This window comes from Microcaecilia unicolor, chromosome 5, assembly GCF_901765095.1.
Source record: "Microcaecilia unicolor chromosome 5, aMicUni1.1, whole genome shotgun sequence".
Classification (NCBI taxonomy): Eukaryota; Metazoa; Chordata; class Amphibia; order Gymnophiona; family Siphonopidae; genus Microcaecilia; species Microcaecilia unicolor.
In genome coordinates this window covers 4,496,929-4,785,286 of record NC_044035.1, presented here as the reverse complement: position 1 = coordinate 4,785,286, position 288,358 = coordinate 4,496,929, and the positions used below count along the sequence as shown (strand labels likewise).

Below are 288,358 nucleotides of genomic sequence, written 5' to 3'. Positions count from 1 at the left end.
AGGGGGAAGTCTTCAGCTGGTCGAGCTTGAGATCCCCATCAGCTACCGCTAAATGTGTGCTACTGTTGGGTGGGCCTGAGCACTAAATGGGTGGGCCCCGGCCCACCCAGGCCCACCTGTGGCTACGCCACTGTTACTGTCTACAAAACAGGTGTGGGTAAGTGGTTCATGTGGTAATGGCCATGTGCTAATGGGAAAATTAGTATGTGATCAAAATGGAAAGATGGGGAGCCCCCGGTAAGGAGGCAGCCTACATTTTTCAGTCCAACCTTCTGGAACTGTGGGGAGCGAATCTGACCTCATTTGGACTTCCAAGGAGGGCTCAGCAGTGCCCCCGGGTGGACGCACACAGGTAGCGACCCTATGGTCAGGGGTAGGTCCCCGTCGGGGAGCCTGGGAAACGCTGGCCGAGAACAGGCAGGCTTTGGGACCCTTTACCCCAATGGCGGCCGGGAAAGACCTGCACTGTCACAGGTCACTTATCAGCGATGCATAGCAAAAGAGCTCCCAAGTTCCCTGATACAGTATGAGAAAATCATGATTTATATTGGCTGCTGGTCCCGGATCTTTAAAATATGTGGGTTTTTTTAATTGAAGTCAAAGAAAATGCGTGTGAAGTTAATGAGTGTGAAGAAGTATTTGAAATGTTGGCTACACTGTAAAAGAAAATAAGAAAGATATAAAATGTAGAAACTCTAGGCCTGATGACAAAGTATGATGAGCTGTAAGTCTCGTCAAGAGTTACTCATGAAAATTAGCCTCTTCCGATAGCCCCAAAAAAATCTCTTCGACTCTATGGGGGTCAAATGTTATTGAATAATTACGTGTGCTGGGGATGATGGTTATTAGATTTTTAATAAAGGCAACATACTGCATTTGATTATACGTCTTCACAACAGTGGCGTAGCCACAGGTGGGCCTGGGTGGGCCAAGGCCCACCCAACAGTAGCACATGTTTAGCCATAGCTGGTGGGGATCCCAAGCTGAAGACTTCCCCCTGATGGTATTGAAAACATTACTCTCCATGATATCGGCACCTGTGCATTCTCAGTTTTCAGTCATGCCTGAAAAGAAGCGGTTTCCCGCCAGCTGAGATATATTTTTTTTGGGGGGGGGGAGATTGGAGGGGCATAATCGAAAGATGGGCACCCATCTCCGTGGGCGGCCATGCGAAGGGTCGGGACAAACCGTATTTTCGAAAAAAGATGGGCGCCCATCTTTTTTTCGATAATACGGGTTGTGCGGGGCAAATGCCTAGGATTTGGGCGTTTTTGAGCTGGGCGCTATCGGTTTTCAGCGATAATGGAAACCAAAGGTGCCCAGCTCAAAAACTAACAAATCCAAGGCATTGGGTCATGGGAGGGGCCAGGATTCATAGTGCACTGGTCCCCCTCACATGCCAGGACACCAACTGGGCATCCTAGGGGGACTTTTACAAATTAAAAAAAATTTAAAATAGCTCCCAGGTGCAAAGCACCCTTCCCTTGTGTGCTGAGTCCCCAAATCCCCCCCCCCCAAAACCCACTGCCCACAAGTCTACACCATTACCATAGCCCTAAGGGGTGCAGGGGGCACCTACATGTGGGTACAGTGGGTTTTGGGGGGGGTTTGGAGGGCTCAACATTAACCAGCACAAGTGGAACAGGTAGGGGGGGATGGGCCTGGGTTCGCCTGCCTGATGTCCACTGCACCCACTAACAACTGCTCCACGGACCTGCATACTGCTGTCAGGGAGTTGGGTATGACATTTGAGGCTCGCATACAGGCTGTCAAAAAAAGTTTTTAAAGTTCTTTTTTTGTGGTGGGAGGGGGTTAGCAACCACTGGGGGAGTCAAGGGAGGTCATCCCCAATGCCCTCTGGTGGTCATCTGGCCAGTTGGGGCACTTTTTTGAGACTTGGGTCGTGAAAAAAAAGGGTCCAGCAAAAGCGACCCAAATTCTCGCTTCTGCCTCCCTTTTTTTTCGATTATCGGCCGAAGGCGCCCATCTCTCCTCGGCTGATAAACACGCACCAGTCCCGCCTTCACCACACCTCCGACACGCCCCGTCAACTTTGTTCGTTCCCGCAATGGAGTGCAGTTGAAGACGCCCAAAATCAGCTTTCGATTATACCGATTTGGGCGCCTTTGCGAGATGGGCGCCCATCTCCTGATTTGGGTCGAAATATGGGCGCCCATCACTTTCGAAAATAAGGCCGTTGGTGTCCACCCAATTCTTGCCTAGGCCCACCCAAAATCTGTTGTCTGGCTACGCCCCTGCTTCACAGTCGAAGCAGTCTGTATCAAGTAACTCTTAAAGGGTAAATAATTAAATACATTGGTCCTTGCTAAATATGACATTAAAAGGGACATCAGAAGATAGGATTATGTCTACCATAGGTGCAGGCTTTCCTCTGCCAGTTCCAGTAAATCCAGCAACCCTTTTGCCTTCTAACTCTGGGACTTTGTTTCGTCATACTGAGGTGGTCTTATGAGATGTTTGGGCTGCTGCATCTACAAAAGAAAATCTTACATTTTATTTTTGTTACATTTGTACCCTGCGCTTTCCCACTCATGGCAGGCTCAACATGGCTTACATGGAGCAATGGAGGGTTAAGTGACTTGCCCAGAGTCACAAGGAGCTGCCTGTGCCTGAAGTGGGAATTGAACTCAGTTCCTCAGTTCAACTTTGGTTGAGCTCTTTACGTTTTCCAAAGATGCTTCAGTTGAACATATGGCGTGTGAGAGAAAAAAAGTTGGATGTGGAACAGCGAGGCTCAGATATGAAAGATAGTTTAGGTAGAAGGAATGGAGGGCTATATCCAGGGTTTTAAAATTTTCTGTGACACTTCCTAGCACCTGTGGAGTTATTTCATATCTATTTGAAGGATATATTGCAGTTTCTATAGCTACGACTAATATTTATTTAGCCAGGGGCGCTAGGGGAACGAAGGGAAAAGGAGCCCTAAATTCTATTGCTTCTGTAGAGAGATTGCATGTATCAAATTTTCTTGAATCTTCCCAGATTTGATTGGTAAAAGAACCACATTGATTGTAACATTTCAGTCTGAAGAACAAAAGTTGGCTGTATTAAAACGACATTTTTCTAAGAAGCAAGTACCTTTCTGTGGACAGGCAGTTACGACGTCTCCTAATATACCAGATCTACACAATGGAGGAGGAAAGTCTCCTTTCCCCAAAATACTAGATGTCAACAGACCAAATAATAAACTTCCAGCTAATAAGATCTGTCTGAAACCAGTGTCTATAGTCATTCAAAGACAATATTATTATTTCACCTATTTTTCAAATTCTAGAAGGAAAGACCTCAGATGCCACAACAGCAGATTATTAATTTGCTCTGCTGTTTCAAGGCTCCATTTATCTTTCATCAATCAATAAAAATTTTTTTAAACCCTAGCGATGGGCCTTGGGAAGGGTAGAGAGTGTTCCTCTGTAAGAACGTGCTTGTGCTGAGAGCTGAAACAATGGGCTCTTGGTGGACAATTCGGAGGTTTGGAAAGCAAATTGAGGGTGTATCCGAGCCGGACTATTTAAAGAACCCACTGGTTGGAGGTTTTGAGAGGCCACCTTTGGTCAAAAAATTGTAACCTCCCCCCAACTGGCAAGTCATCCAGGATGGACACTTGGACTGCGGCTATGTTCTGCTGGAGCCAGTCAAAAGCTCGTCCCTTTCTTTTGCTGGGGAGCAGAAGGGGCCTTGGGTGTATGCTGTTGACGAGAATGAGCTCGCTGAGGCTGAGCCTGAGCAGGCTGGCGGGCCACAAGAGTGTACCTACACTAGTGAGGTAATTAAATTTGCTGATGACACAAAGTTATTCAAAGTCGTTAAATCGCGGGAGGATTGTGAAAAATTACAAGAGGACCTTACGAGACTGGGCGTCTAAATGGCAGATGACGTTTAATATGAGCAAGTGCAAAGTGATGCATGTGGGAAAGAGGAACCTGAATTATAGCTACGTCATGCAAGGTTCCACGTTAGGAGTCACGGACCAAGAAAGGGATCTAGGTGTCGTCATTGATGATATATTGAAAGCTTCTGCTCAGTGTACTGCTGCGGCTAAGAAAGCAAATAGAATGTTAGGTATTATTAGGAAAAGAATGGAAAACAAAATGAGGATGTTATAATGTCTTTGTATCGCTCCATGGTGCGACCGCAACTCGTATATATTGTGTTCAATTCTGGTCGCCGTATCTCAAAAAAGATATAGTGGAATTAGAAAAAGTGCAGAGAAGGGCGACGAAAATGATAAAGGGGATGGGACAACTTCCCTATGAGGAAAGGCTAAAGCAGCTAGGGCTCTTCAGCTTGGAGAAAAGGCGGCTGAGGGGAAATATCATAGAGGTCTATAAAATAATGAGTGGAATTGAACGGGTAGATGTGAAGCGTCTGTTCACACTTTCCAAAAATGCTAGGACTAGGGGGCATGCAATGAAACTACAATGTAGTAATTTCTTTTGTTGTTACATTTGTACCCCACACTTTCCCACTCATTGCGGCTTACATGGGGCAATGGAGGGTTAAGTGACTTGCCCAGAGTCACAAGGAGCTGCCTGTGCCTGAAGTGGGAATTGAACTCAGTTCCTCAGGAGCAAAGTCCACCACCTTAACCACTAGGCCACTCCTCCAAATTTAGAACAAATCAGAGAAAATGTTTCTTTACTCAACGTGTAATTAAACTCTGGAATTCGTTGCCACAGAATGTGGTAAAGGCGGTTAGCTTAGCGGAGTTTTAAAAAGATTTGGATGGCTTCCTAAAGGAAAGGTCCATAGACCGTTATTGAATGGACTTGGGGAAAATCCACTATTTCTGGGATAAGCAGTATAAAATGTTTTGTACATTTTTGGGATCTTACCGGGTATCTGTGACCTGGATTGGCCACTGTTGGAAACAGGATGCTGGGCTTGATGGACCTTTGGTCTGTCCCAGTATGGCAACACTTATGTACTTATGTACTTGGGATTCTGAATGGAATCTTGCTACTCTCTGGGGTTCTACATGGAATGTTGCTACTCTGGGATTCCAGAATCTTGTTATTCTTTGAGGTTTCTGCCAGGTACTTATGACCTGGATTGGCCACTGTTGGAAACAGGATGCTGGGCTTGATGGACCTTTGGTCTTTCCCAGTATGGCAATACTTATGTACTTATATGTACTTTTGCACCTAGTAGGAATAGGGAGCACTCCATGACTTGCCAAAACACTTCCTAGATGAGGAGGCAGCTGCAGAAGACGCCCAGTGGGAGAGAGAAGATATAGTATCAGTGTTTTTCTTGATTTGGTCAGCCACCTCCTCAACCTTCTCTCCAAAATGATTATCTCCCCAGCAAGGGGCATCTGCCAACCTCTGCTGAATAGCATGTTCCAGTTCAGAGTCACGCAGCCATGAGAGTCTGCACATCGCTATACCTTGGGCAGAGATCCTGGATGCCACGTCAAAAGTGTCATAAGCAGTGCTTTTTTGTAGAAAAAAGGTGCCGGTACTCATTGTGGGCGGGGTCACCACATATGGCCCCACCCCTATGATAGCCACACCCACAGCAGCCACACCCCTTATACCAGCCATGACGCATATAAACAGACGTCATTGAAAATATTTTACTAGTATAGGAGAAAAAAATAACGTGACTTTTTTCATTATAAATAATTTCTGTAAGCTGTTACAGCTCCAGTATACCCAGTGCAAAATAAGACAGCAGATGTAAATTCTCAAATTGGACAAATTCCAGACACTAAAATGAAAATAAAATGATTTTTTCTACCTTTGTTGTCTGGTGATTTTGTTTTTCTATCCATATTGGTCCCAGTCTCTGATTCTGCTGCTCTCTCTTAACTCCGTTTCCAGGGCTTCCTTTCCAATTATTTCTTTGCTTTCCTCCTTTCTTCTTCATTTCTTGCCCTACATTCATAGGTAAAAGCTGAGTCCTCCTCCGTGGAATTGACTGGAGGAAGTATAACGTGGATCCAGCTTTTGCCTATTTTCTCCATCCATGTGCATCTTCTTCTTTTTTCTTTCCTCCCCTCCATCCATGTCCAGCACTTCTCCTCTGTCCCCTCCCCTGTATCCATATAAAGCAATAATTCTCTCTCCCCTCTCCTCCATCCAAGTCCAGCATTTCTTCTCTCTCCCTGCCAACCCCTCCATTCGTCCATGTCCAGCAATTCTCCTCTATCTCCTGCTCTCCTCTACATCCATTTCCAGCATTTCTCCTCTCTTCCCTGCCCTCCCATCCATGTGCATCTCCTTCCTCTCTTCCCTCTCCTCCATCCATGTCCAGCATGTCTCCTCTCTCCTCTCCCCTGCCCTCCCCTCCCATGTCCAACAATTCTCCTCTGTCCCCTTCCCTCTCCTTCCATCCATGTCCAACGATTCTCCTCTCTCCCCTTCCCTCCCCTTCCCTCCCCTTCCATCCATGTCCAGCGAATCTCTCTTCCCTGTCCTCCCCTCTAAATCGATGTCCAGCATTTCTCCTCTCTTCCCTGCCCTCCCATCCATGTGCATCTCCTTTCTCTCTTCCCTCCCCTCCATCCATGTCCAGCATGTTTCCTCTCTCCCCTGCCATGTCCAGTGATTCTCCTCTGTCCCCTGTCCTCCCCTGCCATCCATGTCCAGCGATTCTCCTCTCTCCCCTTCCCTCCCCTTCCATCCATTTCCAGCGAATCTCTCTTCCCTGACCTCCCCTCCCATCCATGTCCAGCAATTCTCTCTTCCCTGCCCTCCCCTCCCATCCATGTCCAGTGATTGTCCTCTCTACCCTCCATGTCCAGCAATTCTCTCATCCCTGCCCTCCCCTCCCATTGATGTCCAGCAATTCTCTCTTCCCTGCCCTCCCCTCCCCTCCCATCCCATCGATGTCCAGCAATTCTCTTTTCCCTGCCCTTCCCTCCCATCGATGTCCAGTGATTCTCCTCTCTCCCCTGCCCTCACCTCTCCCATGTCAAGAGAGATTTATCTACAGAACGGAGTACCCGAGGGGGGGGCATAGGGAGAGATAAAAGAGTGGAGAGGTACTGGGGAGCGGTAGAGTGAATGCACTTATAGGTCAATAGGAGAAGTTTGAATTGAATGCGGAAATGGATAGGGAGCCAGTGAAGTGACTTGAGGAGAGGGTTAATGTGAGCATAGCGACTCTGGCGGAAAATGAGTCGCGCAGCAGAGTTTTGGACTGATCGAAGAGGAGAGAGATGCTAAGTGGGAGGCCGGTGAGAAGCAGGTTGCAATAATCTAGGGGAGAGGTGGCAAGACTGTGGATAAGGGAATTGGCGTCTTTAGCATTTAGCATGTGTCTATTTTTAACGCGTGCTAAAAACACCAGCAGGCCTAAGTAAAAGACCCACCTAGTGATGAGACGATGTATAAGTGGTATCTCGGTATAAGTGGGCATCTCGTTTGAGAAAGTGCAATGATCTGCCCTTGCCACAGAGATGAAGTAATGACCCTGGACCCTTGCCTTGGAATAGCTGGAAATGTGTAAATTATGTGTGTATTCCTGTTGTATCATTTTTGGCCTGCCCAAGCCATGCCTGGAACACACCCCTGCTAAATCTATGCATCCTGCACAACCTTTCTAAAACGATGTCCTTAGACCCTTCAATGATTGATTCTTCCATTTTTCTCTGTTCATTTTAGTTTGCTGCGTGTGCAGCTTTGGAATATTGTATTATGTGACATGGATCAGTGGGGGGTGGGGGACAGAAGTGATGCTCTGAATGGCAGCAAAGACTGAAAGGATTCTTAATGGAAAGCAATGAACCTGGAAGTCACATAACATCTTTGATTAAACTGTAATTAATGTGATACGGTATTAAAAAAGCCCAGCACGGATTCAGCACTCAATCCGACCGTAGCCTTCACACAGACCCAGGAACTCACTGTGTAGATCACTGTCTTTCTAATTTCATGGTCTGTTAACGGTGAGGAAAGTACCATAATAATGCATCGATTGGAGGATACCACGGCTGTGAACCATCACACCTGCGTGGTAAAGCAAGGTCAATAGGCATAAACTGGACCAACTCTGACCAATAACAAGGTGACACACATTCCAGTAGCCTGTTCCAACCTCCAGCCACTAGGGGGCCCTTTTACAAACGTGCGCTGCAGTATTGTAGACGCGTGTTTTGGGTGGGCACAGAATCATTTTTCAGCGCGCCTGTAAAAAATGCCTTTTCCCAAAACATTTTTGCTGAAAATGGACGTGCGGCAAAATGAAAATCGCCGCGCGCCCATTTTGGGTCTGAGACCTTACCGCCAACCATTGACCTAGTAGTAAAGTCTCACGCGGGAACCGGGCGGTAATGGTCTATGTGCATCAAATGCCAATTACCGTCTGCTCGCCAGAAACTATAAATATTTTCCATCGCTCGTAGCGGATGCGTGTCAGAAAATGAAATTACCGCAAGGGCCATGCAGTAGCCGGGTGGTAACTCAAAATTGATGGACGTTGGGCATGCGTAGGCGTCTATGCGGCTTAGTAAAAGGGCCCCTGGACAATGTTACTCACACCCTGATATTCAATTCTACCCTCAGATCATTGAGTAGGGGGAGGGGGAACAGGGGACATCTGTATCAATATTCTACATCTAATTCTCATCATGAGAGGGATCCTCTCATATCCCATTGTCCTAGTCTAGTCTCCAGTCATAAATTGAGATATTATTCTAACCTCTGATCATTCAGGCCCAGCCCCACCATTGAGCCATTGCGGGTTTCACAGAGGGGCCTTGCTTTTCAGCCCTTACTGACTTAGGCAAATGACCAACTCAATTGTCTTTGCTCCAATTCCACTGAGCGATCAAGAATATTTTATCAGCATTTAACGGGACAATTCATCCAACTTGTCATCCTCAAAGGAGTAAGTTCCGTTGCTTCTTAGATGTTACAAACTATTTGACCCCTGATGCAGGCACTGTTCACCGAAACACGGCCCGTGTCGGGTCAGTAAGGGAAGAATTGATGTTCAAGTTACACGATTAAAGAAATAAACTTTAACGCAATACCACTTTGTATTTCTCATTCCGGAAATGGCGATCGCCATTACGGAACACTGTAAGCCACATTGAGCCTGCAAATAGGTGGGAATAATGTGGGATACAAATGCAACAAATAAATAAATAAATAAATAAATAAATAAATTGTGTCCCCATTTTTGAAGGCTCCTGGTGCTTCTTTTTTGCTATTAAGAAATAGGAATTCACGTTGTTCGTGGTTTGGGTTCAAAAACCTTTATGTGTAAAGAGTGCACAGTAAATTAACTTTACACGCAGAAAACCTCTGAATTAATGTAGGTATAGTCGATGTTCGCATGTTAACATTTTTGCACTTATTAATCAAATTTTACAACCATAATTCCTGAAGCACACTGAAAAAATATTTGAAAAATCAGTGAAAGAATCCAGAAATGAGCAAAAATGAAGCAAAATTATTTTTCCTTCTACACCCTGGGAAGAGGAGCTGAGTCGGGCCACAGATTTATTGAGTTTGCATAAGGAGATAAAGCAGCTTTTCAACTCCTTCGTGGGGGGAACCTGACAGGAGGGTATGTTTGGAATGAGATGTCTTCAAAGGATATTAGTGAAACGGTTGAGCTAAAAGCTAAGTAGCTGAGGTACGTTTTAAGAGAAATGACAGATATAAAATGATTTCAATTCACCCCATCAACCGCTAGACAGGCTGTGTTTGCAAATATAAAGAAACTTTGAATTCTTCTGTATGTAAATGCCAAAAGCCTACAAATATTTAATTTATGAAACTGACGACACTGCCTTTCATTATAAACATCAAAGGAGTTTCCAAGACTAACTAAAAGGAACAAATAAAATCAGAGAAGACAGAGCATGAGAAGAGGGTAAAAAGATAGGAGAGGGACACAGAAGGGAACACTACTACTATTTAACATTTCTAGAGCGCTACAAGGCATACGCAGCGCTGTACACCATACACAAAAAAGACAGTCCCTGCTCAAAGAGCTCACAATCTAGATAACACGAAAGATACCACAGTCCAGGGGCATAGCCAGACCTCGGCGGGAGGGGGGGCCAGAGCCCGAGGTGGGGGGGTACTGTTTAGCCGCCTCCCCCCGCCACAGCTGTCCCACCACCACTTTGGAGCCCCCCACCGCCGCAACCGCAAACCCCCCATCCCCGCCGCCACCACTTTGGACCACCGCCGCAACTGCATCCCCGCCCGCCCCCTGCCCCGCCGCCACATCAGGTACCTTGTTTGCTGGCGGGGGTTCCCAATCCCCACCAGCCGAAGAGTCTTCTTCAGCGCCAGTCAACTCCTGTGCCTTTGTTGTGGGATCATCTGTTTCTGACGCCTTACGTCCTGCATGGGGCTACATGCACAGTGCAGGACGTAAGGCGTCAGAAACAGGGCATAATCTGTGGGGGCCCATGCCCCCATGGCCCCACGTAGCTACGCTCCTGCCACAGTCGAAAGTTAAAATAAGACTGAAGACTTACAATGTGTGACCCAGGAAACCCTATTTTTAGGAAGGACATGGAGAGGGGTATTCACAGTGGTGTGCTGGAGCCGGCTCGCACAGGCTCGCAAGAGCCGGTTGTTAATTTTTGTAGCATTTTGTGAGACGGTTTTTCCGTTGGAGTCTTGCAAGGCTGCCCTTGTAAGTCTTGGCAGCCATTTTAAAGATGATTCGGCAGCGGGAGGGTCGGCGCCGGCAGCGGACAGGAAAGACTGAGGATCTTTCCTGCCCCAAAGAATCCAATATACCACTAGAGTGGCTGCCTTCAGGGACCCTGCGGCTTGGGGGACTGGGGGAGCAGGAAGGAGGTCTGGAATAGGTGGGGTGGATACTGTAAAAAAAAAAGCTGTATTTTCAAACATGCCAACTTATGCATAAGGATATACACAGAAGAAGTATAATAGGGGAATAACTTTTCATAGGTAGAGTGGTAATTTGTTATAAATCATAATCAGAGTGTCATCCTTCCTGTCTCATCAGCTCGTAACCTTGGGGTCATCTTCGACTCCTCCCTCTCCTTCTCTGCACATATTCAGCAGGCTGCTAAAACCTGTCGTTTCTTTCTCTATAATATCACCAAAATCCGCCCTTTCCTTTCTGAGCACACTACCAGAACCCTCATCCACACTCTTATCACCTCTCACTTAGACTATTGCAACTTGCTTCTCACAGGTCTCCCACTTAGCCATCTCTCTCCTCTTCAATCTGTTCAAAATTCTGCTGCATGACTAACGCCCACCTCTGAGCCCCGCCCCCCCCCCCCCAAAAAAAAATTGCAGGGCTGGCTATACCCAGGGAGAGAGTCTGTTGTCAAAAATTTACCAGCACACCACTGGATATTCAGACATCCAAGTCATGGCGTAGATCCCGCTTGTAAGATAAGTGCAGGACTCTACGTTAACGAAGCCCCCTGTCCAATGAGAGTGGCAATTTTCAAAAAGCTGCACATCGGGAAAAGAAACATGTAACCCCCCCCCCCCCCCACCACCACCACCACCACACACACATACACAGATTTTTGAAATTGTTGCTCCCGCTCTCTACCTTGCCCCGATCTGGCAACAGCGGTTCCCTCCCCCTTCCATTTGCTCTCAGCAATCGATCTCCTCTGATCACCCCTGCCAGCCTTTGATGCCTCCCCACAAAGCAGCCATTCACCCCCCTACTGAAGCCCACTCCCCAACAGGGATGACCTCCCGCAAGGCCCTGATATCTGTCAGGAGCATCAGCTGCTACAATCCCTAGCAGTAATCTTACTGAAATACTACCAGGGGTTATGAGGCTCTTTATGAACCCAGGGCTGTAACAGCAAAAGCAAGCGGTGATCCATCCTGCTCCCACTATTATTCTTATTAATGACATTTTTACCCCTCGTTAGCCGAGAGTGACTCAGGTTGAATGTGGCTTACGTAGCATATTATAAGAATACAGAAACAGACTGTGCAAAGTACGACATATAATACTATAACATTTAGAGAGAGTTCCAGATAGCCCAGTATAAGGATGGGGTCTGCTGGGGGGGGGGCCTCACGGGGGGGTTCATCATTGCTAAGGGGTCAGGTGGGGTCTGGGGTGTTTGGATACGTGGGAAGTCCGGGGGGTCAGATGTGTTAGGGAGTGGATGGATCAGAGGACTTGAGGGGAGTCATCAGAGTCTGGCAGGGGTGATTGTGGGGGAGGGGGGCAGACCTGAGCATCTGTACCTGCCCCTTAAAGCAAGTACTTATGAGTGCCTTGGGGCAGGTGTACATGTCAACCTGTAGAGGAGGCAGCTACATTGATATGTTAGGTCCAGTCAAACCACTCCTTCTCCCTGCTCCTAGTACACCTCCTTGCAAAGTAAACGATCTGAGCATCGCCACATGTTAATGGCCTCCTTTCTATGATGGTTATTACACGTGTATTACAAATCCACACTTGTAGAAGCTGCTATTTATATGTGGGGGTGCTTCTGAAATAAGGGCCTATATTTCTATCCTTTATGTCTAAATGAAGTGATGGACAAGAGTATAGTAATGGGGGTATACTATCAAGAAAGGGATCTCGAACCAAGAAAGGGATCTGGGTGTCGTCGTCGATAACACACTGAAACCTTCTGCTCAGTGTGCTGCTGCGGCTAAGAAAGCGAATAGAATGCTGGGTATTATTAGGAAAGGTATGGAAAACAGGTGTGAGGATGTTATAATGCCGTTGTATCGCTACATGGTGCGACCGCACCTTGAGTATTGTGTTCAATTCTGGTCGCCGCATCTCAAGAAAGATATAGTAGAATTGGAAAAGGTGCAGCGAAGGGCGACTAAAATGATAGCGGGGATGGGACGACTTCCCTATGAAGAAAGACTAAGGAGGCTAGGGCTATACAGCTTGGAGAAGAGACGGCTGAGGGGAGACATGATAGAGGTATATAAAATAATGAGTGGAGTGGAACAGGTGGATGTGAAGCTTCTGTTCACGCTTTCCAAAAATACTAGGACTAGGGGGCATGCGATGAAACTACAGTGTAGTAAATTTAAAACAAATCGGAGAAAATTTTTCTTCACCCAACGTGTAATTAAACTCTGGAATTCGTTGCCGGAGAAAGTGGTGAAGGCGGTTAGCTTAGCAGAGTTTAAAAAGGGGTTGGACGGTTTCCTAAAGGACAAGTCCATAAACCGCTACTAAACGGACTTGGAAAAATCCAAAATTCCAGGAATAACATGTATAGAATGTTTGTACGTTTGGGAAGCTTGCCAGGTGCCCTTGGCCTGGATTGGCCGCTGTCGTGGACAGGATGCTGGGCTCGATGGACCCTTGGTCTTTTCCCAGTATGGCATTACTTATGTACTTATGTACTTATGTACTTATCTGCCTTGCTAGGATGAGTCCCTGAAGAGCCACAAGAATAAAGAACCCCCGTTGCTGAGTTCCCATCAGGAAAGGGACCACCTACTAAGGACTTTCATCCTAATTCTAAATATAGCACTCACAATTGCACACACAATTTAATTGATAAACCAGTCAATAAGTGCCAATAATTGGGCACAAATCAATTATTGGTTCTAATTGGCATTAATTTAAGTCGGTGCGTGCATTTTTCAGCACCGGGATCTGTGCATAAAATTTTATGTCTGGATCCGAAAAAGTGGCACAACATGGGAAGGGCATTGGTGGAACAGGGGCGTTCCTGGAATTTCTGCGCAGTTTTACAGAACAAGGGAGATCTGCGCCTAATTTAGGTGTAAATCCTCACGTCCAAAATTAGGCATGGATCCTGACGCCAAAGACTGTTCAATAAACGGTGCCCAAGTCTGAATACAATTTATAGAATACAGCTTATACTAAGTTTTATCGGTGCCATATACAGATTTCAGTCCTTCGTGCCACAAGGCTCAGAGGGACGCTTTCATGAAGGCATGGTAGGATCTACATGCATGCAGCACGCGCCAAAACAAGATTACCGCCAGGCTAGCATGCTCCCCCCCTGGTGGTAATTTTGGATTTGGCGCACACCCATAATGCCGGGCCAAATTATTTTTTTATTTCCTATTGCGTGCAGTGTTTCCTCAGTTAATCGGTAGTTGGCATGTGCTGACCGGTCACTGCAGGTGTAGCATGTGAGCCCTTACCGCTAGGTCAATGGGTGGTGGTAAGCACGGCCGCCGAGAGACTAGGCCGGGCCCGGGGCAAGGCTGCCTCGCCTCCGCCCCCCCGCCGCTGCAGTCCACGGTCTCACCTGCCTGCCTCCATGGCTCCGGGCCCCCTTCATTCAAAGCGGCAGTCGCAGATCGCGTCTCTTCTGGCCTTCCCTCCTTGTGTCCCGCCCTCGTCTGATGTAACTTCCGGAGCCGAGGAAGCAGGCAGGTGAGACTGGAGGCCCAGGGAATTTTGCCCCCCCCCTGCCCCCCCTCTCGGCGACCCTGGTGGTAAGGTCTCAGGCCAAGAATGGGTGCTCACTGGTTTCAATTTTAGCACACGCCCATTTTCTGTCCCTTTAAAAAAGGCCCTTTTTCCTAGACATGGTAAAAAAATGGCCCAGCGCACGCTCAAAAGATGCATTCGCACTACCGCAAGCCACTTTTTACCCCAGAGAGCCCAGAAGGCACTGACAGGAAACTTAGAGAAGTTTCCCTCTGGTAAAGGGGCCCCAGAGAACGCACTACCTAGAGACCTGAAAACAATCAATGAAACAACTATCTTTCACAAATCCCTCAAGACATATTTCTTCAACAAAGCCTACAATGAAAACCCAGAACCTCACTAATCCACGTCTGAAAACCCACCGTCTACTATACCTAATAAATTCCTTCCTTATTCTCTCTACTTTCTTCCCTTAATTAATCTCTACACAATAATAACTGTACCTGACATCCAGGATTAACTGTGTTAACAAAACTATGTAAGCCACTTTGAGCCTGCAAATAGGTGGGATAATGTGGGATACAAATGCAATAAAATAATATTAATAATAAAGCTGTAAAAGGACTTTACCAAGAAAGACTGTCCATAAGGAAACCCATTAGAGTCTACAAGTGTTAGAAACTATTTTTCTACTTCTGCCTATACAGTTGAGGCTGAGCGTGGTCCCATATTTTTACTTGAAATATTCAATTTAAGTAAACTCTTTTGGGTTCAGAATAAACTCTAGCCTGGACTGGCTTATTGACAGGAAGAGGAGTGCTGAGAGAGTGAATTATCTGTGTTAACAGTCTCCCCGTGCAAGCTGGTCCCAGCCCTGACCTCCCACAAATGTTTATACTTTATTTAAAGCACGGCTTTTTTTGAGGGGGTACTTGGGGGTACTGAGTACCGGCACCTTTTCCATTGTCTGCTAAAATTGACCCATGGACCACAAGTTTTAATGATAGAGCTCAGACTCTACACACCGATTCTGCCTTGCCGTAGGTTCTGTGACTGGTTGCAAGGGGCCTGGCTATTATGGGGTGGGTCCATCAGTGATTACCCCACCCCTGAAGGGTCACCTGGCATTCGAGTACTGGCACCTTTTTTGCTAGAAAAAACACACTGCTCTTTAGGATTCCAGAACCTTGCTATTCTTTGGGGTTCTACATGGAATGTTGCTACTCTTTGAGATTCTGCATGGAATCTTTTCACTCTTTAGGATTCTAGAACCTTGATATTCTTTGGGGTTCTACATGGAATGTTGCTACTCTTTGAGACTCTGCATGGAATCTTGTCACTCTTTAGCAGGACTTTTTTTGAGGGGGTACTTGGGGCTACTGAGTACTGACACCTTTTCCATTGTCTGCTAAAATTGACCCATGGACCCCAAGTTTTAATGAAAGAGCTCAGGCTCTACACACCAATTCTGCCTTGTCATAGATTCTGTGACTGGTTGCAGGGGGTCTGGCTATTGTGGGGTGGGTCCATCAGTGATTACCCCACCCCTGAAGGGTCACCTGGCATTCGAGTACTGGCACCTTTTTTGCTAGAAAAAACACACTGCTCTTTAGGATTCCAGAACCTTGCTATTCTTTGGGGTTCTACATGGAATGTTGCTACTCTTTGAGATTCTGCATGGAATCTTTTCACTCTTTAGGATTCTAGAACCTTGATATTCTTTGGGGTTCTACATGGAATGTTGCTACTCTTTGAGACTCTGCATGGAATCTTGTCACTCTTTAGCAGGACTTTTTTTGAGGGGGTACTTGGGGCTACTGAGTACTGACACCTTTTCCATTGTCTGCTAAAATTGACCCATGGACCCCAAGTTTTAATGATAGAGCTCAGGCTCTACACACCGATTCTGCCTTGTCGTAGGTTCTGTGACTGGTTGCAGGGGGCCTGGCTATTATGGGGTGGGTCCCTCAGTGATCACCCCACCCCTGAAGGATGGCCTGGCATTTGAGTACCGGCACCTTTTTTGCTAGAAAAAAACGCACTGATTTAAAGTAATCTGCCTGATGCTCACCAGACAAGAAAGGGTTACATAAAATGCTCTGGAAAGGAGTTCAACAAACAAGGTGATTAAATTTGCAGGGAGCACAAAATTATTCAACCTAATTAGATCACAAACAGATTGTGAGGGGTAGCAGGGGGACCTGGCAGATGAAATGTAATGCGGTCAAGTACAAAGCAATGTTCAGAGGCAAATGATGCTGGATTGCATCTTAGAAACCAGTACCCAGGAAAAGGATCTGAGTCATTGTGGATAATCCACAGGATTCTATATATCGCACCTTAATTTTCGAGTGGAAATCAAAGCATATTCTATAACAGATTCCTGAGGGAAAAGTCAATTGAACATTATTAAGAATTAAGTTTTTTTTTTTTGGGGGGGGGGGGGGGGGGGGATTGCCGGGTTCTTGAAGCCTGGATTGGCCACTGTCGGAGACAGGATGCTGGGCTTGATGGACCCTTGGTCTTTTCCGGTATGGCAATACTTACGTACTTATGTATTAACAGTGAACATAACTTAATTGCTTAACTAGCTAATCAGCTCTGTCAGTTGGATGTTAACAAGCAATTATCAGCACTAATTGGAATTAAGATTTACACGCACAACTCACTAAGGGGTCCTTTTACTAAGACGCATAGGCACCTATGCGTGTCAGACGTGCATCAAAATGGAAGTATCGCCGGCTACTGTGTGCCCCAGTGGTAATTCAATTTTTGACGGGCATCCAAAAAAAAGGCTTAGAAATTTTCGACCATGTGTTGCTTACCCAGCGGTAAATGGCAGTTTACGTGCACTGACTATTACTGCCCTGTTAACGCATGAAATCTTACCGCTAAGTCAATGGGTGGCGGAAAGGATGTGCACTGGTTTTAATTTTCTGCACGCGCATTTTCGCCTTTTTTGCAGGCACGCTGAAAACTGGACATGCGCGCGTCCAAAACACACACCTTCACCGGCGCAGGCCATATTTTGACGCACCTTAGCAAAAAGGGCCCCTACGTGTATTCTGCAATGTGGCGTGCTTAAATTCTAAGTCGCATAGTAGAAAAAGGGGCTTGGGTGGGGCATGGGCGTTTCTAAAATCTACGAGCTTTGTTATAGAACACACCCGCTCTGTGCCTAATTTCAGTGTCGGGATTTAAGCCACGTTTGGCTGCGACTGAATTTGACCATGTGGAGAGGCACTTGGTGTAGGTGGAAATTGAAGCCTATCCTACTATATAAATAAGCTCTGACCGACATGCGCTGTTCTGCGCATGCGTCCCTACACCCACTGTGCCGCCGCTACCACCCCTCCAACCCCACGAGGTCGATGATCTTTCCAATAGCGTTTGCTATTGTTTTCAGTGAACTGTCGACACCAAGCTCCGCCTACTGGCTTCAGCTCACATAATGGACTAGATAGGTTCACTTCGTCTCCTGTTCAACCAACCTCCTTGGAACCACTCCCCCAACACGCACAAGAGGCGGGAACGTATGTGCGTGGCCTCTGTTAATGACGTCATGAGTACATTCGGGGTGTCAGTCTCAGCGTCTATGTGATGTTGTGTGCACGCGCCTCAGCCTCGCTTCTCCGTGAGCAGTTGGAGCGCAGGTCTGGCCAGACCCGGCCCAGTCCTGTCAGGAGCAGCTTCGGATTCGGGTTTGGTGCGGCTGGAGGAGGTTCGGAGAGTCCCGATCCTCCACTGTCACAGGGACTCCTAGCAGCTCTCTCTCTCTCTCTCTCTCTCACAAACACACTCTCACTCTTCCCGATGTGATCTGCGCATGGTTTCTGTTTCTTTCCAGGTGCTGTTAGCTCCATGGTGGAACATCCTGGCAGAACGCAGCTAACATACAGTGGTTAAGTAGCCGGAGTTAACAGGTTGATTTTGGAACTTCTTAGCACCGACTTATTGGCTTTTCCGGGTAATCTCTGTGCCATGAGTTGATGACAATTCTTGGCCTTTGGCTGGGTTTTCAAAACCTACACAGTATGAGGGTGATATCTTGCTGTCTCACCACATTGGGGAAACAGTTTATAGCAGAGGGGAAAACACACATAGTAACATAGTAGATGACGGCAGAAAAAGACCTGCACGGTCCATCTAGTCTGCCCAACAAGATAAACTCATATGTGCTACGTCTTGTGTATACCTTACCTTGATTTGTATCTGCCATTTTCAGGACACAGACCGTAGAAGTCTTGCCCAGAACTAGCCCCATTTTCAGGACACAGACCGTAGAAGTCTTGCCCAGAACTAGCCCCACCACCCAAACACCAGCCCCGCCTCCCAATCTCGGCTAAGCTTCTGAGGATCCATTTTAATTTTTGGGACATCTCTACAGTGGCAACACATTGGATTACGAGTGCTATAGGTTCTCTGTTACTCTTGGAGGATGCACTCCTCCCTTTCCCTTCCTTCCCCCCTTTCTCTTTTTTTTTGGGGGGGGGGGGGGGGTCCATCAGTATTGGTCACTGCAGACACATTCAGGTAGTTTTGGCTTCAGATCCAGTATATATGTGACTCTCATTTCTTGCTTTGGCTATTTCATTACATTTTTTCATAAGAAAAATGTCGCCCGTTTTAACGGGCTTTACGGCTTGTTCTATAAAATATAGGCTTTCTTTAGAGAATTTCCGTGTGGAATTTTCAGACGCCACATATAGAATCTAGGCCAATACATTGAAATTCTCAGCTCGGTGTGTGGCAGCCGTCCATAAAAGCGGGTACAAAAGGAATGGAGAATAAGATGTAGAAATTATAATGACTCCAAGAAAGACAAAGAAGCCCTCATGTGACGTCAACTGTGCTTGCAAACTTTATCTGCAATAAAACAATTTCTGCCACGCTCACTAGTATTTTATAAAGACACACAGGTGCTCATTTGTAACGATAAGTGCCCTTACTGGCCTCTTAAACTAGGCTCTCCTTATAAAATTACTCCGATAAAGGGTTTAAGCAAGTTCCTGGAGAAAAAGTCCATAGGTGACTTCAAGGAGCTGCCCATACCTGGATAAGGGCCCCACAAGGCTACCCTATCCCCTGCCCGTTCCCCCAACCCCTTCCAACAGTCTGATCACTAAAAACCAACCTGTTCAAAAGGCATACCACAATGATCGATCCTAAATTCCAGATAACGAAACTTATACCAGAACTGGACAAAACTGAACCCTGGATACTTGATTGCTTAATTTACTCTGACACCATTGAACTTTAATGCAATACCACTTTATTTCTCATTCCGGAAATGAACTCTTCGACTCCTCCCTCTCCTTCTCTGCGCATATCCAGCAGATAGCCAAGACCTGTCACTTCTTCCTCTATAACATTTGCAAAATTCACCCCTTCCTCTCTGAGCACACCACCCGAACTCTCATCCACTCTCTCGTTACCTCTCGCCTTGACTACTGCAACCTACTCCTCACCTGCCTCCCACTTAGCCATCTATCCCCCCTTCAGTCCATCCAGAACTCTGCCGCACGTCTTATCTTCCGCCTTGACCGATATACTCATATCACCCCTCTCCTCAAGTCACTTCACTGGCTTCTGATCAGGTACCGCATACAGTTTAAGCTTCTCCTACTAACCTACAAATGCACGCGATCTGCAGCCCCTCCCTACCTCCCTACCTCCCTACCCTCATCTCCCCTTACATTCCTACCCGTAACCTCCGCTCTCAAGACAAACCCCTCCTTTCAGTACCCTTCTCCACCACCGCCAACTCCAGGCTCCGCCCTTTCTGCCTTGCCTCACCCCATGCGTGGAACAAACTCCCTGAGCACATACGCCAGGCCCCCTCCCTGCCCATCTTCAAATCATTGCTCAAAGCCCACCTCTTCAATGTCTCCTTCGGCACCTAACCACCACACCTCTACTCAAGAAATCTAGACTGCACCAACTTGACATTTCGTCCTTTAGATTGTAAGCTCCTTTGAGCAGGGACCATCCTTCTTTGTTGATTTGTACAGCGCTGCGTAACCCTAGTAGCGCTCTAGAAATGTTAAGTAGTAGTAGTAGTAGTACACCTGACTGCTTAAAGTACTCTGGCACTTATGAACTTTAATGCAATACCACTCTGTATTTCTCATTTCGATAATGGCGATCGCCAGTACGGCATAACGTAAGCCACATTGAGCCTGCAAATGGGTGGGAAAATGTGGGATACAAATGCAACAAATAAATAAATAATCCCTGGATAAGACCAGTGAGGAATGGCACATCTTTATGTTCTTCTGCCCTGTAGGACAAGCTGCAGCAGCCATCTTGGAGGCTTCATTTCCCAGCAGTCATTTTCTCATGTAAAAATAAGAAAGTACCACCAATGGTCAGAAAAGGTTCCAAGTCAGTGGCCTTGCAGAAAATCTCCACTATTCATTCACCTTGCAGAGTTTGCTGGGGATGATAAGCTGTACAGAACAGACCTCCCTGCCAGTTCTCTAGTCGGGTTTCGAGATGGTTTGCATAACTTCCTGGCGAACAGGACCATGAGCAACTGTTAACCAGAGGTAATTACCAGTGTTTGGTTCTGGAACGTGAGAAATACGGAATGAATCGCCTCTGTTTTCACTTGGCCCAGATTTGCCTGCTCAGAGGAGCACAGTGGAGACCCAGTCCAGCTGGGCCTCCTTCCTTTAAGGTTGTGGCTGTAAAAGGCCTACTCGGCCTCATTCATCTCCCATCAGGCCGGGACTCTCCACGACAGCTGCAGACTGAACTAATGGAGTCAGAATATGAATCTAACAACCCTCCATTACTGAAATAACTCTTGTTAGTCAATCATCTTGATATCTATTGGGAGAAGAGCGTGACAGGAAGTTTGTGAGGGATTTAACTGTTAGGAATGAGCTAGGACGTGGGTTCACTGCTTTATCTTCTGCCTGTCCCTCAGGGGCGTAGCCAGGAACCCAATTTTGGGTGGGCCTAGGCCCAACATGGGTGGGCAGAAGAACTCCACCCTGTCCCACTACTGATTTGGTCTCTCCCTCTTTTGCCTGCATGCCATATGGTCTCTCAAACATCCCTCCTCCCCTGCATACCTTTTAAGTAGCAGATTTTCACCGGCAGCGAGCACCAACTAATACACACTGTTCATGTTGAACCCACAGCCTTCCCTCTGATGCAACTTCCTGTTTCTGCATAGGCGGGAACATATCAGAGGGAAGACTGTAGGACCGGTGCGAACAATACGTATCAGTCGAAGATCTGTTATTTACAAGGTATGCAGGAGGGACAGCTGTTGGTAATTTTTGGCTGGTAGGGCTTGGGGATCCCTGCCAGCCACTTCATAGGTGTGCTGCTATTGGGTGGGCCTGGGCCCACCCGGGCCCACCCTTGGCTATGCCACTGCTGTCCCTCTTTCTCACTGTCTCTTTCCTCTCTTACTGCCTCCCTAATTCTCTGTGTCTCTCTTTCACTCTGTGTCTCCTCACTCTGGTGGCTTCTTCTGCAAAATCTGAAATGAATGGAACTTAATGAGATAAAAGCCTCCACCCCCCCAGCAGTCCCATATCACTAAGTCACAGCTTCTTAATGGAGTGGTTGTATCCATCCTCAGGAGCAAATTCTCTACCATGCTTCAAGCACAGTGCGTTGTGTATTATCCCAGTTCCTGAGGGTTAGAAGTTCCTAGAGCAAGTAATTGTCCTGGTTCTCAGTCGCTGTTAATATTTTCTGCCTGAGGAGTTTGACAGTCCCTCGGCAAACAAGTAAATTCTGACTCGGAAATATAACTGTTCGTGTCGTGCTGCCTTGCGACTTATCACAGTAAGTACAGTTTCAAGATTTCAGCGTCACAGGGCAGAACCAAAGAGGTCCTTATGGAAACATTTCAGCAGGAAAGCCAGAGCATGAAAAATGAGGCATCCCTCTGCCTGAGAGATGCAAAGTAAATCCCAGCCTCCCTCCATCATTCTACCTGCAGGAGAAAACGCCACCTCACAGCTAGAGAGACTTTTAAATATTAGGAGAGAAACAAAAGATTCCCCCCCCCCAACACTTTCCATAAACAGACTATGCACTCAGACCCCCTCAAGCCTTTCTACCCACTTAAACCTGCACTATCTATCATTTACAAACCAACTCTCTTAAGATGAGAAACTATTATGTAAATTAAATCCTCTCTGCCAGACATTGCTAATTTGATTTGGGCAATTCAGCTGGAATGGTTCGAAAGAAGGTACTTCTTCTAAGAAGCTGGAAGTTAATGTTGGGTAATTATTTTAGTAAAGTTTCTTATCGAATTAAGCTGCATTAAATGTGAAATTCCCTGATCTTTTCGGAGTGCCCCTGGCTAATTAGCAGGAGAGGCCCCTACAGTTGCTGTGGTCTGGTACCTTTTCATTGTGATCCTTCCTAGTCTCACTCACTGCTTAGTAACTGCTGTTTTAGGTCCCTGCTTGCATGTCTTCCATTCTGCAGTTCTGACACAAATATTAGGACCCTCTGTTGATGTTTGTCTTGCCTACCAATACTGCAAAGTCAGCCTAGCAAAGGAAAAGCAGGCTGTGTAGTACTCCAGTTAGCTCCACAACATCATGTTTGAGTGAGTGAGCAGGACTCAGGGCCAGAATGAAGGTACTAGATGAACCTTTGGTCTTACGAACCTCACAGCAACATTCCAGGCCCCTACATCCCCCTCCAAGAATTTACATATTAACATAGTAAATGATGGCAGATAAAGACCTGTATGATCCATCCAGTCTGCCCAACAAGATAAACTCATTTTACATGGTATGTGATACTTTATACCCGAGTTTGATTTGTCCTTGCCTTTCTCAGGGCACAGACCGTAGAAGTCTGCCCAGAACTGTTCTTGTACTAAAAGTTCTGAAGCTAACATCGAAGCCCCTCCAGCCCATCCCTATGTATACAGTCACGATCAGGGCGTAGACCACAGAAGTCTGCCCAGCTCCCGTTTTGTTTCCAATTACCGGTGTCGCCACCCAATCTCCGCTAAGATTCCACGGAACCATTCCTTCTAAACAGGATTCCTTTGTGTTTATCCCATGCATGTTTGAATTCCATTACCGTTTTCATCTCCGCCACCTCCCGTGGGAGGCCATTCCACATATCCACCACCCTCTCTGTGAAAAAATACTTCCTGACATTAGTCCTGAGTCTGCCCCTCTTCAACCTCAATTCATGTCCTCTAGTTCTACTGCCTTCCCGTCTCCGGAAAAGGTTCGTTTGCGGATTAATACCTTTCACTTATTTGAACGTCTGTATCATGTCACCCCTGTTTGTCCTTTCCTCCAAGGTATACATGTCCAAATATAACCCCTAAACCCGCTTTAAAAATTGGCATGATATAACTGGCTATCTACTTGCTGCTAACCGGGGATATTCAGCGGGGGAAACCCAGTTATTCCCCGCTGAATATCAAGACAACTCCTCCTACCTGTTATTGACAACCTACCCTTACCTTTTCGGGACTCTGTTAAAAATTCAGGAATGCTTTTTTGATAACCACCTTATTTTTTCCCCAGTTTTTATTGAATAAAGCTCCAACATACAACCATAAATTCAAATACACAGTTGGACACCCTCCAACATAACAATGTAACATCTTCAATATATCTTTAACCAACTGTTTATATCCCCCTTTCCTACCATCCCCCCTCCCTTCCCTCCCTCCCTCCCTCCCCCCTTCTGAATTGTCAGGGTAGAGTCTGTTCTGTTCTCCCTCTTTTCTCTCTTCCTGCTGTTCACTCACTGTTACTTGGCCTGGTCATTACTCAAGTTGACTACTGTAATTCTCTATACGTAGCTCTTCCCCTCTCTTCTCTCAAGAGACTCCATCTTGTTCAATCATTTGTGGTTCGCTTGCTTCGTCGCTCAAGGCCATTTGACCATGTTACATCACTGCTCCATTCAGGACGCTGGTTGCCTCTCTCTGCTCGAATCCAATACAAGCTTTGCATTCTTGTCTTTAAATCCCGCCTCCCCTCAGCACCAGACTATATGTCACGCCCTTTTTATACACAATGCTCCCCCTAGGTCTCTTCGTTCCTCTGCCTCTGGTTCACCCTGGCTACCCCCTCCTTCTGTGATTTACCTCAATGTCGCCCGCTCTACTGCTGTTAGTTAAGCCGGACAACGGCTTTGGAATTCCCTCCCTACACGTCATTTGAAATCCTCCTTTGCTAATGTAACCCGGGTCTCACCCATGCACCGGTCTTGGTCCCGGCCCACAAAACAAATCTCAGTTCTGTTTCACATTCAGGATTCATCTCCCCTCACTTACCAGTTCCAACACACATGCAGTCAAGCTTGGGATTGGGCCAATGGTCCGGAATAGCAATCCAGAGGTTTGGAAGACACTTTTCCAGTTCTGGGTTCCACTCAGCTAGCTCTTTAGTCCAGGAACCACACGGCACTCCAAAGGGTTTAATAACAAAATGAACTTTTATTGCAGCCTGTGCACAATTAGACTTTAATTTTAATCTTCTTACAGTCACTTAATTAACTCCAGCACAATTCAATCCCAGACTTCTGTTATTCCTGGAGGGAAACCGTTTCCACTATTCTGCTCAGGGGCACTTTCTTACATGGACTATATACATATTTACAAGGTCCATCCTGTAGAGAGATTTTTATTTCCAAAGGCTGCACTCCTCCTCACGGTATAAATTCTCTGTATCGGGCTCAGTCCCCCTTAGTCTGACCCTCCTCCAGCAGTGACCCCATCCTGAGATGAGCTCTCCCTTGCTCCGGTCCCCTGCTCCCGGGCTGGGTCTTCCTCTACCTAACCCTAGCACACTCCGCACTTGGTTGTGGCTTTATGGAGTGTCAACTGGCCTCTTACAACCAAAGGATGTCTGTGCTTTACAGGATTCCCCTTTCCCAGGGTTGCCATATAAAAAAAAAAATTCCCACCCAAAACAGCCCAAAACCCGCCCAAAAACCGCACACACCCCACCCCCGACGTCATCACCCCCGCCCCTTCTGTCATCACCCCCACCCCCGACGTCATCACCCCCACCCCCGCCATCATCAACCCCGCCCCTTCCGTCATCACCCCCACCCCCGCCGTCATCAGCCCCACCCCTTCAGTCATCAGCCCCGCCCCCGCCGTCATCAGCCCCGCCCCACCGTCATCACTCCGCCCAATACGTCGGCAAACTCCAGCCAAAACGTCATAAACCCCACCTCTGTCACCATTAGCCCCACCCCCGCCGGCTGAAAAACTGCCCCAAAACCCGCCCCCAAAAAACAAAACCAGCCCAAAAAACCGCAACCCGCTGCGGGCAAAGGTTTCCCACGGCAGGTTGCAGAAAACCGCCCCAATTGGCAACCCTGCCCTTTCCCTCCTCCAGGTCAGTGGCAGGGGACAGTGCAGGCAGCTTAAGCCTGTAGGCAACCAAAGCCCCCAGTAAAGGGCAAACACTTGTCTTTTTCTTCTACTAACTCCTCCCCCCTTGTCACTGCACTTTCTCTCTGTATTTTATTTCAGGCTCCCCCCAGTGACTCTCTAAAGGGACTCTATCTTTTAGTAATCTTCATATAAATTTATTACACTAAATTTAAAGCAGCTCTGAAAACTCACTTTTTCGAAATTGCAGACCCCACCAATCAGTAACTTTCATGTACATTTTATTTGTATGTTTTCTTCCCCTTTCCTTGGCAGCTTTTAAGATTGATTGTACTACTACTACTACTATAGATCACTTTTATAGCGCTACCAGTCGTACCCAGCGCTTTACAATTGAACATGAAGAAGAAAGACAGTCCCTTCTCAAAAGAGCTTACAATCTAAATCAGGACAAACAGACAGGAGCAAAAAGGATAAGGGAAGGACAGACAAAAGGACACATAAGGATAAGATAAAAGTTACAAGTCAGGAATTGAAAGCAGCTTCAAACAGGTAGGCCTTTAGCCCAGATTTGAAGGCAGCCAGGGATGGAGCCTGACAGGAAGCCTATTCCAGGCATAAGGTGCGGCGAGATAGAAGGAGCGGAGTCTGGAGTTAGCGATGGAGGAGAAGGGTGCAATTAGGAGAGATTTGCCTAGTGAATGGAGTTCTAGGGAAGGATTGTAGGGAGAGATGAAGGTGGAGAGGTAGTGAGGGGCAGCAGAGTGAATGCACTTATAGGTCAATAAGAGGAGTTTGAATTTTATACGGAAACGGATAGGGAGCCAGTGAAGTGATTGTACAGTGCATAGAAGCCAACTCTGGCCCTTTGCAGTATATCAAGCCCCTGTAAATAAATTAAAAATAAATTATTTTAGCTACCTACCCCTGAGGCAGCCCTTAGGTGACACATGGACCATGTCGGGTTCTGTTTTAATAAAGTTGTTGGATCATATATCTGGATCAACTTTCTTCTGTGCAGCTCCTGCTGCAGATCTGAAATGCCTCGTAGGTGTTGTGGGGATAAGATAGAGACAATGAAAACCCTGAGAAATAGTAATGGTACATAAGAGACAAACCTCTTTCAGTGGGAAAGAAACTGCAGAACTAGAGATTATGACCTGAAGCTCCAAGGTGGAAGACGCAGGAATGCCAGAAAACGTTTTTCCAGTTTTAAGGGTGATAGATGCCTGGATTGCCCTACTGGAGGAGGTGAGGGATATAGAAACAGTAACAGGATTCCTTAAATATGGTGTGCAATTTTGGTCAAAAGAGATATAGTGGAATAAGGAAAGGTACAGAGAAGGGCAACAAAAATGATAAAAGGAATGGGACGACTTCCTTATGAGGAAAGGTTAAAGCTGCTAGGGCTCTTCAGCTTGGAGAAAAGGCGGCTGAGGGGAGACATGATAGACGTCTATAAAAGAATGAGTGGAGTGGAACAGGTAGATGAGAATCGCTTGTCTACTCTTTCCAAAAATATTAGGACTAGGGGGCACGCAATGAAGTTACAAAGTAGTAAATTTAAAAGGAATCGGAGAAAATATTTATTCACTCAATGTGTAATTAAACTCTGGAATTCGTTGCCAGAGAATGTGGTAAAAGCAGTTAGCTTAGCGGGATTTAAGAAAGGTTTGGCTAGCTTCCTAAAAGAAAAGTCCATAAGCCATTATTAAAGCGGACTTTGGGAAACTCCACTGTTTATTTCTAGAATAAGCAGCATAAAATATATTATAAGGTTTTGGCATCTTGCCAGGTATTTGTGACCTGGATTGGCCACTGTTGGAAACAGGATAGTGGGCTTGATGGACCTTTGGTCTGTCCCAGTGTGGCAATATTTATGTATGGGTAACCTGCACAGAGCAGCACCTACATCCCCTGACTACCAGCAGTAGGCTTATCTCAGGGTTCCTGATGGAAGACACAAGCAAAAGGGTAGCTGGCGATGGGCTCTGCTTATGAATTTTATATACACATCTACCAAGAGACTGAATCTGAGCCAGGCAGACTGGATGAGCCATTTTGGTCATGAGCTGCCATCAGTAAGTATTTTCTATTGAGCTTCTCTGCGGCATCCACCGTTTAGAGAAACAGAATCAAGCAGGGAAAGAGCAGGCAGTTTTCCTCTTCAACCTCTGATAATTTTATTCCACTGCGGGAAATTCAGCATATCCAGACAGCTGAAGGGTTGAAGCTAAATGCAGCACTAGGGCAGAAGGAGGTCTCTGACAGATGGAGATGGAGTTAGCGTCTCTCCAGCTGTTTCCTGTCTTATGGGTGAGAAATGACCCCGGACAGACGCAGCAGACAGAACGCTAATTCTGCTGGCATTTGTTTATTTGAGCTCATGCCTTTCCAGTGGTAGCTCGAGGTAAATTATATTCAGTTACACCCAGGGCTTTTTTTGAGGGGGTACTGAGTACCGGCACCTTTTCCGTTGTCTGCTAAAATTGATCCATGGACCCCAAGTCTTAATGAAAGAGCTCAGGCTCTACACACCAATTCTGCCTTGTCATAGGTTCTGTGACTGGTTGCAAGGGCCCTGGCTATTGTGGGGTGGATCCCTCAGTGATCACCCTATCCCTGAAGGGTGGCCTAGCATTTGAGTACTGGCACCTTTTTTGCTAGAAAAAAAAACGCACTGGTTACAGCAGATATTTCCCTGTCCCCAATCTAAGTTCATACCGGAAGCAATGGAGGGTGAAATGACTTGTCCAAGGCCACAAGAAGCCAGAGTGGGATTTAAATATTGGTCCTTCTGGTTCACAGCCTGCTGTTCCAACTCTGGACTGCTCCACTCCACTCCTTGTCTTTCAAGCTTTCTTTTGTGAAAAAGAAAATGAGAAATACCCTTCTGTTTGTAGTTTCTTGTATGTTGCATGGGCTGTTAAGGTGATAAACAAAGTGCTGCCTGGCCCCTGAAATCACAGAGTAGAGAATGACACGGGAATAAAGTTTGTCCCTGTCCTCACCCCATCCCCGTGGGTTCTGTCTCTGTCCGCACCTCATCCTCGCAGGCCCTGTCTCCATCCCCGCCCCGTCCCCGCAGGTTCTGTCCCCATTCCCGCCTCGTCCCCATGGGCTCTGTTCTCATCTGCAGAAGCCTTGAACACTTATGATTTTATATTTAAATCTTTTTATTAAAGATTAAAAAGGAACAATATGCTGTGCAACTGTTGTAAAAAAAATTACAAATACAGAACAATAACAACAACGAGCAACTATAATAACCCTCCTTCCCACCACCACCCTCTACCCTTCCAACCCCGACAATAGCTGACTTCAACTACACCAAGGAATCCTAATCCACCCTGTTAAATTGTCCAGGGGTACAAAATACAACCCGTTCTGTATGCCCTAGTGGGGAAAAATATGGCTATAAAGCACTGTTATGATGTTTTAATCTGTGGATGAATAAGACGTCATCAACAATCTCAGGATTCAGTCTAGCTCTCCTGTCTTCCACAGTCCTTCTTAGAAGATGTGCTGGTAGCAGGATGTAGAGGATCCCACTTGCAAAGTTTGCTAGGGTTGGCCAGCATGTTTGCTTGTTTTTCCAAAAAATAAAAATATTGTCGTCTGAATCAAACAAACATAAATAACAACCCAGTTCATTAAAAGGCTTCAAAGTAGAAAGTGACAAAGGGACAAAGTTTGTCCCTATCCTCACAGGCTCTGTCCCCGCCCCATCCCCACAGTTACTGTGGGTCCCCATCCCCGTGTCATTCTCTATCACAGAGCAGCCACTGTGACGGTGGAAGAAATTGTATGTAGACTAAGGGGTCCTTTGATTAAACTGCGGTAGTGTGGGCCAGGGGTGTAGCAAGTCAGCCAATTTTGGGTGCACCTGAGTCCAAGGTGGGTGGGCATGGAATTCATGCCCTCCCCCCATCCCTAGCCCCCCTCTGCTCTGCTCTTCATTCCTCCCTCCACCTGCAAGCTCACAATATTAAATACCTGAGCAGGAGGGGGATCTACAAACCCCGCCAGCTGAAGATTTCCTCCTGCTCAGACAATTAGCGCCCTTCCGAACAAGCCAGCAGCACTTTCCTTGAGCTGATGCCACGGCCATGCATGAAAGCTAAGCATGTGAAGAGGGGCTGGTGCTGGTTTCAGCTCGAGGCAAGTGCTGCCAGCTGCCGTTTGAAAGAGCTCTGGCTGCCTGAGAAGGAGGAAATCTTCAGCTGACAGGGTTTGAGGACCTCTGCAAGCCATAGCAAGAGTGCACAATTTTGGGTGGGCCAGAGTCCAAATAGGGTGGGCCCTGGCCCACCCAAGCCCACCCATGGCTACGCCACTGGTGTGGGCATGTATTTTTGGCATGCACTGGGCCAATTTTTAAATAGGGGCAGTAAATGGCCGTACGTTAAATCTTAAAGTGGCGCTCGGCTATTTACTACCTGAGCCCTTACCGCCACCCATTGACCTAGCGGTAAGGGGTCTTGTGCTACTCGCATGGTAATCATGCAGCATGTGCCAATGTGGCTGTGCATCCGATTACTGGCAGGAACGTCCCTCACGAAATTACCACCAGGTAGGCGCACTAACCTGGTGCTAGTGTTTTTTTGGACTGTGCTATCATATCCACGCAGTAGCCCTACTGCTGCTTAGTAAAAGGGCCCCCTATGTGCAGGAAGGCAGGAGACAGATTCCCATGGACTCAGGATCGGGGTGTCTGACCCTGGCAAGTCAGAGCATTCAGCAGATGAGCACAAAGGATACGTGGAGAGGCATAATCGAAAGGGTACGCCCAAGTTTTGCTGAGGACGTCCTTGCAAAACGTCCTGGTGGAGGGGCAGGGAAACCCGTATTATCGAAACAAGATGGACGTCCATCTTTCGTTTTGATAATACAGTCAGGGACGCCCAGATCCTGAAAATTAGCTCGTCCTTAGAGATGGTCATCCTTAGACTTGGTAGTTTCTGATTTTCGGCGATAATGGAAACTAAGGACGCCCATCTCAGAAACAACCAAATGCAAGCCCTTTGGTCGTGGGAGGAGCCAGCATTTGTAGTGCACTGGTCCCCCTGACATGCCAGGACACCAACCGGGCACCCTAGGGAACCTGTAGTGGACTTCATAAAATGCTCCCAGGAACATAGCTCCCTTACCTTGTCTGCTGAGCCCCCCAACCCCCCCCCCCCACAACTCTACACCACTACCATAGCCCTTATGGGTGAAGGGGGCACCTAGATGTGGGTACAGTGGGTTTCTGGTGGGTTTTGGAAGCCTCGCTGTTTCCTCCACAAGCGTAACAGGTAGGGAGGGGGATGGGAGGGGGATGGGTCCGCCTGCCTGAAGTGCACTGCACCCACAAAAACTGCTCCAGGGACCTGCATACTGCTGTGATGGACCTGAGTATGACATCTGAGGCTGGCAAAAAATATTTTGAAAGATATCTTTTGAGGGTGGGAGGGGGTTAGTGACCACTGAGGGAGTAAGGGGAGGTCATCCTCGATTATCTCCGGTGGTCATCTGGTCATTTTGGCCACCTTTCTGTGCCATGATCGTAAGAAAAACAGGACCAGGTAAAGTCATCCAAGTGCTCGTCAGGGACAGGGTTCCCTTTCAATTTTTGTCTAAATATTTTTATTTCTAATTTGTGATCCCTTGTTCTGTATTTGGTGAGGGTCTGTTGGTGTGATAGTAATGGCAGATGGGAGATTGGAGGGGAGGCAAAGAGGAGAGCGAATTGGGGAGGGGAGCACTCCTTTATTTTCTGACCTGGGCTAAGTAGGTCTAACACCAGTCCTAACCCTTGCTGTATAGCTGGTGAGGATTCCCAGGCATCCCTAGCTAAGGACCTCCTCCAAAGGCGGACAGAACTCCCTTCTACCAAGCTCTGGCAACAGCATCCTTGAGCCAGGACACCCATCTTCCGATTTGTGTCGAAAGATGGGCGTCCTTCTCTTTCGAAAATGAGCCTGATAGTAACATAGTAAATGACGGCAGATAAAGACCTAAACGGTCTTTCCAGTCTGCCCAACAAGATAAACTCATTTTACATGGTATGTGATACTTTATACCGGATACAGCACTAGATTAGTGATAAAGAGAGGAGAAAGGGGGAAACAGTGCTGGTGTCTGTAACACATCATTGTAGGAAAAGAATGCCATGGAGTCAGCTTTTCATTTTGCTGCTGAGAGGGAGGGAGGCACAATCTGGTGGTGCACCTGGATCGTAATGCAGACTTTCATCACATGGGAATCAGAAGTTGGCTCCACACAAAGGTTCAATGGGTCAAATGTCATAGTTGCAGACTGAAATGATCAGCAGTGCGTGAAGGTAAATTTGAGCATCTGGACACACATTACAGGGAGATGATTAAAAGACAGGCAAAAGCAACCCAGGTTGGTCTATTTGAATGTAGAGCGACATTAAAGTACACAGGGGACACAGCATCAGATGTATAGGGTCTATAAAGGGACTCAGGTAAGCTGTGTCCATCCTGCTCTGAATCTGCTCTCATTAAATGTGAATCGTCACTACGAGGGCTGATAGACTGGCCTTGGTACACATGGGCTATTTGTGGATTTTAAAAGGGAAACTTTGCCAGTAACACAAGGAGTCTTTTCCTATCTTTGCAGGTGCAAAATGTGGGAATAGAGAAAAGAAGGAAGTGCAGTCATCCTGCCTATTAAATAACCTTCCGACCTCTGCTTCAGGTGACCAATGCCAGCCTCGCATCCAGTGCTATGTGTTCCCCAGTTCTTCATGGAAGGTGGTTTCAAATGGGAGCTTCCAAGCGTGAACCCCCCCTGTTTGATAATTGCCCTATCTGAGGGCAGTAATGAAAAGCCCTTTCCATGGGTAAAATACTGTAGAATCGACCTTAGCAGGGTTGGACTGATCAGTCATCCATTAGAAAATGAATGTGAACTGAGGTGAGCATGTGACCATAAGAGGCTGGAAAAGGGGGTGTAGAGGCTCCTTTTCTGAAGTCATAGTCCACCTAAGCAGGGGCGTAGCCAGACAACAGATTTTGGGTGGGCCTAAGCAAGAAGTGGGTGGGCACCAAGTGTTCTCCACCCCTCCCCCACTACGACCAGAAAAACTCTTCTTTCCACCTTGGCAGTCTGCAGCAGGCAAGCACTGAAAACTGAGCATGTGCAGGTGCCGTTATCGTGGAGAGGAGCGTTTTCATTACCATCAGGGGGGAGTCTTCTGCTGGCAAAGCTTGGGATCCCTACTAGCTACCGCTAAACATGTGCTACTGTTGGGTGGGCCTGAGCCCTAAGTAGGTGGGCCCTGGCCCACCCAGGCCCACCTGTGGCTACGCCACTGCACCTAAGGTGGTCGGGGAGGAAGGTGTTGTGGAGTAATGAAATATATGTAACTATTTTTAATCCGCAAATTAACCTTTTTCGGAGACGGGAAGGCGGTCCCCTGTTCTGTATCAGGTGAGGGTCTGCCCGTGTTCTGCATGAGTAACTGAGGTGACGGATTCCGCTAGCTTGTAGTGTCTGTAGGAATCTTTAACAGTCCAGCTTTTTCCAGTTTCCCAGTCGCAGGTTTACTGGTTCTCTAGGGCCCAGTCTAATATTGATAACTCTGTCTTTTCATGGGTGGATCATGGCTGTTATGGTTTGGCCAGTGTTTCCTGCATAGGTTTTGAGTGCAAAGTGCCTGGCCAGTTTGAAAGCAGGCCCTGGGACCTTGTCATCCAAATTAAAAATCCTTAAGACTAGTGGTCTCCACATCCTATAGAGTCACCACACAAACCAAAAGCCAGGGTCGCTTTACTCATACTACCCCTCTCCTCAAGACCCTTCACTGGCTCCCTATCCGTTTTCGCAGCCTGTTCAAACTTCTTCTACTAACCTATAAATGTACTCACTCTGCTGCTCCCCAGTATCTCTCCACACTCGTCCTTCCCTACACCCCTTCCCGTGCACTCCGCTCCATGGATAAATCCTTCTTATCTGTTCCCTTCTCCACTACTGCCAACTCCAGACTTCGCGCCTTCTGTCTCGCTGCACCCTACGCCTGGAATAAACTTCCTGAGCCCCTACGTCTTGCCCCATCCTTGGCCACCTTTAAATCTAGACTGAAAGCCCACCTCTTTAACACTGCTTTTGACTCGTAACCACTCGCCTCCACCTACCCTCCTCTCTTCCTTCCCGTTCACATTAATTGATTTGATTTGCTTACTTTATTTATTTTTTGTCTATTAGATTGTAAGCTCTTTGAGCAGGGACTGTCTTTCTTCTATGTTTGTGCAGCGCTGCGTATGCCTTGTAGCGCTATAGAAATGCTAAATAGTAGTTGTAGTAGTAGTAGTAGTAATTTAAACAAAGCGTCTTAACAGCGGAAGGAGCGTTGGCTTTTCCTGAGGTGATAACACATATTGAATATGTTTTGTTTGCCCTGAAGAGGGACTAGCTTATGATACAGAACTGGAGGTGCAGGGTTTATACTGAGATTCTGTCCAGTCCTGTAGAGAATCCACGAATGATATTCTGCATTACAATGCCAACGTAAAAGTGGCAGGAAGGGGTGTGATGTGTGGAAAAGTCACTTTGACTTGACCCCCTAATACCTAGCTTGCTTCTCTGGTGCCACCCCAAATGGTTTTGTCTAGAGACGCTGCTGCCCCTGTCTTTACAGAGGTGCCATGAATATTTTCCCAGTATAGGTCACTCATTCAGTTAAATTCCAATGAACTTGCTTTTAAATCCTTTGCTGGCCACCACCCCTTGTCTTACTCCCACTGGTACCAATCCTCAGCCCTCCCCAGGAGGCCAAGAGGCGTCTGTTCTATCTCACTGAACCCCAGAGGTCTCGGTGCACAGAGAGCTTTATTTCACCTCTTCCTCTGCTCTTTAATTCTTTTGACTCTCTCAAGAAACAAAGGTGAAGAAACGAACAGCTGGTGATGCTCCTTTTAGGCTGACCTTTATTTCTGTGTCTGTAGGGCTAAGGCAGCAGCCACAGTTACTGTGAATACAAAATCTACTGGATCATTAATTATCTTGCAACCAGTTCACTGCTGAGATGAAATGTTCCCAAACTCTCTGCTCTAGGTTCCTCTTTCCCACCAAATCCTATACCCTTTCCCTTTCTTTACTACTACTACTTATCATTTCTATAGCGCTACTAGACGTACGCAGCGCTGTACACTTGAACATGAAGAGACAGTCCCTGCTCGACAGAGCTTACAATCTAATCAGGACAGACAAACAGGACAAATAAGGCATAAGGACAAAGAGTATCAAGATTCTGGAATCCCAAAGAGTATCAAGATTCTGCGCAGAATCCCAACAGTAGCAAGATTTCGGAATCCCAAAGAGTAGCAAGATTCCACACAGAATCCCAACAGTAGCAAGATTCTGGAATCCCAATCACTACTACTACTACTTATCATTTCTATAGCGCTACTAGACGTACGCAGCGCTGTACACTTGAACATGAAGAGACAGTTCCTGCTCGACAGAGCTTACAATCTAATCAGGACAGACAAACAGGACAAATAAGGCATAAGGACAAAGAGTATCAAGATTCTGGAATCCCAAAGAGTAGCAAGATTCTGCGCAGAATCCCAACAGTAGCAAGATTCTGGAATCCCAATCACTACTACTACTACTTATCATTTCTATAGCGCTACTAGACGTATGCAGCGCTGTACACTTGAACATGAAGAGACAGTTCTTGCTCGACAGAGCTTACAATCTAATCAGGACAGACAAACAGGACAAATAAGGCATAAGGACAAAGAGTATCAAGATTCTGGAATCCCAAAGAGTAGCAAGATTCTGCGCAGAATCCCAACAGTAGCAAGATTTCGGAATCCCAAAGAGTAGCAAGATTCCACACAGAATCCCAACAGTAGCAAGATTCTGGAATCCCAATCACTACTACTACTACTTATCATTTCTATAGCGCTACTAGACGTACGCAGCGCTGTACACTTGAACATGAAGAGACAGTTCCTGCTCGACAGAGCTTACAATCTAATCAGGACAGACAAACAGGACAAATAAGGCATAAGGACAAAGAGTATCAAGATTCTGGAATCCCAAAGAGTAGCAAGATTCTGCGCAGAATCCCAACAGTAGCAAGATTTCGGAATCCCAAAGAGTAGCAAGATTCCACACAGAATCCCAACAGTAGCAAGATTCTGGAATCCCAATCACTACTACTACTACTTATCATTTCTATAGCGCTACTAGACGTACGCAGCGCTGTACACTTGAACATGAAGAGACAGTTCCTGCTCGACAGAGCTTACAATCTAATCAGGACAGACAAACAGGACAAATAAGGCATAAGGACAAAGAGTATCAAGATTCTGGAATCCCAAAGAGTAGCAAGATTCTGCGCAGAATCCCAACAGTAGCAAGATTCTGGAATCCCAATCACTACTACTACTACTTATCATTTCTATAGCGCTACTAGACGTATGCAGCGCTGTACACTTGAACATGAAGAGACAGTTCTTGCTCGACAGAGCTTACAATCTAATCAGGACAGACAAACAGGACAAATAAGGCATAAGGACAAAGAGTATCAAGATTCTGGAATCCCAAAGAGTAGCAAGATTCTGCGCAGAATCCCAACAGTAGCAAGATTTCGGAATCCCAAAGAGTAGCAAGATTCCACACAGAATCCCAACAGTAGCAAGATTCTGGAATCCCAATCACTACTACTACTACTTATCATTTCTCTAGCGCTACTAGACGTATGCAGCGCTGTACACTTGAACATGAAGAGACAGTTCCTGCTCGACAGAGCTTACAATCTAATCAGGACAGACAAACAGGACAAATAAGGCATAAGGACAAAGAGTATCAAGATTCTGGAATCCCAAAGAGTAGCAAGATTCTGCGCAGAATCCCAACAGTAGCAAGATTTCGGAATCCCAAAGAGTAGCAAGATTCCACACAGAATCCCAACAGTAGCAAGATTCTGGAATCCCAATCACTACTACTACTACTTATCATTTCTCTAGCGCTACTAGACGTATGCAGCGCTGTACACTTGAACATGAAGAGACAGTTCCTGCTCGACAGAGCTTACAATCTAATTAGGACAGACAAACAGGACAAACAAGAGATAAGGGAATATTAAAGTGAGGATGATAAAATAAGGGTTCTGAACAAGTGAATAAGGGTTAGGAGTTTTCTTTCATGTGCCAATCACAATAAATCAGATCAGTGGAACAAATCTCCCCCTGGGTCCTGCAGGGACCCTGCACTCTCTTCCTGCTGCTTTTAGCTGCTGTCTTGCTCTTTTTCTGGCGCCTGGCCTGGCCTTTTTCTGGGTTTGTTCTCTGCTGCGATGCCATTACCCACGGCGTGCAGGCTAGGGATGCACACAGGCCAAGGATTTTTGGTACCTTTTCAGTTTTTTTTTTTTTACAAATTTCCAGCATCTTTTGGTTCATTTCACGTGTACCTTTTAATAACTTTAACTACACAAATCTACCGTACATCCTTCACTTTTTAAGTCAAATCATGTATGTTGCCTCAATTTTGCTTTCATTAAAATTTAGAAGGGTTTGTTAACAAACGGAATCCAAGTTAATAAATAAACATCCCCGATGTTGGCTAATGCAGTGATCAGGGAACAGAGCACTGTGACATTCAGGGGCTTATTTTTGAAACAGAAAAACGTAAAAAAAAAAATAAAAAAACCACAGCACAAAGCAACAAATGGACATTTTCCCATAAAAACATCCAAATGGCAATTTTCAAAACTCATTGCAGTTCGACTAAATCTCAAGGTGGCATGTTGGAGTCATGTTTTGGGTGGAACATTGTAAAAAGGTCCAGGACAAGAAATAGGATGTTTTTTTGCTAGACCTGTTTCAATAATGACTAAGTGCCAAAAAGGTGCCCAAACTGACCAGATGACCACTGGATAGATAAAAGCATAGTAACATAGTAGATGACGGCAGAAAAAGACCTGCACGGACCATCCAGTCTGCCCAACAAGATAAACTCATATGTGCTACTTTTTGTGTATACCCTACCTTGATTTGTACCTGTCCTCTTCAGGGCACAGAGCATATAAGTCTGGCCAGCACTATCCCCGCCTCCCAACCACCAGCCCCGCTTCCCTTAATTACCCCTTCCTTAATCACCCAGTGGTCACTGACCCACAACCACTCCCTAAGAGGTAAAAATGACAGTATATACCAGGTTGTATGACAGCTACAGATATACTCCAGGAGTGGAGGAGTGGCCAAGTGGTAAGAACACCTGTCTTGCAATCCAGAGGTGGCTGGTTCAAATCCCACTGCTGCTTCTTGTCATCTTGGGCAAATCACTTAACCCTCCATTGCCTCAGGTACTGTTACAGTTCTAATATGATATTTAAGAATAGGGGGAATTACTCAGAGCATGTGGTCGCAGCATGTGCTGTATTTAATAAATATGGGAAAATTATATTTTTGATTCTATAGTTTATTCTCCAACAATTACCTATAAGGTAATAAGATTTACAATTGCAAGAATAAGGGGGAATTAAATGTTATATTTGTTGAATTACATTAACCTGCACTGCAAGGTTTAGGAACATGTGCTCAGAACATAAACGACCATATAGTCAACTTTAAAAAGGTTTATTTACAATACAGGTAATGTAATAATGTTACAAGCGAGAGGTATCTTTTAGAAAGATCTTGGTACAGGAGAAATTTGCTTAAACAAGATAACAGATCTGAATCATAAATCATAAGTTAACTTACAAAATCTTTGTTGCAGAAGGTAACAGGAATCCAGGTATCCTTACAGCAGCCAGTGGTGGGGGGTGGGGAAGAGAAGAGCAGAGCAGAGCGAAGTGTCTCTAGAGGAGCATGCTCCTGGCTTTTATAATGTCTCTAGGAGCACTGAGTCCTGAGTGATTTGCAAAGGATCATGGTCCTGTGGGGGGCACTGAATCCTGGGTAACTTGCAAAGGAGCATGGTCCTAGGTACACTGAATCCTGGGTAACTTGCAAAGGATCATGGTCCTAGGTCTGGACTTCTGCTCAAACTTGCCAGGGTTGCGGTTAAGCCGCAGAATTGGGCAGCTTTTCGGAAACGGCTGTGTGGAATTTTCAAATCGTGTGGGTTGCGGGGATTTGGGCGGGTTTTCGAGCGGCCGTGGTGCGGGATTGGGTGGGTTTTCGCGGCTGCCGATTGGCCAGTTTTCCCGCTGCCGGGGCTTCTATTGGTCCAATTTGGTCCAATAGAAGCCTTTCAGGGGTGGGGTTGACATCAGGGGTGACGTCGGGGGCGGGGCTAGTGATGCAGGGGGCGAGGTTAGTGACACAGGAGGCGGGGTTAGGTGATGCGGGGGCGGGGTTCGGTGACGCGGGAGGCGGGAGTTGGCTGCGGGCGGTTTTTGGGCGGGTTTACGGCTGGTTTGGGGCTGGGAAAATTTTTCCCAGCTGGCAACCTTGCTTCTGCTGACAAATGGTTTATTGTAGCGAAAGGCTTCCTGAGTCTTTTGTCTTTAATAGGTGGAGTTTCACAAACCCAGTCTCTATGTCTGCTGCTCACTCTTTGATCTTTTGTTGTGTCGATATTCACACTCAGCCAGGCTTTTGATCCTCTTGTCCCGTCCATGCAACAGTATAGAAGAACGCCAGTTGATCTCAGGTCAGAGCACGTTTATTGGGTGGCAGATATCCAAAATATTCCCAGTCTCTCATCAGCTGGCAGCATTCTGTATGAAAGCTGCAACAAATCCTCTACTAGGCTTCTCTTTTCCACGCTACATTAAGCCTCCTTCTTCCCTCCATCCCCAGAAATCACACAATCAACACCCCTTACGTTTATTGCTCTTTGCTAGATTCTCTTTCAGCTCTCCAGGTCCTTCTTAAAGTAATTGTATATGTAATTTGTCCCCCACTGGCAGGGAATAAATTTGCTTAAATAAAATAAATAAATAATGGGCTGGGCCCAATCTAGACAACTGATTCTAGCAAAAGATTCCCCCATGCTGTGTAGTGTGTGGGAATTACTGCACATAGAAACATGACGGCAGATAAAGGCCAAATGGCCCATCTTCTGCAACCCCTAACTCTTCCTTTTCCTAAGCAATCCCACGTACTTATCCCCATGCCTTATTAAATTCTGACACAGTCCTCGACAACACAACCTCCACCGGGAGGCCATTCCACTCTTCCACCACCCTTTCTGTGAAATAATTCTTTCTTAGAGTACTCTTAAGCCTATTCCCTCTTAACTTCATCGTATGCCCCCTCGCTCCAGAGTTTTCCTTCAGTTGAAAAGGGCCCACTTCCTGTACGTTAATGCCCTTGAGATATTTAAATGTCTCTATCATATCTTCTCTCTCCCTCCTCTCTTCCAGCGTATACATGTTGAGGGTCATAAACTTGTCCCTATATTTTTTGTGTTCCAGACCGCTTACTAATTTTGTAGTCGCCCTCTGGACCGACTCCATCCTGTTTATATCTTTTCATAGGTGCGGTCTCCAGAACTGCACACAGTACTCTAAATGGGGCCTCACCAGAGACTTATACAACGGCACTATCACCTCCTTTTTCATGCTGGTCATCCCTGTTTTTATGCACCCAAGCATCCTTCTGGCTTTGACCGTCGCTTTTTCTACCTGTTAGGAAGCTTTAAGGTCATCAGACACAATCGCCCCCAAGTCCCGCTCTTCCTTTGTACACTGAAGCACTTCACCCCCTATACTGTACCGTTCCCTTGGATTCTTGCGACCCAAGTGCACGACCCTGCATTTCTTAGCATTAAATCTTACTTGCCAAATATCGGTCCATTCCTCTAGCTTCGCTAGGTCCTTCCTCATGTCATTCACACCCTCCAGGGTGTCCACCCTGTTGCAGAGTTTGGCATCATCCGCAAAGAGACAAACCTTACCAGACAGCCCTTCCGCAATATCGCTCACAAAGATGTTAAAAAGAGCCGGCCCAAGAACCAATCCCTGCGGTAATCCACTGACAACATCCTTTCCTTCAGAGCAAGCTCCATTTACCACCACCCTCTGTCTCCTTCCATTCAACCAATTTTTAACCCAATCAGGTACTCTAGGTCCCATACCAAGGGCACTCAATTTATTTATCAGTTGCCTATGCGGAACCGTGTAACTCCTGGTAGCAAGTTCTTCTAAGCTATGCAAAGTACTTCATTCCTGCCTTATCTTGTTACGTTATGTTACCTGATTCTTCTATTCCAGAATGACCATTAGTAGTTCTATGCGGATCACACAGTCAAGACAACAGGCACAGTCATCCTGGAATTACAGTAGCATATAGTTATTAATTATATTACAAAATATTTTACGAATAAGTAGGTTTTAAGAGTCTTGCAGGATATTATATAGTTTGATATAACTCGAATCGACCATGGTCATGAATGCCACATATAAGCAGCTTGATAATACAAAGAACAATGAAATATTTTACATTTTTTAACCTGTTCAGGAGATGCAAAACAGAGTAGCATTTGGTTACGAGCTTTGCTACGAGCACTGTTAGAAAGAAGCGTTACCCAACCCACTAAATATTTATGAATTAGAAAGCCGTAATATAGATAGACACTGTCAGTCCAAATCCTGCCGCTGCACGTGGATCTAAGCAGTACAACAGTGACCCCGCTGAGCTGTGCAGGCTCGTTTGCTCTTGACCTTCCAAACAGAGGCTTAAGTGTGTTGAGTTCATCACGCAATGGCAGCAGGCGGCATGTGAAAGCAGGGCAAAAATGTCAGAAAAATGTGTCTGTGAGAAGTGATAACTGATCACGAGAAGACGCTGAGGGCAAAGATTAAAAGGAAACATTATCTGCATTAATAGCAGGACGAGCAGAAAATGTCAAAGCAGAGATTAGATGAGTGTCTCAGCTGCAGACTGGAGGGTGTTATACACTGGTTCTATAAACAGTCTTCAAAGTTTATTCATTCATTCATGACATTTATACCCCACATTAGCCCGACATAAACTCAAGTTCAATGTGGCTTACAAACAAACAATAAGGGAATAAAACATAATAATGTACAGAATATAACACAAATTGCAATAACTTCAAGAAGCAAATTAATACATGTGCAGTAAGTAACCAGGGATTTAGACTATCTAAAGGACAAACAAATAATTAAGGGTGGATAGGTGAGATTATAATTAGGCAGGACTAGATGGGAAACTAGATTAAGAAAAGGGGGTGGGTAAAATTCCAATAGAGTTCTTTGTCTTCAGGCCAGACTGAAGAAATGTGTTTTCAGAAGACTTCTAAAAGTTAGGTAATCATCTGTAAGCTTGATTGATATAGGAACAGAATTCCAAATTTTGGTGCCTTGATAGGAGAAATTAGCAGAGTGAATTGTTTTATATCGCATTCTTAAAGATAGGGAAATGTAAGATATTTTCTAATCCGCAAACAAATCTTTTCCGGAGATGGGAAGGCGGTAGAACGAGAGGACATGAAATGAGGTTGAAGGGGGGCAGCCTCAGGAAAGATGTCAGGAAGTATTTTTTCACGGAGAGGGTGGTGGATGCTTGGAATGTCCTCCCGCGGGAGGTGGTGGAGATGAAAACGGTAACGGAATTCAAACATGCGTGGGATATGCATAAAGGAATCCTGTGCAGTAGGAATGGATCCTCAGAAGCTTAGCCGAAATTGGGTGGCGGAGCAGGTGGGGGGAAGAGGGGTTGGTGGTTGGGAGGCGAGGATAGTGGAGGGCAGACTTATACGGTCTGTGTCAGAGCCGGTGATGGGAGGCGGGACTGGTGGTTGGGAGGCGGGAAGTACTGCTGGGCAGACTTGTATGGTCTGTGCCCTGAATAAGGCAGGTACAAATCAAGGTAAGGTATACACATATGTTTGTCTTGTTGGGCAGACTGGATGGACCGTGCAGGTCTTTTTCTGCCGTCATCTACTATGTTACTATGTTACTATGTTAGATGATGAAAGAGCATTACGAGGGGTAATTCAATAAGATTATTCATCTATGATGGGGCGTGACCAAACAGGATTTGGTGAATGAAAACACATAATTTGAAAGATATTCTATCTATTATTGGTAACCAGTGTAGCACATATAAAAGAGAGTGGCTTTGGTGAAGCAAGGAGATCTACATATAAGACGAGCAGCAGTATTTTGAACTGGTTGTAATTTTTTGAGACCACCTTTAAGTCCACCATAGATGGAATTGCAATAGTCGAATTTGATGAGGACAAGAGATTAAACCAAAGTATGAGAGACAGATTTAGAGAAAAATGGCCTCAATCTCTTTAGCTTCCAAAATGAGTGAAAGACACTCGAGGTCAACTTAGAGACTTGGTTTTCAAGGGTGAGGAAACGATCTATTGTAACTCCCAAATTGTGCTGACAGAACCGGATTAGCAGGGAGGTCTGAGAAGCTGAATGGCGAGACTCTCCCCTAGCATTGTCCTGTAGTGTCAGCATTGAAAGGACAGTATCTCTGGCAGTACAGAACCACCTCTACACAAGAACATTAAAGAAAAAACATGATGAGTCAGACCAAGGTCCATCGAGCTCAGCATCCCATCTCTGACAGTCACGAGCACCCAGTGGACCCCAAAAAGATTATCAGGCTTATTTTCGAAAGAGAAGGACGCCCATTTTTCAACACAAATCAACACAAATCCTTCTCACAGGGTCGCCCAAATCGGCATAATCGAAAGCCGATTTTGGGTGTCCCCAACTACTTTCCGTCATGGGGACGACCAAAGTTCCCAGGGGGGTGTCGGAGGTGTAGTGAAGGTGGGACTTGGGCGTGCCTAACATATGGGCGTCCTCAACCCATAATGGGGAAAAAAGGGCGTCCCTGATGAACACTTGGACGACTTTACCTGGTCCTTTTTTTCTTACGACCAAGCCACAAAAAGGTGTCTGAACTGACCAGATGACCACCGGAGGGAATTGGGGATCACCTCCCCTTACTCCCCCAGTGGTCACTAACCCCCTCCCACCCTCCAAAAAATTGTAAAAATATTTTTTTGCCAGCCTGTATGCGAGCCTCAAATATCATACCCAGCTCCCTGACAGCAGTTTGAAGGACCCTGAAGCAGTTTTAGTGGATGCAGTGCACTTCAGGCAGGCGGACCCAGGCCCATCCCCTCCTACCTGTTACACTTGTGGTGGTAAATGTGAGCCCTTCAAAACCCGCCAGAAACCCACTGTACCCAAATCTAGGTGCCCCCCTTCACCTGTAAGGGCTATGGTAGTGGTGTACAGTTGTGGGTAGTGGGTTTTGGGAGGGGGGGGGGTTAGGGGGCTCAGCACCAAAGGTAAGGGAGCTATGCACCTGGGAGCTTTTTCTGAAGTCCACTGCAGTATCCCCTAGGGTGCCCGGTTGGTGTCCTGGCATTTCAAGGGGACCACTGCACTACGAATGCTGACTCCTCCCACGACCAAAGGGTTTGCATTTGGTCATTTCCGAGATGGACATCCTTAGTTTCCATTATTGCTGAAACTCAGAAACGACCAGGTCTAAGGACGACCATCTCTAGGGACGACCTAAATTTCAAGATTTGGTCGTCCCCGACCGTATTTTCGAAACGAAAGATGGACGCCCATCTTGTTTTGATAATACGGGTTTCCCCGCCCCTTCGTCGTGACGTCCTGCGAGGACGTCCTCAGGAAAACTTGTGGGACCCTTTCAATTATGGCCCTCTATATGTTTCTCATCGCTCATTTCCGGGGATGAACAATGGTTCTCCCAATCTTTTTTTGTGAACATAAGAATATAAGCCTTGCCATACTGGGACAGACCAAAGGTCCATCAAGTCCAGTATCCTGTTTCCAACAGTGGCCAGTGCAGGTCACGTGGAGGGGCATAATTGAACGAAAACGTCTATCTCCATGGGCGTTTATCTCCAAGAACGGGTCCGTGAAGGGGCGGACCGAACCGTATGTTCGAAAAAAAATAGACGTCCATGTTTTATTCGACAATTTGTGAGCTGGGCGTTTTTGTTTTTCAGTGATAATGGAAAATGAAAGCGCCCAGCTCAAAAACAAATAAATCCAAGGCATTTGTTCGTGGGAGGGGCCAGGATTCGTAGTGCACTGGTCCCCCTCACATGCCAGGACACCAACCGGGCACCCTAGGGGGCACTTTTACAAAAACAAAAAAAAAGGTAAAAGAGCTCCCAGGTGCATAGCACCCTTCCCTTGGGTGTTGAGCCCCCCAAATACCCCTCAAAACCCACTGCCCACAAGTCTACACCATTACTATAGCTCTAAGGGGTGAAGGGGGGGCACCTACATGTGGGTACAGTGGGTTTGGGGGGGGGGGGGTTGGACGACTAAGCATTAAGCAGCACAATTGTAACAGGTAGGGGGGGGATGGGCCTGGGTCCACCTGCCTGAAGTCCACTGCAACCCCTAACAACTGCTCCAGGGACCTACATACTGCTGCCAGGGAGGTGGGTATGACATTTGAGGGTGAAAATAAAAAGTTGTGAAACATCATTTTTTGTGGTGGGAGGGGGTTAGTGACCACTGGGGGAGTCAGGGGAGGTCATCCCCGATTCCCTCTGGGGGTAATCTGGTCATTTAGGGCACTTTTTGGGGCCTTATTCGTGGAAAAAACAGGGTCCAGGAAAAGTGCCCTAAATTCTAGTTACAAACGCATACTTTTTTTCCATTATCGGCGAAAGGCATCCATCTCTCCTCGGCCGATAACCACGCCCCAGTTCCACCTTTGCCATGCCTCCGACACGCCCCCGTCAACTTTGTACACTTCCGCGATGGAGTGCAGTTGAAAACGTCCAAAATCGGCTTTCCATTATACCGATTTATTCGTTTTTGTGAGATAAACGTCTATCTCCCGATTTGGGTCGAAATCTAGGCGTTTTTCTCTTTCAATTATAAGGTGGATAGCAATATGCAAAAACAGGAGATTTCTTGCTGCTTATCCTGAAACACCCAAAGTTTACATGCAGCCAGGAGAGCTGAAGAGAGACCTCATGAGAGCAGACAGCAGCACCTTGAGACATCCAAAGTATGAGCATAATAATTTCACTCTGACACTCTTTCCTGCAGTTCAGAGCAGCCCAATATCTGCTGCCCACTTACTCTGGAACTGCCTGACATTGCAGAGTGTATGCCTCTAGCAGCTGTGTTAATGGCTTGTTCGTTCTCTACATGCAAATGATATCCAGGGGCATGATTTATTCTGCTGAAGCTGCTCCCTGTATAATGGTTCTCATCACCATATTCTCTCCGCAGCTTTTTCCCAAATAGCAATGCACAATTTTACCTAAAAAGTATCAAATAGATTCTGCTCCACAATCCAGGCTGTAGCATCTTGTGTTACAGATAGAGGAGGCTGTCTTGAATTCTCTTTTCCCAAGGGGACACGGTCAACAGAAGACGGGATAGTCTCAGCTAAACGTCCCAGGGCAGACCATCTAGGGAGAGGGTATCACAGTGAGGGAAAGGTGAGTGAATAATTTGATACAATATTATTTGCTTCTGTTTTCTAGGGGTTTTGGCATCTCTTGTTCCTGTGCTACTATTTACCCATACTTTTCCCAGGTCAGGGGAAGCAGGTCTCTCTTCAGCCGCTCACTCACTCAGGTGTGGTATCTTCAATCCTTGGTAAAGGCCTGGCAACCAGGCTGCCCTCAAAAAAGTGAAATTAGCCTGTTTTGGACTTGCAGTATTTCATCGGTCGTCATGATGAACTCTTAATTGGTTGGCTCTTTAGGCTGGCTAAAACAAGTTTCATTGATAGGCCAGTGCTAGAGCTACGTACTTGATCAGGATTAATTGCAAGCTTGGAAATATTGAAAGTCATAGAGTGAGCCTGGAGAGGAGTCCTGACTCCCTCCTCAAGGGTTTGCCAAACTTAATTCAGGAGCCCGTCAGAGACATTGAAGTCATACACAATTCTGCTGCCCATTGTCTTTGCTCAGCCAAGAGGTCAGATCATGTCACCCCATTATTCTTGCGCCTTCACTGGCTGCCTTTTCCTTGTAGGGTTTCCTTCAAGGTTCTTTGCTTACTCCACAAAGCTTATCACACTGGTCTCTCTTCCTTTCTTGCAACCCTGACTGTTCCTTACACCCCCTCTAGGCATCTCTGTTCATTGGATTCCCATCGACTGATACTCTCTGCTCCCAAACTAGCCCATTTAGAGTCTAGTTGGCATACTGATTTTTTATTGTTTTGGTCCAAAACTTTGGAATGATGTCCCACCATCCATCTAGGATGAACCCTCACTTAAGGCCTTTAAATCCTTGCTTAAGTCTTTCGGCTCCTACCCACTCCTCAATTGCCCTTCCCTTGTTCCTTCTCACCCAGTACTTCCCTTGCCCTTAATTGTCTTGTCCGTCTGTATTTTTAGATTGTAAGCTCTATTGAGCAGAGACTGTCTGTCTGTGTCAGGTGTTCAGCGCTGTGTGCGTCTGGTAGCACTATACAAATGCTAATAATAATAATATTTCTTTCAAGCCTTTGGAACTCAGTGATTGAGACGTTTCTGTATTCAGTGTCCATTTGTTATTTTATTAAGGTACATCTGTTCTTGAATTGCCTGACCCTTTCCTATCAGCAATGCAATTCTTTTCTGTTTTTGAGTTTTATGGGGGTTTGTTTCACCCTAATATGTAAACTGCCCTGACCTTCTTGTTCATAAAGGGTGGTATAACACAACCTGCTCCTTTTCTGCCTCTCCCTTCTTCAGGGAATTTTTGTAGTCTCCACTGCATCTTATACAGGATAAAAACCCCACGAAAAATCCAGGAAGGCTTTAACAGGGAGTCTGTGAATGTAGCCCAGACAAAAAGAGCAACATGCCATGTAGTAAATCAAATCCCTTCCCGTGTGGCCCCCATATAAGCCCCTCACTAAACAGAAATGAAAAGGAAGATTAAAGCATTGCAAGCAGTTGCCTCCATCTTTTCAGTACGCTAACGTAGATCTTCAACATTCCCAGAAACTCTCTCCCCCAACCCGCACATACACAGTTCCTGCTTGTGGGCGTGAACTTGATCATTATTCAAACATAAACAAGCAACCTAATGGTTAGAGCAGCCAGCTGAGAACTAGGACAGCCTGGTTCAAATCCCACTGTGGCTGCTTGTGCTCTTGCCCAGGTCACTTCTAAGGTATGAGCCCTCAGCAGAGAGGAAAATACCACCTTGAGCTACACCTGAAAAGAAGGTATGATCCAAGTCCTAATAAGTAATTCAGGGGTCCTTTTACAAAGGTAACATAGTAATGTGGAGGGGCACAATCGAACGTCGCCGGCGAAATAGGTTGCCGGCGATCTATTTTGGCGGCGGCGCAATAGCTGACCGGAACCGTATTTTCAAAAAAGATAGCTGGCCATCTTTTTTGTTTGATAATACGGTTTAGCCCGGCCAAATGCCAGAGTTCGCTGGGTTTGAGATGGCCGTTTTTGTTTTTCAGCGATAATGGAAAAAAATGCCGGCCATCTCAAACCCGGCGAAATCCAAGGCATTTGGTCGTAGGAGGAGCCAGCATTTGTAGTGCACTGGTCCCCCTGACATGTCAGGACAGCAACCGGGCACCCTAGGGGGCACTTCTAAAAATGTTTTAAAAATACACAAATAGCTCCCAGGTGCATAGCTCCCTTACCTTGGGTGTTGAGCCCCCCAAATCCCCCCAAACCCACTCTCCACAACTCTACACCATTACCATAGCCCTTATGGGTGAAGGGGGGCACCTACATGTGGGTACAGTGGGTTTGGGGGGAGTTTGGAGGGCTCAACACTTAGCACCACAAGTGTAACAGGTAGGGGGGGGGGGGATGGACCTGGGTCTGCCTGCCTGAAGTGCACTGCACCCATTAAAAACTGCTCCAGGGACCTGCATACTACTGTCAGGGAGCTGGGTATGACATTTGAGGCTGGCATAGAGGGTGGCAAAAAAGTGTTTTATTTTTATTTTTTTAGTGTGGGAGGGGGTTGGTGACCACTGGGGGAGTATGGGGAGGTCATCCCCCCATTCCCTCCAGTGGTCATCTGGTCAATTGGGGCACCTGTTTGAGGCTTGGTCGTGAAAATTAAAGGACCAAGTAAACCCGGTGAAATACTGATTAACGCTGCTTTTTTTTCCATTATCTGCAAAAGCCGGCCATCTGGTAGCCACGCCCATGCCCGCTCATGTCCCGCCTTCGCTTTGCCGCCGACACGCCCCCTTGAACTTTTGCTGGCGTGGCCACGGGAAAGTGGCGATGGTGTCAAAAACGCCGCTTTCAATTATACCGATTTCGCCGCTTTTGCGAGATCGCCAGCCATCTCTCGATTTATGTCGGAAGATCGCCGGCGATCACTTTCGAAAATCAGCTTGATAATAACATAGTAGATGACGGCAGAAAAAGACCTGCACGGTTCATCTAGTCTACCCAACAAGATAAACTCATATGTGCTACTTTTTGTGTATGCCTTACCTTGATTTGTATCTGTCATTTTCAGGGCACAGACCGTAGAAGTCTGCCCAGCACTAGCCCCGCCTCCCAACCACTAGCCCCGCCTCCCACCACCGGCTCTGCCACCCAATCTCTGCTAAGATTCTGAGGATCCTGTAGCATGCATTAATGATTAGCAAGTGCTAAACACTAGAGATGCCCGTAAGATTATATGGGTGGCTCTAGTATTTAGTGCATGCATATTTAAAGCACGTGATAAAAATACTAGTGCACCTTTTAGAAAGTGCAATAGCGCACCCTTATGTGAGTTTTCCTGTGTGCTAAGGCTGTTTTACTGCAGCCAGAAAATGACTGATTTTTCATTTTCCAAATTAATAGCTGTGCACTCATGTTTCACAATTATCTTCCCAGGCTTTACTTGCTCTGAAGAAAATATCACTAGAAAGTACTAGCAAGTAGCATCTAATTTGCAAAGTAGCTTTTGTTTCAGATAAGTATCAGCATGAACATGATCGTAGTTGGACTCTAATACTAAATAAATATGGAATTAAATGTATAGGAAGTTTTTCTAGGACTGATGAAGAAGAAGGGGTGGGTCATTAGTCTAAGCTTCATTTCAGACGTCACCTAAGCCACTGAAGTCCTTTTTCCTCCTATTACGTTTATTCTTAGCAAATTGGGGGGGGGGGGGGCTTTTACTAAGCCACGTAAGCGTCTAGACGTGTCCAACGCTCGTCAAAATGGAGTTACTGCCTGGCTACCGTGTGACTCTTGCAGTAATTTCATTTTTGGCGCGCATCCGACACGGGCATCCAAAAAATAAGTTTTATTTTTGTATATGTGTATTAGGCACACACCAAGTGGCATTTGACATGCGCAGGTCATTACCACCCAGTTACCGCAGGAGACTTTACCACTAGGTCAATGGCTGGCGGTAAGGTCTCAGACCCAAAATGGACATGTGGCAATTTTCAAAAATCTTAAAAGGCATTTTTTTGCAGGTGCACTGAAAAGTGATTCTGCACGCGCCCAAAACACGTGTCTACACTACCGCAGGTCATTTTTCAGCACACCTTAGTGAAAGGACCCCTGGATGTTACTTGCTCGTACTCGATTATGCTAATGTTGCCATTAGCATGTGGCCATTACCAAAAATTAGTGCATGAGCCTTTACTGTCATCTATTACATATGCAGTAAGACCTCTCATACTAATTTGGCTGCATTAACTGATTGGCACTGTCATGCCCACTCTCTGCCCTCAGACACAACCCCTCACAGAAAATTTAAGAAAATTTTTTTAGGGGCGTTGCCAGCAGTATTTGGCAGTGCTGCCCCATTGGCACATGCTGCATGAATACCGCTTGTGTAAAGCATGAACCCTTACTACTAGGTCAATGAGTGACGGTAAGAGCTGAGGCTGTAAATAACCGTACACTACTTTTAATTCTAGCGCGTGACCATTTACTGCCCCAATTGAAAAAAAACATTTTTCCCAGCCATGATAAAAAATGACCCAACGTGCATCAAAAACATGCACCCACACTACCATAGGCCAATTTTTACCAGTGCTTAGTACCCCTTAGCGCAGTGATGGGCAACCTTTTGAGCTTGGTGTGTCAAAATTCGCCAAAAAACCGAGCATAACTCTGGTGGTGTGTCACTTCGAGAAAAAAAACATAATTTCGCGATATTTATAGTTTAAATAACAAAAATGTATAATTGTAATATATAACTGTATTTAATAAACCAAAACCTATTTATTTAACTTACCTGCTTAGTGACTTCTTTGTTCATCTGTCAGTCGGTTTCTTTTGTTGGTCTTGATATTATTTAACTTGTGTGGGGTGCCGTGAACTAAGATAAGTGAGGGGGAATTCTTTAACTAATCTGCCTATTAGTGACTTTTTTGTTGCTGAATTTCATTGGCTAAATCTTCAATTGAAGGTTGATATTTTGTACACTTCAAGCCCAAGCAAGCGCTACTAACTTCATCTGTCAATCTGTTTCTTTTGTTGGTTTTGATATTATTTAACGCTGAGAATAAGGTTTCACAAAAGTACGTAGAGGGAAAAATTGTGAGTAAAGCCATTGCTATATTTTTCAGGGTGCTAAAAGTGTCTGGTAATCGGTTCCAAGCACTCCAAATTTCCTGTTCGTAGTGGCACTCCTCTTGATTCTCCAAGTGGCACCTTTCCAGATTCTCAAGCTTTGACCTCAAGTCGACAAACACCTGAGCCCAGATGCTGTCTTGAAATTCTACAAGTTGCATCTCCAAATCATCAATTTGCATCCATTGGAAACCATTTAATTCCAAACTACTGTAGACTACTACATCAGGATACTTAATTATTTTCATGGTCTGTTCTAGGCTTCTAAATTGATTAAATCTATCACTGAACTGGTCAAGTAACGAGTCTAAAACATGCTGGTACTTTATATGCAAGGGTTCCATTTCATTTTGTATAGCTGCACTGGCCTTCTCAAAATACTTTGTTACTCGAGGAAAATACTTATAAGTTTTAGTTTCTACATCTCGCTTGAAAATTTTAAGTTTACTTTCAAAAGCTTTTATGTATCCAAACATAACGTCAATACTTTTGCCAAAACCTTGTAACTTTAAGTTCAGTTCATTAATATGAACAGAGAGATCTGTAAAAAAACATCAGGGTGTTGACCCACTTATCATCATTGAGCTGAGGAAAGTTTCCCAGATCCTTATCCTCAAGAAATACCTTAATTTCTTCAAAGCACTCCACAAAGCGCTCAAGAACTTTGCCTCGGCTCAGCCATCTTACATTATTGTACATCAGCAGTCCACTGTAGGTGGAATCAACCTCCAGTAAAAGTGCAGAAAATTCTCGCTTGTGAAGGGGGCGAGCAGCTATTAAATTAACTATTTTTGTAACAACTGACATTAAGTCATTTAAGTCGGTGAATCCTGCCTTGGCACATAAAGAGGCATATTTTCAAAGCACTTAGCCTCCCAAAGTTCCATAGAAACCTATGGAACTTAGCCTCCCAAAGTGCTTTGAAAATATGCCTCAAAGCCTCCTGATGGATAATACAATGAAAAGGCACAAGCGGATGTCCAATAGCTTCCGTAAAACAATTTGACAAATCCAACTTTTTTCCCCACCATGTTTGGTGCCCCGTCTGTCATCACTGACACAACTTTAGAGATATCAATGCTTAGGTCATGGAATGTTTGTATAACATCCTTACATATTTCGCTTCCTGATGTACTTGTTGGCACTGATACTAACTTTATCAACTCTTCTCTCATTGTGAGACCATCAGAATATTGACCAATAATGGCCAACTGAGCATGTGATGTGACATCAGTAGTTTCATCAAGAGAGATCGAAAAATATTTACAATTACTTATGTCTCTCTTTAGTTGATGTTGTACGTTTGTGTTCAGTCTCATTATTCGGTCTTTTATGATATTTCTACTGAGTGGTAACTCAGATATTCTCTTAATAATTGCATCTTTATTCTGCATATCGTGAAATAGAACTGGTGCACATCTTAGGAGAGTTTCTTTAATAAATTCTCCCTCACTGAGTGCTTTTCCAAGCTGAGCTATGGAGTGAGCAATGCTCAAACTTGCAGATGTTAAATTTGTAGAACCTTTTACAAATTTAAGGATGGAATTAGATTGGCTCCTATAAAAGTGTAGCTGCCTGGAAATGTATTCCTTCCTTTCATCCTCACTTTTTTTCAAGAGCTGGGAATGATTAGTTTCAAAATGTCTATTTATATTCCACGTTCTGCTTACTACTGTTTCAGTACATAGAATGCAAAATGATCTGCCATTTTTTCCTATAATGCCATACATCTCGGTCCATGTCTCTTGAAAGGGTCGGCTACTGCTACTACCACTTCCTTTACTTAACCTTGTTTTTTTATTTTTTGGGTTCTCCATCAGGGGGGCAGTGACAGAAGATAGAATTATAGATAGCCTGTTAGCCCTGCAGGCAATTAGGGGTTAACTAGCCTAACTGACCACCTTATGTAAATTGAGATGGCTGCCGCTATTTCTAATGGCGGGAAACGGCACCCATAGCACATGCCCTCGCCTCTCCCAGCCTCCCCCTCACCTATCTCAGTAATGATGGTCAATTAGAAATCCACGACACCCCAGAACAGTAGATTGGATGTTGGTTGCTGTGGTTATGTGGTTGCTGGTAATGGCGATCACAGGTTCCCCAGAGATGCATCCCCCATGGCATTCCGCTGCTCTCTGCTCCGCCGGCCGGAAGTGAGGTCAAAGATCCCCTAACGGCCATGCAGGAGCCGGGGCAGAGGGAACAGCAGGGAGGGAACGAGCGGAGGACTCGGAGGGAGCCACTAGGAGCGCGCACGGCACCCCCCCCCCAGCAGGTAAACATGCACCGGAGGTGTGTGATTTCGCTGGAGGGGGGTGTGATTTCGCCAGGGGGGTGTGATTTCACCGGAGGGGGGAGGTTGCGCTGCACCCGGGGGGGGGGCATCGGCGATCTGCCCCGGGTGTCAGCAAGCCTGGGAATACCACTGCTTCTCTGTATGCAGCCACATGTCATCGAAAATGGCTACGCGTGTCAGTGCTGACACGCGTGTCATAGGTTCGCCATCAAGGCCTTAGCGCATGGTTTGCGCATGCACATTGCATGCCTCAGCACATCCTGCTGTAATTCCTTTTAAACTGCGGAAGCATGCTCTAGTTCTTACCACAGTTTAGCAAAAGGAGCCCTGAATAAATCCTTCAATCTGCCCTTGGTGTGTGGGTGTCTCTAGAAAAGGAAGACTTGAGGCAATTAGCAGGAAATGTATTTCAAGACAGTATAATCTGTTCCTCCAAGTCAGATCCCAGGTAGCTTTCCAGCCACAAATCAGGTCTTTCCTAGCAACTGTATCGCTAAGGACTTCAGACTATAATTTTGACGGTACTTTTAGAGTAAGGAAAGCCGAAAGACAAGAGATGGAGGAAAGCGAATGAGAGCCGCAGGAGACTGAGCACTGGCCATGGTGCTGAAAGCTTCGGAAGGTAATTAGGAGATTCTGCGGCAGCCACATCGCCAAGCAAGGAGCTGACTTAAACTGACTAGCTTGCTTAATTGCTTTTTCAGCTGCAGACGAGTTATGAATTTCATTCATCATAGCAATTTACTGGGCAACACATGCCCAGGGCACAACATATTTTCTATAATATTGTAGCATCCAGTATGGGATTTTTTTTTCTTAGAAGTTGCCTTTTAGCCCCAGAATTAAACTGAAAGAATGTCCCCGTGCTCAGCCTCCATTAAAAAAAAAAAAACAACAACTGGTGCAGTTAAAAGAAATACCTGGATGCAGTACCAATATTCTAGATTTCACCATTAGCTTTATGATTGTTATCATATTAGCTAAATTATTTTCAATAAGCTAATTTAGGAACATCAATACACAAATGTGAGCTTTATAACTATTTCTTTATTTATTTGTAGCATTTGTATCCAACATTTCCCCACCTGTTTGCAGGCTCAATGTAGCTTACATAGTACCATATTAAACCCATATTTTACATGAATATGCAGCTTAGTATTATATAATATTATATATAATATTATACTAAGGGAGATATGATAGAGGTATATAAAATAATGAGTGGAGTGGAACAGGTGGACGTGAAGCGTCTGCTCATGCTTTCCAAAAATACTAGGACTAGGGGGCATGCGATGAAACTACAGTGTAGTAAATTTTAAACAAATCGGAAAAACTTTTTCTTCACCCAACGTATAATTAAACTCTGGAATTTGTTGCTGGAGAACGTGGTGAAGGCGGTTAGCTTGGCAGAGTTTAAAAAGGGGTTAGACGGTTTCCTAAAGGACAAGTCCATAAACCGCAACTAAATGGACTTGGGAAAAATCCACAATTACAGGAATAACATGTATAGAATGTTTGTACATTTGGGAAGCTTGCCAGGTGCCCTTGGCCTGGATTGGCCTCTGTCGTGGACAGGATGCTGGGCTCGATGGACCCTTGGTCTTTTCCCAGTGTGGCATTACTTATGTAATGTCCTCTACGTGGCTCACTTTTATTACATAGAGCAGTGATTTAACCTATTGTGATGTCATAGTGGCTCATTCCACCAATAAGAGCCAACCTCATTAGTGATGTCACAATGGCTTGATTGTATAGAATGTTTGTACGTTTGGGAAGCTCACCAGGTGCCCTTGGTCTGGATTGGCCGCTGTCGTGGACAGGATGCTGGGCTCGATGGACCCTTGGTCTTTTCCCAGTGTGGCATTACTTATGTACTTATGTCCTCTACGTGGCTCACTTTTATTACATAGAGCAGTGATTTAACCTATTGTGATGTCATAGTGGCTCATTCCACCAATAAGAGCCAACCTCATTAGTGATGTCACAATGGCTTGATTGTATAGAATGTTTGTAGGTTTGGGAAACTTGCCAGGTGCCCTTGGCCTGGATTGGCCGCTGTCGTGGACAGGATGCTGGGCTCAATGGACCCTTGGTCTTTTCCCAGTGTGGCATTACTTATGTATACTTATCTAAAGAAGAATACTAAGCTCTGTGTGTGTATGAGTGAACTTGAGTTACTAGTCAACTCTGTTCACATTTTCAGTGAGGATATTTCAATGGAATTTAGACTTGACAAATGTGCGATTGTATCATTAAAAATAGGAAAAACTGAAAATCCAGAATAAATTGAACTTCTGAACGGCAGTGTCATTAAAGGTCTACCACCTGAAGAAACCCATGGGTACTTAGGAATTCTCAAGGCTTCAGAAAATGAGGCACGATCAGATTAAAAACAAAACTAGGACAGATCATGTAAAGTGCATTTTAATGCCAAAGCTCTGTGGAGAAAAACAGTAAAAGCAATAAATAGAAGGCCTATATCCATACTTCAATCCAGTGCTGGCATAGTTGAATGGACACAATCAGATTTCGACCATCTAGACTGGAAAACTAGAAAGCTAATGACTATACATCATGCTCTTAACCCATAAAGTAATACAGACAGAGCCTATCTTTCACAGAAGAATGGTGAATGAGGTTTATTACGAGTGAAACAAATTGTGGAAAAGGAGAAAAAAAGGCCTAAATGATGACATCCTAGCAGCAAAGAGCCACTGTTGGTCGAAGTACAATGTGAAAAATTGTTCAAATCTATGGAAAAAGAAAGAAAAGACCAATTAGAACATTGAAAAACAAACAGTGGCATGGACAATATTTGAAAAGTATAGAAGGCATTGTTAACAAAACTGAAGCAGTCATTTTTGCTGCTCGAGAACATGATATTCAAAGAAATGTCACAAATACAAACATTGAAAATAATTAACAGTCACAGTAACTGCAGATTGATCTAAAGTTTAAAGTTTCCTCTTTCTCTTTACACACATTGTCAGTGGCAACAGCAAAATTGCTCAAACCGAGTATATAGGAAATGAAACGACACAGTTGCCAGATGAATTCAGTAACACTTACATTAAAAAGTGTCCAGTGTGACTAAAAATTATTTAGAACACGAAATTAAAACTAAAATCTTAGAAAGTGAAAATGCAGAAATCTTGTGGGATTTTTGAATCCAAACTGATAAATGGTTATTTTACAATACACTAGATATAACAGTGCTAGAACTGAAATACATTTGGTTCGTTGACGTGTCAATAGTAGGTGATAATGAGGTTGAAGAAAAAGAACTGGAAAAGATCAAGAAGCACCGGGGATTTACAAACTGAAATTGGAAGAATCTGGAAAAAGGAATCAAGGGGTCCTTTTACTAAACTGTGAGAAAAAGGGTCCTGCAGTAGCAGCGGGAGCCATTTTCCTGCACACCAGGGCCCCTTTCACCACAGCGGATAAAAAGCCCTTAAAAATGGCCATGAGGTAAGATTGCTCTTACCATGTGGCCTTGCCTGAGGAGTTGTAGTGGAAGTGAATTTTAAAGATTGCTTTTCAACTCTGCCTTGACCGACAAGTGCACTTGGGGTCTGTATTTTTGATTAGAAGTAATTCTGTTTAAAAATGATTGTTTAACTTTGATTGTGTGAAAATAAGTTGGAATGTAGAAGATAAAACACAGCTCTAATTAATTTGGTATGTGAAGGGAGAAGTGGAGCCTGTTTCGAGTTCAGACTGGCCATCTGGACTGAGAAACATGTGACCACATTCCCACAGTATGGATTGTTTACCTAAACAGAGAAATTCTCAAGCATTCTGTAATTTTCCTTAGCTCTGAACATGAGTTCTAAGCCTAATAAAAAAAGGGGGGCCTTTTGCAGTGAAGCTGGAACCTCCTCTATGGGTGGATGCATTGCATAGAACTAGACTCCTGGTCCGACTCTGGCTTCACTGAAAAAGTGGCTTCTCTCAGCTGATGTAAAAAGCCTAGATGATGTAAGGACCAGTGATGGATGTATGTATTATGATTGTTTATTGCTTCTTTTCCTGGTCTAGAAACTCCTAGCATTGCTTGGATGTAGGGACCAGTGATGTAATGATTGTTTATAGGTATTGTTTTTTTCAGTTATAATCAGTGTATATAGCTTAATCATTGTATATATATAAATCATTGTCAGGCTCATTTTCGAAAGAGAAGGACGCCCATCTTTTGACACAAATCGGAAGATAGGCATCCTTCTCACAGGGTCGCCCAAATCGGTAGTGGTGTACAGTTGTGGGTAGTGGGTTTTGGAGGGGATTTGGGGTGCTCAGCACACAAGGTAAGGGAGCTATGTACCTCAGAGCAATTTATGAAGTCCACTGCAGTGCCCCCTAGGGTGCCTGGTTGGTGTCCTGGCATATCAGGGGGACCAGTGCACTATGAATGCTGGCTCCTCCCATGACCAAAGGGCTTGCATTTGGTCGTTTCTGAGATGGGTGTCCTTGGTTTCCATTATCGCTGAAAATCAGAAATGACCAAGTGTAGGGACAACCATCTCTAAGGATGACCTAAATTTCAAGATTTGGGCGTCCCCGACCGTATTTTCAAAATGAAAGATGGACGTCCATCTTGATTCAATAATACGGGTTTCCCCGCCCCTCCACCGAGACATTTTGCGAGGACGGTCTCAGCAAAACTTGGGCGTCCCTTTCGATTATGCCCCTCCACTTATCTTAGATTTTAGAACCTCTAATAAAAGTCTTATTTACCTAATACAAATCCAAAAGAATCCACAGTAATTACTGAGTAGTCTGTGTCAGTGAAGCAGACTGTAAAACCAGGGCAGAACAGGAGCACATACTGTCACCCGTTGAAGTGGCAGGAAGGGATCCCAATGATAACCCGGCTGTAATCGGGCAGCACATGGTGATGCCCGTTTACTGCTGAGTTAGCGCCACAAAAATAAAAACATTTTTACAATGTGACGGAAGTGGCACGCACTCCAGGTGGAACTGTTGCCAGTGGCCGTGTTAGTACCTAAGGGGCCCTCTTACAACGGTGCGCTGAAAAATGGCCTGCGGTAGTGTAGACACGTGTTTTGGGCGTGCACAAAACCATTTTTCAAAGTGCAAAACAGGGGGAATCCTCTACGATGACGAATCACAGCAGGTAAAAGTAGAGGCTGAACAAAGACGATTCACCACTAGAGACTCTGCTCTGCTTGTGTGCGAAGCTGTCACCTTTCAAAACGCGTTAGCACTAAAAACAAATGGATAAGCACTTAAAATGACTGCAGAACAGAACACGGCTCCGTGTTTTCATCCAGAGTATTTTATTTGACCCCTGATGTAGGCGCTTGCACGTGTCAAAACACTACCTATGTCGGGTCCTTATTTTACTTGTACTAATAAAGACTGTTGCATTCAAGTCTCCAGTGGTGAATCGTCTTTGGTCAGCCAAAATCATTTTTCAGCACACCTGCAAAAAAATGCCTTTTAAATTTTTTGCCAAAAATGGACGTGCGGCAAATTGTCGCACATCCATTTTGGGTCTGAGACCTTACCGCCAGCCATTAACCTAGCGGTAAGGTCTAATGCGATAACCAGGCAGTAATGGTCTACACGTGTAAAATGCCGATTACCGCCTGCGCACCAGAAAATAAAAATATTTTCCGGCACGCTTAGCAGACATGCGTCAAAAATGAAATTACTGCAAGGCCTATGCAGTAGCTAGGTGGTAACTCAAAATTGACGTGAATTTGGCGCTTGAAGGCGTCTACGCAGCTTAGTAAAAGGCACCCTAATCTTCCTGGCTGATGCAGAGTTGCTCTCTACAGGGTGTTTCACTTCATAATAGGAAAAACAGATTTTAACCCCCTGGTTCCACTTGCAGGAATACATTCAGACATTGAAACCATCAAACAGACAAAATTCAAAATAAACTATAATTCACGTTACCTACAATTCATCTGCAATAGATTAGATGCCACCCAGGTCCCACTCATGAGCTCACTTTTTTGGAGTCCGGCTCTTAAATCACCAGCTGCTGAAAAGATCAACTTATCTGTGTGTTCATTGTACTGCATTCTAGTTCTTTTTAAAAATTTGTCCATTTTTTAAATAACAAGTATGCTCATTTTATGGTGTGATGCCAGTTTTACAAAATTCTGTCCCTGAGTTTCCTTTGCGATTCCCAGAGGATCATTGTAATTACTGCAGTTTATTGGTTTATACAGTATGTTTGATATAATCATCCTCCAATGGACCCACCAGAGTGATTCACAAAGCGCTAAATCACTGGATAGGGACGAAACATCCTGGGGTATGGATGCAGGGAACACATGAGACATTAGGGAAAATGATCTTGGGAAAACAGCAGCTTTCATCAATCTCCAACCGTCCCCTAATGACCTGCAAACATGAGAAAGAAAAGTCCGCTTCTCAGTCCATTTTTAAACTTGGAATAATTATTCTTTACCCATAAATGCAGGGGCAGAGAGTTCCAATAAGATGGAGCCAGTCAGCATAACCCAGGTTGCTGAGTTTATCCAAATGTGATTTTACAGCACAGGGTAAAGTGGGGAGATTACACTGGGAAGATTTTGGGATACAAGGAATAGTCAAGGAGGTACTTTCAGAAACTCTGTGCAGTCAGATCTTCTCAAGCAGCAGAGGTTGTGGTATTCTACATACCATAGTTATTTCCCCTTGCGAATCCAAATTTTTTTCAAAATAACAGGTGTGTGATTAGGGGAGGTGGTATGGGAGAGGGGGCAAGATAACAAGGCATAAGAAAGGAAAGGGAAATTGGACTTGATATATCGCCTTTCTGAGGTTTTTGCAACTACATTCAAAGTGGTTTACATACATTCAGGTACTTATTTTGTACCAGGGGCAATGGAGGGTTAAGTGTCTTGCCCAGAGTCACAAGAAGCTACAGTGGGAATTGAACCTAGTTCCCCAGGATCAAAATCCACTGCACTAACCACTAGGCTACTCCTATTAACTCAGCAAGGCATGCTGCACATAACTAAGGGTAGAATCCTTGCTTTTTGGTTCAGAGTCTGAGGTCTCTGGCTGGTAAAACGAGCTGGAACCCAGCATCCCCAGAGTCTGTGGAAACCAATTCTTCAGAGCCCAGAGGTGTTCCAGAGAAACGCTACCCTCATCCAACACAGGACTTTCCCTAAAGAAGTACATTTGGAATGGAACATCAAGCACCCCTTCATCACTTCCGCTGTAGCCAGGTCTTGACCCATGCAGATGGAAGGAGAGCTGTTTTCATCCTTCACGGAAGCAAGGTGGTGGGGAATATGATGGACACATGACCTTGAAGTCCAGCGTTTTTCTCATGGACAGCCACTAGTGTAGAGCTAAAGACGATCAAAGGTGAAATCTCAGTGGACATGGTACATGGATGAACAGGATAGAAATTTATGGAGTCCTTAATGTAGTCATGCCTTGGTCTGGAATTGGAGGAAAGGGTTATGAGTCGCACTACAAGTTCTTATTACTATCATCATTTGTATAGCACACCGCAGATGTACATACAGCTGTACAGAGAGATACCCCTGGATTCTATATAGTGTGTAAAGCATTCCATGCTGAAATCCAAGTGTATTGTGTAGCAATGCACGTAACTTAATTGGCTTAACAAGCTAATCTGCATTGTTAACAGCACTTAACAAGCAATATTGAGCACTAATTGGCAATAATTAGAATCTACGTGCACAACTCCCTAAGCGTATTCTGTAACGCACTGCGCCTAAATTTTAATGCACGCAGGCAAAAAAGGGGAATGTTATGGGTGGGGAAATGGGCGTTTCTTGGACGCTATTATAGAATATGGCCCTCTGCACTTAAATCTAGGCGCAGGGATTTACGCCACATTTTCATTAGTGTAAATGGAGGCGCACAGTTTTAGGGACTAGGATATCAACTAAAGCGTATTCTATTACTGCGCCTAAATCTAGGCACTGCTTATAGAATACGCTTAGGTGGAAATATTTTCCGTGAGGATTTTTCTAGGCGCCATATGTAAAATCTGGCCCATAGTGTGTAGCTGAAACACACAGATAAGAAGTTCACTGACAAGATGTAGAGACATTTCTAGGGGTATAAGTTACCCCCTAATCCTAGAATTTTTGAGCGCAATTTACAGAATAAGTGCAGTTTTGATGCCTAAACTAATTGTTTAATTGAATGCTAATAGGTTATTATTGGTGTTGGCACTCATTGGCTTCAGTTAGCAACTGGGATTCCATAAACAGCCTGCACAAAATCTAGAGTGCGTAACTGGAAGGGGTGGTGATCTGGGAGGGGCATGGGAAGGTCAGGGGTGTGCCCAGGATTAGCAGGCGCAGATTATAGAATATTAGCACTTAGCTGCATAACTGACATCCACTAGGCATGCGTAGTTATGCCAGCATTGAGCACACGCCTTACGTAATTACCATTATAATACTGAGAATTACGCCCTTAGAGTATTGTGTACAATTCTGGAGACGCTCCTTCATAAAGATATAAACAGGATGGAGTCAATCCAAAGGGCAGCTATTAAAGTGGTTATAAAGTGTTTGAATCTCAATATGTATAGTCTGGAAGAAAGGTGAGAGAGGGGAGATATGATAGAGACGATTAAATACCTACACGGCATAAATGCACAGGAGGAGAGTCTGTTTCCATTGAAAGGAAGCTGTGGAACGAGGGGGCACAGGATGAAGGTGAAAGGGGACAGACTCGGGAGTTAAGCTAAGGAAATTTCTTTATGGAAAGGGTAATGAATTCGTGGAACGGCCTCCGGGTGGAAGTGGTGGAGACGAAAACAATACATAGGATCTGTAAGGGAATGAAAGGGGGAGTAGATGGCACGGATGGGCAGGGCTGTATACACCATATGGTCTTTATCTCTTTCATTTTCTATGTTTCTATGCAGGGCCGCCAAGAGGGGGGTGCAGGGGGGGGACAAAATTCCCCGGGCCTCCAAGGGGGGCCCAGCACTGCAGTCCCCTCCACCCGCCCCCCTCTGTCCACCACCGGGCCGGGCCCCCCTGAATTCAAATCATAGCGCCTCACATCGACCTCGCTCCGTGTGGAAGAAATGCAATAGTGGCAGTCTGCAGATCGCCTCCCTTCGGTCTTCCCTCCCTGTGTCCCGCCCTTGTCTGACGTAACTTGTGCGAGGGCAGGACAGGGAGGGAAGGCCCAAAGGGAGGTGATCTGCAGACTGCCGCTGCTGTGCTTCTTTCACACAGAGCAAGGTCGGGGTGAGGCGCTATGATTTGAATTCAGGGGGGCCCAGCCCGGTGGTGGACAGAGGGGGGCGGGTAGAGGGGAGGCGGCGACAACCTCGGGGGGGGGGGGGGGGGGGGGGAGGGCAGGCCCGCCCAGTCTCGGCGGCCTTGTTTCTATGTAATAGTGAGGGTACAGTGTAAATTAGCTCTGCTATACTGACCTCAGCTCTCCCACAGTGCCTCTTGATTAGACCTTAATGGTCTTTCTGGTTCAGTCCATTCCAATCTATTCCAGAGGTATTAGGATCTCCAAAGCAAAACCCCTCAAGGTTTTAAAAGTTAGAGCTAATGACTATCACAAGGGTGGGCAACCACAGTCCTCAAGGGCTGAAACCCAGTTTGGTTTTCAGGATTTCCCCACTGAATATGCATGAGATTATTTGCATGCACTGCCTCCATTAGTATATATTTATTGGGCGAAACAACCCAGAGAGGGTCCAAAGTACAGAACAAGGTCCAAAGCACAAAAGAAGCATAAGTACATAAGTACATAAGTACATAAGTAGTGCCATACTGGGAAAGACCAAAGGTCCATCTAGCCCAGCATCCTGTCACCGACAGTGGCCAATCCAGGTCAAGGGCACCTGGCACGCTCCCCAAACGTAAAAACATTCCAGACAAGTTATACCTAAAAATGCGGAATTTTTCCAAGTCCATTTAATAGCGGTCTATGGACTTGTCCTTTAGGAATCTATCTAACCCCTTTTTAAACTCCGTCAAGCTAACCGCCCGTACCACGTTCTCCGGCAATGAATTCCAGAGTCTAATTACACGTTGGGTGAAGAAAAATTTTCTCCGATTCGTTTTAAATTTACCACACTGTAGCTTCAACTCATGCCCTCTAGTCCTAGTATTTTTGGATAGCGTGAACAGTCGCTTCACATCCACCCGATCCATTCCACTCATTATTTTATACACTTCTATCATATCTCCCCTCAGCCGTCTCTTCTCCAAGCTGAAAAGCCCTAGCCTTCTCAGCCTCTCTTCATAGGAAAGTCGTCCCATCCCCACTATCATTTTCGTCGCCCTTCGCTGTACCTTTTCCAATTCTACTATATCTTTTTTGAGATACGGAGACCAGTACTGAACACAATACTCCAGGTGCGGTCGCACCATGGAGCGATACAACGGCATTATAACATCCGCACACCTGGACTCCATACCCTTCCTAATAACACCCAACATTCTATTCGCTTTCCTAGCCGCAGCAGCACACTGAGCAGAAGGTTTCAGCGTATCATCGACGACGACACCCAGATCCCTTTCTTGATCCGTAACTCCTAACGCGGAACCTTGCAAGACGTAGCTATAATTCGGGTTCCTCTTACCCACATGCATCACTTTGCACTTGTCAACATTGAACTTCATCTGCCACTTGCACGCCCATTCTCCCAGTCTCGCAAGGTCCTCCTGTAATCGTTCACATTCCTCCTGCGACTTGACGACCCTGAATAATTTTGTGTCATCGGCGAATTTAATTACCTCACTAGTTATTCCAAGAGCCGTCAAAAACGGGACACAGTTCTTTTAGTTATAAAGCTTGAAAATCAATCTTCAATTATGGACCAACATGAGCTGTGTTTTGGTGCACAGTTGCCTGCACCAGGGGTCAAATGTGTGGTAATATAGGATGGATTTCATCTGCAGCAAAGTCTCCTCCTACGCACTTAAGCAGATAATCACTTGGCAGGTTAGGAACTAAATCGATTCCCTCGTTCTTTGATTGGGGAAATCCAGAAAACCTGATTGGGTTGCAATGCTCAAGGGCTGAGATTGCCCAACCCTAGACCATCAGAAGCCCAACATAACTGTCAGCAAGATGAAAGCAGATTTATCTTGTTGTAATTTGAGTGATCTTTTCAGTCAACCCAAGAAACAAAACATTACAGTATTCCTTGGAATGCATCACCGTGTTAAAATGAGATGCCTCTGTGATTATCCCATCCCAGTACACGAATACAATACGTTGCTGAATGAAATAATAGCATTTTTAATTTACAGCCCTTACTGTTGTTTATTTTTGTTACATTTGTACCCCGCTCACAACCACACTGGGCATTTTCCTAATCCCAGTGAATTTACAGTCTAATTGTATACCAGAGGAAAAGAGGGGTTAAGTGACTTACTACTACTACTTAACATTTCTAGAGCGCTACTAGGGTTACGCAGCGCTGTACAATTTAACAAAGAGAGACAGTCCCTGCTCAAAGAGCTTACAATCTAATAGATAAGACAAATATAGGACAATCAAGCCATTGTGACATCACTGATGAGGTTGGCTCTTAGGCATTGGTGGAATGAGACATTATGACATCACAATCTCAGCTCTGGTTAAATCACTGCTATATGTAATACTACTAGTACTACTTAACATTTCTAGAGCGCTACTAGGGTTACGCAGCACTGTACAATTTAACAAAGAGAGACAGTCCCTGCTCAAAGAGCTTACAATCTAATAGATAAGAGTGAGACAAATATAGGACAGTCAAGCCATTGTGACATCACTGATGAGGTTGGCTCTTAGGCATTGGTGGAATGAGGCATTATGACATCACAATCTCAGCTCTGGAAACCAGAGACTGAAACTCTTCACACTAAGGGGGGAAGTGGGCCAAGTATAGGACAGTCGAGCCATTGTGACATCACTGATGAGGTTGGCTCTTAGGCATTGGTGGAATGAGGCATTATGACATCACAATCTAGGCTCTGGTTAAATCACTGCTATATGTAATACTACTACTACTACTTAACATTTCTAGAGCGCTACTAGGGTTACGCAGCGCTGTACAATTTAACAAAGAGAGACAGTCCCTGCTCAAAGAGCTTACAATCTAATAGATAAGAGTGAGACAAATATAGAACAATCAAGCCATTGTGACATCACTGATGAAGTTGGCTCTTAGGCATTGGTGGAATGAGGCATTATGACATCACAATCTCAGCTCTGGTTAAATCACTGCTATATGTAATACTACTACTACTACTTAACATTTCTAGAGCGCTACTAGGGTTACGCGGCGCTGTACAATTTAACAAAGAGAGACAGTCCCTGCTCAAAGAGCTTACAATCTAATAGATAAGAGTGAGACAAATATAGGACAATCAAGCCATTGTGACATCACTGATGAGGTTGGCTCTTAGGCATTGGTGGAATGAGGCATTATGACATCACAATCTCAGCTCTGGTTAAATCACTGCTATATGTAATACTACTACTATTACTTAACATTTCTAGAGCGCTACTAGGGTTACGCAGCGCTGTACAATTTAACAAAGAGAGACAGTCCCTGCAGATTAGCAGGAAAGAACCACAGTGGGATTTAAACTCTGGCTTCCCTGGTTCTCAGACCATTGCTCTATCCACTAGGCTACTCCTCCACACCAGGAGCTGTTTAATTCTGTTTGATTACTAAAGGAATTAAAGTTCCTTGCTTCCCACATGTTGCGTTAACTGATGGCATTCTAGGTCATGTGCAACCAATATCCATCCAATATGAGCTTCAGAGAACACAATGAAATGCAGAGATGCATTTCTCCAGTGCACTGCAAAGTGCAGTTAGCAAACAAGATTCAATGTAATGAGCTCCATCTACTGACCAGGACAGGAACAGCACACTGGGGGACTGTGTGAGGTGGAGTTACCTTCTGTATAAGGATGGATGGAATAGAATCTCAGCTACCTCTAGGGAAATGAGGCTGGAATATGATATTGATGTGTAAGGAGCTCCCTCTACTGACCAAAAGCTGAAGTAGGATGTTGTTTGCAGGATTTGCAGGGTGTAATGACTGATTTAGAATACTTTAGATTTATAATTATTATTAATAATAATAATATCAATGCTTATATTGTACTATTACCTCACAAATTTGGCTCAGTGTGCATCACATAAAAAGAAACCAGGACAGACTGGGAATAGTTATTAAATCCAAACAATATCTGAGACCATAAACTGAAAAATCATCATCTGACCTCTCCAGAGCTGCCGAGTAACCCAGTTCTAGGAAGAAGCTTTCAGTCCACTGCTGGATTTGAGGCAGCCCCATCCTGATGCATTTTGGGGCCCCGCAGCTCCGATTTCAATGGGCAGGATCAAGCACTCCAAATCCCACCCTGCTTTGAAATGCAAGTTCAAAAACCAGGTCTGGCTAAAAAGTCTCCCTCCTGGAATGGGGTAACTCGACAGCTCTGTTTATCCTAAGAGAAGAAGACATTGCAAGCTGAGGTGTTTTTTCTGGCCTTTTAAAGATCCATCAGCTCTGCCTAATCCTATATAATAATTCTCACCTCCAACAGGATGTGCTTGGGACCATGCCTGCCAGAAGTGGTCTGCTAGGCAGGCACTGCACTGACCTCAGTGACATCAGTGACAGACAATTTGGCAAAGCAAAACAATCTGAGTGCTGGCCATTAGGACACAGGGTTGATAGGAGAGTTTTAAAAGACTGAAGGAACCGAAAGTGTTAAATGGGGGGAGGGGGGGGGAGTTCTGAACGACTGAAAGACATGAACATTTGGGAAAGGAAAACAATCTGAATGCTGGCCATTAGGACACAGGGTAGATAGGAGAGTTTTAAAAGACTGAAGAAAACGAAAGTGTTAAACTGGAGAGGGGGGGGGGGGGGGAGTTGTGAATGACTGAAAGACATGCAAATTTGGGACAGGAAAACAATCTCAATGCTGGCCATTAGCACAGGGTACATAGGAGAGTTTTAAAAGACTGAAGGAACCAAAAGTGTTGGGGGGGGGGGGAGTTCTGAATGAATGAAAGAAATGCAAATTTACGAGAGGAACACAATCTGAATGCCAGGCATTTGTACACAGGGTAGATAGGACACTTAAAAAAAAAATGAAGGACGTGAAAGTATTACATCTTGGGGGAGGGGTGAGGAGGAAAGCAGTGGGGTAAATGGATACTGGGCGTTAGGGGGTACATAGACTTTTGAAAGCCTTAGGGAACCCAAAGTGTGGGAAGGAGGAGGAAAAGGAGGGGAGGAAATGGGGTGAGGGGCATTAGGAACAGGGGAGGGGGCCCTGTCACACACTCTCATTCTCACACACACACTGTCACACAGACAGTCTCACTCTGTCACACACCCGCACATTCACTCTGGCTCTCTCTCTCTCAAACATACACACTCCCAGGAAAACCTTGCTAGCGCCCGTTTCATTCGTTCCAGAAACGGGCCTTTTTTACTAGTTTCTTTATAAAGGGGGATTTTTTAAAACTACTAGTATAAGTGGCCTGTTTCGGAGAGCAATGAAACGGGCGCTAGCGAGGCTTTGTTGTTTTAGCGATGTTCGGGGGGGGGGGTGAGTGACATACCGACACCATGTGGTCCCGTATCCTTGCATTATTGGAAGTCCTCGATCGGTGCTTCGTGCGTGTGTAAGGTATTGGTGTGTGTCATTCGGTAGCGTAGCATTGTGGGTGCTGTTTGATTGGTCCTCCGTGGCTCTGCCCTCGACGTCATGATGTTGTACATGAGGGTGGGGCAGACAGTCATGGTTCCACTGCGATCTACACCATGACGGAAGTTGGAGTTGGAAAATGTTGCTTCATTAGAACGTTGGGGTTGTGAATTATGTCCGGAAGGGGCGTGGCTGAGGGCGTGTCTACTGAGTGAGGATGAGTGGTGGTGACAGCCTAGGAGGGTGAGTGGTCCTGACAGCCTACCCTAGGAACAGTAGATTCAGTGCTTCACTGAACGTTGGAGGTGAGAATTATTTATATAGATAATTTTGTATTGCCGGCTAGCTGTTGCATTCCTCTTTTATTTATTTATTTATTTATTGCATTTGTATCCCACATTTTCCCACCTATTTGCAGGCTCAATGTGGAACTCATTTGCTTGATCTAGGCCTATGTAGTTTGCCTACTTGGTTTGGTAGGAACTGGGCCAGTACTCAAAACCTAATGCCGGTGCTAGGGTGCACAGGATGAAGGACCGCGAGGGACTGGCAAAAGTACACCTGAGAATGGAATGGATATAGCACCGTTCACGGAAGAGAGTGTGTATCAACAACTTGGAAAGCTAAAGGTGGACAAAGCCATGGGACCGGACGGGATCCACCCCAGAATATTGAGGGAGCTCAGAGAGGTCCTGGCAAGTCCTCTTAAAGATTTGTTTAATAAATCCTTGGAGACGGGAGAGGTTCCAAGGGATTGGAGAACGGCGGAGGTGGTACCTCTTCACAAAAGTGGGGATAGGGAAGAAGCTGGAAACTACAGGCCGGTAAGCCTCACTTCGGTTATTGGAAAAGTAATGGAAACCATGCTGAAGGAAAGGATAGTGAATTTCCTGGAAGCCAATAAGTTGCAAGATCCGAAACAACATGGTTTCACCAAAGGGAAATCGTGCCAAACGAATCTCATTGAATTCTTTGACTGGGTGACGGGAGAATTAAATCAAGGACGTGCTATGGACGTCATCTACTTAGATTTCAGCAAGGCTTTTGACACGGTTCCCCACAGGAGGCTCTTAAATAAACTAGACGGCCTGAAGATAGGACCCCAAGTGGTGAACTGGATTAGGAACTGGTTGACGGACAGACGCCAGAGGGTGGTGGTCAATGGAGTTAGCTCGGAGGAGGGAAAGGTGAGTAGTGGAGTGCCTCAAGGATCGGTGCTGGGGCCGATTCTGTTCAATATATTTGTGAGTGACATTGCCAAAGGGTTACAAGGTAAAGTTTGCCTTTTTGCGGATGACACCAAGATTTCCAACAGAGTGGACACCCCGGAGGGTGTGGAAAACATGAAAAAAGATCTGAAGAAGCTAGAAGAATGGTCTAACGTTTGGCAATTAAAATTCAATGCAAAGAAATGCAAAGTGATGCACTTAGGGAGTAGAAATCCAAGGGAGACGTATGTGTTAGGCGGAGAGAGTCTGATAGGCACGGACGGGGAGAGGGATCTTGGGGTGATAGTATCTGAGGACCTGAAGGCGACGAAACAGTGCGACAAGGCGGTGGCGGTAGCTAGAAGATTGCTAGGCTGTATAGAGAGAGGAGTGATCAGCAGAAGAAAGGAGGTTTTAATGCCCCTGTATAAGACGTTGGTGAGGCCCCACCTGGAGTATTGTGTTCAGTTTTGGAGGCCGTATCTTGCAAAGGATGTTAAAAAAATGGAAGCGGTGCAAAGGAAAGCTACGAGGATGGTATGGGATTTACGATCCAAGACTTATGAAGAGAGGCTTGCCGACCTGAACATGTACACCCTGGAGGAAAGGAGGAACAGGGGTGATATGATACAGACGTTCAAATATCTGAAAGGTATTAATCCGCAAACGAATCTTTTCCGGAGATGGGAAGGCGGTAGAACGAGAGGACATGAAATGAGATTGAAGGGGGGCAGACTCAGGAAAGATGTCAGGAAGTATTTTTTCACGGAGAGGGTGGTGGACGCTTGGAATGCCCTCCCGCGGGGGGTGGTGGAGATGAAAACGGTAACGGAGTTCAAACATGCGTGGGATATGCATAGAGGAATCCTGTGCAGAAGGAATGGATCCTCAGAAGCTTAGCTGAAATTGGGTGGTGGAGCAGTTGGGGGGAAGAGGGGGGTGGTTGGGAGGCGAGGATAGGGGAGGGCAGACTTATACGGTCTGTACCAGAGCCGGTGATGGGAGGCGGGACTGGTGGTTGGGAGGCGGGTAATACTGCTGGGCAGACTTATATGGTCTGTGCCCTGAAAAGGACAGGTACAAATTCAAGGTAATGTATACACATATGAGTTTGTCTTGGGCAGACTGGATGGACCATGCAGGTCTTTTTCTGCCGTCATCTACTATGTTACTATGTTACTATGTTACTATGTTACTATGTTACTATGTTATATGTTCAGAGGACGCCAACACTGGAGACAACGTACATGCCTCGAATAGTATTAAAATGTAATCAGACAGATGCAAATGTGGTCATCAGCTACTCCCTCCCATGCTCAGAGAAACAGCACACATAAAAGCATTGCCCACGCTGGAAGCAACGCCAGCTCAGAGCTAAGGCTGGGTTATTTGAAGAGAGGATTTCTCAAAGAAGGGTCATCTAATCTAAATTCCAGAAAAATCAAAAACATTTTGTGCATGAAAATAGCATCATCCCCTTTGAAGGTAAACTTCAAAAAATGTGCTTCCTTGAGCGTCAGGTTGAAAAATGTGTCCATGAAATATCATTGAAGAAAGTCTCTGTAGATCTGGTCCTCTTGCTGTCATAAGCCATTGCAGATTTCTGATTTCTATACAGGGGCTCCCTGCTCTCCCGTTTCACTGGGCGCTTAATGCACAGCTGTTGCTCGCATGTGCCAGGCACATTCCTCCCCCTTAACTTCCCAATGCTCAATGCTAACAGCGTGCATATAATTTGCATTCTATTAGTGTTGAGCATTGGGAAATTATTTCGCGGTGCTCTTCCCTACAGCGCCAGAGTTCTGAGCATTGGCCCATCAGATTGCTGGTGGGGGAGGGGGAACGTCTCTCCTCCCCGTAGATTGGCATTGATTAGCTTTCTCTCCCCCAGCCTCCACTGACACTCACTTTCTCTTTCACACTATCACAGACGCCCACCACCTCTTCCCAGGCCTGCCATAGAGTTTCCAAGTTATCCAGTTCTAGGAGGGGTTTGAACTTCCATCCCAAAGCAGTGTGGGATTTATAGTTCATGATTTAATCCATTGAAATCCATGCTGCAGGTCCCATAATTCATTGTGATTGAGTTTTCAGAAAACTAGGACCTGACTAAAACCTCCTTCTTGGACCTGGGTAGTTTAGCAGCTCTCCTTCTGCCACCAGCCTCAACTCTCCCACCTGTTCAGTTGTAGCTGTAGCAGGGTGACTTGGTAATGTGAGTAAGTGGTGGCAGATAAAGACCTGAACGGTCCATTCAGTCTGTCCAACAGTCACATTCATTATCAATTCAAGATTTAAATCAACAATGAACGTGATATTATATACTTGATCATGGTCTTTCTTTAGCATTTCTGGGACATAGACCGTAGAAGTCCGCCCGGCTCTACCCTTATGTTCTACCTACTGGAGTTGCCGTCAAAGCCCACTCCAGCCTATCCAAATCCGTCTTGTCATTTGAGGGACCCAGACTACAAAAGTCTGCTCAGCACTGTCCTCGGTTATGGCTACTGAAGTTGCCACTGAAACCCTTTCCAGCTCATCCTAACTGGATTGCCATATACAGACACAGACCTACAAAGGCTGCCCAGCATCAGCCTTAGTTCTTCACAGCCGAAGTCGCCATGCAAGTGCCATTCAACAAATCCACACACATGCGGCCATTTAAGGGTATTTTTTATTATACCACCGTTTTCTAAATAGAGATCTTTTGTGTTCATCCCACAGAGTATCTCCATTTCCAAACCTTTTACCATTTCCTTTGTTTCTATTTAGATTTATTTTAATTCTTTTCGCCTTTCCTTATTGATTTCCTTTTCCCACATTTCCTTTCCCTCTGATTCCTAAGGTTTTTCTACTTGACGGCAACTCTAGTAGGTAGAACATAAGGGTAGAGCCGGGCCAACTTCTACGGTTTATGTCCCAGAAATGCTAAAGAAAGACCATGATCATTATTTCAGCCTTTGCTTCAGATTTTCCATCCTCTTGCCATCCTTTTTTGCTTATGTCAGTCCTAGATTCCATTTCTTTTGTTTTGCTTTTCCCTGTATTTTTTATCCTCCCTCCCCAACTTCTCCCTCACACACACGTCCTTTGCTCCTCTCCTACTCATGTACTTTCTTCTTCCCCACCTCTCCATAATTCCCCCATTTCCACCCCATACCACCTTTCCCCTCCTTCCTTCTGTCTTTCTTGTCCTTCCCACTCAACTCTTCTCCCTACCCTTCTGTCAGATTGTCTTCCTCCCTTCTCCTCTCTCATGAGAATCAGTTGGGTTTTTTTTTTCAATTTGGTGATAGCACTTTGGAATTTCATCCCTCAACACTTCTGGTCAGAGACACGCCAAAACCATTTTAAAAAGGACCTGAAAACTTCTTCATCTTCTTCTTTTCACTTGGCCTTCTCGGGAAGGTACAAATCGAGAAGAACATATGGATAGACAGGGAACAAGGGAACCTGGCAGATGTTGAAGGGAAAAGGTCATATATGGCAGCCTGACCCCTAGTGGCAATATTATGGTATCACTGCTAGAGTTCTCAGTGGCCACTTTGTTTCTCAGGATGGCATGAGGCAGGAAAGAGTGGACATTACTCCTGCCCCATTAGCTGCCAGAAACTCCCAGTAAGGCTAGGGTCTGGGTAGCACCGAGGTGGAGGAACTTGCAGACCCATTCCAAATTGGGGAGTCTTGGGTCCTCAGGGGGTGATGGAGAAGGCTGCCATGTGTTGAGCTCATGCCTGCACGTGGAGGCCTTCCTGCTGGGGTGGGGTGGTTTTGCTGCTGCTGAGGGTGTGGTGCTAGAAGGTTTCAAGGGGAGTTTTCACTGCTGTTTTTTTTTTTTTTTTTTGGGGGGGGGGGGTAATGGAAGCTGTATGTAAGAGGAAATTTTGCTGCTATTGGGATTGCTGGAAGTTGTTGGGGAAAGAGGTTTTGTGGTGTTGGTAAGGTTCTCTGGTGCCAGGGGATGGTTGGGTGCTGCCATGGGTGTGCAGTGTTCAGCACTGGCCTTTCTGTGGTGCATAGGAGCCAACTTTTCAAAATGATTGGGGGTGCTGAATTTTTTTTTTTTTTTTTTTTTTAAACAGATGGTGCATTCCCCCTCCCCCTTGTCCCCCTCCCTCCTCACCACCCCCGCTCCCTCCCCCCTCATCCCCCTCGGTGCTGAATGAACGCAACCAAATATTCTCTTTCCCCCTCTACATGCCACCATCAAAAATAGTCTTAGACTACATTCACCTTTTGTTTTGTTTTAAATATATTTTATTGCAACATTCAAATAAAACAATTAACAACAGAGAAGTACCAAATCGAAAATGAATGGTGTGAAAAATTACATGCTAAATCTCGTGGACCTATCTCCTAGAAACGCCACAAGATCATCTCGCAAATTTCTCAACCTACACTTCTCCAGCTGTAAAGGACTAAACCACAAGATGATGCACGCCACCACCTTCTCTTACATGAGCACGCAGTTATGGAATGTATTACCCACAGACCTAAAAACAATCGACGAAACAACTACCTTTCGCAAATTTCTGAAGACATATCTCTTCAACAAGGCCTAGAATGAGAACCTACAGCCCCACTAACCTACTTCACCGACCCATTCAATTATGAAAGCCCACCTTCTATAAATACCCTAATAAATCCTTTCCTTCCCTTAACTAATCTCTACACAATACTAACTATACTTGATACACTGGAATAACTATGTTATCAATACTATGTAAGCCACTTTGAGCCTGCAAATAGGTGGGACAAGGTGGGCTACAAATGCAATAAATAAATAAATAGTCTGGCATCAGCCTTCCCTTCCCAATCCCCCACCCAGAAACACATCATATCAACAGGAAACATAAATCTTTTTTTTTTCCTGGGCACTGCTGCAGAGCCTACCCCCCATCCAGAGCCCATCAGCAATTCAGCATTATACAAACCTAACCAGTGCTGAGCCCTCCCCCATTCAAACACCGCCCCCCCCTCAAAGTAATCCAAATATTATAAAAATTCAGAAAATGTTTTTGTAGGTTTTTTTTTTTTTTTAACCTGGGCAGCGCTCCCCTGCAGAGATCTGTGTGCCGCTACAGCATCTCCCCGATTCCTGCCTACGCGGGACAGGAAACTGCTGGGCCCGGAAGTTCAAAAAAAATGAAGCTGTGTGTAGGGTGGGCCATGGCGAGCATGCAGGGACTGGTCTGGAGCGGCTGCGCGGGACCAGACAGGAGGACCGATGAGACTCACTGGCCCACCACTGCCTAAGTTCAGGGCAGACTTCGGCGACGGCGATGGCGGCTCCTCTGTGCTCTGCTCTGCTTCTGTTGCAGGCTTGCAATACAGCATGCATCATCCCCCGCCTATGCGGGACCGTAAACAGAGCAGAGCCAGAGAGGGAAAGCTTTGGTGTCGGCGAGGTGAGTCAGTCCGGACTCCAGGAGGTAGGAGGTGAGGTAGGCGGACGGGCGGACAGCACAGACGGTGAATGGTGCACTGCAGCAGCCAGTAGGGCAGGGAGTCGCGTTGGGACGGTGCAGGGAGCGCCGTGGGAGCGGGCGGGACTTTAGGCCCACGACGAAGTCACGTGACACTGCAAATTATTGGGGGTGCTTGAGCACCCACAGCACCCACGGAGTTGGCGCCTATGCTGTGGTGTAACATTATTACATAGATGTGGCAGCAGGGGCACATTGACCATTCAGGCAACCAGGCAGTGCCTGAGGGCCCAGAGGCTCTAGGAGACCCAGAGGTTTGCCTGGTTGCCTACTGCCACTGCCTCACAATACAGCCATTCCCAGACCTACCTTGAAAGGTCATGGTGGTCTAGTGGCCTCTGTGGGGGAAGGAAAAAATCCCTCTCTTTCCTGCCCACTTCCACTACTCTGCCTGGTGACGCCACTATGTTTTCTAAAAGGCTGCCAAGACTGCTGAGATCCAAGAAACTACCACAGTAAGTCTCAGCAGCCATTTTGAAAATACAGTGGCAATAAAGGGCAGGAAAGATTTGGGGGGGGGGGGGGTTCCTGCCCCCCAAGAAGCCATTAGACCACCATGCCCCTTCAAGGTAGGACTGCGGAGGGCCCATTTTGGCTCAGGGTGTGTGGAAGGGGAGAGTGGCAACTGTGGCGGTAGGGGGCTGTAGTGTGCGGCATGGGGGTGTTGTTGTTGTTACATTTGTACCCCGCTCTTTCCCACTCATGGCAGGCTCAATGGGGCTTACATGGGGCAATGGAGGGTTAAGTGACTTGCCCAGAGTCACAAGGAGCTGCCTGTGCCAGGAATCGAGCTCAGTTCCTCAGTTCCCCAGCACCAAAGTCCACCACCCTAACCACTAGGCCCCAATGACCTTTACTACCCGGGGGCCCCAACCACTGTCAGTCTGCCGCTGCATGGCAGTACCAAACCTGACAAATTTATCTGGCAGAGGGATCGTCATTTTTATTATTGCTCTCTGAATCTCTAAAATGGATGTAGAGTTGGGAGTGGTCCTGGAGGACTGGAGAAGAGTGGATGTGTTCCCTCTCCACAAAACTGGAAGTGGGGAGAAGGCTGGGTAGTTTGATCTCTGTGCTGAGTCCGCTGCTAAAACAAAGGATAGTAAAGGTTTTGAAATCCAATGGATTACAGCAGAAGCGGAGCCAGGTTGACGGTGCGGGGGGGGAGCAAAAGCGGCACGAGAGCGGACTTCTGCCAGCGCACATTTTCAATGCAACACAACGAGGGAAAAATGGGCGCCGGCAGAACTTCGTTTGGGGGACCGGCCGCTCCCCTGGCGCCCCACCTAACTACGCCACTGGATTACAGGACCTGAGGCAGGTCTTGTCAGATTAATCCAATTTAGTTCTTTGATTGGGTGACCAGAGAGCTGGCCTGAGGGACAGCGCTAGTGTGGTGTGCTTAGATTTTAGCAAAAATAATGATACAGTTCAACATAGGTGTCTTATCAACAAACTGAGTGCCCTCAATATGGACCCTAAAGTAACTGACTAGGTTAGGAACTGGTTGAGTGGAAGACGAAAGAGGGTAGTGGTAAATGGAGCTCATTCTGAGGAAAAATGTTACCAGTGGTGTGCCACAAGGTTTGTTTTTAAGGGTTGGTTCTTTTTAACTGATTTTTTTTTTATTTGTACCCCATGCTTTCCCACTCATGGCAGGCTCAATGTGGCTTACATATTATATACAGGTACTTATTTGTACCCGGGGCAATGGAGGGTTAAGTGACTTGCCCAGAGTCACAAGGAGCTGCCTGTGCCTGAAGTGGGAATTGAACTCAGTTCCCCAGGACCAAAGTCCACCACCCTAACCACTAGGCCACTCCTCCACTGTTGCTACTATTTGAGATTCTACATGGAATGTTGCTATTCCACGTACGTGCAGGACGTCAGACTCACAGAAACAGAAGCCTGCGCAGCCTTCTACATAGAATGTTGCTAGTGGAATAGCAACATTCCATGTAGAATCTCTAATAGTAGCAACATTCCATGTAGAATCTCCCCTAGTAGCAACATTCCATGTAGAATCTCCAATAGTAGCAACATTCCATGTAGAATCTCCAATAGTATCTATTTTATTTTTGTTACATTTGTACCCTGCGCTTTCCCACTCATGGCAGGCTCAATGCGGCTTACATGGGGCAATGGAGGGTTAAGTGACTTGGCCAGAGTCACAAGGAGCTGCCTGTGCCTGCAGTGGGAATTGAACCCCAGGACCAAAATCCACCAGTCTAACCACTAGGCCACTCCTCCATTTCTGTAAGCGATATTGCGGAAGGGCTGTGTGGTCAGGTCTCTTTGCGAATGATACCAAAATGTGCAATAGGATATGACACTCCTGATGGTGGGAGTAATATGAAGAGGGTTCTATCAAAAACTGAACAATGGTTTAGAATAATTTAATGCTATAAAATGCAGAGTCTTGCATTTGGGCTGCAAAAACCCAAGGGTTGAAGTAGTTCTGTGCATGAAAGAGCAGGACCTGGGGGTGATCGTATCTGATAGGGTGGCCAAACAGGTAGAAATAGTGACAGAAAAAGCCAGAAGGATGCTTAGGTGCATAGGGAGAAGAATGACCAGTAGGAAAAAGGAGGTGAAGATGCCCCTGTATAAGACTCTGGTGAGACCTCATTTAGAATATTGTGTACAATTCTGGAGACCGAACCTTCAAAAAGACAGAAACAAGATGGAGTCAATTCAGAGGGTGGCTACTAAAATGGTCAGTAGCCTTTGTCATAAAGTGTATGGAGACAGACTTAAAGATCTCAATATGTATACTTTGGATTAAAGGCAGGAAAGGGGAAGTATGATAGAGATTGAAATACCCCTGTGGCATAAATCCACAGGAGGTGAGGCTCTTTCAATTGAGTGGAAGCTCAGGAATGAGGGGGCATAAGGTAAAGGTAAAAGTTGACAGATTTAGAAATAACCTAAGGAAATACTTCTTCACGGAAAGGGTGGTGAACTCATGGAACAACCTCCCAGTGGAGGTGGTGCTGGAGACATGGACTGTGTCTAAATTCAAGAAAGCTTGGGACAAGCACTGAGGATTTCTGAGGGGGAGAAAGGGATTGTAGAATTTAGTAGTTGGTATAGATGGGCAGAATGGATAGGCCATATGGTCTTTATGTGCCATCATTTTCATTGTTTCTATTGTTCATCTATCAAGCTTATATTCCATCTTCCAAGAAACTTGCTTAAGGTAGAAAACACACTTTAGTGGTTAGGAATAGATACCAGTGGATGAAAAGACATGCCTAGCGACAAAGGGCTGGAACAGGATGTCAGTGTGTGAGGAGCTCCCTCTAGTGATCAGAAGCTGAAATAGAGTCTAGGGTGTAGAGAGACCTCCCTCTAGTGGCTGAGAGCAGCATAGTCTCCTCAGTATAATGTAATGACAGTGGCCTTACTTTGCTGAATATGGACAAGCCAGGTTCATCACTGTTTTCAGTTGCCTAAACTAAGAATAAGCTTTTTTCAATTATAGTTTAAGCTCCTGATACAAGAATTATAATTACAAGGCAATCACATAGGGCCATGGATTTTCCACTTGATGTGCTTTCATTAAACGGTTTATATATTTTGTAAATGTGTAGAGCAGTAATTACTGGTTATTACAAATGAACGTTAGCTCTTTGTGGGGTGTTCACTTCTTCGCATGTATTTGAAGATTTGTGTATGTGATTTTTCTTTCTTTCTTTGCTTTTAGATTTCAACAGAGTAGACAACTAGGAGGGAGTAGACAAAATGAGGCATGATCTCTGAAAATTACAAGAATTGTCTAATGTTTGGCAGCTAAAATTTAATGCGAAGATGTGCCAAGTGATGCACATGGGGTGCAGAAATTCAAAGGAGCTGTATGTGATAAGGGGGAAAAGGACCAGGAGAGAGACCTTGGGGTGATAGTATCAGAGGATTTCAATACAGCAAAACAATGCGACGAGGCAATGGCTGTAGGCAGAAGAAGGTGGAGGAGTGGCCTAGTGGTTAGGGTGGTGGACTTTGGTCTTGAGGAACTGAGTTTGATTCCCACTTCAGGCACAGGCAGCTCCTTGTGACTCTGGGCAAGTCACTTAACCCTCCATTGCCCCATGTAAGCCGCATTGAGCCTGCCGTGAGTGGGAAAGCGCGGGGTACAAATGTAACAAAAATAAAATAGATACTATTGGAGATTCTACATGGAATGTTGCTATTCCACTAGCAACGTTCCATGTAAAAGGCTGTGCAGGCTTCTGTTTCTGTGAGTCTGATGTCCTGCACAGGACGTCAGACTCACAGAAGCAGAAGGCTACGCGGCCACACTGGTGATCTGCAAGAGCCGACTTCTACATGGAATGTTGCTAGTGGAATAGCAACATTCTATGTAGAATCTCCAATAGTATCTATTTTATTTTTGTTACATTTGTACCCTGCGCTTTCCCACTCATGGCAGGCTCAATGTGGCTTACATGGGGCAATGGAGGGTTAAGTGACTTGCCCAGAGTCACAAGGAGCTGCCTGTGCCTGACGTGGGAATTGAACTCAGTTCCTCAGGACCAAAGTCCACCACCCTAACCACTAAGCCACTCCTCCACTGTTGCTACTATTTGAGATTCTACATGGAATGTTGCTATTCCACTAGAAGTCGGCCCTTGCAGATCACCAATGTGGCCGTGCAGGCTTCTACATGGAATGTTGCTAGTGGAATAGCAACATTCCATGTAGAATCTCCAACAGTAGCAACATTCCATGTAGAATCTCCAATAGTATCTATTTTATTTTTGTTACATTTGTACCCTGCGCTTTCCCACTCATGGCAGGCTCAATGTGGCTTACATGGGGCAATGGAGGGTTAAGTGACTTGCCCAGAGTCACAAGGAGCTGCCTGTGCCTGAAGTGGGAATCCAGTTCCTCAGTTCCTCAGGACCAAAGTCCACCACCCTAACCACTAGGCCACTCCTCCACTGTTGCTACTATTTGAGATTCTACATGGAATGTTGCTATTCCACTAGAAGTCGGCCCTTGCAGATCACCAATGTGGCCGCGCAGAAACAGAAGCCTGCGCAGCCTTCTACATGGAATGTTGCTAGTGGAATAGCAACATTCCATGTAGAATGTCCAATAGTAGCAACAGTGGAGGAGTGGCTTAGTGGTTAGGGTGGTGGACTTTGGTCCTGAGGAACTGAGTTCGATTCCCGGCACAGGCAGCTCCTTGTGACTCTGGGCAAGTCACTTAACCCTCCATTGCCCCATGTAAGCCACATTGAGCCTGCCATGAGTGGGAAAGCGCGGGGTACAAATGTAAAAAAAAAGAACACTGGGCTGCAAAGACAGAGGCATAAACAGCATCAGAAAGAGGTGTTGAGGCCTCTCTTGGAGTATTGAGTTCCATTTTTCAGGCGTATCTCTCTAAGAACATTAAGGGACCCTTTTACTAAGCTGCGTAGGTGCCTACGTGCGCCCAACATGCGCCCAAATGGACTTACCGCCCGACTACCGTGTAGCTCTTGTGGTAATTTCATTTTTTGTGCGCGTCCGCTAAGCGCGTCTGAAAAATAATTTTCTTTTCGGACGCGTGCCAAGTGGCATCTGACACGCGTAGGTCCGTACCGCCCAAATTCTTTACCACTAGGTCTACGGCTGGCGATAAGGTCAGAGACCCAAAATGGACGCGCTGCAATTTTGATTTTGCCACATGTCCATTTTCGGGGGAAAAAAAGAGGCCTGTTTTACAGGTGTGCCGAAAAATGATTCTGCGCGTGCCCAAAACCCGCGCCTACACGACTGCAAGCCACTTTTCAGTGCGCCTTTGTAAAGGGACCCCTAAAAGACTTGAAGTGTTTCAGAGGAAAGCTACAAAAATGGAATGGGATTTTCACCAAAAGAATTATGAGAAGAGACTTGAAATATGCCTAACCTAAAGGAAAGGAGGGAAAGAAGAGATATGGCAAAAACTTTTAAATATTTGAAAGGTATTAATAAACAGACAAATCTTTTTCAGAGATGGGGAAACAGTAGAATTATAGGTCTTGAATTCAGCTGACAGGGTGGGAGACTTAGAAGTAACACCAGGAAGTACTTTTTCAGATGGTGGATGTCTAGAATACCCTCCCGAGAGAGGTGAAGTGGACTGAAAGAGTGACTGAATTTTAAAATGTGTGGGAAAAGAACAGAGGATCTCTATATAGAAACAACCTGGAATCAAAGCAAAATGAAATAGCATTCGATTTTAGACAGGACACAGAGGGTCGTAAGCTGAACGGAGTAGCAGGTACAACTCTGGCTGCCTTGTTGGGCAGAGTGGATGAACCATGCAGGTCTTCATCTGCCGTCATTTACTATGTGAATATACCACTTCCTGTAACACCCCATGAAAATAATCTGAACTGTGTCTGTATTTGGGAACCTAGAAGCTGCCTACTTCCCTTTATAAAATACTAAGGTAACAGCTTATATGTAAGCTGTTAACTTATGCCAGCAGCTAAATGTCAGAGATCTGCGTGTAACTATCCAGCTCATTTTCGAAAGAGAAGGGTGCCCATATTCCGACACAAATCGGGAGATGGGCAGCCTTCTCTCAGGGCCGGCCATATCGGCATAATCGAAAGCCGATTTGGGACGACCTCAACTGCTTTCCGTCGCAGGGCCGGCCAAAGTTCAAGGGGGAGTGTCGGCAGTGTACTGAAGGCGGGATGGGGGCGTGGTTAAGAGATGGCCGGCCTTGGCCAATAATGGAAAAAAAGAAGGGCGTCCCTGATGAGCATTTGGTCGACTTTACTTGGTCCCTTTTTTTTCACGACCAAGCCTCAAAAAGGTGCCCCAACTGACCAGATGACCACCTGAGGGAATGGGGGATGACCTCCCCTTACTTTCCCAGTGGTCACCAACCCCCTCCCACCCCCCAAAAAAATTAAAAAACATTGTTTGCCAGCCTCAAATGTCATACCCAGCTCCATGACAGCAGTATGCAGGTCCCTGGAGCAGTTTTTAGTGGGTGCAGTGCACTTCAGACAGGTGGACCCAGGCCCATCCCCCCCTACCTGTTACACTTGTGGTGGTAAATGGGAGCCCTCCAACCCCCCCCCAAAACCCACTGTAACCACATGTAGGTGCCCCCCTTCACCCATAAGAGCTATGGAAGTGGTGTAGAGTTGTGGGTAGTGGGTCTTGGGGTGGATTTGGGGGGCTGAGCACCCAAGGTAAGGGAGCTATGCACCTGGGAGCTATATTTGAAGTCCACTGCAGTGCCCCCTAGGGTGCCCAGTTGGTGTCCTGGCATGTCAGGGGGACCAGTGCATTACGAATGCTGGCTCCTCCCACGACCAAATGCCTTGAATTTGGTCGTTTTTGAGATGGGCGCCCTCACTGCCCATTATAGGCGAAAACTGAGGTCGGCCATCTCTAAGGTCGGCCTAAATGTTGGATTTGGCCAGTCCCGGACCGTATTATCGAAACAAAAGATGGGCGCCCATCTTGTTCGATAATGCAGTTGGCTCCGCCCCTTCCTGGGGCCGTCCCTGGAGATGGGTGCCCTTAGAGATGGGCGCCCCCGTTCGATTATGCCCCTCTATATGAGCTTTGCATGTAAGCGTGAGTTCCACTGATGCTCCATCTGGACCTGCATCTCTGTAAAATGCATGCTGTATAAGACATTTCCAAAATCAAATTACAGGCACTATCCTTTGAAAAACCAGGGGAATAACAATAGTCTATCATCAAAACATCTCCCGCTGGATATAATAAATTTCATAATATATGTTGGACCTCAGAAGCAACCATAGGCGGTCGGTGGCCGAACTGTTTGGGGAGGCTAAAGGGAGTGGGGTTAGGAGTGTGGTCAGGGGCGGAGCTTACATCCATAATTGTCTGACAACACACAGAAAAAATAAATAAATAAAAGTCACAATTAATACCTTTTATTAAATTTAGATATTAGATATGTATCATATGTCAAAGAATAAAGTGGTTGCTCAAAGCATATACTAACCACAATCACTCAACTGCAAAACACTATGCACAACTTTGTGCAAAAACACACTCAGAACCTTACTGTACCATAAATATTACACTGAGCAGACCTTAATACACCAGTATACCACCCATATGGAAAATGCAGACTGTCAACAATATGAAACAAGGGATCATAATATCACAATTCTCATGTAGAGCCACAAAACACCCTTTTAGGGTGGATAGTGTTCACAATGAGCTCCTTTTATTAATGACCAGATAGAGATAAGAGTTTTCACATTTCAATTTTGGCACAGTATAAGTCATCACAAACAAAATATAGGAAAATCAAAAGCATTAGGGGCTTATAGCCCATTTAGTTATGTTTAAACAAAAGAGATCTGCATGAAACAAAATATTAATTTTTTTATTTTGACTTAAACCCTTCAGAGTCAGCACCTACCTCTCCTGAAATCCAACATGCCACAATTTCCTCGAATTATTGTGGTCTGGGTCTGGGAAGGAAGTGGGAATACCTCAGACAGCCACTCTTAACCAGCCTTGAGCCTTCCCTACTCAGTGACGGCACAAAAAAAAGCACTGTATGTATCCCTCATTGATAAGTCTCTGACTTTAAAGTTTAGCAATTTCATTAAAGCAAAATGTATTTTCACATATCACAAACTCTTCCTAGCCAAAAAAAAAAGCAATCAGGTTTTCACTTACCAGCTCTGTCAACACTATACGTCAGCTAAACTTCCTCTTTGAACATACTGTTGGAACCATCAGCCAATGAAATGGCTTTTAGCTGTAGCTATCCCAGGTTACCTGATAATTATGCACACATAGGAGTGGCCTAGTGGTTAGGGTGGTTTCAGGGGAAGGCAATTGATGAATGTTTCAGCAAGGCAAGATAGTTCTGCCAGGGAGGCAAGAATTTGTTAAGATAAGTGCACAGTTTTCACCTAGTATATACATTTTTTAAAAGTGATAAGCGATTTCATAGCACTGAGGTGATTGGGAAGCATGAAAAAAATGAGCATATGTTGCTCCTCCCAAAAAATTTGTTAGAGTTACCCGATGAAAGAAGTGCTATGCCACCTTGTAGCAGCATTATTGACTGCAGTAATAGTGGTAAATATCTGAGGGTACTCTACATACACAAAAAAAAAAAAAATTTCTATTATATTATACTGGTGTGAACTGTTTCAAGCACTCTCTTTGAGTTGGTGGCTACAAGTCCTGGTTTGTGTGTATATGCTATTCCACTAGCAACATTCCATGTAGAATCTCAAATAGTAGCAACAGTGGAGGAGTGGCCTAGTGGTTAGGGTGGTGGACTTTGGTCCAGGGGAACTGAGTTTGATTCCTACTTCAGGCACAGGCAGCTCCTTGTGACTCTGGACAAGTCACTTAACCCTCCATTGCCCCATGTAAGCCGCATTGAGCCTGCCATGAGTGGGAAAGCGCAGGGTACAAATGTAACAAAACAAACAACATACTACTACTACTATTTAGCATTTCTATAGCGCTACAAGGCATACGCAGCGCTGCACAAAGATAGAAGAAAGACAGTCCCTGCTCAAAGAGCTTACAATCTAATAGACAAAAGATAAAGCAAATCAAATCAATTAATATGTACAGGAAGGAGGAGAGGAGGGTAGGTGGAGGCGAGTGGTTACGAGTCAAAAGGAATGTTAAAGAGGTGGGCTTTCAGTCTAGATTTAAAGGTGGCCAAGGATGGGGCAAGACGTAGGGGCTCAGGAAGTTTATTCCAGGCGTAGGGTGCAGCGAGACAGAAGGCGCGAAGTCTGGAGTTGGCAGTAGTGGAGAAGGGAGCAGATAAGAAGAATTTATCCATGGAGCGGAGTGCACGGGAAGGGGTGTAGGGAAGGACGAGTGTGGAGAGATACTGGGGAGCAGCAGAGTGAGTACATTTATAGGTTAGTAGAAGAAGTTTGAACAGGATGCGAAAACGGATAGGGAGCCAGTGAAGGGTCTTGAGGAGAGGGGTAGTATGAGTAAAGCGACCCTGGCGGAAGATGAGACGGGCAGCAGAGTTTTGAACCGACTGGAGAGGGGAGAGGTGACTAAGTGGGAGGCCAGCAAAAAGCAGATTGCAGTAGTCTAAACGAGAGGTGACAAGGGTGGGGATGAGGGTTTTGGTAGAGTGCTCGGAAAGAAAGGGGCGGATTTTACGGATGTTGTAAAGAAAGAAACGACAGGTCTTGGCAATCTGCTGGATATGAGCAGAGAAGGAGAGAGAAGAGTCAAAGATGACCCCAAGGTTTCGAGCTGAGGAGACAGGGAGAATGAGAGAGCCATCAACAGTCATGCCCTCCTCTCAGTGTACATGCTCAGAAAAAAAAAAACTTTGAACCATTAAAAGATTTTAACAATTACACTATTTATTTTTTATTTCTCCCCAGTCTCACTTGCACACCTCCCTCCAAACCTGTTCTCTTTAATTTGAATGTTGTTCACTTCAAGCTCACCCCAAATGAGAAGTTCTTCCCACACCAAAGACATATATAGCACTGGTTGTATTCTTTTAAGCAACTTCAGCAGAGCATGCCTGCTTCAGTAAGCATTGCTGCACTGCCAGGACACCTTGGGCAAGGGAGAGAGGAAAATCACAACTTCAGGTAAAAGCTTTTGCAAGTGAGCGGACCTGAGCTGGGGAGGCTTCTTATACCGGGCGCCTATGGAAGCAACACTCAGAAACCATAAAGGTTATTTCCGAGGGATGATGTGCTGTAATCGTCATTAGTCCAACATTTTCCAATTATTTTCAAGTATTTCATATTTTTCAAAAATTTCCAAAATTCAAAATGTCATCATTAAACCAGAACAACTAAAGAGACATTCAACAGCTGCCCTGAGCCCCTACGTCTTGCCCCATCCTTGGCCACCTTTAAATCTAGACTGAAAGCCCACCTCTTTAACATTGCTTTTGACTCGTAACCACTTGCCTCCACCTACCCTCCTCTCTTCCTTCCCGTTCACATTAATTGATTTGATTTGCTTACTTTATTTATTTTTTGTCTATTAGATTGTAAGCTCTTTGAGCAGGGACTGTCTTTCTTCTATGTTTGTGCAGCGCTGCGTACGCCTTGTAGCGCTCTACAAATGCTAAATAGTAGTAGTAGTAGTCTCTTGTAATCAGAGGTGATATTGTGATGTCATAATGCCTCAGGCCACCAATAAGAGCCAACCTCATCAGTGATGTCACAATGGCTTGATTGTCCTATACTTGGCTCACTTTTATTACATAGCTCTTTGAGCAGGGACTGTCTTTCTTCTATGTTTGTGCAGCGCTGCGTACGCCTTGTAGCGCTATAGAAATGCTAAATAGTAGTAGTAGTAGTCTCTTGTAACCAGAGCTAATGTTGTGATGTCATAATGCCTCAGGCCACCAATAAGAGCCAACCTCATCAGTGATGTCACAATGGCTTGATTGTCCTATACTTGGCTCACTTTTATTACATAGCTCTTTGAGCAGGGACTGTCTTTCTTCTATGTTTGTGCAGCGCTGCGTACGCCTTGTAGCGCTATAGAAATGCTAAATAGTAGTAGTAATCTGTTCCCTTCTCCACTACTGCCAACTCCAGACTTCGCGCCTTCTGTCTCGCTGCACCCTATGCCTGGAATAAACTTCCTGAGCCCCTATGTCTTGCCCCATCCTTGGCCACCTTTAAATCTAGACTGAAAGCCCACCGCTTTAACATTGCTTTTGACTCGTAACCACTTGCCTCCACCTACCCTCCTCTCTTCCTTCCCGTTCACATTAATTGATTTGATTTGCTTACTTTATTTATTTTTTGTCTATTAGATTGTAAGCTCTTTGAGCAGGGACTGTCTTTCTTCTATGTTTGTGCAGCGCTGCGTATGCCCTGTAGCGCTCTAGAAATGCTAAATAGTAGTAGTAGAGTGTTCAGTCTGATAACAAGTTCCTTCAAATCAGGTCAGGCTGCGATACTACTGATCAGTGGCGGCCCTACCATTAGGCCAACTGAGGTGGGGGAATTAGGCGGCGCTCTCCATGGAGCGACATCTCCCCCTTTCCCTCCTCATTCCTCTTCCCAGCGTTAACCTTCTTTTTTCCTTTTTCAAAAGGCCACAGTGGCAGCAGCAGCAGCGGCAGAAGGTCCTATAGGCTGCTCTGCTGTCGGCAGCGGCCTCTTCTCCCTACTGTGGGATTCACTAGAGTATATAAGTATTGCCATACTGGGACAGACCAAAGGTCCATCAAGCCCAGCATCCTGTTTCCAACAGTGGCCAATCCAGGTCACAAATACCTGGCAGAAACCTAAAGAATAGCAACATTCCATGTAGAATCCCAAAGAGAACCAAGATCCTAGAATTCTAAAGAATAACAAGATTCCATGCAGAATTTCAAACTGTAGCAACATTCCATGTAGAACCCCAAAGAGTAGCAGGATTCTATTCAGAACCCCAAGTACATAAGTACATAAGTACTGCCACACTGGGACAGACCAAAGGTCCATCAAGCCCAGCATCCTGTTTCCAACAGTGGCCAATCCAGGTCACAAATACCTGGCAAGATCCCAAAAAAGTACAAAATATTTTATAGGATAGGAGTGGCCTAGTGGTTAGGGTGGTGGACTTTGATCCTGAGGAACTGAGTTTGATTCCCAGCACAGACAGCTCCTTGTGACTCTGGGCAAGTCACTTAACCCTCCATTGCCTACCACAAGTGGGAAAGCACAGGGTACAAAGGTAACAAAAATAAAAAAATACTGCTGATCCCAGAAATAGTAGATTTTCCCCAAGTCCATTTAATAATGGTCTATGGACTTTTCCTTTAGGAAGCCGTCCAAAACTTTTTAAAACTCCGCTAAGCTAACCGCCTTTACCACATTCTCTGGCAACGAATTCCAGAGTTTAATTACACGTTGGGTGAAGAAAAATTTTCTCCGATTTTTTTTAAATTTACTACACTGTAGTTTCATCGCATGCCCCCTAGTCCTAGTATTTTTGGAAAGCGTGAACAGAAGCTTCACATCCACCTGTTCCACTCCACTCATTATTTTATATACCTCTATCATGTCTCCCCTCAGCCGTCTCTTCTCCAAGCTGTATAGCCCTAGCCTCCTTAGTCTTTCTTCATAGGGAAGTCGTCCCATCCCCGCTATCATTTTAGTCGCCCTTCGCTGCACCTTTTCCAATTCTACTATATCTTTCTTGAGATGCGGCGACCAGAATTGAACACAATACTCAAGATGCGGTCGCACCATGGAGCGATACAACGGCATTATAACATCCTCACACCTGTTTTCCATACCTTTCCTGATAATACCCAACATTCTATTCACTTTCCTAGCCACAGCAGCACACTGAGCAGAAGGTTTCAGTGTATTATCGACAACGACTCCCAGATCCCTTTCTTGGTCCGTAACTCCTAGGTAATTCAGTTCCTCTGCACCTCTCACAAACTCAGGGGTCATAGTGAAACCCAGGAGACTGCTGAGCACCTGGGAAAAGCAAGGCTAACGAAGCATGTGAGCGACTTAACACAGAAGACCAGAGTATATTACATACAGTGGAGGAGTCAGTTAGTTAACTGGAGGGGATTCGTCTGCCCTCCACTGGAACTGGCAGTATTGGCAATAGGGCAGGATACCTAGAATCAAACCACATCTGCTAAATGACCCACTCAATACATTAATACGTGTTTGTGAAAAAAAGGTACTGGTCAGACAGCAGTAATATAGCTGGAACGCCGCTAGTCAACAACCCCCATTAGGACCCTGATACTGCAAAGCCCAATTTTGATTGGAGCGAAACGGCCACCGTTGGTCCGGGGTAATTCACAGTGAAATCGATCCAGCGCAGTAATGCGATTGAAGACTGTTTGCAGTAGAGCAGGCATAAAGTATAACTGTGAGCAGAGACGAGTGCAAATGGACCTGATTGTGTTTAAGCTAAGTGCACACTTGAATCTTGACTTTTGAGCTGATTTTGGAAGCAAAAAACCTTTGAGGAACTGATTTGTTTTGAATGCACTAAACACAGCAGTTTGAGTATTTATGTTTGAAGGTCTTTATTAAGAAGGTTCTTGAGCCTATGGTGAGGACAGATCCGTTTTGAGCATTAGGTCATTTGGATCGCCAGTAGCCCACTATTTTTTTTTATTTTTTATTTTTTTTTGTTACATTTATATCCCACATTTTCCCACCTATTTGTAGGCTCAATGTGGTTTACATAGTACCGGAGAGGCGTTTGCAGACTCCGGTGTAAACAAATACAAAGTGATGTTGTGGTAAGATAAAGTTCATGTGGCATAGCCACACTAGGGAATCGTACGACGGAAGAGTTGTGTTATGCCCATTACGTTCTTTAGTTTTGTTGTGTTGCAGAGATCAGGCATTTATGTTGGATCGGTAGGGTCTGCCTTTTTAAACAGGTTGGTTTTTAGTGTTTTCCGGAAGTTTAGGTGGTCGTTCGTAGTTTTCAAGGCTTTTGGTAATTCGTTCCACAGTTGGGTGCTTATGTAGGAAAAACTGGACGCGTAAGTTGATTTGTATTTGAGTCCTTTGCAGCTTGGGTAGTGCAGATTTAGGTAGACCTATATGGTCCAGAGCTCCTTGAGGCTTTTCCTTCTTTTAAAATGAGGCCAGTACCTTTTTTTCCCCCACATACACGTATTAATGTATTGAGTGGGTCATTTAGTAGCTGTGCTTTGATTTTCAGTTTTGTGATTCCACTACCACTTAGTGAGATATAGAACATATACCTATAATTCAGTTCCTCAGCAGGTTTTGCTCACATCTGTCCATTGCAGAGAGAGCAAAGCATTGAGCCATGGAAAAGCAGCCCCAGTATCTGTAAAATGCTCACCTTGAAATCTTTCCCAGCTCCTCAATGTGTCAGTTCCTCCTCTGCAGCTGTGTGAGGTGCATTTCTAAACGCTCCGAAACCAGCCATATTTTAGGGAAAGAGGTCTGCAAAGACTGCAAGTATCCTTCCAGGCTGCCAGAGCCACAGCAGCCACCTACAGGACAGTGTTTTTAACCAATTACCAATACAGTAAATCACAGGTCTTGAGTCCCTGGACTCATACAAAGGCTCCTGGTTTCCTGCCACAGAATTAACCACACTCTCTCCTCTGTACAATTCTTATGTTGGGAAATCACTATTCTGACATGGAATAGTGAAGAACAAGCAGCTAAGAGAAAATTCAGTATCATGAGCTTTTTTTTCTGCACAAACTCAGCAGTAAAGGGACTGTGTTTTTGTGTATGGTGTACAGTGCTGCGTAAGCCTTGTAGTGCTATAGAAATGATAAATAGTAGTAACATAGTAACATAGTAGATGACGGCAGAAAAAGACCTGCATGGTCCATCTAGTCTGCCCAAGACAAACTCATATGTGTATACCTTACCTTGAATTGAATTTGTACCTGTCCTTTTCAGGGCACAGACCATATAAGTCTGCCCAGCAGTATTTCCCGCCTCCCAACCACCAGTCCCGCCTCCCATCACCGGCTCTGGTACAAACCGTACAAGTCTGCCCTCCCCTATCCTCGCCTCCCAACCACCACCCCCTCTTCCCCCCACCTGCTCCGCCACCCAATTTCAGCTAAGCTTCTGAGGATCCATTCCTTCTGCACAGGATTCCTCTATGCATCCCCCACGCATGTTTGAACTCCGTTACCGTTTTCATCTCCACCACCTACCGCGGGAGGGCATTCCAAGCGTCCACCAGTCTGCCCATCCATGCCATCTACTCTCTCTATTGCTCCCTTAGAAATCCTATGTACTTGTCCCGAGGTCTCTTGAATTCAGATACTCTTTTCATCTTCATCACTTCCACCAGGAGGCCATTCCACAAATTCACCACTCTTTCCGTGAAGTATTTCCTCAGATTACTTCCAAGTCTACCCCTTTTAATCGTCATCCTATGCCTCCTCATTTCAGAGCCTCCTTTTAACTGAGATTCACCTCCTGTGTATTTATGCCGCATAGGTATTTCAATGTCTCTATTATATCTCCTCTTCTCCTGCCTTTCTTCCAAAGAATACATACTGAGATCTTGTCTGTCCCCATATGCTTCATGATGAAGACCACTGACCATTTTAGTAGCTACCAGATCCATCATGTTTTTGAAGCTGCGGTCTCCAGAATTCTACACAATATTCTAAATGAGGTCTCACCAGAGTCTTATACAGGGGCATCGTTACCTCCTTTTTCTTACTGGTCATTCCTCTCCCTGAGCACTCAAGCATCCTCTAGCTTTCATCGTTGTCTCTTCTACCCGTTTGGCCACCTTAAGATTATCACATACAATCACACCCAAGCTCTTTCATGCCCCAAAGAGGTCACTAGACCACCAGAGCAGTAGTAAGGTAAGGGGAGGGGGGTGACGGGGAGGGGGAGTGACAGGGAGTGTGACAGGGGGGAGTGGAAAATGTGACAGGGGGCAGAGTGAGGGCATGAAAGGGGTGGAGCAAGGGCGTGGCAGGGCATGGTGGGGCGGGGCATGTGTCCTCCTTTTGGAGGGACAAAATATGGTAACCCTACCCAAAGCTAAGAAAGGCACAGTCTGCTGGTGAACTCTGAGGCCCCTCCTCCTTTTCTGCCCTACAGCTCAGCCTGTTTCACTAGCCTTACAAACGTTTTAGCCACTCTTATAAATGATGCATAGGCCGGGTGTTAGTGCACTCAGTATCTCTGATTTGTAACAGTGCAAATTTAAATATGGTGAGTTTCTACAGGTCAATGTTATCAATGGATATTCAAATTTGGTAAGACTCTGAGGGTTACTTGATCCATAACTGACATCTTGGGCATTTTATATCTGGCTGTCTTCAAGTCTAGGCTTAAAGCCCACCTCTTTGCTACTGCTTTCGACTCCTAACCATGACTCTCTTACTCAACGCCCTCACTTATCACCCCTAGCACTGCAATTTCCCCACCCCTAGCTGTCTGTTCGTCTGTCCAATTTAGATTGTAAGCTCTGTTGAGCAGGGACTGTCTTTTCATGTTAATTTGTACAGCGCTGCGTAAGTCTAGTAGCGCTATAGAAATGTTTAATAGTAGTAGTAGTAGTAGTAGTTGTGCCCAAGAAGATGTCACTTATGGATCAAGCTTATTTTATGCAATGATACCTAGTTAGTAATAACTGGGGTTAACAGTAAAATAATACGTCTTAAGAGTAGCACATGTTGGTAACTTCCCCCTAAACCCCTGATGGTGAACCTATGACACGCGTGTCAGCACTGACATGCGTAGCCATTTTCGATGACACGCGGCGCCGCCACATTGTGGTCCGCCCTCCCTCCTCGCTCCCGGAAACTAATCTTAAAGCCTCAGTAGTAGTAAAGACCATCTTAGACAGACTTAGAGGGTCTTTTACGTAGGTGAGCTGGCGTTTTTAGTGCGTGTTAAAAATAGGCACGAGCTAAATGCTAAAGACGCCCATAGGAATACAATGGCATCTTTAGCTTTTAGAGCGCACCTATTTTTAACGCGCGCTAAAAACGCCAGCTCACCTACATAAAAGACCCCCTTAGTGTGGCTATAAGGAGGAGTGGCCTAGTGGTTAGCATGGTGGACTTTGGTCCTGGGGAACTGGATTTGATTCCCACTGCTGCTCCTTGTGACTCTGGGCAAGTCACTTAACCCTCCATTGCCCCAGGTACAAAATAAGTACCTGTATATAATATGTAAGCCACATTGAACCTGCTATGAGTGGGAAAGCGCAAGGTACAAATGTAACAAAATTATTTCTGTCAGAAATGAAATGGGCGCTAGCAAGGTTTTCCTCGGAGTGTATGTTTCAGAGAGAGTGTGTGTGAGAGATGTAAAGTGTGATAGACAGTGTGTCAGAGACAGTGTATGTGATAGACAGAGAGTGAGTGTGCACCCCCTCCCCCTCCCTTTATGGTCTGAGGCCCACCTTCCACCCCCACCTTTCTACTTAGGACCCCCCTCCCCCCCTGCCGCCACCCATGTCCACCGACCCCCCTCCTGCAGCCACCCATGTCCAGCGACCCTCCTCTCCCCTGCCCCCCTGCAGCCACCCATGTCCTGCAACCCTCATCTCCCCCTGCCCCCTTGCAGCCACCCATGTCCAGCGGCGACCCTCCTCTCCCCCTGCCCCCCTGCAGCCACCCATGTCCACCTGCCCCCCCTGCAGCCACCCATGCCCAGCGACCCTCCTCTCCCCCTGCCTCCCCTCCAGCGCTTCAAGAGGAGGCCTAAAAATTGTGAAACGAAAAGACATCATCACGTTATTCAGGTAAGTTCACGTTATTATTCACATTTATTTTTAAAGCAGTAATGTGTGGGGCGATAGCACATATAGAAAAAAAATGAAAGGGAGGCCCAATGAATGAAGTGCTATACCACTTGGCAACGAAACATATTGCCTCTTTACAAAAGAAAGTGGTGTTTTGGCTGAGGGCTCCCTTTATGACACATACATATATGCATTCATAAAAAGGTAAAAAAAAATCCCACTTCAGGCACAGGCAGCTCCTTGTGACTCTGGGCAAGTCACTTAACCCTCCATTGCCCCATGTAAGCCGCATTGAGCCTGCCATAAGTGGGAAAGCGCAGGGTACAAATGTAACAAAAATAAATTTCTGATATTTTTATCTGTACTGAACAGCAGATTTTTGAATTTGGAGTGCTATCAGCCCAGACTTAAAGCAGATATTGGTTTTTTGGTTTTTCAGTCTTCCCAACTGGTACACTGCTATCTAGATCCTTTGATATCTTGATTCTCCTGTGATCTTCCTGTGGTTCCCTCCTATTTCCTTAGGCTTGATCTGGTTAATCTTTCTCCTCTGTAGGAAAGGGCCTGAGCTGGCTCCCTATTCTACCTCTCACTTTGTACAAATGCAACAGCTGTGTGGACTCTGTTGAATTTCCATTACTTGTGTACTGATCCTACGCTAATACCTACAACAAACATAAGCAAGAACAGTACCCTTGATTTAAGACAGACTTTCAGTCCTGACAGAGCCAATTAAATACCCTGTGTAATCACAGCTCTTAAAATATATGACCAGTGAATGCTGTAAGAGTCCTCATCCTTGAACCCAGTCCTGCAACAGGGGAAGCAACTCAGAGATGGATCAGAGATAGAGCTGAGCTGACTTATCTTTGCACACCCGGGGCTGGACACTCTAAAATCAATTCCCTACAAGCACCTTATTTGCTGATAATGAAACTGACAGACTAGGAAAAGACGAAGACAGAGAAAGATTTATTAATAAAGCAAGTCAGAATAACAGTATTCAGAAGGAAATTTTCCAATACTTCTAGACTGATCCTACACTGACACCTACAACAAACATAAGCAGACGCAATGCCCTTGATTTAAACACACATTTTCAGTCCTGGCGAAAACCAATTAGATACCTCTTGTAATCATAGCTTTTAAATTATATGACTTGCAAATGCCCTTAGAGTCTTTGACCTTGCAATGGTCGTTTGACCTGGTCTTTCAGCAGGCGATGCAACTCAGAGATGGATCACAGACAGAAAACTGAACTGAGTCCTTCCAATGACTTATATGCAATCTCTGATCAGTCATGACCTTCAAAGCCTGATAACTCTCTGGATAAACATTGTCCAGAGATACTGGATTGAGTCAGCCTCAGATATCCCCATTGAGTTAGTACATGCCTTGCATACTGAGGAGTCAGGTTAGGATCACGTTTATTCTTGGCTGTTGACAGTAGTCAGGCCTCCACAAATTTTAATTGAATCTAGGAGTTAGCCCAAAAACTTAGACCACTCTCATTTCTCCTTCCCCACCCCTCCAACTTTGTTCCCAGTGATTGTTTTTTTTGGGGGGGAAGAGAGGGAGAAGATGCTTTGGAATCCCCTGCCAGATCAATATCTCTTTCAGAAACTAATTTATTAAGGCTCTTTTCTTATTCGCTGTCTCTGGGCAAAGAACTTTTAGTAAATCATAGTAACATATAGTAACATAGTACATGACGGCAGAAAAAGACCTGCATGGTCCATCTAGTCTGCCCAACAAGATAAACTCATATGTGCTACTTCTTGTGTATACCTTACCTTGATTTGTATCTGCCATTTTCAGGACACAGACCGTAGAAGTCTTGCCTAGAACTAGCCCCACCACCCAAACACCAGCCCCGCCTCCCAATCTCGGCTAAGCTTCTGAGGATCCATTCCTTCTGCACAGGATTCCTTTATGTTTATCCCACGCATGCTTGAATTCCGCTACCGTTTTCATCTCCACCACCTCCCGCGGGAGGTCAGTCCAAGTATCTACCACTCTCTCCGTGAAAAAATACTTCCTGACATTTTTCTTGAGTCTGCCCCCCTACACTCTCGTATCATGTCCTCTCGTTCTACCGCCCTCCCTTCTCCTGAAAAGGTTCGTTTGCGGATTAATACCTTTCAAATATTTGAATGTCTGTATCACATCACCCCTGTTTCTCCTTTCCTCCAGGGTATACATGTTCAGGTCCGCAAGTCTCTCCTCATACGTCTTGTAACGCAAATCCCATACCATTCTCGTAGCTTTTCTTTGCACCGCTTCCATTTTTTTAATCCTTAGCAAGGTACGGCCTCCAGAACTGAACAAAATACTCCAGGTGGGGCCTCACCAATGACTTATACAGGAGTATCAGTACCTGGCTTAAGATGCCTTTGTAAAGCACTGGCAGAAGCCAGCAGTACTGCCTTGATAGGTGAAGTAAAGAGGTACCTGCCTCTTTGTTTCACATATCACTATGGTCTGAGTACCCCCCCCCCAGTCTCTCTCATATACCCAGGCTCCCATATACCTCCCCCCAGTGTCTCTCATGCCTCCGTCCAGACAATTTGGGGCTCATTTTAAAAAGAGAAAAATGTCCAAAAAGTGTCATAAAGCACCATTTGGACGAAATTCTTCTCGAAACGTCCAAATTGGTATTTTTGGAACCTGTTCTGCAGATGTCTGTCTATGCATTTTGTCTGCAGTGTGTCCAAATCACAAGGGGGAGTGTTGGGGGGTGTTTTGAAGGTAGGATTAGGGAGGGCTTAGGGCTTGCCTAACGCTTGGACGGTTTACAGCCATAATGGAACAAAATGAGAACGTGTAGGACGAAAACTTCAACGTTTTGGTCTAGACCCATTTTTAGAAAAAATAAGGAACAAAAAGGTGCCCTAAATGACCAGATAACCACTGGAGAGAATCAGGGATGACCCTCACCCTTATTCCCCCGCTAGTCACTGACCCCCTCCCCCCTCAAAAAAATGTGAATAAAAATAGTACTTGCCAGCCTCAGATGTTATACTGAGGTCTATTAGAGCAGCATGCAGGTCCCTGGAGTAGTCTAGTGGTGGATGCACAGCACTGTAGACAGGTGGACCCAGGCCCATACCTCCCCCTACCTGTTTCACTTGTGGTGGAAACTGTGAGCCCTCCAAAACTCACCAGAAACCCACTGTATCTACATATAGGTGCCCCTTCCAGCCATTAGGGCTATTGTGGTGGGGTACAGTTGGGGGTAGTGGGTCTTGGATGGGTTTTGCAGGGCTCACCAGACATGATAAGGGAGTAGCGTTGAGATATGTACCTGGAAGCATTTACATGAAGTCCACAGCAGTACCCCCTAGGATGCCCCTTTGCTTCCTGGGATGTCTGGGGAACTAGTCTGTTTAAAGTGTTGGCCCCTCCCACATCCACATGAGTTGATTTTGTGCATTTTTAACTTGTGTGTGTGTGTTTGTGAAGATGGATATGGAAAGAGAAAAAATGCCAATCAGATAAGAAGACCCTGGCAAGAGTAAAAAGCAGAAACCAGAGACTGGGACCAAGATGCTTAGAGGAACTATGTGTGCCCACCCAATCCACCCAAGGACCCTCCGAGAAACTGCCTTCTTGCCATAGCATTGGTTATATTACTTAAGAACTGTGGCCATGAATAGTTGCTAAGACTTGGCCCATTGTTTTTTTTCTGCCTTGTCCAAGTTGAGTAAACGTTTGGTTGGAATTGTATCTTCTGGCTTGGAATAACTTATTGGTTGAGAGAACTGTTGCTGAGGGAGTGAATTTAAAATGACTTTTAGCCTCCAGTTTTCTGGTTCCAGCCCCAACCTCACAAACAAGGTGGATAGTGTTCACAATGAGCTCCTTTTATTATTGATTAGATAGAAGAGATCAGAGTTTTCAGTTTTGGCACAGCATAAGTCATCACAATAAAAGAAATATATAAGGAAACCAATGAACTGCATTAGGGACTTATAGCCCTTATTAATGAGAGATCTGCATGAAACAAACATTTATTTTTATTATTTTCACTTATAAAACCACTTGTCTCTGAAACATACTCAAAAGAGAATAATCCATTTGTACAAAAGAGATGAGGTTGTCATAAACAGCCCCCAGATAACCTGAGAACTTATACAAAAAAAAAGAACTTATAAAACTGGATTTGGTGAAACAGATCTCAATTAATTTATTATTTCAAAATACACCTTTGCAAAGATGGTTGTCTCTAGAAGCAAGAGGCACACCCCTCCTTAATACAGGTTTTATACCCTTTCTTCTTGGTTACATTAAGTATCTACCCCTAAGTTTCTCAGTGGATATTGATCACATTTACCAACCCCTAATACATCATTGTTAATTATCATATGACAGTCCTCTAAAATTTTCCATCACCCTAGCAGCTGAACCCATACGCCAGGCTCCCTCCCTACCCATCTTCAAATCATTGCTCAAAGCCCACCTCTTCAATGTCGCTTTCGGCACCTAATCACAACACCTCTACTCAGGAAATCTAGACTACCCCAACTTGATATTTCGTCCTTTAGATTGTAAGCTCTTCTGAGCAGGGACCGTTCCTAGTTATTAATTTGTACAACGCTGCGTAACCCTAGTAGCGCTCTAGAAATGTTTAGTAGTAGTAGCCCTCTAAAACTTTTCCATCACCCTAGCAGCTGAGCCCCTATCCATTGTTAGTTCTGCTTGGTCTGCATTTTTTGTATGTTTAAACCTTTATGTGAGAGCTTTGCATAGTTCAGCACATGGCATATTCCATCTTCCCCTTTGTCCATAGTCTTACAGCTTCATGGTCTCATGCTTAGATATTGTTGTTTCAGTTCTTTGGGCTTCTTACCCCTCCTTTCTTCTCTCTCTGTCTCAGCACTTTTATCACTTTGCACACATTACTTTAAACTAACAAAGTTACTTTTGTTAATGATTTTAAAAAGCTATAATGTGGTGGTTTCTGTTAGGAAGGGCCTACAGAAGTATAGTCTATCCCTAAAGAGTTCCTTTCTACCAGGGCATAAGTTATTTTGCAATTATGTTAAGTGGAAAAGCAATATGTTTGCATATTTCTCACAAGGTGAAGATGTGATTCCATGTGCTCCAATGAAAGTGAAGGAGAGTTTAATTTTACTTCTGATCTTTATAACACCAGGCTTCCCCAAGGCAGACTACAACAGTTAAGATGAACCCATCAGTACACAGGATATCCTACTACTACTACTACTTAACATTTCTAGAGCGCTACTAGGGTTACGCAGCGCTGTACAAATTAATAACTAAGGACGGTCCCTGCTCAGAAGAGCTTACAATCTAAAGGACGAAATGTCAAGTTGGGGTAGGCTAGTTTTCCTGAATAGAGGTGTTGTGATTAGGTGCCGAAAGCGACATTGAAGAGGTGGGCTTTGAGCAATGATTTGAAGATGGGTAGGGAGGGGGCCTGGCGTATGGGCTCAGGGAGTTTGTTCCAAGCATGGGGTGAGGCGAGGCAGAAAGGGCGGAGCCTAGAGTTGGCGGTGGTGGAGAAGGGTACTGAAAGGAGGGATTTGTCTTGAGAGTGGAGGTTACGGGTAGGGACGTAAGGGGAGATGAGGGTAGAGAGGTAAGGAGGGGCTGCAGATCGAGTGCATTTGTAGGTAAGAAGGAGAAGCTTGAACTGTATGCGGTGTCTGATCGGAAGCCAGTGAAGTGACTTGAGGAGAGGGGTGATGTGAGTATATCGGTCAAGGCGGAAGATAAGACGCGCGGCCAAGTTCTGGATGGACTGAAGGGGGGATAGGTGGCTAAGTGGGAGGCCGGTGAGGAGTAGGTTGCAGTAGTCAAGGCGAGAGGTAATGAGAGAGTGAATGAGAGTTTGGGTGGTGTGCTCAGAGAGGAAGGGGCGAATTTTGCTAATGTTGTAGAGGAAGAAGCGACAGGTCTTGGCTATCTGCTGGATATGCGCAGAGAAGGAAAGGGAGGAGTCGAAGATGACACCGAGGTTGCGGGCAGATGATGGCCATGTATTATTGTATTGTATAGAACGGTGTAGAAAAAGGAGCACAAAATACAGCTTTTACTAGTGATGTTTTTTCACCAGGTTACAATAGTTTTTGAATCTGTTTTAGTGATATTCAGTTTTGATATCACGCTTTCAAATAAATAAAAAAAGTTGTTGTTAAAAAATAATAAAAATTAAAAAAAAAGAGAGAGAGAGATATTGTCCTCCAACTTTTAAGGCACTGCCTATCCAGCTGCAACAGCTTTAGCCTTGATGATCTTCTACTATTGCCATTTGCCTTCCTTTGCTGTCTGTTGTTTTGGGTGTACTTGTGACTCCGCCCACTGCCCGCAAGCCCCGCCCACTAGCTTCAACCCAATCAGGGAAACCGCCTCCTGTTCTCAATCTGACCTCCTTGGGTTGGCGGGTGGCCGCGCGCCGGTCTCGCCGCCGGAAGTGGTTCAACGTCCCCGGAAGTCGGCGGTGACAGAGCCGAGAGAGAGAGACAGACGGGTCCCAAATGCTGCCCTACGCTGTCAATATCAAACTGTCCGCCCGCACCCTAACGGGGGCTCTCAACGCCCACAACAAGGGCGCGCTGGACTGGTGGGTGTCCGCGCGGGGGGGGGGGGGCGGGGGGGCAGCTGAGCGCCAGGGAAAGTGTTGCTGCCGGGGGGGGGGCGGGGCTTTGAAGCCAGACTATGTTGACACCCACCAGATGGGACTTAACGAAGATCTGGCTTTTGTGTCCATTAGAAAAGCATAAAATTCTGCTGCTTTGACACCCTCTTATCTCCAATCCATCTGTCCCTGTCTCTCATCCACCCACCTCCCCCTGTTTTTCACCTTACACCAGGGGCGTAGCTACGGGGGGGGGGGGGGGGGGGGGGGGGGGGGGGGGGGGCCCGGGGGTCCTGGGTAGGGTTACCATATGGCTCCAGAAAAAGGAGGACGGAATTGAGCCAGCGGTGTTTTACTTCCATTGCTTTCCATTGGGTCCCGCAAATTCATCCGGGCCCCTGGTTTGTTACCCCCGCCAGCGAAGCTTCTCAGCGCGGTCTCCGGAGCAGCTGCGTTCCTTGCCCTGCGCTTCTTTCTCCTCCTGTGCACGCTGACGCTCCTTTACGTGAAACTGAGAAGGAGCGTCAGCGTGCACAGGAGGAGCAAGAAGAAAGAAGAGCAGGGCCAGCGAACGCGGCTGCGCCTCAGGCCGGCGCTGATGAAGGCTTCAGCTGGCGTGGGTTGGGGACCCCCGTCAGCAAAGGTATTTGTGAGGGGAAGTGGTAAAGAGGCAAGGGGGGGGGGGAGGGGAAGAAGCAAAGCGAGGCAAGGGGGGGGGCGGCGGCACTCAAAATGTGCCCCCAACCTCAGGCTCTGGCCTCCTCCCACCATGAGGTCTGGCTACACTCCTGCCTTACACATCCCACCTTCTTCCTGTGAGGCTGTCATTGATATGACTTTGCGTTTCGCTTATATATACAGTTATTTATCAACATTTCCTTATTTCTGATCTGAAGAAGAAGGGTTCCCTTCAAAAGCTAATCAAAAATGCATTGTTAGCCCAATAGGAAAGGTAGCATCTTGTTTTATTTTATTTCTATTGATTACAGTGTTGCTTTGTAACTGTTCTGTGAAAAGCTGACCAACTTGGAGCTGATTGTAATCAGATCCCCCAGGACTGTAGTACTGAAGTGTACAGTTCTGCTCAGGTTTCACCTTGGAGTTCTTATCTCCTTATAGCCACCATCCTGGTTTTGTAAATATTCTGTGCTTTCTTTTCTGGTTTCCTTTTCTCAGGGGCTGGCAGGGTTTAATTGCTTATGGATGTCACTCTCCTTGTCCTGGTGGTGGATTTCAAGCACTGCTCAGACTCTACAGGTCCTGGAGCGGCACAAAGCGAATGTGGTGAAGGTAAGATGTGTGGTATCCTCACCTCTGTCTCAGTCTCACTGCGCTGGTGGCTTCAGCACAGGTAGCTTGGGGATATGTGGGTGTTTTTTGCAACTACATTCAAAGCAATTTACATAGTATTTACAGGTACTTATTTGTATTTGGGGCAATGGAGGGTTAAATCACAAGAAGCTGCAGTGGGAATCGAACTCAGAAGCTTTTCTCCCATTTTGTCTTTATGGGATTACACTCTAGGGCTGTTACTCAACTTCACTAGGTGCTAATGCACACCTGTCACAGATGTGCTAAAGTGCTGTGTATTAGTTTTGCCATCTGTGCATGCTAGGTGCTCAGTATTTATTTTTTTGGAGTGGTCAATGGATGTGGATGTGCTAATCAGCTAGGGTGCTAATATTACCACCGTACTAACTGGTTTGCATGTCCATAAAGTGGGAGCCATTTACACCTCCTAAATAGGAGACAGTAAGTGCTCCCACGTTAGTTGTTGAAAAATGGCTGCACACTAACGGCACATACCCAGAAATAAAACAAATATAAAAAGCCCTTTTTGATGACCTGTGCTAGAAGTGGACTTAGCTTGCAGGAAAGACCCACTAAACCCATTCTTAGCATAGCTTAATCTTAGTAAAAGAGCCCTTCAATTAATCTCCTTATCAGCCATGTATTTATTTAGGCTTGCCATTTTTTCTTAGACCTTTCTTGGCCACTGTTTGGAAAACAGGATACTGGGCTAGATGGACCATTGGTCTGACACAGTATGGCTACTCTTATGTCCTAAGTTTGCCACCTAAACTACTCAGTGCCACCGTCCGATTTGTCCTTCATCCACTGTTACATTGTCCACTTCTGTGCCAGCCACTGTATCCCCTAATTCTCCTGTTCCTTGTTCTACCTGGACCTTTTTTAATCTATCATCTCTATCTGACATTACTAGATTCTTTAATTCTATAAAGAAAACCCATTGTACTCTGGAACCTTTACCACCGTCATGGCTTAACAGTCCCAAGCACAATCTTCTTCCCCTGGCTTACTTTATGATCAGTGATAGCCTTTCTAATGGTGCTATCCTTGTTGCTTGAAAGACATCAGTAGAGCATCCTTAAAAAATTCTAAATTCAATAAGGTTGGACTCGTTAAATTAAAGGCCCGATTCTCACAATCCTTTTCTGCTGAAACTCTTGGAGAAAGTTGTTTTCTTTCAACTTGCAGGTCATATTGAAACTTCCCTTCTTTTACACCCTAGACAGTCAGGTTCCTGTTGTGGCCATTCAACCAAAACCATTCTCACTTCTCTTTTAAATGAAATATACTCAGCTTTTGATAATGTCATAACCACACTCTGTAAGCCACTTTGAGCCTACAAATAGGTGGGAAAAGGTGGGATACAAATGCAATAAATAAATAATAGTCTCAGTGTTCACTTAATCTCTCTCGACTTAACTGCCGCTTTTGACTTAGTTGATCATACCCTCTCGCTGTCCCATCTTGCTTCCTCAGGCATATCTTGTAATGCTCTCTCTTGGTTTTCTTCTTTCCAACCGCAAGTTTGTCATCTGCACAAACCAAGGCACTATTCTATTTCCTATTCTGTTTAATATTTTCTTCTTTCCTTTTAGTTGTATGATTCAAAACTCTGGATTCAACTTCTATATGTTGAGGATATTCTCTTAGTTTCCACCTTTGACCCTGTTTCCCCTAATCTTTCAGCTCTTGACTCTGTTGATCAATGGCTAACTAATAATCGTGTAGTTCTTAAGCCGTATAAGTCCTCAGCTCTATAGCTATCTAGATTCTTGTCCAGACAGACCCACACTTAGTCCATCTATCCGTGGCTCCTCCATTGCATTAGCAGACTCAAAATACTTAGGGGTTATTATAGACTCACAACTCTCCTTTTCTTCCTAAATCTCTGCAGTAGTAAGATCATTCTTCGCCTATTTACGTTCCATCTGTTGTCTTTGCCCCTTCCTTGACGATGATGCTTGCTCCATACTCCTTCACACCTTGGTTATAACCAGACTTGATAATTGCAATGTAGTTTACACCGGTCTTGCTGCCCTACGTTTACAAAAAATTAGTCTGTGCAAAATACCGCTATTCGTATTCTTGCCCATGTACGTCTCTTTGATCACATTACTCCTCTGCTCAGTCACCACCATTGGCTCCCAATCTTCTACTGGCCTGCTGGGCTGTTTTGTTCCTGCATGATGGTGTCTGATCTAGTCTACTTTATTTCCACTCCTCCAATTCTCTCCCCCCCCCCCCCCAGCACTCTTTTTCCTTCCTGTCCTTCATTCCTTCCTTCCATGTGTGTTATTTAACTATTATTTATTATATTATGTATAGTAAACCACTTCGATGGTCCTCCCATGAGCAGTATCAAACTCTTGAATAAACTTGGAATCTGGTAACTGTTAGAATTTTTAGAAGAGTTATACAATAAACAAGGTAACTCAGGTATACTATCACAGAAAATATGGCTTTACTATATAAACCAAAATAATACCTGCATGCAACTATTGGGCATTAGAACAGACTGCTAGCTTCGTTCTGATTGTGTTCCAATATATACAATTTCTGTAAGACAAAGGGTTCATTGCTGGCCTCCTGGAATTCTAATTACTACAAATTCAATAGTACAGAAGTACTTACAAAGAACATTTTTCTAGAAGATAAGAGCTAATGAGACATTTTGGAGGCAAGGACATGGTTCCCAAAATAATTAGAACCTTGCTGTAAAATTAGTCAGCTTTGGCCAAAGTGTCCCTCTTCCAATTTCCTATTATCTAACAAAGATCAAAGGACTTGTTACAGGGCAATTTCCTATACTTATACTGTAAAGCAGAGTAAGGATCAACTGGAAAATCAGGAGTGGACTTTCACACTGAAAACAAGAGAGATTCATGTACAGAAGGCTTCCAGATTTGAAAAGCAACAAATGCTACACCAGTTGATGGTCAAATACTCTCTCAGGAAGACCAAACAAATTAAGCATCTACCCCAAGGCACCCCCTTGGAGGGACATTCATATGCTGGATCTTCTTAGGATGAAAATATTTCAGAATCCTATGCTCCAGCTCCTGCATATTTTATATTGGCTCTTCGTGAGCCCAGTAGACTCTAAACATTCTGCAAAACGTAGATCTAACATAGTTTCTCCCTCAAAAATAAACATTGGGATCTTCAGTCATTAAGTAGCCAAAGGCAAAGCGTGTAGAAAAGACATGATCAGATGAAATTTAGTGTTTTACGGGATGGTATAGATAGCTTTTGCCATTGATATTGGTGCTCAGAGACTCATATGGCTATGGGTCTTGGACCTTAGGTACAACACGCAGGAAAAGTTTGCTGATGCACTCTGCAGGAGAGAAAATGTCTTTGGAGATAAGGTTAAGGAAGAGGTAGTTCAGATAAAATATCACTGTTCTGTGCTTCAGACCTTGTCTGCAGCCTCTTCTGAGTCGCTTTCCGAATCATCCAGGAGATGTGAGTGGGACAGCTAGGACACAGTTCTGTCGGCTCAAGAGGTACTGTGCTCTTGCCCCCTTAATCCCATCATCAGCAACAGGAACCTCGCTTTCACCCCATGCAGCAGAGGTCAAAAAGCCACAGCTATTTTCCCATCTAAAACCTGGGATGGGGTTTTAATAGGATCCATGAGAGCATAGCCTGCATCCCGGTTCTAGGGAACATTTTCTAAGTTCACATACTCATGTTCTCAGAATAACTCGATATAGATTGAAACTGTTTATTGGTAACCCTGCCAGATTGCCCACCAGTTTCTTGAATAAGCTTTCACTTTCAAAATGTGCTTTTAAAGGAACTCTCCCTCTTAGAGACCTGCGTAGTGGACCGTATTCATCGTGGAAAGAGCTTGGAGACTTTACTCCAAGTATCTCCAGATAACAAAGAAAACGAAGGGACTATACCTCATCATAGAATTAAGGACCTTGAACAAATTACCTTTAAAAGATGTTCAAGATGCTTCCATGGGGCACTTTAATGCTTTTCTTTCAAAAAGAGGACTGGCTAAGCTCCCTGGATCTCAAGCAAACGTACCCCCATATTTATTTATTTATTTATTTATTTATTTGTATCCCACATTTTCCCACCTTTTTGCAGGCTCAGTGTGGCTTACATTTTACTGTTAACGGCGTTAGCCGATTCCGGTCTGAACAAATACATGGTATGAATGATTACACAGTGATATTGTGGTATGATAGGCAATTGGGGGGAACTTAAAGAGGGAGAGGAAGAGTCAGGTAATGACCATTACGGTCTTTGGTTGTATTGTATCACAAGTGTTCGATATTTTATGTTGGGTCGGTGGGGTATGCTCTTCTGAACAGGTCTGTCTTTAGTGCTTTCCGGAAATTTAGGTGGTCGAGCGTAGTTTTTAATGCGTTTGGTAGTGCGTTCCATAGTTGTGCGCTTAAGTAGGAAAAGCTGGGTGCATAGGTGGATTTGTATTTGAGTCCTTTACAGCTTGGGTAGTGGAGGTTTAAGTATGATCGTGTAGATTTTGTGGTGTTTCTGGTTGGTAGATCGATGAGGTCTGTCATGTATCCTGGTGCCGTGCCATAAATAATTTTATGAACAGTTGTGCAGATTTTGAAAGTGATCCGTTCTTTGATTGGTAGCCAATGCAGTTTTTCTCGGAGTGAAATACAGATATGTATCCAAGTTTCAGGCAGTACCCTCAGATTTGTAATAGGGACACACCTCCTGCGTATGCATACTACACATCAGTCTAGCGTCAATACCGCAAGACTTCACAAAATGCCTGTCCATGTAATAACGCATGTCTCTGCAAGCCGGGGGTGCATATGTTTCCTTGTCTGGAAAATTGGTTGATCCAAGAGCATACAGTGGGTCTAGAAAAAGTCCAGAGAAAGGGGATGGAGCATCTCCCTTACGAAGAAAGGCTAAAACAGGTTAGGTCTCATCAGGGTGGAAAAGGCAACTGAAAGGGGATATGATAGAAATATATATAAGCACAGGCGCAGTACGTTTCGATAATGTCAGCAGGCTGAGCTGTGTAGCCCAAAACTAGCCCAACTCACACAAGGAGCAAACTAACTAGCCTAATTAAGCATGAAATACCCCAATCTGGTAACAGTGGCTGCAAAGTATGGCTAGTAAGAGTTTCTGATCGACTCCTTCTCTGCGCATATCCAGCAGATAGCCAAGACCTGTCGCTTCTTCCTCTACAACATTAGCAAAATTCGCCCCTTCCTCTCTGCGCACACCACCCGAAACTCTCATCCATCCTCTCTCATTACCTCTCGCCTTGACTACTGCAACCTACTCCTCACCGGCCTCCCACCTTAGCAGTCATATGATGGAGCAGCATTACACACACGTCTGTCACTCTCCTTCTCTTGTAGCCTTCCTTCTGTCCTAATACCCTTCTAAGAGCCCTCTGGAAAGGACAGCCACACTCACTTTAGTCATGTTGTGCCGACCTGGGGGGGGGGGGGGGTTGGGTTCGGCAAGAGGGGAATGAAGAAATATGTTAGCCTTGCTAGCCCTTGCTCTCAGTAAAATACAGGCCAATGGCTCGTAATAAGAGCTAGGCTTCTTAAAATCAAAATAATCTCTGATACAAAAGAGATTGTAGAAATCAGAGATCACCTTTGACACAGTTACATTTTACTGTAGCAAATGCTGAAGTAAGTGCTCAGAGAGCTTACAGAGGGGTGGAGGGAATCTACCTCTGTAGATAATGAGGAGACTGGCACCTACAAGACGTCAATGAGCAAAGAGTTTGCTATGGTTATGTAGAGATAGTACTGGTCAGCTGCACCCCGGGTGAGAACATCCAAAGGAGGGGGCTTAGGGAGAGTTTTGGGGGAACATGCAAAGTCATCTAATAAGATGCGCTCTGAGCATATCTGTTATACTTAGAGTTTGATAGTATGTGAAGCTCATTTTGATCAACTGAAAGGTCCAAGAACTCTGGTGACAAAGCTGCGGTCCATTGAAATGAATAGGGTGAAAATAGTATAAAAATGGAATCAGAAGGGTATTAGAACAGAAGGAAGGCTACAAGAGAAGGAGGGTGACACGTGTCGTGGACTGCTGTCAACCATACGCCTGATTTGCCTGTACTGCTATTGGTAAGATTGAATAAACTATCTTCTTATATCCCAGTGAGTCCTTCTGATTATGGAGTTCGTTAATTCCTGGACTGTGTAAGAGCAGTCTGGGGAAGGATGAGGTCAGAATAGGTGGGGGAACACGCAAATTAAATACATAGGGCATTCCAGACATTCATTCAGACAAAAAAAAAGGATGTGGTCTCCACAATGACAACCTGGATGAAGCTGGTTTTGTCATTGATGAAAACGGGAGCTGGGCAGACTTCTACGGTCTACGCCCTGATCGTGACTGAATAGATAGGGATGGGCTGGAGGGGCTTCGATGTTAGCTTCAGAACTTTTAGTACAAGAACAGTGCTGGGCAGACTTCTACGGTCTGTGCCCTGAGAAAGGCAAGGACAAATCAAACTCAGGTATAAAGTATCACATACCATGTAAATGAATTTATCTTGTTGGGCAGACTGGATGGACCATTCAGGTCTTTATCTGCCATCATTGCTATGTAAGAGTGAGGGAAGATGATGGAGACTGTATATCGCAGCACCAGTATTAAATGTAGTACTCCGAACAGAGAAGTTTGTAATAACAATAATTGTCCAGTCCATGGCACAGAGGACTTGACATGACTGTGCTTCGGCACTAGGCCTCCGCCAGGAATCGGCAGTACCAAAACACGTCTCTGATGAACTAAAGTAGCCTTATGAGGTGGGCTTGAGATGAACGTCAGTGTAAATGCCTCAAAAGCAAAAAGCATGTCTGTGCCACAAAATCAGTATTGTGTCAAGTTCCTCTGTGCCATGGGTTGACCAATTGTTATTACAAACTCTTTCTGCTGGAGTACCACATGTTTTAAAGACTAATGGTGTGATATTCAGTCGCTCTCCATCATCTGTTGTCTTTCCTTACTCTTTCATCCACATTCTCCGCCCTGTGAAAAGTGTTTCCAAATATTCTTCTAAGTCTACACTCTGCAACCACAATTCATAGCCTCTGGTTCTACCACCCCTCATCTCTGGAAAAAGATATTGTTTGTTTTTTAATACTTTCACGTGCTTAAAACTCCTGTGTCATATCTCCCTGCTCCTCCTTTCCTCTAGGGCAGCAGTTCCTAAACCTGATCCTGGAGGCACCCCAGCCAGTCAGGTTTTCAGGATATCCACAATGAATATTCATGAGAGAGATCTGCAGTGAAGACAATGCATGCAAATCTGAGAATATTCATTGTGGATATCATGAAAATCTGACTGGCTGGGTGCCTCCAGGACCGGGTTTGGAAACCACTGCTATAGGGTGTTGTACGTATTCAGATCTTTAGGTGTTCTCTGAGGACAGCAGGATAGGAATCCTCAAAAACCTTCTTCCTCCCCAAGGAGCTGTGTCCTGAGAAGCTTGCCCTGAATGGAGGAGGTCCCACACGGGTGGTAGACTCTGGAAAAGTTCTGGAGAAAGTTCCTGCAAGGGCTCTGTTGGATGATCATACCTTTATTTAGGATCCTGTCTGAGAACATGAGTAAATGATTGATACAGGCTGAACTTCACTATGCAACACTGCTAGAATATTGCAGAGTGAAGAGAGTTCCAATGGGGGTTAGATGTGTTTGAAAGAACATATAATATGGGGTTTAATAAGTGGAATTGTATTTGTGTTGCTTAGATTTGATGAATTGCAGTTGAAATATTTTAATCCATTTCTAGCACAACTGTAAATTTGGCTCTCTTCTATTTTCAGAATATATGGCCATGTGTTAGCCTTAGCATGTGGTCATGTAAAACAAAATTACCGCAGGACATTTATCGACATTAAGGGTTCCTGTATTATGGATGCACTAACCAGTTAGCATGGTGGTAATGTCGGTGTGCTACTTTATTAGCACATTTGCCTCATTCTCTGTCCCTAACACGCCGCCTCAAAAATAAAATAGTGCAGTTTCATATACAGATGTAAAACTAACGTAGAACGCTGTATGTTAGCACCTAAGAACTCCAAAGCTACGTATCTTTTGCTGGTTGGTTTTACTTCTTAAAACAAAGAGAAAACTACCGACTTCAAACTTCAGTAAAATACTCAATATTATAATGTGAAAACAATTCTGGAGCTGAGGAGACATTTAAACTAGTTTTTGGTCTGTTCTAGGGAATCTGACCTGGATATTCAATGGCAGGCCTAATCCAGGCACTGGTATTTAATATCTGGGTATGACTGGCCGCCTGGCCACCACAAGTTAGCTGAATAGAACAGTCTTTTTGCTTCCTAACTTTATCCGGCACTTACCTGGATAGTGGATTGAATATTGCCCCAACCAAGTAAATCCCAGTGCTGCCCCAACTCCTTCCGCAGACCACCCTGTACTAACCAGACTCCGTGGCTGGTTCTTTCAGCTGGGGTTTCCACCCTTCCTCCACTGCTAACTCCAGATTGCGTTCCTTTTATCTTGCTGCACCATATGCCTGGTAACGGTAACGGAATTCAAACATGCGTGGGATAAACATAAAGGAATCCTGTTCAGAAATGGATCCTAAGGAGCTTAGCCGAGATTGGGTGGCAGAGCCAGTGGCGGGAGCTGGAGATGGGCTAGGCAGACTTATACGGTCTGTGCCAGAGGCGGTGGTGGTAGGGGACTGGTGGTTGGGAGGCGGGATAGTGCTGGGCAGACTTATACGATCTGTGCCAGAGCCGGTGGTGGGAGGCGGGGTGGTTGGGAGGCGAGGATAGAGCTGGGCAGACTTATACGGTCTGTGCCAGAGCCAGGGTGTGGGAGGTGGGGCTGGTGGTTGGGAGGCGGGGATAGTGCTGGGCAGACTTAACGGTCTGTGTCCTGAAGAGCACAGGTACAAATCAAAGTAGGGTATACACAAAAAGTAGCACATGTGAGTTTATCTTGTTGGGCAGACTGGATGGACCGTGCAGGTCTTTTTCTGCCGTCATCTACTATGTTACTATAATAGACTTCCTGAGCCGGTACGTCAAGCTCGATCTCTGACCGTCTTCAAATCTAAGCTAAAAGCCCACCTTTTTGATGCTGTTTTTAACTTCTAACCCTTATTCACTTGTTCAGAACCCTATTTTATCATCCTCACTTTAATATTCCTTATCCTTATTTGTCCTGCTTGTCTGTCCTAATTAGATTGTAAGCTCTGTTGAGCAGGGACTGTCTCTTCGTGTTCAAGTGTACAGCGCTGCGTACGTCTACTAGCGCTATAGAAATGATAAGTAGTAGTAAGAGCCTTGTTTTGACAACTGTGTTTGATGTACTAAGTGCTTTCTTTCAACTTCTTCTCATCAGGTAAAATGGGCCAGAGAAAACTATCATCATAATGTTGGTTCTCCATATTCTTTGCGTCTTGCGTCAGCAGATGCAAGTGGGAAGATAATTGTTTGGGATGTCGCAACGGGAATGGCTCGCTGTGAAATCCAAGAGCATAGCAACCTATACAGGTAAGGCCGGATTCTGCGTTTCTTTATACTGTCCCTTCTGCAGGACCCCTGCTGGGTCTGAGAGTAAGGTCAAGCGTTTGCAGTAGTATCTCATCTGCAGCCTCTGTCCTCTCAATCTGTGATGTTTGGGAGGGACAGAGACATGTAGGGACTCAAGAGAAAATTGACTTGGCTATGGGATTGGAAGCCAGTGAATGGCCCAATGTTTTGAGAGAGCTGCTAGGAAAGAATAAGGAGACTGCTCAGCGAGCTTTAAAGCACTTCAGGCAGTTCAGTGCAATTTGAGCATCACCAGGACACGCTGGGGCAGACTACAAACTGTGGATGATCCGAATATAAAAGAGACTAAGAATCCGAGCATACCCTCATTAACGGGCTGTAAAACTGATGTATGCACCTTCAGGCAAGCGTGGAAATGAATCTTTAATGCTCAGCTCACTGTGGGGACCCCAGGACTCATTAGAGAAGGCATTACAATAGGATATTTGCTGTGCTTTGACATTTATCTAATCATCTTCCCTCAGGCAGAGTACTACCAGTTTCACAGCTACTGGCCCCTGGGGGTGTTTTCCACATATCTGCTAAAGATCGTGGCCGTACAGAATATATTTCCGTCATTCAGACATGACAGCGTATGGTCTTTGGTCCTTAAAATGCATATGTCGTTCGCCTCTGCCACCAGTGCATTAACTTTTAATTGATCTGCCTCCAAAGGATCTCCTGGGTGATACTCCTGTGATAGTGTTGGGGAGTGAACATGGAGAGCCATGCTTGTGGGGAGCCCCATCTGGCCATTTCATTGCATCATTGGATACTTTATCAGCCAAGAATACTGCAGTGTTCAGGGGATGAAGGTTAAAAATAGTTATTCATAGCTTGATATTCCGCTTCATTCAGCAAGGTCTAAGCAGTGTATAAACAAGAGAAATAGGAAGAAAACACCATAAAAACACAAGATAGCCATACTGGGTCAAACCAATGGTCCATCTAGCCCAGTATCCTGTTTCCAACAGTGGCCAATTCAGGTCACAAGTACCTGGCAGAAATCCAAATAGTAGCACCATTCAATTCTACCGATCCCAGGGCAAGCGGTGGCTTCCCTATGTCTGTCTCAATAGCAGACTATGGACTTTTCCTCCAGGAACTTGTCCTCCAGAGCTTAACTATCCTTTGAGTGAAAAAATGTTTCCTCCTATTTCTTTTAAAAGTATTTCCTTGTAATTTCGTTAAATGTCCCTTGGTCTTTGTACTTTTTGAAAGGGTAAAAACGATTCACTTTTACCTTCTACACCACTCAGGATTTTGTCGACCTCAGTCGTATCTCCCCTTGGGGCAGGTTGTGAACTAAGTGCTCTCTGTTCCTCCAGGGGACAAGTTTAAGGGAATAAGAATATACAGTACACGCATAAAAACACGTTACGTTGATGAGATGATGCTTGCTTATTCATGCGCCATGTGTATTTATTTATTTATGTATTGCATTTGTATCCCACATTTTCCACCTCTTTGCAGGCTCAATGTGGCTTACAATATATCATGAGTAGTGGAGTATTGCAAAAAGATCTTGGGTAAACAGGATAATGATAAAGCATGATGATAGTATAACAGCAAATATCGTAAGGCAGTTCTGGATATATGAGTTCACATTTGTTGATCTTTGTGGTATGCCTTGTTAAAGAGATGGGTCTTCAGTTTGCGGAAGTTAGTTAGTTCATAGATCATTTTAAGTTACGCGGCAGCGTGTTCTAGAATTGTGTGCTCAAGCAGGAAAAAGGCATTCCCGGGCCATAGTTTTGACACAGCAGGGGTGCAGTTGCAATATACTCACATATCTCATAACCCATGTGGGTACGTTTATGCATGAGCACATTTATATGTGATTTGGAGCAATTGCGTTTATGTACCATTGGGACAGGCTCCTTTGATGGTTTTCGTAGACTAATTGCTGTGCACATTATTAGTAACTTGTCAGTTAAAGCTGGTAGAGCGTGAAAATGCAGAAACTTTAAACAGAGAAGAATTGGCATATTCCTTGTGGTGTCCATGTTTAGGAATCAATTATCTCCTCGTTATGCTGTTTCCCTGAGGCAAAGCAAGCTTAATATATTAGCTACACCTAGATCTGTTGACATCGCTGCATTGATCTTCAACTATCATAAGCATCTAATAACTATTTCCTTAGCATCCCTCCGGACCGGACCAGGATTGGACTGATGGGTTGTGCTCGCCTACCAGCAGGTGGAGACTGAGAAAAACTCTGACTCTAGAGAGCCAATAGGAGCCCTGGCCATGTGACCTTAGCCTCAGTATTTTCTCAGTCTCCCAGCAGGTAGGAAGTGAGCCCATTAGTCTCTCTCCTTTTCTCTTTAGATATTACAGATATTTGTGATAATTCTTCTGTGCCTGGAATCTTATTTAGAGGCTTGACAGGGTTTCCTTCTCTTCTTTCTTTGACAGCCTCGGGGGTGTTAAACTCGGGTGTCTCGAGTCCACCCCCTTCCTCCCCATCTCCCTGGCTTAGCAGGGAAGGGCCGTCCCTTTCTGGAAAGGTGTACCGTCTTTGGGAGAGGCAGCCACTTTTAACAGGCAGCTGCTTTAAAAGAATTAAATCAAATAAAAGGAAATTCAAAGAAGCAGCCTTTCTTTCCCCAGACTTCTAACGAGCAGGCAGCTCCAGTGTTTTATAATTGAGGGGTTATAAAAAAAAAAAAAGAAGAAAATAATTTAGTGTCTGAGACTTTAAACAGCGATTTTTCTCGTCAGATTTAATTTCCTCCATTTTCTTGCGTTTTGGCGGCAGCAGTTTAAACAAATGAAAAAAAAAAGAAAGAAAGGTGCGAACCGCGTAAGCGCAGCCACCTGTTTTTTCCGATATGGCTTAAAAGTTCAAACAGCTGCTGTCGGTCAGCATCGCGCAGTTCACGCAGCCGGAACGTGTAAATTTACTCTCCCTTCTAGGTTTCTTCGGGTCCGGTGCTGCCTCCGGTTTTTTCGGGGCCTTTTTCGCCGGCTGTTGTTTTTTCGCCGTTCCACTGGGCTCCACTTGTTCGGAGGTGTCAGGCGCGCTGTCGATCGCCACGGGGCCAGTGGCGCAAACGGCGGCCATTTGTTTTCTCCCTCCATCTTATCAGTCGGGGATCTCTCTGCTGAAGGTAAGGCTGCAGTTCATAGAGCAGTTCGGCTCCAAGATGTGTACACTTTTGTATGTGCTGAACGGCGTATTCTAAAATGCTCTTCACATCAGCAGGCAATATTTGGTTGAAAGGGGGCTCCTTTCATATATATATAACAAGCTTTTCTTCTTTTAAATTTCTATGTATCACGGGCTGTTAACACTAGTTTTTTCTGGTGCTCGGTCATTTTTCATTGCCTGGTGGAAAATCTACATCTTATCATAATATCATAATTCATTTCAAGCATTTTCCTCAATAGCTGTAGTATTATACAGTGTTTTAAGAACTTTAGAAACTTTCTCTATAGGCATAGAGTAAATTTCTGACTTTCTCATTCCCTGGTGAATAGGACTACATTGTCTAAGAGTCAATTGATTGGTACTTTGCAATTCTGACCATAATATCTTAGTTCCTTTCAAGCATTTTACTCCATGCCTATGTTTATAGTGTTTTAAGAACTTAACAGACAATCACTCTCAATGGCTGTAGTGTTATACAGTTTTCTTTTTCCGACTTTAAGAAGCCTTCTCTAGAGGCATACAGTATATTGTTCAGATGCCATGGGGATATATCAGCTTTTCATATTCTCTGAGGGACAGTCCTGTCTACCAAGCTCCCAATCACTCAGCTGCCTTAGCAGGCATGCTTTATTCAGTCTTCCCTTCTTTTCCAACTGCCTTGAAGCCTCTCATATTTCATTTTAGCTTTCTTCTGGTTTTACGGGACATATGGTCACTTAGAGAATAAAGTCATCCTTTCACTTAAAGATAGTGGACGGTCCTCAAACCATCTACTCGTGTTTGTCTCTACTCTATCAGTTCAGCATTGGCAGATTATAAACATCCTGGTTTGGTCCAGTATGCCTATACATACCATCGCTATCTCTTCCTCTTCCTTAGAGACCTGATGTTATATCAGCTTTCTTGAATTCAGATACAGTCTTGTCTACACTGCCTTCACCAAGTGGCTGTGGCACAACTTCACTTTTTTCGTTACAGGTAATTTCCAAGTTTGTCCTTTGGAGTGAAGGCGCATAGAATGAAAATGAGTGTTCTTTCAATTGGAAGGGGATTCACTCACTTCCTGTGTATTTATGCCATAGGTACATAAGTATGGTTATGCTGGGTAAGGCCTAAAGTCCATCAAGTCCAGCATTCATATCTAATGGGCATAGGTACATAAGTTTTGCCATTCTGGGGAAGCTCAAATGTCCACCTTTCTACAGCCAGAACAGCATTAGAGAAAAAAACAAACAAAAAAAAACTCTCACGAGAGTATCGAACAGAAATCTCTGCTCCAAAAGCAAAGCTTTGCAGTAATTCTGCAAACTAACGCATACAATATTTGCCATGGCTGTTCACCACTAGGAACACCGGGGACCCTGGGCCTAGGTTCGGTGTTTTAACCTGAAACAAGCTCAACATTCATATCTATTGGGTGTGAGTCTGGTACTACTACTACTACTTAACATTTCTAGAGCGCTACTAGGGTTACGCAGCGCTGTACAAATTAACAAAGAAGGACGTTCTCTGCTCAAAGGAGCTTACAATCTACATCTCAGTGAGGGAGGACGCATGACCGTGGTACGTGGATTACTGGTATGTGGATTAAGAAATTACGTTCATACTGGGACAATTCTTTTCTGTCCGGAGCGTACTACCATAGCATCTATATTCAGAACTTACCCAACTATGGAACGCCATAGAGATAGGGTTGGAGTTTGTAGCCCTATTTAACTGGTGTCCTTGGTCACCCTTCCTCTTCTCCTCAGGATCCAGAGAATGGCTAGTTTTTTGCTTATGCATTAACCGGTCATTTCAGCAGTACTCTCTCTTCCGTTCTTTTTAGATCTAAGAGGATGTTCCTTGCGCTCTTAGGGTCATTTTATTCTTACCTAGACGACTACCTAATTGGAGAAAGTCTTATCAGCAGAGTTCTCAGGTCACGCACCGGGTGTTGCATTTCTTACAGTCTCTAGGTTGGGTGATTGTAGCCAGGCCTCTCATTTGATCTCTCATCAGATATCTCTGATTTTCTCTTTGTTTAGTCAGGTTGGCGCACAGTCTTTTGTCTCCTCTGCAAACATCTCAGTTTATATTTTTCTTGGTGACCTTGGGCCTTCGGCCATTTCCTCGCTCTATTCTGCAGAATGCAATTTTACTTTCTAATGCCCAAGAAGGAATTTTCCTTCATCCTATTGCGAATCTCAGGGTCATCAATCACGCTATTTAAGTGTCATCTAGTTATCTCAAGAACCTTAGTTCTGGCATTGGGATGCTTCGTGCAGTACACTTTTTGGCAGAAGCTTGTTTGTATATTTTTTTTTCTGGGGGACCTCAGCAATTCGTTTTACCTTCGGGTGAATTTTGTTTTCCCTACTGACAAACAAGGCGGAGAGAGCTATGTTGGTCCTTGCCATGGCAATGGGTTAGGTCATCCGCCAAGGAGGAGTTAAGAGTATACTCTTGAGTTTGTACTCATTTTTTCTTAGTTGTGTCACCCTGCATTTAGGTGAATGGACTCTCATTTTTTCAGCCTTACTTCCTCACTGCGACACTTCAGGGCTATCTTTTTTTGCCTTCAGGCTCACGAACATTTCTTGCTTCTTCCGTTCAGCAACAGTCTTGACGGAGACAGGGACAGATGCCAACGTCCAGCAGGGGTTTTTCAACCTTCTTTATGCGTTTCTTCCGTCATCTCACTAGGTGTTTACGCAGAACCAAGGCACCCTTCTACATCCGGACCCCCAGTCACTCAAACTTATGGCGTGGTTACTGGGTCCGCAACATCTTTGATATTTCGCAGGAAGTACTTCAAGTTTTAATTGCTTCCAGACAGAAATCTACATTAAAGTCCTATGAATCAAAGTGGCGACGGTTCACTCTGTGGTGCTCCTCTCGCCACTTCATTCCACAAACAGTATCCATTTTGCATGTTTTGGAATATCTTCTGCATCTTGCGAAATCTTGTCTGTCTTACTCATCCATTAGAGTTCATTTGGCAGCTCTATCAGTGATGCATGATACTGTTGACAACCGCACGCTTATGCAGCATCCACTGTCAAAGCGGTTTCTTAAAGGAGTCCTGCACCTGTACCCCCCGCTTCGTCCATCAGCTAGGTGAACTAGGTGAACAGACTCTTAAAGTTCTGTTTTCTAGTAGCCATAACGTTTCTATAAAGTTTTCCTCTTCAAGCAGTGTTTCCTAGTAGCCATTGCAGCAAGTAGATCTATGTGTGGAATACTTCTACGGTTGGTAACTTCTTTTCGGTCTGCTGTAGTTTAAAGTTTTCACCTTTCCCAATCGGTTTTTTCTTATTGGTTTTGTCCTTCTAGCCAGTAGGACGTAAAAGTTTTTCATTGTTTCTAACCGCTATATCGCGAAGGATCAAGGAAATGAGAATGTCTATTCTCTTCTGGCTGAGAGGGCAGTTCAACAGCATATTACAACTATTCCACAACTTCAGAAGCGGGCTCTATTCTTACTACGGCCGCTTTTTGGTGCCTCTCGGTGCACATTGTAAGTTGGCAAATTAGTCCTAGTTTCATTTTTATTTGCCCATTGGGACACATACCTGTAGTTGTCGCAGGTGGACTATGCAGCTGAACATTTCTCTGCAGTTTTCATAGGGTCCCTCCCTTCAGATTACTGCTTTTGGTACTTCCATCAGTCCAATCCTGGTCCGGTCCGGAGGGATGCTAAGGAAGGAGAAATTAGATCTTACCTGATAATTTGCTTTCCTTTAGTCCCCTCCTCAGGGACCGGACCAGGCCCACTCCCATGTTCTCTCTACTCTTAGCTTCTTTTATTAAGTAGGAAGTGTATTCAGTAGGAAGTGTATTCATTCCTTTACGATTCGTGGAACAATACTATATATATACAGAACTTTACGTGGTCTATACCACTTCTCTGGTGGTTGCTGGTGAGCTCAATTGTTGGAATCCTATCTATAAAACCTTAAATACGCCATACCACTTCTCTGGTGAGAGTTGTGGCTGAGCTCAGTTGCTGGAATATCTATAAAACCTTAAATATGATTTACCACTTTTCTGGTGAGAGTTGCTGGTAAGCTCAGTTGATGGAATATATATAAAATCTTAAGTGGGCCATACCACTTCTCTGGTGAGAGTTGCTGGTGAGCTATAAGACAAATGAGCCATACCACTTCTCTAGTGAGAGTTGCGGGTGAGCTATATTATACGTGAGCCATACCACTTCTCTGGGGAGAGTAGCTGGTGAGCTATATTACATGTGAGCCATATCGCTTCTCTGGTGAGAGTTGCTGGTGAGCTATAGTACAAGTGAGCCATACCACTTCCCTGGTGAGAGTTGCTGGTGAGCTGTAATACATATCGGGCCATACCACTTCTCTGGTGAGAGTTGCTGGTGAGCTCTGATACTTGGCATTGCCGAGTGCTTTGTGGCTGCTAGGATTCCATACGGCACATAAGGTCTTTCTTTCTTTCCTGCCTTTGTTATTCAAATACTGAGGCTAAGGTCACATGGCCAGGGCTCCTATTGGCTCTTCTAGAGTCAGAGTTTTTTTCTCAGTCTCCACCTGCTGGTAGGCGAGCACAACCCATCAGTCCAATCCTGGTCCGGTCCGGAGGGACTAAAGGAAAGCAAATTAGCAGGTAAGATCTAATTTCTCCTTAGTTTAAAGTGCCATCAAGCAGATACAAGCTTACAGAAGTCAAAACTATTTTTACCTAATAATTCAGATGGTTACATACAACAAAGCTATTGGTACTTCCTGCACACAAATTTATTTAAACATTTATAACCTACTCACCTTCTGTTCTGAGCAGCTCCCAATTAAACATCAGAAATACTGTTCTTTAAAATGCACAATAAACAAACCACAAATAGAAAAGTAAGATGTTAAAGTTTGTTAATTAAAAAGTGTCATCCTCACCTGAATTTCCTTCGTCTATGTAAGTAAAATAGATCAGTGACTGTGCTGGCATTATTGAAATGAGTGCAGATAGGTTCTTCCCAGGCCCTGCAGTGATAAGCCAGAGAGCCCTGGTAGGTTTGATCCTGGCTTTGCAGGCCCCACAATGACATAAGGACTTCTGGATAGGGCTGTCTGGCTTATCAGTGCCAACAGTCCCTCCTTTCCAGTCCCTCTTTCAAGATCAAAGGCTATATAAACAGGAGTGGCCCAAGGGCATCTGATATCTACGCAAGCCTTCAGCCATGCCCCTGCCCTGTAGTCCAGAACCTCCTTACTCCTCTCTATCCTCCCCCCCAAGGTGGCCAGCATTTCTCCCTCCCTACATACCCCACCTCCACTCAGATCCAGTATCTTCACATTCTCTCCCTAAACTGTTGTCCCCTCTGATCCAACACATTCCCTTCTTCTTCCTACCTCCTTCTCCACTAGGGTTCAACATCATCCTCTCCCCTTCCTTACCTGGTTCCATGTCCATCATCTTCCACTCTTCCTTCCCTTTCCCCTGCTACTTCTGCGTGGGTACTTGGCACTGTCATTGGACCCTTCAGTAGAGGCCCATTCTGAGCACTACGACATTGTACCCTCCACCTACTGACAGGAAATGCATTGGAGGAGGGTGAGAGAGAACTTGAATGTGGTCCCGTGTCAATACTGAGTTCCATTGCAGCAGCCAGGAAGGGAAAAGGGGAGATGAGAGACCCCTCTAACGTGCTAGGTGGATGCTTAATCCATCTTAGTGGCAAAGCCAGCCCTGTATTCAAACCAGGTTATATAGTCAGTTGAAATTTGCTCTGTTAAAAGGAAAGTAGAGGGGAGAGGGGGTTGTTTCTCTTCCAGTCCTGTACAGTGAGAGATGGGGCTAAGAGCCACAGAATCTGCCCATTGCCCCACAACAACAAAGACCTGACCCTCTGCATTTGGATGCCGGTAATGTTCTGGGAAGTCAGTTGCATTTCTTTACAGTCACACAGGTGCTATGTCGCCCTTTTTGAATCCTGTAATAAAATCAAGCCCCATAATGTAATAAACACAGCTCAGTCCATCACTTGCTGGGAGCACAGAGTAGGTAGGGTCTGAGACTGCGGAGCCAGACACCTCTCCATTACCACAGCTCTCAGAAGCCCATAATATAACAACACCAGTCAGTCCTGCTCTCACAGGTCTTTCTTAATGCTTTCTTGCATAGGACAGCCCAGGCAGAAGAGTAGGGCAAGAGGTCATGGTGTGATAGTGAAGGGATAGGATCAAGAGTAAGATGAGAGGTTTCTCACAGAAAGGTAGGGATACATGGGACAGTGGAGTAACAGAACTGAAGAAAGCCGGGGTCAGATATCTAACACACAGGGTTCTCAGATGCTTGGTAGGGAAGGAGAATGATCGGGACCTCATGGAACCTGTGCTCATTCATTGCTGGATTTTTTTTTTCCGACATGCAGTGGCTGTTGAATCGGATGCCTTCCCGAGACCTGCTACTTGCTGTCCATCCACCGAACTATATTGTGTTATGGAATGCAGACACGGGAACCAAGCTGTGGAAGAAGAGCTATGCTGAAAACATTCTCGCTTTTCTCCTTTGATTCCTTTGATCCTCACGATGACCTGTGAGTGTATTGTGCACTGAAGCACCAGAACCTGTTCTGTTTTCAAACTTTTATGCAGGCTAGAAGGTATCTCGGTGGGTTACTGGCATGGTGAGATTTAACACCTGACCACTTCTGTGGCTGGAGCGTTGTCCCTATTACAATGGCAGGAAGTGTGACATTAAATTGGTGACTCTGTGGGGTTGGAGCCTCATTGGAATGAAAGGAGATGTCACAGGGCAGGATTGAGGTGGCTGGACTGGGGTGCATTGGGTTGGACATCTTTAGGCTGTATTGCCACCAGTTTTGTCTCTGCAGTTCTGGGCTATTCCCAGCTAATTTATTCCTTTTCTGTGCCACAGGCTTCTTTATCGGCCCTTGTAGACTTTTTTTTTTTTCTTTAGTGTCAGTTATCATCCTGGTGAAGCTTTGGCATGTCCTTGTCTCTCCTTTTTTTCCATTGTAATATTTAATGACTTTGCAGCATCTGTTTTTCTCATGGTGTCCTGAGAAACAGGCCATCAGCTTCCACTAGTGCCCCACACTCTGTTTAAAGATATCCAGAAACAGACCCTCGGTGTTTGAGACTTGAGTATGATATCTTAGTTCTGACATTTGTGCTGCGATTTTACTTAAAAGCTACAGCCACCAAAACCGCTGGACATCTTGACTTATCTCGGTCTCATACAGCCACCCTCAAGGGTCCAAGGCCCGTACCCTGTACTGTCAGTGCTGTGGGTGAGCCAATGGACTGGTGCTCCCAGACTGACGCAGGCAAAGGTGGTTGAAGTCAAAAGAAATATTTGGTGTACAAGAAAGTAAAGTTCAGCCTAATACAGTTCTGTGACTCCCAGGTGAAATGACACAAAACATCTTTTTTTACTCAGCGTCTTTAATTTTTTTCCCTTTAGTTTGAGAATATGCTGTGTCAGTGTGAGGTGTTTTTATTCCCCCCCCCCCACCCCACCCCAGCATCACCATTTCCTGTAACTGATGAGCAGGATGACCTTGCAAGAAGCTTTGTTCCGTGGAAAAGCCATTTGATTCTGGTTTCTGTTTCTGTTGGGGCAGGCACTGAGAACTAATTAACCATACTCAGCAAGGGTTCAACAGGGTTCCCTGACTTAGCCACACCTGCAACCCTAACGTTCTGCTGTCTCAGCAGCAGGGTATGCAAGCTTCTTGTGTTAAAATGCACTGGTTCTACAAATGCCTGGGATACTCCATTGTTTACCTTCATCCTTTTGAGAAAACTGGCCATTTAATCCTATTCTCATTTAAAAAAAAATTTTTTACCTTTTTTGATAGGATATTGATATTATTTTAAAATGTCATACCCTGTGGTATTCCTGATTTGTAGCTGAATTAGTCTCATTCACAGACATTATAGGTTTGATTGGTGTTCTCTGAGCCTGGTACAGGGACCCAAGAAGGGGGGGGGGGGTGCAGGAGCACATAACTATTCTGATCTTGCAGAAGTATTTTTTTCTAAGCTTAGCCTCAGAGGGGTGCAGCATAATGAAAGTACTGCTTGCTCCTCCTCCTCTTCCTCCCCCCCAGCTCAAGTTTAAGTCCAAGAGTTTGGTGATCAAACTATCCTTCATCAGAAGGTAAGCTCAGCCTTTGTGCTATTGATCATATGACTATTAATACTTGTTTGATTACCCAGGATATTTTCTTTGGTGTCTCCAAATGGGTTGGTTTTGTGCATACAATGACAGTGATGAATCTTGCTCCTAAGCCAGGGTGTATTTATTTATTTATTTGTTACATTTATATCCCACATTTTCCATCCTATTTGCAGGCTCAATGTGGCTTACATAGTCCTAGAGAGGTGTTCGCCAACCTCCGTATGAACAATATAAAGTGATGTTGTGGTAGGTATGAAGGTTCATGTGAACAGACACATTAGGGAATTGTAGAGCGGAAGAGTATGTTATGTCCATTACGTGCTTTGGTTTCATTGTGTTGCAGAGTTCAGGCATTTAGGTTGGATCAGTAGGGTATGCCTTTTGAACAGATTAGTTTTTTAGTGATTTCCGGAAGTTTAGGTGGCCATACGTTGTTTTTTACAGCTTTTGGTAATGCGTTCCACAGTTGTGTGCTTATGTAGGAAAAACTGGATGCATAAGTGGATTTGTATTTGAGTCCTTTGCGGCTTGGGTAGTGGAGATTTAGATATGTTCATATATGAAGTACGATCATGCTCTCAGACTTACTGCTAATACTTGCCATAGTATTTACATCGTGCCGAGAGATCTTCTTCTTTCTGGAGTTCATAGGATGTAACATAGACAATCTATCCAAGTGGTAATTCTTTGCAATCAAGTCTTTGGCACCAGAAAACAATGGGAAATAGTTCTGTACCTTTCCTGCCACAAATTCTTGGTCTCGGATTGCACTTGACATATTGAAATTGTATTCATGTATCTATGCAGACGACATCACAATATATTAATCTTGGCAGGGATAAACCTATATGCATGATCACAATATTAATTTTTCTTCACCCAACGTGTAATTAGACTCTGGAATTCGTTGCCGGAGAATGTGGTACGGGCGGTTAGCTTGACGGAGTTTAAAAAGGGGTTAGATAGATTCCTAAAGGACAAGTCCATAGACCGCTATTAAATGGACTTGGAAAAATTCCGCATTTTTAGGTATAACTTGTCTGGAATGTTTTTACGTTTTTACGTTTAGGGAGCGTGCCAGGTGCCCTTGACCTGGATTGGCCACTGTCGGTGACAGGATGCTGGGTTAGATGGACCTTTGGTCTTTCCCAGTATGGCACTACTTATGTACTTATGTATCCAGAGAGTATGTTGAAATATTAGGAGGAATTCAAAAATGTGTCAAGGTTATTGAATGCTGGGCCGTGCTCTTTGGGTTAAAGCTTAATCAGGGGAAAAACTACATTTTATAGCTAGGCCGGCTGAAGGATATTATGGGAAAAGAATGTTTGCTATAGAAATATTAAATTTAAATGTAAATTGTCCTCTCATATCCTAGGAGTTGAGGTGGACAGTCAACTTACTATGGTCAATCAAGTAAATAAGATAGTAAAAAGCACCTTTTTGCTCCTGAGAAAGTTAAGATCTATCCAAAGATACTTTTTCTTACATATTATATACAGGTACAAAATAAGTACCTGTATATAATATGTAAACCGCTTTTGGTCCCTGTATGGGAATGCTCCTCTGTACTTGGTAGTTTTTTTTTTTTATTCCTCTTTTAAACAATTATTGCGGGGGCAGGTTTTATTAAGATTTCCATCAGTGAGTTCGGTCACTTTTATTAGACCGTTATCTTTGTCCTTGCCTTGTAAAGCAGCTTCAATTTGGAGCACTCTTCCTACTTCTGTGTGTTCTTTGAGGGACTATTTAATGTTTAGTAAACCATTTAAAACTTTTCTATTTACGAAATACATGGGTTGATTTTTAGTCTAGAATATCAATAGAAATCAAACAAAATAAAACATGGAAAAAATAAGATGATACCTTTTTTACTGGACATAACTTAATACATTTCTTGATTAGCTTTCGAAGGTTGCCCTTCTTCCTCAGATCAGAAATAAGCAAATGTGGTAGCAGATAGTATGTATAAGAGAAACATCAAAGCATTACTTTGACAGTCTGACAGAGTGGGAAGGTGGGGGTATGCATGGGGACATCAAAGCATTTCATTGATATTCTAACAGAATGGGTGTTGGTAGATGAGAGGAGGGTGATAAACAGAGAAATACAACTTTATGGTTTATAATGGGCTAGAAAACCCAGATCCTTATTAAGTCCTGTCTGTTGGGTGTCAAAATATTTAATCATTCTGACTTCAAAGGTCTTACGTTCCTGTATTGTTCTAAAGTTACCTTTCAGGATTCTTACTGTGAAATCACTGGTGCCAACACTTTACAAGACCAGATCACTGCACCAGTGATTTCACAGTAAGAATCTCTTATATATACTATCTGCTACCACATTTGCTTATTTCCGATCTGACGAAGAAGGGCAACCTTCGAAAGCTAATCAAGAAATGTATTAAATTATGTCCAATAAAAAAGGTATCTTCTTATTTTCTTTTCCATGTTTTATTTTGTTAGATTTCTATTGATAACCTTTAAGAGTGGACTAACACGGCTACCACACCTGTCTAGTCTAGAATATGAAGTTTGTTTTGTAATTCCTGGATAAATTACTCGGTTGTTGTTATTGTGATCCGCTTGGAACTGCTGAGGTTTTTGTGGAATATAAGACCGAAACATGATGTAATTTCTTGGTACTTGAAGATCATTTTTCTCTGTATACCAGGGGTGGACAACCTGTGATCCACCATTGAATTTTAAGCAGCCCATAAGACTATGGGAAGTATACACAGAAAGCGGCCCACACAAAATGTTATTAACTGGAGTTTTGGCTACCAGGCCAATCGATCCCATGCCAGAGGATGTTTCCCACCCTGTCTGTTTCATCCATTTAGTTGGAGGTATGGGGGAGAACTTTGGTGGTACACCTACGTTGCTGGGGCACTTGGTGATTGAGCACTACCACCAAGATGTTCTTAAAAATATGCTCACTGTTCTTCCTTTACAAGGAAGGTAGACACAATGGAGCTAATTTCCTTATGCACCAGTCCAGAACCAATGGGTTATGCCTATCACCCAACATATGAAGACAGGCTCACAAGTCTCTGTTCTCTGTCACTGTATAGGACACAGTGCAGCACCTTCCTAGTAAGATTCAGGTTTGCTATGGGGGTGGGTAATGCTACTACTACTACTACTATTTAGCATTTCTATAGCGCTACAAGGCGTACGCAGCCCTGCACAAACATAGAAGAAAGACAGTCCCTGCTCAAAGAGCTTACAATCTAATAGACAAAAAATAAATAAAGTAAGCAAATCAATCAATTAATGTGAACAGGAAGGAAGAGAGGAGGGTAGGTGGAGGCGAGTGGTTACAAGTGGTTACGAGTCAAAAGCAATGTTAAAGAGGTGGGCTTTCAGTCTAGATTTAAAGGTGGCCAAGGATGGGGCAAGACGTAGGGGCTCAGGAAGTTTATTCCAGGCGTAGGGTGCAGCGAGACAGAAGGCGCAAAGTCTGGAGTTGGCAGTAGTGGAGAAGGGAACAGATAAGGATTTATCCATGGAGCGGAGTGCACGGGAAGGGGTGTAGGGAAGGACGAGTGTGGAGAGATACTGGGGAGCAGCAGAGTGAGTACATTTATAGGTTAGTAGAAGAAGTTTGACAGGATGCGAAAACGGATAGGGAGCCAGTGAAGCGACTTGAGGAGAGGGGTAGTATGAGTAAAGCGACCCTGGCGGAAGACGAGACGGGCAGCAGAGTTTTGAACCGACTGGAGAGAGGAGAGGTGACTAAGTGAGAGGCCAGCAAGAAGCAGATTGCAGTAGTCTAAACGAGAGGTGACAAGGGTGTGGATGAGGGTTTTGGTAGAGTGCTCGGAAAGAAAGGGGCGGATTTTACGGATGTTGTAAAGAAAGAAACGACAGGTCTTGGCAATCTGCTGGATATGAGCAGAGAAGGAGAGAGAAGAGTCAAAGATGACCCCAAGGTTTCGAGCTGAGGAGACAGGGAGAATGAGAGAGCCATCAACAGAAATAGAAAACGGGGGGAGCGGGGAGGTGGGTTTGTGCAGGGAGGTGGGTTTGTGCAGGGAGGTTCAGCTGTCATAAGTACATAAGTATTGCCACACTGGGACAGACCAAAGGTCCATCAAGCCCAGCATCCTGTTTCCAACAGTGGCCAATCCAGATCGCAAATACCTGGCAAGAGCCCCAAAAAGTTTAATACATTTTATGCTGCTTATCCCAGAAATAAGCAGTGGATTTTCCCCAAGTCATTTTAATAATGGTAACATAGTAACATAGTAGATGACGGCAGAAAAAGACCTGCACGGTGCATCCAGTCTGCCCAACAAGATAAACTCATATGTGCTACTTTTTGTGTATACCCTACTTTGATTTGTACCTGTCCTCTTCAGGGCACAGACCGTATAAGTCTGCCCAGCACTATTCCTGCCTCCCAACCATCAGCCCCGCCTCCCACCACCAGCTCTGGCACAAACCGTATAAGTCTGCCCAGCACTATCCCCGCCTCCCAATCACCAGTCCCGCCTCCCACCACTGGCTCTGCCACCCAATCTTGGCTAAGCTCCTGAGGATCCATTCCTTCTGAACAGGATTCCTTTATGTTTATCCCACGCATGTTTGAATTCCGTTACCGTTTTCATTTCCACCACCTCCCGCGGGAGGGCATTCCAAGCATCCACTACTCTCTCCGTGAAAAAATACTTCCTGACAATTTTCTTGAGTCTGCCCCCCTTCAATCTCATTTCATGTCCTCTTGTTCCACCGCCTTCGCATCTCCGGAAAAGGTTCGTTTGCGGATTAATACCATTCAAATATTTGAATGTCTGTTTCATATCACCCCTGTTTCTCCTTTCCTCCAGAGTATACATGTTTAGGTCCGCACGTCTCTCCTCATACATCTTGTAACGCAAATCCCATACCATTCTTGTAGCTTTTCTTTGCACCGCTTCAATTCTTTTTACATCCTTAGCAAGATACAGCCTCCAAAACTGAACACAATACTCCAGGTGGGGCCTCACCAACGACTTATACAGGGGCATCAACACCCCCTTTCTTCTGCTGGTCACACCTCTCTCTATACAGCCTAACAACCTTCTAGCTGTGGATTTTTCCTTTACGAAGCTGTCCAAACCTTTTTTTTAAACCCCGATAAGCTAACCTCTTTTACCACATTCCCTGGCAATGAATTCCAGAGTTTAATTACACTGTGAGTGAAGAAAAATTTTCTCCGATTCATTTTAAATTTACTACTTTGTAACTTCATTGCATGCCTCCTAATCCTAGTATTTTTGGAAAGCGTAAACAAACGATTCACATCTTCCCGTTCCACTCCATTCATTATTTTATAGACCTTTATCGTATCTCCCCTCAGCCCTAGCCGCTTTAGTCTTTCCTCATAGGGAAGTCATCCCATCCCCTTTATCATTTTCATCGCCCTTAACTGTACCTTTTCTAATTCCACTATATCATTTTTGAGATGCGACAACCAGAATTGAACGCAGCATTCGAGGTGCGGTCGCACCATGGAGCGATACAAAGGCATTATAACATCCTTATTTTTGTAATATCTAACATTCTATTTGCTTGCTTTGTTAGTCAGTAGGCTTTTTTCATACTGTGAGTGGCGCTGGAGAAACAGTTCTAAACAATCAGCTGTGTGTGTTAGGCACAAGAAGACTGTTTGTGGAACAGAAGTGGAGAGAAGATTTGAGATGCCATTGGACTCTGCCAAATGCTGCTGGGGCTGTTGTGGTGACTGCCTGGGCAGTGTGTCTCTTTCCACAGTGGGGCAGCAGAACAAGCAGAGCTGTGATCTGAATCAACTCCAGAGCCAGCATCCTCTTCTGTCGTCTACAAGCTTCTCACAGAACCACATGGATCCTGTAGAAAGTGTGGGAAGACTGTCCTTTTTATATATAACTAGTAAAAGAGGCCCGTTTCAGAGCAAATGAAACAGGCGCTAGCAAGGTTTTCGTCGCCACCCCCTCCCTCCCTGGCCAACCCCTTCGTTGTTCTGCCATAGCTCCGCCCCCAACGTCATGACGCTTGATGCGAGGGCGGGGCCCGGAGCGATTCCCTCCCTGCCTCCCTCCCTGCCAACCCCTTTCGTTGTTCTGCCATTGGTCCGCCCCCAACATCATGATGGATTTCCCCCCCCGCCTCCCTGCCTCCCTCCCTGCCAACCCCTTTCATTGTTCTGCCATTGCTCCGCCCTCGAGGGCGGGGCCCGGAGCGATTTTGGTGGCTTCACCACCACGAACCTTCGAACCTTTTTGAAGGAAGTCAGGGCTTGGCTTCACTGACGTCAGTGTCCTCAGAACGTTGAGGGTGAATTTTATGATAGTAGATTTCTGTATGCGCTCAAAGTTCTTCTGAACTGGCTTTGGAGAGTGGTCTGAAATAAGCTCTGTTGCCTCTAAGAGTGTGTGTTCCAGGGAATGGCAACTTATTCTGAGAGACCTTTTCCCCTGAATTTGTACAACTCTTCCACAGGGCTTATATACTGAGGCTCAAGGTTTTCATTGAGGCCTTGTCTGTAGCATAGTTCCCTCTAAGGACTGTTAAGTTAATTACCCTGAGAGCACTACTTACCATTATGCAGTTCAGTAATTCATTATGTTTAACGAGCTGAAATGTCATGCATTACAGTTTTATTAGACAAGGGTGAGTTCCTTTATTCTTAGCTGATGATATCTTTATCTTCCAGGAAGTACATCCTGACATAGAGATATCAGATGTACAGAGTAGAAGAGTAGCCTGAGAACCAGGGGAACTAGGTTCAACTCCTACTGCAGCTCCTTTTGACTCGGGGCAAACCACTCAACCTGTGAGGTGAAGCAACAACAGCAGAGGTGGTCCAAGGAAGGAAGAGCAACCAATAGCATATGAACAAGTTTAGTGAAGAAGGACCCGACTTGACCAAGTTTTGGCAACTGCCTGCTTCAGGGGTTTACAAATATACATCAAAAACATGTTAAAAATTTTAAACCATACGTAAGAGATTTTAAGTTTAAAAAAACAAGCACATAAGCACCGCCACGCTGGGAAAAGACCAAAGGTCCATCAAGCCCAGCACTCTGTCTCCGACAGCGACCAATCCAGGCCCCAAGAACCTGGCAAAAAACCCAAAATTTAATAACGATCAATGGACTTTTCCTTCAGGAATCTGTCCAGACCCCCTTTAAACTCAGCAAGGCCAGCTGCCGTCACTACCTTCTCCGGCAATGAGTTCCAGTCTAACTACGCGCTGAGTAAAGAAAAACTTTCTCTGATTTGTTTTAAACCTACCACATTCTAATTTCATCTTGTGTCCCCTGGTTCTATTATTGTTAGAAAGCGTAAACAAACGCTTCACATCTGTCCGCTCTACCCCACTCATTATTTTGTAGACCTCTATCATATCACCCCTCAGCCGCCTTTTCTCCAGGCTAAAGAGTCCTAGCCGTCTTAACCTCTCCTCATAGGGTAGTCGTCCCATCTCTTTTATCATTTTCATCGCCCTTCTCTGCACCTTCTCCAATTCTTTTATATCTTTTTTGAGATGAGGCGACCAGAACTGAACACAAATATGATCATTACCATCAGATTCTTTAATAAGGGTAAAACAACCGCATCAACAGAGTAAGCCATCCTGGAGACAGACAAAAGATCTAAGACAACACAATCAATTTACCATTGCAGACACTGATAATTATTTTAAAGGAGTAATTATTTCAAAGAATGTAAATAAAACATTAGTAACATAATCCGATTTTGTAAACACCAGGCCCTATTCTAAATTAGAAAATGCATGTTTATTAATACTATTCAAGTACTACAAGAGTAAAAAATAACATTTTTTCCATCTTCAGATGTACCACTTCAATCTACAATCAGGGACACATTTTTTGTTGTTGTTACATTTGTACCTCGCGCTTTCCCACTCATGGCAGGCTCAATGCGGCTTACATGGGGCAATGGAGGGTTAAGTGACTTGCCCAGAGTCACAAGGAGCTGCCTGTGCCTGAAGTGAGAATCGATTATTGGGTGGTGTTTCTTACATCACTGCATCCGTGGATGAATCTGTTAACTAGTACACACTGGGATAAGATGGAAGTGCAACAGGTCCTAAGGGAGACCCCTACATGCTAAGCCCACAGCCAGACTATATTCTCAGGAGTTAGTCCCATCTAGGCAGCTGCTACAGGAGCAGTGTCACACAGAGGGGTGCTGGCTTGTTTTTAGTGTCCAGGTGTGGGGACCCTGGATACCCTCCACTTGACCTCAGAGAAGGGGATTTTTACAGGAGTTTGGCTGCCTAAATCATCAAGGCTCACTTCTCTGTTCACCCAGAGGACGGTGTAACTTTTAAAGCAGGAGGGACTATCAGAACAAAACAATTAAAGCCTGATATTGGTCAGAGTCTGAGTCGGACAGTAGAAAATTAGAGGAACTGGAGCTGAAGGTTTGGTCGTAATGTGCAGGACTCTGTCACCTTTCTGGGCAGACTGGATGGACCATGCTGCTAAAAACCTTCTTCCCAACGACGGCTACATAATACTCACCGATCCCCAAATAAACTAGAAATACCGAATTTAAACAGACTATAGTAACATCGCATAATGTTATAGATAACATCACATCATTCCAATAAGAATTGAGTTCACCCATTAGCCTACTTATAAAAATGTAACTGTTGTTCCACTAATGTTGTAAACCGCACTGAACCCTAAACAAGGGATATTAGCAGTATATAAGACCAGAATTGAATTGAATTTATCTGCCATCACTTACTATTGTACATGTCACACACATTTTGGATTATCGCTGCTGTGTCTTATGTTCAGCGCTCAGTTGGTGTTCAGGCTGGGGGTCATTCAGTACTATGAGGGATTGGATCTCTATTTGGAGAGAGAAAGAAATACTGTTGGTTGCTGACCCCCCCCCCCCCCCCCCCAGTAAGATATTGTGAGCACTGGAGGGCTGGTGCGAGGGAAAGGGGATAGTGGGTCTTTCATCCGGCATCATCCCCGTTCATTCAGCCCAGCTAGGAGAACAGGGCGCCATCTAGGGATCAAACTGCCAGGGAAAGCTGTAATGCAGGAGAAAAACTACACTCTCCAGAAGCCAGTGCAGGGTCAGCTGAACTCCCAGGAGGGGGAGGGTGGAGTGACTGATTGGGAGATGAGGTCTGATCCTGGAGATGGGGAACAGCTGGTGGAGCTTGGGGAGGAGGAGATGGAGTGGAATAAAGAGGAGGTAGAAGGAGAAGGTAAGGAAGAGTGCATGGAGGTTGGAGGGCTTGCTCAAACTTCCTCAGGAAAGGTAAAGGCTTTGGTGGTGGGAGTGTGGCCCAAGCTGTGCATACTTGGAGAGGATAAAATAATCCAGTGGGGAAGCCACTGGTGGAAGAATCTAACCCATAAACTATCTAAGGGTAGAAGATAGTGCTGATGAGGGGAGGCTACAATTGGGAGCAAAGCAAAGGTTTGCTGGGTGTGATATTCGGAGTTAAGATTGGACTGTGTTAATAAGCTGAATGTGGAAAAACTGAACTGACTATTGCATTCTTGATGAAGAAACTGCTTGAGGATTAAAGCTGTATTAAAAGATGCTGAGAAAATAAAGACCTGTGGTTTTCAAGAACTATAAGACTGCTGGAGTTTTGTGTGTCCCAGTCGTGAGCTGATCCTGGGCGCAGGTCAGCTGGGCAGCAGTTAAAGTAGGCCAAGCAGTGCAGCAAGGCGGTGGTTCCAGCTCGTACCGGGGAAAAACTAGCCAAGCTAAGCAGGGTCGACCCCGGCTCTCACCTGGAAGGGTGACCTGGTTACAATATATTATTTACATATTGATTCAGAAGTCATCAGAACCAGGCACAAACAAGCTGAAATATACAGAAAAAACTGGGTACATTGGCCTTACAGAGCAAAAATAGTTTCTCTTCCTCCTGTCTGGGTTTTCCATAATTAATACCGTTCCCTGAGTGTAGATCAATTTTAATCCTCATTAAATTGTCAAGGTGTTGGTTTCTCATCTTAGTTTTAATTACATTCATTAAGCTAAATCCTTTTTCACAATCAGCATTGGAAAATTGAAAGTGCCACAAACTTTCAGAAGAGGATGGACCTGTTCTTGTTGCTGTTGAAAGCGAGTGTGTCCTGAAATATGAATATATCATTCGTAGAAGAGAACATCTCTCAGATCCTTACATTGTACAATTAGTAATTGGTATGAAATGGCCATTGAGTTTGTTTATAAAGGCGTTGATTATTATGAGCAGGTTCTAGTGCAGCATGATAATGGTTCTTTTGAATGACAGTGCTTGCCATTTTTTTTTCAAATCCATTTTTTAAAAGTTTTCCAAGGTGTCATCTTTCTCTTTCTGCATAGATATATATTCAACAATTAAGAGCATAGAATGAGCACCTTCTCTGGTCTCTGCAGCATTAAGAAACAAATCATGTTTGTGCAGAGTTTATGGTTTGGAATCCTTAAGCTGGTATATCTGCAGTTATTTTACTTATGTCCTTGTAGCTTTGATTTAATTAGTACCTAATGTATTAGCTGTTCGGTGCTTCTTTCTTTTGCTTTTTGGATGTTCTGCATGCTTCATATTGTGTGGCAGATAAATTTATAGACAATTTGTTTCAATGCATACTTCAGATGCTCAAAGCTCCTGTTTGGAATGCTGTGCACAGTCCTGGAGACCAGATCTTCAAATCATACAATCACAGTCTCACCAGAGACTTTTTCAGGAGCTCTATCACTTCCTTTTATCAGTCCCAAGCCCACTGCAAGCTGCTTGATGGGATGCTTTAACTGAAGCATGCCCTACATGTACAGCACCAGGGGATCCTTACAGAGTTGGCCTTTAACCCAGGCTCAGAGATGAAGAAGGCAGTCAAGTAGTTTTTTGTGTAGAACGTGACAGAGTCTAGGGTTTTCTCCTCTACTTGCTTCAGCTGAAGCCTCCCATCGAGCCGCCTACTGTGTCTTGGGACCTGAATGTAAGCTCTTTGAGCAGGGACTGTCTCTTCGTGTATGATGTACAGCGCTGCGTATGCCTTGTAGCGCTATAGAAATGATAAGTAGTAGTAGTAGTAGAATGTGGTCTTAGTTGATGAAAGGCCCTTTGAGTCTTAGACACTTGCGTTCACGTGAGGTCAGACTGGAAGGTTGGTCATATAATCACATAATCGGTGAGATTCAGGGCCTGGGGGTTTATCTCCTTTACACAAAGAGGCAAATACTCAGCATGATGCTGCTTATATATTTATTTGTATTTATTTATTTAGATTTTGCTCAGACCTTTTTCAGTAGTAGCTGAAGGTGAGTTACATTCAGGTACTCTGGATGTTTCTCTGTCCCAGGAGGGCTCACAATCTAAGTTTGTACCTGAGGTAATGGAGGGTTAAGTGACTTGCCCAAGATCATAAGGAGCAGCAGTGGGATTTGAACCAGCCACATCTGGATTGCAAGACTGGTGCTCAAACCACTAGGCCACTCCTCCACTGCAGTTGTTACTCTGATTGTGAATGGAATCTTGTCACACTTTAGGATTCCAGAATCTTGATATTCTTTGGTGTTCTACATGGAATGTTGCTATTGTTTGAGATTCTGAATGGAATCTTTATTTATTTATTTAGATTTTGCTCATACCTCTTTCAGTAGTAGCTCAAGGTGAGTTACATTCAGGTACACCGGATGTTTCTCTGTCCCAGGAGGGCTCACAATCTAAGTTTGTCCTTGAGGCAATGGAGGGTTAAGTGACTTGCCCAAGATCACAAGGAGCAGCAGTGGGATTTGAACCGGCTACATCTGGTGCTCTAACCACTAGGCCACTCCTCATAAGCACATAAGCACTGCCACGCTGGGAAAAGACCAAAGGTCCATCAAGCCCAGCACTCTGTCTCCGACAGCGGCCAATCCAGGCCCCAAGAACCTGGCAAAAAACCCCAAATGTAATAACGATCAATGGACTTTTCCTTCAGAAATCTGTCCAGACCCCCTTTAAACTCAGCAAGGACAGCTGCCGTCACTACCTTCTCCGGCAATGAGTTCCAGAGTCTAACTAAGCGCTGAGTAAAGAAAAACTTTCTCCGATTTGTTTTAAACCTACCAGATTCTAATTTCACTTTATATTCACTGGCATGATCCATATACAGTAAGTTCTGGGGTTGAATGTGTGTGTATCATTGTATATGGATATCTTATCCATATAATATTATTCCTGCCATTTGTGTTCACACCACTTACACAGATAGCAGCTGAATATCTCTGATAGCCATTTAACTTTTTCGTCAGCCTCCAAATCCTGGCTAAATTTGATAGTATAATGAGTTTATGTGGTCAGATATTAGCCATTCTGTGGTGGTGAGTACTTGCTGCAAGATGCAAATCAACTCAAGACTGTTTCCTCCATAAAATGGTGCTGCACATTTTTGACAGGTTGCTGCCTAAGGTACTGTGGGACTTTCATTATAGATTAGCAGTATCAAACAGGTTTCCCCAAGTCCTCATGCAAACATTGATGAATAGATTTACACAGTTTGGATTGTAAGTCAGCCCTACTATCTGGAGAGAACCAGAGCCCTTAGCAAGTCTGCTCAACTCTTTATTCCTTTTAATCCAAACAAGCCTGAGCTCACTGTAGACAAAAGGACCCTTTAGTTGAATAGCAGACGTCTCCTTTTATTATGCCCAAGCCGGTCTAACACCAGATGTGCATGTCAAAGCTCAGAATGTCACATCCCAGGCTGCATCTGGTGCCCATTAATCAGCTTCCACTGAGGAGCTGTGCAGGACTGTACGTTGGCTTTGTGTCAATGCATTTACATTGCATTATTGTTCCAGTGAGCCTGGTAGGTTTGGTCAGTCTGTCCTGGGTTGCTTCGAGGGTTAGGATCCAACTCTATTTTCCTAGGGCCCATTTTCGTGTCAATTCTCTTCTCATCAAAGATTTAAAAAATAAATAAAGGGGCTTTACACCACAATAAGAGTTACATAGTAGCATAGTAGATGACGGCAGAAAAAGACCTGCACGGTCCATCCAGTCTGCCCAACAAGATAAACTCATATGTGCTACTTTTTGTGTATACCTTACCTTGATTTGTACCTGTGCTCTTCAGGGCACAGACCGTATAAGTCTGCCCAGCACTATCCCTGTCTCCCACCACCGGCTCTGGCACAGACCGTATAAGTCTGCCCAGCACTATTCCTGTCTCCCACCACCGGCTGTGACACAGACCGTATAAGTCTGCCCAGCACTATCCCTGTCTCCCACCACCGGCTCTGGCACAGACCATATAAGTCTGCCCAGCACTATCCCTGTCTCCCACCACCGGCTCTGGCACAGACCGTATAAGTCTGCCCAGCACTATTCCTGTCTCCCACCACCGGCTGTGACACAGACCGTATAAGTCTGCCCAGCACTATCCCCGCCTCCCACCACCGGCTCTGGCACAGACCGTATAAGTCTGCCCAGCACTATCCCCGCCTCCCACCACCGGCTCTGGCACAGACCGTATAAGTCTGCCCAGCATTATCCCTGTCTCCCACCACCGGCTGTGACACAGACCGTATAAGTCTGCCCAGCACTATCCCCGTCTCCCACCACCGGCTCTGGCACAGACCGTATAAGTCTGCCCAGCACTATCCCCGCCTCCCACCACCGGCTCTGGCACAGACCGTATAAGTCTGCCCAGCACTATCCCCGCCTCCCACCACCGGCTCTGGCACAGACCGTATAAGTCTGCCCAGCACTATCCCCGCCTCCCACCACCGGCTCTGGCACAGACCGTATAAGTCTGCCCAGCACTATCCCCGTCTCCCACCACCGGCTCTGACACAGACCGTATAAGTCTGCCCAGCACTATCCCTGTCTCCCACCACCGGCTCTGGCACAGACCGTATAAGTCTGCCCAGCACAAGAGGGGAGAGGGGGGGAGGGGGGTAGTCTAAAGGTAGGCCTCGGGAGGCGGGTGTAGGGTACAGAGGATATTGAGTACTAGCGAGAATAGGATTCTGTACAAATTATTGTCGCCTTGCAGCTTCACATGGGTCTTGGAGCCTTGCCTTATGGGACCATTCAATTTGCTGGAGAATGGACGATGTGGAGAAGGGGGGCATTTTTAGACATGTGGAGGCAAGAGAATAGACACATGAATCCGCTCGCTCTATGTATCATCAATACGCCCCGTACAGGCAAGCAACATGGGGGGGGGGGGGGAGGTGTTGGGTGGGGGGTTGGAGGGGTTGAGTGAGATGTACATTGATAAAAGCTTAGCATTGCTCCAGAGCTTTGATGTTCAGATTTTTGGTGTTTTATGATAAGTACTATTTCATCCAACGAGTTATTTTAAAGCTTGTGATGTTAGTGATAAAAGGTCATTTAATGTTAACATTCGCCAAGATAAAAGTTGTAAAGAGGGGAGAGGGGGAGGAGGGAGTAAAAATGGGGAAAAGTGTTTGACGATGTTGAATATGTTGCTGGAATGTTGTTTTGTATATTGATCTATGCTGTATGAATACTTCAAGTTAACCTGTAGCGTGAATATCGTCAATAAAACAGTTTAAACCATAAGTCTGCCCAGCACTATCCCTGCCTCCCAACCTCCAGTCCCACCTCCCACCACTGGCTCTGGCACAGACCGTATAAGTCTGCCCAGCACTATCCCTGTCTCCCACCACCGGCTCTGACACTAACCGTATAAGTCTGCCCAGCACTATCCCTGCCTCCCAACCTCCAGTCCCACCTCCCACCACCGGCTCTGGCACAGACCGTATAAGTCTGCCCAGCACTATCCCTGCCTCCCAACCTCCAGTCCCACCTCCCACCACTGGCTCTGGCACAGACCGTATAAGTCTGCCCAGCACTATCCCTGTCTCCCACCACCGGCTCTGACACTAACCGTATAAGTCTGCCCAGCACTATCCCTGTCTCCCACCACTGGCTCTGACACAGACCGTATAAGTCTGCCCAGCACTATCCCTGCCTCCCAACCTCCAGTCCCACCTCCCACCACTGGCTCTGGCACAGACCGTATAAGTCTGCCCAGCACTATCCCTGTCTCCCACCACCGGCTCTGACACTAACCGTATAAGTCTGCCCAGCACTATCCCTGTCTCCCACCACCGGCTCTGACACAGACCATATAAGTCTGCCCAGCACTATCCCTGTCTCCCACCACCGGCTCTGGCACAGACCAAGTTCTTATTTTATTTATTTGGTTCACTTGTATCCCACATTTTCCCAGCTTGTGCGGGCTCAATGTGGCTAACAAAGTTACAAGAAGATGACATAATTCAGCAGGTTATAATAGTTATATAAAAATACAGCTGCTAATTAAGAGAAAACGGATGGGAAAACAGGAGCAACAAAAGGAAAGCAGACATAAGGCAAAAAGCGGGAAAACAAACAAAATAGAAATAGGGGTTTAGATAGTATTGTGGGCTTTGGGATATGCTTTACTAAACAAATAAGTTTTTAGTAATTTTTTAAATGTTAGGTGATCCAATGTCTCTCTCAGTTGTCTTGGCAAAGCATTCCAGGATTGCGGACTGATGTATGAAAAGGAAGAAGCGTAGATTGATGCTTCTCCGTAAATGATCTTATGTGTTAAGGCGCAGATTTGGAATTCAATACGGTCTTTAATAGGTAGCCAGTGAAGACTCTCACGGAGAGGCTGCGCACTATCGAAGCGAGTTTTTCCAAAGATTAGTCTAGCCGCGGTGCTTTGAACCCTCTCGAGCTTCTTCAGAATATAGTGTGTACAACCAGCGTATAATCCACTGCAGTAATCGATGTGACTTAGGACCAATGAATGCATCAGGGTTCGAAATATATCTCTTGGCAGGAGTTGTTTGATGCGCTTAAGCTTCCACAAAGATAAGAACATTTTTTTTCGTAATCTGCTTAACATGACTATCAAGCGACAGATGGCTGTCCAACGTGACCCCAAGAATTTTCAAACTGTTCGAGATTGGGAGGGTTTAATCAGGAGTAACCATTGCTGTGGGAATTGACTAGTTATGTTGTGAAGAAAAAACCCTACCCATTCGTGGCCTGGCTGTTTCCATGTTTTTCTACTACTACTTGACATTTCTAAAGCGCTACTAGGGTTACGCAGCGCTGTACAATTTAACATAGAAGGACAGTCCCTGCTCAAAGGAGCTTACAATCTAAAGGACAAATGTACAGTCAGTCAAATTGGGGCAGTCTAGATTTCCTGAAAGGTATAAAGGTTAGGTGCCGAAAGCAACATTGAAGAGGTGGGCTTTGAGCAAGGATTTGAAGATGGGTAGGGAGGGGGCTTGGCGTAAGGGCTCAGGAAGTTGATTCCAAGCATTGGGTGAGGCGAGGCAGAATGAGTGGAGCCTGGAGTTGGCGGTGGTGGAGAAGGGTACTGAGAGGAGGGATTTGTCCTGTGAGCGGAGGTTACGGGCGGGAACGTAAGGGGAAATGAGGGTAGAGAGGTAATGAGGGGCTGCAGACTGAGTGCATTTGTAGGTAAGAAGGAGAAGCTTGAATTAAATGCGGTATCTGATTGGAAGCCAGTGAAGTGACCTGAGGAGAGGGGTGATATGAGTATATCGGTTCAGGCGGAATATAAGACGTGCCGCAGAGTTCTGCTGTTTCCATGTTTTTCTGAAAGACATATCTTAGCTACAGACTCCCACTTATTTGGCAACTGATCCTTTTTATCTACAGAGAAATGTAAGTAGTTTACTTGTGACTCATGTTCTCCTTAGACATCAAGATTAATCAATACATTGTAACAAAGAAACCTGCTATATTGCATACCTTCTTTCTATCTGAATGTTAAATACCTCACTTCATGTTACTAAGAGGTATGACATACCAATTAAAATTATTTGATTATTAAATAGTGCTCAGAAACTGGTGTTTGAGTTGAGCTATGAGCAGCTGTTTAATCATAACACCATCACCTCCATCACAGCACTACCCTGCCTTCCTACCCATACTAGTAAAAAGCCCCGTTTCTGATGCAAATGAAACGGGGGCTAGCAAGGTTTTCTTCTGTGTGCATGTGGGAGTGTGTGTGTCCCTGCCCTCTCTCCCTTCCCCTGTGCTGTCTGTCCTCTCTGTCCCCTCCGCCCTCGGAGTCGAGTCCTTCAGTAATAAGTTTCCTGCTGTGCTGTGTTTGTGTTACAGAGATAGTGAAGTGAGGGCTTCTGCCCTCTCTCCCCTCCCCCCTCTGAGTCCTTCACTGTTACAGAGAGAGCAATTTGATTTCATGCTTTGCTGTGTTTTCCTTCACTGTTTGTGTTACAGAGAGAGCGAGGGCGGGGCAGACACTCATGGGGAAACCGGATATCTCTCCCCCTTCACACTTCCGGCTGGAGGCTTCATTTAGAACGTTGGTGGTGCCTTTTATATATAGAGATATGTGTTGATGGTTTATTAGATATTATACTGAAATGGTACTTAGCTTTGGAGTGGTGTCCAAATGGAATAAGCTGCATACATAGACTTCAGCTCAAATGGTGGTGTAATTTTTCTTTCAATTTTTCAATCTTGCCGGTAAACAAAAATAGTGTCCAAAAAACCAAAATGGTGTCCACAAAACTTTAACATGCCACTTCTCCTGTGGCTAATATTCCTTGTTTCAACGTTCTCTACATGTGGTCACATGTTTCGCCCTTAGGCGTCATCAGGAGAACGCCTAAGATGATATGGTATGCTAAGTTTTCCTTTTTTCATTTTCCATTTTTGTTTTATCTCATAGGTTTCGTTCTCCTGAAGACGCCTAAGGGCGAAACATGTGACCACATGTAGAGAACGTTGAAACAAGGAATATTAGCCACAGGAGAAGTGGCATGTTAAAGTTTTGTGGACACCATTTTGGTTTTTTGGACACTATTTTTGCTACTAGGGTTACGCAGCGCTGTACAAAATAAACAAAAAGGACGGTCCCTGCTCAAAGGAGCTTACAATCTAAAGAACGAAATGTCAAGTTGGGGCAGTCTAGATTTCTTGGGTAGAGGTGTAGAGGTTAGGTGCCAAAGGAAAAGCCTCTGTTCACATCGACCAAATTTACTAGAGGACCGGTAACCCAAAAGATTTGTCCAAATTTAATTGAAAGAGAGAGAGAGCACCATATTTTGCCATCAGCTCAATCGCCACTGGAAGAGAGCGTAGTGGGTCAGTAAGGATTAAGAGCAAGTCATCTGGAAACGCAAAGGTCTTCAAGGTTACAGACCTTGCCATCAGGCTACGGATCCCCACGTCACCCCTCAAAGTACAAATCAAGGGCTCTGAAGAGAGAACAAAGAGCAGAGGGGAGAGGGGATAGCCCTATCTTGTGCCCCGGGAAATGGAAAACCTTTGGGTTTGAATGCCATTAGCTAGTAGGGATGCGGAGAGGTTCGCTTATAGCACTTGCACTGCCCGGCGAAACCACCCAGAGATCTCCACATGATCCTAAGTCTTAAACCAAAAGGACCAAGCAATGTGGTCAAAAGCCTTAGAGGTGTCTAGGCTAACCAGGAGTGCAGAAGTATTAGTAAGGTAACAATGCCCTAGAGTCATCGGCGCCTTGCGAACATTATGAAGAGATTGGCGCGCCTTGACAGTTTGATCCCCCCCCCCCCCAAAAAAAAAAAAGTACTAAGGGCAATTAAGCAGAAAGGCGGTCTGCCATGATACAGGCATGCATCTTCACATCAACATTTAAAAGCAAAATAGGCCAGTAAGAGTTGGGATCATCCCCAGACTTTCCCAGCTTCAAAAGCGGAGAGATAAGAGCTACATTAGCATAATGGGGTAATGCTCCCTCCTCAATTATCGCTGCATCTCAAGAAAGATATAGTAGAATTGGAAAAGGTGCAGCGAAGGGCGACTAAAATGATAGCGGGGATGGGACGACTTCCCTATGAAGAAAGACTAAGGAGGCTAGGGCTATTCAGCTTGGAGAAGAGACGGCTGAGGGGAGACATGATAGAGGTATATAAAATAATGAGTGGAGTGGAACAGGTGGATGTGAAGCGTCTGTTTACGCTTTCCAAAAATACTAGGACTAGGGGGCATGCGATGAATCCCCTATATGATGAAACTACAGTGTAGTAAATTTAAAACAAATCGGAGAAAATGTTCACCCAACGCGTAATTAAACTCTGGATTCGTTGCCAGAGAACGTGGTGAAGGCGGTTACCTTAGGAGAGTTTAAAAAGGGGTTAGACAGTTTCCTAAAGGACAAGTCCATAAACCACTACTAAATGGACTTGGGAAAAATCCAAAATTCCAGGAATAACATGTATAGAATGTTTGTACGTTTGGGAAGCTCGCCAGGTGCCCTTGGCCTGGATTGGCCGCTGTTGTGGACAGGATGCTGGGCTTGATGGACCCTTGGTCTTTTCCCAGTGTGGCATTACTTATGTACTTAAGTGCATTCACTCTGCAGCTCCTCAGTACCTCTCCACTCTTATTTCTCCCTACACTCCTCCCCGGGAACTCTGTTCACTGGGTAAATCTCTCTTATCTGCACCCTTCTCCTCCACTGCTAACTCCAGCCTCCGTTCCTTTTATCTTGCTGCACCATATGCCTGGAATAGACGTCCTGAGTCGGTATGTCAAGTTCCATCTCTGGCTGCTTTTAACTCCTACCCCTTACTCACTTGTTCAGTACCCTTATTTTATCATCCCCACCTTAGTAATTCCCTTATCTTTTATGTGTCCTGTTTGTCCTAATTAGATTGTAAGCTCTATCGATAAGGGACTGTCTCTTCATGTTCAAGTGTACAGCGTTGCGTACGTCTAGTAGCGCTATAGAAATGATAAGTAGTAGTAATAGTAAGTAGGGTCAACCACTAGGTTTAAGTCCCCTGCCACCACCAAAAGGCCCAAATAAAGGGGCACAATGGTGGGACAGGTTAGAAAAAAATTGAGCATCAAACTGATTTGGAGTGTACAACACCAATAAGATTAGTTCTCTGCCCTGGAGGGTCAGCTGGAATAACAAATAATGGCCTTATTTGTCCTTTCTCAGAACCAAAGCCGAGTACTGGAGAGATTTACAGAACAAAATGGCCACCCCACAATAGCGTTCTCCTGTAAGCAGTCCACATCAAACTTCATATGGTTCAAATGGGAGTAATATCTTAGACTGCTTAACTGGGCAAGTGATGCCACCCACATTCCAGGAAACAAACTTTAGTCCCGGGCAATACAGGAGCAGGACAAAATCAGTTTCAAACAAGATTGAGGATGCTTGTACCATGGGAGCAACTGTAGTAAAACTCTTGCGTATTCAGAAAATCCTTCTAGGTTTTTCTACGTTTAGACACTTTCTGCTTTTGTGCTGTCAAATACCATTATCCACTCCTATAGCTGATTATCCTTCTGTCTACAGAGAACTCCCATTAAAAGTAGGTAAGTTTCGCATAAAGGTCAGTAGGTTGTCCGAAGGTGGGGGGAGGAGGGGGATGGGAGGATGATGGGGGGAGGGTGGGAGAAATTGATAAACTATTGATGATGGTAATTTAGATGTCTGTATATAAGTACAATGTGATGTTTTGATGAAACATGTTAAATTCTATGATTCTGTTAAGCATCGTATCATCAATAAAAACCGTTAAAACATAAAAGTAGGTAAGTTTCTGACAGAGAGGGAATTCTCTCCATATGGAAACAAAAGAAGAAACAATGATGGGTGATCAAAGAAAAATTCCATATGGAGGGAATGCCCTCTCTGTGAGAAACTCACCTACTTTTAATGGGAGTTCTCTGTAGACAGAAGGGTAATCAGCTATAGGAGTGGGTAATGGTATTTGAAAGGAGAAACAATGATGGGTGATCAAAGAAAAAGTATTTGCGTACAAGATAGGATAGCAAAGCTGTATCTGTAGCATAAGTGGAAGTTTGTGTGTGCTGAAATTAAGGACTAATGCAGATAAAGATCCTACAACCTAACTAGTCTGCCTATCATTGCTTCCTCTCCTTTAGAGAAACTATGTACTTTTCCCAAGCTTTCCTGAGTTCAGATACAGTCTTGGTCTCCACCTTCTCAACTGGGAGTCTGTTCCATGCATCCACCACCCTTTCCATAAAGAAATATTTTCTTAATTACCCCCTGAGTCTGTCCTCTTTCATCCTATGCTGTCTTGTTCCAGCCTTTCCTTTCTATTGAGGCCCCTGCTCCTGTGCATTTATACCACTGAGGGATATTTATTCATTAACAGCAAGTAATGAGTTCAAGCCTCTCACTTTTCCCCCCTTGACCACCTCTTTTCGTTTTCTGTAGTTCCCTTCTCTCTGTCCCCCAGCAGTCTTTCTATCTCAAGCTCATCTTCTCCCCCCAAGCTGTCTGTCTCTCAAGCCTGTCCCTTCCAGTCCTGTCTCCAGCAAGAAGCAGCTTCACTGTACTGCCTGATGATAACTCCCTTTGACCTTTATGGGTACTGATATTGCCTTTGGCCCATAGGGACATCTGTTGCTGTCTCATTTTATGCACCATGAAAACAGTTCATTGCCATGGTAACTGGTACCCAGTTAAGCCCTCGTCTAAAAGATGGTAACCTTCTCTACTGAAACCTTCTGAGCAATTTTAACAGAACTTACTGTGGTCGTAAAGTTGTAATGGATGCCTTTGTTGTTTCTCTCGTTTGCTTTTCTTGAGGTAGTGCTTACCAGCGAGGGGATAGTGTTCATCTCCGACTTCTCGCCTTCCAGGGCTCCTGCAAGTGCTGGCAAAAAGGTGTATGTATCCAGCCCTCACTCCAGCCCAGCACACAGCAAGGTGACTCCGGCCACAGGAGCCAAGAAAGCACTTAACAAAGTCAAGGTTCTCATCAGTAATGAAAAGCCCAGGTAAGATATGGGCAGTATAGGTGTTCTCAGAGGACAAGCAGGCCATATTCTAATGTATGGGTGACCTCATCCACATCGTCCAGTTTGGAACACTTAAAAAGCGTAATATAGCTTTAATACACACGTCAGCGTCCTCACCATGCGTTCACAAGTGCCTTCCTGCCTGCTGCAAGAGTGCGGGACCAGCACTCCTCTCTTTTTTAAAAATATATCAAAATACAAGCTGTAGCAAAGCTGTAAATATAAACATCAAACCCTGGTGCACAACAAACAAATCAGTCATACCATCACTCTTTGGAACAATACTACTTGATAGCTAAACAGTGCATTAAATGCTCAGGTCCCCTCCTCTCTCCCCATCCCACTAAAGAAGGTTTACCAATAAATACAGCTGAACTAGAACACGGAGTATCCAGACCAAAACTCACATTCTAACTGAAGATGTCTGGACCCTTATCATCCAGTGTCCTGAGTAGATCGCCAGAGAGTGTACGGCTCCCAGATTTTGGTGCAGTGCAGTTAATTTGGACATACAGCAAACATAGTCCATTTTAAGCAAGAGTTGCTGCCAAGAAGGTAACAGCTAATTGCTTCCATTTCGCCGCTAAGGCAATACTTCCAGCCGTGAGTATAATGTTAGCCAATTTACAGAACTTGCCCGGCAGACCTAAAGGTTTAATATTCAGAAGCCACATTCCTTCACTGGTTGTATGTCTTCTCATCCACTGTGAGGAGAAGATGCGCTGTTTTGCAGCTCCCTCACTGTGTCTGGTGTGGTTCTTTATTTTGATGGTTTTTCAATCCTTTCTGTTGGGACTTTTCCATGTGTTCCTCTTTTGGGGCTTTTCTCCATTTCCCACTTAAAGGTTCTAGTTTATTTTTCCTCAAGTTTTCTTTATTTTTTTTACCATGCTCATTAGGCCCAAGCTCCAGTCAGGCTCTTGCCCTTGCTTTTTTTCTTGGTGACTTGCCCCTTTATAGGATCACCATCGAGTCATTGATTTGGCCACGGCTGTTTTCCCTTCCACAACATCGAAGGTTCCAAGTGGCTTTAAGCGCTGTGCCCAGTGCAGTAGGACTAGAGATGGTAAGGACATCCGTTCTTGGTGTCTCCAGTGTTTGTGGCCTGATCATATCCCTTCCAGCTGTGTTCATTGCCTTCGTATGAAGAAAAGGACTTAGCTGGCTAGAGAGGCTCAAAGAGGATAACATTTTTGGAGCCCGGTCCAAAACCTCAACTTCAGCATCAACGTTGAGCCTCGCACCGGCATCAAGTGCATCAGTCCCTATTGCTGCTAGTCCCTATCAGACATTGGGAGTGGTCGTGCATCGAGCGGGTCTCTGCCTGCCTCGATATCGACCGCTGTGCTGGGCCCCAGAGACCGGTCAGCATCGAACCTGACACGACACCAAGGAGACATAGGGATTTGATGACGTCCTCATCTACACCAAGGGGTATCGATGGCTGGCATCGATCCCCCTCAATGCATGGTGCCAGGAACACGGGGCACCTAGAGATTCAGTCCCCGAGAAACATTGGTACCGGGAGGACTGCTCTTTCTCCATTGTGGAGGTGCCGATGCATGGGTCTCCATGCAGCCAGGACCATGCATCTGCACCGATCCCGACGGTTCAGCAGGCTGCTTGTCAACTGATGCCCCAGCCTTTCTCGATGGCGACCATCCATGAGCACATCTGGGCCATGCTTCGTGAGCATTTGGCGAGATCCTTCAGCAGAGTGCATTAGTGTTTGGGGTGCTTGCACCAGCCATGTCTCTTTCTGCTGCCCTGCCTCATGCGGTACCAGCATCGACAGCTCCTCAGTGTCGGTGGAGAAATCTGTGCCGGAGTTGAGGTGCCTCAATGCCCTTCTGGTTCCTCTATCTTAAGGCAGGCTCAGTCTCAGCCTTTCTGTGAGGAGTATTTTCTGACAGCGATGAGCGCTTAAGGACGTCTGATGAGGACCCTAGGTACTTCTTGGAGGAGGAATCCTATGGGATCCCATCTGACCCTTCCCCTCCTGAGGAATGGAGGAAGTCTCCACCTGAGTGCCTTTCCTTCCCAAGTTTTGTAAGGAAAACAGTGCTATTCTAATTCATTTGGATGCAGAGGACAAGCCCAGGGCTGACATGTTCAAGGTCCTGGACTACAACTCTCCTCCTAGAGAGGCTGTAATGGTCCCTCTTCACTGGATCCTGAAAGATGCACTTACGATATCTTTGATATGGCGTCCTACATCTCTGCCCAAAGTATAGCGATGTGCAGACTCTCATGGCTGCATGTCTATGACTTGGACCTGTGATTCAGCAGAGATTGGCAGACGCCATGTGCCGGGGGAATAGCCTTTTTGGAGAGGAGGTTGCTGACCTCATTAAGAAACACACTGACACCATTGATACACTCTCCTGCTGGGTACCTTCTGCACCCTCCTCATCCAGGAGGTTTTTGGGCAAGTTGAAGAGGGGTCCCTATTACTCACAGAGGCACAGGTACGCTCCTTCTTGCCAGCCTCAGCAGGCTCAGACACAGCGCACTCGTTCTCATCAGCAGCATGCATACAAGACCCAGCTGGCTCCCCACCTCCCCTTGGAGTTGTCTCCTATCCTAGTAGCTATACCATTGTACAGCTGGTCCTGTGCTTTTGTGGCGGGCAGAAAGGCACTTGTGCATGCGCGATGGGGACGCTGTCATGTGACTTAAAGCTGTATTATGATTTTTAAGCGTTCTGCTTTTGGCAATGTGAGAATGGATGCCCTGCTGTCCTCTGAGAATACCTGCTACAGGTAAGTATCCCTGCTATATCTCCCGGGATACTGGCTGGCCTCTCCTAGAGAAGTGGTGCTGATATCACAGTTTTTGTCTATTTTCAGTGCTGAGTCGGTGACACTCAATGATTGTTTGCAACTGTCCTATCTGCTTTCTAAGAAGAACCACATGCTGCTGCTGTATCCAAGAGAGATTTTGATCCTTGACCTGGAAGTGAACCAGACAGTGGGTGTGGTGGCCATTGAAAGAACAGGTGTCCCTTTCATCCAGGTGAGAAGCTTTAGTTTCAGAAGGTCATTGTAGGTTCTCCCTTGGACACCAGTGACCAGCCCATCATTATTGTTTTTTTTTTTTTCACCTTTTCCAAACTTGGATGGAATAAGCTGTCTTTCACTTTTATATTTCTGGGGCTCTGTGCTGTGTCTGGGGAGGATAGGGAAAGGCTAACTAAAATGAACACAGGCATATTTTCAAAGCACTTAGCCTTCCAAAGTTCCATAGAAACCTATGGAACCTCACATGCCAGGACACCAACCGGGCACCCTAGGGGGCACTTTTACAAAAACAAAAAAAAAGGTAAAAGAGCTCCCAGGTGCATAGCACCCTTCCCTTGTGTGTTGAGCCCCCCATATCCCCCTCAAAACCCACTGCCCACAAGTCTACACCATTACTATAGCCCTATGGAACTTTGGAAGGCTTAAGTGCTTTGAAAATATGCCTCAGTGTGTTCAACTAGGACTGGAAGCACCTGATGATGAAGTCTCCATACAGTATCTTCTAGGTTATCTTGCCTGGCTTGAAAAATAAAAGGGTATATGCACCTACAAAAGCAAAACAAAAAAACAATCCCCCCCCTCCCTCTTTGGAGTATTCTAGGTTTTATGTACTAGTGAGAGCAGATAGAGAAGGCAGGCGGAATGATTGAAAGGTACGGTATTTGTTTGTCTTGGGCTCTCTGTATGAGATATGTTGCCTGAAGTTTCCCTGCCGGAGTGTAAGGTGGGTTTAGAGACAGGGCTATTCCAGCGGGCCTTCGGTCCCTGATTCGACTATAGACTGGCTTCTTCAGCTTTATCTGCTTCTCCTATCTCTGAGTGATGCCTTTCAATGCAACATCAAACAAATTCTTTATACTAAACTGAGGGTGTTGTTGTGTTTGTGAGGAAGAATGGGGCAAGGTAGTTAATTCCCTGAAAAAAGAACATTCTTAAATTGGAAATTAGCAGTGACTGTAAACAAGCTTCACAGACACAATTTCACCAATACTGGTGTGAAGGGGAGAATGTGCAGCTCAGATGATGGGTAAAGATGCTCCTCCGTCTCCTTTGCTGCTTTGATGCACTTACAGGCTGCAGGAGAGCCCCCAGACTCATTCTGACACGTGTAGCCTTATTTTCCTATGAAAGTGGCTTTTTCTGCTTATAATGGATTTTTTTCTTTAATAAGAAAAATGATTTCCATATCATCAAGCTGATCAATCCATAGACTGGTGGGTTGTGTCCATCTACCAGCAGGTGGAGATAGAGAGCAAACTTTTGCCTCCCTATACAGTGGGGGAAATAAGTATTTGATCCCTTGCTGATTTTGTAAGTGTGCCCACTGACAAAGACATGAGCAGCCCATAATTGAAGGGTAGGTTATTGGTAACAGTGAGAGATAGCACATCACAAATTAAATCCGGAAAATCACATTGTGGAAAGTATATGAATTTATTTGCATTCTGCAGAGGGAAATAAGTATTTAATCCCTCTGGCAAACAAGACCTAATACTTGGTGGCAAAACCCTTGTTGGCAAGCACAGCGGTCAGACGTCTTCTGTAGTTGATGATGAGGTTTGCACACATGTCAGGAGGAATTTTGGTCCACTCCTCTTTGCAGATCATCTGTAAATCATTAAGAGTTCTGGGCTGTCGCTTGGCAACTCGCAGCTTCAGCTCCCTCCATAAGTTTTCAATGGGATTAAGGTCTGGTGACTGGCTAGGCCACTCCATGACCCTAATGTGCTTCTTCCTGAGCCACTCCTTTGTTGCCTTGGCTGTATGTTTTGGGTCATTGTCGTGCTGGAAGACCCAGCCACGACCCATTTTTAAGGCCCTGGCGGAGGGAAGGAGGTTGTCACTCAGAATTGTACGGTACATGGCCCCATCCATTCTCCCATTGATGCGGTGAAGTAGTCCTGTGCCCTTAGCAGAGAAACACCCCCAAAACATAACATTTCCACCTCCATGCTTGACAGTGGGGACGGTGTTCTTTGGGTCATAGGCAGCATTTCTCTTCCTCCAAACACGGCGAGTTGAGTTCATGCCAAAGAGCTCAATTTTTGTCTCATCTGACCACAGCACCTTCTCCCAATCACTCTCGGCATCATCCAGGTGTTCACTGGCAAACTTCAGACGGGCCGTCACATGTGCCTTCCGGAGCAGGGGGACCTTGCGGGCACTGCAGGATTGCAATCCGTTATGTCGTAATGTGTTACCAATGGTTTTCGTGGTGACAGTGGTCCCAGCTGCCTTGAGATCATTGACAAGTTCCCCCCTTGTAGTTGTAGGCTGATTTCTAACCTTCCTCATGATCAAGGATACCCCACGAGGTGAGATTTTGCGTGGAGCCCCAGATCTTTGTCGATTGACAGTCATTTTGTACTTCTTCCATTTTCTTACTATGGCACCAACAGTTGTCTCCTTCTCGCCCAGCGTCTTACTGATGGTTTTGTAGCCCATTCCAGCCTTGTGCAGGTGTATGATCTTGTCCCTGACATCCTTAGACAGCTCCTTGCTCTTGGCCATTTTGTAGAGGTTAGAGTCTGACTGATTCACTGAGTCTGTGGACAGGTGGCTTTCATACAGGTGACCATTGCCGACAGCTGTCTGTCATGCAGGTAACGAGTTGATTTGGAGCATCTACCTGGTCTGTAGGGGCCAGATCTCTTACTGGTTGGTGGGGGATCAAATACTTATTTCCCTCTGCAGAATGCAAATAAATTCATATACTTTCCACAATGTGATTTTCCGGATTTAATTTGTGATGTGCTATCTCTCACTGTTACCAATAACCTACCCTTCAATTATGGGCTGCTCATGTCTTTGTCAGTGGGCACACTTACAAAATCAGCAAGGGATCAAATACTTATTTCCCCCACTGTATGTGGTCATGTGCTGCCGGAAACTCCCCAGTATGTTCTCTATCTCAGCAGGTGGTGGTCACACACAGCAGCAGCTCTGGCTAGGCCTCCAAGCCTAATCCTTAGGTTTTGTTGAGGCCTGGGGTTGAGGGCTCTTTTGAGCAAGTGCAAACCTGGTGGTGCCAGGTCCCTCCTTTTCTCCCCCCTCCCGCTGGCTCCGTTTAAAAAAAAAAAAAAATTTTTAAACGTCTTTAAAGGCGTTTAATTCGACGTTTCTTTAAACGTTCATTGCAGCTACTCACTGGGACACCAGTTCGTTACAGCTCGGAGCGGCAAGCAGGTAATTTTACCTTTTTATAGCGGGCAGGGGGTTCCCCGATTCTTCTCCTCGTGGCAATGGCGTCGGAGGGCGAGGGCGCAAAGGGTCGCTCCCCGGATCGCTGGAGCGCTTCTAGAGGGGATGCGGGGGTTTTACAACCTGATTCGCCCTTGATGGGTGATAGTTTAGTGACCGATGAATGTCCCGGTCGTTCCTCCGGCGTGGCGGTTTTTTCCCGCCATAACCGCCCATCCCCCGCTCCTCGCCTCCGCCATCTTGGCCGGCCACGCGGCTCGGACGGCTTCTTCGTGGGCCGCCCTTGAGGTTGGAGACATTAATGCCATGAACGCCCTTAATTTGGGCGACGGCACAAAAGCGGCTAAAGTTAAGCGCCGTTCTTCCCGCGCGGCTCCTTCACGGAGTTTCGCGCCGGACGCCATTTTGGATGCGCAGCATGTCTCTCCCCCGCTAGTGCGAGCGCCGGTTGAGAGTGCGTCTAGGGCTGTTGCCCAGGCTGTGGAAGTGCACAGTCTGGGGGGTTTTTCCCCCGAGTTTGTTTTGCTGCTGCATCAGGCTTTCCTCATGCAAAACGCTGCCCCTGCTCCCTCTTCTGATAAAGAGGTTGAGGTTCCCAGAGGTAAACGCCCTCGGGTTGATTTCCAGGCCTTGGAGGACTTTTGTCTCCTCCGATGTAGATGAGGGCAGCGTGTCTGAGGTCTCCCAACGATCCTTTGCGGATTCTTTGGAGGAGATAGATCCCCGCTCGGATGGAGCGGATGACCCCTCTGCAGCGCGGCTTTTTAGCCCAGAGGATTTGTCCAACCTGTTGTTACAGGCCATGGGCACTTTGAAGATTTCCTCTCCGGAGGACGTCTCTCCCTCAGCCCCTGTTGGCTCTGCCATTATGCTGGGGACGAAGCGCCCGCCTAGAACCTTCCACGTGCATGATCCATGCACACCTTAATTGCGGCTCAATGGGATGTCCCGGAAACGAGCCTTAAAGTGGCTAGGGCTATGTCCCGCCTCTATCCTTTGGCTGTGAGTGAACGTGAGGCCTATCTGTGGCCTACCGTGGATTCTTTAATCACTGCGGTGACTAAGAAAACGGCGTTGCCGGTGGAAGGTGGCACGGCCCTAAAGGACGCCCAAGACAGAAGATTGGAGGCGGCCTTAAGGTCGTCCTTTGAGGCAGCTGCTTTAAGTTTGCAGGCCTCAGTTTGCGGCTCCTATGTGGCCAGGGCGTGCCGGACTATGGTGCAGCGGGCTTCCCCCTCGGATCATTCCTTGAGGGCTGATTGGCCGGCCCTGGAATCGGGCTTAGCCTATTTGGCAGACTTGCTGTATGATGTCTGGAGAGCCTCAGCTAAAGGCATGGCTCAGACAGTCTCTGCGCGGCGGTGGCTTTGGCGGAAACATTGGTCTGCTGACCACGCCTCTAAATCCCGCCTGGCTAGATTGCCTTTTAAAGGCAAGCTGCTCTTTGGGGTCGAGCTGGACAAAATCGTGACCGATCTCGGCACGTCTAAGGGCAAGAAATTACCAGAGGTCAGGGCTCGGGTTAGTACTCGTCCCGGTACCTCCAGAGGACGGTTGCAGGAAGCCCGTCGGTACCGCCCGGGCAAGTCGGGTTCCTCTGCCCCCTCTTCCTTCAAGAGGAATTTCTCCCCCAAGCAGCATTCCTTTCGCAGAGACCGCCGTCCCGGAGGTGCTCCCTCCGGTCCTCCCCCAGGGTCTCGTACCCAATGACGGGGCCTTGGTCCACGCCCCAGTGCAGATTGGAGGACGGCTGTCCTCGTTTCTGGGCGAGTGGACCACTATAACTTCAGACGCGTGGGTGCTGGAAGTCATCAGAGACGGCTACAAGCTAGAGTTCTGCCAACCCTTAAGAGACGGGTTTGTACTCTCTCCCTGCAAGTCTCCGGTCAAGCTGTGGTAGTGCAGCAGACCTTGGACAACCTGATCCGCCTGGGTGCGGTCGTTCCGGTGCCAAAAAATCAGATTGGCAAGGGACGTTACTCCATTTACTTTGTGGTTCCAAAGAAAGGAGGTTCTGTCCGGCCTATCCTCGACCTCAAAGGGGTCATTCGGGCCTGGAAAGTGAGGCACTTTCGCATGGAGACTCTCCGCTCTGTTATAGCGGCAGTGAAGGCAGGAGAGTTCTTGGCTTCCTTGGACATCAAGGAAGCGTACCTGCATATTCCCATCTGGCCTCCTCTCCAACGCTTTCTGCGTTTTACAGTCCTGAGACGACACTTCCAGTTCAGAGCCCTCCCTTTCGGGTTGGCTACTGCTCCGCGGACCTTTTCCAAAGTAATGGGGGTCATAGCGGCCTTCCTGCTAAAGGAAGGAGGAGTACAAGTCCATCCTTATCTGGACGACTGGTTGATCCGAGCCCCCTCTTATGCAGAGTGCGGCAAAGCTATGGACCGGGTAGTTGCTCTTTTGAGCTCCCTGGGATGGATCATCAACTGGAAGAAGAGCCAGCTGCGCCCGACTCAGTCCCTGGAGTATCTGGGAGTTCGATTCGACACCCAAGTGGGCAGAGTGTTCCTGCCAGACAATCGGATTGTCAAGCTTCAGGCTCAGGTGGACTAGTTCCTAGTAGCCTCTCCTATTCGGGCTTGGGACTACGCGCAGCTGTTGGGCTCTATGACGGCCACGATGGAAGTAGTGCCCTGGGCCAGGGCTCATATGAGACCACTACAGCTATCTCTGCTGCTGCGCTGGACTCCGATGTCGGAGGATTATGCTGTGCGCCTTCCCGTGGACCCAGCAGTGCGCAAGGCGCTGAGCTGGTGGACGCAGACAGACAAGTTGTCTGCAGGATTGCCTCTGGTGACCCCGGAGTGGATTGTCGTCTCGACAGACGCCTCTTTGATGGGCTGGGGAGCCCACTGCTTGGGAAGGACAGCGCAGGGGCTCTAGTCTCCTGCAGAGGCAAGTGGTCTATCAACCTCCTGGAACTCAGAGCCATTCGGTTGGTGTTATTGGAGTTCATCCCGGTACTGGTGTTGAAGCCTGTACGGGTCCTGTCGGACAATGCCACGGCTGTGGCCTATATCAACCGCCAGGGAGGTACCAAGAGCGCCCCTCTAGCCAAGGAGGCTATGAGTCTTTGCCAGTGGGCGGAAGCGAACCTGGAGCAGCTTTCAGCGGCCCACATTGCCGGAGTCATGAATGTCAAGGCGGTCTTTCTCAGTCGCCATACCTTGGAGCCCGGAGACTGGCAACTATCTGCTCAGGCGTTCTTGGACATCACGAAGCGCTGGGGCCAGCCGAGCCTAGTTCTGATGGCGTCATCGGCCAATTGCCAAGTGCCGCGCTTTTTCAGCAGAGGACGGGACCCTCGATCCCTGGGAGTAGATGCTCTTTTCCAACAGTGGCCGACACAAGAGCTCCTCTATGTGTTCCCGCCCTGGCCCATGTTGGGCAGGGTGCTAGACCGGGTGGCAAAGCATCCCGGCAGGGTAATCCGGGTGGGTCCGGATTGGCCCAGACGTCCCTGGTATGCGGACTTGATCAGGCTCTCAGTCGACGATCCTCTGCGGCTGTCAGTGGAGCAGGGCCTGTTACATCAGGGTCCCGTGGTGATGGAGGATCCCTCCCCCTTTGGTCTTACGGCCTTGCTATTGAGCGGCAGCGTCTGAGGAAGAAGGGCTTCTCAGACAAGGTCATCGCCACTATGCTGAGAGCGAGGAAGCGCTCTACTTCTACTGCTTATGCCAGGGTTTGGCTTATGTTTGCAGCGTGGTGTGAAGCAGGCTCACTTTCTCCCTTCACTGCTCCAATTTCTTCAGTGTTGGCGTTCCTGCAAGAAGGTCTGGAGAAAGGCCTGTCGCTCAGTTCCCTTAAAGTCCAGGTAGCGGCTCTGGCTTGGTTCAGGGGCCGCCTGAAGGGTGCTTCCCTGGCTTCGCAGCCAGATGTGGTGCGCTTTCTCAAGGGAGTTAATCACCTGCGCCCTCCTCTGCACTCAGTGGTGCCTGCGTGGAATCTCAACCTGGTGCTAAGAGCATTGCAGAAGCCGCCTTTGGAACCCTTGTCGAGGGCATCTCTGAAAGACCTGACGTTGAAAGCAGTCTTTTTGGTGGCTATCTCTTCAGCCAGAAGAGTTTCCGAGCTCCAGGCGCTCTCATGTCGAGAGCCTTTTCTGCAGTTCACTGAGGCAGGAGTGACTATTCGCACAGTGCCTTCCTTCCTGCCCAAGATTGGTTCTCGCTTCCATGTGAATCAGCAGCTCTGTCTCCCTTCCTTTCGTAGGGAGGACTACCCAGAGGAGTACTCCGCTCTTGAATATCTGGATGTGAGACGAGTCATCATCAGATACTTGGAAGTGACCAATGATTTCCGGAAATCGGATCATCTGTTTGTCCTGTTTGCAGGTCCTCGTAAGGGTCTGCAGGCTGCTAAGCCTACAGTGGCAAGATGGGTCAAGGAAGCCATTGCAGCAGCTTATGTGGCCGCGGGGAAGGTGCCGCCTATCCAGCTGAAGGCTCACTCCACTAGAGCTCAGGCGGCCTCGATGGCAGAGGCCGGATCCGTCTCCTTGGAAGAGATATGCAAGGCGGCAACTTGAGCTTCGGCTCATACATTCTTCAAGCATTACCGTTTGACTGTGGCTGCACGGGCGGAGGCCCGGTTTGGAGCTTTAGTGTTGAGGTCAGGGATTTCAATGTCCCGCCCTGGGTGAGTACTGCTTCGGTACATCCCACCAGTCTATGGATTGATCAGCTTGATGATATGGAAGGTAAAATTATGTATAATCATACCTGATAATTTTCTTTCCATTAATCATAGCTGATCAATCCATAGCCCCTCCCAGATATCTGTACTGTTTTATTCTGGTTGCATTTCAGGTTCAAGTTTAGTCTTCAGTTACTTCAGAAAGACTTCGTGCTCAAGTTTTTTCACTTGGATTCTTCAAGAGTTGAGACGAGTTTGTGTTACAGTGAGCTGCTGCATTCCTCTCCCCCCCCGTTTTACGGGGCTGGATTGAGACATAAATTCTGCCGGCACTCCCTCCCGCTTCGTGCGGCTGTAGGGCAGCTTTGTACCCCTCCCGCTTCGGCGGTGTTAGGGTCAGTCAGCTCCTCCCGCGGTTGCGGTTGCAGGATAAGCCAGATCCCCCCGCATCGGCGGGTGTGGTGTCCCTCCCCCGCTCCGCGGGGATGAGCTGGACGGATTCCCCTCCCCCACTTGTGTGGGGATGAGCTGGGTTAATTCCCCTCCCCCGTTTCGGCGGTGGTGAGCTGGGCAGAGTGTCCCTTCGTGGGTGTAATTCTCTAAGTGCTGAGTCCTGCGGATGGAGCTTTGATATCGACATACTGAGGAGTTTCCGGCAGCACATGACCACATATAGGGAGGCAAAAGTTTGCTCTCTATCTCCACCTGCTGGTAGATGGACACAACCCACCAGTCTATGGATTGATCAGCTATGATTAATGGAAAGAAAATTATCAGGTATGATTATACATAATTTTACCTTCATTCAGTTGATTTATTGAGTCATTATATCAAAAAGGGCATACAAAAACATAAATGTACAGAAAATTCAAAGGAGTGAGCTGAATTTGTTCCAGGCCCAGGACTAGCTTTCTGCCGTGGTAGGCCTGAGCAAAGAACAGGTGCCAATCTGGATATCTAAGAGTGGACTGTGGGAGCCTAGGGAGCAGAACCCTCTGCAGTTCCCTAGGCTGCCAGAGTGCATGAGAAATTGTTCTTTAGCTCCTTTTCCTTTGTACTATACTGGTCTGTGCTTTTTTGTTCTTTCCAGCTGTGGCTAAACATTGCTTAAGAAACCTGAGCGAGAAAATGAAGGCTTTCTTTTGGCTCCCAGGACCAGATCAATTTCTAAATCCTCCTCAGACTCAAAAAGTGGGACTTAGACCCTGCGTGCTTTGCTTTCACTTGACTCCGTCCTCTGATTCCTGCCATGTTGTTTCCTTGTACAGATTTCTGTCACTGTGTAAAAGGGAGCTGGTGTGGGTTGCTGTTTCATGTTTGTTTTTATTGGCGTAGCTTTATTGGTGGAATATATTCAAATTAAGACTCCATCTGGGCATGTGTGTCTGCCTCTGTTTGGCACACTCTGGTATTACTATCCTTTCCCCTACAGGCAACCTGTCTGTAAAGAGCAGACAGCTGTGGCCCAGCGCCAGCTGTGTGTAACAGCCATGCTAAGTCAGACCAGGGTCCGTGGAGCCCGGTATCCTGTCCGACTGGGGGCAGTCTGGATTGCAAGTACCTGGCAAATCTCACAAACTAGGTCTGTTTCTCATAGTTCATTTCCAGGCTGCCCCAAGTCTTCCTGACTGATAAATGTTTTATGGACTTTTCTTCTAGGATTCTGTTCAATCCTATTTTGAATTCCACTGTGATGGTCGTCATGACACATCCTCTGGCAACAGATTCCACAGCTTAATTATGCGCTGTTTAGAAAAAAAACAAAAACTTCCCACAATTTGTTTTCAATCTGCTGGTTGGTGTAGTTAGAGAAGTGGGCTGTGAATCCAGGTTTAAATCCTGCTTCTCCCTTGCAACCCTGGGCACATTTCATACTCCTCGGTTGCCTCAGGTGCAAACAGATTGCGAGCCCTCGGGCTGTACCCAAATGTGTAACTTGGCTTGAACTAAGGCCATAAATTAAAATCTGTAAACTACAAATCTCTTCTGTGCAGAACTGTAAAGTGCTCTTTTGTCGCTCAGGTGATCCCCTGCTTTCAGCGCGATGCCTTTTTTTGTTTGCATGAGAATGGCTGCATCACATTCAGAGTCTGTAGGTCTAGTGGAGCCATACTGGGGGCACCAAACGACGATCCAGGTGAGAAAATGTGCCCAAATACCACTCCCTGTTTGGTTCTTGCTACGTAAATTACGGTGGGCAGTGTCCTGGAGGGGAAATGAAGGGGGCTGTGGTAGTAAGAAGAGATACCGAGCACAGACTGCTGTTCTATCCTGTGTTTCTTAGCAGGGAACAAAATATGCAGTAATCTGAATACTATCACTGACTTCATGGAGTTTTCAGTGTCATGTTTTGGATTGGATGGATTGGGTGACGGAGGGGGTTAAGGAGGCTGAGCAAGAAGCAGAAAGCAGGATGGAATGGGAGCTGGAGAGCCCTGAGGAAGGTAGCACCTGAAGGTGGAAAGCTATGTTTGTAAAAGGCTTCTTCCTTACAACAGGTTTTAAATCAAAACTGTTTTGATTAGAACTGTTTGCTGTGGGGGAAGGGCAGAGGGCTGGAAGAGTTATAAGCCTGGTTCCCCAGCTGCTCCTGAATTTTCATCACTCATCTTTAGTGCTCTGTAAATACGGTAGCTAGGTTTTAGCTCTGTTAATCACCGTTGTGTTCAGTATACCACATTGGGTGGTTTACTCACCCATTTGCCCTGTGATTCCACCTTTCTCTGAACAGGTAGACAGTTGTATCAGATTTATAGAAATGACAGGGACAGAAAGGAAAAGCAGCATGTTTTTTTTTGTTACATTTGTACCCCGCGCTTTCCCACTCATGGCAGGCTCAATGCGGCTTACACAGGGCAATGGAGGGTTAAGTGACTTGCCCAGAGTCACAAGGAGCTGCCTGTGCCTGAAGTGGGAATCGAACTCAGTTCCTCAGGACCAATGTCCACCACCCTAACCACTAGGCCACTCCTCCACTGTTGCTACTATTTGAGATTCTACATGGAATGTTGCTATTCCACTAGCAACATTCCATGTAGAAGTCGGCCCTTGCAGATCACCAATGTGGCCGCGCAGGCTTCTGCTTCTGTGAGTCTGACGTCCTGCACGTATGTTCAGGACGTCAGACTCACAGAAACAGAAGCCTGCGCAGCCTTCTACATGGAATGTTGCCCTAGTGGAATAGAAACATTCCATGTAGAATCTCCAATAGTAGCAACATTCCATGTAGAATCTCCAATAGTATCTATTTTATTTTTGTTACATTTGTACCCTGCGCTTTCCCACTCATGGCAGGCTCAATGCGGCTTACATGGGGCAATGGAGGGTTAAGTGACTTGCCCAGAGTCACAAGGAGCTGCCTGTGCCTGAAGTGGGAATCCAGTTCCTCAGGACCAAAGTCCACCACCCTAACCACTAGGCCACTCCTCCACTCTTGCTACTATTTGAGTTTCTACATGGAATGTTGCTATTCCACTAGCAACTTTCCATGTAGAAGTCGGCCCTTGCAGATCACCAATGTGGCCGCGCAGGCTTCTGCTTCTGTGAGTCTGACGTCCTGCACATACGTGCAGGACGTCAGACTCACAGAAACAGAAGCCTGCGCAGCCTTGTACATGGAATGTTGCTAGTGGAATAGCAACATTCCATGTAGAATCTCCAATAGTAGCAACATTCCATGTAGAATCTCCAATAGTATCTATTTTATTTTTGTTACATTTGTACCCTGCGCTTTCCCACTCATGGCAGGCTCAGTGCGGCTTACATGGGGCAATGAAGGGTTAAGTGACTTGCCCAGAGTCACAAGGAGCTGCCTGTGCCTGAAGTGGGAATCGAACTCAGTTCCTCAGGACCAATGTCCACCACCCTAACCACTAGGCCACTCCTCCACTGTTGCTACTATTTGAGATTCTACATGGAATGTTGCTATTCCACTAGCAACATTCCATGTAGAAGTCGGCCCTTGCAGATCACCAATGTGGCCGCGCAGGCTTCTGCTTCTGTGAGTCTGACGTCCTGCACGTATGTTCAGGACGTCAGACTCACAGAAACAGAAGCCTGCGCAGCCTTCTACATGGAATGTTGCCCTAGTGGAATAGAAACATTCCATGTAGAATCTCCAATAGTAGCAACATTCCATGTAGAATCTCCAATAGTAGCAGCATTCCATGTAGAATCTCCAATAGTAGCAACATTCCATGTAGAATCTCCAATAGTAGCAACAGAATCTCAATAGTAGCAACATTCCATGTAGAATCTCCAACAGTAGCAACATTCCATGTAGAATCTCCAATAGTAGCAACATTCCATGTAGAATCTCCAATAGTATCTATTTTATTTTTGTTACATTTGTACCCTGCGCTTTCCCACTCATGGCAGGCTCAGTGCGGCTTACATGGGGCAATGGAGGGTTAAGTGACTTGCCCAGAGTCACAAGGAGCTGCCTGTGCCTGAAGTGGGAATCCAACTCAGTTCCTCAGTTCCTCAGGACCAAAGTCCACCACCCTAACCACTAAGCCACTCCTCCACTCATGTATACCTTTTTTTTGCAAAAAGGCTAAAGAATAAATCTGACAGCGAACACCAGAAATACTGCAGTTCGTGTGAGCTGCAGCGCTACTTCCCGATGGCATGCTGGCATGAAACGCTATGCATCTGCCCAACACTGCTCTTCATATGAGCTGCAGTATACTTGCTCAGTGCGTGCTGGAGCATCCCTCTCCTTGTGAGCTGTGGTGCTGCTGCCCGCTAGGGCTTCATAGATGTAGCAGTGTAATTGTAAAAAATACCTTGCTGTCATTTCAACCTATGGAAATGCATGTGCAGGCCTCCTGTCATTTTTGGAAAGTGCAAAGCCTTTTGTTCTGTTTGCTATCTCGTAGATCCAGATCCCATTCAGGAGGTGACCTATGACCTTCGGTGCCAGTGTGATGCAATAAGGGTGACAAAGACGGTGCGTCCATTCAGCATGACAGTCCATCCAGGGAACGAGAATTCAGTTGCACTGATTGTTAGTGATGGCAGACTCATGATTTGGGAACTGAAGTCCAGCACCCTATGCCGGAGCCTGCGTGCTGGGTAATTACATCAAGCACATTCTCCCTTCCATTAATTTTGTCAACAAGTTTGATTTTTGGTGCAATAGGAAAAGGAAAGGAATTTAAAATGTCTTATCGTCTTCTCATTGCTGTTTTTGGCTTCTGGCAGGTTAAGCCACCATCAATCTTTATTCACAGCTACCGGGACTTTTTTCAGCCCTGCCTTCTCTAGTCTTATGACAGTGACGGTCCTCTGTCTCGGAGACAGAGATGAAGGCCCCCTCCTGAACCTGGGCATCCCTGTGTGCTTTACCTCTGAAACCTGACTACGTAACAATAGTGTATATATGGGCCCTGCCGTTAGATTTACACACTGACTGCAAATGATACGAACTCTGGTAGCAAGAACTGCTGTGTCGGCCTTGGACTAGAGTATCTTCCTTACTTGGCAGGCTGTGCTGGTTCTGGGCTAAATTTAAGCTCCTTATCTTGGTTTTTCAGAAAACTACCTTTTGCATAGGCTGAACTGATTCAAACCCTGTAGAGAGATTAGTCATATGTATGTGTTCCACCAATACAAAAAGTAAAAAAAAAAAATACCAAAACTGGAGACAGCACTCTGATATATGCAATCAAAAAAAGAGCAGTGTAACAAATACCCACTCCTGATCAATCAATAATGTTTGTTTTGATTTTAGTTTTTAACCAACCAAAATAAATGTATGGAGCAAAGGAGGAAAAATGACCTCAGTTGTCGAAAACGTAATGATTCTGCTATTAGGGTTATCACATGTTCAATACCACAGTCCAGTTGCGATCATGGGTCTAAAAAACCTCCGAAGGAAAGTTTTATTTTTTAAGAAAATTAGGAGGGGAATACAGAGACAGCCTGTCTCCATAGAGTTACAGGTTATAAAACCTATGGTTTTCCTGCAGACAAGGCAAAGATGTTGACATACAGAAACTGAAACATCTTTAAAAGCATAAAGTAACAATGGAAAAAAATCAATGCTACTCATGTAGACTGGCAGAAAAAAAGACCAGCTCACAACATTTAAAAGCATACAAAATTTTGGCTCTCAAATTTCATCAGTAGTGCAACCTAGTAATTGTCTTATGATAGATTTGTACTATTTATTTGGCCACTCTTAGACACCAAGGATTTGCAGACACTTATTCATGCCTTAGTACTGTCTCACATAGACTACTGTAATTCACTTTAAAGGAGGAAGGCCACAACTACTTCAAAACAGTCGTTCGACTATTTTACCATATAGCATATGGGGACAGACATAAGGCTCTCAATATGTATACGTTGCAAGAAAGGCGGGAGAGAAAGGGAAATGATAGAAACATTTAAATATCTTTGTGGCATTAATGTGCAGGAGGGAGCCCTGCATGGCCAAGAAGAGGAGGAGGTACCATGCTTTGCTTTGCAAAGAAATCAGCGAGCAGCAGATTAGGCCTGAAACCAGGCTGACAGACTCTTTGCTTTAGATCCTGAGGAGATTATTAGCATTTACTTCCTTTACTTCCCTGTCCCCTATGCTCAAAAACTCTGATGTAATGGGTGTATCAACACTGTTTGTTTTTTATTTACGATGAGACTGGGGTCCTGGGGGAGGGAGGCATGGACTCTGGTTTTTATTGCCTTATCTATGACAGTGCGCACAATAGAGTGATGGGAAAACAAGCTTCTTCTGCTTCTGACACCCTAACGCCAGCTCAGAGCGGGTGTAAGGTTTACAGCAGGAAGAGTGCCCTTGTTTGGCGCTAATGTCCTTTAGCTCCTGCATTTGCTTCTGAGCATCGGGACCTGAGTTGTAGGAGCTGCACATAAGACTCATAGAGCACAGTACAATTTTGTATTCACTATCTTCACCTGCTGGTTGATGGACATAAGTTCACAAATTGTGAAATAGTCTGAAGGACTAAAGGAAAGAAAATTGTCAGATAAGTCCTAACATCTCCTTATTTATTTAAAGCAGCAATGTGAGCAGTCGCCTGTACTCCCCAGTCTCATTTTGTGGAATTCCAGTGGGATCCTTCCAGAGTAAACTTCCTGATCTCTCCCTGGACAGCATGATCGGTAAGGAGGGCAAAGAGAAGCATTCTCATTCTAATGGAGGGGTTACCTAACAGATGCAGCCCATAGAGGAGCCCATTAACACTATAGAGGTGTTACCTGAAAGGTGCAGCTTAAGGAAGGAAGTTGTTTGACAGACAGACAGACGGATGGATTGTCCTCCGCGCATTTAAGTAGCTTAAATTTCCACTCTAGTATACTGATATGAAAGAAACATAAGAATTATATTGAGTCAGACCGATTGTCCATCTAGTCCAGCCTCCTGTTTACAATGCTAGTCAGTGCATTTCAAAAGTATTTCTATTTAAATTTTTATATACCACTTGCAAGCCTGAAAGCTATTGAAGCTGTGTACATCTAGGTACAGTAGGTACCTGTCAGGATCCCCCAAAATAGCAAGATTCCATGCTGTTTACCCCTAGGGATAAGTAGCGGCTTTCCATAGATCTACCTTTTTTCCCAGGAATTTTATCCAAATTTTTGAAACCCAGCTACGGTACCAGCTTTTACCACATTCTCGGGCAACGAGTTCCAAAGCTTAACTGTGTGTTGAGTGAAATTTTTTTTAAATTAGTTTTAAATATACTATGTAATAACTTGATGCCCTTGGCCTGGATTGGCCGCTGTCGTGGGCAAGTTGCTGGGCTCGATGGACCCTTGGTCTTTTCCCAGTGTGGCATTACTTATGTACTTATGTCTTTGTAGGTTTTGAAAAATAGGTAAAGTAATAATTTGTATTAAAGAAAAATAGTGTTGTTGAAATTTCTTGGCAAACTTTGCCTTGTGATCTTGGCTGCCTTCTTACCTTTCATTTGGAAACACAGTATGAGCCTGCAAAAGCTACCATAAGGGGTTGGGAAATTACCAGAGAGATCAGTATTGACCAGAAGGTGGGTGTATAATGCTGCAGCCCCTTGTCAGGTGTTATAGCGCTACTGTCTGGCACCTGCCCTCACCTCTAGATTTGGTGGATTGACTTGTGGTTCTGCTAGCTAACAGTTCTGAGGCCTGCTTGTCAGTCTGACATTGTGACTTTCTGGTCATAGCAATTCTTGTACTTCTTAAATACTTCTGAAGGGACTGAGTTTTAGATCCTGGCTTCAACTTTTATGGTTACTTGTTAGTACAGTTTCCAGCTGTTTACTGGGGATCATACAAAGCAGTAATGTGGCCTTGTTGTATTGAAGATCTAACTCTTCTGGTTTTCCTTTGTGTGAGCAGCAGGACAGAGCCTGCTAGGGTGTGATGAATCTCAGAAGATGTCTCGGTGCCAGGAAGTGCAGCTCAAGTTCCTGCTCACTGGGCTGCTGTCTGGTCTCCCACTGCCTCCCTTTGCAATGCGCATGTGTCCCCCGCTCACCACCAAGAATCTGAAACAGTACCAGCCTCTGCTTGCTGTGGGTAAGTGTCTGATGCTGCTGTGACTACGGGGAAAGAAATGTTCTGACTCCTGGTCCTTGGTCCTGGTGCTGGTATTGCTTTTGCTGCAGTAGTATTCTGAACCAAGCTTTTCTTCTAGAAAGAACAACAGATGTCCACATTAATCAAGTCTATTCTGCCTTCCTGTCAGTGTTCGACAAATGTTACTTAATTCTGTTTATCTAGATTTAATAGACGGCTTTTCTTTGCCGGTTAGCAGGATGAAATCAATCACACGTCAGTGATAGTGATATCAGACAGCACCAACATGAATCCTCTCTTAATGCTCAGAAAGACTAACAGATCTTTGAATGCTTGCAGAAGATGCTACACAGCGGCTGTCTCTCAGTCTCAGTGGCTCTCATGGTTAGGAAAAAGCTGCAGCTTGGTTGAAGTAGCCCAGTAATGTTGCATGTCCACCCCTCTCCCCACCATTGACCACAATAAGAGGAGGAGGAGAGTGTTTGTCAAGTCACATCATCTTTCTCTGCTGCCCTGCGCCTGACTGCTGATTTCAGCCTCATTGTTCAAATCAGCGATCAGAGAAGAGGTTTTGGACAGCATGGCCCAATGTGCAGCTGCTTTCCTCTTAACTCCTTCACCTCCTCATACAGTGATCAGTATGGAGCTTGGAGAGAAGGGAAACTACAGGGCCTGGGAGGGGAGGGCCAACTAGGGGAATAGAGTAAGCTAGGGCAGTAGAGAGGAAGAGAGAGCACTGAAAGATGGAAAGAGAATTTGGGACTTTTTTTTGGAGAGGGGGGGGGTGCACAAAATTACAGAGGAGCAGTGAGAGGAAGAGAGCTGGGGGTTTTAGGGAGAGATAAAACAAGGGAGCAGAGAGAAATAGAGGACAAGGGCAGAAAAAGCTGGGGGTGTCCACTCTGTAGAGGAGATAGAGAAAGGTGGGTCTTGAACCAGCAGGGAAGAGGAGAGAAGAGAAGGAATCAAGCTTAGACAGGGGTTCAAGCTAATTTGGGGGTAGGCGTCTGGGAAGTGAGATTCTGGCAAGGTGTAAGGAGGGCAGTGTGTTTTTCCTAGCAAAAGAGGTGCCGGTACTCAAATGCCAGGCCACCCTTCAGGGGTGGGGTGAACACTGAGGGACTCACTCCACAGTAGCCAGGCCCCCTGCAACCAGTCACAGAATCTATGACAAAGGCAGAATTGGTGTCTTGAGCCTGAGCTCTTTCATTAAAACTTGTGGACATTGGGTCAGTTTTAGGAGACACTGGAAAAGGTGCCGGTACTCAGTACCCCCAAGTACCCCCTCAAAAACCCTGAAGGAGGGTGAAAACTGTGAAAGGAATGCTGTGAAGCCTGGGGTGTGGATGTGCCAGGCCTTATGATGGAGCTTTGCACAAAAGGTTTGAAATAAACTGTGCAGAGTTTTGCAGAATTTTAAATTGTTTTGTGTAGAATTTTCCCCAAAGTATAACATCTCACAGTAGAGAAATAAGGGGAGAAGCTGCTTTACCTCCTGGAGTAAGACATTTTCCCACAGGTATGGTGCAGAGAATGATGCAAGTTGAACACTGCTCCCCCCCCCCCCTCCACACAGAAGTCCTGCTTGATGTCCGAAACACACACTGAGGTTGGCACCAGAATGCTGCCAGGAAACCTAAAATACTGAAAATAGTGTCACCTTCAGTGCAGAAGCGAATTTGGGACTGCTTTGACAAAAGGTGCGAAGATGTGCAGTGAAGAGTTTTTTTTGTTTCTTATACTCGATTACTTATTGAATATTTCTGTAATTGCTCTTTTACATGAATTTTTAGGTTGTGTAGATCGTTATATTGCATTATACTTCTGTACCAGCACAGGGTTCAAAGCAGTTTACAATGTTGAGAAATAACCAGGACAAATTTCTTAAAAAGGGAAGTCTTTAACTTTCTTTTAAAAAGAGAATGCAAGAAGTTTTTCATAAATCTTAAATCATTTGGACTCCTTTCTATTCCCCTTTTGTTCCTCCTACATTGAACATTGATCTTCTGGTTTTGTTAATATATTGAAACTCCAAATGAAATAATAAGTACACTGGACATTCACCCTTTAAAATCTTAACCAATATATATGAAAATTTGAACAAAATCCTTGCTTCAGTTTACAACCAATGAAGGTCAACAAAATAGATAGAGATGCTATCATATTTCTGCAGTGAAAGAGACTCTGCTTTAATGCATTTTAAATAATTATTTCTTAGCAGATTGTGAAAATGTACAAGGGTGCGAGGTCTTTGACAATGTAATGTATTTATAATCTAGAAAAGAGAGTGATGAGTGAGGTAACTAAATTTGTAGATACAATTATTCAGAGTTTACATTTTGAACAGATGGTGAGGGGAGTTGGAGAAGGATTTTGCAAGACTGGGGGCCTGGGCATCTAAATAGCAAACCAAATTTAACGAGGACAAGTGCAAAGTGATACATATGGAGAAAATAAAATCATTGCGAGTCAAGGTGTTCCTGATAGTTGAGTAACGGTAACGGAATTCAAACATGCGTGGGATAAACATAAAGGAATCCTGTGCAGAAGGAAGGGATCCTCAGGAGTTTAGCCTAGAATGGATGGCAGAGCTGGTGGTTGGGAGGCGGGGCTAGAGCTGGGCAGACATATACGGTCTGTGCTGGGGCTGGTGGTTGGGAGGCGGGGCTAGTGCTGGGCAGACTTATACGGTCTGTGCTGGGGCTGGTGGTTGGGAGGCGGGGCTAGTGCTGGGCAGACTTATACGGTCTGTGCTGGGGCTGGTGGTTGGGAGGCGGGGCTAGTGCTGGGCAGACTTATACGGTCTGTGCCGGGGCTGGTGGTTGGGCAGCGGGGATAGTGCTGGGCAGACTTATACGGTCTGTGCCGGGGCTGGTGGTTGGGCAGCGGGGATAGTGCTGGGCAGACTTATAGGGTCTGTGCCAGAGCTGGTGGTTGGGAGGCGGGGTTGGTGGTTGGGAGGCGGGGATAGGGCTGGCCAGACTTATACGGTCTGTGCCCTGAAGAGGACAGTACTAATAAAAAAGTAGCACATATGAATTTATCTTCTTGGGCAGACTGGATGGACCGTGCAGGTCTTTTTCTGCCGTCATCTACTATGTTTACTATGATTAAGATCACCATAGATAATGAGAGAGAGCCAGTCCATCAAACTGAAACATGCTTCATTAACAGAGCAAAACCTTAAATTCATATGTTTAATAAGGTCTGTATAATGAAATATGGCAGAACCTTTTGTATATTAAAGGGAGCAATAGTAAAGCAATGAAAATATCTCTGTTGTAAGCTTCTTATATTCAGTATAATCATTGGTCCACCAACAGTGTAGTAATAAGTGAAATAGTGCATATTTCATATTCTTATCTTGTGAAGTCACGTGTATTATCAAAATGTCCATGCATTAAACCAAATACGAATCATGTTTCGAGTATTCAGTCCAGCTGTGTTCGCTTTGGGAATGGCATGCTTTGTGGTGATTATGGGCCTTCCGGAGCAGAGCAGGCAGGACTTCGAGCTTCCAGGGGGACATGTATTCCTTCCATGGAAGCACCAACAGGCCTGGACGTCCTTGAGTATTCCCTGTATATCTTTTTGAGCTTGGATTGCTCCTAAACACACACACTCACACACACTCTCTCACACTCTCTCACTGTCACACACTCACACTCTCTCACTCACACTCTCCAGTTGGGTGACCGGCTTTTCAACTAGGCCCGGGAGTCACACCAGACCAGCTCAGACTGTGCTGCATGGACTACCCTTCACCATCTGCTGGAGAGAGAGAGAATACTGAACTGTGTTGAGGCTTTGCAGGAGCATTTACAGGGTAAAGCTTACAGCTCATTGGTTTCTGTCTCCATCATCTGGTTGAGGGGCATAACTTGTCAGTTATGGGTTGGTCTGGTTGGACTCAAGGAAAGAAAATTAGGAGGCAAGACCACATTTTTTCCTTTAATGTTGATCAATAAAGGTGTCAATTTGGGGTCTGTGTCTAGTGTTGCTGAAAGTTCTCAAGTTTGTAGAATCACACCTATCCATTCCATTGTCTATTTTTATATAACTATAAAGTCTCATTTCTATCTGCTTTTCCCACCTACAATCTGCCCAGCTTTCTTTTCCCTCTCCCCCAATTAACTGAAAGCCTCTTGTTTTTTTTAAATGTCTTGTCTGGCTTAACTAGATTGTAAATAACTACTACTACGACTAATCGTTTCTGTAGCACTACTAGAAGTACACAACACTGTACACATTATATGCAGGTACTTTCTCTGTCCTTAATGGGCTCACAGTCTTAGGTTTTTGTACCTGGGGCAATGGAGGGTTAAGTGACTTGCTCAGTTTCACCAGGAGCTGCGGTGGGGATTGAACCCAGTTCCCCAGGATCTCAGTCCACAGCACTGACCATTAGGCCACTCCTACCCAAGGAGTGTCTGTGTTTCTGTACAGCACTGTGTACATTTGATTTGCTTTGTTGAAAACAGAGCTGATATGATAGCTTTCTAATAAGAACCAGATTAGAAGGAGAAAAAGGATAGATTGAGCGTGATTAGGATTACCATATGTCCGGATTTAACCTGACATGCCCTCTTTTTGAGGTCATGTCCAGATGGGTTTTGCCAGCTCTCCTGTTTGTTTGGATTTCTGGACAAACGGGCGGGCGGCGGGCCTATCCTAGCCTCCCCTTCCCTTATTTACTATCTACTGCCCTGGTGGTCTAGTGACCTCTTCGGGTCGGGAAAGAGCCCCCTCTTTCCTGCCCGGAGTGCTGCCCTTACCCTGCATCCTGTTGCTGTGACGGTCTCAGGATTCAAAATGGCCGCCGAGAGTTGACGCGGCCTCGCGAGACTTCAACTCTCGGCAGTCATTGTGAATCCCGAGACCATCACAGCAACAGGATGCAGGGCAAGGACAGAGCTCCGGGCAGGAAAGAGGGGGCTCTTTCCTGTCCCGAAGAGGTCACTAGACCACCAGGGAAGTAGATAGTAAGTAAGGGGAGGGGAATATGTGATGGGGTGGGGTGAGGATGTGAAAGGGATGGGGCAGGGGCGGGGCATGTCCTCTTTTTGAGAGGAGAAAATATAGTAACCCTAAGCATGATGGCATTCTGTTAAGATCTATATGGGAAAAAAAAAACACTAAGGAGAGAGACCCAATATGTGTAGCTGATGAGAGGCAAATGGGAAAGCTTAAGAGTGACTATGGATTGACTTACGGAATGGAATCATAATTAAATAACAAAATTCTACCTTTTAGTGTACTTTTATCAAAGTAATTTTGCTGATCTGCTATACGCTTCTTTTTTAAATTTCAGGTACGAGCAATGGTTCAGTGCTTATTTACCACCTTACCAGTGGACTCCTGCACAAGGAGCTCAACATTCATTCCTGTGAAGTGAAGTGAGTAAAGGCTTCAGCTCCATTCCTTCTATGTAGCAGCCAAGTAAATCTGTTTCAAGGAGCCTGTAGAAAGAGAAGGTCACCAGTTCCTGCATGCCTTGGCGTAGTGACTCAGCATAGCCCTAGGGGAAAAGTGTTTAAGATTTGCATGTACGTGTGGTGACCTTGCTCATCTCAGTCCCACTGCTTTATTGGATACTTCTGAAGGAGCTGAGTGTTCCACACAGACAGCAGAAAGCGATCATTGTTCACCAGGGGAAGCAAATTGAATTATAAATATTTGAACAGCTACCAAATAAGTAGTCAGGCCCACAGGAAAGAGCAGAAGAGCCAAGCAGATTTCATTCTAAAAGACGCTCTGATAACATTTTACTTGTCCTCATAGCTAGTGTGTGTCTGTCCTTGAGAAGGAAGACTCTGCCTTGGTGCAGAAGTGTTCAGAATTTTTAGCAGAGCCTTGTGGACTTGCAATAATCCAGCTGGGGTGGGTAGGCATGAACAATCGTGTACAAGAGTGTGTGAGTTGTGAAACAGATAGAACGTAGTATTGGCTGTCAGTGTTCTGTGGAATCTTTCATAGAGAGCCATTGCTTGTGTTATAATAACTACCAGCTATATGTTGCAGCTGGCTTACTGTCTGAATTGCATGCAGCGGGACAATTCCTAGTAAATGTAGGGGTAAAGGGGAGACTGTTAAGCAACTGCATGGATGAAAGGTAGTATACAGCCTGAAAAGTTTGGTCACTGCTGTACTGATGCTCCTGTTTATGGCTCATATGAATGAGATGATCCATGGAAAACTGTACGTCTGAGGAGGATGACAATGAAAATGGGAACATTAAAGTTAAGAGCCAGGCTTTCAGACAACATAGCAACTGCATTAATTTAAGCACTTGCTGTACCACCCAAGCTAACTTGCAGATCTGGACAGTTTACAGGCTAAAAACAGTGCTTAATATATCAATGAAAGGGTTGCTAACTTGTTCTGCCACTGCCCTGCCCCCAATAAATAACTGCAACAGTGCAGGATTCGGCTCCTGCAGGCCACTTTGAGGGCAGGGGGAGGGTGATAGAACAACAGGTTGCACTATTCAGCTCCCATTTAGCCAAAGCTCCCTCCGCAATCCCTCAGTATTCATATGCATCCCCTATATAGTATTACATCTAAACATATATTCTGCATAAACAGAACATGTAACCTCTCCCTCAGAAATTGGTGCTGAGCAGAACTAGAACATTTCCCCATAAAATCTACCAAACAAAAAATAGTTCCTTAATGCCCTCACCGCACCAGTTCATTGACTAGCAGAGAGACCTTAGGTGTGTATTTCTCAGTCTCTAGTGGATTGTGACAAGTGGACTGAAGCAGCTCCTCACCTAGTTGGAGAACTTGGGGGTCAGTTGAGCAGAGGGTATCTTGCTTGAGATCACATTCCCATTTCAGAGTATACTGTATAATAAATTTAGAGTAGGAAAGGTTATCAATAGAAATCAAACAAAATAAAACATGGAAAAGAAAATAAGATGATACCTTTTTTATTGGACATAACTTAATACATTTCTTGATTAGCTTTCGAAGGTTGCCCTTCTTCCTCAGATCGGAAATAAGCAAATGTGCTAGCTGACAGTGTATATAACAGTGGCGTAGCCAGAAGTCAATTTTTGGGTGGGCCAACAGGTTGGATGGGTGGGCACTAGACAGTGGTGTGCTGGTAAATGTTTAACAACAGGCTCTCTTCCCGGTCCACCTCTGCCCCCCCCCCCATCCATCTGTGCACCTCCCCTCAAAATTGCAGAGCTGGCTATAGCCGGGGAGAGAGCCGGGGGGGGGGGGGGGAGGCAATGCATTACTGTCTCCAGGAAAAAAAAATTAAATGATCCCAGGTTCCAATTTAATTCATGTTTAATGTGGGATAAAATGCCATAAATAAGTAAATAAATATAAACTTTTAATGTTGAGCACCTGATTCTCAAAGTGGACATATTCCAAACACTATAATGAAAATAAAATGATTTTTTTCTACCTTTGTTGTCTGGTGACTGTTTTTCTGATCATGCTGGCCCAGTATCCGATTCTGCTGCTATCTGTCCTCTTAACTCCGTTTCCAGGGCTTCCTTTCCATTTATTTCTTTACTTTCCTCCTTTCTTCTTCATTTCTTGCTCTATATCCATAAGTAAAAGCTGGGTCCTCTGCAGACTTGACTGGTGGATCCAGCTTCTGCCTATTTTCTTCATCCATGTGCAGTTTTTCTCCTCTCTTCCTTTTCCCTCATCTCATCTCCTTCCTCATTCTTCCATCCCCTCCATCCATGTCCAGCATTTCTTCTCTCTCCCTTCCCTCTCTTCCATCCATGTCCAGCAACCCTCCTCTCCCCTGTCCTTCCCTCCATCCATGTCCAGCAACCCTCCTCTCCCCTTCCCTCCATCCAGCAACCCTCCTCTCCCCTTCTTCCACCATATCCAGCAACCCTCCTCTCCCCTTCTTCCACCATGTCCAGCAACCTTCCTCTTCCCTCCATCCAGCAACCCTCCTCTCCCCTTCTTCCACCATGTGCAGCAACCCTCCTCTCCTCTTCCCTCCATCCAGCAACCCTCCTCTCCCCTTCTTCCACCATGTGCAGCAACCCTCCTCTCCCCTTCCCTCCATCCAGCAACCCTCCTCTCCCCTTCTTCCACCATATCCAGCAACCCTCCTCTCCCCTTCCCTCCATCCAGCAACCCTCCTCTCCCCTTCTTCCACCATATCCAGCAACCCTCCTCTCCCCTTCTTCCACCATGTCCAGCAACCCTCCTCTCCCCATCCCTCCATCCAGCAACCCTCCTCTCCCCTTCTTCCACCATATCCAGCAACCCTCCTCTCCCCTTCTTCCACCATGTCCAGCAACCCTCCTCTCCCCTTCCCTCCATCCAGCAACCCTCCTCTCCCCTTCTTCCACCATATCCAGCAACCCTCCTCTCCCCTTCTTCCACCATGTCCAGCAACCCTCCTCTCCCCTTCCCTCCATCCAGCAACCCTCCTCTCCCCTTCTTCCACCATGTGCAGCAACCCTCCTCTCCCCTTCCCTCCATCCAGCAACCCTCCTCTCCCCTTCTTCCACCATGTGCAGCAACCCTCCTCTCCCCTTCCCTCCATCCAGCAACCCTCCTCTCCCCTTCTTCCACCATATCCAGCAACCCTCCTCTCCCCTTCTTCCACCATGTCCAGCAACCCTCCTCTCCCCTTCCCTCCATCCAGCAACCCTCCTCTCCCCTTCTTCCACCATGTCCAGCAACCCTCCTCTCCCCATCCCTCCATCCAGCAACCCTCCTCTCCCCTTCTTCCACCATGTGCAGCAACCCTCCTCTCCCCTTCCCTCCATCCAGCAACCCTCCTCTCCCCTTCTTCCACCATATCCAGCAACCCTCCTCTCCCCTTCTTCCACCATGTCCAGCAACCCTCCTCTCCCCTTCCCTCCATCCAGCAACCCTCCTCTCCCCTTCTTCCACCATGTGCAGCAACCCTCCTCTCCCCTTCCCTCCATCCAGCAACCATCCTCTCCCCTTCTTCCACCATATCCAGCAACCCTCCTCTCCCCTTCTTCCACCATGTGCAGCAACCCTCCTCTCCCCTTCCCTCCATCCAGCAACCCTCCTCTCCCCTTCTTCCACCATATCCAGCAACCCTCCTCTCCCCTTCTTCCACCATGTCCAGCAACCCTCCTCTCCCCATCCCTCCATCCAGCAACCCTCCTCTCCCCTTCTTCCACCATGTGCAGCAACCCTCCTCTCCCCTTCCCTCCATCCAGCAACCCTCCTCTCCCCTTCTTCCACTATATCCAGCAACCCTCCTCTCCTCTTCTTCCACCATGTGCAGCAACCCTCCTCTCCCCTTCCCTCCATCCAGCAACCCTCCTCTCCCCTTCTTCCACCATATCCAGCAACCCTCCTCTCCCCTTCTTCCACCATGTGCAGCAACCCTCTTCTCCCCTTCCCTCCATCCAGCAACCCCCCTCTCCCCTTCTTCCACCATATCCAGCAACCCTCCTCTCCCCTTCTTCCACCATGTCCAGCAACCCTCCTCTCCCCTTCCCTCCATCCAGCAACCCTCCTCTCCCCTTCTTCCACCATGTGCAGCAACCCTCCTCTCCCCTTCCCTCCATCCAGCAACCCTCCTCTCCCCTTCTTCCACCATGTGCAGCAACCCTCCTCTCCCCTTCCCTCCATCCAGCAACCCTCCTCTCCCCTTCTTCAACCATATCCAGCAACCCTCCTCTCCCCTTCCTCCACCATGTCCAGCAACCCTCCTCTCCCCTTCCCTCCATCCAGCAACCCTCCTCTCCCCTTCTTCCACCATGTGCAGCAACCCTCCTCTCCCCTTCCCTCCATCCAGCAACCCTCCTCTCCCCTTCTTCCACCATATCCAGCAACCCTCCTCTCCCCTTCTTCCACCATGTCCAGCAACCCTCCTCTCCCCTTCCCTCCATCCAGCAACCCTCCTCTCCCCTTCTTCCACCATATCCAGCAACCCTCCTCTCCCCTTCCCTCCATCCAGCAACCCTCCTCTCCCCTTCTTCCACCATGTGCAGCAACCCTCCTCTCCCCTTCCCTCCATCCAGCAACCCTCCTCTCCCCTTCTTCCACCATGTCCAGCAACCCTCCTCTCCCCTTCTTCCACCATGTGCAGCAACCCTCCTCTCCCCTTCTTCCACCATGTCCAGCAACCCTCCTCTCCCCTTCCCTCCATCCAGCAACCCTCCTCTCCCCTTCCCTCTATCCAGCAACCCTCCTCTCCCCTTCTTCCACCATATCCAGCAACCCTCCTCTCCCCTTCCCTCCATCCAGCAACCCTCCTCTCCCCTTCCCTCCATCCAGCAACCCTCCTCTCCCCTTCTTCCACCATGTCCAGCAACCCTCCTCTCCCCTTCCCTCCATCCAGCAACCCTCCTCTCCCCTTCTTCCACCATGTCCAGCAACCCTCCTCTCCCCTTCCCTCCATCCAGCAACCCTCCTCTCCCCTTCTTCCACCATATCCAGCAACCCTCCTCTCCCCTTCTTCCACCATGTCCAGCAACCCTCCTCTCCCCTTCCCTGCATCCAGCAACCCTCCTCTCCCCTTCTTCCACCATATCCAGCAACCTTCCTCTCCCCTTCTTCCACCATGTGCAGCAACCTTCCTCTCCTCTTCTTCCACCATATCCAGCAACCCTCCTCTCCCCTTCTTCCACCATGTCCAGCAACCCTCCTCTCCCCTTCCCTCCATCCAGCAACCCTCCTCTCCCCTTCCCTCCATCCAGCAACCCTCCTCTCCCCTTCTTCCACCATGTGCAGCAACCCTCCTCTCCCGTCTGCCCTGTTTCCTTCCTGCCCCCCCCCCCCCCCCGTACCTTTAAGAATTACAGTTTTGCTGGAGTCGCGGGCAGCCGGCATTGAAGACATCGGCAGGCTTACGCCGGTTCCAGCAGCCTTCCCTCTTCCCTCGTTGCAAGTCGGATGATGGCTCCGCCCTCTTCTGACGTATTTCCTGTATCTACGAGGGCGGAGCCATCATCCGACTTGCAACGAGGGAAGAGGGAAGGCTGCTGGAACCGGCGTAAGCCTGCCGATGTCTTCAATGCCGGCTGCCCGCGACTCCAGCAAAACTGTAATATTTAAAGGTACGGCGGTGGGGGGCGGGGCAGTGGCGGGCTGGGGAGGCAGATGCGGGATCGGAGCTCAGCCTGCTCCCTCCGCTCCGCTGCCTCCACTGTTGGGTGGGCCTGAACCAAAACTGGGTGGGCCTGGGCCCACCCAGGCCCATCCGTGGCTACGCCCCTGGTATATAAGTGAAAACATTCAAGCATTACTATGACAGTCTGACAGGGTGGGAGGAGGGGGGTGGGTAGGAAGTATGCATGGGGACATCAAAGCATATCATTGATATTCTAACAGGATGGGTGTGGATAGGTGAGGGGAGGGTGATCAACAGAGACATACAGCTTTATGGGTTATAATGGGCTAGGAACCCCAGATCCTTGTTAAGTCCTTTCTGTTGGGTGTTAAAATATTCAATCATTCTGACTTCAAAGGTCTTACGTTCTTGTATGGTTTTAAAGTTACCTTTATGGATTCTCACTGTGAAGTCACTGGTACAGTGTCCTGGTCCTGTAAAATGTTGACCAACAGGCGTGGGAACCCTGCTGGCACCAGTATTGTTCATATGATGTCTATGTAAATTGAATCTTGTCTTAAGCATCTGGCCTGTTTCTCCAATATAGCATCCTTCATTACATTTTTTACACTGAATGATATATACCACATTGGAAGATGAGCAAGTAAAAGATCCCTTTATGTTGAATATCTTTCCTTTGTGGATGACTTTGGGGTCCTGTGAAATATTTTGGCATAGTTTGCAACTGGATAAATTACAGGGAAGTGTGCCCTTCTGTTCCTTTTCAGTCTGTGATGGAAGTTTACTTCTGATTAGCTTGTGTTTTAAATTGGGTGGCTGTCGGAAGGCCAGTACTGGTGGGGATGGGAATATCTCTTTCAGTAATTCATCCTCCTGGAGTATAGGTTGTAGATCTCTTATGATTTTCCTCAGTTTTTCCAGCTCTGGATTGTATGTCACTACAAGCGGGATTCTGTCTGTGGATTTTTTCTTTTTGTACTGTAGCAGATTCTCCCTTGGTGTTTTGAGGGAGGAGGCAATATTCTTGGAGATTATTTTGGGGTTGTAGCCCTTCTGTTTGAAAGATTCAGTCAGGCTTTTAAGGTATCTGTCTCTGTCCCCTGGGTCAGAGCAGATACGGTGGTATCTTGTGGCTTGGCTGTAAATGATGGATCTTTTTGTATGTGAAGGATGGAAGCTGGAGTTGTGGAGGTAGCTGCATCTGTCTGTGGGTTTCTTGTATATAGATGTTTGTATACAGCCATCACTGATTGAGACCGTGGTGTCCAAAAAATTGACTTTTTCTGGGGAGTAGTCAATTTTGAATCTGATTGTAGGATGGTATGTATTGAATGCAGAATAAAATTGTTTCAGAGTTTCTTCACCCTCCGTCCAAATCATAAAAATGTCATCGATGTACCGGTAGTACTTTAGAGGTTTGGTCTGGTGTGTATTCAGAAATGTCTCTTCCAGCTCAGCCATAAAAAGGTTGGCATATTGGGGTGCTGTCCTGGTGCCCATCGCAGTGCCCATTATTTGCAGATAGATATCATTGTTAAAGTGGAAGTAGTTGTGAGTTAAAATGAATTTGATTAATTTTGTAATAGTTTCTGGTGAGTATTGATGGTCCAGTGTGGATTTTTTTAGGAGTCTTCCACATGCAGCTATGCCATCCGCATGTGGATGGCATAGAAAAATGCGCCTTAAAACACATTTCTATAATAAAGGGACACCAAACAGACCGGAATACAGTCTTAAACAAAAGAACACTTATTTCACCCCACAGGAGGGACAAAACTACAAGCTGGATAATTACATAGAAAGTTTCAGACATAGGGTGAAATCCCAACTTTCCAACAAACAAAAGAGAATCCTGTACAATCTTACCCCACCAGAAAGAGCGGCCATAAGAACCCTACAAATTAACGAACACATTATCATCAAACCCGCAGACAAAGGAGGCGCAGTGGTAATTATGGACATACAAAAATACATTGAAGAGGGGCGCAGACAGCTCTCAGACAATAAATACTACAGGAAACTAACTGAGGACCCCACACAGGATTACACAAAACAGCTGAAAGACCTTATCAAAACATTTCCTACACAAGCGCAACCTCACCTGAAGAAACTCATACCAAATCAACCTTCCGTGGGCACATTCTACATGCTACCCAAGATCCACAAACCGGGAAACCCTGGCAGACCAATCATATCAGGTATTGGCACACTCACGGAAGAAATATCTGGATTCATAGAGGGAATTCTGAAACCTCTCATACACAAAACTAACAGCTTCATACAAGACACCACAGACTTTCTGAATAAATTGAAAAATATCAAGCAACTACCACTTAACACCCTTCTGGTCACGATGGATGTAGAATCACTATACAGCAACATTCCACATGCGGATGGCATAGCTGCATGTGGAAGACTCCTAAAAAAATCCACACTGGACCATCAATACTCACCAGAAACTATTACAAAATTAATCAAATTCATTTTAACTCACAACTACTTCCACTTTAACAATGATATCTATCTGCAAATAATGGGCACTGCGATGGGCACCAGGACAGCACCCCAATATGCCAACCTTTTTATGGCTGAGCTGGAAGAGACATTTCTGAATACACACCAGACCAAACCTCTAAAGTACTACCGGTACATCGATGACATTTTTATGATTTGGACGGAGGGTGAAGAAACTCTGAAACAATTTTATTCTGCATTCAATACATACCATCCTACAATCAGATTCAAAATTGACTACTCCCCAGAAAAAGTCAATTTTTTGGACACCACGGTCTCAATCAGTGATGGCTGTATACAAACATCTATATACAAGAAACCCACAGACAGATGCAGCTACCTCCACAACTCCAGCTTCCATCCTTCACATACAAAAAGATCCATCATTTACAGCCAAGCCACAAGATACCACCGTATCTGCTCTGACCCAGGGGACAGAGACAGATACCTTAAAAGCCTGACTGAATCTTTCAAACAGAAGGGCTACAACCCCAAAATAATCTCCAAGAATATTGCCTCCTCCCTCAAAACACCAAGGGAGAATCTGCTACAGTACAAAAGAAAAAATCCACAGACAGAATCCCGCTTGTAGTGACATACAATCCAGAGCTGGAAAAACTGAGGAAAATCATAAGAGATCTACAACCTATACTCCAGGAGGATGAATTACTGAAAGAGATATTCCCATCCCCACCAGTACTGGCCTTCCGACAGCCACCCAATTTAAAACACAAGCTAATCAGAAGTAAACTTCCATCACAGACTGAAAAGGAACAGAAGGGCACACTTCCCTGTAATTTATCCAGTTGCAAACTATGCCAAAATATTTCACAGGACCCCAAAGTCATCCACAAAGGAAGATATTCAACATAAAGGGATCTTTTACTTGCTCATCTTCCAATGTGGTATATATCATTCAGTGTAAAAAATGTAACGAAGGATGCTATATTGGAGAAACAGGCCAGATGCTTAAGACAAGATTCAATTTACATAGACATCATATGAACAATACTGGTGCCAGCAGGGTTCCCACGCCTGTTGGTCAACATTTTACAGGACCAGGACACTGTACCAGTGACTTCACAGTGAGAATCCTCAAAGGTAACTTTAAAACCATACAAGAACGTAAGACCTTTGAAGTCAGAATGATTGAATATTTTAACACCCAACAGAAAGGACTTAACAAGGATCTGGGGTTCCTAGCCCATTATAAACCATAAAGCTGTATGTCTCTGTTGATCACCCTCCCCTCACCTATCCACACCCATCCTGTTAGAATATCAATGATATGCTTTGATGTCCCCATGCATACTTCCTACCCACCCCCCTCCTCCCACCCTGTCAGACTGTCATAGTAATGCTTGAATGTTTTCACTTATATACACTGTCAGCTAGCACATTTGCTTATTTCCGATCTGACGAAGAAGGGCAACCTTCAAAAGCTAATCAAGAAATGTATTAAGTTATGTCCAATAAAAAAGGTATCATCTTATTTTCTTTTCCATGTTTTATTTTGTTTGATTTCTATTGATAACTTTAAGAGTGGACTAACACAGCTACCACACTCCTCTACTTAAGAGTAGGAAAGAAAAGCCCGATAAAGATGGGATATACTCCTGCCAAACTCATCTCCCCCTTCACTTTCCTTAGAATATAATCCCTCAATTGGCGATAATGAAATGCATGGAGATTGGGGATGCCATATTTCTGCTGCAAATCTTCAAAAGACAGTAGCTCCCCCTCCTCCCAGACCTGCCCCAGGATCCGCAGACCCAAGACCCCAGGCACAAAATTTGGGGTAGACCATTTATTTATTTAGATTTTGCTCACACCTTTTTCAGTAGTAGCTGAAGGTGAGTTACATTCAGGTACTCTGGATATTTCTCTGTCCCAGGAGGGCTCACAATCTAAGTTTATGATGTACATTTCCTTTGTTTGGCCAGCAGGTGTTGACTGTCATTTGTAAAGTTGTTACAGAACTGTCCGTTTCTTCTCCCCCCCCCCCCCCCCCCCCCCCCAAAAAAAAAAAAATAAAAGCTGTTAGCTTAAACTGTGAAGTAATTTTTTTTAAGTCCACTTTGGTAGTAAAGAGATAAAGACCTCTTTACTGAGGCCCTGTGAGCAGTTATAGTTCATAACCTGTAAGCAGCTATATTTCCTGAACTTCCCAGATACTACTTAGATAGCAAACAAACATTTAGATAGTTTTATATTTGATCCATATTCAGTTATCTGTTATTGCCTGTTCTTTTCTATCTGTTTGATATGATTCACTGTTCTAATCTGACTATAAACCTGATTAGTTTATTGGCTTTTCTGTCCTGGACTGACTAAGGATCCTGGTGGTTTGTGTTTTGGTCTGTGGGTGCTTTCTGGGAACTGGGGGACCATTAAGAATGTGGCCCCAGTAATCCTAGAAATCAGCGGGGAATAACCTGAGAGTGGGAGACTTGCTCAGAGGCAAGTGAGCCCCAGTTGGTGGGAGTAAGGTGCTAGTGTCGAGCACAAGTGGCAGTGCTCGGGACAGACCCTCCAGGTGGCCACAGGGTTTGCCCCAGGCGGGTGGCTAGGCGCTTCATCACTGTTTCTATGTTCACCAGTGACCTGTAAACATTTCATTTCTTCTGAATGCTGGCTTGAAAGTTGTTTAAAGCTGGCCTGATGATGGCACAAAGACCCTTTTAGGAAATGTAACTCCTGATGACTGTGGACCTTTCCTGTAACAGTTTTCACACATCTGTACAAATTTCACTTCTGGCTGAGCCTTCCTTATTAGAGGTGATAGAATAGCAGGATACTCAGTTTGGATGTGAAATTTAAACCAGTTAGAAAATGTCAGACCTTGCTATGCAAAAGGGGTTTCCGGTACCCTGATTTCAGCCAGTAAAAGAACTGGACATTTACTGGAAGTTAACCGGCAGGCACTGCTTTACTCAGTTGAGTATTGAGGGGGTCTGTGAGGACTCAGATACTATGGCAGCTTAAGTCTTGATTCTTTTGAAATATTCTGATACCTTTTTAATCATGAAGCTGAATACTCTAGATCATAGTTTTAGGGACAGTTTCCCCTCTAATCTATAAGATGGGCATAGAGGGCTGTCTGGGTATAGGAGAGCTGGGTGTGAGAGCAGCCCGTGTTTGAAAGTACCGTTGTCCAAAATGTGGTGTTGACTTTGCTTCTGCTGTGATTGCAGGGGCATCGAGTGGGTCAGCTTGAGCAGCTTCCTTTCTTTCACCACATCAGCACCAAACAACGTGGGATTGGTCAGGAATGAGCTGCAGCTTGTGGATATCCCAACAGGTTGTTGTTTTTTTTTTTTGTGGCCAGATGAACAGTGATGAAATTAAACTTTAATGTTTGGTATAAAAATGTTGCTGCCTGTTGGTGAAAGATCAGATTTCTTCTGGAGGAACATCAAATGGTGGGTTAAATAGGACTTTAGCCCCAGGAGAAAAAGAGAATGGGATTTAGTTAAGGCAGTCCAGCCCTTGGAAGTATAGGAAAAGTGAGATGGAGTAAGACTGTGCAGCCCCGGGAGTACAGGGAGAATGGGATGTTGTAAGGTGGCGCATCCCTGGGAGTAGAGGGAGAACAGGATGGAGTAAGGTGGTTCAGCCCTGGGAATAATGCTTGCTTTGATTTCATTTCTAAATCACCTGCATAACCAGGACAGATTGAGGGGGGCTGAAGCCCACCTCACTGCCCCCAGCCACAACTCCACATACCTTGGCTGGTGGGGGACCCCAAGCCCCGCCAGCAGAAGCCTTCCCTCTAGTGCTGTTCGCTGCCACGTTGCCTGACCAGTGTGGCGGCTTCTCACGTCAAGCATGCTCAGTTTCATCAAAACCAAACATGCATGATGTGGACAGAAGTAGGGCAGACAATGCGGTGGAGAACAGTGCTGGAGGGAAGGGTTCTGCTGGTGGGGCTCAAGGACCCCTGCCAGCCAAACCAGGGGCCCTCAACCCAACTATGTCTGCTCCTCCTCAGCCTCCCTGGGTCCTGTCAGGAGCAGGAGAGAGACAGACCCCAGCGCCAGGCCCCCCTTGGAGGCCGGGCCCAGGGGAATTTTGCCCCCCCGCCCCCCCTTTTGCGGCCCTGAGGAAGTCTGGAGTTCTGCAGGCTAATGCTGTGCACTGCCTCTGAACCACCAGACTGCTCCACCCTGAACCCACCCTCTGGCGTTTGTGGCTTTACTTCTGGTACACATTAAAGCATGGCCTCCAGAGCTGGCCAGGGGACAGAGACAAAAACATTAGGCAAGCTGAGTGCAGATGAATGGAAGCCATAGTATGAGAACTATAGGCCTTGTCCCTGAAGGGAAAATCTCTGTGTGGTGTGGCCCGTTCACCACAGGGCTGCTTCTGATGTGTGTGAGGATCCTCAACATGTCTTAAAAACATGGAGCAGATGACTATGGCCTCTTTTGTTTGCAGGGTGGGGTGGTAGTTGCTTCTGACTTTTTTCTCTTGCAGGCAGGAGCATTGCCTTTCGAGGGGAACGAGGCACTGATGAGCCAGCCATTGAGATGATTAAAGTTTCTCATTTAAAGTAAGTGGGTCTGACTGTCAAGTTTGTTCCCCCTCAGAGCTTCAGCTGAGGCATGGGGAGGAGAGTTCTTTCTCAAAGGTTTTGGGGAGAAGGGGTTTGCCCTTGGGGATCCAGTTGAACTGTGGGAAAGGGTGTTCCCTTCAGAGCTCTTCCAGTTGAGCTGTGGGGAGGAGAGTTCTTTCTCAAAGGTTTTGGGGAGAAGGTGTTTTCCCTTGGAGCTCCAGTTGAGCTGTGGGAAGAGTGAACCAGGGGAATCCCCCTTAGAGAACTGTGATTAATCTGCTTTTACAGTAATAAGAGTTTCAAGATTTTGAAGACTGGGCTGGGCCAGAAGATGCAGTAACTGGGAAGCAATGGGGGAATTTCTGTTTTAGTAGTGAAACTGACCTGAAATCTGGGTTCGGATTTTGGCTGAAAATGCAAGTTTATTTTCAGATGAAACTGAATCCCCCCTCCCACCACCACGATCACACTCTGCCCCACCTCCACCCGGTGCCCCCACCCACAACCCGAAGGCCCTAGGTCTAGTGCTTATGCTACTTCCAGTCCTGCAACAGGACATCCCAGCAACCATTTTGGCTACAGAACCAGCGGTGGCAAGAGTGACTGGGGATTGCTCTTATCCTAAAGACCCACTAGGCTGTCAGGAGTTTTAAACGTAGCTCTGGGGAGGGCATTTGGGTGGTGGTTGGTGGGAGGGAAGGAGGGGGGTGCCAAGAGTGATCACAGGGGAGGGGGAGATTTGTTTTTCAGTTTTGGCTGAAACCGAACTGCAAATTTCGGTTGCTGGTTCAGTTTTGGTTGGCTGCGACCTGATTTCTCTTTCTCATAGGAGACAGCCCTCCTTAAGTCTCGCAGCATTGTACCTGCTGTAGCCTTGGGGCATTGCCTAAGGACTGCTAGACCACTACCCATCCCCCAAATCCCTGAGAGTCACAGGTGCTGTCAGGTACTGTAGTATATTCCAGGCAGTGTTAAGGGGTAGCCTGGTGGTTTATTTATTTATTTTATTTATTTTGCATTTTGTATCCCACATTTTCCCACCTTTTTGCAGGCTCAGGGGTAGATGCATCAAGCAAACGTAAAAAAATCAGAAACGTTAAAACCTTTACCGAATTTAAAATAACGAAGCATGCTCCAAAAACACAGCCCCAAAAAGTTTGGTGCGGTATTGGAAAGAACGATGCACCAATCCCCGTCGGTAATCGGCTCGTAAAGCATGCGCAAAGCAGCCAAGCGTTATGCTGGCTGCTCTGCGCATGCCAGAAACGTTCAAAACACAGTCAAATCGCAAGCACATGGCTCCCAAATAAAAATAAAAAAAGGATCGGGAGGGGGCAAGGGCGCTCATCAGGAGCGTCCTGTACGGACGGCCTTGCCCCCCCCCCCCACACTTTCCGCCGCTCCCCCCACCCCGAAAAAGCAAACTTCTAGAAGCCCCTGCCCCCCTTCCTTCCTCACTACTCTGTCACCTCAGCTCCGCCTCCCGACATCCTCCGTCCGCGCCCCGCCCCCTTTTGGGGTCGTCGCCGCCATTCCCCTCCTCCATCGGGCCCCCCTTCCTCTTACCGGGCCTGTGCAGCGCCTCTCTCCTCTGTCCGAAGGCGCTGCACGGGCAAGAAGAACGCTGAATCAGCTGATGCCTGCCTTCGCCTAGCTTCGATAGAGCGTCTTTCTCCTCCTGGGCCCTCCCCTGTCTGACGTCAGTAACCTACGTAGGTAACTGACGTCAGACATGGGCGGGCGCAGCAGGAGAAAGACGCGCCATCGCGAAGGCAGGCATCAGCTGATTCAGCGTTCTTCTTGCCCGTGCAGCGCCTTCGGACAGAGGAGAGAGGCGCTGCACGGGCCCGGTAAGAGGAAGGGGGGCCCGATGGAGGAGGGGAATGGCGGCGACGACCCCAAAAGGGGGCGGGGCGCGGACGGAGGATGTCGGGAGGCGGAGCTGAGGTGACAGAGTAGTGAGGAAGGGAGGGGGGCAGGGGCTTCTAGAAGTTTGCTTTTTCGGGGTGGGGGGAGCGGCGGAAAGTGTGGGGGGGGGGGGCAAGGCCGTCCGTACAGGACGCTCCTGATGAGCGCCCTTGCCCCCTCCCGATCCTTTTTTTATTTTTATTTTTTTATGTGTTTTCTGAGGTCCTTTGGACCAATCACAGCGCTTTTAGCTCTGCTAATGCGCTGGGATTGGCTCAAAGTTTGTTTATTTTTTCACTTAACACTTTTTCCTGGCACAGAGCTGTCCTAACGAGAGGTCCAGACCTCTCGTTAGTTTTCCTGCCTTTTTCCTGCGTAAAGGCAATCGGAAAAGGTTAGTGCATGTCGTTTCAATGGGGTTTTCACACTAATTGCTCATCTCCATTCCGTTTTCGTTAGCTGCTACTACCGTCGAAAAATAGGCTTTAGTGCATGGAAAGGATCGGAAATTCTTCCTTAAGGGCTCATTTAACGATGAAAAACGTTTAGTGCATCTGGGCCTTAATGTGGCTTACAATGTGTCGTTAATAGTAGATAGTGGATTAGGAGATAGCAATTAGTGTTACATAGAAAATAGTATCTTCGCAAATCAAGCAAGTGTGAGTAGAAAGCATTACTGATAATAGGTAAGGTGGAGATATCATAGAAAATAATGAGATCGAAGTTCAATCAAGTGGATATTATCAAGAATATTGTTGATGGTAGGTAAGGTTGCAGTGTATTATATTTCTAGTTGTTGCTCTTATTAGTATGCTTTGTCGAATAGGTAGGTCTTCAGGGATTTGCGAAAGTTAGTTAGTTCATAAGCAGTTTTTAAGTTGCGCGGCAGTGCGTTCCACAACTGTGTGCTCTTATATTTAACGCCCCTTTTGTGTTTCAGGCAGTATCTGGCTGTGGTATTTAAAGACAAACCGCTGGAGCTGTGGGATGTCAGGACGTGCACTTTGCTACGTGAGATGGCTAAAAACTTTCCATCTGTCACTGCTTTGGTAAGGAACGTCTCCTTTCCCTGTCGGTGCGCATTAGGAAGTAGGGAGGGTGAGTGCCACACATGCATGGGCTAACCTCCCAGTATTTTCTAAATAATGCTGAAAAAAAGCCTGTATGCATTTCTTTCATGACCTTTTCATAGTAGCAGCAGGTATTGTCACTTCAGTGTCCTGCTACATAACTCTAAGCATATCTGGCTTCATCAGCATGGTTTTTGGAGTCTTTAACTCATGCTGTTTCGCAGCTGGTACAACTTCTGTCTTCCTTAGAGTATGAGCAGGCTGTGTGGTGGCCTCTGCTGGCTGGACCCCTTGCCTGGCATAATCAGTCATAAGGTTTTAACCTTTTGTGTATTCTGGATGTGGAATTGCAGCTCAGTTGTCATATATTTAACCTCTCAGTGTGTTGATTGTGGTTAGTGCTCCCTCCCCAGTTAGAGAACTTTGATGACTTTGGTGATATGTTGAGTTCCTTTGGCTCAGTATCTTGAACAGCTGTAGTGGTACTAACCCTCCATTATCCTAGGTACAAAATAAATATATAATATGTAAACCGCTTTGATTGTAACCACAGAAAGGCGGTGTGTCAAGTCCCATCCCCTTTTATTTTATTTTTTTATTTTTGTTACATTTGTACCCCGCGCTTTCCCACTCATGGCAGGCTCATTGCGGCTTACATGGGGCAATGGAGGGTTAAGTGACTTGCCCAGAGTCACAAGGAGCTGCCTGTGCCTGAAGTGGGAATCAAACTCAGTTCCTCAGTTCCCCAGGACCAAAGTCCACCACTCTAACCACTAGGCCACTCCTCCACACTCTGGTCTTAGTGGCACCCTGAAGGAGACCAGATGTCCCATGAACATGCTATCCTGACTGCTCTAAAGGCCTTCAGAAACCAAATGTTTAACACAACTGTCCTGTTGCAGACCCATAGTCAAGAGGAAGTCCTCAGGGTAGAAAATTGGTACATCCATCTGCAGCTCTACCTTATATCTCTTCCCAGCTTATTTTCATCCAGTAATTACAGTGCCGGCCCTTAACCCAGGTCCAGCATTTCGATCTGTATTCTCAACAGTAAGCAGCCTCAGGCACTAAGAGTATACTCAACCAAAGAGGTAGCAATCTCTTGGGTAGAACTTTGTGCAGTTTCACCCAAAGAGATATGCAAGATGGCATGGGGTCTTCACTGCACACCTTTGTGAAGCACTATAGGTTGGATGTTGCATCGAGAGAAGTTTGTTTTCGGTGCTGCAGTTCTTCAGGCTGCGGTTTCAGAATCCCTCCAGTCTTAGGCGACTGCTTTCCTACATTCCGGTGTTTCTGGACTGGTCTGGTGAGGACTGTAGCAGATAAGCCTTTATTTTTCTTTTCATTTTCTTTCCTTTAGTCCCACCAGACCAGTCCAGTTATAGCCACCCTAGTCCAGTCTTTTTGAACTCTAAATTTATATTAAAATATAAGAAATAGAACGCTCACAACAACATAGGCCACATCAAATACCCACCAAAGAGCCCCTGGCAAAAGTTTGTATTCCTGATAAAACAGGTCTCAAAACTATCCAAACCCCCATCCCAACAGGTTTTTTTTCTTGTTTCTTCATGTTTATTCTGGCAGAGTTTGATGTTTACAGTTCTACATGTTTTTCTTTACTGTAAGAGGCTTGATGAAACCCTGTTTTCTAAAAAAAAAAAAAAAATGTTAAGGAGGAGGGATCTAAACTAATTGAAAATTGGTCACTATTGTTTGCTGCTCAAATTACCGAAGGCCTCAGTTTGCACAATACCACATAGGATAGACCTCTGAACAGTTGTTCTCTGTCTCAATCTGCTGTTCAATGGGTAGAACCCATTTGTTTCTGAAGTGGATTGATGGGACTAAAGGAAAGAAAATTAGCGGGTAAGCTGTCATTTTTCCATTTGGGGATATCTTGCAGCAGATTTCTCTTTGCAAAAGTGCTTAATTTGTAACGGGTGAAAATAAGCTCCTCAAAGAATGAGGAAAGGAGTCTGGGAGTGATGATTTCAGGAGCGAGAAGTGTAACTGAGGTTTGTAACTGCAGGAGTGGTCTCCATCACACAATCTGAGGAGCGTCCTTAAGAAGCAGCTAGCAGCACGGGAGGCAATGGCACGGCAAACAGTGGTGTCTGACATGGAGCTCAGCATTGTGGAATCTTCAGTAATCAGGTATTACAGGGCCTCCTGGTGCATAGGAGCCAACTTTTCAAAATGATTGGGGGTGCTGCATTTTTGTTTTTTACAGATGGTGCATTCCCCCTCCTTCTCCCCTGTCCCACTCCCCCGTCCCCCCTTGTCCCCCCTCCCTCCCAGTTCCAGGCCCCCCTCCCTCTGAGTTCCAAGGCCCCCCTCCTCCCTCCCTCCGAGTTCCAGGCCCTGTCCATCCAAATTTTAAAAGTCATCATCTTACCTCGTCGGGGTTACGGCGGCAGCAGCAGTGAAAAAGCGTGCAGGCTCAGCGCTTAGTTCAGTCTTCCCTTCTCTCTCTCTCAGCTCTGGTCCCGGCGGGAAGACTGAACTAAGCATCGAGCCTGCACGCTTTTCACTGCTGCTGCCGCCGTAACCCCGATGATGTAAGATGATGACTTCTAAAATTCGGAGGGACGGGGCCTGGAACTCGAAGGGAGGGAGGGACGAAGGGACCTTCCGGTGGGTGAAATATTGGGGGTGCTCAAGCACCCACAGCACCCACGGAGTCAGCGCCTATGTCTTAGTGGATGTGCCCCTAAGAACATGAGAGAGCATTAAGGGCCAGTTCCAGACTCCGAAGGCTGCAGAAAGCTCTGCTTTTCAGACTATCCCCTTGTTTGGTCTAAGATCACACTAATTTGACCTGTTTTGTTCTGTGGCCTTCAAAGCAGGGAGTAAGGTTTGCTCTGTATTTTAATTGATCATGAGGGGGAGTCTCAGCCAGTTAGCACTGAGGGACTTGGGTGCTTTACTTTATGACTTTCTCTGAGATCACTGGGACTAGCTTTATGGTAGATAGAGGAATCTTCCTAAAGTGGTGTTGGTTGCACTTCAAATGTGCTGTACTATACTATGACTCTCAAATATCCCAGCACTTCATGTTAATTAATCCAACCATGCTGAACTGACAACTCATTTCACACAAGTATACAGCTTGTGACTTGCCTTAATCGTCATAGGTTAAATTACCTAATGGCACCCATGTTTCCAATCTGCATCGGAGAGCTCCTATGTAACATCTCTACTACTTCATGAAGTAGGAAGTTTGGTACAGATGTTGCATACGACCTCCCTGATACAGATTTGAAACATGGGTGCTGTTTATATAAATTCATAATTGGAAGGCTTAGAGTAATGAACTATCAGTTAAAAGTTTAAAGTTTGACAGTTAGAGATGATCATTAGATAATTTAACCACCGTGGTTAGTTTTGAAACGATGAGGATTAAGGGAAACCACAAGCTGTATACTTGTGTGAAACGCAGGGCTTTTCTTGTGCCGGTACACGGCGATTACAACAGGCTCTCTCTGGCCAGCCCCAGGGTTCTTCCCTCTGTTGCAACTTCCTGTTGTCACGTGAGAAGGACACGGCAGAGGGAAAGCCTTGGAGCCGCTGGAAGGAGTCTGTTGTAATCACTTCTGGCAATGCCAGCAAACTCTGTAGTTAGTAGAGCCTGTGTGGAAGGAGGACAGACAGGGAGGTAAGGAGGTGATTCCAGACCCGCAGGGGGAGGTAGATGGGAAAAGCTGCATTTGTATGAAGGGAAGGGAGAAGAGAGGGGAGAAGCTGCCCATGGATAGAAGAGAAGGTAAAGGGAGTGGAGAAGGGAGACATGGTGACCATTGATTGAAGGGAGAGAGAAGCTGCACACGGATGGAAGGGAGAGGAGAGGGGGGCATGCTGCCATGCTGCCATATGGATAGAAGGGAGAGGGCACATGCTGCACATGGATGGAGGGGAGAGGGACATGCACATGAATAAAAAGGGAAGAAAGGGGGGGGGACATGCAGCATATAGATAGGAGAAGAGGTGAGGGGGACATGCTGCACATTGGTGAAGGGAAGGGAGAGGAGGAACATACTACCCGTGGATAAAAGGGAAGGGAGAGTAAAGGGAGACATGCTGCCCATGGATGGAAGGGAAGGAAGAGGGGCATATCTGCCCATGGATAGAAGGAGGGGGGGGGGAATGCTGCATATGGATAGAAGGGAAGAGAAAGGGGAAATGCTGCATATGGATTGAACAGAGGGGAAGAGCTGGATAAGTAGATAGATTTGGAAGGAGGCAGAAAAATGAAAGAAAGTCGAAAAATCAGCGCTAAAGGTGGATGTAGGGCAGGAAGTGAAGAAGAAAGGATGTGAAAAAAGAAATAGCGCATAAAACAGGAGGTAGTTAAATGCACAGAGCTAGGGAAACAGAACCAGAGACTGGGAACAAGATGATCAAAAGAATCACCAGGCAACAAACGTAAGAAAAATTTTTTTATTTACAGTTAGTGATTGAATTATGTCAGTTTTGAGAATTTACCCCTGCCAGCTTTATTTTGCACTGTACAGGAGGAAATGTGTTTCTTTATATTTGGTGGTGCACTGCATGCAGAGTCTGGTATCTCAGGTTTGTTAAATTTTTGTCTATAATACTTTTAGTTTGTGGTTGCTTATCCTGTATTTGAACAGGGGCTCTCTGCTTGTGTGACCGAGGCCAGGATGGGGTGCTGTGGAAGAGTATGAGAGAAGAAGGAGATGGGTCCCAAGGGGTTGAGTGAGGTTAGGTTTACTGGTGCTCTAGGGCCCAGTCTAATATTGATAACTCTGTCTTTTCATGGGTGGATCATGGCTGTTATGGTTTGGTAAGTTTTTCCTGCATAGGTTTTGAGTGTCTTTTTGCAGGGTTTTGTGTTATCTTGCAAAGTGCCTGGCCGGTTTGAAAGCAGACTCTGGGGCAAGGGCTGCCAAAGGTGGTCTCCACATTCTGTAGAGCCACCACACAAAGTAAAATCCATCTGTTTTATACAAAGTGTTTGGCAGTGGAAGGAGCTTGTGCTGTTCGTGAGGTGATAATCAAATTTTGAATATTTTTTTGTATGGCATGTTCTAAGATGGATAGCTCCATTGTTGGGGAATATGAAGTTTGTGATATAGAACTGGGCCTTCAGGATTTATATAAAGATTCTGACAAATCCCGTAGAGAATACAGAAGGCTTTATGAATGATACTATCAATTATCATGCTAATTTAAAAGGGGATGGGAGAGAAGGGTATGATGTGCAAAAATGTCACTTTGACTTGCTCCCCCCCTCCTCGATTCCATTCCAAATATTTTTGTCTAGAGATGCCACTGGCCAGAGGTATGTATATTCAAAATTACTCTGGATTTATATGTAGTCATTTTAGTTCCATGCCTTCCCTTTTATACCTGCCCTATTCTTTATGATATATGATGGGATGCTTGAACTATGTATCCACAATGACAACAGCAGCATAAAGTAATTTGTGGTCACTTATTTTGTATTTGGGAGAGATACCGGTGCCAGAAATGGTATTCAGATCTGACGAGTCAGAGAAACTGAATGAAATCTCTATAAACCTGGAAGATGGTAATGGTGCAATTTGACAAATTCAAGAGTAGGAAATCGCCTGGACCAGATGGTATTCATCCCAGCGTACTGACAGAACTGAAAAATTAACTTGCAGAACTATTTTTAGTAATATGTCATTTATCTTTAAATCAAGCATGGTACTGGAAGATTTGGAGGGTGGTCAATGTAATGCCGATTTTTTAAAAAGGTTCCAGAGGTGATCTGGGAAATTATAGACTGGTGAGCCTGACGTCGGTGCCGGGCAAAATGATAGAGACTATTATAAAGAACAAAACTACAGAGCATATTCAAAAGCATGGATTAATGAGACAAAGCCAACATGGATTTAGTGAAGGGAAATCTTACCTCACCAATCTACTATATTTCTTTGAAGGGGTGAACAAACATGTGGATAAAGGGGAGCCGGTTGATATTGTGTATCTGGATTTTCAGAAGGCGTTTGACAAAGTACCTCATGAAAGACTCCAGAGGAAATTGGAGAGTCATGGGATAGGAGGTAGTGTCCTATTGTTGATTAAAAACTGGTTAAAAGATAGAAAACAGAGAGTAGGGTTAAATGGTCAGTATTCTCAATGAAGAAGGGTAGTTAGTGGAGTTCCACAGGGGTCTGTGCTGGGACCGCTGCTTTTTAACATATTCATAAATGATCTAGAGATGGGAGTAACTAGTGAGGTAATTAAATTTGCTGATGACATAAAGTTATTCAAAGTTGTTAAATCGCAAGAGGACCTTATGAGACTGGGCATCCAAAGGGCAGATGATATTTAATGTAAGCAAGTGCAAAGTGATGGATGTGGGAAAGAGGAACCTGAACTATAGCTACGTAATGCAAGGTTCCACATTAGGAATCCCCAACCAAGAATGGGATCTCTGTGTTATGGTTGATGATACATTGAAAACCTCTTCTCGGTGTGCGGCAGCAGCTAAGAAAGCAAATAGAATGTTAGGTATTATTAGGAAAGGAATGAAAAACAAAAGTGAGAACATTATAATGCCTTTTTATCACTCCTAATGGTTAGTGCAGTGGACTTTGATCCTGGCAACCTGGGTTCAATTCCCACTGCAGCTCCTTCTGACTTTGGGCAAGTCACATGGGGGCCCTTTTACTAAGCCGCATAGGTGCCTACGTGCGCCCAGCACGTGTCAAATTTGAGTTACCGTGTGGCCCTTGTGGTAATTTCATTTTTTATGCGCGTCCGCTAGGCGCACTGGAAAATATTTTTCTTTTCTGGCGCTTGAGTAGTAATCGGGCAGTAATCGTCATTCTATGCGAGTAGACCATTCCTGCCTGGTTAACACGTGAAACCTTACAGGCTAAGTCAATGGCTGGCGTTAAGGTTTCAGACCCAAAATGGACATGCGGCAATTTTCATTTTGTTGCATGTCTGTTTTCGGCAAAAAGTTTAAAAAGGCATTTTTTACAAGTGTGCTGAAAAATGATTCTGTGCACGCCCAAAACGCGCGTCTAAACTACCGCAGGCCATTTTTCAGAGCGCCTTTGTAAAAGGACCCCTTAACCTTCAGTTGCCCAGGTACAAAAGAACTTAGATTGTGAGCCCTCTAGGGACAAAGTACCTGCATATAATGTGCACAGTACTTCATACATCTAGTAGTATCTCGAATATTGTGTGCAATTCTGGTCACCGCATCTCAAAAAAAGATATAGTGGAATTAAAAAAGGTACAGAGAAGGACAACAAAAATGATAAAAGGGATGGGACAACTTCCCTATGAGGAAAGGCTAAAGCGACTAGGGCTCTTCAGCTGGAGGAAAGACGGCTGAGGGGAGATATGATAAAGGTCTATAAAATAATGAGTAGAGTTGAGCGGGTAGATGTGAATCTCTTGTTTACTTTTTCCAAAAATACTAGGAGTAGGGTGCATGCAATGAAGCTACAAAGTAGTAAACTTAAAACAAATCAGAGAAAATATTTCTTTACTCAATGTGTAATTAAATTGTGGAATTCATTGCCAGAGAATGTAGTAAAAGCAGTTAGGTAAGCGGGGTTTAAAAAAGGTTTGGATAACTTGCTAAAAGAAAAGTCCATAAGCCGTTATTAAGATGGGGAAAATCCACTGCTTATTTCTAGGATAAGGAGCATAAAATGTATTGTACTGTTTTGGGATCTTGCCAGTGGATTGGCCACTGTTGGAAACAGGATGCTGGGCTTGATGGACCTTCGGTCTGTCCCATTATGGCAATACTTATGTTCTCTGTCCGTGTACTGTGTATATGTGACTGAGGTGCAGTATTCTGCTGATAGTGTAGTTTCTGTGTAGAAAATTCTGTTTGTTATTTTTTCCCAGTAGGAGATTTGTTGGTAGTCTAGGGACTGGTGTAATATTTTCATTGATGCCTTTTTATATGTTCCATGTCTGGTAAAAGGTGTGTGGCTACTTTAGGGGCAGGGCCATAGATAGTGACCCTACCCCTAAGGTTGCGCTGTATGAGTACCGATACCTTTTTTCCTACAAAAGAAAGCACTTGTGACATGAGTTGTCACTGATGGTTCAACATTCTAGTCCTCTCATCTCAATACTCTCCATTTCTCCCTACCACTCTCAGCACCCCAGACGTTAGACTCTCCATATCTGACAACCTAAAAATACTTGGAGTAATGATTGATAGCCATTTATCATTTGAAAACCATACTAAATCCATTACAAAAAAATGTTCAACATGATGTGGCTTTTAAAAAGAGTGAAGTCATACCTTCTCTTGGACACCTTCCGGAACCTAGTGCAATCCACAGTACTCACACACGCAGACTACTGCAACAGTGTTTTCTTAGGATGTAAGACCCTAATTTTGAAGAAACGTCAGACCGGCCAAAACATAGCAGCCAGACTTATCTTTGGCAAATCAAGATTTGACAGCGCAACACCTTTTTGAGAGAAGCTTCATTGGCTCCCCATCAAAGAAAGAATAAACTTTTAAGGACCACACTTTGATTCATAAGATTATATATGGAGAATCTCCTAACTACATGAATAACCTTATCGACCTCCCAGCCAGAAACAGCTTATCGTCTTCTCGTACTTACCTTAATTTACACCTTCCAAACTGCAAAGGCATTAAATGCAAGACCTCCTATGCATCCAGCTTCTCCTTTTTGGGCAGCCAGCTTTGGAACTCTCTGCCAAGATCCATCCAAACAATCAACGACCATTTACCATTTAGAAAAATGCTAAAGACCCACCTCTTCAAGAAAGCTTACACTAATGACCCAACTTAACTTCTTAAACCCACCCACATGATTCCTGTCTTTACCATTATTATACATTAGACCAAGTCTCCCTATCTCCTTATGCTTATCCCTACCTTTTCCTATCCATCCTTCCTACTCATTACCCCTCCCAATCTCTCTCCTTTTGATCATCCTATCTTGCTTACCTCTCCTTGTTCAATCTACATATCCTTAAAACCCCGTTATTACTATGTTTACCATAACTTATTACTCTTCTTCAAGACTTTGTAACTCCATTTACTATGTAAGCTGCATTGAACCTGCTATGTGTGGGAAAGTGCGGGGTACAAATGTAATTAAATTAATTAATTAATTAATTTGAAGCGCTGGGATATTTGAGAGCTGATTATTGTGACTCCCACTTTAAGATCTATCTCAGCTATAATAATTTAACATGATTTAACATACCATGGCAGCATATTGCACATTTGTGGTCTGAGTGAGGCATAGAGTGATTTTCTTCCTACCCAATGTTTCTCTCTTGTGTTTTTCAGAATTGATACTAATTTATTTTTAAACCCTTTCCAAGTGTAGCCTGTTTGTGGCCACTTCCCTCCTGCTGCCTTCTGGGGCTTCAACTGCTATTGGTTTAACTAACAAAGATAAGGAGAGAGATTGGGGAATTTGGTAGATGTACTAAGCAAAAAAGGTTTAGTGAAGTCCCAGACGTTAATATGAGAAGAAAAAGATATACAAAGTGAAAGAAATTCCGAGAACAGGACTTCTTGGAGGGAAAGAAGAGAACATTTTGTGGAGTGGGGCTGTTTTAAATTTTCATGTACGATGCTGACGGTAAAGTATAATGTTATCAACCAGTTTGCACCTTTGTAGATTGTGATGGCATCCTTTTGTAGTCTGTTCCAGGAAGCGGAAAGCAAATCTGAATTGAGTCAGAACATATGTGCACGGGAGCACTTTGTGTTCACAGACACGGACGGGCAGGTGTATCATCTGACTGTGGAGGGAAACTCTGTGAAGGACAGTGCCAGGATTCCTCCAGATGTAAGACGCTTGCACCCGTGCTGCTTGTGTGGGGCGCTGGGGGAGATATGATAGAGGTCTATAAAATAATGAGTGGAATGGAAAGGGTAGATGTGAAGCGTCTGTTTACGCTTTCCAAAAATACTAGGACTAGGGGGCATGTGATGAAGCTACAAAGTAGTAAATTTAAAATGAATCTGAGAAAATCTTTCTTCACTCAACATATAATTAAACTCAGGAATTCATTGCCAGAGAATGTGGTAAAGGCGGTTAGCTTAGCGGGGTTTAAAAAAATGTTTGGATGGCTTCCTAAAGGAAAAGTCCATAGACTATTATTAAATGGACTTGGGGAAAATCCACTATTTCTGGGATAAGCAGGTATTTGTGACCTGGATTGGCCACTGTTGGAAACAGGATGCTGGACTTGATGGACCTTCGGTCTGTCCCAGTGTGGCAATACTTATGTACTTTTTCAATCCTCTAGGGTGTTTACCATTCAGTCCAGGTGATTTGCTATTCTTTAGTTTGCTGATTTGGCCTATTTCATCTTCTAGGCTCACTGAGAATTTTGTTCCTCTGAGTCATCATCATAATCATTATTAAATACCATTTCTGGCCTGAGTAGTCCCCTTAGATCTCCCTCAGTAAAGCCAATGTAAAGAATTAATTGTCTCTCTGAGTGCCCCTTTTCCCTGTGATCATCTAATAGTCCAGTTGATTCCCTCACAGGTTTGCTGCTTCAAATGTACCTGGAAATGGTTTTAGTAATTGTTTTACCTTACTTTTCAAATGTTCTTTATGCCTAGCTTATCAGTGCTTACCATTCAACTTGATAATGGCTAATTCTATTTTTCTTCATTTGAATCTTGTATTCCCCCCCCCCCCCCCCCCCCCCCCCCCCCCCCCCCCCCCGTTTATGAAAGATTTTGAGGGTTTTTTTTGGCTATAATAGCCTATTTTACCTCACTTTTTTGTTGTTGTTTGGTCTATATGTATTTTTGCACTTTTTTTTTTTTTAAATTCTTTATTTATCATTTTCATTAATTTACAAGAATATATCTTGAACAAGTAAGGCAGTTTAACAGATTACAGGCAATTTTCTCTAAAGAAAAAATTAAGTAAGAAAATTATGAATTATCAACTTGTATTAGACCCCAAATTGAAGGGGCTGGGCCTTAGTACTACTCAGGAGATTAGTTTCAAATATCTTACAAAAATAAGAGGTAAAGGCTTAACAGTATTACCGCGCATTTAACTTTTCCATTAGTCTCTTTTCCAAGGCTAATCAGACCTACTAAACTCCAACATAAATTATAAAACCTTTTTCTGTGTAATAAACTGTTTCAAATGCTCAGAAACAAAAAATACATATTTGACCCCTAAATATTTCACATTGCATTTACACGGATAGTTAAGATTAAAAGAGGCTCCCAAGGCTAATGTTGCAGATCTTAATGCCAAAAACTCTTTCCTTCTAGCCTGAATCTGTTTGGTGACATCTGGAAAGACTAGTACTTTTTTCCCATAAAATGGGGTTTGTAAATGCTTTAATGCAGTTTTTCTAACCAGTTCCAGGTCCTGTTGAAAAATAAAGGATACTAAAAGAGTTTGTCTTTCAGTTTTTTCAGTCAAAGATGATTCTAATAATTCCGAAACATTTAAATCAGGTTCTGTTTGTAATAGTTCCTGGGGGCCATCTTTCAATTTTCTTGCTGGCAAATAATATACTTTATTAAGTGGAGGTATTTTATCTTCTGTAAATTTCAAATTTTCTATCAAATATCGTTTGAAAATATCCAAAGGGGAATAAACTAAAGTTCTTGGCAAATTCAACAAACGCAAATTAAGCCTCCTGTTGTAGTTTTCAAAATATTCCAATCTGGTATGGATCAATGTATTATCTTGTATAAGCTTTGCTGAAACTTCTTTCATTTTTACATTTTCATCGGATAAATGTTTCATTCTTTCTGAGACTTCATTTTTCATTGCTATAAGGTCTTTAGACAAAGTCTGAACGTTACTCACAAGGGAGTCGATCTTGCTAGTTGAGGTTAAGACCGTCTGAAGTGTCTCCCATATAGCCTCGAGTGATACCGGCACTTTCTGGGCCTTAGATGAAACACAGGCTTCGACTGGGGAAATCGCTATGGAGCCCAGTTGACTCGCCGCTGCGCCGTCATCGCGGTTTTGCGGGTCGCCTCCATAATCGGCCCCAGTCGGTTGTGGCGGTTGAGACCTCGTTGGAGGGGACAACGAAATATCCTGTCCCAAGAGGTCAGCTTCTCCTGGCGCTGTAAACTCAGTGGGACCTCCGAACGCCGTCGTTGCGGTTCTCGCGAGAAAACTATCGAGCGTCTGCTGGGTAGGTGTAGAAGTTAGAGCTGCCTGGGCCGCAGCTCTAACAAACGCCTTTTTCTTTGTATGCGGCATATTTCTTTAGAGGTAAAACAAATTTTCAGGTAATAGAGAAAGGGTTTGTACTCCTGCTAACTACTCGGTGTTACTCGCGATGTGATGTTGCTGCCGCCCCCTTGCACTTTTTCTTAATTGTTGAACATGGTTGCTCTCTGTTGTCTATAGTTTTGTGGCTGTTGTTATAGAGGGTGTTTAGTCTTTTTTCCTTTTTTTTTAAAGTCCTTACTTAGCCAGTCCCAGAACATTCTTTTAATTTCATTGGTAGTGAGTTGCTACAGATGGACCTGCCTTCATTTAATATGTTCAGGTGGCTCTGAGATGTCAAGTGACATCTGACACCGCATGAAGAAGCCCCACTGTGACAGAGCTTGGGATGAGAGGAGAGCAGCTGGAAAGTTTTCAGTGTCATGTGTAATTGGTAGAGAGTTGTACAGTTTTCTTGCCTGTGGCATTGCTGACTGATGACCCCTTTTTGCCTCTTGCCTTTCTGCAGGGAACCATGGGCAGCATCACTTGCATTGCCTGGAAAGGGGACACCTTGGTCTTGGGAGACGTTGATGGGAATCTAAACTTCTGGGATTTAAAAGCCAGAATGTCCAGGTACGGTAAGCATTGGAAAGGGGGGAAGGAGGGTTCTGTGGACAAGTTAAAATGAATCCATACAGCTGCTAAGAACAAGCTTGTCAGATTGTGTCATGCAGGGAAATAATTTGGTGGGAGCTGCTGTCAGAATTGTTTTGTATCACCTTTCCCCCATACTGACAGCTCTCACCAGTGGGCTATATGAGCAGAGGTCCGCTTCCCAACTTGAGCATTGATTTAAACAATATATTAAATTCAAGTATAAATATACATAAGGAACCACAGAAATTTGTTCCAGCTGCTGCCTCGGTGTGTAGTTGCATCATTATTTAGGGACTGCTGGCTGATAGTCATTGGAGTAGCCTAGTGGGTAGTGCAGAAGACTTTGATCCTGGGGAACTGAGTTTGATTCCCATTGCAGCTCCTTCTGACTTTGGGCAAGTCACTTAACCCTCCATTGCCCCTGGTACAAAATAAGTACCTGAATATATGTAAACCGCTTTGAATGTAGTTGCAAAAACCTCAGAAAGGCAGTATATCAAGTCCCATTTCCCTTCCCTTGTGCAAGCAGTAATGACTTCAGAAGGGCAGCCAAGGGGTTAAGTGTGCCGCTGAATACTCAGACCTTCAGGATGAGTTACTGTACCAAGATGCATCAGATTTCACAGTTCTGCCTGAAAACACACTTTTGTAGCTGGGGATATTTTCTCAAAGTTTCCCAATAATATCATTCTTGTGTGGATAGACTGGGTTAATGTAACATCTGTACACGCAAGGGACATAAGATTTCTTGATGAAATCAAGGACAGCTTCATGGAACAGCTAGTTCAGGAGCCGACAAGAGAAGGAAAAATACTAGACTTAGTCCTTAGTGGTGCTCATGATCTAGTGCAGGGGGTAACGATACGAGGGCCGCTTGATAACAGTGATCATAATATGATCGGTTTTGATATTGGCATTGAAGGAAGTGAAACTAGGAAATCAAGTACGCTAGCGTTTAACTATAGAAAAGGTGATTACGACAAAATGAGAAAAATGGTGAAAAAAAGACTGAAAGGAGCAGCTCGCAGAATAAAAAACTTGCATCAGGCGTGGATGCTGTTTAAAAACACCATCCTGGAGGTTCAGGACAAATATATTCCACGTATTAGAAAAAAGGGAAAAAAGACTAAACGTCAGCCGGCGTGGCTAAACAGTAAGATAAAGGAAATCATTAGAGCCAAAAAACAATCCTTCAGAAAGTGGAGAAGAGAACCAACTGAAAGTAACAGGATAGATCATAAGGAATGCCAAGCCAAATGCAAAGCGGAGATAAGGAGGGCAAAAAAGGACTTTGAGAAGAAATTAGCGTTGGAAGCAAAAATACATAGTAAAAATTTTTTTAGATACATTAAAAGCAGGAAACCGGCCAAAGAGTCGGCTGGGCAGCTGGACGAAAATGGTGTTAAAGGGGCGATCAAGGAGGACAAAGCCGTAGCGGAGAAATTAAATGAATTCTTTGCTTCAGTCTTCACCGAGGAGGATTTGGGGGGGACACCGGTGCCGGAAAGAATATTTGAAGCGGGGGAGTCGGAGAAACTAAACAAATTCTCTGTAACCTTGGAGGATGTAATGGGTCAGTTCAGCAAGCTGAAGAGTAGTTAATCACCGGGACCTGATGGTATTCATCCCAGAGTATTAATAGAACTAAAAAATGAACTTGCGGAGCTACTGTTAGAAATATGCAATCTGTCCCTAAAATCGAGTGTAATACCGGAAGACTGGAGGGTAGCCAATGTTACTCCGATTTTTAAGAAGGGTTCCAGAGGAGATCCGGGAAATTATAGACCGGTGAGTCTGACGTCGGTGCCGGGCAAGATGGTGGAGGCTATTATTAAGAATAAAATTGCAGAGCATATACAAAAACATGGACTGATGAGACAAAGTCAGCACGGATTTAGTGAAGGGAAGTCTTGCCTCACCAATCTAATGCATTTTTTTGAGGGGGTAAGCAAACATGTGGACAATGGGGAGCCGGTTGATATTGTATATCTGGATTTTCAGAAGGCGTTTGACAAAGTGCCGCACGAAAGACTCCTGAAGAAATTGCAGAGTCATGGAATCGGAGGTAGGGTACTATTATGGATTAAGAACTGGTTGAAAGATAGGAAGCAGAGAGTAGGATTGCGTGGCCAGTATTCTCAGTGGAGGAGGGTAGTTAGTGGGGTCCCGCAGGGGTCTGTGCTGGGTCCGTTGCTTTTTAATGTATTTATAAATGACCTAGAGATGGGAATAACTAGTGAGGTAATTAAATTCGCCGATGACACAAAATTATTCAGGGTCGTCAAGTCGCAGGAGGAATGTGAACGATTACAGGAGGACCTTGCGAGACTGGGAGAATGGGCGTGCAAGTGGCAGACGAAGTTCAATGTTGACAAGTGCAAAGTGATGCATGTGGGTAAGAGGAACCCGAATTACAGCTACGTCTTGCAAGGTTCCACGTTAGGAGTTACGGATCAAGAAAGGGATCTGGGTGTCGTCGTCGATGATACGCTGAAACCTTCTGCTCAGTGTGCTGCTGCGGCTAGGAAAGCGAATAGAATGTTGGGTGTTATTAGGAAGGGTATGGAGTCCAGGTGTGCGGATGTTATAATGCCGTTGTATCGCTCCATGGTGCGACCGCACCTGGAGTATTGTGTTCAGTACTGGTCTCCGTATCTCAAAAAAGATATAGTAGAATTGGAAAAGGTACAGCGAAGGGCGACGAAAATGATAGTGGGGATGGGACGACTTTCCTATGAAGAGAGGCTGAGAAGGCTAGGGCTTTTCAGCTTGGAGAAGAGACGGCTGAGGGGAGATATGATAGAAGTGTATAAAATAATGAGTGGAATGGATCGGGTGGATGTGAAGCGACTGTTCACGCTATCCAAAAATACTAGGACTAGAGGGCATGAGTTGAAGCTACAGTGTGGTAAATTTAAAACGAATCGGAGAAAATTTTTCTTCACCCAACGTGTAATTAGACTCTGGAATTCGTTGCCGGAGAACGTGGTACGGGCGGTTAGCTTGACGGAGTTTAAAAAGGGGTTAGATAGATTCCTAAAGGACAAGTCCATAGACCGCTATTAAATGGACTTAGAAAAATTCCGCATTTTTAGGTATAACTTGTCTGGAATGTTTTTACGTTTAGGGAGCGTGCCAGGTGCCCTTGACCTGGATTGGCCACTGTCGGTGACAGGATGCTGGGCTAGATGGACCTTTGGTCTTTCCCAGTATGGCACTACTTATGTACTTATGTACTTATGGATAGGAGTAATGGTGATAAAGTGAAACAGAGAGAGGCTGACATTAAACCCGTTTAATCTGCCCAGTTTAATGCTGATGCAATGTCTGAGAGTCCAGGTGGTATCTGACTTTCTTTTCACCACTTTGCAGCTAAGAGTCTTCCTTACTCGAAAATGATATAATAAGGCAATGCAATTTTACATTAAACAATGACAAGAATAAGTAAACATAATAAAACTAGTAAAAGAGGCCCGTTTCTGGAGCAAATGAAACGGGCGCTAGCAAGGTTTTCCTCCCCAACACCCCCCCCCCCCTTCTCCCTCCCTTCCTACTTACCTACCGACCCCTTCGTGGTTCTGACGCCATTGCTCCGCACCTCCTGAACGCACCGTACGCCATTGCTCCGCTCTCGGTGTGTGATGCCATTGCTCTGCCCTTGACGTCCATGTTTGACGTGAGGGCGGGGCCCGGAGACTTGGCGATTTCGGTGGCTTCACCACCACGAACCCTTCGAACCTGTCTTGAAGGAAGTGACGTCAGTGGCTTGGCTTCACTGACGTCAGTGTCTTCAGAACGTTGAGGGTGAGTTTTATTATATAGGATGTTGCTTTAACTAGAAAAATGAATGTTCTCTGACCCTGTAGTGACAGCTTCTTGTGGCGTGTGATTTATGGCTCATTTGGGCTAATGTGCTGCTCTTTCTAGGGGAATTCCCACTCACCGCAGCTGGGTAAAGAAGATCCGTTTTGCCCCTGGGAAGGGCAACCAGAAACTAATTGCCATGTACCATGATGGTGCCGAAGTCTGGGACACGAAAGAGGTGGGTACCAGCTTGGTCCAGAGCAAATAAAACTCTGCACCGGATCAGACGAATTTCCTGTTGCTGGTGATCAGGTATCTCTCACCAGCTTTCAAATTACAAAACCCCCAGTGAAAGTTTCTTTGGCTGCTTCTAGTTATGAGTAAAATGATTGGCTACTGGGTTGGCTCAGCGGCAGGCTTGGGTTGCAGTGGAGAATGTGCACAGCCTCTGGAGTGGGGCATTAGGGGAAAAGGAATTATTCTCGTTGCTTAGAGGTGACAGCTAGCAACTGGATTCAGGTCGCCTGATTGCAGGCTACTGGAAGGAGCCCTGTGCATGAATTCTGGCCCAGGACCATTGCTGAGTGTGTGTGTGTGGGAGGGGGGAGGGGCGGAAGTATAAACTGGGGGGATATTCTGGATAACTGCAACTGAAGGCTCATGGTGCCAGGTCCCAGTTGAGCTGGAAATTGCAAAGAAGGAGGAGGAACTGCCTGGCCAAAAAAAACATTAAGAAATACCCTTTATGTATTGTTTCGTAAGTGCACATCCCTTTTATCTGGTTGTTTAAGCTGCCCCTAGGTGAAGCCATCATCAGAACCCTGTTGCAAATGATCTCACACAAACATTGTGTTGGGAAGGAGAAAGATTCTTAGCTGTTCCCCTGTGCTAGGGGTAATTAAAGGGGAACAGCCCAATTAACCTGAGAATGACATAAACATTTAATTGGTACAGGTGATTGTTCTTTTCAAATGCTGGCACAATACACAAAGGATATAGCTTTCATTTAAAGGTTGAGTACTACTGCCAAAACATTTTAAATTAATTAAGTGGAATGTTTAAAGCAAACGCTCTTGTTAAGAATGTCCTCTATTCTTAAGGCATTTTAAGGTTTTTAAAGCTTGCTTTTTACCTAATCTCAAGATGAAGAATTGAAGGGGATGTGTCTTAAATATCTCGGGTCGGGCTCCTTTGGCAGCGGTTCCATCACTTCACAGCAGAATTCTCTCTTTGCCAGTAATCCTTTGGTTCCCTTCGTCCCTTCCTAGCCCTCTTTATTCCTCGTCCCCACAGCTCCTTTCCCAGCTCATGTCTCCATCACTCAGCTCCCTTATCCTTACAGCTGCTTTCTGCCGCCTCCAACCCTTCATAGCTACATCCTTTCTCCCAGCCAATAACCCCTTTCAAACTTCTTCCCCCCTTCCTAGCTCATCTATTCCTCTCCCAGTACTACTGTGTTTTTTTACCTTCATTGCTAAACATATTATTTTGGTGACTTATGTAAAATTGCATTGCCAATAAAGTTATGTGACGCAGTCTTTTTTCAGTGTCTGTCTGTTACGTTGCCAGTTGCAGGCAGGAAGTGCCCCTCTACCCTTGGTTACAGCCAAGGAGGCTAGATTGAGAACAGGAGATGGTATGAGCCCATCTAGCTCATTAAAAGGGCTGAAGCCAGGAGACGGAGCTTGCTGTCAGTAGGCGGAGATTGCCACCACACTGGTTCACCCAAAACAATAGCAAACACTATTGAAAACAATAGCTAAAGATTATTAGAAATAAATCTGTAAAAAGTCAAAAGCTGTTCCAGTTGGATAGGCAGTGTCTTAAAGGTAGAGGACAACAGCTTTTTAATTTATTTGAAAGCTTCCCATATGTAGATATACATTTCATGAAATAAAAATTGAATATCACTAAAACAACTTAAAAAATTATTGTAGCTGGTAGAAATAGCAGTTATATAAAGCTGCATTTTGTGCTCATTTTTCTACACTGTTCTTTACAATACAGATTGCCAAATTTCAGTGAGGATATCCTGTTTCCTGATGGGTTCATCTTATCTTAACTGTTGTAATCTGCCTTGGGAAGCCTGATATTATAAAGATGGAATATGTTGAAATTAAATACACACACAAGGGGCTACCACATCACTTGAAATTAAATGGAAGTAAACTTAACCCTCCATTGCCTGCCGCATTGAGCCTGCCATGAGTGGGAAAGCGCGGGGTACAAATGTAACAAAAATAAATAAACAAATGGAGATTTCACCTTCAAATTGTACAATTAAGTATATCATAAAAATATTGGGGTTACAGGTGTTTCAGGGCAGGAATTATTTAACCCTTTAATTTAGATTCCTTTATTAAGGGTCATAAGAAGGATTAAGGGTTTGTGGAGTATTTCTCCTGCTTTTCCTAGATGTTTCTTAATTTATTTTTTCTCTCTGTTGTATGGACTTGCAGATGTACTTGGAAAACTGTTTAGTACTTTTATTATCCTTTTCTTTTTCCTTTATTTTTTGGAAATCCTTAAATTAAAAAAAAAAAGTGCTAGGTCAGAGGAAAGGGTAGGTACACACTCAGCACCCCAAAGTGTTGAACACCTCAAATTTATCATTGTGGGATCCAAGAGAGATGTATCCTAGTGCTTGCCTGTGACTTTCTTCCCAATTAGGTACAGATGGTCAGTAGTCTAAAGACTGGGCGGAATGTTACCTTCCGGATTGTGGATGTGGACTGGTGTACATCAGATAAGGTCATCTTGGCTTCAGATGATGGCTGTATCCGAGTCTTGGAGATGTCCATGAAGTCTGCCTGTTTCCGCATGGATGAGCAAGAGTTAATAGGTGACATGCTTCCTAAGCATTATATGTGGCATCCAGGAAAAGGGTGGGGGGAGGGGGTATACACAATCCATTTAAATATGACCCACTCTCTCTTGTGTAATAATGTAACCCAGCGAGTTCCTGGCTTGTGATCTTGTAGATGTAGCCAGCTTGAAGAATGTCCTGGCCTTTGGTGGTATGAACTGTTGTTGATCCTGTTCCTACATAATAATAGCCATACTGGGTCAGACCAGTGGTCCGTCTAGCCCAATATCCTGCTTCCAACAGTGGCTAATGCAGGTCACAAGTACCTGGCAGAAACCCAATTAGTAACAACATTCCATGCTACCAATTCCGGGGCAAGCAGTGGTTTCCTTCATGTCCATCTCGATAACAGACTGTGGACGTTCCAAACCGTTTTTAAACCCAGATACGCTAACCACTGTTACTACATCCTCTGGCAGCGAGTTTCAGAGCTTAACTATTCGTTAAGTGAAAAAATATTTCCTCCTATTTGTTTTAAAAGTATTTCCATGTAATTTCATTGAGTGTCTCCTGGTCTTTGTACTTTTTGAATGAGTGAAAAATCGATTCAATTCTACCAGTTCTACACCACTCAGGATTTTATAGACCTCAATCATGTCTCCCCTCAGCTGTCTTTTCCAAGATAAAGAGCCCTAACCTCTTTAGCCTTTTTTCATATGGGATGTGTTCCATCCCCTTTATTATTTTGGTCGCTCTTCTTTGAACCTTTTCTAATTCTGCTATATCTTTTTTGAGATACGGTGACCAGAATTGAATGTAGTACTCAAGGCGAGGTCGCACCATGGAGCGATTCAGAGGCATTATTATAATATTGGTCTTATTTTGCATCCCTTTCCTAATAATTCCAATTGATGCTCTCATAGTAAAATAAAGGTCTTTTCTGATGGTCCCCTGGTTCCTACTCTTGCTGAAACCCAGGGAACTGTATTGGCCACTTGTACGTAGTATATGAGAGAGGAAATTTCTACAGGTTTAACAGTATTTTAAAATTGCCCGGCCTCTGTGTGAGTGAAAGTAGGCAGTTTGTTTTGTTTTAGTTGGAAAAAGTACCAGCAGAAAAGTCATGCAAATGTCTTCAGGTACTTTTCTCCTTAGGTAATTTTTAACGTGAAAATATATGAATGTTGAAACTTATCAAAGTGTTCTTTTTTTCAACTCAAAACCAGGGTCGGGATCTGACACCATAACTGTTTGCAGCTACCCAGAGATTTCCTCCCCCTTCCTCTCCCAAACATTTTATATCCCCTTTCAACTCGCATAGCCCTTCAATTATGAGCCATTAATGCAACTAGGCTTTGTCAAGGGCTGTGAGCTTTGTGTCCATAAAGGGGAGGACTGACCATTTGGGTAACCGGGCAGTGCCTGAGGACCCAGAGCAGTTGGAGGGCCTAGTACCTCCTCCCCACATGACTGACATCTCTCTCCCCTCCATCCTCGGGCTTGATGAGAAAAATCGTATTCCCTTTATTGATTCCAGTATGGGTGACATTTTGCAAGTTAGTGTAGTGTGTCTGCTTGTGCATTGTCTTACCCTGGAGGCAGATAGGCAAGTAGGCAAACAAGCTAGTACTAATTAGGTACTAGCTTGAGGAGGGAGAAATTAGATCGTACCTGCTAATTTTCTTTCCTTTAGTCTGGCCAGACCAGTCCAGAGACCTGCCTTAGAATATCAACTATTGTTAAACCACTCTACTTCTGATTCAGTTCTTTCTCCTCAGGTTATGCACTGTCAATTTCCTATTAAGGTTCAATGTTTCTGTGATAGTTTAACCTTTTCAAAGTTGATTAAAGGCAATACCTTCGTATGAGTACATTTACTATGGAATTTCATACAGAAGAAGATACTATGTAGTCTGTTGCTTGGTCAGTTGAAGTACTGAGGAGCTAATGCTGCATAGTGCGCTTGAGGGGGAAATCACACAAAACTATTTTGTTTCTCTGTCTCCATCTACTGGTTGACAGACACAACCCACAGATTCTGTCTTGGTCTTTTGGAACTAAAGGAAAGAAAATTAATAGGTATGATCTAATTTCTCCTTAATGACAAAAAAGCTTTACTTTATGCATATCTCTCTCGTTGCAGATCCTGTCTGGTGTCCCTATCTCCTGAACCCTCGGGCATCCTTGGCTCTGAAAGCATTCCTGTTACACCAGCCTTGGAATGGAAATTACTCATTGGACATTTCCCAATCGTGAGTTTGTTTTTATTTAGTGTCCTCACCAGACCAGCCCAGAGCCTGTGGATTGTGCCTGTCGACCAGCTGATAGAGAGAAAGGAAACACGAAGTCTGACATGCAGCCTTAGATGCTCAGTATTTCTCTGTCTCTAGCAGGTGGTGACATGCAGACTGTGTAGCTCCCAGACTAGTTACTGAAGCTGCTTCAGACCTAGTTGGAGAACTGCGTGTCAGTTGAAGAGGGGTACCTCAAGGGAGGTTTTAAGCTTTACAAATAAAAAGCAGTATATAGCAAATGTAGTTTGACCTGGGCCAGGGATGATATTCAGAGTCAGAGTTCTTCTTCCCCTTGTTCCTCATCCGCGGAAAGTCTTAAGAGGTTAGGGCTCTTCAGCTTGGAGATGACTGGGGGAAGGGGGGATATGATAGAGTTCTACAAAATACTGAGTGGAGTAGAACAGGTAAATGTAAATCGATTGTTTACTCTTTCAGAAAGTACAAAGATTAGGGGACGCTCCATGAAGTTATATGGTAATACTTGTAAATAGCAGAAAATATTTTCTCACTCAACAAATAGTTAAGCTCTGGAACTCATTGCTGGAGGATGTGGTAACAACAGTTAGTGTATCTGGATTAAAAAAAGGTTTGGACAAGTTTCTGCAGGAAAAGGCCATAATATATTATATTTTATATAACTGACATACTGTAATTGCTGTTGTATTGTAAACTGCTTTGGTGTCTATCAAACCAAAGTCCTGGATTTCAAACATGCTGACTTTTGTAAAATGGGGGAGTAGCTGATGGGATGGGAGGACATATGAGAAGTGAAAAGACAGAGGTCCAGGCTGAAAGGAATTATAAAAATGGCTACTGACCTTTACATGAGGAGAGTAAAAGCAAGAGAAACAAGTGGCTGAGAAAATAAAGGCAGAAGAGTTGGCGTTCACGAAATACAGAAAAACTCAAGAAGAGGAACACAGAAAAGAATACCAGGTGAAACTGAAAGAAGCCAATAGAGATTTACGTCTGGCGAAAGCAGAAGGATTCTAGGCTGCATAGAAAGGGGTGTAATCAGCAGAAAAAAGGAGGTGTTGATGCCCCTGTACAAGCATTACAGTTTTGTGTTCAGTTTTGGAGGCCGTATCTTGCTTAGGATCTAAAAAGACTTGAAGCAGTCCAGAGGAAATTATATGGGCTTTGCTCCAAAAGACGTATGAGAAGAGACTGGAAGACTTGAATGTGTCTACCTTAGAGGAGAGGAGGGACAGGGAAGATTTGATAAACGTTTACATACTTGAAAGTATTAATACAGAAGCAAACTTTTTTTTTCCAGAGAAAGGGGAAACTGTAAAACTAGAGGACATGAGTTGAGATTGTGGGGTGGTAGACTTGGGAGTAATGTCAAGAAATTCTTTTTACAGAGAGGGTGGTCGATGCTGGAATGCCCTCCCGAGGGAGGTGGTAGACACAAAAACGGTGATGAAATTCAAAAAGGTATAGGATGAACAGAGGATCTTTAATTAGGAAATGGATGGTATATATAAAAAAAAAACTTAAATGACTACATGTGTGTGGATTTGTCAAATGGCGCTTAGATTTATTTGTTGCATTTGTACCCCACATTTTCCCACCTATTTGCAGGCTCAATGTGGCTTACATAGTACCGTCAAAGACATTTGCCCAGTCGGTGGATAACAAATACAAAGTTGTATAGTGATCGTATGAGGTATAAGTGGAGGGTCGGAATGGATGAAGATTGCGTGATGTCCTGTTCGATCATAGTCGTGTTGGTAGGTGAAGAGGGGTTACACGGGGTCATTGGGGTAGGCCTTTTTGAAGAGGTTGGTTTTTAGTGATTTCCTGAAGTTCAAGTGGTCGTGGATTGTTTTCACAATTTTCGGGAGCCCATTCCATAGTTGTGCGCTTATGTAGGAGAAGCCAGCTGTGTAAGTTGTTTTGTATTTCAGTCCTTTGCAATTTGGGTAGTGTAGGTTTAGGTAGGATCTTGACGATCTGACTTTGTTTCTTATTGGTAAGTCTATGAGGCCTGTCATGAATTCTGGCCATAGATGGCAACTCTGGCTATGAAGAACTAAGGCCTGTGCCGGCAGACTTTTCAGGTCTGTGTCCCGTATATGACAATCTGGTTTAGGATGGGCTGGAAAGGGCTTTGACAGCAACTTCAGTAGTTGGAATGTAAGGACAGTGCCGGGTGGACTTCTACAGTCTGTCCCAGAAACGCCAAAGAAAGTATTTTATATCACATTCATTGTTGGTTTAATGATAAGTGTGCTGTTGGGCAGACTGGATGGACCATTCAGGTCTTTATCTGCCGTCATTTACTGTGTTAAAAAGACCAAAGTATCTATTACTAAGAAAATAGAGCAAGTGGATCTGCTACAGATGTCTACACAGAAACTAAACACCAACAGAATATCAGATTTTGGTCGCACATAAAACACAGTCCTTCACCAAATAAGGACAACAGGCCAGAAATTAAAAATAGAAATATGAAGACAAAAATTGAACCGGGAGCCTGAAAAAGTCAAACTTGGCATGCACAACAACTTTGGAGAAATAAAAACAGATTGAAAACTACTGTCTCAGAGCTTATATGTACGTGTGTGTATATATAGATAGAGAGCTTTTATACTTTATCTATTTGATTTCATTTATTTCCATGTTTAGTGCTTCTTGTCAAAAATACTTAAGAGTGGGGTACATCAGATTGTCTAATACAACATGAAGTGTGATCTAAGACAGACGAGCAGATCAGTGGCACTGAATAAAGGCATATCAGATCTCTGAGCAATTTAGAGCTAGTCAGCCCCCATTCTGTTCCGCAAATGAGTTTACAAAACCTTCGTAAATTGGTACAAATGGACTCATAGCTGTAAAACTGGCAACGTGTGAGTGCAAGGGCAACACCTGGAAAAGCTTGAGTTCAAGCCTTAGTTTACTAAAAACTGGAAAAAGAATTAAGAGAACCTCCTTACCCCCTCCCTACCCCCGCTCAAGGAACATAGAGAGCGAGCCTAGAATCCTTCTCCTCCACTGCTAACTCCAGGCTTCACTCCTTTTCTCTTGCGGCACCTTATGCCTGGAATCGACTTCCTGAACCTATACTTCTAGCTCCATCTCTACCTGTTTTTAAATCCATGCTGAAAACTCACCTTTTCACTGCTACTTTTGGCTCCTAGCCTCTACTCATTTGCCCTCCCTTGTTCCTTCCTTCCTTCCTTGTCACCCAGACCCAGTACCTCATCCGTAACTGTCTTGTCTGTCTGTATTATTTAGATTATAAGCTCTTTTGAGCAGGGACTGTCCCTTTGTATCAGGTGTTCAGTGCTGCGTGCGTCTGGTAGCGCTATACAAATGCTAATAATAGTGACAGTAACATAATTACTGTTTAGACAGGACCTCTTTTGATGCAAGTCCTTGCAGACTCAAAGTAGACTCTTAAAAGAAATCAGCTGGATCAATGGCAGCCTATGAGGTGTACGTATAATAGTAGTAGCGTGATTGATCGGTCCTGCCAAGGTCAGAAATCCTTCCTGTGTCGATAAACAAGTGTGTGTAAATTGTGTATGTGTGTGTATATATATATATAAGTCTAGAGAATAGGGAGATCTCAAAACTTAAGCACGCTAAAGTCTGTATCTATACAGAGAAAAGGCCTCAAGACAGACCAAGCTCAAGGGGCTGGACCTCTTCATCATTGGCCAAAAAACCTCTGTGCTGCTGTAGTATTAGTGTCAGTTCAGTTAATTTTACTTATTTTTTATTTTTTTATTTATTTAACTCTGCCTAATACAGCAGAAAAGATAACACTTATCTTGATCAGATGTTATCGTGCGGGTTCTTCAAACGCCTCTGACCACGACCAGTGATGGCCATCATTTCGTGGACCCGCCTCAGGGTACTGTGGTCATCGTATGAACTCCGCATCGATATATGTATACCCTTATCTATATAGATAGATTTTTCGCTATCTAGCAATACCTATATCTCTGCATAGATAGATCTGTGTCATTCACTGTCTTATCAGTATCTTTCTGTAAAATTATAGTCCTAAGATTTCCTGGTGCTCCAGAGCTGGAATACTGATGAGCTTCTGCTCGCAGTGCTCAGTTCCTGAGGCAGCAGGCACACTGTGCTCTGTTATTTCTGGTTAAGGACTGGGCTGCTGACAGACACCCCACAGTCATATACTGAGGGAAATTTAATTTATTTACATTTGTATACTGCATTCCCTCAAACCACCCTGAGCTGTATACAAAACAAACCTAAAAGATCAACACAAAAGCATGTCTGCTCAGCCTCTCCTCTCAAACACACATTTAGAGAAGCCAGTCGTCATGTCTCTCTTAAAACTGCCCAGTTCTTTTTCACTCCTTAGTACAATGCCACCACTGTGGCACCTTAATAGAAAACAAAAATCTGTCTTGATGACTCACCTTTCTTATAAAATGCACGTTTGGAATACATAATGTGCCCTGTCTCTGAGTGTGCAGTTCTCTCCCTGTGGCATAACGAGTCGTCTTATTCCAGGAAACTGAAAGAAAATACCTGCCTTCATTTAAAAGGCTTTGAGGTGTTTTCTGCACTCAAATAGTACAATTTTATTAGCCAGCTATAATCTGTACTGGTGGTATCTAGGTTAGAAAGTATGTCTGACAGGAGAGATGCATTTAATACAGCTGCTGCTTTCCTGGACTCTGGAGCCAGCCTGTTCTTGTAGACTTGCCCTGTCATGTTTTTGTGGCAGCATTAATACCTCTTTTCTGATGGGTTTACTGGGAAAGGGTGAACAGCTGCACAGTCAGCTTAAGAGTCAGTAGCTGGGTTCCTAGCCAGAAACAAGAACGAGGGCAGAGAGAGAGCACCTCGAGTCTTGACTTAAGAAATGTCCAGCTGCCTTCTCATAGAGCAGAGTGTGCCGCTTTCTCAGGATCAGAGCACTACGAGCAGAAGCTCATTAATATTCCAGCTGTCAAGCATCGGAAATCTTATGCGTATTAAATTTACAGAAAGAAATTGAGATGCAAACTGCGATCAATTGATTTTTTTATGAGGGGGAAAAAAGGGGCTGAAGTGTGAGTGGGAATGCGGAAGCAAGGGTTGACCTCATCTTTTAATAGTGCATGATCCTGAGCAGGGTGACTTTGAATATTAAATAATGTGCAGGAGCTGTGACGAGGGAGACTGCTCACTGGAGAGGCCAGCCACTGTTGCATGCTGAGCTTTTGTGCTGTGACAGAGAAGAGTGTTCGGTATCTTCTGAAAAAAAGCTACCAAAAAAAAAAAAAAATTATGCTGGACCCAGGAACCCTGGGAGCTACTGGGATTGCAGAGAACCAGCCAAAGGTCTAGCGAACTGGGCCTCCCTAGAAAGGAGCCCTATTCATTGACTTCTGTTGGATATAGAAAATGGGAGAAACAGCAGAGATGATTGGGATGTGCTCATTAACTAAAATTGAAGTAAGACTTTTTACATTTGCTGTTACTCCTATGGAGTTAGAGCAATGGGTATAAAATAAAGCATCCTGGCAGCTGCTTGGTCCTTGTGTAAAAACTTAAGGCTAACCTGCTGATCTGTGGTTAAATAATGTAATTTTGGGGATGAGGAATGGAGAAAAGAAATGGTGCCTCATAAGAACATAAGAATAGCCATACTGGGTCAGACCAATGGTCCATCTAGCCCAGTATCCTGCTTCCAACAGTGGCCAATCCAGGTCACAAGTACCTGACAGAAACCCAATTAGTAGCCACATTCCATGCTACTAATCCCAAGGCAAGCAGTGACTTCCCCATCTCAATAACAGAATATGGACTTTTCCTCCAGGAATTTATCTAAACCTTTTTTAAAACCCAGATATTTCCTCATTTGTTGTAAAAGTATTTCCATGTCATTTCATTGAGTGTCCCCTGGTCTTTGTACTTTTTGAAAGAGTGAAAAATTGAGTCACTTCTACCCGCTCCACACCACTCAGGATTTTGTAGACCTCAATCGTATCCCCCCCGAGTCTTCTCTTTTCCAAGCTGAAGAGCCCTAACTTCTTTAGCCTTTCCTCATATGGGAGGAGTTCCATCCCCTTTATCATTTTGTTCACTCTTCTGTGAACCTTTTCTAGTTCCGCTATATCTTTTTTGAGATATGGCAACCAGAGTTGAACACAGTAATCAATTTGAGGTGGCACCATGGAGCGATACAGAGTCATTATAATATTCTTGATCTTATTTTACATCCCTTTCCTAATACTTCCTAGCATCCTGTTTGCTTTTTTGGCTACTGCCGCACACTTTCAGAAGATTTCAGCATACTGTATACAATGACATCTAGATCTTTTTCTTGAGTGCTGATGGTGGACCCAAGCATCATGTAACTATGATTTGGACTATTCTTCCTAATGTGCATCACTTTGCATTTGTTCACATTAAATTTCATCTGCCATTTGGATGCCCAGTCTTACATAAGTATTGCCATACTGGGAAAGACCAAAGGTCCATCAAGCCCAGCATCCTGTTTCCAACACTGGACAATCCAGGTCACAAGTACCTGGCAAGATCCCAAAAAAAGTACAAAACATTTTATACTGCTTATCACAGAAATAGTGGATTTTCCCCAAGTCTATTTAATAATGGTCTATGGACTTTTCCTTTAGGAAGCCATCCAAACCTTTTTAAAACTCCGCTAAGCTAACCGCCTTTACCACATTCTCCGGCAACGAATTCCAGAGTTTCCTAAGGTCTTCCTGCAATTTTTCACAGTCCGCCTGTGATGATACGCTCAATTCGTTCTTTGATGTTTCCTTCTGCACTTAACATCCTGGTTCATTCACTTATTATTTCACAGTTAGACTATTGCAATTCCTTATACCAAGGCTTTAGAATCAAAGATCTCCGACGTTTGCAACTTTATCCAAAATACCACTATTCGCAGGTGTTTTGACAACTTTGAATAGTTTTGTGCCATCTGCAAATTTGATCACCTCAGATCATTTATAAATATGTTAAATAGCCTCCATTAATAGCTCATCCTAAACTCCAGAAAACCCAGGAATTTATTAGAAACAATATGGTATATTCAGAGCCACTGTCCGGATAGGTAAGTGCCAATGATTGTATGTAAAAGATGCTGGCAGCTGTAAGCTTAGAAGTGAAATCAAGCTGCTATATATATATATATATAGGTAAGCAGTTTAATTTAAGACTGCTTTTCTAAGTAAATGATGGCAGAAAAAGGTCAGGCCACCCAGTTACTTGTGTCCAAAGTGCCCAGGATATACCCCAGGTGCTAGCTATATGGCATGACTGCCTATAGGTTCATCCCTACCTGGAGCTCATCAACTATCATCAGTTCAAGAAGACCTTAAAAACCTTCTTATTCGCCAAGGCTTATCCCCCTGGCTACTCTTCTGTTTAACCTCTCTCTCTTGTTGGCTCTTCACCCCTGTCATTCACCCGTGTCATCCCAGGTACCTTCTCCTCCTGTCACATTCTGTTTCTGTGCCATCTCTGTATTGAATTGTATCCACTTGACTTAATGTAAGCCACATTGCGCCTGCTTATGTGGGAAAATGTGGGGTAAAAATGCACCAAATAAATAAACTAATCCGTCCAGGAATTACGGATGGATAGAACAGCTAATGATGTGTCATAGGTTATGATGAATCCTCATTCGTAGTTATTGGGCTAAGTATTTGATAGACCAACCTTACCAAATAAGAAGGTTTTTAGAAATTTTCTGAATTGATGATCGTGTGTGCAATGATCTCAAAGAAACTGGAAGTTGGTTCCACAAGTTGACTAGTTGATATGCAATAGACAGAGCAAGATGTTTGGTTGACTTTAGGTTCTTATACATTGGGAATTTGAGCTGGAGGAAGTTGCGGGTGCAAATCATCGAGAAACTTCAAACAGCCCAGAACACCGCAGCCAGACTCATATTTGGAAAAACAAAATACGAAAGTGCAAAACCCCTAAGAGAAAAGCTACACTGGCTTCCACTCAAAGAACGCATTGCGTTCAAGGTCTGCACCCTGGTTCATAAAATCATTCACGGAGATGCCCCGGCCTACATGTTAGACCTTGTTGACTTACCACCCAGGAATGCTAAAAGATCAGCACGCACATTCCTTAATCTGCACTTCCCTAGCTGTAAAGGATTAAAATAATGCGTCCAGCTTTTCCTACATGAGCACGCAGTTGTGGAATGCATTGCCATTTAAAAAACAATTTACGAACTAATTAACTTTCGTAAATCTCTGAAGACCTATCTCTTCAACAAGGCATACCACAATGATCAATAATTGTAATTATAACACATCACCACTTCACCTTATATTCTGAATGCTCTCTTTTTATATTTGTTTGCTTAACTCTATTATGTTATCCATGTTCTTTATGTAACACCAATTGTATCTTTTACTCTGGAATGGCGAATGCCATGACGGAACATTGCAAGCCACATTGAGCCTGCAAATAGGTGGGAAAATGTGGGATACAAATGCAACAAACAAATAAAATAAATAATTATGTTTAGAAGAGGGATTTCATAATAAAGAAACAACATTCAGCACGTAGTCAGGAACTTTCCAATAAAGAATTTTGAAGGTAGTGTTACCTAGTTTAAACTGTATTCTCTCACTAATCAGTAACCAGTGGAGTTTGGAAAAGTAAGTTTGAAGTGATAGTCCAAAAATTAATCCTGAGTGCAGAGTCCTTTACCTGCTGTAGGTGGTGAATCACTGATTTGGGGCAGACGTCTAACACTAGATTGCAGTAGTCAAATCTAGGGAGAATTAGAGCTTGGACCAAAAGTCTGAACGTTTGTAGCCTGGAGTATTTTCTAAAGATCTCAATTTTCTCAATGTAATGAAGGATTGTTTAATACAGTGGTTCTCAGACCTAGTCCTGGAGGAAGCCCAACCAGTCAGGTTTTCAGGATACTCACAATGAATATTCATGAGAGCGATTTGAATGCACTGGCTCCACTGCAAGGGGAAATTTATAAGAAAGCAGATAAAAGTTTAGCCATTGAGTGAGGACTTTAAGTAATGTTGGGGACTCCAGCTTAATTAAGTAAGGAGGACATCAGACTGATTTAGCAAATTTTGTAAATAAGCGTTTCACCTCTGGCAGTTGTATCTCGTCAAATTGCAACCAGATTTTGTCGACTGATTTAGAAATGGGAGCCTAAAATGGTGGGGCACAGCAGAAGTCGGATGGGGTGAGCTGGTTTCTAGCTGTCTGAATTTTGGTTTGGAGATCTGCGGCAGGCGGGGTGACATTGTTTCCTTTTAAGTGCACAAACTCCATTGTAAAATTACCCCTGTGGTGCTATACTTGACTGTTTAATTTACTCTATCATTTACTCGATCATGTATGAACTTTAATGCAATATCACTTTGTATTTCTCATCCCGGAAATGACGATCGCCACTGTGGCATAATGTAAGCCACATTGAGCCTGCAAATAGGTGGGAAAATGTGGGATACAAATGCAACAAATACATAAAAGCCATTTGGGTCCTGGTGAAATTCAGGTTGTGTTACTTTTTACTGTTTCAGATTTGTAACACTTACTACTTTGGCCCTATAAAAGATGCTGAGAAGTGTTTTTACCTGACTGGGGCCAACAATCCTCCCAGACAAAACTAAACCAGAACGAATGATTGTGTTGATCTTAAATCCCAGGGGAGCAGTTTTTACGCTTTACAGTTTCTTCGGTTTTGATATACTGTCCATCGTACATTGAGTGCAAAAAGCACAGAATGTTAATTGGTCAGATTATTCCAGGCAAAATCTCCACCAGGCCCCACAGACCTATCCATAGGTCACTGGTGTTTTGAAAAAGATACACTTTCAGTCCACTTTTGAACTTTTCCAATCTAAGAGAGGTTTCTACTAAGTTACGTTAAGCACTAACGTGTACTTAACAAAGGAAAAATGGCCCAACACAGGACATGCTATAGCATTTGATAGTTATTTTTGGGAGGGGGCATGTTGGACCGGAGAATGGGTGTGGAAGCGCTAGTCAGTTAGCGTGCTGACATTAGTGCGTGCTAACTGAATAATGGATTAATGCAGGAACCCTTTGCGCCTCACAGTTAAGTGCTCCTGTGTTAATTTTATTTAATGACCATGTGCTAATGCTAACATGAGCAGAGGCCAGATGGGAATGTCTATTTTGGGCCGTGCTAGAAAAGTGCGCAGGAATATCGCACGTCAGGACATGCTAAACCCATGCTAGTGCAGCTTAGTGATAGGACCCTAAGGTGTTCCAAAGTGTCAGTGCAGATCACACTAAATGGTGGTACTTCTTGTGTCCGAGCAGATAATCCGGAAACAAGGAACCAGCAGCAAATTCTGTTAGGTAGAGCATAATGCTCTGAGTAACATAAAGGGACCAACAACCAAAAAAGAAATACCAGCACGTTAAAAGCAATGTCTTAGATGAAATTCTTGAGGAAATTGGTAGCCAGTGCACTGCACCTGCCTGACCTGCTCTTCTCTTTTTATGGCAGAGACTACCCAGAAAACGAAGATGTGAAGACTCTCATGCAGGAGCAGCTGAATGCGCTGTCTAAGTAAGTGCCTGTGGAATGGCAAAGCTACCATCGTTCCCATTTACCCTGCTCTACTTCCAGGCCCTGAATCTGAAAAAGCATGAGAGGAGTCTGGCATCACTGTCTTTACTCTGAATTCCATTTCTCCTCTTGCTAATTATGTGAGATGCATGTAACAGTATCAGTACAGTCTCCAGTCTCCTGTGTTCCTGCAGTTGTGAAAGATGCCAAAAATTGAGCATGCTTCTGCTCAGTAGACATCCTGCCATGGCATTCACTGCCTTGCTAAATCTCTTATCAAGGCAGTGAATAAATCCTGGTAAATAAAAATTAATTTTCCTGTTTGCTTACTGAGGATGCTTTTGTTCCTCCAAGGCTGAATTGATTTCCTGCGTCTTCCCAGTAGTAGTACTCTGCTTTATACTGGTTGGCTCTCTCCAACAGCAGATCAAGGAAAGAGAGCCCCATCGGTCTAATCAACATGGAATTCAATCGCAGGGAGCCACTTAAGTGGAAAGAGCACTGCTAGTCCAGACCTATTTCCAGTGCTTCTGCTGACATCTAGTGGTGAGGAGTGCTTGTTGCAGTGATTCTTCTGGAACTAATATGTTTGTACCCTTCTTCCGAAGATTAGTCATGCTGTCTTAACGCATGATAATTCATTTATAAAATTTGTCACATTATCTCATGCCTGTTGCCTGCTTCTCACCTATACTGCTTCCCCTGCCTTGGGCCTAGCTTCCTAAACACCGGAACCACACAACACAACGAAACTCATACAAGACCTGGACAAAACTTAACCCTTCCTCCTTGACTACCCAATGTACCCTATCACTTATTGATCCTTAATGCAATTACCACTCTGTATTTCTCCTACCGGAATTGGCGATCACCATCACGGTATCATGTAAGCCACATTGAGCCTGCAAATAGGTGGGAAAATGTGGGATACAAATACATGAATAAATAAAATCTGTGCTCCTTCCCAGGGGATGTGTTGACACTATCGTATCAGGAATGAAAGTATTTATTTAAAACATTAATAACCCACGCTGTCTACAGTTCAGTCAGAAGCTGGCCTGCAAATATATCCTTCTCGGTGTGGTCTCTGATTGTAATTTTTACCCATTGTTACTTGGGTCTTTGAATGTTTACTTGTAACTTTGCTGATCCCAGAAAAATTGTGCACCTGTCTCATACACTGTTTGTCAACCTAATAAAGAAGGTAGCCTTAGAAAGCTAGTCCTAAATTCTTTTGTACTGGGCTATTTTTTGACCACCTCTTTCTAAGGAACAATAAACAACAATGGTAAAATGTACATGTCCATGCAGGTTGACATTCAGTGGGTCTTACCCAAATTGGAATGGCCCCTACCCAGATAAGTCCCACTCACCGGGTCTATACCCAGATTTTCAGCAGCATTATCCAACTATTTCTACGGAAATCTGGACAGTTGGCTTTGGATCTATCCAGGTAGTGCCTCAACAGTCTGGAGATGGAGCCTGGACAGAGTTGGCTTTTTACCTGGTTAACGGTAATATTCACTCAGCTAGTTGAGTAACTGCTTGGATAAAGTTAGGATGGCAAAAAGGCATCTTAAAACTTATCTGGGTATGAGTCTGAATATTGCCAGTAGTGCCCTGGATATTCAGTGCTGGCCAATATCAGGATATTGAATTGATGCTGAATTTGTGGGGATAAAATAATCTGTAGCAGCTAGCATTTTAAAAAAAAAAAAAAAAAACACCTACTACTGTAGGCTAAATATTGGGGGTGGGATAGACACTATGAGAAAATTCTGTAGTCTTTAGAATTAAAAGTGGAAGTGGCCAACCTCATCCCGATAATTGTTTGCTTTATGAAACCTGCAGCATTTCGCATTCTTAGTTGTACAAACATAAGCCTCATGTACTGGCAATTCAATCCTTATTGAGATACTTCTTGATCTTTCCGCTGCTTTTGACACTGTCGATCACAGCATACTTCTCGATACCCTGTCCTCACTTGGATTCCAGGGCTCTGTCCTTTCCTGGTTCTCTTCCTACCTCTCCCTCCGCACCTTTAGTGTTCACTCTGGTGGATCCTCTTCTACTTCTATCCCTCTGCCTGTCGACGTACCTCAGGGTTCTGTTCTTGGTCCCCTCCTCTTTTCTATCTACACTTCTTCCCTTGGTTCATTAATCTCATCCCATGGCTTTTCCTACCATCTCTATGCTGATGACTCCCAAATCTACCTTTCTACCCCTGATATCTCACCTTGCATCCAAACCAAAGTTTCAGCGTGCTTGTCTGACATTGCTGTCTGGATGTCTCAACGCCACCTGAAATTAAATATGACCAAAACCGAGCTTCTCATTTTCCCCCCCAAACCCACCTCCCCGCTCCCCCCATTTTCTATTTCTGTTGATGGCTCTCTCATTCTCCCTGTCTCCTCAGCTCGAAACCTTGGGGTCATCTTTGACTCTTCTCTCTCCTTCTCTGCTCATATCCAGCAGACCGCCAAAACCTGTCGTTTCTTTCTTTACAACATCCGTAAAATCCGCCCCTTTCTTTCCGAGCACTCTACCAAAACCCTCATCCACACCCTTGTCACCTCTCGTTTAGACTACTGCAATCTGCTTCTTGCTGGCCTCCCACTTAGTCACCTCTCCCCTCTCCAATCGGTTCAAAACTCTGCTGCCCGTCTCATCTTCCGCCAGGGTCGCTTTACTCATACTACCCCTCTCCTCAAGACCCTTCACTGGCTCCCTATCCGTTTTTGCATCCTGTTCAAACTTCTTCTACTAACCTATAAATGTATTCACTCTGCTGCTCCCCAGTATCTCTCCACACTCGTCCTTCCCTACACCCCTTCCCGTGCACTCCGCTCCATGGATAAATCCTTCTTATCTGTTCCCTTCTCCACTACTGCCAACTCCAGACTTCGCGCCTTCTGTCTCGCTGCACCCTACGCCTGGAATAAACTTCCTGAGCCCCTACGTCTTGCCCCATCCTTGGCCACCTTTAAATCTAGACTGAAAGCCCACCTCTTTAACATTGCTTTTGACTCGTAACCACTCGCCTCCACTTACCCTCCTCTCTTCCCTCCCGTTCACATTAATTGATTTGATTTGCTTACTTTATTTATTTTTTGTCTATAAGATTGTAAGCTCTTTGAGCAGGGACTGTCTTTCTTCTATGTGCAGCGCTGCGTATGCCTTGTAGCGCTATAGAAATGCTAAATAGTAGTAGTAGTAGTAGGATTTGCGTGAGGTGCCGCTGTGAGATTAGTGTGCTGGTCGTTAGTGTGGTGCAGTGGAGAGAGTGAGGCATGGTTCAAGGTGGCTGTAGCCAAGCATGGATGCTGCTGCACGGACTGCTGTTCAGTCCTTGGCATGATGATGTGGAGAGGTGAGGTCTGGTTCAGGTTGGCGACATCAGTGATCAGGGTCTGTCGTGCTGATTCTTAGTGTTTTCTGTGCAGACAGTAAGGCCTAGTGCAAGTGGTAATTTTGGTTTGTTTTCTGTGTACAGTGACATCAAGAGACTGTTGCTGGATCCAGGCTTCTCCCTTCTACAGAGGTGCCAGCTGCTTGCAAGGTATGGTAACGAGCAACCAGAACCAAACTTTGTCTGTGTATCCTGACAATACGTTAATAGTGCACACAACTTTTTAATGAGCAATGATCAACAAGTTACTCATACATTTCTAAGAAATTCCTTTATTTTGGCAAAGAATAGTTAATGGGACAGTTTTTAAATAGCCCCATAATGACTTTGATTTCCTCCTGTGTGTTCTCCTTCCCTTTTCTTTGTGAGAGTGTTTATCTTTTCTGTCTTTAATGGCATTCCTGGAATGTTAATGTCATAACAAAACTATGTAAGCCACATTGAGCCTGCAAATAGGTGGGAAAATGTGGGATACAAATGCAATAAATTCCGTTCCTACTGCTTGAGCAGTCTAGAAAGTTCGAGTAAACCATAAGATGTGGATTTTACCCAGATTTCCAAAGGGAAACCCATACCTGTGCTTTACTTGTCTTTGAGATTTTGTGTAAGGTCATCCTGTTAAGACCACCTGTGGACTTTGGAACTATGTAGCTTTTAAATAGTCCTGGGTATGTCACATTAAAAAAAGAGCATCCTCAGAATGTGTTTAAGCAGGGGGAGTAAAGTAACACATAATTTTCACTTTGTGACCCCCACCCCACTCCCATGTATACTTTTAGCTGGATTCAGGGAGGGCACGTGAATGACTTTTAACATAACTCTCACAGACCCTTGGCCCATTGAACCCAGCATCCTAACTCTGAGAGGGACGATCTCGTACCCAGCATTGTGATGCAGAAATCTACTCTGTTTCTAGAGGTTGTAATTCACCACATCAACCTCCAGAAATTCATACAAACATTCTTTTCAAACCCACCTGTACGATTAACCTTGACCATAACCTCCAGCAACAAATTCCACAACTTAATTGTGCATTAACTAAATAACTGGTTTCTCTGATTTGTTTCAGATTTGCTATCTGTTAGTTTTGTGGCGTGTTCCTTTCAAGAGTAAATAACCATTCCCTTTTCATTTATTATATCCCACTCAAGATTTTATATAGGCTTCAAGCTACCCATGTAAAAAATTTATTTTTGTTAAATTTGTACCCCGCGCTTTCCCACTCATGGCAGGCTCAATGCGGCTTACATGGGGCAATGGAGGGTTAATGACTTGCCCAGAGTCACAAGGAGCTGCCTGTGCCTGAAGTGGGAATCCAACTCAGTTCCTCAGGACCAAAGTCCACCACGCTAACCACTAGGCCACTCCTCCACTCAGTTCATACACTGGTTTTCATCTTTTATACTGAGAGGAGCATTGTCCTTTCTATCTAGATGTTTTCGAGAAGCATATAAAGTTTATTATGTATTTACACACATTGATTCATACCAAATGTATTGACACATTATCTTGTGTTTCTGAACGCATTACATATGTCTGCATTTTGAGTGTGTTTGTTTGATATGAGGTGTAGATTTTTTTGACAAATCTATCCCTATTTGCTCAGGATACACAGTGTGCTTTTTTGCTTAACTATATCTAAGAGATTAACAGTTTTTTATTCTACCTCAGAGAGGTTACTTCAGTTTACAATCTTTATGATTGATTCTCTGTGCAGTTTTTCAGCTTCACAATATGAATGTATCTCTTATTTTAATTTCAATTTTATTGATGCATATTAGCTTCGTTCTCTTGATTGTGTCATTTTTGCAGTTCTCCGTTTAACAGTGTGTCCCGTTTTTAATTTAATTTTAATGTTGCAAATTAGTCTCTGTTGTTTATACTGTAAGTTTCCTATGCATTTTAATTCAGACTGCAGAGACTCCTGAGGCCGCACACGGCAGTGTCGAGTCCATAAAGCTGTGCAGTAAACTTTGAAAAACTAAGCATTGTCAAGAGACTTATTTTCGAATATAGTAAAAGTGCCAGAAGAATAATTGCTGAGTATCTTCATAAGTGATATCAAATGGCTAAAAGGGGAAGTTTCGCTTGTTTGCAAAACAGAGTAAGCATACCAGTGCATGCATGCATTTAGTTGTTTGGCAGTGCTTAGACTACAATATCAAATATAGGGCCCTGTTTGCTAAACAGCGTTATAGGCGCGTTAATGTTTTTAATGCACGTTAACCATGAACGTGCCTACAATATCCCTATAGGGATATTTGGTTGACTCACAAGGTTATTGTTTATTTACCCCTCTATAGACCCCCGTGGGATCCTTCCACACGGAGGTGTACAGAGGGTTTGTTCTTCTGAGATCTTTTTAACCACCTCCCTGAATTCCTGTGAGACCCCTTCCCATGGGTATCGCTGTTGGGGAGGCATCAGAAGGCTCAGTTCAGATCTTATTCCCATGACCACAGCTTTCTGTCTCTTTGGATCTAAATGAATCTTTGGCTATTTATGTTCAGTGAGAAATCTTACTTGTGTGTGTGTGTGTTAGTTTGCAAAACAGATAGAAGATAGAGAATAAATTGAAGCAAGGACAGAAACAGTGTAGTTAAAGAAATAGTCTTTTTATTCTTACCAAATCAGACTTTAATCAGATACATTCATCAGACAAATTCTGGATTCAGCTGACTGGAGCTCTGCGTCCTAGATACGCTGGGGAGAACCTCCGAAATATGCTTGGGTGACCAGTCCTTATATACCATCTGGTCCCCATACAAGTCTATTGAGAGGGACTTTTTTTCTAATCTTGCTCAATCTCTCTGAATCATACCCGGTCAGGTGCCCATCTTTCCGTTTTAGCTATTGCAAGCTATTGTGCAATTTCCCTTTTTGTCAACATCTCCCTAGATACGGACATCCAAACATCCAAACATGGCTATTGTGTAATTTCCTTTTTTGTAAACACTTTGTTCTTATGAAGATATCTAAATATAGATATATCAATTTCATAACATCTTGTGATCTGGGTGCCAACTTATTAAAGACAGACTCCGTGTTATGAACCAAACTTCTTAAGAGAGCTCATATTACATCTCAAGGACACAGGTAGAGGCAGGAAAAGTTAGGGTGAAGGAGAACAGAGAAAGGGATGGGGAAGGGGAGTAAGCCTGAACAGAGTCGAAAACAAAAAAGGAGAATACTCAGAACAGAAAGGAGGGGAAAGAAAAAAGTAGATCTTGGACGCATAGAATCTCCCCTCTTGCGGCCAAGATGAAACATAGCCCCTGCCTATATGCTAGATTTGATTAATCTACCATCCAGAAATGCATCAGTGTCTGCTCGATCCTTCCTCAATTTACACTATCCAAGTTGCAAGAATGTTAAATATAAATTACTCTTTGCGTCAACCTTCTCCTACGTTAGCACGGACTCTTGGAATGTTCTACCAAGGCAGCTAAAAGAGACTGATGACCACCAGCTCTTCAAGAAATCCTTAAAGACATTTTTATTCCAGAAAGCCTACCCCACTGCCAATACCAAGTCCTAACCTTCCTCACATCGACTGTATCCGCCTGACCACCAACTGTACCTACCTCGTCATGTACCCTTGTACCAGCCTCGTGATGCACCCTAGTCTTATCCTCATGTTCTTACCCCTCCCTTTGATTTCCTTGAATCTGTACCCTCCCAGAATTGTATCCTTTTGTAATTTTGTAAGCCACAATGAGCCTTCTCTTGTGGGATAATGCGGGGTAGAAATGTACCAAAATAAATAAATAAGTGTAAGGCGCACTAAAAACACTAACGCACCTTAGTAAACAGGACCCATAATGAGGAGTGAGGGACAACAATATCAAAAGTAAATTGAACAACCTCACTAAAATTAAGGCAGCTAAATCAATGCAAGTCAAAAAAAATGAAGGAAAAAACCTCAGATTATTGGAGTACTCAGTAAAACTCAAATAGTAAATGTAAGTAATCAAGTGTCCATAAATAGGCTCAAAGACATTTCAGAACTTATCTGCACGTACATAAGTATTTCCATACTGGGACAGACCAAAGGTCCGTCAAGCTCAGCATCCTGTTTCCAACAGTGGCCACTCCATAAGTACATAAGTATTGCCATACTGGGAAAGAGCAAAAGGTCCGTCAAGCTCAGCATCCTGTTTCCAACAGTGGCCACTCCATAAGTACATAAGTATTGCCATACTGGGAAAGAGCAAAGGTCCGTCAAGCTCAGCATCTTGTTTCCAACAGTGGCCAATCCATAAGTATTTCCATACTGGGACAGACCAAAGGTCCATCAAGCCCAGCATCCTGTTTCCAACAGTGGCCAATCCAGGTCATAAATAACCAAACGGCTGACAGTTGCATGTATATTTTGTGCTTAAACTAGATGCTACCTTATAGCATTACTCCCTAAGGGACTCTAGCAGCAGGGGAGGGAGGGAGAAGACCAAAGAGCAAGTAAGACTTGTCGCTGTACAGTTGGAAGGTAAAATGGGCAGACTGAAAGGACCAAATGATACTTTTCTGCCAGCATGATCTATTTTCTACTGTGTAATAGTTCCTTTAGGGTTAATATTGTGTGAGAGATTTAGCTGTAACAGGAAAGAGTCTTGGTGTTGCAGTTGATCATGCAGTCACCTGGAATATTTCGGTACCTTTCAGATTGTACGGGGATGAGTCAGAGCTGCATTTCTGGACCATCGCTGCCCACTATCTGAACAGCTTCTCTCAGGATCAAGAAAGAGTAACTGCAGCAGGGACGGGTTCTGGACTTCCCCAGGAGAAGCTGGCCAGCCCCCTGGATATATGCTATGATTTGCTGTGTGAGAACTCCTACTTTCAGGTATGGTCTGTAGGATGCAGTTTGAAGTGAAACAGTCTGCTGCTTTGAGGGTAAATTTGAGCTTGATGGCAGTACTTAGTGTCCTCAACAGATCATTCCAGAAACTTGCGATTTGTGCCCAACTATCAGCAGGGGGAAACAAAAGAATTGAGCTCTGCCCTAAAACAGGGCTCGACAAAGTTTCTTAGGATCTAGAAAGAACGACTGGAATTTTTATTTATGCACATTTATAAATTGCATAGCAAGTTGTTTATTAAAGTGGTATTCCTGGGAGAATTCAGCACTTCTACGCAGTGCAGAATGTGGGCAGAATTCCTAACCTCCATAGACTGCACAGAATTCTGTGTAATCTGCTGCTGCAATGCAGTGCAGCTCAGTTGCTTTGTTTTTGGCTCCCTCCCTCCCTCCCTCCATGCACACACACCGCTTCAGTGTGGCAAGAGGAAGAGCTGCCCACCTTCTCTGCCGCTTTCGTGCCCGGCAGCTTTTCCTTGCACTGGAATGGGTGTGTATGCAAGGAAGGGAACTTGGGGGGGGGGGGGGGGGGGGTGCCTGATGGAGTGGTATATGTCATGGGGGAAGGGGGTGCTTCAGCAAGATGGATGGAGTAGTCTGTGCCAAGGGAGAGGAGGCAGGTGTACCTAGGTACACTCATACTACCCCTGTCCTTAATTTTTTTTCATTGGCTAGCAATAGAGCAACAAATTAAATACAAGATTGTTTTGGCCTATAAAGCACTCATTCTTGCCTCTAATTTGCGACTTTATCAGCCCACTAGGACTTTACGGTCAATTTCCCAAGATTTACTTGAGGTTCCATCTTTTCATCGTATCTGACTTGAAACTAGTAGGAAATCCATGTTTAGAATTATGAGACCTAAACTACGGAATTAATTATCTGTATCTTTCCATAGTATTACTTCTCTCGTGCAGTTCAAGAACTTAAAACACGGCCATTTCAAGAGGGATATGGTATTGAGTAGCACATATGAGTTTATCTTGTTGGGCAGACTGGATGGACCGTGCAGGTCTTTTTCTGCCGTCATCTACTATGTTATGTTACTATGAGACTCATTAGTTATTTATCCTGATCATTATGTGATTTAAAAAACTGCCCTTTTTTTGTCTTTGTATGCTGTTGTATATGATAGTTGTGCCAGCTATTTTGTAAGTTTGTTCTAACCCGCCCAGAACTTTGGATAGAGTGGGATATAAATTTGTTAAATAAATAAGTGAAAGTATGTGTCATGGGTAGGGGGACTGGAGAAAGGTGGATGGTGTGTGTGTCTTTCTCCTCATCCTCCTCACCCCCCACCAGCTATCACAATATCTTCCCCCACCCTATCCCTCATGGCCAGCCTTCAGCTTGCTGCTTCCATCCCCATGACACATTCACCCCTTTTCTCTGCCTCTAATCTCCCCCCCCCCCCCCAATGGCACGGGGGGTGGGAGGAGGCAGAGCGAGGCAAGCTAAGTACAGCAGCACACGTGGACTTGAAGGAGGCAGAGCGAGCAGCACATATGGTAGCCAGTGGCTATACTGTTGTGTAGTGTGGCATCAGTGAACGAAGGAGTAGGCCTAGCTGCACACATGGTACTGGCAGTGTCACCGGAGGAAGGGAGGGGATAAAAGAAAAATTCAGCCGAGTGTTTATCATAGTTCTTCTAGTGTCAAAATTGTTGGGCTATTTTTGGGCTACTGTTTGGCATGAATTGGACTAGACAATTTTTTCACCATCTGGCAACTCGAAACTTTTGTCACCTTCAGATCCTCATATTCTGTCCCTCTCCCCATCTGTGCATGTCACCTCTTAGTACAAATGGCTCCTTGGATTTCTACTCCCTAAGTGCATCACTCTGCACCTCTTTGCATTGAATTTTAATTGCCAAACATTAGACCACTGTTTCCCAAGTCTGGTCCTGGAGTACCTCTTGCCAGTCAGGTTTTCAGGATACCCACAATGAATATGCATGAACTTGATTTGAATGAGGCTTCAAATGCACAGACAGACAACAGCAACCTCAAAAAACAGGTTGTTGGCCCTAACATTTAAAAAGGAGATAGAGCAGCTTTTAAACTACAATGAGGGGGGGTGGGAGGGGAGTTCATGGTTCTGTGTGGAGTATCCTCAACACTCCACACTGAACCATACTACTGAAACAGGATCTTTAAGGAATCCCAAAAACCTTTCTGTGGTTTTTGCAACTACATTCAAAGCAGTTTACATAGTATATACAGGTCCTTATTTGTACCTGGGGCAATGGAGGGTTAAGTGACTTGGCCAGACTCATAAGAAGCTGCAGTGGGAATAGAACCAAACCCAGTTCCCCAGGATCAAAGTCCGCTACACTAGCCACTAGGCTACTCCTCAGCTGAGGGGAGATATGATTATTATCTACAAAATCCTGAAATCTGCAGGTTGGTAAGCTTCACGTCAGTGGTAAGAAAAATAATGGAGTCACTGCTAAAAGAAAAGAGAGTTAACCTTCTAGAATCCAGCAGATTGCAGAATCTGAGGCAACATGGCTTTACCAAAGGAAAATCCTACCAAACTAATCTGATTTCTTTGACTGGGTGACCAAAGAACCGAATAAAGGACATGCGCTAAAGGTAATCGGTTTGAATTTCAGCAAAGCCTTTGATACATTTCCTCACAAAATACTCATTAATAAGCTGAGAGGGCTGAACTTAGGACCCGAAGTGGTGAACTGGACTAGAAACAGTTGAGGTGAACTGGACTAGAAATAGTTGACCAACAGGCGGGTGGGTGTGGTGAATGGAATTTGCTCGGAGGAAATGAAGGGTCCGGTTCTGTTTAATATATGTGTGAGAGACATTGCTGAAAGGTTAGAAGGAAAAGCTTGCCTTTTTGCGGATGACGCAAAGATCGCAAACAAAGTGGATACCCTTGAAGGAATAGAAACCATGAGAAGAGATCTCCAAAAAATAGAAGATTGGTCAAAGGTCTGGCATTTAAAATTTAATGTGAAGAAGAGCAGAGTGATGCACTTGCGGCGCAGAAACCCAAAGTAGATGTATCAGATAGGAGGTGAGAGATTGATAAGCCAGCTCAGGAGAGGGACCTTGGGGTGATGATGTCTGAGGATTTCAAGGTGATGGAACAATGTGACAAGGCAGTGGCCACAGGCCAGAAGGATGCTGGACTACATAGAGAAGGGTATATCCAGCAGAAGAAAGGAGATATTTATGCCCCAGTACAAGTTGTTGGTGAGGCTCCACTTTGAGTATTTTGTTCAGTTTTGGAGGCTCTGTCTTTTACTTGAAGCAGTTCAAAGAAAAGCGATGAAAATGAAATGGGGTTTGCACCACGAGGTGTATGAGGAGAGACTTGATGACCTGAAGATGGTATGCCCTGGAGGATAGGAGAGACGGGGTAATATGATACAGATATTCAAATATTTGAAAGGTATTCATCTACAAACAAACTTTTTTCCAGAGACGGGAAGATGGTAGAACTGAGGGCATGACCTGAGGTTGCAGGAGGGCCGAATCAGGAATAACGTTAGGAAGTACTTATTCATGGAGAGGGTGGTAGATACTTGGAATGCCTTGGTGGAGATGAAAATGCATGGGATAAACAAAAGGAACCCTGTGTGGAAAGAATGGAACCCAACAAACTTAGTGTTGCTTAGATGGCAACTCCAGCAACTGGAAAGCAAAACCACTGCCGGGCGTGGCTGGACAGATTTGGATGGGCTGGAGTGGGGCTTCGATGGCAGCTTCAGTAGTTGGAGAAAAGGCCAGTGCCAGGCAGACTTCTGTGGTCTGTGCCCTGAAAATGGAAAGGACAAATCAAGATGTATTATCACATCATACCTTATGCTATCAATTTATCTTGTTGAGCAGACTGAATGGACAATACAGGTCTTTATCTGACGTCATCTACTATGTTACATCTGTTTGTGGGCATTTTTTACTTTCTGTTGTAATGCTTTGTACAAAGGATTTCGTGTTAAGGATCTACATCGCTTTCAATTAATCCAAAATACAACTATCAGATTAATCACAGGGCACCTTAAATTTGATCATATTTACCCCTCTTTTAAAAGCAGCACACTGGCTCCTGATATGTCATCGTATAACTTACAAGCTGCTGCTGCTGTTTGTCTATAAGATCCGCCTGGCTGGCGAACCGGTCTATTTGTCTCGCCTCTTTAACCCCTACTGTCCCTTATGCACACTCCAGTCTTCACCTAAGTATCTACTTATTGTTTCTACTTTTCGTGAACTTAGGCACATCAGCACGCAGCAGATTTCTGTACAGGTCCTCGCTCTTTGAAATGGACTACCCATTAAGTTACGATTGTCATCTTTCTATTTTCAGATGCCTGTAATTAGTCCTATCCTTCCACGCATTGCATTTCACCCCCTCCTTCCCTGCTCTGCTGATGTTTGCCTTTGTCCTTTCTTCCCCCTTTACATTGTAAGCCGCTCAGACATCCCTTGATGGGCGGAAGATAAGCCTTTAATAAACTTGAAACTTGATGTCTCAAAAGAAGTACAGTTCAAAGTGCATTAAAGTAGGCATTTGTTTCACTTATCTACACAATATACTGAACACTTTCAATATGAAAGAAAAATCTTAGAGATATTCAAAAAGTAATTAAGAATATGAAGCCAGAAAGTCTCAGTTGCATAAGTCTTCATACCCTTTGTCATAGCAAACAGCAGTTAGTTCAGTTTACAAAAATTACCTTAACAATGTCCATAATAAGTTAAACAGAGGCCATCTGTGTCCAGTCACAGTAGTTGAGCTGATTCAAATACTACTGGATGAAGACTGAAGCTATTTCTGTCATAGCAAATGAGTTTGAATCGAGTGCCTCGTTGATGCATTTTGTTCAGTAGATAACACAATGTGAAAAATGTACAAGAGTGTGGAGCTGAACGCTGATTTAGAAACTGCTAAGATATGATATAATTAAGAAATCTCACATCTGCGGTTGACACCAGGTATGTTTCTCAGTTTCCTATATTTGTGGAGTGGAGGCTTTGATCCTGGTAGCCTGGGTTCGATTCCCACTGCAGCTCCTTGTGACCCTGGGCGAAAACGTAGATTGTGAACCTTCTAGGGACAGAGAAAGTACCTGCGTATAATGTGTACAGTGCTGCGTACGTCTAGTAGCACTATAGAAATGATTACATAGTAACATAGTAGATGACGGCAGAAAAAGACCTGCACGGTCCATCTAGTCTGCCCAACAAGATAAACTCATATGTGCTACTTCTTGTGTATACCTTACCTTGACTTGTATCTGCCATTTTCAGGACACAGACCATAGAAGCCTTGCCCAGAACTAGCCCCACCACCCTAACACCAGCCCCGCTTCCCAATCTCAGCTAAGCTTCTGAGGATCCATTCCTTCTGCACAGGATTCCTTTATGTATATCCCATGCATGTTTGAATTCCATTACCGTTTTCATCTCCACCACCTCCCGCGGGAGGGCATTCCAAGCATCCACCACCCTCTCTGTGAAAAAATACTTCCTGACATCTTTCCTGAGTCTGCCCCCCTTCACTCTCGTATCATGCCTCCCATCTCCGGAAAAGGTTCGTTTGCGGATTAATACCTTTCAAATATTTGAACGTCTGTATCATATCACCCCTGTTCCTCCTTTCCTCCAGAGTATACGTGTTCAGGTCAGCAAGTCTCTCTTCATACGTCTTGTAACGCAAATCCCATACCATTCTCATAGCTTTTCTTTGTTTTTGCTTCTTAAGGAGTCTACTCAGAATATAAAATGCATCATTTTGTATCAGACCAAAGGTCCATTGAACCCAACAACCCAAGTCACAGGTACCTAGCAGGATCCCAAGGAGTAGATCTGTTCCTTGTTGCTCAGTGCCAGAGATAAGCAATGGCTTTTGGCCATTTGTGAACTTTGCTTCCTGCCTTTTCTGTCTCTTAGCTCTTTATTTTCTTCATCCAGAAATTTCAGCTGGAGAGAGCGTATCTACAGGAGGTAAAGAGGTCAACGTATGATCACACCAGAAAGTGTGCTGACCAGCTTCTGCTTCTGGGGCAGGTGAGTGATGCCTGACTAGCAAAGCAGGAAGTGTGCTGCAATGCGTCACACGTGATAGCTGGTTGTATAATAAAGTTCCACGTTGTTCTCTTTGCAGACAGACAGAGCAGTGCAATTACTGCTGGAGACAAATGCAGAAAACCCACATTATTACTGCGATTCCCTTAAAGCTTGCTTAGTCACCACAGTGACCTCATCAGGACCCTCTCAGAGCACCATCAAGCTTGTGGCCACCAATATGATAGCTAACGGAAAGCTGGCAGGTAATGTTTGGCTTTGTATTGAAGTGACATCATGCTTTGCTGACTCATATCAGGGCTGGCGAGAGACTAGGCCGGGCCCGGGGCAAAGCCGCTCGGCCCCCCCCCCCCCCCCCCCCGCCGCCCTGCCTCTGCCACCTGCCGCTTCCCCCCCCCCCCCCCCCCCCCCCGTCGCTCCCTCTGCCGTCGCTCCCCCCCACCGCTGCAGTCCGCGGTCTTACCTGCCTACCTCCTCGGCTCCGGGCCCCCTTCATTCAAAGTGGCAGTCGCAGATCACGTCTCTTCTGGCCTTCCCTCCCTGTGTCCCGCCCTCGTCTGATGTAACTTCCGGTATCCGCTACGCTGGGACACAGGGAGGGAAAGCCAGAAGAGACGCCATCTGCGACTGCCGCTTTGAATGAAGGGGGCCCGGAGCCGAGGAGGCAGGCAGGTGAGACCGGGGACTGCGGCGCCGGCGGCCTGACCCCGACACCGGGCCCCCCCCGCCCCCCCTCTCGGCGGCCCTGACTCATATCAATAAGGCCAGTGGAATGCAGAGTCACATAGTGAATGATGGCAGGTAAAGATCAAAGCAACCGTCCCAGCAGCAATTTGCCCACTTTAGATAGATTGATTTATTTCCATTTTAGAATTGCATTGCTGTAAATGAATGCAGTTTACAAAACATGTATACAGATAGTTATATACAACCCAACATCTAGGACCCTCTTGTGCCTCTTACATAGTCTATTAAAATAGCACAGTTTGCACTTTGGGGGTTACAGCTGCCACTCCATGCAAGTTACTCTGTATTGTGGTTCCACTGGCTTTATTTTTTGCAACTGGCATGCCATTCAGGTTACATCCCATTACTTTCTCATAGAGCTACAGGTATGCAGTGGTGGCCAAAAGTTAGGAATTATTAGGAAAGGAATAAACAGAGAATATGATAAAGCCTCTTTATCACCTCATGGTGCAACAGCAGCTTGAATGTCATATGCAATTCTGGTCACCACATCTCAAAAGATATAGCGGAATTAGAAAAGGAACAGAGAAAAAAGGATAGAAGGACTCCTCTGTGAGGAAAGGCTAAAGCAGTTAGGGATCTTCAGCTTGGAGAAGAGACAACTGAGGGGAGGATATGTTAAAGGTCTATAAAATACCGAATGAAGTTGGTTGTTTACTCTGTCAAAAAGTACAGAGATTATGTAGAGAACATGTCATGAAGTTATTAAATAGTGCATTTAAAATAAATCCGAAGCTTTGTTTGCTGGAGAACGTGCTGAAAGCTATTCATGTAGTTTGGTTTAAGAAAGATTTGGTCAACTTTTTGGAGAAAGTCCATGAGCCACTGTTTATCCCTGGTTGGAGCCAGTGGTGAGAAATGTCCTTCATGCCCAAGAGCCTTTTCTGTCCTGAGCCACGTAAGCAGCATATAATCTATCTAGTTTTTGTGACCTTGAGTACTTGGCTTCACGGTCCTTTGTTCTAACTCATTATGGCAGCTCTTACGATATTATGTAACTGCTGCTTTCTCATTGAGCCTCAGGTTTTAATAATTGCAATTGTCACTTCATGGAAGTTATCCCAGTGCTTGATTTCCATCTTCTTGCCATCAGGGTTCCTTTGTATTTATCCCATGGTTTTTTGAGTTTCTCTATTTTTTTTGACTCCACCACCTCCTCCTGGAGGACATTCTAGTATTCAGCACCCCAGTGGCATTCCTAGGGGGGCTGGGACCCGGGGCGGATTGCCGATGCGCCCCGCCCCCCGGGTGCAGCGCCCCCCCCCCCCCCCAGCAAAAGGACACCCCCGCGAAGGACCCCCGCCGGGTGTACGCCGCCGCCGCCAGGGGGGGTGCCGCGCGCGCCTGTCCTCTGTTGTTCCATGCTTCTTCTCTGCCCCGGAACAAACCTGTTCCGGGGCAGAGAAGAAGCATGGAACAACGGAGGACAGGCGCGCGCGGCATCCCCCCCCCCCCCAGCGGTGTGCACCCGGGGTGGACCGCACCCACCGCCCCCCCCTTAGGAACGCCACTGCAGCACCCCTTATTCATATTGTGACCATTAGTTCTAGAACTTCCTTTCCATTGCAGAAGATTTGTTTCCTGAGCATTGTAAGTACCATTTAGATGTGTCTATCTGACCCCCTGCTGTCACTCTTCACTTCTAAGGCAGTAGGCTGACTGGATGTGTCCTAAGGACTGGGCTGAGAATCACTGCTCCAAGGTATACTGTATATATTTAGAAACCTCCCCACTTATCACTTACGATGCAGCCCCCACGCTATTGCGGCTGCCTTTTCTCTGGACCACATGTAAACTCTTGATTCTTTTGAGCTATGGCTTTCAAAAACAGATGTAGTATTCTAGGTGAGGCCTCAACAATGACCTGTACAGAGGCATAATCACTTTCTTTTATTCTGCTAGTTCTGTCTCCCTATTCATCTCAGCATCAATCCATATGGGCCGAAGTGATCTGGGTAGAGCTCTCAGCATTCTTGGGAGCGATAGAACAATTCAGACTTATGAACCACCTCAACGCTGAGCTCATGGTGGTTTACAATAAAGTACAATAATATAGTAATTATTATTATTTGGGAAAGCTTATGCTGCAGACCCGCCTAATATCTGAACTGCTGTTTTGTTACATAGTAACATAGTAGATGACGGCAGAAAATAGTAGATGACAGCAGAAAAAGACCTGCATGGTCCATCTAGTCTGCCCAACAATTTAAACTCATATGTGCTACTTTATCTGTATACCTAACCTTGATTTGTTTCTGCCATTTTCAGGGCACAGACCGTAGAAGTCTGCCCAGAACAAGTCCCACCTCCCAACCACCAGCCCTGCCTCCCCCCACCGGCTCTGCCACCCAATCTCGGCTAAGCTTCTGAGGATCCATTTGAACCCTTTTCGAAAGTTTCAAAGTAATCCTAAATACAAAATATTACAATAGTCTAACTTGGAAAGTAGAATGGATTGAGCTATTTTTTGAAAACCATTCATAGAAAAATAATCTGTTGCAATTAAAGCAAAGCAAATTATCAAGTAAGATATCATTTTCCCATTTGGCGAAGAAACCGCAATGACCAAAAGCAGTTCTAACTATATGCGTGAGCTGAACATTCATTTCTAGATTTTGAATCAATAAATATTCTGACACTATGTGCTAAACTATTTAGAGTACTTAATATAACAACTCAAAGCTGGAAACATCACTTCATTCTTATAAGGCTGCTAAATCTGTTAGCGCACCTTAGTTAAAGGACCCCTTACTTGTTAAGGAGGGAAATTCGGGCATTGGATTTATCTTATCGTTTATCATTTATTGGATTTGACATACCGATTCTCACTGAGTCAAAATCAAAATAGTTTACAACATAGAATTTGGATATAGGAAAGAAACACCATAATATTTATGTAGATGACATACAGGTTGTTATTACAGTTAAATCCTCAATTACTGAAGCATTTTATTTGATTAAAGAATTCAATACGATTTCAAACTGAACAAAAGCTTCAGCATTAAAGCTGATTATTGAGCAAATGGTGCTATCATGGGTAGGGAATAAAGAACGCCTATACCTAAGTATAGTCCTGAAAGGAATTGTTTTCCCTCTAAATCAGCCATTCCCAAACCAGTGCTTGGAGCATACCTAGTCCCATTGGGTTTACGAATGACATAGATTTCTGTGCAATTGAGGCAGTGCCTACAAATCTCTCTAATGCATATTCATTGTGGATATCCTGAAAACCCAGTGGGACTAGGCGTGCCCCGAAGACTGGATTGGTACTGTCCATCCAATCTGCCCGAAGAGATAAACGCATACATAAGGTATGAGGTAATACAAGGTGGGTATACCTCAATTGATTTGTCCATGCTGTTTCCAGGGCAAAGACCATAGAAGTCTACCTGGCACTGTCCTTTTTAAAAACATTTGAAGCTGTTATCGAAGCCCTTGATAAGCTCCATGATCAAGGCACAGACCATAGAAGTCCGCCCCCGTATAGGCTTCGCTTCCCAATTACTAGTACTAAGCTTCTTTGGATCGATTATTTCTAAACAGGATTCCTACGTGTTTATCCCATGCATTTTTAAAATTCCGTTATGGCTTTTATCTCCACTACCTGCTGCGGTAGGGCATTCCAAGTATCCACCACCCTCTCAGCTCCTTCGTACCCTGGCTCCTCATCATTGGCTCCTATGTACCATGTTTCTATTTATTATCCTCAAATGATTTTTTTTTTCTATTTTATATAAACATTTCCTTAAATATTCATAAAAACTTATCTTATCTCTTCAACAAGGCATACCACATGTTCTCTACGTAACACCAATTGTATCTTTTACTCTGGAATGGCGAATGTCATAACAGAACATTGTAAGCCACATTGAGCCTGCAAATAGGTGGGAAAATGTGGGATATAAATGCAATAAATAAATAAATAATACATTGCAGTTGGGTTGTTCCTCCCTTGTCCCTTATTTGTCTTAAGTTCATTTAAAGGAGCCCACAGCTGCCTTCATAATCTTTGCTAAAAATGGAAGACCAGCTGTTCTCTGCCCCCACTTTTCATTGTGGTCTAATGTAAGAATATCTGCGGATAATTTCTTGTGTTTGATTTTCCTTGCTCTCAGGTATGATCTCCTTATTTGTTTCTTATGTTTCTGGAAAAAGTGGATACTTGTGAAATAGTCTTAAAATTCCTAAAAATAAAGAATAAAAAAATTGATTCATGACCATCTTTGTTCAAAAAAATTCAGCTAGTGCAAAAGAAAAGGGTCTATTATCTATATTAAGGGCCCTGTTTACTAAGGTGCGTTAGTGTTTCTATCGCGCACGCTAACCATATAGGCGCCTATAGGGATATTGTAGGCTAGGGCTTTTCAGCTTGGAGAAGAGACATGATAGAGGTGTATAAAATAATGAGTGGAGTGGAACAGGTGGATGTGAAGCGTCTGTTCACGCTTTCCAAAAATACTAGGACTAGGGGGCATGCGATGAAATTACAGTGTAGTAAATTTAAAACAAATACGAGAAATTCTTTCTTCACCCAACGCATAATTAAACTCTGGAATTCGTTGCCGGAGAACGTGGTGAAGGCGGTTAGCTTAGCAGAGTTTAAAAAGGGGTTAGACAGTTTCCTAAAGGACAAGTCCATAAACCACTACTAAATGAACTTGGGAAAAATCCACAATTCCAGGAATAACATGTATAGAATGTTTGTACGTTTGGGAAGCTTGCCAGGTGCCCTTGGCCTGGATTGGCCGCTGTCGTGGACAGGATGCTGGGCTTGATGGACCCTTGGTCTTTTCCCAGTGTGGCATTACGTATGTAGGCACATACATGGTTAATGCGCTTATAATGCTGCTTAGTAAACAGGGCCCTAAGAATTAAAAAATATTAAACAAACTAGTCACTATTTCAAACAGGTTTCTGGAATCATTCCCACCTATGTTAGTTTTCTTAAAATAATCTTTCTTAGCTAGTCTATTTTTCCTGTTGCATATCCTAATGTTTTTCTCTCCATGAACTTTTGTCTCAGTTGAGAAGAGTAGATAGTGGGGTTCCCCAGGGGTCTGTGCTGGGACCGCTGCTTTTTAACATATTTACAAATGATCTAAAAATGGGAATAACTAGTGAGGTAATTACATTTGCTGATGATACAGTTATTCAAAGTTAAATTGCAAGATGATTGTGAAAAATTGCAAGAGGACCTTACGAGGTTGGGAGATTGGGCATCTAAATGGCTGATGATGTTTAATGTGGGCAAGTGCAGTGATACATGTTTGAAAGAGGAACCCAAACTATAGCTATGTAATGCAAGGTTCCATATTTGGAGTCGCTGCCCAGGAAAAGGATCTAGATGTCATCATTGATGATACATTGAAACCTTCTTCTTAGTGTGTGGTGGTGGCTAAGGAAGCAGATAGAATGTTAGGAACTATTAGGAAAGGAATGGAAAACAAAAATGAGACTGTTATAATGTCATTGTATCCTGCCACGGTGTGGCCGTGCCTCAGATACGGTGTGCAATTTTGGTCACTGCATCTCAAAAAAGATATAGCGGAATTAGAAAAGTTGCAGAGAAGGGCGACGAAAATGATAAAGAGGATGGGGTGATTTCCCTTTCATGAATGACTAAAGAGGCTAGGGCTCTTCACCTTGGAGACGAGAGGGCTGATGAGAAGATAATGATAGTGGTCTATAAAATAATGAGTGGAGTGGAACGGGTAGAGATGAATCGCTTGTTTACAGTTTCCAAAAATACTAGGACTAGGGGGCACACAAGGAAGATACTAATTAATACATTCAAAACTAACTGGAGAATATATTTCTTCACTCAGTGTGTAATTAAACTCTGAAATTTGTTGCCATAGAATGTGATAAAGCAGTAAGGTTTGGATAAGGCTTACAGCAATGATCAATAACTAAAACTGTAACATATCACCACTCTACCTATATTCTGAATGATTTTGCACTATATCTGTCTGCTTAATTCAATTATGACATCCATGTTTCTATGTAGTACCTATTGAGGGGCATAATTGAACAAAAACGTCTATCTCCATGGGCGTTTATCTCCGAGAACGGGTCCGTGAAGGGGCGGACCGAACCGTATTTTAGAAAAAAATAGACGTCCATGTTTTATTCGACAATTTGTGAGCTGGGCGTTTTTGTTTTTCAGTGATAATGGAAAATGAAAGCGCCCAGCTCAAAAACGAATAAATCCAAGGCATTTGTTCGTGGGAGGGGCCAGGAGTTGTAGTGCACTGGTCCCCCTCACATGCCAGGACACCAACCGGGCACCCTAGGGGGCACTTTTACAAAAACAAAAAAAAAGGTAAAAGAGCTCCCAGGTGCATAGCACCCTTCCCTTGTGTGTTGAGCCCCCCAAATCCCCCTCAAAACCCACCGCCCACAAGTCTACACCATTACTATAGCCCTAAGGGGTGAAGGGGGGCACCTACATGTGGGTACAGTGGGTTTGGGGGGGTTGGACGACTAATCATTAAGCAGCACAATTGTAACAGGTGTGGGGGGGATGTGCCTGGGTCCACCTGCCTGAAGTCCACTGCACCCCCTAATAACTGCTCCAGTGACCTGCATACTGCTGCCAGGGAGGTGGGTATGACATTTGAGGGTGAAAGTAAAAAGTTGTGAAACATCATTTTTTGTGGTGGGAGGGGGTTAGTGACCACTGGGGGAGTCAGGGGAGGTCATCCCCGATTCCTTCCGGTGGTCATCTGGTCATTTAGGGCATTTTTTGGGGCCTTATTCGTGGAAAAACAGGGTCCAGGAAAAGTGTCCTAAGTTCTCACTAAAAACGCATATTTTTTTTCCATTATCGGCGAAAGGCGCCCATCTCTGATCGCCCGATAACCACGCCCCAGTTCCGCCTTCACCACGCCTTCGACACGCCCCCATCAACTTTGTCCGCATCTGCGACGGAGTGCAGTTGAAAACGTCCAACTTCAGCTTTCGATTATACCGCTTTATTCGTTTTTGTGAGATAAACGTCTATCTCCCAATTTGGGTCGCAGTATAGGTGTTTTTCTTTTTCAATTATAAGCTGGATTGTATCCTTATCCTGGAATGGCGAATGCCATAACAGAACATTGTAAGCCACATTAAGCCTGCAAATAGGTGGGAAAATGTGGGATACAAATGCAACAAATAAATAAGTTCGTAAAAGAAAAGTCCGTAAGCCATTATTAAGATGGACATCTGTTTTACTGTTGTGGGATCTTGCCAGGTACTTGTGACCTGGATTGGCCATTGTTGGAAACAGGACACCGGGTTTAATGGATCTTCAGTCTGACCCAATGTGGCAACACTTATGATATTATGTTCTTACTAGTAAAAAAGCCCCATTTCTGATGCAAATGAAACGGGGGCTAGCAAGGTTTTCTTCTGTGTGCATGTGGGAGTGTGTGTGTGTGTCCCTGCCCTCTGCCCTCTCTCCCTTCCCCTGTGCTGTCTGTCCCCCCCCCCCCCCCCTCGGAGTCGAGTCCTTCAGTGTTAAGTTTCCTGCTGTGCTGTGTTTGTGTTACAGAGATAGTGAGGGCTTCTGCCCTCTCTCCTCTCCCCCCTCTGAGTCCTTCACTGTTACAGAGAGAGCGATTTGATTTGGTGTTTTGCTGTGTTTTCCTTCACTGTTTGTGTTACAGAGAGAGCGAGGGCGGGGCAGACACTCATGGGGAAACCGGATATCTCTCCCCCTTCACACTTCCGGCTGGAGGCTTCATTTAGAACGTTGGTGGTGCCTTTTATATATAGAGAGATTTTTTTTCTAATTTTCTACAGTCGTGTTTTAATGACCTTAATTCCTTGGATGAAGTTTTTCTCTCCAAATACCTGACTGGGGCAGCCTGATCAATAATTTCAGATAACTTACAATTCCACTCATTTATCATATTGTCAACATCAGTCCTGGCCAATTGTTTAAAGACTGAACTCTGGAACTGAGTTCGATTCCCACCTCAGGCACAGGCAGCTCCTTGTGACTCTGGGCAAGTCACTTAACCCTCCATTGCCCCATGTAAGCCGCATTGAGCCTGCCATGAGTGGGAAAGCGCGGGGTACAAATGTAACAAAAAGAAAAACTCAATGAGTATGTAAAAAGTTGTTTGTCGATCTTCCCACTAATCCATTTCCCAGTGGTCGAATTATTAAATCCTTTATCTGATAAGTACAGGTTAAAATCCAATTTACAATGATCCAGCTGTAACAATATCATTCAGTAAACACACTTCCAAGTTGACATTCATAACAACACATCTAAAATATGCCCTGCCTCTTGTGTCGGTGAATTAGTCTTCAACAAAAAACCAAGACAGGACAATGTATATTTAAAATGATGCATAAGGAACAGAGGGATCCAATGTAAATTAAAATCCTCTAACAGAATCTTTTGAAATTCCAAATTAAATTTTGTAAGCAGTTCCAAAAGCAATTCCAAATCAATTTTAACTGGGAAATGATTTTGAACAGTTGAGGTACGAATACTAAAAACATATGTTCCAAGCCAGAACCAGAGTGACTGTGGATAAGCTGCAGTTTTAACCAACTCATTTACAAAACCAAAATCCCTCTCACCTTTCTGAGCTAACCTTGGGCAGTGTAGTAATTTCTAACCCAGAGAGCAGAGAAGATTTACTCTCCTTGAATTGCTTGTCTTTTCCTATTGATATTTGAATTTGTTTCCTTGTTTTGAACCTGTGTACACTGAGACCTGTTTTTTGAATTGTATGGTATATCACATCTAATAAACATGTTTTAGTTATACAAACCATACCTAACTGAGAATCCTCCACTAAATCTTGAATCACATTGATCTCATTACATCCTGATCTTGCATTAAAAAGAACACAGGGCATTAGCAGAAGACATTCTACTACTACTATTACTACTACTACTATTAAACATTTCTATAGCGCTACTAGACTTACGCAGCGCTGTAGAAATCAACATGAAAAGACAGTCCCTGCTCAACAGAGCTTACAATCTAAATTGGACAGACGAACAGACAGCTAGGGGGTGGGGAAATTGCAGTGGTAGGGGTGATAAGTGAGGGTGTTGAGTAAGAGAGTCATGGTTAGGAGTCGAAAGCAGTAGCAAAGAGGTGGGCTTTAAGCCTAGACTTGAAGACAGCCAGAGACTGAGCCTGACGTACTGGCTCAGGGAGTCTATTCCAGGCATAGGAAGCAGCGAGATAGAAGGAACGGAGCCGGGAGTTAGCAGTGGGGGAGAAGGGGGACGACAGGAGACATTTACCCAGCGAACGGAGTTCACGGGGAGGAGTGTAGGGAGAGATGAGAGCGGAAAGGTACTGAGGAGTTGCGTTGATTTAACCAGAGCTGACATTGTGATGTCATAATGCCTCAGTCCACCAATGCCTAAGAGCCAACCTCATCAGTGATGTCACAATGGCTTGACTGCCCTATACTTGGCTCAAAGCAGTGATTTAACCAGAGCTGACATTGTGATGTCATAATGCCTGTCCACCAATGCCTAAGAGCCAACCTCATCAGTGATGTCACAATGGCTTGACTGTCCTATACTTGGCTCATACTACTACTACTACTATTAAACATTTCTATAGCGCTACTAGACTTACGCATCGCTGTACAAATGAACATGAAAAGACAGTCCCTGCTCAACAGAGCTTACAATCTAAATTGGACAGACGAACAGACAGCTAGGGGTGGGGAAATTGCAGTGGTAGGGGTGATAAGTGAGGTTGTTGAGTAAGAGAGTCATGGTTAGGAGTCGAAAGCTCATATTACCAATGTAATTCTGTGTATGCAGGAATTTCTGCTAAACTTTTCTGCTAAGCAACTTTTGCAAACTAGAGCGGCCAGGTTGATTTTTAAATCAGATAGATATGACAAGGTCACTCCATTATTATAAGAGCTCCACTGCCTTCCTTCCAAGTTCACATAAATTTTAAGTTGGCCTGCTTTGTTTTTAAAACTTTGCAGGGTTGAGTTCCAATCCATTTTATGGAGTTGATAAGTACATTAGCCTCTAGGTGTACTTTTGTATATCAGATTGTTCAAGCAACTCAGATTTGGAATGGGTTTCTTCTGCCTGTTAAACAGCAGCCTATTTTTTTTCTAGGAGTAGAGGAGTAGCCTAATGGTTAGTGCAGTGGCCTGAGAACCAGGGTAACTGGGTTCAATTCCCGCTGCAGCTCCTTGTGACTTTGGGCAACTCACTTTAACTCTCCGTTGCCCCAGATACAAAATAAAGTACCTGTATATAATACGTAAATCACTTTTAATTGTAACCACAGGAAAGTGGTTTATCAAATCGCATTCCCCTTCCTCTTATTTTATAAATATTTAGTTCAGGAAAATTGCTAATTCTTTCCGTCTTTGTTAAATGTTTTCTTTTCTTTTAAACAATTCATTTCCAGTGCATACCCGTTTAATGTTATGTAAACTGATGGACCTGTAGTGAGGGTAATGCGATTTAATATATCGCATTTCTGTGGTACAGTCAAAGTGATTTACAATTATTATATGCACGTACTTTCTGTCCCTAGTGGGTTCACAATCTAAATATTGTACCTAGGGCAATGGAGAGTTAAGTGACTTGCCCAAGGTCACAAGGAGCTGCAGTGAGAATTGAACCCAGTTACTCGGGTTCTCAGCCCACTAGGTTACTTCTCGACTGGGGATAAGCAGTCTATAAACGTTTAGATTAGTTTAGATATTGACCAACTCCAAATGGGTTTGTTTTGCACATACTATGACAGTAATGAACGCCATTCAAAGCCAGGGTACATGGAGTATGATCTTAGTCGCTCAAATTTATTGCTAACGCTAGCTGTAGTATTAACATTTGCTGAAGGGAACTTCCTTCTGGAGGTCATAAGTTAAAACATGTATAAGCAACTTATCAAACTTTTTCAAGCCTGTGGCTCCCAATCCAGTGTGAAATATTTCTGTATCTTTCTACCATATTTTCTTTGTTATTTAGGCATTTTCTTCCTCTCCATCCGATTCTTAGAATAATTGATTGGAACTGATAACTCTATAATCAGTACAGTGCTGGTGTTTTTCTCCTTTCCAGTGTCCAGTTTTCTTGTCTCAAGCTTTCTATGGGTTGGATTTGGAATGTCCCAGGTGATCATAACCTTTTCTTGTTCTATAATTCTCTTAGGATTGCGATCCCAATGCTTTTCTGGTTCAGCAATGTTGTAATGTTTAGAGTTTCCAATAGATTGAGATGTGCACTTTATTGTGCTATGGGATGAGAAACCATTTATAACTCTTTCTTACAGAATCTACATATGTCAGGTTTCTAGGTATTTCTATGCCCACATACTACAGTAGTGAGTCCCTATTAACTGACCTTTGGTTATCTGACATTTCAGATTATGTAATGTTTGTGCAGCGCTGCGTATGCCTTGTAGCGCTATAGAAATGCTAAATAGTAGTAGTAGTAGGTCACCCCCCCCCCCCCCCCCCCCCCCATGAAAGGAACAAATCATCCCCTTTCCCTGCACATTAATAAATTGTTTTCCTTCACTTTTAACCCACTGTCTAGGTCACAAGTACCTGGCAGAGTCCCAAAAAGTAGCAAGATTCCATATTACTGAACCCCAGGGATAAGGTACGGTTTTCCTCCAGGAACTTGTCCAGACCTTTTTTTAAACCCAGCTATGCTAACTGTTTTACCTCTTGCTCCAACAGTAGTTCTAGACGGTAACTATACTATGTTTTTTCTTTCAAAGAAGTTAGCTTTTTTTTTTTCCTCTGGCTCTATGTCCACATTGATAAAATTCTCTGAGCAGTAAGTTTTGCTGTGCAATAATGTGTTTAGTTAATTGCTGCGATATCAATAGATTGTCCCTTTGTATCAGTTATGCCCTTGTTCATCTTTTAGAAACACATCACCATTTGAACTCCCTTCGTCATCAAAGGGTTCAAAAACCTATGGATTACTACAGATTTCAGTTGTATAAATACACTAATAAGACCGGTAGGCTAAGGAAGGCATTACAAAGGTTACAGCTCTGAAAAATAAAAATGGCGCAGTGGTAAGTACAAATGGGGCTATCAACGATATCTTTAAACAGTTATTGGAGACCCTGTACATGCCTGACTAACCTGAGACTTTAGACGGTGCCAAATATCTATCTAGCTTAGACTTGCCAGGTATTATGACTGCAGATGAAGCTATGCTTAATGCCCCTATTAGTTCAGAGGAGATGCATTGGATAATTTGCAAAGTCCTCCTTACAAAGTGGTTTCATAGCGAATTCCATAACTACAGTGTTGAATGCTATTATTGAAACCCATTCATTGCTGGCTTCTCCAAAAACTACTTCCCTCACCCGTAACTGTCTTGTCTGTCTGTATTATTTAGATTGTAAGCTCTTTTGAGCAGGAACTGTCTCTTTGTATCAGGTGTTCAGCACTGCGTGCGTCTGGTAGCGCTATACAAATGCTAATAATAATAATCATTGTGTTGCCAAAGCCTGGGAAAGATCTCACAAAGCTGGAATCTTATAGACCTATTTCACTTTTGAATTATGAGACCAAATTACTTACAAAGGTCTTGGCCAATAGAGTTTTGCGGCTTCTACCATCAGTTATTACAGAGGCACAGGCAGGTTTTATTCAGTAGCACTGCTGCCTACTATTAAAACCTCACACATTCACTCCTCCGCTCACCTTGCACACCTGTATTTAATTTAAATACAAAACAGTTGATTTTACATTTTAAACTGCATACTTATACTGTTTCGTATTGTGCATATGTTTTGCCATGCTTATACATTATATCATACTCAAATAATCAAAACTCAGTCCTGCCAGCAAAATGGTCCTTTTCCTACAAACGCCACGCCTTCCGCATGGACGCAGTGAAAATGTTTCCCTACAAACGCCACGCCTTCCGCATGGACGCAGTGAAAATGTTTCCCTACAAACGCCACGCCTTCCGCATGGACGCAGTGAAAATGTTTCCCTACAAACGCCACGCCTTCCGCATGGACGCAGTGAAAATGTTTCCCTACAAACGCCACGCCTTCCGCATGGACGCAGTGAAAATGTTTCCCTACAAACGCCACGCCTAACGCATGGACGCAGTGAAAATGTTTCCCTACAAACGCCACGCCTTCCGCATGGACGCAGTGAAGATGTTTCCCTACAAACGCCACGCCTAACGCATGGACGCAGTGAAGATGTTTCCCTACAAACGCCACGCCTAACGCATGGACGCAGTGAAAATGTTTCCCTACAAACGCCACGCCTTCCGCATGGACGCAGTGAAGATGTTTCTGGCAGGACTGAGTTTTGATTATTTGAGTATGATATAATGTATAAGCATGGCAAAACATATGCACAATATGAAACAGTATAAGTATGCAGTTTAAAATGTAAAATCAACTGTTTTGTAATTAAATTAAATACAGGTGTGCAAGGTGAGCGGAGGAGTGAATGTGTGAGGTTTTAATAGTAGGCAGCAGTGCTAGTGAGGTTAGCGGGCATTGCAATACAATAAAATGTTTTTGTGATAAAGAAAAAATACTGGAGTCTTTGTGTAGTCGATATTAAAAGTGACTCTGGAATTAAAAGAGTTATCCCCTGATTAGTAATTTAGGTTTTATTCAGGCCAGATAAGCGGTTGGGAAGGTACAAAGAATCTTAACTTCCCTGGAGGCAGTGCAGCACCATGGAATGCTGATAAGCTTTGATGCAGAGAAGGAATTTGACAGGGTATCATGGAATTTTTTTTGTGTAGGGTTCTGGATGCTTGTGGGATACAGGATTCATTCCAGAATGCAGTTACATCAGTTTACTGTTGTTCAAAGGCAGCAGTTTGGATAAATGGGATTCTGTTGGAAGGATTCTGCATTAAACGGGGAACTAGGCAGGGATGCCTACTCTCCCCATTAACGTTCCTGAGATAGTGGGGGTGAAATTGAGGCTCTCTGAATTTAAATTAGCTGCTTTTGCTGATGACCTCTTGGTGTACATTACAACCTCTTATCATTCTGTAGAAATGCTGATGAATAGTTTTCGGGTGTATGGAGACTTTTTGGGCTTCAAGTTCAATCTTACTAAGTCTGAGACTTTTGCGGAGGACTTGACGTTTAGATATTTGGGTATCCTACTAACAGCAGCCATGCAAAACCTATACCCAGGGCGGCCCGGCGCCGGGGTCAGGCTGCCAGCACTGCAGTCCCCGGTCTCACCTGCCTGCCTCCTCGGCTTCGGGCCCCCTGCATTAAAAGCGGCAGTCACAGATCGCCTCTCTTCGGGCCTTCCCTCCCTGTGTCCCGCCCTCAGGGAAACCAGAAGTTACATCAGACGAGGGCGGGACAGAGGGAGGGAAGGCCAGAAGAGAGGCGATCTGCGACTGCCGCCTTGAATGCAGGGGGCCCGGAGCCGTGGAGGCAGGCAGGTGAGACCGAGGACTGCAGCAACGGGGGGGCGGCAGCAACGGGGGGAGCGATGGGAGGCGGCGGCGGGGGGGGGGGGGGAGATGGGGTGGCCTTGCCCCGGACCCGACCTAGTCTCTCGGCGGCCCTGCCTGTACCAGCTTAAAGTTTCCAAGCTTTTAAATGACACTCGTAAATAGTTAATCATCTGGGGGAACTTACCTTGTCATTATGTGGGAGAGTTGGTCTTTTTCGCATGACTGTGTTCCTCAGGTGGCTTTACGTGTACAAATGCTGCCTATTCATGTACTTAAAAGTTACTTGGTCAAGCTTTGGCATATCTTCACACAATTTTGCTGGGGAGGGAAGACGGCTGAAATGAAGCTGGAAGTGGTAACAGGACAGATTTGGTATGCTAGATTTGGAGAAATATAATTACGTCCACCTGCTTTGCCATTTGCAAGACTGGCTGTTGGGTAGTGAAGTCCATACAGTTCTGCCTTGTAAGAAGGCCTATTTTGCCCCTTGGCATTTAAATTTTTTTGTTGCATGTGCATAACCGAGGATTTGTCTCAATAAACAGAGAACTTTATTTCGACCTCTGCGGAACCTGTTGTAACATTTGATAAGATGATGGTGTCCCTGTTATAGGTAATATGGAGTTTAGGCCCAAGTTAGAAAATGAAGCCTTTGTTAGGTGGAGAAGGGTGAGACTTACTTTTCTGTGAGAAGATGGCAATTTGCGGGGTTACGCTGACCTACAGCAAAACGTTCCTACACAAGTGGGCAATCAGTATGCATGTCTGCAGTTGACATATCTAAAATCTTTGTTACCAGCAGGCTTAGAATCTTACATGGGACATAAACTGAGGGAAGTTTTGGAGGTGGATACTACAGAGAATAGATCCATCTCTCAATACTATAAAGCTATGTATCAGATTTTTACTACCCAGGGATTATAGAGGTGTACTGGAGAGATAGAAACAGAGATGTCTTTCCTTAATAGCACAGATTCCTAAAATAGTTGACAGTGTCAAACTCCAAGAATGTCAGTTTATGCTTATGAATAGAGCTTACTTCTTTCAGACACAAATAAACCGGTTGTTTCACTGTCCCTCAAGTACTGCTTAGCAGATAACATCTTTCTTCATGCAGAGTGGAGCAGTGGGCTGAGGAGCTGAGTTCAGTTCCCACTGCAGCTCCTTGTGGCCCCAAGCAAGTCACTTAACCCTTCATTGTCCCAGCTACAAAATTTAGATTGCGAGTCTTCTAGGGACAGAGAAAGCACCTGCATAAGAACAGAAGCACTGCCGTACTGGGTCAGGTTGAAGGATCCTCAAGCCCACTTTTTCCAACAGTGACAAATCCAGGTCACTAGTATATGGCAATGTACCAAAAGAGTAAAAAACATTTTTTTTGCTGCTAATCCTAGAAGAAAGCAGTGGATTTTCCCAAGTCCATCTTAGTAATGGCTTATGGACTTTTCTTGTAGGAACTTGTCCAAACCATTTTTAAACCCTACTAAACTAACTGTTTTTTACCACATTATTTGGCAACGAATTCCAGAGTCTAATTACACGTTGAGTGAATAAATATTTCCTCTTTACATGTTGAGTGAAGAAATATTTTCTCTTATTTGTTTTAAATTTACTGCTTAGTAACTACATTGTGTGCCCCCTAGTCCTAGTGTTTTTGGAAAGAGTAAACAAGCGATTCACCTCCACTCTACCCAGTATTTTATAGACCTCTATCACATCTCCCTTCAGCTATCTCTTCAGTAAGCTGCTGTAGTCTCTTTAGCCATCCCATCCCTTTTATCATTTTCATCACCCTTCTCTGTACCTTTTCTGATTCCACTATATCTTTTTTGAGTTGGGGTGAACAAAATTGCATGCAATATTTGAGGTACAGCCGTACCATGGAGCGATAAAAAGGCATTATAATAACCTCACTTTTGTTGTAGGTTTGAATGTATCAAATCGTTTTCCTGGACATTGACTCATAATGTGGAACCTTGCATCACGTATCTATAGTTTGGGTTCCTCTTTCCCACATTCATTAATTTACGCTTGCTCACATTAAATGTCATCTGCCATTTGGATGCCCAGTCTCATAAGGTCCTCTTGCAATTTTTTACAATCCTCTTATGATTTAACGACTTTGTGTCATCAGCAAATTTAATCACCTTGCTCGTTATTCCTGTTTGCAGATCATGTATGGATATTAAAAAGCAGTGATCCCAGCACAGACCCCTGGGGAACCCCTCTATTTATCCTTCTCCATTCAGAATATTTATTGTTCCCACAGTCAATACCACTGTGGAGTGATAGACCATGTGCATGGTTCAATGATTACTGCTTGCAGATTGTTTGCTATAGCCCCGTCCCCCAGCCAAAGGTCAATCCTGGAGTATGTGTTATACTTAGGGGAGAAGTATGTATAGTCCCTGTGGCTCGGGTCGCCGAGAGAGCGGAAGGTGAGCGGTAAGGAAACGGAGCCGGGTTAGTGGCCCGCCAGGTCAGCGGAGGAATCGGCGGCATAGTATTAGGTGAAAGAAAAGAACATAGAGAGGAGGCGGGTTTTTTTAAGTTGTAGATCTTTTTTTTTCTTTTAATTTTTTTTAATTAAAAAAACAAACCCATTTTTATCCTCGACGCTCGTTATCTGAGGGATGGCAGATGTGGACAAGTTGAACATCGACAGCATCATCCAACGGCTGTTGGAAGGGGAAGAGATAAGGATGAGGCTCTGCAGGAACTGGCTGTGAAATATACTGTCCTTTAACCTTCCTGACAATTTGGTTTTCAATCCTAATCTTAATGAAATGGAATGAGGAAGCAAGACGGGCTATAACCAACTGCTTAGAGCGCAGGATACTGAAAAGGGCTAATTATCTATGCCAGAAAAAAGGAGTTCCCCACTTAAACTTAAATACTGCTTAAATATTTTTAATTTAAATGCTTTACTTTTTGTCTATTAGATTGTAAGCTCTTTGAGCAGGGACTGTCTTTCTTCTGTGTTTGTACAGCGCTGCGTACACTTTGTAGCGCTCTAGAAATGTTAAATAGTAGTAGTAGTAATAGTCTCTCTCTTGATCATGATTCCCGCGCCAGAGGTCAGCCAGGCCCCAGCGTTCCAGAAAACTTTTAAGTATAGTTCTATCCCTCTTGGCATAGTACACCTTCCCTGTTGAATTATCTAATGACGGGTCTATTGTAAGATTAAAGTCACCCCTATCACTGATTGTCCCTGAGCATGGCGCTGTAAAACCCTCTCCAGGTCTGCTAAGAAGGTCCCTTGCCCCTCATTAGGTGCATATATTGATAACATAGTATATTGAGTGTTATATAGGGATGCTGTAACGAAGAGATATCTGCCCTCTTTATCAGATATAGTGTTATGTATTTGCCATGGTAGAGCAGCTGAAAAAGCTATAAGAACCCCTTTTGTTTTCTGTTGCAGGCAAATATAATACTGGGAAACCACTTATGATTAACCAATTTGAATATTTTGGCTAGAGATTTTTAGATACATGGGTCAGCGCTTGAGGCACAACTTACACTTTCACCACTGGGATAAAATGGAAAGAGCCACCTTCTGTTGATACTAGAGGAATAAACTCCATTCTCTTTTGTTGTTGGAGTTACATACCACTAGGCGCACCTTTAAAGACAAAAGCAATTTTAACTGATTTGGAAAAGCTATTTTCAGGCCCAGTCTCCCACAGCCCGATCTGGGAGACCAGGCTGGTCAGGAACAGCAGCTGTGAGACCTCCCTTTAATTAAAGCTGGGAGGGAGGTAATATGGGGAGAAACAGAGAAACATGAAGGTAGGTAAAGACCATATGGCCTATCCAGTCTGCCCAACCTTACTGTCTACTCTCTCTTTCACTCCCTTAGAGATCCTGTATATTTGTCCCAAGCTTTCTTGAATTCAGATAGTTTTCATCTCCACCACCTTCATCGGGAGGCCATTCCACAAATTCACCACCCATTCTGTGAAGAAGTATTTCCTCTGGTTATTTCTGAGTCTGTCCCTTTTCACCTTCATCCTATGTCCCCTTACTCCAGAGCTTCCTTTCAGTTGAAGGACACTTGCCTTCTGTGCATGCCACAGAGGTATTTAAACATCTCTATCATATCTTCCCTTTCCCGCCTTTTTTTCTTTCCAAAGTATACGTATTCAGATCTTTAAGTCTTGACAAAGTGAACCAGGTCACATTGGCCTCGCAGGACTATGAGCCCAGGCCAAATGGTCATATTTTGGGAAATTTTGTTTCTTTCTCACTGGGGAGACTTGGAGCAAAGAGCTTTGTTGTTTCCTAGACCGCTTTATGGGATGCGGGGGTGGAATGAAAGTGAGAATGTTAGCTATAAACTTGACTTGTTTGATTGTTAGTTGCTTTTACTTTGTTTGTTGTGTATACTTGATATACCACAATATCTGCAAGTAGGTCACTGCGGTTTACAATCAATAAGATAGTGAAAGGAACACCAAAAACTAGATAGGACAGCAATTGATACATCCCATTGATTCTGGACTGCTCTGATAGGGATGATAAGGTAGGTGAAATTTGGTACGAGAAGTACTAGTGTGATGCGAGGTCTAGGCAAGGCAGGTGGTAATTGAGCTATATGATAGTAGATGGCACTGTGGGTTCTAGGACAGGGGTGGGCTTTGGTAGGTTCTTGTCAAGAAGATGTTTGATACACCCTGTACCTAATAAATGATACTGACTTTGTCTCTGCAGAAGGAGTACAGTTACTGTGCTTAATTGACAAGGCTGCAGATGCATGCCGCTACCTGCAGACGTATGGGGAGTGGAACCGAGCAGCATGGCTTGCAAAGGTAAGTCATTTGCGATGATCTTTCCCCACCTACACTGTATGTGAGACTGTGCTGTAGAAATATATGAAACCCCTGTGTTCAGAAGTAGCTGCTGCTCTGTGAAGCAGTGATAAGGAACTCTTCTGGCGGTTGCTGGAAGCCAGTGTGATTTTCATACAATTTTATGGTCAGATATGAAGCAACTAATTGACAAATTTGCTAAATCACATTGTCAGTTGGATTCCTGTCCTATTCTTTATATGAAAGATGCTTCTCCTCTGTTTAGACTTAAGCTTTATGACTGGCAGACTACCTTACTAGCACAGGGACTCTTCCTGTATTATCTAGGAAATATCACCCCTCTCCTCAGGTCACTTCACTGGCTTCCGATCAGATACCGCATTCAATTCAAGCTTCTCCTTCTTACCTACAAATGCACTCAGTCTGCTGCCCCTCACTATCTTTCTACCCTCATCTCCCCTTACGTTCCCGCCCGTAACCTCCGTTCACAGGATAAATCCCTCCTCTCAGTACCCTTCTCCACCACCGCCGCCAACTCCAGGCTCCGCTCACTCTGCCTCGCCTCACCCTATGCTTGGAACAACCTTCCTGAGCCCTTACGCCAAGCCCCCTCCCTGCCCGTCTTCAAGTCTTTGCTTAAAGCCCACCTCTTCAATGCTGCGTTCGGCACCTAACCCTTACCGTTCAGTGAATCCAGACTGCCCCTATCGGACCGACCGTTCACTTGTCTATTAGATTGTAAGCTCTTTGAGCAGGGACTGTCTGTCTTTGTTAAATTGTACAGCGCTGCGTAACCCTAGTAGCACTCTAGAAATGTTAAGTAGTAGTAGTAGTATTTGAATCCTATTCCGAAAAATAAAAATTAATCTCTGGCAATTGTAAGTAACTAGACCAGTGGCTTCAATACTATTCTTAGCCAGACATGGGGAGGCTGTAGTTACTATTGAAATGGTAACTTATTTAGATAAGTTTAACATTCTACATCGCTCACAGTCGGGATTTTGGGCAGATTTTAGCACAGAGACATTATGTGCGCTGGTATTTGAGTTGAACACATTATTGAGTGAGGATAAACTATACAATTCAGTCTATCGAGTGCTTTTGATGCAATTGACCATGATTTCTTATTGAATATTCTGAATAACATTGGCATTGTAGGAAAAGTTCTAAGTTGGTTTAACGGTTTTCTTACGGTAAAGTCTTATTTGGTTAAGATAGATTGAGTCTATTCAGAGGAGTGTAATGCAGTTTTTGGGATACCCAAGGGTTCACCGCTTTCCCCAGTTTTCTTGAATGTACTTGTGGCATCACTGGGGTTTGATTTAGATGCGACTGGTTTTAAATTATTCATATATGCTGATGATATCCTGGTTGGTTGGGTTTGCGGGGGAGTTGTAGTTGCGGAAAGAGCACGAGGACCGAGAAGAAAGGAAGTGAGGACAGAATGGCCCGGGGGGTGGTAGCAGGGCGGTATGGAGGGAGGTAGGGAGCAGCAGCTATGGTACCTTTGGACCATGTGCATGGTTCTACGTCCTGTATATATGCTGCATGTTCTTTATACTGATCCCATATACGTGCCTTTTCCCTGGTCTCTTAAATTCTTGGTTATAGGCCTCTATATTATACCTGGCGTTCCAGGGCACATGACAACACTGTTCTCCTTAAATGTACCTCCTGCCTTTTCTTACTAGTGTAAAGGCGAGTTACATCAAGGTACTTAAAGCATTTTACTAGTCCCTGAAGGGCTTACAATCTAAGTTCCAACCCACTTCTTTACCACTGCTTTTGACTCCTAACTTAGTTGCCCTGTCCCTTAGCCTCACCTCTCTGTTCCCTTACCCTTAATTGTTCTGTCTGTGTACTGTCTTATCTAGATTGTAAGCTCTTCGAGCAGGGACTGGCTTTGTGTATGGTGTACAGCGCTGCGTATGCCTTGTAGCGCTATATAAATGATAAGTAGTAGTAGTAGTAGTAGTAGATATTACAGTCCTAATCCCTGTAATAACTGATGTTGAAGATATGAAACTGCAAATAGAAAACTGTATGCCTATGACCTCTACTTGGATGGTTAATAATCATTTAAAACTTAATAGTGAGAAGACCAAGTTTCTTTTAGTTGTCCACAAGAATCTCTCATTGAAAACATGTTTTCTGGTACTAAATGGTCTAACCTATAAATTAGAATCATCTCTGAAAATTTTAGGAGCAGTTATAGATCAAAATTTGACATGGAACACTCAGGTAAATGGTCTTGTAAAAAGATGCTTTTGGCTTATGAATAATCTGAGACGTGTACGGAGATACTGTACTCAGGACAAAGTTAGACTATTAGTACAAGCCCTAATTCTGCCTAAAATTGATTATTGTAACATTATATATCTTGGTTGTGCAACACAACTGATTAGAAAGCTAAGAACTACTCAGAATATAGCTATTTGACTTATCTGTGGCCTGAGAATGTTCCATAGAGTTTCTCTTTATTATGTTAAATTTCCATGGCTGCCAGTAGAGGCTCGAATAATTTTTATGTTTAAAAACGTTTTACTGATGACTTATTCAAGAGCAAATAAAGAAAACAGAATGGTCAACAGCAGTGTACAAATATGTAGAAAGCCAAAGGAACAGGAGAGAACCCCCTCGAATGAGGTGTCATCCACTTTTTACATTTTATCCTTCAGAAAATGGAAGAAGGAACCGACTGAAAATAATAAGAAACAGCATAAGGAATGTCAAGTCAAATGCAAAGCGCTGATAAGGAAGGCTAAGAAGGAGTTTATTTATTTATTTTATTTATTGCATTTGTATCCCACATTATCACACCTCTTTGCAAGCTCAATGTGGCTTACAATACATCAAGGGTACTGGAAATAGAAGTGAATATACATTAGGTTTACAGAGGGTTTGTGTTACATGGTGGTGAATTACATGATGGTGTTAAAGCAAAAGACATTATAAGACAGTACTAGAAGTTCAAAAGATTATACAGTTACACAGATTGCGTTGGAGGCAAAAACAAATATTTTTTTAGGTTTATTAAAAGCAGGAACCACAAACAGGTGTCATGCACAAGAACAGACCAGTCATTATTCAAAGCTGTAATACACTCTAGCCTAATCTAATCAGATTCTTCTATACTGCTAAATTCCCACCGGGTCTGAAGCGGTTTTCAATTGAATACATTACGATACAGTCACAGGTACATATAGCAATTAAAATCAAGCTAAATTAAAGCATTTACAATCTATTATCAAGTGTTATCTAACCAATTATGTAGTCAATCATCACTCAGTTTGGTAGATATATATTTGGCAAATAGAAAGGTCTTAAGGCCCCTACGAAAAAACATAGGAATGATCCAAGAAGGGTATTGCTGTTTTTTCGTTTCAAAGTTAATTGGATGGAGGAACGATGGAGAAGGTCATATAAAATGACAGATGTCAAACCATGTAATGACTTAAAAACAGGACAGGATACTTTAAAAATAACCTCACTAGACTGCCTCGATTGACTACACCTTTTGTCATTTAGATTGTAAGCTCTTTTGAGCAGGGACTGTCCTTCTTTGTTAATTGTACAGCGTTGCGCAACCCTGGTAGCGCTTTAGAAATGTTAAATAGTAGTAGTAGTAATTTGAAATAAATTTTTGAAAAGTCGTACACACAGAAATGTTCCTTATTTTAAAGATTTTTAGATGTATTTTTTATCAATATAAAATACAAAAATTGGAGGAAAAAGACCTCTTCAAACTGAGGCTGTAGGCTTTGAGAAATCAACATTCTTTACAGCTATCAGCTGAAAAAGTAATCATTGGTCTGAAAAACCTCCCAAAAATAAATGTCCAAGACAATGTCATCATGTTTGGTGCTGAAATGAACACTTATCTTAATGTAGATTCAAGATGCCATTATGTAGCCCAGCTGTCCTTTCCCACAGCGCCGCATAAACACAGGCACAGGAGCAAGACGGTGTCGGGCCCGAAGGGGATCCGTTTCACCATGTCACTGTGCTGCTACCTGCAGATGAAAATAGCCATCAATATATGATCACAAAAAACAAACTTTACTTTAAAATAATCCTAAAGTACACTATAAGCAAGCATATCTCTCTGCCTTTATGATATTCCCCTTAACCTAATATTATCCTGCTCTGTTTGCAGTTGAGGTGTACCAGGTGATGGTACTTTTATTCATTATTGAGTTTCCTCACTGGGAAGCTTCACGTTGTAATGCAGGATTTCTTTTTTCTGTGAACTGATCTCACTCATGGGACATTTTATTTTACTTTTGTGTGTTTGTCACACAGACCTTTTCATTTCCCATTATGGTCCTTAGGGTTTTTTTTTGTTTGTTTGTTTTTTTTTACATCTTTTAAGTTCATATTTTGACTACCTATAAGTCGTCTTTTGGGACAGGTTACGACAGTCTCTTTTCCAAAATTGAGTTTAATTTTGCAGTGGCTGTCTTTCAGGAACATATATCAAAATGCAGTGTTGAGAAAGAGATTTCCAAAACAATGACAAGATTGGCCAGTGTGTCCTCCAAAATCTGTTTAGAATCTAGTGCCATCCCCAAGCCACCCTGTCCATTTAACTTATCCAGGTACATTTAAACTGCAGTCAGGGAGAGAAAACTAACAACTTATAGCAGCAGCTTCAGAGAGCATTTTCCATCTCACAGATAGGCTGCAGAGAATACCTTCTCCTGCTTTAGACTTACCCCTCTACCCACCCACCCCTAGAGTGACATGTCTTATATAACCTCCCTATCAACCCACTCATTACTTTACCTCACCCATTTCTATTCTTCTATCACCTTCTCCCACTACTCCAACCAGAGTTACACCTAATCACACTGACCACCCTTCAACATCTTCTGTCCTTCTGTGACTGTTCTCTTGTGCTTGACTGCTTAAATATTTTAAATTTAAATGCTTTACTTTTTGTCTATTAGATTGTAAGCTCTTTGAGCAGGGACTGTCTTTCTTCTGTGTTTGTACAGCGCTGCGTACACTTTGTAGCGCTCTAGAAATGTTAAATAGTAGTAGTAGTAGTCACCTCACTGAATATTCATCCTATGCTTTTGAATTTTCAGCACCCTGGGAAGGAATGTGACCCAAGTTACTGGAAGGTGGTTATCGAGTATAACTCATTGCACTCTTGCACATGTCTCCAAAGGTGCTCGGCCAAAATCTGTGATCAGTATTTAACATGTAGAAGGAAGCTCAAATTGCTGTTTTTCTTTTAACTAATTTGTTTTTTAAAGGAATTGTCACTATGCTTCCTTTCTTCTTAAAGGACAGACCCTAATCCACTGCTGAAAACCTACCGTCCACTATACCTAATAAATGCCTTCTTTCTACTTCTTCCCTTAACTAATCTCTATACAACAATAATTGTACCTGACATCCAAGAATAATTGTGTTAACAAAACTATGTAAGCCACTTTGAGGCTGCAAATAGGTGGGAAAAGGTGGGATACAAATGCAATAAATAATAATAAATATTTATTTTAGATAGCGGACAGATTGGAACTCTCATCCACTCTCTTTACTACCTCTCGCCTTGACTATTGCAACCTACTCCTCACTGGCCTCCCACTTAGCCACCTATCCCCCCTTCAATCCATTCAGAACTCTGCTGCACGTCTTATCTTCCGCCTTGACCGATATGCTCATATCACCCCTCTCCTCAAGTCACTTCACTGGCTCCCGATCAGGTACCACATACAGTTCAAACTTCTCCTACTAACCTACAAATGCACTCAATCTGCAGCCCCTCACTACCTCTCTACCCTTATCTCCCCTTACGCTCCTACCCGAAACCTCCGCTCACAGGACAAATCCCTCCTCTCTGCTCCCTTCTCCACCATCGCCAACTCCAGGCTCCGCCCTTTCTGCCTTGCCTCTCCCTATGCTTGGAACATATTCCCTGAGCCCATACGCAGAGCCCCCTCCCTGCCCATCTTCAAATCCTTGCTCAAAGCCCATCTCTTCAATGTCACCTTCGGCCACCTAATCATTTTACCTCTATCCAGGAAATCTAGACTGCCCCAATTGACTGTCTGCACATGTTGTCCATTAGATTGTAAGCTCCTTTGAGCAGGGACTGTCCTTCTTTATTAAACTGTACAGCGCTGCGTAACCCTAGTAGCGCTTTAGAAATGTTAAGTAGTTGTAGTAGATTGGAATTCTCTGGAATTCCCTGACAGCAGAGTGGCAGAAGGCTGACTATAGCCATTTGGTAGAGAATTGTCCTGCACTGGGTGGGAGGCTGCTGCATTTGGACCCTGCAGGAAGCGAATGTGTCCCTCTAGTGCAGCTGTGGCATAAACATCTTTCTCCATCTTCACAGGTGCGTTTGAATCCAGAGGAGTGTGCAGAAGTGCTGAAGCGCTGGGTGGATCATCTCTGCTCTTCACAGATCAATCAGAAGTCCAAAGCTTTGCTAGTGCTCCTGTCATTGGGTTTATTTACCCGTGTCACTGAAATGCTACACAGGTGAGAATAGCTGGGTTTCCAGGACCGCCTGCTCTGCACCAGTCTCGTTGCTGAAGGACATTATAATCATGGTTTAACGTAATGTCTCCCCTTCTTCCCCAGTCTGAGGTGTTATGATCGCGCAGCGCTGTTTGTGGAAGCCTGCCAGCAGTATGGCGTGCTCGCGGACACTGAGGACAACAATATCCTTTACTGTAGCAAAGCTTTAATCAGCGACTCTTCTTGTGCCCACATGTGCCTTCTCTTGCTGTGCCCCTGGTGTGCACATACTCCTCTCTTACCATGGAAGAGGGAACTCAAGATTGCAAAGAGATATGGTAAGGTGGTGACTAGAGCAGAGGGATGCCGGGGTGCAAAGGGAAAGGCATCACTGGTTAAAAATAAAAGAGAGTGGTGATAATGCTCTTGAAAAGGATATAGCTGAAGAAGAGGAAGTCCATGGAAGGGCTACCAAACTTGCGCAGGGTGTGATGTGCACCTAAAACTCTGTGAGATGCAATTTAAGGACCTAAATTGGTATAATTAGAGGAGGTGAAGGGTGTGGGTTGGTGATAGGAATGAAAGGTGAATATGCTGTATTGTCCACAAGAAGCAAATCTTTCCCAGTGGAAAAGGGAGCTGTAGAACAAGAGGTAACACTGTGACATTCAAAGTGAGTAGACATGACAAAGTTCATCTTCATAGAAAGATTGGATGTGTGGAAGAGCTTCCCAAGGAAAATCAGTAACAGAATTCAAGAATGGAGTCGGTCCAGAGGACAGCTACGAAATTAGTAAGCGGTCTTGAATGCAAAAATTATAGGGACAGGCTTATGAACCTCAACATGTATACACTGGAAGAGAGGAGACATGATAGAAACGTTTAAATATCTCAAGGGCATTTATGTACAGGAAGAGAGCCTTTTCCAAATGAAGGAGAGCACTGGAATGAGGGGGCATACGACAAAATTTATTTATTTATTATATTTGTATCCCGCACTTTCCCACTAAAAGCAGGCTCAATGCGGCTTACATAGTAATAGGTAGCACAGAATTTTGTTATGTAAAGTAGGAAATTAAGTATAACATAATAGAAGGATGGATGGGTAGGTAGGTAGAGTCAGGTGGGAGATAGATTCTGGGTCAATGTCGTTTTCTCTTCAGTATATGTAAGGTAGATGGGTTCATGATAAGAGGGAATAGGCTTAGGAGTAACCTAAGGAAGTATTATTTCACTGAAAGGGTGGTGGAGGCGTGGAATGGCCTCCCGGTGGAGGTGGTGGAGTCGAGGACTGTTCCAGAATTTTAAAAGGCATGGGATAAGCATGTGGGATCACTTAGGAAGAGGAAGAATTAGGGGTTACAGAGAATGAGCAGACTGGATGGGTCATATGGCCTTTATCTGCCGTCATGTTTCTATGTTTCTAAGAACACCTGGCTTTATCTTCACAAGGAAGTGAAGGTAAAACCAAAGGTAATGTGACCTCTGTGATGGAACAGCAGACTTGGGTGGACATGATATTCTGTGCTTCTGTGTGCAGACAGCGGGCCGCAGTACCTAGAAACCAAAGAATGTCATAGAACAAGGATCCTGTGCAATTCTGCTAGAGTATTGTCCCCCCCTCCCCCCCAAAGAAACAAAGCACTTCTGGAAATTAATTTGTCTCCTAATGACAGATTTTAAGCAACACTGCCGGGAGCATTCAGCCTTACTTTTGCAAAAGTAAGTTATATGTCACCTAGCCTTAAGAGAGAGGGCAGAAATATAACTGCTTGGTATTCAAAATAATTTATCTAGTTAACTAAAGAAGTTAACCCAAATAATCGCCAACTTTAAAGTTTTGGGCCTGCTGAACAGCCCCATGTAATTTCACTTGGTTAACATTTAGGCTGTGGAATTTGTGACCGAATGATTTGGTGAGATCAGTTAACATAACTGGGTTTATAAAGAGTTTGAACAAGTTCCTGCAGGAGAATTCCATAAACTTTTATTAGCCATGTAGACTTAGTCACTGCTTATCCTCACACATGAACAACAAGAACTGGAGTGCTCTTGAGATCCTGCTAGGTACTCATGACCTGGATTGGCCACTTTTGGAAAAACAATGCTGGGCTTTGATGGACCTTTGATCTAAAGGCAGTTTCCTTGTCATCAGCAGCAGACAAATCCAGAGACACTTATGGGGTTATGACTGTCTACGAGCAAGTGGAGATAGAGAGTACCAAACTGAACTCTGCCACATAGTTGGTATGTTCCTGTCAGTCAGTATCCAGCAGGTGGAGGGTGGGCTCTCTCAAGCTTCTGAATTCTACTTCTGTGCTCCTGTTCTGGGCTCCCTGGTTCAGTTGAGCTTGGGGGTGTCTAGGCCAATAGACGTGTCTGATGGGATGCACCTGGTGGTGCCAGCTCCCTCCCCCCCTTTTCCTTTCTCTTCCTTACAGAACTTTCAGGGGGGGGGGGGGAATAATGCTGGAAATCAGCAGATTTTCTGCTTATGTGGCATTCTGGAGGGGAGGGGGTGTCTCTCTGTGCTCCTGTAGCTGTCTGGATTCAGCCACCTGATTGGAGTTTGAAGACTGGCAAAACTGAGTATGAACTTTCATTCTTTCCCTCTGTCAGGTTTATGCTGTTCGGGTTAGTGCACCTGCGGCAGTACACTATTTCCTTTTGAGCAGCCTGTGTGGGGGTTTGCTCTTTCTCCTTTTCTGTCTTCGCAGCTTTTGAGCCATTGTGGTACTGATGACACAGGTTCCCTTGATTGGTGGAAGTTTTGTGATTTGGGGTCTCAGCTTCTTCTCGCATGGCGAATTCTGACACAGAAGAATCCTGGATCTTTCTGTTCCTAGGTCACTCTTGGCTGTCCTTATGGCTTTCTTCAGACTACTCCTCCCAGCTGCATTTTCAGTCTGCTTCTCACTTCTCATTCTGAGGCCTTGGCTATGCTGGCGTGGGCTGTCCTCTTTTCCTGGGAGGGGAGTGTATTGCCTTCTCTCCTCGAGCTATGGGGCAACATTTCCTCATAGTTGCCTGGCCTTCTCTTTTCCGGCTGCTTAGGCAGCCTTCGTCTTCTGCCTGCGCTTACAAGAGCATTTGCTTCCCTCCTGCTGTGATTATTCTAGCTACTGGATTACAGTGTTCCTTGTTTTGGTAGCTGTGGCTCTATGCTGCTGGGACTGTTTGTTTTTTCTCCTTCCTAAGGATTGGTCATTTCTTCGAGGATAAGCAGGCCTATTTATTCTCACAAATGGATAATGATGTAGTCAAGGAAGTCCTCAATCAGAATTGGGAGTCCCCTCTATCGGTCCCTGTCATGCCCAAGAAGATTGACACCCAGTACCGGATCTACAGTACACCTGGTTTTGGTAGGGCCCAGTTGCTTCACAATTCCATGGTGGTGGAATCTACTCTCAAAAATGCCAAGAGTATTAGGGACTGTGCCTCGGCGCCCCCAGTCAGAGAAGCTAGAACCTTGGACTCTTTTGGGAGGAAGATGTTCCAGGCTTCAATACTCGTGTCCTGTATTCAGTCTTGCCAGCTCTTTACGAGCGTCTACTTGCGGGACTCGGTGCATAAGTTGCTAGACTTGGTGGAATTTCTCCCTCCAGAGCAGGCCGTCAGTATGTCAGTTGGCCAAGCAGCAAAAGACGTGTCATAAGTTCTTGGCCAGGGGCGTCTATGACACTTTTGACATAGCATCCAGGATCTCTGCTCAGAGTATAGCAATGCGCAGACTCTCATGGCTGTGTATTTCTGACTTGGAACGTTCTGTTCAGCAGAGGTTGGCGGATGCCTCATGCCAGGGGGATAACATAACGTTTTGGAGAGAAGGTTGCTGACCAAATCAAGAAACATACCATCTCTTCTCTTTCCTACGAGACGCCTTCTGCATCTGCCTCCTCATCCAAGAGGTACTTTGGTAAGTCGGGGAAGGGTGCTTACTACCCACAGAAGGGTAGGTACACGGCTCCCTCTCGCCAGCCTGCTCAGGCTCAACCCCAGCGCGCTCGTTCTTGTGAACAAGCGTGTGCATAAGGGGCAAGCTTTTGACTGGCTTCAGCAGATTATAGCCGCCGTCAAAGTGTACGTACCGGACGACCTTCCAGTCAGAGGGAGTAAAAAATTTTTCTACGAAGGGTGACCCCTTATAACCACCATCTGGTGGGTTCTTCATATAGGCCATCTTGGGTATGCCCTGAATTGGTTTCAAAAACCTATTCCACCAGGGGAAGAAGGATGGGGATTCTATTCCAGGTACTTTTCATCCAAAAGAAGACAGGGGGAAAGCATCCTATCCTAGACCTAAGGGCCCTGAACAAATTCCTGGTGAAAGAAAAGTTCAGGATGGTTTCCCTAGGCACCCTTCTTCCCATTATTCAGAAACACGATTGGCTGTGCTCTCTGGACTTAAAGGACACATATACACACATCACGATACTTCCAGCCCACAGGAAGTATCTTCATGGAGGTGGAAGTGCACCCCAGCTTGTCATCTGTGACTTTCCACTTGTTGAGGAATTCTTTCTAACTGGGGAGCACACCTCTGGTGTTCTGTAGCGCCCGGTTCAGCCCTTTCTGTGCAGAATGTCATTAGCTGGCGTCGTGTTTCAGCTCATCCTATGTCTATAGGGTTCTGCTTGACTCCAAGCCTGGGATGCAGTCTTGCCCTATCCTGGGCCTCAGCCCTATCATGCGACAGGATCTTCCCTGTTTTACATCAGAGTTTTCCTGTGTGCCTTCATGCTCAAACTGGCTCCATCTCTGCATGATCAGTGTGACTCCAGATCGGCATTTTTTGCTTGGTTTCATTGCTAATTTCAAATCCTGACAGTGTTCTGTCAAGGATGACTCTCAGCACGATCCTGCCATTGTTGCTTGTGGTGGTTTCCACATTTCCATTAGTCAGCCGTTGTTTCTTCCATTCTTCGGGAGGAAAATCATTCTGGACGTTTCCATCTGCTGCTTTATATCGCAGTTGCTGTGGCCCTTTCTGGTACCTTCAGGCCACCAGTGGATGTCTGGGCATAGTCTTCCTTCCTGCTATCAGTGGGTCCCAGTCGGGGCAGTGCAGCCACAGCTCACTGGAATAGAGCACCAGTTGCTTGGGTGAACGTCCTCCTTGTGTGTCTCCATTCTCTTCTGTGAAGGCCCCTACGTGGTCCTTGTGACACGTTTTCCAGACCTTGTCTGGCTGATAGTTTCAACTAGGTCTTAAGGCGTCCTTCGGCGTCAGTTCTTTCTGTGGCTGTGTCTGGTTCCCATCCTAATTGCAGACTGCTTTGCTACGTTCCACGGGTTTCTGGATTCATTTTCTGCTGATCACAGGGAAGGAAAAATTGTCTTACTTGATAATTTTCTTTCCTTTAGACACAGCAGATGAATCCGGAGTCCCACCCTTTCACGAGGTTGACACTATCAGTTCAGTCCCTCTGCTTAGGTTTTTTGCTGTGGTTGCCTGTGCGTTGTTCTGCTAGTTGACAGGTTTATGCCTCATTTCTGTGAGGAGGGAGAAATGTTTGCCTTATTATTCCTTCTGCTTTGTTACGAGAAATACTGACTGACCAAGAAGCGTGCTGTTCTGTGTTCAGTTTGGTACTGTCTATCTCCACCTGTTGGTAGATGGTCATAACCCACAAGTGTCTGGATCAGTCTGCTTTGACTAAAGGAAAGAAAATTATCAGGTAAGACATAATTTTTCCTTGACACAGCTCAGACTCTTATGGTGTCCTGCTGAAAGATAAAGAGGAGTCATGCAAGGGTGGAATGGTATGGTTAATGTTTAACCTACGAGTGTTGATATTCCATTTATCCATTTATTTTTATTGAAGTATATTCAGTGGCACCAACTTAACCAAATGCTTCTTTAAATATCCAATTAACTTTAAAGTTTGACCACAGTTGAATATTGATCTCATGGAGAATACTTTGCAAGCTTGAGTCAGTTCCCTTGTTTTCCTTAATCTGTCTGCACATAAACTGGTCCGGACAGTGTATTCAGACTATGCCAGGAGCCTCAGGAGCCTGGGTTTTATACAGGGAGCCATCCTGTTCACCTCCAAAGCCAGAGCCCTGGGGAAAGATTTGCTGGATGAGCTGCAGCAGCCCAGAGAAGAGGCATGGAAAAGCCCAGACAGTGAGGAGAGGGCAGAACTTGTGCAGCTTGCGAGCTGAAGTGTGGTGAGGCTTCATGTTGGAGAGAAGAGACTGTCTAGCTACTCCAAGTATCCCATGCTGGGACTGACCTCATATGACCACCCCAGCTTTGTTTGATGTGTGTAAAGACCAAGCTTTTAATCGTAAGCTCTGTTCTTTTTCCAGGAACCAAAATATTTTGGGACTGGTTACAGGAAAATGTAGCCTCAGCTGAAAAGACTCAGAATTTGTCCATTTATATAGACCTGGAAATGTAGTGAGAACCAAGAACGTGGTGTAGTAGAAATCCTTTTCAGGGACAGAAACTTTTTCTTTAGTATTTCCCCCACCAACCTGGACCTCTTATGTGGACACCTGAAATTTCCAGTACCGGGTTTTCTCTCCCAGGCACTTTCAGTATCCCATTGCTCTCCAGCAAGAGGAGATAAGCTGCAGCTCTTCAAATCTTAAACTTTGTGAGCTGCTCTCCCTCACTGTTCTGTTGAAGCTTAGAGTTGCAAAGGAGAGCCCAGAATCACCAAGGCAGCCCCAGCTGGGTTTTCTGCAATACATCTGTGACTGAGGCAAGAGTGGTCCTTGGCACCTGTAGGGCAGCCTAGAGGGTTTGTCAAGCTGCCCCGCATACCAGTCTTATTACATGGAAGGAAGCTCCTTTAGGTTCAGGTGGTCATAGGTAGGCTTCTTTAGGTATGGCTGGTCATGAGCAGTATATACCAAGTTAATGCCTAAGCATCTCTATCAGTGCAGCGTAGAAATACTGATTTCAGGAAAGGTTTCTGTTTAGAATGCATGAAACGGTGGTGGAGTATGCTGCTTGCAGACAGTTGGGGGCAGCAGCTTAACATCTTTTTTATAACCATATCCCATCCTCACTTGTGAATGATTGAATATAAGAAATGTTGTACGGGGTGAGATCAGAGACCTGTAAAATCCGTGTGTATAACTACTAGATCTGAGAAAGATCACAGCAGTATACTTAGACTGGTTATTCATTCATAATCCATGTTCTCCATTAGCAAATCTAGCATGTGACCTAACTCGGCATTTCGATATGAAGACTTGACACAGCAAACCAGTGTGAAGCCGGACTGACAGCGGACATCTTTGCTACGTCCTCACTGTATGCACTGAGTAGCGTTATTTCTATAGAAGAAGCAGTGTAAGCAGTAATCTCAAAATATGAAATGTAATGAATAAAAATAATAATAATATATATTACCTGCATACGTTGAAAAATAAAGTTTATAAATAAGGAGAGCCCTCCGAGCTTCATATCATCCACGCTACAGTTCCATAAATAAGCTGTCATTTCATGGATGAGAATAGCTTAATCCATATGTGCACAAACCAAATGCGACAAAACAGATACGTTCATAAATGTTCAAATAAGTTCATAAATGTTCATAGGTGCAAACATCGAGTTAGGGGAGCTCTTTGAATTGTCTGCAGAGCGTATAATGCCTTTGAAGATGGGGTTTTTTGACTCCAGATAAGTAAAATTACATTCTTATGAATTTTTCGATTTGCTTATAAGAACTTTCTGCATGCGTTGAATGTTTGTACCTATGAACAAACTTGATAAAAGTGAATTGAGCTATTCTCATCCAGGAAATGACAGCTTATTTATGGAGCTGTAGAGTGGATGATATTAAGCTCGGAGGGCTCTCCTTATTTATAAACTTTACTAGCCGTTGAGCCCGTTAAAACGGGCTATTGGGTCGCCGCTGCCCCCTCCCCCCCGAGGTTGCCGCTGCCGGTACCCCCCCCTGAGTCGCCGCCGCCGCCACCCCTCCACCCGGCCCGTCTCTTTGCTATTCAACTTACATCTCCGGAGCAGGCAGATCAGCTGAGCTCCCGTCGGCCTTCCTTCTCTGCCTGTGTCCCGCCCTCGTGTGATATAACGTCGGCGAGGGCGGGACACAGGCAGGGAAGGAAGGCCAACGGCAGCTCAGCTGATCTGCCTGCTCCGGAGATGTAAGTTGAATAGCAAAGAGACGGGCCGGGTGGAGGGGTGGCGGCGGCGACTCCGGGGGGGGGGTACCAGTGGCGGCGACCTCGAGGGTTTGAGGGGGAGCGGTGGCGACCTCGGCGTTTCCCTCTCTGTCCCGCCCCCCCCCCCCCCCCCCCCCCCCCCCCCCCCGTCATCACGTATTGACGTGGGGGCTGGACAGAGAGGGAAGTCTACTGCGCATTTGTGAGTGAGTACAGTCACTCGCCGTTTATATGTTTGATTTTTTAATGTATGCAGGTAATATATATAATTTTTTATTATTATTCATTAAATTTCATTTTTTGAGATTACGGCTTCCACTGGTTGTTTCGTATTGATTGTTAATGTGCCAGTGATATTGGAGTTTTTGTTCAGAAATGTTAATCATTTACACACACAGATGCAAGTTCACTTTTTTTTTTTTTTTTTTTGAAACTTGGAACATTTTGTCTCCTATAAAACAATTCTTTGCTTGAGCAACAACTTGACAGTTGTATTAAAAAGTGTTAAACTGTTACCCCCCAAATGTCTGCACGTGGCATAGTCCATCACAGTTGTTTCTTTCTATAGAAAGCAATATTGAAACCAGTATTTCTATGTTGTGCAATCCTTTTTTTCCATGCACTTTGCTGAGCGATAGCACTTAGTTGGGAGGTCAGTCCATCTGTGTCTCTGTCCGTCTGCATGTGAACGGTTTGATACATAATGAAAAGCTGGAGCCAGCATTGAGCAGCATGGACAGTGGTACCGAGAAGGATCTCTGCAGGCAGTGATCCATTTTATTGACCTAAAACAGATGATGCACATCTGAAAAAGGAACTTGTGTGGGCTTAAGTTCTTGTCCAGTATCATTTCTTGCGTGTGTGGCAGTCAGTCCAAGCCACCTGGGATTTGGGACGCACAGAAGGGCCTGGAAGTTGTTCTATTTTTCCTTGGTTAAAAAAGCCTATACTTAAGGAAGGCAGAGATGTTTTTCCAGGTTGCTGGCCTTTACCTAGTTTTATTGCCTTCTGGGAATCTTTCCACCAGCCTCGGGGCTGACAACTGCACTGTCTAGCTGCAGTTAATCACATTGGCCTATGTCTTAGAGGCTGTAGGCAGCCAACAACTGACTTTTGGAAGGCTGAAGTGGGGTGTCCATGGAAAGCACAGATTTTTCTCTCCCTTTGTTCTGTTTACCCCCTCCCCCTTTCCAGGGAACTTCTGACTCTGAGCCAGATGCACAAACCCTAACGAGCCCACAACTTGCGTTTTAAACTGGTTCCAGGCAGTTTAAAACGTAAGTAGTTTACCAGGGGCATGCACCAAGGGCATTTTTCCTGTCACGGTAGCAGGCAACGAAAATGGAATGCAAATTATCCAAAGGCTATTATAATGAGATGCAGTACCGTTTTTCCGATTCCCTTACCGTGGAAACCCTAACGTGAGGTCTGCACCTCTCGTTAGGGCTCCTGTGAGGGAATCGGAAAGGAAAAGGACCCCAAAAAAAGGTAAAAAAAGAAAAAAAAAAAAGCAGCGAGCGCACATGAGGGGCGTCCTTTATGGACGTACTCTGCCTGCGCTTGTGAGGGACGTATTTTCGCCGAATGTTTTTTTAGTTTTGTCTCCCCGGCGCTGCTCACCTTCTGTAGCAGCGAGGAGAAGGGAATCGGGGACCTGCGAGTCGATCCGGAGTTTGGGACGTCCCTTTCCATTATGCTCCTCTTCCAGGTCTCTTCAGCCAATCAGAGTGCGTGTAGCTGACACCAGCAAGCTAGATGCGCTTTGATTGGCTGAAGAGACCCAAGACGAGGAGCATAACCGAATGGGACGTCCCGATTCTCCGACTGGCTACCAAGGTAATGGTGAATGCAACGGAGCTACAATGAGTAGCTCATTTGCATTCCCTTTCCTTAGTGAATTCCCGTTCCCTACCGATTCGCTATGGAATCGGTAGGGAACGGGAATTACCGACGACTTTAGTGCATCTTCCTCTCTGTCTTAGGCTTTTCTTATCTGTCTGCCCCTTGCTCTCTCCACTTAACTCTTTCTCTGCAAACACTTCCAGACCTGCCAAGAAGCAGGACACTCCCACTTTTGCAGGTCATCTCCCCGCACTCCCACCAGGGAGCCGGAATCTCCTGCTTAACACCCTGATTTTCCAGTGACAGCAGGAAATGCCTTCATAAAATGTCATCTCCTGCAGATTGCCGTGTGCAGGTCTGGGTGGACCTAGGGGTGGGATGGGTGGAGCCATAGGTGGAATGGGGCGGAGCTATGGGCAGGTCCTAAATTTCTCACTCAGAAAGTTTACCCCCTTGACAGCTCTGCATTTGAACTCTTCTGTCTGTAACCTCCCCCCCCCCCCCCCCCCCAAATTGTCAGTGTTTTTTCCACCTCTGGCCTTTACATCCTCAAACTGAAAACTCTTCAGATTGTGCTAAATATTGACAACCAAAGAATTTGAGTTTTAGATATATTTAAAGATAAATGATTAGTCATCATCCAAGCTAATAAAAAGATCCAAAAGCAGCCTCGACACAATCATAAAGTGGGACAAACATCAGGAGATCATCATCATATAATTGATAAGATGCCCCCAAATCTGCCAATAGTTTTACAAACGGGATCCACAAATAGATTGAATAGTAATGCTGAGAGGGCTGATCCCTGAGGCACAGCAGATCCCGCTGTTTTGCACTGCGATTTCAGTTTCTGCATTTCTGAAATTGATTCAAACCATGTCCACACTTCTCCTTCAATTCCATAGAATCGTCAACATCCAGTCGATATAGAATGATTCATAGTGTCGAAAGCAGCTGCCACATCTAATAAACCCAACAGTTTCATAGTGCAGTGCTTTTGCAGAATGTGTCTGGGGGAGCCTGGGAAAGAACGTGGGGGTCATGCTGGGGCCTTCTGCCGCTGCTGAAATCTGCCAGGTCTTCACCTACGGTGGGACAGTGAATTACCCAACAGGCCAGATCGGTGTAGTGAGAGAGACAATGCAAAGTTCCCATTACTCTCTTGTTCTAAGTCTCTTTATGTAAGATCTTCCTCCTACGGGTGATGTCATTTTACTCCAGTGATGCTCTTCTGTGAAAAAGACTGAATTCTGGTAAAATCCCCACTTGCTTTTTTCACTGCTGAGTGTTGTACTTGGTATTTATTAGCTGTTAGAAGCCGTTGCTTCCCCTGTGACCGCGTGCCTTGTGTCTGTACAAGTAACAATGACAGCAGCAAAATGGAGAGGGTCAGAAGCACAAAATGAACAGTACCATGGACCTTCAAGGCTGGGATAAACAGTGGTCCTTTATTCATTGACCCCATACAGGCTAAGGAGAAAAGGAGGGAGTATCTCAACTTTATCGAGCGCAAACCCAGCCTTCTCTGCCTCATTTCTCTGAACACTGGCCTCAAAACAGTGGCAGTAAACTGCCCGAGTTAAGTCAATGAATAAAGAACCAGTGTTCATCTCAACCTTGAAGGCCCTTGGTGCTGTTCTTTTGTGTGCAAGTAACGATGACCTGCAGATTTCAGACAGGCTATTCACCCTGTGTGTAGGCCTTGGAGCAGATCCACAGGACAGTGGTTAAGGAACTTCACAAGTCTTAGAGAAAACCTGATTATTTTGCCACCATCCATAGGGGTAACCACCTCCGAATCATCTCGCTCATATGAACTTCTGCTGGGTTCAACCCCTCCAGTGAGCACATGTGCGATTACAGTGGTTCTTTAAATAAGCCAGTACTGGGCTGTAGCTTTTCAGGCAAACAGCACAAGCAAAAAATCAGCGTTAGTCAGTCTCACAGAGAAGATGGAAAATGGGAGCAGAATCAGGTTCTTCAAAAACAGACCAAAGACGCTGGATATGTTTTGGCACTAAAAGTACCTTCTTCAGGAGTCTACATAAATATGAATAAAAACGTGTGTAAAACATTTTGTTATATATATTAAAAACACGATAAAAGTATTTAAACTAATACTCAATGCCTTACGAAGGCATATAATCTCACAGCATGAGTAAAAATTAGAGAGAATGTCTCTCACACACACATTCTCCTAATTATCTGTCTGGAGCAGAGGGGCCACATGAATGTCAGTATACCCTAGAGGGCTGCAACATTATGTAATGTCGGAACTAGGAATTCACAGAGCTCCATAGACTTTCTGTGATACACAAGTACAAATTTAACTAAACATGGTGGAAACAAACTGTTAAGAGCGGCTGTTCTGAAAATATTTGTGAAATATAAAATTGCCACAACTCTGGTTAATGGCATTTTCAGTGTATTCTTCCAATGGTCTCGGGGGGCTGCAGGTTGCCCATCCCTGCTGTAGAAGTTTAGGGCTGGGACTTGAGAAAAGATTTGAGATAACAGTCCACTTGCAGCAGTGCAACAGAACAACACATGCTGTCATCCACTCGCAGTATTGAAGAGGAAGATTTGTTAACTTTCCTCCAAGTACTCCGTCTCTTGGTCCTCGTGTATGGCAGGATTCACAGTAGCCTGTTTCTGCTCCAGTGTCTTCCTTTGGGTTCAATGTCTTTTCGCTGGTCCAGCCCAGACTAGTTTTCTGTGGCTGCAAAGGCAATGTTCTTCCTCTCAGGGAAAAATTTGCCTTTTTAGATTGATGCCCTAGCTGCTAAAGAGTTCACCTGCTCTAAATTTCCTGCTCCATCCACCACCTTGCTTTACGTAACCCCACCCCAGAGTCTTATGGGAGATGAAGTTCCTCCAGGCAACCATATTTGCTCAGAACTCTCCTCCTACACTTTCCTTCTCCTTTAGGGCACGGCTATCACTTTTGGTCTGTCTCCAGTAGGGTGAATCTTTTGGTTACAGTTCAGTGGACAGAGCAGTAGCTATGGTCTGCCCTCAAGCTCCTTACCACAGTAGAGAATAATGACATGTCTATTACATTCCTGATTGTGTGTGTGTGGGGGGGGGGGGGGGGGGAGGATGTGAGATTAGGCTGACCAAATGTTTTCTTGAATTGCCTAGTCTGTGGCCTATGAATCTTGTGTAATTCTTTAAATTCAAGTTCCCTTTCTGCTGCTCCCAAAACATATGCAGTATGGCAGATTCTTTTATTAGTTGTTTTAATTATTGAAAGTAAATATGTTGCTGAATCATTCTTGGATTTAATGTCTCCAGATGGTTTAGTTTTGCACATACCATGGCAGCAATGAAAGTTACTGGAAAGCCAGGGTATGTTTGTTCATTTTTACTCCTCAGAGCTGTTACCAGCCTGTGTGACTTAGAAATAAAAATGTCAATGTATTACTCAGTCTCTTTTTACTTTGCAGTCTGTGTGTGTATTTGCCTCCTGCTGACCCTCTAGTGCTGGCAGGTTACTGTGTGGGCGCATGTGTGTTTGTAACAGAAACTGGCAGACTTATACGGTCTGTGCCAGAGCCGGTGGTGGGAGACGGGACTGGTGGTTGGGAGGCAGGGATAGTGCTGGGCAGACATACGGTCTGTGCCGGTGGTGGGAGGCAGGGATAGTGCTGGGCAGACTTATACGGTCTGTGCCAGAGCCGGTGGTGGGAGGCGAGACTGGTGGTTGGGAGGCGGGGATAGTGCTGGGTGGACATATACGGTCTGTGCCAGAGCCGGTGGTGGGAGACGGGACTGGTGGTTGGGAGGCAGGGATAGTGCTGGGCAGACATACGGTCTGTGCCGGTGGTGGGAGGCAGGGATAGTGCTGGGCAGACTTATACGGTCTGTGCCAGAGCCGGTGGTGGGAGGCGAGACTGGTGGTTGGGAGGCGGGGATAGTGCTGGGTGGACATATATGGTCTGTGCCAGAGCCGGTGGTGGGAGACGGGACTGGTGGTTGGGAGGCAGGGATAGTGCTGGGCAGACATACGGTCTGTGCCGGTGGTGGGAGGCAGGGATAGTGCTGGGCAGACTTATACGGTCTGTGCCAGAGCCGGTGGTGGGAGGCGAGGCTGGTGGTTGGGAGGCGGGGATAGTGCTGGGTGGACATATACGGTCTGTGCCAGAGCCGGTGGTGGGAGACGGGACTGGTGGTTGGGAGGCAGGGATAGTGCTGGGCAGACATACGGTCTGTGCCGGTGGTGGGAGGCAGGGATAGTGCTGGGCAGACTTATACGGTCTGTGCCAGAGCCGGTGGTGGGAGGCGAGGCTGGTGGTTGGGAGGCGGGGATAGTGCTGGGTGGACATATACGGTCTGTGCCAGAGCCGGTGGTGGGAGACGGGACTGGTGGTTGGGAGGCGGGGATAGTGCTGGGCAGACTTATACGGTCTGTGCCAGAACTAGGCCACACTGTGGAGGAGTGGCCTAGTGGTTAGGGTGGTGGACTTTGGTCCTGAGGAACTGAGTTCGATTCCCGGCACAGGCAGCTCCTTGTGACTCTGGGCAAGTCACTTAACCCTCCATTGCCCCATGTAAGCCGCATTGAGCCTACCATGAGTGGGAAAGCGTGGGGTACAAATGTAACAAACAAAAAAAAAAAAGGACAGGAGACCCTAGATAGAGTTTAACAGAGAAAAGCAGAACAGAGACACTAGGACCAAAGCAATGCTCAGACAACAAATGTAGAAAAAATGTATTTTTTTCTGAATGAATTAGTTGTAATATGTCAGCTTTGAGAAGTATGCATCCTTCCCTCCCCCACCCCCAAATCCTCACTTCCTTGGGAGTGATGGTGCCCTACCACACCATGAGTCATGATGTGCACACAGTAGTTCACGGATCCTCGGTTTTAGACAAAGTTGCTGAACCTCCACTCAAAACATTTGAGGAGCCCTGGTCTATCTGTCTAAAATAGGAAAGCAATTGATTCAAAAAGAATGAAGGATAAGAAAATAAAAATGGAAGATCAAGCACTACAATGATAGGCGCTTTTATTCCAGAACGCTTCCATTACTCTCAACATTATCAACAGCACTTTGTTCCTGAGGAAGCCTTGCTGGGGTGAAACGGTGGCCCCTGTTGAACATTTAAAAGACAGTACTGGACTTATCATATCAAGCTAAGTGCAGATCTTTTTCAGTCGCTCAGTTGCTGAGAATATTAAGAATACTAAGAAGTATTACTTAAATAATAGAAAAATCATAGAAGAAAACATTTTTCTTTGGAGTTACATCGTAGCCCAATGATAGAAACTGAACGCTTTATATGTTACAAACACTTATACAGGTCATAGCGTTCTAAACCTTCGGCAATTTGCCGTTGGTTTCTGAGGGCTTTTCCTCCAAAGTTTGCGCTAGCTGTATTAGCAGACTTATACGGTCTGTGCCAGAGCCGGTGGTGGGAGACAGGGATAGTGCTGGGCAGACTTATACGGTCTGTGCCAGAGCCAGTGGTGGGAGGCGGGGATAGTGCTGGGCAGACTTATACGGTCTGTGCCAGAGCCGGTGGTGGGAGGCGGGGTTGGTGGTTGGGAGGCGTGGATAGTGCTGGGCAGACTTATACGGTCTGTGCCAGAGCCAGTGGTTGGGAGGTGGGGATAGTGCTGGGCAGACATACGGTCTGTGCCAGAGCCGGTGGTGGGAAGCGGGACTGGTGGTTGGGAGGCAGGGATAGTGCTGGGCAGACTTATATGGTCTGTGCCAGAGCCAGTGGTTGGGAGGTGGGGATAGTGCTGGGCAGACTTATACGGTCTGTGCCAGAGCCGGTGGTGGGAAGCGGGACTGGTGGTTGGGAGGCAGGGATAGTGCTGGGCAGACTTATACGGTCTGTGCCAGAGCCGGTGGTGGGAGGCGGGGGCTGGTGGTTGGGAGGCAGGGATAGTGCTGGGCAGACTTATATGGTCTGTGCCAGAGCCGATGGTTGGGAGGCGGGGCTGGTGGTTGGGAGGCGGGGATAGTGCTGGGCATACTTATTCGGTCTGTGCCAGAGCCGGTGGTTGGGAGGCGGGGATAGTGCTGGGCAGACTTATACGGTCTGTGCCAGAGCCGATGGTTGGGAGGCGGGGCTGGTGGTTGGGAGGCAGGGATAGTGCTGGGCAGACTTATATGGTCTGTGCCAGAGCCGGTGGTGGGAGGCGGGGCTGGTGGTTGGGAGGCAGGGATAGTTCTGGGCAGACTTATACGGTCTGTGCCAGAGCCAGTGGTGGGAGGCGGGGCTGGTGGTTGGGAGGCGGGGATAGTGCTGGGCATACTTATTCGGTCTGTGCCAGAGCCGGTGGTTGGGAGGCGGGGATAGTGCTGGGCAGACTTATACGGTCTGTGCCCTGAAGAGCACAGGTACAAATCAAAGTAGGGTATACACAAAAAGTAGGAAATATGAGTTATCTTGTTGGGCAGACTGGATGGACCGTGCAGGTCTTTTTTCTGCCGTCATCTACTATGTTACTATGTTATTTCAACTCTAGGACACTGCAGTTATTTTGTGTTATCTTTTATAACCCAAAAGCCCCTGCCCAGTCCAGTGGTTTGCTTTCCTGGCCTGTCATATTATCTGATTCTTTACCACAATCCCACTCTCAAGTAATCAGGAGGAGAAATGTTGGATCAGGTACATCTCCTACTGCTGCAGGGCCAGTCTTACAATAAAAGTCACAAAATCTCACAGCTTTTTCCCCGTGAGATTCGCCCTGCAGCTGCAGAACGTAACAGATTCAACATGTCTGCTTCCGGCTTGTGAGGCGTGCAGAAAGGATGTCTGTGTCCCAGTGGAGAGAAAAGCAGGAGAAGGGAAGAACAGACAGAAGGAAAGAGAGGTAAGAAGAGGAAGGAATCTACAAGTGTCAAAGTAAGAAAGGTATGGCGGGGGTTACATGATGTTGCAGATCTGCAAAGAAGAGTCATGGAATGTCATCTAAGTAGGAGCAGAAAAACAGTGAAAACACTGGGATTGATAGCTGGTGGTGCTCAGCGTTTTGTTGTTGGCGTTCTCTCCAGAGATTCAGTGGCAGAGCCCAGACATGGTCCGGCAGTGCATTTCCAGGTTTACGGAGCCAGCAAAACCATAGTGGGTTACGTGTGAGATTTAGCACTTAACTGGCTATGGGGCATCCTCTAAAGATGACTTTTATTTGGTCCTGTTTATGTGGTGTCCTTGGCTGGTTAGGTGTCAACTCTGTCCTCGGAACATCCCTCAAAATACCTTTCAGGAAATCCAGACTGCCCCTATCGAACTGACTGTTCACTTGTCCTTTAGATTGCAAGGTCTTTGAGCAGGGACCGTCCTTTTATGTTAAATTGTACAGCGCTGTGTAACCCTAATAGCGCTTTAGAAATGTTAAGTAGTAGTAAGTAGTAAAATAGCCGGTTCTGCTTTTGGTACTAACTGATTATTTTCAGTGGCACTAACTGTTTCTATTTCTGTTGATGGTTCTCTCATTCTCCCTGTCTCCTCAGCTCGAAACCTTGGGGTCATCTTTGACTCTTCTCTCTCCTTCTCTGCTCATATCCAGCAGACCGCTAAGACCTGTCGTTTCTTTCTTTACAACATCCGTAAAATCCGCCCCTTTCTTTCCGAACACTCTAGCAAAACCCTCATCCACACCCTTGTCACCTCTCGTTTAGACTACTGCAATCTGCTTCTTGCTGGCCTCCCACTTAGTCACCTCTCCCCTCTCCAGTCGGTTCAAAACTCTGCTGCCCGTCTCATCTTCCGCCAGGGTCGCTTTACTCATACTACCCCTCTCCTCAAGACCCTTCACTGGCTCCCTATCCGTTTTCACATCCTGTTCAAACTTCTTCTACTAACCTATAAATGTACTCACTCTGCTGCTCCCCAGTATCTCTCCACACTCGTCCTTCCCTACACCCCTTCCCGTGCACTCCGCTCCATGGATAAATCCTTCTTATCTGTTCCCTTCTCCACTACTGCCAACTCCAGACTTCGTGCCTTCTGTCTCGCTGCACCCTACGCCTGGAATAAACTTCCTGAGCCCCTACATCTTGCCCCATCCTTGACCACCTTTAAATCTAGACTGAAAGCCCACCTCTTTAAGATTGCTTTTGACTCGTAACCACTTGTAACCACTCGCCTCCACCTACCCTCCTCTCTTCCTTCCCGTTCACATTAATTGATTTGATTTGCTTACTTTATTTTTTTTTTTGTCTATTAGATTGTAAGCTCTTTGAGCAGGGACTGTCTTTCTTCTATGTTTGTGCAGCGCTGCGTACGCCTTGTAGCGCTATAGAAATGTTGAATAGTAGTAGTAGTAGTAGTCCCGAACAAGTACTTTATTTAACAGGTCAGGAGCCATATCTGGCCTATAAATCGCTTTGAGTATTGACCCCACGAGTGCTAAAAGCAAAGGTAGGAAAAGGCAAAAATGCTTGGTCTCCCAAAATGCTGGTGACTAGGTCACAGGCATGGCTTCACCCAGTTCAGCAGGGAGTGTTTCACGACAGCAGCAAAGGCATGAAGGGATGATATTCCAAAAAAAAAGTAAGTGACACTGAAGTGATATGAAAGACCATTAAAGATCACACTGCAGAACTTTGCACAAAGTTAAATTTGACCCAGGAGGGTCTGGAGAGCTACAATCATAGCTCAAAGAAATTGTGGATTGGACTGTATAGAAGAACATCTTAGATGGTGAGGGTGACATAGTGATCATAAAACAAGATTCAGAGTGACAAAGAGACGTGATAAAAGAGGCTTTTGCAAAGACAGTTTAGAAAACCATTCCAGAAAGTGTTATGTATGTATAGTTGGAGTGCCAGACAATAGTAAAGTTCATCCCTTTTGTCCAACATAATTTGCATGATTGATTTTGATTTGTGCCATGACCACGTCTGGGTTGTCAGCCAATCAGAATAAAGGATCCACCTTAGCCATGCCTGTGCTCTGTCCAAACTGTGCCCCTTTTGATGATGTCACAGGAAGTGATATAACTATAAACCACACCCCTTTTCCAAGGTGGCAGCAACTGTAGGTCACACATCCTATATGGTGGCACCCATAGTGTCACTTCCTGTGATCTTACAAATTCAAGATGGCAGTGAGGAGTGCAAACCATGTGATAGGAAGTGACATCAATCACCAGACACTGCCCACAACAGTTACAGAGCATGTGCAATTTGTGCAGACATTGAGCATACATAGTTGAGTAAGTTCCTTTTATTTTCCCAGCTCTTAAAGTATATTTTTATAGTTGACCAAGAATGAATGATTTAGCCTTCTGTTTGAGAACTTCATGGCTCATTATCTCTCAGGAATGAAAGTAAAAAATAAATAAACGTTTGTGTTTTGTAGAATTGTAAAAAATTAGGCTCTCTTAAAAGGCTTTTTGTTTTACAAATGCTGAAACACTCACAGGGCAAGCTATCAGTTCAGAAAAAGCAGAGCACCAAACACACACTTTACAAAAGTATGTTCAGGAAAAAAATACGTTATACTATTTCTTTTGGTTTTTATTCGACCGAATAGTATAAATAATTTTAAAAGAAAGCAAGGCACACTGACAGCTCACGCCATCAGCAACTTTAATTGAAATGCTGAGATCAAGTTGCACCAATTTATGACTGCCGACAGGTCCAATAGAATCAGCAGCACTCTTCACTTTGTGCTAAATGTTTCAAAACAGTCTTCAACAGCTACCAAAATCATCTCTGTACTGTGATTTTTTTCTCAAGCCCAGTTGAGCTTGATCCAATTTAGAGAAATCATTCAAAAAGATGAGATCTGCTGACACACTATCAATAAGCTTAGATACCCAGGGCTGATTCAGCCATCAGAATAGGTGAAATGTGTAATCACAATGGTCCTATGTAACCCTGAGACAGCAATTTAGTATCGTGAACGGTGGCCATTGTTGGTGGAACTGTGCAACTGTTGTGTATAAATTACAAATAGAAAACAATAATAACAACGAGCAGCTATAATAACCCTCCTTCCCACCACCACCCTCTACCCTTCCAACCCCGACAATAGCTGATTTCTACTACCCCCAAGGAATCCTAATCCACCCTGTTAAAATGTCCAGGGGTACAAAATACAACCTGTTCTGTATGCCCTAGAGGGGAAAAATATGCATATGAAGCACTGTTATGGTTTTTTAATCTGTGGATGAATAAGAAGTCATCAACGATCTCAGGATTCAGGCTAGCTCTCCTGTCTTCCACAGTCCTTTCTGCAATAGAAGATGTCTTCTTAGAAGATATGCTGGTAGCAGGATGTACAGTTACTATGTGACTATGAAATCCTAAGATAAGTCCTTGAATGTTCTCAAGAATCATATATGATACCTGACTCATGATGGAGTTTATATGATGGATTTCATGTGTTTCTGTTGTGTGAGTGCATGACACCATTTATTTTGATTTTGTATTTCATAACATTATGAGTGTGAGTGGAGGTTTTCTTTGCCAATGATAGAAACTGTAGGGACAAAACAGGCCCTGCATATGGCACTGTAAACCGGATTTTCTTGTAACAGACGTAGGTCAGTGTCAGTTCCTATGCAGAGATTTGTTTGCAGACCTCAGGCACATTGCTGACACATCAAAGCCTGAGCAAGGCAAAGTAACTTTCAATAACAACCCTGTGTACAGAGCTGGGAGACTTCATGGTCAGAAGAAATCAGTTGTTTGGTCCCCAAAAGACACAACACTGGAAGACATCAGACTTTGTTATTCTAGTCAACATGGAACCAAATGAGAAGAAAGGGTTTAAGAAACCTTTTCCAGAAGCATAAGTCTAGCTGGCTGTTATCTTGGGCATTTCATGCGAGAGCAACTATCAGCTGGCCCGAGCCAGCCACATGATGAAGGCTCGTTAATTTGTGGCCTCACCTGCTTGCATGCTCTTGCCCGGCTGGGGAGAACTTACCTGCTGACTGACCAGAGAAAGAGAGTGTCTGCCATCCCAGCTTTGCTGCCTGCTTCCTTCATCCACTCCCTGACTGGCTTCAGTTCCAAAGTTCTTGAGTGTTGGGGAGCCTTTCCTATTGGTCGGCTTGCACTTCTCTCTTTTGTTTTATAGTACCAAGGGTGTTGGGAGCCCTAATAATTCAGGACTGGGTGAAAGTGTGTGTTATCTTTACTTTACCTTGAAAGTACTTTACCATCATTTTGGGTTGTTCTGCATAAGTGCATTGCCTCTGACTGACACTGTTTTACTGCTACACGATAAGCACTGCTTATTATTTGTTGCATTTCTATCCCACATTTTCCCACCTCTTTGCAGGCTCAATGTGGCTTACATGGTACCGTGATCGGCGCTAACAGATTCCGGTGTAACAATTACAAGTTGTGAGTAATATCAAGGTGATATTATGGTAGAGTGGGATACATGTATGGTAAAGACAGTTGGGGAGAACTTAGGGAAGGAAGAATAAGGATATGTCCATTGACGATCTTTGGTTACGTTGTGTCTCATATGTCCAGATTTTTATGTTGGGTCGGTGGGGTATGCCCTTCTGAACAGTTCTGCTTTTAGTGCTTTCCGAAAATTCAGGTGGCCGATTGTGGTTTTTACTGCTTTTGGTAGGGCGTTCCACAGTTGTGCGCTCAGGAAAAGCTGGATGCATAGGTGGATGTGTATTTGAGTCCTTTGCTGTTTGGGTAGTGGAGGTTTAGGTATGATCATGCTGATTTTATGGTGTTTCTGAGTGGTAGGTCGATGAGGTCTGTCATGTATCCCGGTGCCTCGCCATAGATGATTTTGTGAACTGTCGTGCAGACTTTGAATGTGATACGTTCCTTGATTGGAAGCCAGTGTAGTTTTTCTCGGAGTGGTTTGGCGCTGTCAAAACGCGTTTTTCCAAATATAAGCATTGCTGCTGAGTTTTGGGCGGTTTGGAGTTTCTTTATGATTTGTTCCTTACATCCCGCATAGATTCCGTTACAATAGTCTGCATGGCTTAGTACCATTGACTGTACCAGATTGCGAAATATTTCCCTCGGGAAGAAAGGTTTCACACGTTTTAGTTTCCACATTGATAGAGACATTTTCTTTATGGTGACTTTAGCTTGGGTCTCTAGTTGGAGGTTTCGGTCGATTGTTACTCCGAGAATTTTCAGGCTGTCTGAAATCAGGAGGGTATATCCTGGGGTGTTAATGTTTGTGGGTTTGTATGTGTTGTGTTGGGATGAGATGATGAGACTGTGTGTTTTTTTCTGTATTGAGTTTTATTTGGAATGCTGTGAATATTTCTAATAAACCAGCTTTCTATTTTTCTTATAATATCTGAGCCTTGTGTTCTATTCTTTCAGTGTTACCTTGGACTAAGAATTCAGATCTGTAAGAGGGAGTCTGTGAACTATCCATAACTCCAGACGGCCCAGAACACGGCAGCCAGACTAATATTCGGCTCATCAAAATGCGAAAGCGCAAAACCCCTACGAGAAAAACTACACTGGCTCCCACTAAAAGAACACACATCACATTCAAACTCTGCACCCTAGTCCATAAAATAATCCATGGTAACGCCCCAGCCTACATGTCAGACCTAATAGAATTATCACCCAGGAACGCAAAAAAATCTTCTCGCACATTCCTTAATCTTCATCCTCCCAAGTATAAATGTCTGAAATACAAATTGATGCACGCATCTACCTTTTCCTATACGAGCACGCAGCTCTGGAACGCGCTGCCACGGAACCTGAAAACGGCTTATGAACTGACCAATTTCCGAAAACTACTGAAAACCTATCTCTTCGACAAGATATATCACAAAGATCAACATGTGTAACTGTACTATCTTTAAAACTTCCAGAATTGTCTTTCAATGTCTGCTGCTTTAACACTATTATGTATATCACCACCATGTAACACTTAACCCTCTGTAAAACCAAATGTATATTTTCTTCTACTGCCAGTATCCCATTGAGCCTGCAAAGAGGTGGGATAATGTGGGATACAAATGCAATAAATAAATAAATTCCATAGGGATAGATTTCTACTTTCTGTCATCTTTTTACCTTCCCTCGTTGCTCGTTCTCTACCTGGGGCCGGGTAATTGTGCTTAGTCCCCACAGTTTCTAAGAGCTAACTCAAGTTCTGAGGCTTTTTCCTCCACTAGTGAAATTTTTGTACACCCCCGATCTGTTAAATAGAATCTGATAAGACTTGATTGACATCGGGATCTTTTAGAGATATTTTTGACAGTTGTGTTCCCCGTTCCTCTTTATTTAATATTGTTTGTTCTCATATTCAGTACTACAAATCCATCGAAACTGGGCAAAAGGTCTACTAGTTCAAAGATGGTAGAGATGCATGCTTGTAAATATAACAAGGTATTTGTCTGTTGGTTTGATGAAAATAGTTGTGAAAAAACATCCTGGATCATAAAATGTCATAAAATTTAATAGTGGAATGGCAAGAATTCAGAAACTATAAATGCTTCCACGAAGAAATAGAATCTTGCCACACCAATAAAATATAAATAAAATGGAATCACCTTGGTAAAGTAAGGAGGATAAACCCATTCCTTCTTGAAGAAAGCCATAAATAGGTTGGCTACTATGGAGGTAAGTGCCACTCCCAACGCTACCCCAATCTCTGATGAAAAAAACTTATGATCAAATAAAAAATTTGATCATAAGTGATCATAAGTGTTAATGCCCCTGTATAAGTCGTTGGTGAGGCCCCACCTGGAGTATTGTGTTCAGTTTTGGAGGCCGTATCTTGCTAAGGATGTAAAAAGAATTGAAGCGGTGCAAAGAAAAGCTACGAGAATGGTATGGGATTTGCGTTACAAGATGTATGAGGAGAGACTTGCTGACCTGAACATGTATACCCTGGAGGAAAGGAGAAACAGGGGTGATATGATACAGACGTTCAAATATTTGAAAGGTATTAATCCGCAAACGAACCTTTTCCGGAGAGGGGAAGGCGGTAGAACGAGAGGACATGAAATGAGATTGAAGGGGGGCAGACTCAGGAAAAATGTCAGGAAGTATTTTTTCACGGAGAGAGTGGTGGATGCTTGGAGATGAAAACGGTAACGGAATTCAAAAATGCGTGGGATAAACATAAAGGAATCCTGTTCAGAAGGAATGGATCCATAGAAGCTTAGCGGAAGTTGGGTGGCAGAGCCGGTGGTGGGAGGCGGGGCTAGTGCTGGACAAACTTCTACGGTCTGTGCCCTGAAAATGGCAGATACAAATCAAGGTCAGGTATACACATAAAGTAGCACATATGAGTTTGTCTTGTTGGGCAGACTGGATGGACCGTGCAGGTCTTTTTCTGCCGTCATCTACTGTGTGACTATCCAGCTCATTTTCGAAAGTGATCGCTGGCCATCTTCCGACATAAATCGGGAGATGGCCGGCGATCTCCTGAAACCGGCCAAATCGGTATAATCGAAAGGCAATTTTTGACACCCTCGCCGGTTTCCTGTCGCAGAGCCGGCGAAAGTTCAAGGGGGCGTGCTGGCAGTGTACCGAAGGCGGGGCATGGGCGTGTTTAAGAGATGGCCAGCTTTGCCCGATAATGGAAGAAATAAAAACGGCGATGAAGAGCATTTCGCTGGTTTCACTTGGTCCCTTTTTAATCACGACCAAGCCTCAAAAAGGTACCCCAACTGACCAGCTGATCACTGCACGGAATCGGGGATCACCTCCCCTTATTCCCCCAGTGGTTACCAACCCCCTCCCACCCTTAAGAAAACAACTTCACAACATTTTTTTGCCAGCCTCATATGTCATACCCAGCTCCATCACAGCAGTATGCAAGTCCCTGGAGCAGTTTTAGTGGGTGCAGTGCACTTCAGGCAGGTGGACCCAGGCCCATCCTCCCCTACCTGTTACACTTGTGGTGGTATATGTTGAGCCCTCCAAAACCCCTCAAAACCCACTGTACCCACATGTAGGTGCCCCCATGCACCGCTTAGGGCTATGGTAGTGGTGTAGAGTTGTGGAGAGCGGGGATTTGGGGGATTTGGGGGGCTCAGCACCCAAGGGAAGGGAGCTATGCACCTGGGAGCTATTTTTATTATTTTTTTTAGAAGTGCCCCCTAGGGTGCCCGGTTGGTGTCCTGGCATGTAAGGGGGGGTCAGTGCACTACAAATGCTGGCTTCTCCCATAACCAAATGCCTTGGATTTGGCCGGGTTTGAGATGGCCGGTTTCGGTTTCCATTATCGCTGAAAATCGATCCCGGCCAGCTCTGGCATTTGACTGGGGCCAACCATATTAACGAAGGAAAAGATGGCCGGCCATCTTTTTCGAAAATACGGTTGGCTCCGCCCGCTTGCGGCACCAGCCCCGGAGATGGCTGGCCATAGAGATGGCCAGCGCCTTTCGATTATGCCCCTCCATGTATACTTTGGAAGAAAGGTGGGAGAGGGGAGATATGATAGAGACATTTAAATACCTACATTCCCCAATAACCACTAGCTCCTTCCTCAATAAATATTAGTTGCTCTTCTTAGGTTTTTGCTGCTATTGACTCCCTATGTCATCAAATTTAATCTTTATTCTGGAAAATCCCAAAGGTTGTTTCTGCACCACAAATTTGTGATAAACTTCTAGAGGAGCAAGTGTAGATACCTGTGGTTCATGGTCTGACTTGGTTGGTTTGACAAAGTCCAGACTGGTAGTAATTTATAGCACAAACCTCACCAAGTGAGTTCTGGAATACTACTGGGCCTTAACCAGGGCTGGCTCTTTCTAAGCTACAGAGGTCACCTGGGGCTGGATGTCCCCGAATGAGACCAACGTACAACATCTGAAGAAAAGTTATGGCCATGGTTTCTTTCTCCCTTGGTCCTAGTTGACATTTTTCTTGATCCCCTTGGCCTGCACACTTCACTCACCTTGGGGTCTTGGCTGAAAGACTACTGTGTATTTACAGTAGAATGAAATCATGCACAGATCTGATGTATTGAGCGCAGACCAGTTGCTGTCTAAACAGAGCACACGATTTTTCTTTCTATAAACAGGAAACTGGCTGTTTGGAGTGGAGCAGCCTCATCCTTTCTTGCCACGTGTTTCTCCAAGCTCTCCAGAGACATTCCAGTTACTGGAGTGCGGAGCAGAGAAAGGGCCTAAAACAAGGAAGCTGGCTTGCAAGCCCTTCACTTGGCAAAGATCAGAAGAGTGTGTAGCAAATTTCCTCCAGTGTGCTCTTCAAACCAGAGGCTGCGGGAGTAATGATTTCTAAGTACTGTGTATTCTTTTCCTCTGGGAGATCTGAGTGTCTGACAATGTGCTTTTCTGGTTCATATAGTGGCACTTAAAGCAAAATTGTACCTTAGGAGAGAAGGATGTGGAACCAAATTGTCCCTTGTGTTCTGGGCAGAGAGATCCTGGAAAAGGTTCTCAATCCTGTCCTTCGGGCAGACTTTACTCCTCTGTGTTTCAGGGTGCTCATAATGAAAATGCATGAGAGAGATTTGCCTATAGTGGAGACCCAGTGTATGCAAATCTCTTTCATACTTTTTCATGTGGCTAAACAGAAACCCAGAATCTTTTTTTTTTAATCATTTATTTATAATTTTTCATTTTACAATGGTCACTTGCAAACAGTAATACAGAGATGACTGTACATTAATACAATATAAGAAGAAAACAATCCCAACTAGATATATGGATTATATACAATCTTTCTCTTTCTTAGACCACAAGGTGAAGAAAAATAGGGAGAGTGAGATAAGACAAGGAGATCAATTAAACAGTAAACAGAAAAAAAGAAAACATGGTATTAACCTGATTATCCCTAGATATTACTCATCTAATTCATTATTCCACATTGATCATCTGGTTTATTTATTGCATTTGTATCCCACATTTTCCCACCTATTTGCAGGCTCAATGTGGTTGGCTTCTTCAAGACCAATACGGTGTATAGTCAATTCATTTCATTGAGAACATACTTATTGTCCAGATTTTAGTTAGAAATAATACATCTGATTACATTCTCTCTCTTTTAAAAACCAGAAAGAGAGTGTGCACAGGTAGGGTGAAAATGAAGAGACAGCCGTGAAATTTTACATAGGACAGCTGAACCATTTGAGGCGTGTTTGTGTGTCTGTGTGAGAGAGTGTGTATATGTGTGTGTGTGCGTGTGTATGTGAGATACAGACAGTGTAAGTGTGTGTGTGCGTGTGTGTGAAAGTGAGTGTGAAAGGGTAGGCTCAAAATGAAGAGACAGCATTATAATTGTACATAGCACAGCACAAACATTTGAGGCAGTTCTTGCCTTATCTCCCCTGCCGTCCCCTCTATACCCAACGATTCGTTCCTGGTCTTCCATCCCCTCTGTGTCCCGTGTGTGTGTGTATGTGTGTGTGTGAGAGAGAGAGAGAGAGGTGCTAGCAGTCCCTGTGATAGTGGCAGGTCAGTTGCTCATTATAGCCAGTTAAGAGTGAGAGTGTGTGTGTATGTGCTGGTTTTTTTCCTTCCCTCATATGCCCTCCGTGTCTGTTGTTTGTGTGGAGAGCAGAGATCTATATGGTCCTTTTAGTGTTGCTGTTGACGTCACTTAGCAACTGTTGCTGCTGGTTTTCATTGTTCCGCGATGTGTCTTATGTCACGTTCCGTCGCTTAGTAACGGGTTCGCGATGCGATTGGTTGAGTGTCATTGGTCCGCCCTCGACGTCATGACGTTTTACGTGGGGGGCGAGGCCAGCACTCATGGGCAAATTCCTGGTTTCACCACCATGCATTTAGAACGTTGGGACTTGTGGAGGCTTCAGAACGTTGGAGGTGCGTTTTATATAGAGAGATGAAGAGGCTCTACCCAGAAACATACTACTAGTACTACCTATCATTTCTATAGTGCTACTAGACATACGCAGTGCTGTACCCTGGGCATCTAGACTGCCCAAACTTGACATTTCGTCCTTTAGATTGTAAGCTCCTTTGAGCAGGGACTGTCCTTCTTTGTTAAACTGTACAGCGCTGCGTAACCCTAGTAGCACTCTAGAAATGTTAAGTAGTAGTAGTAGTCCCTGGCCCTGGTCATCAAAATCTCTCACTGGCTGTGGCTCCAGTGATTAGAACAAGCTATAAAATCAATATGGAGCCCCTGTGAGCTAGCATGCACCTGTATAGACCCTGCCTCGGCCCCAAACTCATTGGGGTTTTCTAGGTAACAGAAAGCCTATGTGGAAAAAGGTTATGGGACCGCCTCAGGGGCTGTGTGTGCATTGCTGGCTCACAGACCTTGTACTGATTGTCTTAAGATCTTCAGCAGGAGGGAGGAGAGAAATAGGTGAAGGGAGGGGGCTGCTTGGTATGAGTTAGTGTGGGGAAAGAAGGTGTTGTTGGGCAAGGGGTTAGAGGAAACATAACGACCATATGGCCTATCCAGTCTGCCCATCCACACCATCTACTGGGAGACAGGAGGGATGTTGCTGGACTGGATGGAAAAATAGGGGTATTCAGGGCAAGCAGTTAGAGAGCGGAGAGATCAAACAGGATTCAGGGAAAGAATGGATGGGCATGAAAGAAGAGGATGCAGGGCAAGCAGTGGAGAGAGATTTTGAGATCCCCTAGTATTTGGTAAAAAAAAGACTCCAGGATCATCTCTTCCCCTCCCTATCTTTGTGCCGTGTCTCTTGTTGGTGACTGAGCCCTGGATCTACAATACGATACAGGGAACTTATATTCTGGATCTTTCCAAGAAAGGTTTAGTGCGGATTATAGGGGACAATCATCCCTGAAAATACATTGAATTTATTAGTTATACATTGAAGTGAAAAATATAAAATTTAAACTTTCCAAACATTTCTTAAATAGAAAAGCCTTCAATGGTTTCTGAAATCTAAGATATGAGGGCTCTAACCTTATATCCAGAGGCAAAGAATTCCAAAATTTAGCAGCCTGATAAGAAAACAGATGACGTAAAGAGTCATTTATAACATACTTTGGTCGCAGGAGGAAAGCATAACTATTCCTTGCTGGAGAGCATCTAGAAGAAGCAGAAATAAAATGAGAACGAGGTAAAGGGGGTTAGCTCCAAACTATCAGAAAGACATTATACGGGCAGCTTGCTCGAACTGGCAGCCAATGAAGCTTTATTTATTTATTTATAGCATTTGTATCCCACATTTTCCCACCTACTGTATTTGCAGGCTCAATGTGGCTTACATTTGCCGTAATGGCGATTGCCATTTCTGGACTACAGATTTGCACATGGTTTTGCAATCAAGTGCGTACATACATGGTAGGAGAATACATTGTGATCTTGTGTAGGTGTCGGCATTATGTAGTTTATAAGGAAGGGAGTAAATCTTTCTTGACGTTGAGCGCCAAAACGTAGTCTAACAACAGCATTTCGTAAAATTTGTAGGATGTAGTAACAGCAGTTAGTGTATCTGGGTTTTAAAATGTTTTGGACAAGTTCCTGGAGGAAAAGTCCATAGTCTGCTACTGAGACAAACATAGGGAAGCCACTGTTTACCCTGGGATTGGTAGCATGGAATGGTGGTACAATTTGGGATTCTGGAATCTTGTTATTGTTTGGGATTCTGGAATGTTGCTGTTATTTGAGGTTCTACATGGAATAATCCCCCACCCCCTTGCTCCACCAATGGTCACTGACCCCCTCTCACTCCCCCTCCCCCCCAAAATGTAAAAGAAACAGTGCATAAATAAAAATATTTCTGCAAGTAAGAATTCTCGGAAGATCCAAGGCTGTGCTCCTTTCCTTTTTCTCCCTTTTGCTGTTGAAGCCTGCTGACAGTTCAGGCAGCTCCTCCTCCCCAGCCCCCCTTTCTTTCTGGCAGGTCTGAGCCAGTATTGCTGTAGGCCTGGAAACATGGGCTGTCTTGTCTTTGCCCCAGGTGGGGTGCAGTTGCAGATGCCAGAGTGAGAGCACCGACCCAACTTCCTTTTTAATATCTTACTGATATTATTTACGATGAAGTGTAAATCCTGCTTCATCTGCATCTTATCGAGGCCTCGCTGGCTCCAACAGAAGACATGTAACAGCAGCTCACTTCCTCGGAATGGTACCTGCAGAAACCTGCTGTGTGCTCTGGAGTCTATCAGATCGGTGCGGCTTTTTAATAAAGTGAATATTGCATTACAGAGTGTGCTGTTTCCACCCCGAAATGTCAACAAGCCGTGCTTCAGCTGAGAGCAAACCTTTAGTCCCTGGGAAGCTTGACCCATGTCTGGGAGGAATGACAATACCTTTCTGTTCTCATTCCCTGTACAGCCGAGAAACCTGAATTTAAGAATGCAAACAACACCGTCATCTCAGCCCTGAGGAAAAGGGAGGCTTGGAGGGGCATAATCGAACGGGGGTGCCCATCTATAAGGGTACATATCTCTAATGACGACCCCGTAAAACGGCCATCTTTCGTTTCGATAATACGGTCGGGGCCAGCAAAATCTCAACATTTGGCCTGCCCTTAGAGATCGCCGCCCTTAGAGATGGCTGCCATTGGTTTTCGCCGATAATGGAAACCGAGGCCGGCCATCTCAAAACCGGCCAAATCTAAGGCATTGGGTCGTGGGAGGAGCCAGCATTTGTAGTGCACTGGTCCCCTCACATGCCAGGACACCAACCGAGCACCCTAGGGGGCACTGCAGTGGACTTCATAAATTGCTCCCAGGTATATAGCTCCCTTACTTTGTGTGCTGAGCCCCCCAAAACCCACTACCCACAACTGTACACCACTACCATAGCCCTTACAGGTGAAGGGGGGCACCTAGATGTGGGTACAGTGGGATTGTGGTGGGTTTTGGAGGGCTCCCATTTACCACCACAAGTGTAACAGGTAGGGGGGGGGTGGGCCTGGGTCCGCCTGCCTGAAGTGCACTGCAGTACCCACTAAAAACTGCTCCAGGGACCTGCATAGTGCTGTGATGGAGCTGGGTATGACATTTGAGGCTGGCATAGAGGCTGGCAAAAAATGTTTTTAATTTTTTTTGGGGGTGGGTGGGAGGGGGTTGGTGACCACTGGGGGAGTAAGGGGAGGTCATCCCCAATTCCCTCCTGTGGTCATCTGGTCAGTTCGGGCACCTTTTCAAGACTTGGTCATGAACAAAAAAGAACCAAGTAAAGTCAGCCAAATGCTCATCAGAGCCGGCCTTCTTTTTTCCATTATTGGCCGAGGCCGGCCATCTCTTAACCACACCCCCATCCCGCCTTCAGTACACTGCCAACATGCCCCCTTGAACTTTGGCCGGCCTTGCGACGGAAAGCAGTTGAAGCCGGCCAAAATCGGCTTTAGATTATACCGATTTGGCCGGCCTTAGGAGAAGACTGGCCATCTCCCGATTTGTGTCGGGACATAACAGTTAGAGCGTAACCCTAGTAGCGCTTTAGAAATGT

At 44.8% G+C, this 288,358-nt stretch overlaps 1 protein-coding gene across 1 annotated transcript; it reads left to right on the top strand.

Moving 5' to 3' along the window:
- Positions 1 to 99,466: 99,466 nt before the first annotated feature.
- Positions 99,467 to 264,946, top strand: WDR11 (WD repeat domain 11). The gene is given in 32 exon segments (XM_030202606.1): positions 99,467 to 99,588; positions 100,780 to 100,816; positions 100,818 to 100,835; positions 100,837 to 100,893; positions 110,279 to 110,423; positions 119,980 to 120,127; positions 124,785 to 124,819; positions 143,362 to 143,548; positions 146,419 to 146,584; positions 156,457 to 156,571; positions 159,315 to 159,510; positions 161,456 to 161,559; positions 162,778 to 162,957; positions 168,269 to 168,353; positions 179,710 to 179,816; positions 180,992 to 181,067; positions 183,919 to 184,027; positions 186,084 to 186,208; positions 193,710 to 193,857; positions 196,745 to 196,851; positions 200,803 to 200,917; positions 203,350 to 203,521; positions 205,629 to 205,737; positions 216,251 to 216,313; positions 219,807 to 219,872; positions 224,385 to 224,565; positions 230,518 to 230,613; positions 230,711 to 230,876; positions 250,507 to 250,604; positions 256,954 to 257,099; positions 257,202 to 257,281; positions 263,047 to 264,946. Coding segments are annotated over 32 exon segments (3,723 nt in total). The 5' UTR covers positions 99,467 to 99,502; the 3' UTR covers positions 263,247 to 264,946.
- The last annotated feature ends 23,412 nt before the right edge of the window (positions 264,947 to 288,358 follow it).